The 288,358-nt window shown below is 43.2% G+C and overlaps 2 protein-coding genes across 3 annotated transcripts; both read left to right on the top strand.

The window, feature by feature from the left end:
- Nucleotides 1-24,809: 24,809 nt before the first annotated feature.
- On the top strand, nucleotides 24,810-91,591 carry RAB3IP (RAB3A interacting protein). 2 transcript variants are annotated; one of them, XM_006258671.4, is made up of 11 exons: nucleotides 24,810-24,891; nucleotides 35,860-36,135; nucleotides 36,358-36,619; nucleotides 55,651-55,746; nucleotides 58,311-58,388; nucleotides 58,781-58,984; nucleotides 69,077-69,205; nucleotides 79,495-79,607; nucleotides 86,392-86,491; nucleotides 86,582-86,651; nucleotides 91,213-91,591. In XM_006258671.4, the coding sequence occupies exons 2-11, from the start codon at nucleotides 35,885-35,887 to the stop codon at nucleotides 91,293-91,295; spliced, it is 1,386 nt and encodes a 461-aa protein (XP_006258733.1). In that variant the 5' UTR covers nucleotides 24,810-24,891; nucleotides 35,860-35,884; the 3' UTR covers nucleotides 91,296-91,591. The 2 variants fall into 2 exon arrangements, with proteins under 2 accessions (XP_006258733.1, XP_019349101.1); XM_019493556.2 differs by lacking the exon at nucleotides 55,651-55,746.
- Nucleotides 91,592-105,193: 13,602 nt separating this feature from the next.
- Nucleotides 105,194-174,162, top strand: MYRFL (myelin regulatory factor like). The gene is made up of 24 exons (XM_059726081.1): nucleotides 105,194-105,325; nucleotides 110,275-110,342; nucleotides 110,430-110,691; nucleotides 113,450-113,541; nucleotides 116,038-116,188; nucleotides 120,855-121,050; nucleotides 123,692-123,768; nucleotides 127,035-127,145; nucleotides 130,453-130,543; nucleotides 134,547-134,747; nucleotides 135,114-135,222; nucleotides 138,001-138,110; nucleotides 148,339-148,502; nucleotides 149,151-149,214; nucleotides 151,235-151,320; nucleotides 151,979-152,041; nucleotides 152,145-152,191; nucleotides 152,300-152,461; nucleotides 162,597-162,659; nucleotides 166,281-166,368; nucleotides 166,645-166,719; nucleotides 168,942-169,047; nucleotides 173,382-173,456; nucleotides 173,550-174,162. Exons 1-24 carry the CDS (start codon nucleotides 105,219-105,221, stop codon nucleotides 173,634-173,636), a joined length of 2,655 nt encoding a protein of 884 aa, XP_059582064.1. The 5' UTR covers nucleotides 105,194-105,218; the 3' UTR covers nucleotides 173,637-174,162.
- Nucleotides 174,163-288,358: the final 114,196 nt, after the last annotated feature.

Below are 288,358 nucleotides of genomic sequence, written 5' to 3' on the forward strand. Positions count from 1 at the left end.
ATTTTGCAATTTTTGTGGAAACCGCAATTTTGGGCGGGCTCCGTGAAAAAGCGCTGGCTCTGCTTTTTTGGCGGACTCCCTGAAAAAAAAAAACCTACTCAGAATAAAATACTGGCTCCCTCTGGGGACCCAGCAGTCCTTGTAGCTACTGTGGCCCGGTGGCGTAGCCCGCTGGGGGAGGAAGGGGAAGAGGAGCTGCTGCCCTCACCCTCGCTGCTGAGTTGCTGCAAGTGCTGTCTGTCATATGGCCCGTGCCCCTCTTCACCAATTGGTGACAAAGGGCAGGGCCGCACGATGGACATCTCTCACAGCCAATCAGTGGTGAAGGGCAGGGCCACTGGGGCCCCTCAGCCAATCAGAGGCATAGGTGGGGGGTGCACCATGCTCAGCCTAGAAAACGCTGCAAGCCTCGGCATCTTAGGATCAAAGGCCAAGAGTGCAAGCCTTATAAGGAGAGACTAAGGGACAAGGGACTCTTTATCCTGGAGAAGAGAAGGCTCATGGGGGACTTGGTGGCACCCACGTATAGGTATGTAAGGGGGTGCACCAGGATCTGGGAGAACAGTTGTTCACCAGGGCTCCCCTAGGGATAACAAGGTCTAATGACCACAAACTTCTGGAAGGCCGATTTAGACTGGACATAAGTAAAAACCTCTTTACAGTCTGAGTGTCCAGGGTCTGGAACAGACTCCCCCCAGAGGTGGTGCATGCATCTACTCTGGACTCTTTCAAAATGTGTTTGTTTGATTATCTTGCTGGGATCATACGACCTCAGCAGACTTCCTGCCTAAGGCAGGGGGGCTAGACTTGATGATTTCATGAGGTCCCTTCCAGCCCCTAATATTTATAAATCTATGAATCTTCCCACTGTATTGGCCAGCAGCTGGCTTGAGTTCAGTAGACCCTTAGCCATAAGTCAAAGCAGGGGAGATAAGGGCACTGCCAGTATCCTGTCATTGCAACAACAGGGAAACAATTGGTAGACCATTGTGAGACAGGTTAGTTTTACTCTGCTGCTGATGTGTTTTTGCAGTAATAATCCCACTTAGCAAAAAGGAACCTCAAGTTCAGACATTTGGTGTGTGTGCTTGGCTGCAGAGCAAGTGAAGCAAAGCTACCTTCTCTAGGGTAATGATTAAATTTCTCTAAGTCACACAAACATGAGACCAAAGTACCATGGATCCTCCATTGAACTCAAGTAGCTGGCTGTCTCCATCCAACTCATGTGGCCAAGTGGGGGAGCCACTGTAGAGAGGCACATATCTCAGGATTGAAGTGTGGACAGAAGGGAGCCACCTTTTACACATAGTGCACTACATGGTCACGGGAAAGGTGGTATTAAATAATTTGTAGAAGGCTTGATCAGAATCAGGGGCTTGTATGTAATCAACACATTTCAGGTGGGTATTAAAAGCTCACACTATTCAAACTAACTTCTTTGGAACAAGGACTCATTTTTACTGCATTGTCTGTACAGTGTCAAGCATAAGGTTTTAGCTATGATGATAACACCTTCTAAACAGAAGTGGAGGGTTTTGTAAGAGTCAGAGTTCTGATATAAACATATAAAGTATTTTTTTAACTGAACATTTCAAACCAGGGCTGTAAAAGCAGTTGCAGGTTGTAATGGTGCATCTGACTTTATATCTATTTTAGGACTGCTAAAACCATGAGTTAATACAACACTAAGAAATGTCTTCAGCTTTCATTGGCAGAATTAGTTGAGAAAAACAAATCCTGAATAAAGATGAGGGTTTCAGTTATTGACTGGTGTGGCTAGAGATGTGAGAAAACAACGTTGAGACGCAGACTAAGATGCAGAACATGGTTGCTTCTTCTGGGTGGAATTTGAAACATGTCTGTTGTGCTTTATTGTGTCATTAAATTTGCAAGGGAGAGACAGAGAAGATTAATCTGCTGCCAAGATTTTTCCTTTTGCTGTCTCTCCTCTGAAATGGAAATACCACATTTCACTGAAAGACACCAATGACCATTAAATTTATTAAGTTATTAAATTTAACTGACTTTGCTGCTGATACAACAAGCTGTATAGTAAACTCTCCAAAACCTAGAATAATGGAAAAAGACTGTAAACTGCAGTTCAGAAAGTCAACACTAATAAAAAAACACAGGGGCACTTTCTTCCTAGCATTTAAAGAAAGAAACATTCAATTACTAGTGAGAGAACAGAACAGCTACTCCATCTCTGACCACACAGGCCTTGTGGACAAAGGAAACCTACACAATACCTTTAGAAGATAGGCATGGGAAGAAAAATTCATAATTTTACTAGCCATTAAAACCATAGATTAAACACAGACAATTTTTTTTATGTCACATTACAACTTACCTCTTTTGTCTGGTAATCTCTTTGTATTCCACAGAGTATAATGACCCTTTCAAATGGTTTTATTCTTTTACATAATTAGGTTTATCTATTTCACCTATTTATAATCTAGCTGGTAGTATGTACACTTGTGTTTAAACTGGTAGACTCTATAGCCTTATTGTATACTTTTAGCAAAAATGATAAATTATGTTGTTATACATAATTTTTATTTATTCTATTTTATTGTTTTAGTGAACACTGTAAATAAACTACTACTATTTTGCCTGCCTTTTACTTGGTTTGTAGCTACTTCTAATACCTTCTCTTTGCTCCACAGGTGTACTCCTCTCTTTCACTTCTTTAAATGATTGTTTTTATTTGCATAAGTCATTGCTTTAGCTGGTATTTAACTTTGGCTGCTTCTGCATCTTTTCTAGACCTGAAGAAGGGCACTCTGCCCAAATGTTTGCCTAGTATCTCTTCTAATTATACAGCTGGCTCAATAACAGGTTTTACCAAATATATCTTGCTTCTCATTTATTCCTTGGACTATCAAGGCTACAACCTTACTTTGGTTATGATCAAAAGATCATATAGACTATTTCAAAACTGTAATCTTATTTCTATGGAACATTAATTCAAATGAATGTGACATGGAGACAAAACAGGTAGGAAAAACTTTGCCTAAGATTCATAGATGCTAGGGTCGGAAGGGACCTCAATAGATCATAGAGTCCAACCCCCTGCATAGGCAGGAAAGAGTGCTGGGTCTAGATAACCCCAGCTAGATGCGTATCTAACCTCCTCTTGAAGACCCCCCAGGGTAGGGGAGAGCACCACCTCTCTTGGGAGCCCATTCCAGACCTTGGCCACTCTAACTGTGAAGAAGTTCTTCCTAATGTCTAGTCTAAATCTGCTCTCTGCTAGCTTGTGGCCATTATTTCTTGTGACCCCCAGGGGCGCCTTGGTGAAAAAAACCTCACCAATTCCCTTCTGTGGCCCCGTGATGAACTTATAGGCAGCCACAAGGTCGCCTCTCAACCTTCTCTTGCGGAGGCTGAAGAGGTCCAGGTGCCCTAGTCTCTCCCCATAGGGCTTGGCCTGCAAGCCCTTGACCATACGAGTGGCCCTTCTCTGGACCCTCTCCAGGTTATCCACATCCCTCTTGAAGTGCGGCGCCCAAAATTGCACACAGTATTCCAACTGCGGTCTGACCAGCGCCCAATAGAGGGGAAGTATCACCTCCTTGGATCTGTTCGTCATGCATCTGCTGATGCATGATAAAGTGCCATTAGCTTTTCTGATGGCTTCGTCACACTGCCAACTCATGTTCATCTTGGAGTCCACTAGGACTCCAAGATCCCTTTTCACTTCCATGCCACCAAGCAGGTCATTTCCTAGGCAGTAGGTATGCTGGACATTTTACTGCATACTAGGTGCAGTATTTTGCATTTCTCCTTGTTGAATTGCATTCTGTTGTTTTCTGCCCATTTGTCCAGCCTGTCCAGGTCTGCTTGTAGTTGTTCCTTGCCGTCCAGTGTGTCTACTTCTCCCCACATTTTTGTGTCATCCGCAAACTTGGACAGAGTACACTTCACTCCCTCGTCCAAGTCGCTGATGAAGACATTGAAGAGTATCGGTCCTAGGACCGAGACCTGCGGGACTCCACTGCCCACACCCTTCCAGGTTGATACCGACCCATCCACTACAACTTTCTGGGTGTGACCCTCTAGCCAATTTGCCACCCACCGGACTGTGTAGTCATCCAAGTCACAGCCTCTTAACTTGTTCACCAGTATGGTGTGGGATACCGTATCGAAGGCCTTCCTGAAGTCTAAGTATATGACATCCACCCCTACTCCTGCGTCCAGGCGTTTTGTAACCTGGTCATAAAAAGATACTAGATTAGTCAGGCATGATCTACATGCTATGAACCCGTGCTGGTTTCCCCTCAGCATAATTTGTCCTGCTGGGCTCTCGCAAATATGAGCCTTGATAATTTTTTCAAAGACTTTGCCAAGGATGGAGGTGAGACTGACTGGCCTATAGTTGCCCGGGTCCTCCTTCCTCCCCTTCTTGAAAATGGGGACCACACTGGCCCTTTTCCAGTCCTCCGGGACCCGGCCCGTGTGCCATGAGTGTTCAAATATTCCCACCAGTGGCTGTGCAATGACATCAGCCAGTGCCTTCAGTACCCTCGGGTGGAGCTCATCCGGGCCTGCTGACTTAAAGGCATCCAGTTCCTCCAAGTGACTCTGCACCATCTCAGGGTCTACGCATGGTAGTCTGGCGCCTTGCTGCTGCCTCTCTACAATCCCAGTGAGAGACTTGTCTTGCCCCTCACTTAGGAACACTGAGGCAAAGAACTCATTGAGGAGTTCAGCCTTGTCCCCCCTGTCCGTCACCAAAAGATATTTATAACTTCAGCATTGCACATAATTACTTTTTTATTTTATCAAGAGTAAATTGCCAAATAAAGACCAAAAATAATTTTTATAAATATTATATTCCTGAAAGACACAGCAACAGGGTGGAGTTTGTGAAATATGCAGTATTATTGTTTCACATTTGCCATTTTAACTGTCTCACTTTGGCCAGGCACATACATTACACTTTTACTGGTATAAATGACTAGAAACAAGGCTATACTCATAACAGAGCAGAAGTTTGGTGCACACAGACTAGTTTACAAATGGCAAAACCCAGTCTAATATTTGCCCCCCACCACCAAAGGGCAAATGTGTTTTGTTCTCTACCAATCTGAACTACTCTGCTTACAGAAAACCATGTAACTTAGGGTGCAGGCAGAAGTGCAGCTCCCTGCTGTAACTGAGAACTCTTTTCAGGAAGCATTCTGATTTACAAGGATCCCCTGAACAAAACAAAAGTTTGCTCTTGGATCCAGGAGGAGTATAGCTGCTGACTGTAGCTGGCAGCCAGTTTTCCCTAGCAATGGCCCCTTCTCCTTCCTGGCCTGTCCCTGTTTTCAGAATGGGAGGGGGGGAAAGAGCAGAGGGAGTTCATTCTAGGGGTTCTCCAGCCAGTGCTTGAGGGTGGGGTGGGTGAACTGAAGATCCTCCACTTCGGAGGGGCTCCAATACACTCATCTCACTCTCCAATGGGGCCTGAAAAAACCCCAGCCCGAGCTCCTTCTGCTCCCTTTCCCCACCTCACATTCTGAAAACAGCAGCAGGCTGGCAGGCAGTGCAGACACAAGCTACAGAAGATGCTGTGTTTTGAAATGTCTTCATTTGAACCCTCATGCAATAAGGGTTCAGATTTTCACCCAACTGGCCATTTTTGAAGTGGTTTCCAGCTGTGCACTTGTGTTTGGTCATGGCTATACACCACTTTCTGTGGCCAGATGGGACAAAAATTGTCACTTCTGTCTGCACCCTTAGACTGATTCCACCTCGGGCCTTTTGAATGTCTGTACCTGTCTCCTCTAAAATCTCTTGATTAAAATTCTTATTCATTCTAAGTGTAATAATATCCAGCATGCTGAGTGTAAGTGCTTGCTTTTTTGTGACTACAAAAGTATAAGAAGTCTCTCAGATGTTATTTACTGTGGCAGTTTCTGGGAATTCTCACACTATTGTGTTACCATACATACAGCTCCACTGATGACAGTATCACCATAGGGGCTGAGTATGCTTGGGAAGAGGTTAGGGTGAATAACTGCCCCTAACTGGGCGGGACAGTCCCAAAATGGGAACACCAAGTCTCAGTCCTGGGCTGCATGACTCTGGGACAGCATTTGTCCTGGATTCCCAGTATTGTGCAGGGATCTGGGTTTTCCTTTCACTGGGGAAAAACACAGGAAACGGTGGGTTTCCCCTTGCAGGCTGACAGAGTTCCAGCCTACCAGGGTCTGTGGAGAGCAGAACGCAAGGGGTGCCACAGGCATGAGTGCAGGGGCAATGCGTAGGGGGTACACATGCACCCCCTGAGTGTGGCGGTGCACCCCCTACAAAAAGGTACCACTGACACTGTTGGCAGCACCTGTGGGTAGTCGCTACTTACCACCCTGCCACCGACACTGCCGGTGGTGTCTACAGCCGGTTTGCGATCCCCACTGACCTCCGCTGACACTCCCAGCGGTGGCTGCGGGTGGTCACTGACCCTTAGTCGGCACTTGCCGCCCCCCCCCTCGGTGCTGACAGTGTCAGCGGCATCTGCGGGAGCTCCCCCGCATGCTCCTGCCACTCCCGCTGCCATGTTCCCACCACCACCATGTCCTCCCAGCCACTGGGTGCACACACCATTAATGCATGAGTGCATGTGCACACATGTATGTGGCCAGGAATAACCCCCCAGATGGCAGTGGAAAGCAGCTTCTCCAGCTGCCTTTTGGTATGTCTATGGGGGATGCAGATTGAGGCCCTTTATGATAAGGGAGGAACTGGGGCAGGGGATGGTTCTGGGGGCACTGCCCAGCCAGGGCAGTGCATGGGGCCTGGGGCTAGGGTGGGGAGTGGGACAGAGCCACAGGCAGCTCATCCAGGGGGTGAGAGGAGGGCCAGCTTCCTGCTGCTATGTGAACACCCAGGGAGGGTGGCATGGAAGGGCATGTGCCCCCCAGATTTGTGTGGGGGAGGTAGATGTGGTCTGCCTGTTGTGGGCTTGGAGCTCCCTTCCCTGCTGCTATCCCTCCAGGAGCCCTGCACCAGCTGTGCCACCATGGCAAAGTGCCCCCTGCCTACCCAGCAGCATCAGAGGCAGCAGCGTAGAGTTGTGCCCCCTGCTGCTGCCGGGTGGGCAGGGGGTGCCTTGCCATGGCCATGTAGCTGGTGCAGGGATTTCAGGGGGGAGGGCAGCCCACATCTGTCCCCACCCTTCCATAGGCTCTGCTCCACTGTGCTCCAGCTGTGCCACTGTGGGGGAGTGGGGCATCATCTTAGGCCCCCCCCTTGGTAAAAATAAAAGTTGGTGCCTGTGAGGATCACTATGGGTGACAGAACTGGGAGTGTTTTTCTATGATGTTCTCTAACCAGCTCTAAACAAACACAGACCACAGACAAAAATGCCCAAATCCCTTGTATATAAGTATTGTCACTAATGTTGTTAAGCAGAATGCCAGGCAGAGCAGTGCTTCTTTCTACTGTTGCTTTTAGTAAGGGATGATTAGTAAAGCAACACAGTCTGATGAATACAGTCCTGGACTAAGACCCTGGAGGGCCAAGATCCCTTCCCAGCTCTGCCATATGCAAGTTGTATGATCTTAAATAAGCAATTTCTCCCTTCTGCTTCTCCTCCTACCTTTTGTCTGCTTCCCTATTCTGACTAACGTCTTTGGAACAAGACTAATTCTTACTGCATTGTCTGTACAGTGTCAAGCATGAGCTTTTAACTGTGATGACAATACATAGCAACGCCCAAAAATGCCAGTGTAAACAGAGGTGGAGGGTTTTCTAAGAATCAGAGTTCTGATATAAACATATAAAGTGGGTTTTTTTTAACTGAAAAGGAAATTAAATTACTAAAATTTTGGGGTGAGGTTTTCTTAGAGTGGTATCTTTTAATGGACTAACTCAAGAGATGGGATAGAGTTAACCAAGTTTTTGAATGCAAGATAGTCTTCATCAGATCTTGCATTTAAAAGCTTATCTAACTATTAGGGGTGTGCGAAATGGGCCGTATTCAATTCAGAGTTGGCCCGAATCAGTGATTTGATTTGTTGATTTGGATCACTGACCCCATTTCGATTCGGCTGAATCTGAATCTGAAGATTCGATGCCAATTCGGAGAATCAGCCATTGGGCCATAGGCACAACTTTAAATGTTTTTTCTACATACCTTGAGGTACCAGGTGCAGCTTGTGAATGCTGCAGTGCTGGGGCAGATGGAGTGTCCCACAGGAGCATGGAGGCCCCCCCGCATGCTTGGCAGTGAACCTGGAAGTGGACCAGAAGTACTTCCAGTCCACTTCCAGGTCCACCGCCGAGCACGCGGTGCAGGGGGCACCCATGCCCCCCTGGCTCGGCAATTGGCTGCGGGTTTTCTGAGTCTGACGCCAAGCGCCCTGGGGAGCCCCCCGCACTCCTGTGGCACGCTCCATCCACCCCACCGTCGTAGCATTCATGAGCCACCTGGTACCTTGAGGTATGTAGAATAAACATTTAAAGCTGTCTGTATCCAAATGACCGAATCTTTCTGAATCAATTCAGAGAGATTAAAGAGTCTCCTGATTTGATTTGGATTCAGAGATACAGCCCCTAAATTGGGCTGGATCTCCACCAAATCGAATCAGAGACTGAAGCTTTGCACAGCCCTACTAACTATCCCAATTATGCAGTTGGTCCAATAAAAGATATCACCCTAAGAAAGCCTTTCTTCTAGTTTAATTCCTAGACCATCATAGCTATAACATCACTCTAACACTACCATAAAATGTTGGGAAAGTTGCAGTAGCAGAGAATATCAGCTACTGTTGATTTTTCTCTGAAGAAAACATTTGGGATTTTTCCCCATGGTCACTTGCCAAAAGAATTATGGCTTTTATAAAATTATTAAACAAATGAACAGAAGGATAAAACTGCTGTATATTTAAGCTGTCCCTGGACTCTTTAAAATGAATGTGTGCAGCGATGTAAGACCATCTAAAAGTCTCTTAAGTGAGAGGAAGTTGAAAATAATTCTAGTAAGCGAGATGTACTTAGAAATAATTGATGTGGGTTGTAGAATATACATTGAAGCAAGATCCTTTTCCTCTAAAACTCATATGATAAATGCTAACATGCTGACCCCAGGAGATCTGGGGTCAAAACCCCCCCTGTGGTGCAAAGTAGCACCGTGGGGAACGCCTGCATGTGTGGTGACAGATGGGTCTGTGGTACCATATACTGCACCTCCACACTTATCTGGATGCGGTCATAAAAGTGAACTGTCATTCAGGCAGAAGGAGTTGTCAAAGGAATAACTGGCCCAGGTTGTTACCCTTCATAACTCCCAGGTTACCTGCCCCAAAGCACTGCACTGCATTGCAATTATAGCATTGGCCAGGGGCAGATCGGAGGGGGGGGGGTGCAGTGGTGCAGTTGCACCTTGCCTTTGATTCTTGCTAAACCCAAAGTTTAAAACCAACTACCTGGAAGAGACAGCAGCTTTTCTATTTGGGCAGCACTAAGACAGTCAGTTGATTTAATGGCTCATCTACCTGATTCCTTCTAAACTGTTCATTCCACAGGTGTTAGTAACCCTTTCTCATTTTTAATAGTCTTGATGTTCCACTAATCCAGCTGTCCTTTCACTTACAATTCTGCTTTGTTAGTTGCTCCTGGTAATGTAGCTCACATTTCACAGCCCTGCAGCCTGTTTCTTAACACCAGCTAAAAACATTAATTCATGTTAGGAAATAATTTTCAGTGATGTATTGGATGAACTGTCAAGGTGCTCAAGAAGGCCAGATCTTGTTTTATGAATTTGAAAGAGCTGTGCATTTGATTCTAATGACTACAGGGCTAATGAAGCAACAGTTTTTGATTATTTTTGTCTAGTTTGGTGTGCCTTTTATACATATGTTATAGCAAATTAATGCAAATTCCTATAAATTTATATTTGTTTTTACTTCAATCTTAAACTAAATAATATAGCCCTAGGCCCCTAGCATATTAGTAAAGCATATAGTTTCTTTTTAACGTGAGAAAAAATGTTATTTGTGATGATGCAGCACAGCACCTATTCCCCCTCCCTCCCTTTCAAAATCCTGTATCTGACCATGCGATTGACCTTTTCTTCTCCCCATGCATCACAGAGCTTCTGCTGGTCACCTATAGGGACTAGAAGGATTTCCCCCCTCATAGCTACTTGAATTCTTACCTCCTCCTTCTAGTAAAACATTGGCCCCTCTTGGTACTGAGAAATCTCTGGAATATCTGGCTGGGGGTACATCTTTTGCTCAGGTTCAATCCGGTTGCCCAATGTGAGATCAGGAATATTTTTTTCCATGCCAGATTAGGAAGGATCTTGGGTTTTGGGGTCTTTTTTCCACTCCTCCCTTCCTCTATACTGTGGGACAGTCCTATCATCTGAGCATGTATAAACCTAAGATCTTCTCTACAATTGCAGTGACGAGGGTATCGGTTGTGCTCTTCTCTTCCATGCTTTGTAACTGCAGTGTGCTGTAGGGTATTATTTGTTTGGTTTTTTGATAAGGTACCTTCTGGCTCTAGTGTGTGAGAGGGCTTAGGGTGCATGGTTTTTAGGACTCTTTGGATAAATTGTTGCTGGAGAATGCAGAAACTGGACTCAGTGGCTCAGAAGGCCTCTTCCAGTTATATTTCCTAATTTATAGATGCCTCGCTGCCTAAAATAATCCACTAGGCATAAATAAGTGAGTTATATGCCTAGTCTGTCTATACCATGCATAGGAAAAGTTAGGTGCCTAAAATGAGATCAGTGAACCTAGCACATTGAGCAGGGATCTGTCTCACTTTGCCATGAGGAAATGCCAAAGGCCATGAACGGAGCATGCCCCTGGTGGCTGGGGGTGCACAGCGGCAGCAGAAGCATGGTGGCAGGAGCACGGAAGTCCTGCAGACGCTGCCGTCGCTGTAAGTGGCAGGGGTGGAGGGTGGAGGGGTGGCGAGTGCTGTCCACGGATTGGCGACCACCCGCAGGTGCTGCCGGCAGCGGCAGTGGCAGCCAGCAGCTATTGCGGATCACCAGCACACACCACTGGCAATGTCAGCGATGGGGTGGCGAGTGGCAACCGCCGCTGTTGGCAGTGCCTTTTTGTACTGGGTGCATTGCCACACTCAGGCGATGCACATGCACCTGCGTGCACCCGCTATGCGTCGCCCCTGCTAAAGGCCAAGGAGTTCTTTAAGTCCTGTCCCTCGAAGAGAGTGAGAAAATTAACCAAGGACTCCAGGGAAGTATTCTGGGGTGAGGTCCCCAAGTCAGCCCTTTCTTATGAAACTCGGGAGGAAGAGGAACTGGTACTCAGGCCTCCCTTTAATCCAGAAACCGATGGGGGCAGAACACTTCCTTAAAATTTGGGAGAATGGAGTAATTTCCCCTCTCCTAACCCTCCTGACAGGTTTAGGCATCAGGTGATTAGGATCTGACAAACCTAAATTCTGGATTTGCACTGGACTTAGTGTCAACTAGACACTTCTGGTGAGTTTAGCCCCAAATTCCTCCAGTCACTCTCTCTCTCTTGCTGTCATGCTCTCTCTCTTTGAAGTTACTCTTAGGGATTATTATTGTTGTTGGACTATTATAACTTCCATATAGGAAAAGAGATGTGGAACTGTTTAATTTGTTCAGTGGTCTCATATCTGGGATGATATTCTGGCCCCATTAAAGTTAATGTCAACATTTCAATTTACTTCAGTAGGGCTGGGATTTCACTCCCTCCCTTGAGGATATCGAAAATGCTACTGACAATGCTTGCTTGTGCACTGACATAAAGAGCATATGCCTACTCAGCCACCACCACCACAATGATAAGCCAGAATCCTGGTTTCCTCTGTTTAAGAATTGCCAGTTCTCTGATAAAAATAGCAATTTATCTGATCAAAACCCCCAAAATCTGTGTTTTTCCATTATTAAAATTAAATGCCACTGTATATATAGGTATCAGTTGATCACAATGTTTTATTGATATATTTACAATTTTAAAGCAGTTTGGAAGCCGACCAGTGCCTCAACCACTATAATCAAATACATTTTAAATATCTATACATTCTGGTGTTTGATTTGGGGGTTTTTTATCATGGAAAATCAGAACTCACCCTGCCCCCTTCACTCTCCAGGACACAGGTCCAGCTGTGGCTGTCCTGTCCCTGTCCCCACCTGCTTTGTGGCACTGAGAAGCCCTGATATGCTGGTGCCCTGACCATGCCATTGCCTCTCATTCCCCACCCACAGCCCCCTGGCCCTGCTGGTGCCCCTCACTCTCCACCTGCCCAGCTGAAAGGGGCCTCCAGTTGCCAGGTCTAGGGGGCCAAGAACCTGGATCTGCAGCCATCTGCCTCCTGCTGCAGCACCCAAGCCCTGTCTACCTGTCTATCACCTGTAGGAAGCAGCCACTGCTACAGCGGAGCAGAGCATGGAGCCCGGCTCTCCCTTCTTGACAGGTGGCACAGCTAGAGCGGAGCCCTTGAGAGTCAGAGAGATGCGGGCTGGGTGCTGTGGGCTCAGGTTGGGGGGTGGCTCCCTACTACTGTGTGCACTCATGGGGGAAGAGGGGGGCACATGCCTCCCAGATTTGTGTGCAGGGTAGGTGTGGGATGAGGGCTTGGGGCTCCCTGCCCTGTTGCTCTCCCCCCCGGGGCCTCCACAGCCCAGTGGGTGGGACATGGTGTGGCAGGGCAGAGCAGGGCCAGGCACCACCACCATGAGCCCTGCACTGTCATGGCAAGGTGCCCTCCACTCCACCACCCCTGCTGCTGTCATGCTGGCAGGGGCACCTTGCCATGGCAGTACGAGGCTCCCAGAGGTGGTGGACTCAAGCTTCCCTGCCCTGCCCCGCTCTGTCCTGCCACTCCAGGTCCCACCTGCTGGGCCACGGACGCCCTGGGGGGGAGGGAAGCAGGGTGGGGACCCCGAGACCACCGCAGCCAGCCTGCCCCCACCCTGTGCACAAATCTGGGGGGAACATTCCCCCCATTCCTCCTCTGGGAGTGCGCGCAGCACCCGTGGCTCTATCCCACTCCCCACTCTGGCCCTTCGACCCTACATTCCAGGCCCCACGTACCACCTGGGCTGAGCAGGAGCCCCAGCCACAGCCTTGTCCAACTCCCTCCCTCCCTCACTATGGGTGCCTCAATTCCCACACCCCACGTGCCAGACTTCCATGCAGGGAGCTGTTTTCCAGGTTGCCTGGTGGTCATGTACATGTTTGTACATGTATGCACATGGCACCCCCTGCTTGACTGCCCTTCTCCCACTCCCCACAGCTCTTTGCAGGCTGGACCTCAAAGTACTCAAGATCACAATCCCTGTTTTACAGATTGGAATACTGAAGTACAAGGAGATGATTTGCCCGAGGTCACCCAGTAGGCTGGAACTGACAATAGAGTTCTGAGTCTTATCTTGATAGTTTTTCGTCTAGACCATATTACATCCCAATGATAATGAAAGATACTAGGAACAGAAAAACATAAGCTTCTGGTGATAGTTTCTCTGACCCCATTGCTCAAACCAGGAATGAAATGTGTAATAATAGCACCTACTAGCTAGCTTAGCTAACTAAGGTCTCCTGTACATGTTACAGGTATTGCACAAGTAACTAGTTATTTGTGCAATTATCTAAAGACCAGCTACACGTACAAAGTAGCTATGACATAATACAAAGCTCCAACCAGCTATAACGTTAGACTTCAAAAATGTATATTAACTTTATAGTTGGTTGCTATTGAGCTTTAATTTGCACACGTAGCAGGATCTTAAGACTTTAAATCTAGTGTAGAGAGAAGGAGACACACAACCTATGCTTGAGCTGAAGCAGAAGGGAGAGCCTAGGTTTTAAGTTAACCATTTCAGTTTGTGCTTAAATATATCAAACCTTGTCTATATTAGACCTGGACTATGTTAGGTAGCAAATGCATGTCAATGACACCTTTTGCCCCATCTCCATGAAGCCTAAAGGACCAATAGAGATTTCTTATATTGTTTTCTATTTTCTATGAAATAGGCTGTCATAAAAGAAGCTGTTTTGAATCAAGAGCTTGATTCTGCTCTAGAGACTAGCTCATTTGAAGTCAATTGAGTCTTACTTTGCAAGACAGCTAGGATTTCAGAAGATTATTGCTCATGTGACGCATAAGAGGTTTTGCAATTCACTTTCTTGCATAAAATTCAGTTAATTGCACACTCATTTGCATAATGTTCCTTGTTTGCATACAGGAGCCTGCAAAATTCTAAATCCGCTACTGCTCAATGATGAAATTCGGTTAACGGAATTGTGTAGTGTAATATCAGCTCTCAATGCAGTTGAGTATATAAATGTAGCCAGAGCTTTAGAATGTATAATTATGTTTCCTTTATATTCTTTTTGTAATTCAGTACAGTGAGTTAGATTTGAGATAATGGAATATCTTTTCTTATCAGAAAACTTGGCCTAAGTTGTTTATGTTGTTAAGAACATCAAGACTGTATGTTTGCATTGCAGTTAGCTTTACTGAATTTTAGTGTGGGCAGCAGGCATTTTTGTTTCTCAGAATTTTCTCAGTTAAGATTTTGTGAGGGAAGGCTAGAAGAGTCCTAAACTGACATCCTTTATAGCGAGGGTTCTATGTTTTTAGGGTGTACTATTGCATATTTGAAAATAACAAATATTAACTGCTTCTTATGGAAACTTTCAACAATTCACAATGGAAATAACAATAAAATCAAATGTATAATATTGGGGTTATACAGGTAAAACAGCCCCATTATTAACTGTTTTACTTCTACTCCATTTTCTTTTGCTTGTCTTTGTTGGACAAGATACAGTGTTAACACAGAGATTGTGGTAGTTCACATGCTGTTCATAGATTCATAGATTGTTAGGGGCTGGAAGGGACCTTGTAGATCATTGGGTCAAGTCCCACTGCAGTAGTCAGGAAAAGACAGCTGGGGTCAAGTGACCCCAGCGAAGTGACTGTCCAGTCACCTTTTAAAGATTTCCAGAGTAGGTGACTGCACCACCACTGGCGGGAGTTTATTCCACACTCTGGACACCCTGACTGTGAAGGAGTTTTTCCTGGAATTGAGCCTGAAGCGGTCTTCCAGGATTTTGCATCTGTTGGTCCTGGTCTTCCCCGGGGGTGCCTTGGTGAACAGCTGTTCACTGAATTCTTGATGTACTCCCCTGATGTAGCAGTAAGGTGCTACCAAGTTCCCTCTCAGCCTTCTCTTCTGTAGGCTGAAGAGGCCCATGTCCCTCAGCCTCTCCTCGTATGGCTTGTTGTGCAAGTCCCTGATCATATGGGTGACTCTTCTCTGGACCCTCTCAAGTTTTTCCAAATCCTTGTTGAAGTGTGGCGCCCAAAACTGGACCCAGTACTCCAGCTGCAGTCTCACCAATGCTGAGTACAGCGAGAATATCACTTCCTTAGTTTTACATGAGATGCAACGGTTAATGCATGCCAGCGTGTTGTTTGCCCTGCTGGCCACAGCATCGCACTGCTGGCTCATGTTTGTGTGATGGTGATCACTACCCCTAGGTCCCTTTCAGCCATGGTGCAAGTCAAATTGTCGCCACCAAGCCTGTAGGTATGTTGGGGATTTTTTGCCCCCAGATGGAGCACCTTACACTTCTGAGTGTTGAACTTCATCTGGTTCTGGTCTGCCCAACTCTCGAGCCTGTCCAGGTCCACCTGTATCTGCAGCCTATCTTCTGGTGTGGGCACACTGCCCCATAACTTGGTGTCGTCTGCAACCTTGACCAGTGAGCTCTTCATCCCCACATCCAAATCATTGATAAAGATGTTGAAAAGCAGCAGTCCAAGCATGGACCCCTGAGGGACACCACTGGTCACTTCTCACCAGGATGACACAGATCCGTTCATAAGAACTCTGTGGGTCCTACCCTGTAGCCAGTTTTCCACCCAGTGATTAGACCAGTTGTTCACAGTGACTGTGCTGTCATGCATCATTATGTTTTTGTGAGATACAGCTTTTGCTGCATTTTGATTTATTTGATCGAAGGCATTCAGTAAAGATACAGATGCTTCAGTTTGCTAACCATGTATGTATGAAAGAAGGAAAGTGAACCCTTCTATTTCTTCAGAGAATAAATATGAAGGCTTATCTGTCTACTTCACAGATTTTCTCCTTTCTAACCTGTGAACAGAGCCAGTAACTTTCTACTAATTCAATCCAGGACAAACCTCCCTTAGAATTGTGGTTCATATTAATACAAAACTCTCAGTAAAACACACCGAATAGTAATGATCCATATAAAATGCTGGTGGGATGTGTGCTTCATGATGTTGTTATAGGCTGGGCCCAACCTTGATGAAAATGCTAAGAGTAACAGCTATACAAAAAACTAGAACTCTTGGTTCCAAAATGATACCTTTTATTAGACCAACTGGAAAATGGCAAGAAAATTGTCCTTTTCTGCAAGCTTTTGGGATCAAAGTCCCTTCGTCAGGCTCTGGGAGGAGTATAGATGGTACAAGATGATAAAAAGTCCCCATAGGTAGGAAATAAACTTCATTTTTGCACAGAGAGAGCTGAAGATGGAAGTCTGTCCCTCTGCATCCATGAGAGTGTCTTTGTGAGCTGTGTTGAGTAGCTCTTTGATGTGTTGATCAGGTAGAATTCCTTCCCTGGAGGTGTCAGATGGGAGGCAGGAAGGTAAAAAAACTTCCTTGTAGTTTTGCAATGAAGTTTAAAATCCAAAAACAGCTGAAATTGTAACAGCTGCCCTTTGTTGAGGTTTGAAATGCCTCAAACCAGAATCCAGGCCTATGTTAGAACTAAGGTATATGCAAGTCTTCTCAGAAACTGGAATTATGCAAATGAAAGACTTTTCTCTGTGGTATTTTAGACAGAAGGGTATGTGTAAGGCAAAGAAGCAAGCAAGACAAGACCGACCCAGACTCAGAGAAGAAATGGAAAGCCTGACAGCCACAGAACCACCCCTGAAAACAAAAGTCTAAACAGAGTAATTGAGCTTTGCAGTCAGTTGCTGACTGAAAGAGGCTTGGACCCATGGGTAGAAAAGTGTCTCCTGTCCTTTGATGTTTGATTCTTCCTGTGTCTGGGGAAACAGGACTTTGTACATCCTTCGTAAATAAACAGGATTCCAACAGGTATCTGAATCTATTATCAATTTCTCCTCCTAACTGGAAGAACAAAAAACACTGTATTTTGGGCTAGTCAACTGATCATTAATTTTAATTGTTGCCCCCCCCCACTGATTTGCCGCTGCACTGAGTAGCTCTTTCAAATCTTTAACTTTTTTTTTTCTGCAGGCAATGCAATCCAGTTGCTCTCACCACTGCCTCAACTAGCCTTCTTCATTTGAACTTTTTGCAACTACTCTCTTTCAAAAATTCCTAAGTAGCATTACACTTTTGACCTGGCTTCCTAACAAGGGAGAATCTGATTATTTTAAGCTCAAAAATCTCAGTGCCCCCTTGAAAACTGAAATGTAGTCTTTGATCCTGCGAAGTAGCACTCTCATTTTGTTACAGTGATGAAGCTGTTTTGGTGTTCACAACACTAAGTGATTTTTACAGTTGTGAGGCCAGAAAAGTACCTGATGGACTCAGATTACAGGAATGCTGATGTGCTGTTCAGCAGCTTTGTGCTGAATCTGCAAACCTTTGCCATCAGTGCCGGAAATACAGGTCAGCTCAGGTGACCAAAACAAGAGAAGAGAAATCTGAAATTTGAACTTGAGCATATGCTTAAGGTAAGTAGAACAATTTTGGTACAGCCTCCAGGGCAGTAAATAGTGTATGGAATAAAAGAACGTTGAATCAAAACATAAAAATATCTAGTAACTACAGATTTTTTAAAATTAGTGTTGCCACTTTAGGGAAAAGAAATGTGGCAGCCTGGCCTGCAATCTGCTTTTAATTCAGTCTTTACAACATGGGAGAGGATGAAGGCAACCTAATTCTACTAGAATATCACTGGATATTTTTATTACATCTTTGGTTTGGAGAATTAAATGCACTTTACAGTTACTGGTAAATTAGGCTTTATAACACTTCTCTAAAGTGAAAGGAGTGGTATTGTCACCTGCAGTTGAGCAAGAGAAAAATTCAGTCACAGAGGTGGTATTCCATTTTGTGGTACAGTTGCGGGTAAAACCTAGCATCTCTTGTATCCTGATCCTGTCCTTTAACAAATATCATCTTTCTTCCGCATTATTTAATTATTTTGGTGGAAAGCTAATATTGGAACCACGATAGGCAAAGGAATTCCTAATTCTTCTCTATAGATTTGTAAGGACCATAAGTCAGAGTACATGTTGGGTGAAAGTATAGCTTCTGTTTTCTAATTTTTGAATTCAGGTTTGGCTATCCTGCTATTTTTCAGCTGGGGGATTAATGTGAGACTGTCATTGATACTCCGGATACAACCCTGGGTCACATCTAGTCAAGATAAATTTGTGCAGTCTTTAAATGATAAATACAGAACACTTAATCATCTTGTCAATGTAATTTCTGCTGCATGGAAGAAAATGACACTTACAAACTTCTTCAGAAGTAGTAATGGCACTATACATGTGATATGCTTTGCCAAACTACATCACATCAAAGTTTCATCTCCTGTTTCCAAGAGTGATGGATACTAGATGCTTCTGAGAAAAGTGCAATTACTGATATAGTGTATAATTATGAAATAACCTGCTCAGAGGGGAAGTTTTCTTTTAATCCATGTTAGTTAGTGATTCTGCTGTGCCCTGAAAAAATGAAAATTTATATTCTTTATTCATTTTTATCCTTACTAAAGAAACTGAGTTCTAATCCTTTCTTTTTTAATCTTACTAAGTATTTGGTTTCCATGATATCTTGTTAATGACTCCTATAGGCTAATTATATGTTGTTTAAAAAAATCTTTCAATTTTAACTTTTTGCTGTTTGTGTTTTATTATTTAGTTATAAATGAATGGCATTCCATTTTTGGACTCTGACAGATATTGACTTTTCTGAGACCATTTTAAATTTTCATTGTTATGTTGATTCCACATTGTATTAAGCAGGCTCATTATTTAGTAGAACAGAACTCTGGGAATTAAATCTTGGCTTTTTTTTCCAGTTCTGCAGCAGATGTACTGTGATTTAAGATAGTCATTGAAGTCATGGGTAAAGTGGGTAGATGTCCAAAAATATATCCCCTACCAGTGTGTTTTAATATTATCAGCTGAATTGATGGAAGCAAGGGTGTAACTGTAGTTTAATAAGGCACCCATTAGTGGATGGTCATTTTTACCTGATTAGATTTGTTTTCTAGCTAAAACTACGGCAAAAAACTTCTGGTTGAACTAGCTGAATACTTCCAAATTTTCCTGGCATAGGTATAGCTTTAAATTCTATGTCTCCGTTTTCTTATCTGTATAATAGGACATTTAGGTTTTTCATCAGATGGTGTGATACACCACTGTCTAGAAAGTTGCTTGTAATCCTTTAATGAAAGGTGCTTAGCTAGTGTGACCATATTTCAGGGGCTGGTCCTGGCCAGCTGTTGGGAATTATAATGGGCATCCTGAAAACACAGGTGTGCAGGACACAAGGCGGAGTTGGAGCGGCATGGAGCACCTTGCAGGCAAAGAGAGGGCAGTGTCCCAGATTTCCCAGATGATGTCCCAGATTTCTGGGATTTCCATATGGTCAGCCTACACTTAGCAAATCTGTCTGTCCCTTTAAAGTTATACATGGTTTACAATATGGTATAGTAGGTTCTATTGGTATTCTAAATGTTTGAAGGTGTATCTCAGTTGCAAAGTAACTTTTCAAATCCCGATCTACAAAATATCTAGAGGAGAGGATATTAATGAAATGTGAATTGTAGAATTAGGTGAACTCCTGCACCAGCCTGAAGCCCCTAAAAGTTAGTAGTGCAGTAATAGGGTCTAAAGCTGTTTGAATTATTCAGCATACCTTTTATTGAAAAGCCCTGCTTCATGCATGTTTTCCATTAAGAGGTTTGCACTTTTGTTATCTTGCATCTACGATTCTGCTATCTCCTTGCAATGTGAGTTGATGTATATAGCCTATACAATATTTAAAACCAATAAGATATGACAAAAAGTATTGCAGGTGGCTAGACTGCTGGTTTAATGATCTATATATTTTGTTTCTCTGACTAAATGTCTATATGGTGTCCTTCATATTAGAACACCTCCTTATATAGAAAACTGAAACTATCTTAAACTCCTTCCTTCATAGCCTGTAAGAAGAACTGGATTAAGTTAATGCTAGTATTTGGAGGATTTTGTATGAGAAACCCTTCTCCAAGGAAAATCTAGTCAAAGAAATGAGCACTTTTCTCTGGTCATTCTTATTTTTCACATAAAATACTTTCAACGTCTGGGTCCAACCTCTGTGAAATGTGTGTAGCCCTTTCCCATGTTTCCTCCCTTTTGTGATCAATAGATTTGATGGCTCAGGTGAAATGTAGCAGTCACAAAAAGAGCCTTATGTTGTCAGAGACAATCTCTCCAACAGAGGACAGTGAATATTAGGACGGAGATTTAGAACTAGATTTTGTACTCAGTAAGGAACTAGTTGAGAGAGAGGCACATTGGGAAATCTGCTCATGGTGATGCCAGGCAGACAGGCTGCTGCCTTTTGTAGCCAGGCATCCTATTCCTCGACTAGAGAGAAGTAATCAAGCCTGGCAGTCATCAATGCTTGTTTATTGTTGCAAAGTCTGATTGTAATAGGATGGGATGGGATTTTCCAGTCAGTTGTAGATAGGATGAGGCATTATTTTGTACCAGAGCTAATTAAGCATCTGAGGAACCTAAAAGGATGACAAAGAATGACTTAAGAAGCTTACTTGAAAGGTTGCATGGTTATAGCAAGTATTAGTGGCCTTTGAGATAATGCAGCTTCTGGGTGGCAGGAAGAGGGAAACACACACCCAGACAAACAACAAACTTCCACTCGTTTCTAAAGACCAGAACTTGGGGGTTATATCGTTTTACTGAACAGAGCTTTCAGGGTACATTACTGCTGCATAGACTACAAAAATGAGGGCATAAACTAGTCTATCTAGGCTGTTGGCTGCACATCATTTTAATGACAGCTGTGATTTTGTGCATTTATATTAACAATAAAACATTGCTTTTTAAAAAAGGAATCAAACCAGAGAGAAATCACAGGGGAATATAAAACTTTGTTTTAAAACATAAAATCAATTAATTTCTTTTTAGTAATAGATTCATGAAGAAAAACATTTTTAATAGCTTCAGTTTTCAGTTTTAACTATATTAATTATGTTCTCTGCAGATTATTGGTCTTACTTTTTTGAGATTCAAAGTAGGTACAAATTTCAAAATATGAGAGATTATTTTGACAAAGTAATTCTGTTAAAGATTAATTTTAGCTTACTCAAATGTCTCTGGAACTATATTGCCTTTTATTCTGTTTCTCGGGCTGCCTGCTAACTAATCTGGCAAAGACTGAAGATTGTCATGCCAATTATAGACATTTTACAGGATTAAGGACTGTAGGATTTCTTATAGTCCACAGACAAGAATGTATAATGAGGAAGGGTTGTGATGCCATTTTCTTAACATTTTGATTCCATTTGAAATGTCTGGTTTGCAACAATGTTTTTTAGGATTTTTTTCCACAATGTGCCCTCAATTTTGGCAAAACTAGGTTCAAACAGGATTGATTGGATTCTGTTTCAATTAATTATAGTATCAGTGAATGAAATTGTATTATAAGGGTTTGCAGAACCAAGGCTATGTACTTGCCTTGAATTCAAGAATCTCTGTTCTCTGAGTCTTTTTGCAAATGCTAGAATGCCTTTGAATTGTATTGCCTACCAGATTGATATAGGATATTGATACCTATGTCTGTTTTGCATTCTTTTTGTCATGTCACTTGGTCTCCAAGGATTTTCCTTCTTTCTTAACAGAGTTCTTTATCTTGTGGCTTAGGTCTCAAAAAGACCATTATTTTTCTGTGGCTATATCTTGCAGGACTGGACAAACGGGATTTTTACACAAGTTCTATGGAAAACTGTCAAGATAAGTAACATTTTAATAGGTAACTGAAATGTGACCTGGATCTCCCAACTTCATGAATTAAATGATAGTGTCTGCATTAGAAGGTATTTGAGAAAATTCCCTACCATTGCTGCGATGCTTTCAGCTCAATAACTAATAACAACGGTGACAGACAGCAAAGGTGCAGCCAAACTACTACTGCTATTTCAGTCATTGCATTCTGCAGGCCTGCTCTCGCCAGGCTGATGGTCGACTGGAGTCCTGTCAGCATTAACCCTCCTACCATTTCTGGCTTGTAGCAAAGGCATAAAAAATACAAGACAAGGAGTAGAACAGCGCTTCACAGGATGAAGCATACATGTGAGGACAGAAAAATGTCATATAGCTTTAGTAATGATGCAATACAAAAAAACCTTACATGAAGAGCATGTTAAGGTTGCAATATCAACTATTCAAAGTAGGGTTGAATTATGCCTGAATTAAGGTTAGAACAATTTTAATTGTGTAATTTGATTTTAATTCTAATATAGGAGTGTCAAACATGGCCCATGGGTTGGATCCTGTCCATGGGGGGCCACTTTATCCCATCTACCAGGCTACTGATCCCATTGCCACTTGCCCTATCCATGGGCGACTGATGCCTCCTGAATCAGCAGGGGGGGGGGGGGGGGGAGGGGGGGCACCTGATTGCTGAGCAGAGGGGGTCCGGCCCATCACCGAGCCCAGAAATGCCAGCAGTGAAACTGGAATTGCCACCAGGGGACCAACCCTCTGTTCCCCCCTGTCGGTACGCCACTGCGGGGGGGGCACCAAGCACCTGTTGACGCTGCCACTGGCAGTGTCAGCAGTGGGGATGGCCCTTTAATTGGGGGGCACATGCCCCGCCCCCGTTCTCTCCCTACGTGTCGCCTATGGCCCTAATATTGTTGTCCATGCCGCTCTCACTGTTGTTCCTGCTAGTCTCCCCACTGATCAAGCTGTCCCCATCCTGTGCTCAATGCCAGATCCAGCCCACAAAGGAGCTGTGCAGTCCAGATACAGCCCAGGGCAGGAGTTTGACACCCCTGCCCAAGTGCAGAGGTTATGATCCAGTCTTCAGTTCTATGAGCACAGACTGTTTTGTGCCGGTCACTGCCTCACTCAGCACCCGGGTTGAACAATGCTCCCTGAAGGAGCAGCTATTCAATGTTTCATTTTCTCCTTATTGTTCACTACATGGCTTGAAGCCTTATTTTCTACACACCCATCATTCCCTGTCCTGAATACCATTATTAGCTTCCTCATGGCACCTTCTGCAAGGTGCTCATCCCAACTATTAATAAAAAATGTGTCCTCCTTGGGAATTAAGGGGATATTTTATTCTCATTGTATGTCTCAGGAATGGAGGCCCAGAGACATTTGCAGCAAATGTGGACACCAAGGTGGGGGGCTCCATTTAAGGACTTGGCATGTCTATTCATTGCAATCTCTGGAGAGACTCCAAGATTCAGGTCTACGACGCCATCATCATCCCCAGTCTCCTCTACAGATGTGAAAGGTGGGTGATTTACTGTTGTCATCTTAAGAGCTTTGGGAGGTATCATCAACGAAAATCTCCAGAAAATCTTTCACATCAAATGGGAAAATTGCTGCACAAATGCCAGCTTCCTTGCTAAAGCCAATGTTGCCTGTGCTGAGTCCATGATCCTTGAGCACAAACTGTGCTGGACTGGGTGTTGTGTACAGATGGCCGACTCTCAACTCCCAAAACAAGTGCTCTACTCCCATCTTGGTAATGGCCTGAGGTCTCGCAGTGGCCAGGGGACATGTTATAAGGACACATTGAAGGCATACCTCAAGAAAATGGATGCTGACATCAAGAGTTGGGATAAGCTGTCTCCTGACCAGCTCCAGTGGCGCTGCAACTGCAAGCAAGCAGCAGCCCATTTTGAGGCAAAGTGTCTTGCTCTCAAAGCAGAGAAGAGAGAGCAGAGGAAGGAAAAGGAGAGAAGACCTGCAACTTCTGCAGACGGATCTATGGCTCAAGGATTGGCCTCAAAAATCATCTCAAGACCCCATCAATGAACTGGGGTAGATCATCCTTGAATCGAGGGATTGCCCCTGACAGTTTGGGGACTTGATAGAAAAAGCAGTGTTTTCTAGCATTTCATCCCTTCAGAGCACTGCTCTCCTGCGACTGGCGCTTGGGGAAGTCAAGCTCCGGTGCCTCATTATCCAGTACTCTCCCTTTGCCTGTGCCATGTTGGAGTGGTGTATTTTGCTAATAGGTTAGACAGGGGTGGGTGGTCCCTTTTATTCCTACTCCCCCAAAGTTTATAGCCAACTGGCAGCAGCCAGGAGCGGATCCAGAGGGGGTGCAGCAGAGGTGCGGCTGCACCCTGGTTTTGAACCGCATTGCCTTGCCCCGCAGGAGCCTCTGAGGACTTTTTCCAAGTCCCCAAAGCAGGTGAGCACTACCCAGTGCTCGGATGCACCTCTCCCCTGCCGGCTGCTGCTGCTGCTTTCTCCCCTGCCGGCTGGGGGGAGGGTGGGAAGCTCCTATCCCAGGACCTTCAGAGAGGCTCCTGCCCCTATTGCCAACCTTGGGGGAAGGGGGTGAGGGGAGCTGGGCTGGGACACAGAAGCTTCCCCGGCCCAGCGCGTCTGCCCAGCTGCAGGCGGAGCCGCTCCGCCCCCGGTGCTTTTCTCCACCTGAAGAGAAAGGCGCGAACGGACACGCCAGCACTCGAACTCGCGTCTCAATCGCGCCGCGCGGCCCTGCGCCCCCACGCCCCGCCCCGCCTCCCGTGTGAGGGGGCGGGGCCACGGCAGCACCTGCAGGCCCTGAGGGAGGCGGCCGCTTCGCAGTAGCGCATGCGCCATCGTAGGCTGGCGCCCCGCCCCCACGCAGCCGCTCGGGCAGGCGGAGGTGGCGGCTGGCGCTCGGCAGGTGAGGGGCGGCGGCCGCTGGGGCCGCGCGCGCGGGGGGGCTACCCTCCCCGCTCTGCTTCTCGCGGCCGCCTCAGGCGCCGGCGGGCCAAGGGGGAGGGGGAGCGGGAGCGGGGCAGAGCCGGCCCCGAGGGACCCGCTGGGCTGTCGGGGCCGCCTGTGGCTCCGCGGCTTGGGAGCAACCTGGGGGCTGCGGTTGAAGCCCGGGGCGGGGGAGATGGGCTTGGTGGTGGGGATGCGGCCCAGATGAGGCGCTTGGGGGGGGAGACTGTGTTTTTTTTTTTTAATTGCTGAGGTGAGAGGGAAATACGCCCGTGATGAGCTGCTGTTGCAGGGAAACCTCTGTGATACCTCAGACAACGAAGCCTGGGTGAAAAGGGGGCCCTAAAAAGTGGGATGGGAAAGAGGAGAGTGTGTCTGAGGCGAGGTGCAAGGCAGTGTCACCCTCACAGTGATGCCTTGTGTTGGGCCAGCGGTATCGGCCTGCCTGGCTCGGACCCCAGCGGCACAGGTTGATTCAATAAAAGGTGTCATCCTAAGTGATCCCAGCCTCCTATCATTTTAGGACCGTCACAGCTGCCACGTGGCTCTTGCGCTGCCCTAGGTGCAGCACTGGACCTAGACTCCTCGTGGCCCCAGGTGAACTTGTATTTGCCAGAGATAATGATAATAATCATAATTATTTTCACCATTTTCGGGCCCCCTTTCTGTCTGGGCCTGGTTCGCCCATGCCTGTGTCCGGCCCTGCCTAGGTGAGAAGCAGGCTCCTAACACTGTTTGCTCAGTTTGATGTTGAAGCTTGCCCTTGAAATCTTGGCCTCCAATGGCATTGTTCTTGAGTTATTTTTTTAAAAGTAGTGCTTACCCACTTAGTATTTGCCACCTGTGGTGCGATAAAGATTGCAGGCTTGTTTTTTATTTCATTTAAGATCTGCAGGCCATATCACACCTTGTCACTGTAGAGCAATGTTTTAGAGGGAGTAGGTTGGTCTAAGGGCATGGGCAGACAAGGTTCTTTGGGTAAATGCGATATCTTTTATTAGACCAACTCAAATAATTGGAAGAAAGATTTTTTCCAACTGAGTTGGTCTAATAAAAGATATCGCATTTACCCAAAGAACCTTGTCTTCTGAGCAGTGGTTTAAATACTCGCACTGTTAAGTAGTGAGGTTTTAATTGACTGCATTATGAAATTAGGGTTGTTTTGGAACCAAAGCATCACCCCACAGATCATTTTTTCTCCTCCTAAAGAAAGTTCTGGGCATAGCTTTTGTACAGCTGACCCAGCACTGCCTGACACCTTCCTATATATTTTGTTTATTGTACTGGATTCGTAAGCTTTATGACAAACTTTTTTTGGCAGACGGCACGCAAAGCAGCAAAATCTTGAGCGGTTATTTGTAGCCGCAGCTAATATATCATTGCAATATTTTCACCAGTTCCGGACTGTTGCCTTACTTTATTTGTTGTTGGCACCCTTGGTCACTTACCTTTACTTTGTATTACTTTATTAGTTTACTCTATTTACTTGAAACTGTCACTTTACACACAGTCAGGTATGGTGACTGTTTTTATGGACTGTTCAGTAACTAACATCATTAGCTGTTTCCTTTTAGGAGCAGGAGTAAGGGTATTTTATTTTGAAGTATGTACTGGCAGATGTCATATGTTTAAGCATATCCATATTCCTTGACAAAGAGAGAGGTTGGGAATATGGAGCAAAAACTGAAGCCTGATTGGTTATGATTTTTTGTAGAGGTTTTTTTGCTTTTTTTGCATTGTATTACGGTTAAGTATGTTTTCATGCATTCTGAGCATGGCTGTATCAGGCTTACCTTTTGGGTCTCATTTAGCAGGATTATACTTCTGTTGCACTAGGTTACTATTACCTTTTGAGTAAAGAAGGATAAATAATTTACCAGTGTCATTATGCTTGTAATAAATAACAAATGTGAATATACACTGCAGCTGACAGTGTAGTACCCAGAACACTTGCATCCTTTTCATTATATTTAAATGGGTAAGCTTTTTCCAGCTGAACAATTAAAACAATCTTTTTCATTGAAGGATTTATTTTTGCATCTTAGAGGAAGATTAATAGTTGTTAGTCTCAACTCCTGTATTCACTTTATTTAAAATTCAGATTGAATGATTTTAAAATTCTAGTGAATAGCTTTTATAGTCTTCTTAGTACATTTTGTTACATCTGTCAAAGAAGCAACTTCCTTCTAACCTTTTTTTTAATGCCTAGTTTTTGTAATAATAGATTCAGAAGTATGGTATTTAAGACTATCTCCATCTCAGTTTAAGTAAAATCTCTTTTGAATAATGCAGGTTCATGCTGATGTCATTCATATAATTACTGTTTTCCAAAAAAAATAAAGAAGGGAGTACTTCATTATGAATGTCTCCAAGCAATTCTGTAGAGCTTTAAAAACCTGTAAAGCATAGTTTTGTTGTTCTAACTAAAAACTTCAACTTTGTTAGCTGCTCAATAGCTATTGAATTCCACTCAATTCAGTAGCAGTGGAACTAGACCTAAAATCCAAAAAGTAGTGTGGACAGACTATTTTGGAGGAACTAACTAAGTTGCATTAACTTAAATGAATTAGCATTTATTGTAAAAATGAAGACTGTATATAGGAAAACACTTAAAATCTAGGACATTGATATGTTAACTGAAAGTGAAAAAAATCCAATTTTAACGACACCAGTGGATTATATTGTGCAGTACTGGCTTTCATTTTAGCAAAAAGGTATTGTAACCCTCAGCTTTTAAGCAGGGTATTAATGTTTTTTATAGACTTCACAAAGCTTTATGGGCATTATAAGCATTTAGGTGTTTATCCTTGAATATTGGTTGTTTCTGGTGACTTTAGTAGGTACAACTCCTGTACGTTGCAGTGTGGTTTTTTTCATGCTGACGATGTCTGTTTAAACAAAACAAAATAAAAGAATTCAACAGAAAGAACTGGGCTTAACTATACTTCTTCTGAATTGTATGGTAGACATTCAGCATGGTGCTTTAAAACAACATGAAATAGTGAAACAGACAGAACTAAATTAATTACCATATTTACTTGCATACCACACACTCAGTCTCCCCCCAATTAACCCCCTCAAATTTTAGATGGCTAAGTGAAGAAGCTGATTTTTGCAGAATACAGGCCTGGGGACCCTGGAATGGCTGCTGTGGGCTGACTCCCTTTTGGCTGTAAGGAGGAATCGTGGAGTCTGTGCCTCAGCCAAAAGCTAGAAGTTAACCTTGTCACAGCTGCTGCCAGATTAAACTGGTAAAGCCCCCTGTGTGGCCACTTAGCTTTGTTACACCAAACAGGTTTAATGCGATATTGCATAAGACTGCACAGTTCTCTTGTGTTGACAAGACCTATGATGACTTGGTCCGTAATATGCAAGATAAATTTTGTCATCAGCAATGAAATTAAGAGATTTGGATTGTAGTGTGGGTGCACTTAATTGGGTGACCTCTACAATACGGAAAAAGAGAAGGTAATCATTCCCCATTCAGTGCTTTGTGCTGGAGCATGACAAGCGCATTTAATTCCAGATTATGCAATGCGGAATTGTGTTTCAAGCCTTATTTGTTTAGCTTACTAAAAAGAATGTCTGTCTAATGGAAAGGCTAATTTCAGGCATTTTGAAGACTCTGCTTAGTGCAGAATTAAAAAAAAACCAAACCACAACAACAGCTCTGTAGCAGAAATATGCATTGAATTCTGACAAATTTGCTCTCTGAAATTTATTTGAGAGAAACTACAGAGATTAAAGCACTATTCACAGCCATCAAACAAGTGGATTTGTTTTGTAAAATACTAACTAGGTTTGACTTTCCCTCACCAAAAGCATTTACAAATAGTATTTTTTTCTTTCCAAGATTCTGTCAGTTAAATGGTAACAATCCATGTGTGTGTGTGTGTGGCTGCTTTTTGGGTGCTGCTCAAAGCTACAGCTGATGCTGACATTTGTGAAACATGAAATAAAGAGTGAGAGTTCTAGTGACATGATTTATAGACAAGGTTTTATTGTTTGTCAAGCAGTTCTTTAAGTGGTTGTGAGGAGCTGTAATGGTAATTTTGAAGGGTGGGGAATGTCTCTGGAGTTGCTTATAGAAATGTTGAAACAAAAATGTCATTATATTGAAAGAAGATATGGGATGGTAGACTGTTGCTTTGTATGAAGCCATCAATTTTATGGATGTTTGCTTTGATTCTCACTAGCAGTTAAGAGGCTTTTAATCTCCATATTAATATAAAATAAATTAAGTAGGCTAGCTGTTTGAGTTGTCTTGCCGTTGACATTTTTCACATTTTTGATTTGGTGTTTGAAAGTACAGTAAAAGCTCTGTTATCTGGCATCCCCCCAGGAGTGGGGGATGCCAGTTAATCAAATATGCCGGTTAATCAAATGTGCACCATCTGGTGCACTCCCAGTGTCAGTGTGCCAGGGGACAGGGAGAGGGGCCCTGTGCAGGCTGCTTTGCCCTGTGCAGGCTGCTTTGGCTTGGGCCGTGGGCCAAAAAGTGACAAAGAAAAACTTGGCTTGTGGCGGCGAAACCGGAAATCCCCCAGAAGCAATACTTCCGGTTTTGCTTTTGCCACATCCCTCGGATGCCGTTTAGTAGAGTTTTCTGGCTAATAAAGTGCCAATATTTAGCATCTTATTCAACTAGCCTTCTTTTCTTACTGATATTTAACATTAGATGTAGTGCAAAGAAAATCCCTTAGAAAATTCTGCAAATTAGAAATCTCTATCTGCCTGTGGGAGGAGCAGTGGAGAAAAAGAGGATAAGTAGGCAGAAAGTGCAAAGTTCTTTACCATATTTATGTTGTTTGCTTATTAAATGAAAGAACGGAGAGTAAAGTTTGGTGCATAACTCCCTTGTGTGCTTTTGGCTATAGAAGCTAGTGTTGCATAACCAAACTAGGCTTATGAGCATCCAGGCTTGAGTGGGCCTTTGATGTTTATATATGTAAACAGTGTGTCCTATACCAGATTGCATAACTTGGCCATTTATTATTGAAAATGGTTAATATGAAGTAACCAACACCATTGCAGACTTTCACAATATATTAATGACTATAAAGAGCCTAGATGGTATGTATTTTCATAGCAGCATACTACTTCCACACATGTCAAAATACCAACTTTTTTGTTAAGAGAATTACTATGAAGGACTGCTGTGTGAATAGGATAAATCTTTATTCACCGTCGTAATGACTCTGAAAAATTCTTTCTCTGGTTACCACAAGTTCAGCGTCTCCTTACAGTTGAGCTGTTGAGTAGTTAATTAAAACCAACAAAAATATTTCATAGACTGAAATTCAGAGTTTTTTTACATTTCTCCCTTCTTGAAGTGCACTGTTAAGTGTGTACATAAACCACTTTTTAAATGCAGTAATTTCTCGGGTGGTAGGTGAGCTCAGTCCAAATATTTGAAGTTTGTAGTGTTTAAGTCTCTGTTCAGGTGCCACTCTAACAACTCTCTTTGAGATTGTTAGTGTAACTTGTACATGAGACATTTAGCACAGCAATCTAGGTATTTACTATTTGAGATAAGAGGATCTGGTTAAACTCCACTTAAAGGAACTGAACCAGTCATTAAAGTATCACTGAAACAATAGATTATGTGTACAAAGCAGCTCTGTTATACAGGTGGCATACCTCTGGGTGCACACTTCCTTACATAACATGCTTGACTTGGGCTTTATTGTCAGCTGTGCTTTCTAACTAATGGTGTTTCCCATTAATTAGTTACTCTAGTAAAACAAAGCAGGGGGTTGATATAGAGGCTTTTGTCTTGCAGTCTAGGTATAAGACTTTGCTCAATAGTTGACGGGAGTTGAATGGAATTAATATCTCTCTTTACTATTAATTTGTATTCCAGAAAGCCCAGAGGTTTTAGTATAGCTTTATAGTTTTAGGCACTATGCAAACTTCAGGTTCAGTTTTGTAATACACTGGAATACTGCTGTGCCTGGCTAGAGCCTGCTAACTTCAGCAGGACTTTGTGGTGCAGCCAGTTGAGATCAGAGCCATTCTAAGGCAAATCCCCGTGCCTCAGAAGTGTGCCATGAACTTGTCTACTCTATTTAGAAAAATAAATGTAGGTATTTGGTAAGCAGAGTGATAGTTTACAAATAATGAAGTTTCATAGATTTCATAGACATTAGGGCTGGAAGGGACCTCACAAGATCATTGGGTTCAGCCCCCTGCCCAAGTATTGATAGCATTTTCTTTTAAAATGGCGTGGTTCTTATAGGTTTTGCTTAATTTTAATGTATTTTAAATATTATGCAGGATATATGTGAATTGAGAGAGAGAGAACAGCAGGGAAGGAAGTCAGAAATTTTCCTGGTAGGAGAAGGGTGATGGCAACAATATTAACTTTTTTTTCTTTGTTCTGTTTAGTTTTAAATTCTGTGTAGTGGTTGTGGAATGATGCATCTGTGTCGGAGCCTGGGCGTAATACTCATTTGTGTAACTGGCATACGCTTTGAACACTGACATAAATAACACCATGATTTAGAATAGATTTTGGGGTAGCTGCAGACAGTATGCACCTATTATCTGCTCCCTGACCACCGTATATGGTGTTGTAAAATCCTGCTTATGTGAATGGCTATTCTGAGGTAAGCTGTGGACACGCAACATATTTACAGGTATAACTTAACACCTATATCTTTAAACCCTAATGTACCTGTTAGTGGTTCTCTGCTAGGTGTAAGTAACAGTAGAGTAGGGCTTTACATTGTATGCCTGTTCCTTTTATTCACTGGTCTAAATATGTTGTACCCCAGCCCTCAGTAGGTGTAGGCATTGTAATAAGAATAGAAAACAAGACACAGACTTCAAGCAGGTTCCACTCTGTGAGAGCCTGCAGTGGTTTATGCAGCTTATAACACAGCCAGACCTATGTAGGTTTTCATAAAGAGAGTAAATACAGATCCTTGAACACAACATTAACTCTCTGCCAAAATTCAAGTCCCTTCTCCAAACCATAGTGGTATAAGAACCTTTTAAAAATGGAAACTCTTTTAAACATTATGAAATAAATTTTTCATCAGCACTTTGGACATGGTCAAACAATATTTGCTCAAGTAGTCCATAAACTTTGATCTAAAGCAGACATTAAAGCTGGAAAACTTTAGCCAGAAGGCTAAAGTTTAATTTGTCAAAGGTGTAAGCAACTAAATACAATAGAGGGTTAAATTATATTAGGCAAGTTTAATACAACTGTCAGTGCTAAGAATTAAATACATGATTTCCAGTTTTCCTACTGGACAATGGAGAAAGGCTTTTAAGATAATTGTTCCATTAAAGGGAAGGTTTTCAGACCGATGAAGCTTGGGAGCTAGGGAGAAATGGGGAGCGTATGCAGAAGACAAAATGGCAGGTTACTTATGCCTGTTTTGCTTCCTGTGCCAAATTTTCCATTTCAGGGGTGGTCTCCAGCTATTACTGGGTGTGTAAAAGGTTAAAGAGTCTTCATGACTGAAAGATTGTCTCCTGTTTCTTTTGTTGGCTGTGAAGATTGGGGCCCATAGGAGAAGGATGGAGGTAGAGTGCTTGCTACACTGCTGCGAGGGCAGTAGCATTTGTGTATTGAGAATGACTTTTGCTTGGGGGCCAAGGGGAGTTGATGTATTGGGTAAAAGGAAGGGGATTATACTGATTTATTGAAGTGAGAGACTAGGGATGATGGGCATTTTTCACCCAGGATAATAAGTTCTTAGGAGTAGATGTTGGTGACAGTATTTCAAGTTCTGTAGGTTTGAGTTTACTAAATGTTAAACACTGGGGCTAAGTACAGACAGTCAAAAAGCCCGAGACTGAATTGATTCAGTCTTTGCAGGTTAGTCTAAGATGCATTGATTAAACCAATAAGCAAGTGAATAGGCATATACTTCTGATTCTGGAAATGCACCCGTGTGCCTGAAGTGGCCCAGGCCAGAAGGCAGGGGTGGTGCTAGAGCATGCCTTCTTGCTCAGTTGGAGCAGAAAGTTTGGGCCAATGCTAGCCTGCCCACCCATCTTGCGAGGTGGGATTTGCAGGGAAGGTGCAAAGCATCTTGGGATGCTGGGGGAGTATGAGCTAACTTGAAGTTGGAAGGGATCTGGGACAGAAGTTCAATAAACTGATTTAACCTATCAATTCAATTCGGTTCAATTCAATTCAAATCAATTCGGTCTGATTTCTACAACAATCCAGGCTCATCTTAAACCAGTTTCAGCCATTTTGAAAGCAGTTTAAATGCACTGAACTTCTGTTGCGTTATAGATTGGAGCCAGTTCCCGATCACTTATTCTGGTTAATGTATATTTTCTGTTCCTAGCCACGGTCTTGTGTTTGCAGTAGAGAAAAACTGAACACATCATTGAAATTTATCCTTGAAAAAAATGGCTTGTTCTTTTGATCGTCCTTTCCCTTTTATTAGTTGACTTTTACCAGGCTATATCCTTGAACAAATCACATTATTAGACTCTTCATAATAAGAAAACTATGGGGAAAATTGCTTAAATGGGAACTTAAAAATAAATGATAATTTCTGCACTATGCGAGGGAAGTAGGTACAAGCTACATAGATTGAACCAATAAGCAAGTGAACAGACATACTTTTGATCCAGGATTTATTCTGTTTACAAAGAAAACACTGCAAGTGGAATGGATATTACTGTTATAGGTAGTTCTAAATAGAATGTATATTCCCACAAAACATAGGAATACAAAAAATCTTTTTAGCCATACAAGGTCTTTGTTGTGTTTTACGTAAAAAGTTTTAGGGGAACTTTGTGCAAGGAACAAAGGCATATAAATAGCACACCAAAGCTGTTCTGTTTGGGTGCCTGTTCATTTGTTTGTTTTTGAAGACTTACCTGGTGACATGTATAAATATTAGTTTCTAAAGAAATAAGATGATTGATTTCTATGTAGACAATATAAATACCTCCTTGGAGGAAGAAAACAGTATTTTGTTTTGGATTAATTGTTTTTAAAGTTTCCTGTGGATATGACATTTTTCCCTTTTTAAATTATTTTCATTAAATAGATAAAAATGATGTAATAACTGAAGGATTGTTGCAAATGCTAATTGCTTGTCTCTACTCCCTGTGCTTTAATAAATGTTTTGGACGTTTAACTTGTTAAAAACAGCTCACAAACTGAGATATTTATATGGAAACTAATATTTATATATGCCATCAGGTAAATCTTCAAAAACAAACAAATGAACTGGTACCCAAACAGAACAGCTTCATGTGCTGTTTATATAGAAAGTATGCCTTTGTTTCTTGTCCAAAGATCCCCTATAGCACTGATAGCACCTCTAATAAACATCAAAATAACACAGTGTTGGTGCATAGCACTAGGAGAAAGTCATAGTATCAAAATAACTGACCTCATGGTCAGTATATAGGTCCCTGCCCCCGTCCCACTCCTTCCCTCACTGTGGGGGCCTCAGTCTGCCCCCACCCCATGCCCCTTTCCTCCCCCATGCATCTTCTCTTTCACAGAGTTACCTGCAGGGAGCAGCTCTCTGCACTGCCCAGCTGTGCTCCTGTAAATTGGTTATCAGATCGGTATCAGCTGATACGCGGGGTGAATAATCAGCTATTAGTACCAGCCAAGAACATCTTTATCAGTGCACCCCTAATATTTATATTATCCTTATTTATAAAATATGGGAAAACTTGTTTGCATTACCATCTTTTCAGGATGTTCACATGTAGGTATAATCCCCTTACTGCCTCTCTCCAACTTTTCGAGGTCTCCATATTACTTGAGATTTAGAACTCTGACTTGCAAAGTTCTTCAGTGCTCTAGGAAACTGCTGAGGCAGTTGTCTTCCTCTGAAACTTTGGGATGTTCATTGGCTAGGGGCTTTTGGCTGGGTGTCAGCACTTAGAAAACTCAGAGCTTCCTGACTGGAAGGTCTTGCTCTTCTGCTTAGGATCATACCATTTACCAAATATGGGTCAAGAAGGAATTTTTCCTGAAGGACAGATTGGCACACAGTGGTAATGGCGGTGGTATAGAGTGAGGATCACTTTTCCCGAGATTTTCTGAGCATGTATTAACAAGTTATACCTGCCTGCTGTAATAGCGGTTTATTGGTGGTGTCCTTGTCACCCCTGCTTTTACGTGTAGCATATGACATGGTCATTTAAGAATTGAATCTTGTAGTTGTGAGGGTTTAAAGTGGTTGTTTGGGGGATTCTGTGGGCAAGTGATGGCCAGCAAGTATGGGAGAGGCATTTGGCCTAGGAGATCCATTCTAGTTCAGTTTTTTTCTATGTTTTGGTAAATACACTAATAAAATATGGTAAGTATGTTACAGATGTAAGGGCTTCCTTTGCTGTTCCTTGCTTGTATGAGTAATCTCATTAACTATTTTTTGCTGTTTGAGTCAGCGGTTGTAGGACCAAGTCTATCATTTAACAAACCATGGAACCTTTTTATGATAACTTATTTGCAAGTAGAGTGTAGATGTGTTTCTCTGATACTTCTGTTTTATTGCAATTAAAATTAGAAACCTGATTAGGGAGAAGGGAGATTTTTGTCTAAAGCTTATGGTTTTTTTCTTGGAATTTGTTTCCTACCTATGGCGCACAGTTATATGTGCAGCACATTCATGTGTGTACAAGACGCCTGTAATCTAGTGCATACTGACTTTATGACGGAAGACAAAGCATTCTCACCTAGTTCATAGTTCACTCAGTTGCAGTCACCTTGGTTAACAGGCACTTAAAGCTTACTTATAAATTGCCTGCTGGGGCAGCTTTACTGTTCTGTGTGTGAATAGGATATATTTTGGTATTTGAAATTTTAAGTTGTATATGTATTATGAAATATTTAAAATATATTTTTCTGGGCTTTTGTCTTTTAAAAATGCCGGAGATAAATATGCATTCCTTCATCCTAATTGGTTGTTTGTTTTTTTGTTTAATTCAGGGTTGCATATGATGAGGCTTTTATTATGGCCAGTGACCCCTTGGAAGGCTTCCATGAAGTGAACCTAGCTTCGCCCACTACACCAGATCTTCTTGGAGTATGTGAGTCAGGGACTCAAGAACAAACTACCTCTCCCAGCGTTATCTATCGGCCCCACCCATCTGCTGTGTGCTCCCCACCTATTCAACCCAATGCATTAAATGTTTCTGATCTTCCCACACAACCTGTTTATTCATCTCCCAGGCATTTAAATTGCGGAGAAACATCAGGTATCAGGTAGGTTGCTCAACTACAGTTGATAATGACCAACATCATTTTATTTAGGTAAACTAGCAAAATTTGTTAGTTTTAAATGGTTTATATAGCATTTTGAATAAAACATTATGAGCATCTTTAACTTTCTGTGTTTGATTATGTTTACTGTGGTACATCTAACAGCAAAACTGACAACTTTAAGAGACTCTTTGTTTAATTAAAGAAATGTCACTCTCTTTACAGCATCAATGTTACCGACACAGTACCTTGTTCTACCTCTGGACCCCAGAGTGGGTCATTCAATCACAATAATTCCAGAAAGGAGAGCAATAATGCAGAGAGAGAGTTTTTGCAGGGTGCTACAGTAACAGATGTTCCTGAAGGGACTGAAGATATTTTTGGTCTGAGTACAGACAGTCTGTCTCACTTACGGAGCCCATCTGTACTGGAAGTAAGAGAGAAGGGCTATGAAAGACTGAAAGAAGAACTTGCGAAAGCTCAAAGGGTAAGAGTTGTCTTCCTTCTGTTCCGTAATGGTCTAGAACTATAGGTGGGACAGAAGATGCTGCCTAACCCCCCCATGTTTTTCAGGATTGTTACAACATAACTGCTGTTGTCCTGAATAACTACAATGATGCTTCAGAAACCTCCTTTGATAGAATTTGCTGGTACTGATTTTTCTTATGAAAAGATTTTGCTGTTCTCTGTTTAAATGTTTTTCCCTAAAAGGAGGGGGAGAGAGGGGCAGGCATTCTTTCTTTCTGACTCTTAAGAAAAAAAATTCCTTCAATGGCATTTATCTTGTAGATAGATATTTTATAGGTATGGATTATGTACCTTTTGAGTCTTCTCTCTTCCATGTTACAAAAATTCAATGTCATGGACTGTAGAACTATTTTAATACACCGGTAACTGCATATTATAATTATGTATCATAGGAATGCCTATGTACAAAAGACAATAAAAATGTCATTGGCATTCTTTAGAGTACTGCTGTATCACATTCCAAATTGAACTTGATGTCTTGTTAAAACATGACTGAGAACCCGGAAAACTCTGTTCCACTTCTGTTTTTACCACAAACTTATGTGACCCTGGGCAAAATGCTTATCTTCAGCTTCAGTTCTTTATCTGTAAAGTGTCAGTAATATATTAGTTTTGCAAGTGTGCTGAGGCATAATTCATTAATATTTGTAAAACACTTTGCCTTCCTTGGATGGAAGGTGCTATATAAATGCAGAGTATTATTTATTTATTCTTTCCCTCTCTCATTGTTTCCTTCTAGATGTTACCGTGTTTTTCTGCAGTTTCTTTTCTCTCTGTACATGTGAGACCACATTTATTTGCATCATCCTGCCACATTTGGATCAATCTTCCTGTGTATACTTGTTACCCCTTTGCATTAGATGTTGTCATTAGTTTTGTGTTGCACTTATCCATTCATTAATCATTTGTTAATGCAAACCTTAAATATGGTTTCCTATACTGTTTCTTCTATTGACGTTTGGTCACTGAATAATGGCTGTTTCTGCATAGTCCAACTTTAGGTCTTTTGCTTGGGTGATTTATTTAGTTGGGAGTCAGCAGAAAAAAATAATTAACCTTCAGTTAATTTGGAGGGCAAGTTACTTACTTTAGTTAGGAAGCTCTTATTTTGTTGTACCTGTTTAAGGTTAAACTTTACAGAAGAACCAGAACACTTAAGAATGGCAATGCAACCCACTTCAACTCAGCGCATGTCTTTTCGCCCTGCCCCTCCCAGCACACACTTCCTTATCGCTCTTTACACACTTTCTTATTGTACCCATATTAGGGCACAGAAAATTAATTAACTCCACTATAGGATAGTGCTGTCTGGGACAAGTACTATCCTATAGCAGAGTAATTTATGCCGCCACAACACATGTGTAGATGGGGACCGGGGCTGGCTGGGGCACGAGGGTGCTACAGTGTGGGAGCTGCCTGCCAGTATCCCTGCACTATAACATCCTTATGCCTCTGCCACCCGCCACTGTCACTTGAAGCCTGGGGCTGACCTCCAGGCCCCCTGCCAACCTGGGGCTACTCCACCCTGATTCTGTATGTTGCAGTCTCAGGTGCATGTGTAAACACTGTGCCCGGGAGAAATAAACTCCAGTGCAAACACACATACATAGACGTGGGGGGGTGCACATGTGTGGTTCTCCCCATGTGACATTTAACTGTTAGCACTCTTACACCTGCAGCAGGTGTAAAAGGTGTAATTAGCAGTAGCTCTTGCCTTAATATTTCCTCTTTCATGTCACCAAACAATTCTGAAATATTAAAAAAGAAAAAAAAATGAAGACTGCAGGAATAAATTGTTCCTGTCATGACAAGCTCTGCTTGCCAATTCTCTGCATGATTTTTCCCTTTCTTGATTTTTCTTTGTACATGTGTGCTGCCTGTATACTATCAGTTCCCTCTTCCTTGCACCTGCCCCCAAAAAACATGGCCATTTATAAGAGGATTGTAACCTGTTGTGAGGTTTCTGGGTACTATGCACACTTTGAAATTCTGCTTCAGTTATAGACATGTTTAAAAATGTCTGTGTACTTTAGATATGCATTTATATAATTTATGGAGTGGCTTCAGTGGAAGTATATAGCTGTTTCTGCATTTCTGAAAATACCTTTAAAAATCACTCCTCAAAACCTCTGTGGACTATTTTGAGACTATGGCAAGCCTAAAGAAAAGTTTGGAAAACTTTCCAAAAGGAAATAAAGTACAATTTAGGATTCTGGCATCTTACATGCCTTTTCTAATTTGCTCTGGATTCTTTGCCCAAACTTTATGCTGTTATGGCATCTGGCATGCAATATTTGCTGTATATTATTTAAATTTTCTGAAATTGTTGTGTATGTGCGTGTCTGTATGTGGGGGAAGAATTCAGAAGTTTGAAACTAATCTGATGGTAATGAGCAGTAGGCCTGTGTGAATAGGGAAGTATTCGATTCAGGTTTGGCTGATTCAGAGGACGTTGATTTGATTTGGATCACTGTCCTGAATTGATTCAGCCAAATCGGTTTCGGAATATTCGGTGCCGATTTGGAGATTTGGCTATAGACTATAATGGGGAATTGCTGAAATACCTATAATTTTGTCATTTTGGGGCTGATTTGGATAAAAGTTGCAGGGTGGTAGCCCCTTCTGAGGGCATGAAGCCTGCCAAGTTTCAAGGGGATAGGTGCAGGGTTTTCTGGGAAACTGCACTTCAGGCTGCTGACAAGCAAAACATGTGACATGGGTGCCTGTGTATGTTAAGGCATGCCCTCACTGGCGCTGGGGCATGGTAGTGTGCCCCAATGAGGTCTCCTCCTCCCCTACAGCCTCAGTCTGGTCCACCACTTTAAATAACAATAGGTAAGCACTGCAGCACAGTAGCACTAGCATCACAGGCACCCAAACTGTCACAGAACCTTTCTTTCTTTTTCTGCAGGAGCTTCTTCTCCAGCAGCTGCCAGAGAACTCTCTGTGCTGGTCCCAACCATAGGGCTTAGATGTGCCCAGGGCCCTGCTGCCTCCTGGTCAGCTGACTGGGGACAGGTGCTAGGGCTGTTGGTCTAAGGACATGGCACTGGCAGGCAAGGTTTTTGGGTCAATCTGGTATCTTTTCGTAGACCAACTGAATAGTTGGAGAAATGTATCGTAGCAAGCTTTCGGGTTGAAAAGCTATTAGTCAGGCTGAGGAAGCACCTGCAGTTGGTGTGTGCCCTTCCTGGATGGAAGGGAATAGTAAAGAAGCCAGAGGCTGGCACGCAATGCAGGCAATAAAGCCAGTTAGTGAAAAGGGAAATGGAGGAATGAAGGGGTGAGAGAGACAGGCGGGGGGAGGGGGGATGTAGCAGGTAAAAGTGGAGAGGTACCTGGGGAGTCAGATGTTTAGCAGGTTGTAGTGTGTCATAAATCAACTGTCTATATTGAGTCCATAAGTTTCTGTATCTAGGAGGTTAATGAAGTGAACTTCATAGGCCCGTGTGTGAAAAGTAGTTTGTAAATTCTAAGCACCAAACCTTGCTAACCTCATCATCAGAAGCGAAGTTCCTACAGCCCAAAACACAAAACCTGCCAACATATCTCCAGTACCCCCACAAACTGTGCACTAGAAGCTATCAAAGACAAGAATACCCAACTACCTGTTGGGGCATATTTTTCACAAAAAAAACACTGTGTCTCCAGTCTCTCAAGCCTGATTCTCAAAGGGAATTTACAAACCACTTTTCACAGACAGGCCTATGAACTTTACTTAATCAACCTCCTAGATACAGAAACTCATGGACTCAATATAGACAGTCGATTTATGACATTCTACAACGTGCTGGACATCTGCCTCCCCAGGTACCTCTCCACTTTTACCTGCTACATCCCCCTTACCCTACCCCCCCCAGCCTGTTTCTCTCACCCCCTGACGCCTCCACTTCCATTTTCACTGACTGGCTTTCTTGCTTGCATTGCATGCCATCCTCTGGCTTCTTTACTATTTCTTCCGTCCAGGAAGAGCACATACAACAACTGCAGGTGCTTCCTCAGCCTGACGAAGGGTTTTTCAACCCAAAAGCTGGCATCCCAGGCAGCTAAGCTGAGCTCACTTGGAGCCTCACAACTGCACTGCATCCAGCAAACCTCAGGTCTGTCAAAGACGTTATGGGTCTGGGCTTTTCCCAGCTAGGACTGTGTGTGTGCGCGTATGGCGGCTGGAGGTTATGGCGTCTCCTACCGACCTTTCACCAGGGGAATCCTCGGTCTTGGCATTTCCTGGGGCTGTCGCACCACTGGCAGTCCCACCAGGCCTTCCGAAACTGCCAGAGTGCAGTTTTAGTGGTCATGCCCAGGACCTGGGGTCTCCTCCTTCCCCATAGCCCCAGCCCATACCTCCAAGTTTGTCCTGGCACGGGAGCTCAGCAGGGACATGTTCTTCCCCTGCTGGCTGGTGATACAGTAAGTGCCGTCTCCAGCTCAGAGAGCGGGGTATTAACTAGTTTAAAAAAAAAAAATGGAAGTAGGTGTGGGTAGAATGAGGAGGGTGGCACTCACTGCATCTGCAGGTGGAGCTTAGGAAACCCCAGCAGTGGGAGGTTTGCCTTGAGGAACACCAGTTGCTCCACCTAACCAGGATCCAAGGAGGTGCGGTGGGGTGTCACAACGTCCCCTGCAATCCTGAACACCCTCTTGCTCGGAAAACTGGTCGGTGGACAGGTCAAGTGTTCCTGGGCAACTGTGGCTAGATCCTGTCATCTGGCTGCAGGTTGCCCAATGGGCCAAGGGGTCGCAGTCCAGCGGCTCCATGTCCTCCATGAGATAGGTAGCCACCAAAGTCTCAGCGCTACCTGCCCGAGGCTGGGGTCTGGTGTGTCTGGACCCCAACATTGAAGCCATGCCCTTGGCCCACATTGGCAGCGGATGGCGTGGAGGAGACTGTCTGGTGCTGGTGTTGCGAATGCTGGCACAGGAAAGTGGATTCCCCTCTTCCACATCACCTCACCTCTGCCCTTCTGCCTCCCTGATTGTTCACCAGCACCTCTGTCCAGTGATTGAGGTTTTTGGTGCTGCCAGTGCACATGCTCCCCTTGACCCTTGGGTTGCACATGCCCGCCAGCATGTGGACTATACTGGACCGCAAGGGATCCAGCCATCCCCCGATGCCCTCCTTCCGGTGCCTCACCAGTGCCTGCATGTCTGGTGATAGTGGCTTACCCCAGCCAGGAACATTGATCCCCTAGAACATCTCTATTTGGTTCTCAAATTCCCTCACTATGGGGATCACCTGGCTAAGGAGGGTATTGCTAGTGCTGAGGGTCTCAGTGACCTTGAGGAGGGGCTTGAGGACCACCAAGATGTGGGAGATGGTATCCCACACCGCTTTGTTAAGGGGGCTACTGACCCCAATCTCCCCAAGCAAGGCCAATCTAATGGATGGCCTTCTGTTGCTCCACCAGCCTTTCCAGTATTAGGTATGTGGATTTCCACCGAGTCTTCGCATCCTGCATGATTTTGTGCTGCGGGATGCTCAGCTCTGCCTGTTTCTCCCATGACATCTTGCCCATCTTGATGCTGTGGTGGAAGTAGCCCGCCACCTTCCTGCACTTTGAAATCAGCTGGGTGGTAGTGACAGCACCGTCACTGGCAGCCCTGTCCTGCTCCAAGGCGTCCCTGACTTTGAGATGCAGTCTGTGCGCCACACAGCGGATGCCAACTTTGTGACACTGCATGGACCGCCTTGACCGTATTGGCCCCGCTGTTGGTGACCATGAACCTGCTGGTGAGCTTGCCTTGCCCAACAAGTCACCCCTGCACCATGCAGTTCGTGGCCACCATGGTCTCCCTTGCTGTGTGGGGCTCATCCATCACCTCCACTTGAAGGAGAGCCCACTAGCGCCTTGACTGATCACATCAGTGCCCTGTTGGGGAGATTTAGGCGTGATCTCCACCCCAGCTGCTCCGGATGTCTCGGGTGAAGTGCAAAGTTACCTGTGGCCTTGCCTTCCGCAGCTCCTCCCTCAAGTACTCTCTGCATGCCTCATACCAGGAGGGCACCACCATCCTGTTAAAGGTGGTGCATGCGGGCACTTGGTAGGATGGGGTCACGAGCGCCATGAGCCACCTGAACCCTGGCCACTCAACCAAGGAGAAGGGCTGGCCATCCAAAGCAAGCATCTTCCCAATGCTTTGGTCAGTGCTTCTCAAAGTGGTGGTCCGTGGATCGGTGCCGGTCTGTGAGCCACCGGTCACCAGTCTGCAGCGAGTTGCCAGGAAAGAAAGAAATATATTTTCAGAAGCATAACATTGATATGTCATAGTGCCACAGTTAGTACGTTCCAACACTCCAGGTGATGTCACATCATGTGAGGTGAGGAAAGAGCAAGAAACATCCAGTCGCGCATTTGTGTAGCGCTGTTACATGCAGTTGCTGCCACCAGCTGAACCGGGCACCAGTCCCTGGCCCACTGGAAAAAAAATTGCCGGTCCGCCACATCAGATAGTTTGAGAAGCACTGCTCTAGGTGACCTCTCTTGTCTTCTGAACACGTCTCCCTTGTCTGCAGCTTTTCCCCCACCACTCCAGGGTGACCTGCCTCTGCTTCGTGGGGACGGGGGCTTTGGAGTGAGCGGAGGACCTTCCTTTGGGCATGCTCCCACAGGTGCCAGGCTGAGGAGGAAGAAGGTCAAGGGGGTGCTGTCTCCTGGGATGCAGCACCATTGCCATGATGGTAAAGTGTTTCACCTTCTTGCCCCGGCTGATCTGCCTTTCGTAGTGCTGGCAGATGGCATATTTGGGATCATATGCCACCTCAAAATGATCCCACACTACACTACTCCCCCGCTTCTAGGTTGAGGGTGGAGATCCTGCCTTATGCCCCTCCTCAGCAGGCAGAGGCACAACAACAGGGGAAGCTGAGCCATCTGCCCCCACAGCCTCCTCTGATGTGCCTTCCTGAGAAGGAGACCTGGCTCTAGGGGAACTTTGAGGGGTGTGGAGCACAAACTCAGATTTCCCCTTGGTCCCCACAGTTTCTTTTGTTAGGGCACTCAGGTCGCCTGGTTCCAGATCCAGCTCCTCCTCTGGCAGTGGGAGGCCCACGCTGGGAGATGAATTTGGGGTGGAGGAGACTGTCTTATTCTGCTGCTGGTGGCTATTTCTGGTGTTAGGGGAGGTGGTGCAGGGACAGGTACTGCTCCCACTGGCAGCAGAAGATTCATGGCTGCCAGGAAAGAGGATGCATCTGTTTGGGGGGTGGGGGGAACTTGCAGCTCTAGCTCTCCCCTTACCCCCTCTACTCCCTCTCCCTTTCCTGCCAGAAGACCTGGCACCTGCCTTTCTAGCATGCTTCATATTCATCTTTCCCATGCTGGAAAATGTCTGTGCGTACAGCTGTAATATCTCGTCATTTTCTCTGATGTATGACTGTGTCTGACTTCTTCTGTGTTGTGTTTAGTATGTATGTGTATGTAACTATAACTGTATATAATCTCTTCTTCTGTGATGAATGACTGGCCTGACAGGAGGTTTGCTCACGGAGGCTGCCACTGCACCCTGCACTACCATCCCACGGCCACCTACACGGCTCTGTGGGCAAGTGGCGCAGGGCACAGCAGTGGCAGTGCAGTGGCAACCACCGTGTGTGGGCCACATACATGCTGTCCGTTTGGGAGGTGAAACGGGGCTTGCATGCAGTGGCATGCCCTGCAACCAGCTGCACGGCTCTGCGGCGGTGCGGGGTGGTGGCGGCTGCATGCAGAGTTGGGGGCTTTGCAGGCAAGCACTGCCACCGCGGAGCCATGCCCTTCACCCCTGGATCCTAGAGGTAACTGCGGCTTGGGGGCTGTGGGGTAGGGCTGGGGAAGACGGGGGGGGGGGGGGGGGGGAGGCTGAGGGAGTGGGGGGTGCTGCCGGCCCTGGGTGCCACACCGCAGCTGGGAGCAAGGGCAGGGGTGCCCCTCTGCGGGGTACTTTGTGGGCAAGCGATGTGGGGCGCACTGTGGTGGTGCGCGCCATGTGTGGGCTGCACACGTGCTGCCTGGCCCCCTGCCCAGGAGAGGAAAGTTGGCATGTGGCCCAAGCACAGCTCTGTGGCTGGCTCTGCAGCCATGGCGAGGGATTGGGGGAGGAGGGGTGGCTTGCGCTCGTGTGTGGCACTGCCGCTTACCTGGAGGCCTGTGATGGCAGTGACAGCTGCTGCGTACAAAACCTCTGGCGGCTTGGTGCGGGGTGGTGGTGGGGATGGCTGCTGTCCATCCGGCTACCACTAGGCTGCCTGGTGGCTAGCCGCACAGGTCCGCGGTGGCAGCGGGAGGTTTTGTACATAGTGGCTGTCATGGGCTTCCAGGTAAGTGGCAGCGCCACGTGTGAGCCCAAGCCCCCTGCTGCACCCCTGTCCCTTGCCGTGGCTGCAGAGCCGGCCACGGAGCTGCGCTCTAGCTGCATGACAGCCTGCCCCTGCCCCTCTCCCTCCCTGGGAAGGCGGCTGGACAGCATGTGTGCAGCCTGCACATGGCGGGCACCACCATGCTGCACCCCACGTGGTTTGCCTGCAAAGCCCCCTGTAGAGGGGCACCCCTGCCCTCAGCCCCTGGCCCTGCTCCCACCTGCAGTGTGCCACCTGGGGTCGGCAGGACCTGCCACTCCCTCAGCCCCCAACCATCTTCCCCAGCCCTGCCCCAAGCCCCACTTACCTCTGTGCTCCGGGGTGAAAGGTGAGCGTGAGCCTGAGCCGGGCCTTGGCTGCCTCAGAGGCTCAGGCCCTGCCCTCCCCCCTCTCCCTCCCCTTCTGGCCAGGGCTGGGAGTTTCCCACCCTTTTTGCAAATCGGCTCTTGCATGCTGGAGCTGTGCCAGCCTGCAAGAGCTCTTTGCAAAAGTGGAGAATCCGCAGATTTCTCAGCTAAAAAGAGAAATCCTCGTTTTCTCTGATTTAAAAACGGGATCCGTGGTTTTCTCCATTTTTCTGTGGGGAAACAGAAAACCTGGATCCCTGCTGATTACACTACTGTACAAACCTCTCAGAAAAATGATGGAACAGCGCATGAATGTATGTAAATTAGTGTTTATGGATGCACAAAATTAAGCGTGCCAAATAATCAGATGATAGTTGAAAACTGTTTGCCCTCACTATTCAACTGTCTTGCAGGATTGTTCTGAATTTGTTCATTTTTCAAGATGCATAGTGTTATTGTGTTGTAGTAACATTTTACAGTTGAATGAATTGAATTTACATTTTACATAGATACTTATTCAGTGCTGCTAGCTTTTACTTTTGTTTGAAGGCATTTTTTTTAATTGAAAGACAACTTTTTTTTTTTAAAGGATCCATCCTTCTATGACAGATGAGCATTCACTAGCAAGTTCAATAAGAAATATGTAAACCCAAATATATAAGCCCAACTCCACTCTTCCCCAAAATCTGGTTTAAAAAACAGCAACCTTGATTATTAGCAAATCCTGGCTGAAGTAAACCAAAGGGAACATGTTCCAAAAGTTAGGTATTCCCAACCTGTAACCAGAAGAGCAACTGCTCGGAAGCCTTTACTAATTGTAATTGGCTCAATATTGAATGAGGAAATGAGCAAAATCAAGTAACCAGGTACCAAATCTTTTATGGTTTCATTCGTGCTAAGCTTACCTTTAATATCACTTGAAAATTTATTGGCAGCCAACATAGACATAAACACTGATGATCTCGATGTGAAGTTACTTTAACAGACTACCTCTTTCTGTGCTGGTGAGAGGTTTTTTTTCTGAGGAATTTCAAGACATAGCTTTGTGTATGCACAGTGAGATGGAGTAAATTACTGTTGAGACATTTAGTTGAATCTTTTGTCAACTTGGAACTGCATGTCCCAGGGATCAGTGTAGCATGGTCTCACTCTTATAATTCAGTACTTCTTGCATGTGTTATCTCTTAATTTGTGTCTGACTGTTTGGATTGGGTCAACTGTGATTAGTGTATAAAGAAAGCATTTGATGAAGTAAGCTGCTGCTTATGAGAATTTATTCTATGCCTCTCTGATTTAGTTAGTTTAGAAGATATCTTGCTTTCTAAAGTAAGTAGGTCAGCAACATTTATAATATCCAGATGAAAAGCAATTATGTCTTGATGTGTACAGCATTCCTCAGCTTGTTGAATAGTTCCCTGCAAGACTCAGGCTCTTCTGTTTTAAGTACCTGACCTCTCACGCATTGTTTGGAAGCTCATTTGGAATACCTGAGGAGCGGCAATACAGGGAAAGACAGACTTCACATTAAAGCAGAGCAGTGGAAAGCAAGTCTTTTGTACTTCAAGGTGTATCACTATTGGATATCATAGGTATAGCATTAAATGAAGAGATGTAAGAAGTGCCATCTAGACCGATTGCAAAGAAAACCAGCTTGTCTCTTGCTTTTGTTTAAAAAAATCTGGACTCACTACTGAAATCCTTCTGCCTAGAAGTTAGAAGTTTCCTTACTACAGCACTGTTCACAAGTGCCACATGAAAAAGACAGCAGGGCAGAGTATACGTATTACTTGAAGTTCCAATTTATTTATCCTTTTTGATGTTCGGGTCATCCGGCTGCTGCTTTAGAACCTCCAGTGCTTTTGAAGAGATCCTGCCCCAGAAGTAAAAGGTAAATGCTTTAGTTCAGGAGTCAACGCTGTTTTTGGGCAGCAGGTTAGATGGACTTAGCTTGGGTCAGGAGTGGTTGGGTGCAAGGACCTAGCCACCTCTGCAGCTTCTCCCTGGTGCTTGGCTGCAATGTGATGCAGGGAGACCCCTCCTTGTCTGTAGTACAGGGAGAGTTCCCCCTCTGCTCACCTTCCCAGCTGCAGTGCAGTGTAGGCAGAGGCCTGCCCCACATCACCAAATGTCACCAAAGCAGTGGCTTCATCATGGCTTGATCCCTGCTATAGCCAAGTACTCAGTCCTTGAACCTGAAAATGATTTTCTTCTGTTTTTGAACTGTCCCTTGTGCTGGACACTGGCCCTCATTCTGTGGTTTCTGAGCAAATTAAAACTCCCCTGGCAGTTGCTCTGAGTATTTATATAGTGAGAGTTGAGATTAAAGTAGCTCTGAAAGAACTCAGTATAATTAAACTTGGAGAAGTCTCTGAGCAGTTCCAGTACTGGTATACAGATGCATTCACTATGCGTAAATTATCAAACTGCAATAACAGTTTACTTCAGAGGTATCCAACTCATCCAGGCCTACAGACTAGCCTCACACTGGATGCTGTAGGTAGGGCTGGGTTGGTGCGGGCAGTGTGGGCTAGATGTGTGCATCAGCTCCAGCCCTGGATGCAGTGCATCCAAGCTCTGTTCAGTGCATATACCCCAACTCTGGTCTTGCGTACTACATGCAGCGTGAGGGGCTGGTACTGGTGCTTGCAGCATGGCGCCAGGCTGAGACCCACAGGCAGATCTGTGTGCCATATCTCTGACACCTCTGATTGACTTGTATCAGCCAAGAATGAATAAGAAGCACTCCAGGATAGCCTTGTCATACCCAAATACAGGATTGGCCATTTAAGACACCCTCAGGTAACACACAGCCATTTAAATCAGGCAGATGGCACTAATCCTTTGCCATATTCCAGAGATTTCCTTATTAGAGGCATAGCTTAAGTCAGGAGCAGGCAATTATATCAAGCAGAGGGCTGTTTACCGAGTTCTGGCAAGCTGTCAAGGGCTGCATGGGTAGCCCCACCCCCTGGTCGCCATCTTGGAGCCAGAAGTCCCTCCCTCTAGCCCCTGACATTTGCTACCAAAAGTCCCTCCCCTTGCCCCTGGGGGTACTGTTTTCAGTAAGGGTTTTTGCCATCTCAGAACCAGAAAAATACCAAATTCTAAAAATCAAACACCTACAACATTCATTAATTTGATTAAAAAAAATATATTTTGTCCTATTTTACATGTGCTTGTATAGTGTACATAGAGGTTATTGCATGATAGTTTAAAATGAAGTCTTGGGCTTGTATATTGTGTGTGAGTGGGTATGCATGTGTGGGGGGGTGGGGTGAGGGAGCATGTGGGTGTGTGGATATGTGATGTGGGTGGGTATGGGGTTTGTGGGGGGCTGTGCAGGGGGGGATGGTGGCTAGGGTCTGAGAGGAGGTGTGGGTGTGGGGATCTGTGTGTATGGTGGGGTGTGCTTGTGGGACTTGCCCAATGAACACTCTTTCTCTCCCCTCACTGCACACACACCCACACTATGTGCCTGCCTCACTGCACCCCTCCCCCCCTTGTGCCACCCAAAGCACGCATGGACATGCTCTGTCTCTCTCCCTCCCCCATTTCATGCACACACACAAACCCACCCTCTTGCTCCTGGCCCTGGCATATTGGCACAGTCCTGCAGTCTGGTGATACAGCCCATGCCACATGGTGCTGGAGCAGGTGCACAGGGAAGCAGTGAAAGCCTGGGGGGGGACGGGACAGGGCGGGGATGGCTTTATTGCTGGCTCCTGCTGGCTCCCCCTGGGTCCTACTGCCCCTGGCTCCTGTCAACTTTGACAGGCAGCCAGGAGCAGATAAATATTAATTTCCTAATTTTTTTAGGGGCCCCGCAGGCCAGATAAAATGGCTTGGTGGGCTGGATGTGGCCTGCGGGCTGTATTTTGCCCGCTCATGGCTTAAGCCAATATTTTCCAAACCGAGGGGAGTGTCTAGTCAGGGTGTGTGAGAATAATGATGGCAGTCATTGGTACCCACCCTAATTCAGTTACCACTACCACAAACTCTCACTAGCCATTGGTAGTGGCAGGAGTTGGCGGCAAAGTACATGTCAGCAGTGTTTGAAATGGGGGGAGGGTGTGAGGGAACCAGTGACTGAAGTAGGAGGAGCACAAGAGAATCAACAGTGAGGAAAGTGGCAGCTGACATACAGGAGGGTGTGAGAAGGCCTAGCTTTCCTGTGGTAAAGTGGAGACCCACAAGGTTTGGGAAATGCTGGCTTAAGCCAAATAAAGTGTGCTTGCTAATTTATGTTTAGTTGTTCATGCCTCATTAAAACTTGCTACTCTGAACCCCTTAGTCTAATGACAGGCTGTAAGTTGACACATCTAGTCAGTTTAATAGCACCATGCAGACAGCAGATGAGATGTGCTGAAAGGATTAACCATATACTGTGTTGCGGCAATTTTCTGTTTGGCAGATGAGCTGACTATATGTGACTTGGACTGTACCACCAAAGAGCATGCTTCTGAGGTTCCCCACTCTTTGTAGAGTACCTGAAAGGTTATTAGATTGGAATAGTTTCAGATGAAAGTGAGACACTTTATGAGAATGTCCTGCCAGCATCTTACTTCTTCAGTCATGAGGGATGCCAGATCAAATGTCTGCTGACCACAGTTGTCAGTATATCACCATGATAGGCAGTAACTCTGAAGCAGTTCTAAAGTTGCACACAAACCAGACACGAGCATGTAACTGGTCTTTAGGTTGCTTTTACCAGCACTTGAAATTCTGTTAAATCTTGGAATAAGAAGCATTTTTGTCCTTCTGTTAGTGGACCTCCAAGTTGATCAGCCCACTGAGCTAGTATGGAGAAAGCAATTGGTTTCTTTAGCCAGTGATGCACAAAAAATATGTTTAGCATTGTATCTGGCTGAGTTGGACTGACTGGCCTGAATGACCTAGCAGGTTTGACAGGAGGAAGCCTTTGGCATGAGTCTAGAGCAAGGTTTTAACTTGTGTCTATGAAACTTGTAATGGGTGACCCCTGTTGCTCTAGGCTTCTTTGAAATGCAATTTTAGCTAAAGGTAGTGTTGAAGTGATGTAACCGTGATGGTCCAGGAATTATGTTAGAGACCAGGATTATTTTTGAGTGATATCTTTTAGTGGACCAAATTCATGGTTAAGATAAGTTAGACAAGGTTTTGAATGCAAGACATTCTTTGTCAGGTCTTTATCAGACCTGACAATAAATGAATAAAACATATCACTCCCAAAAAATCCTTGCCTCTCATTGTAGTTAAACTGATTTCTAAAACTATCTCATTTGTCAGGATGGCTCCTGACAAATGAGGCCAAGCTGTTTTTATGTGCTCTAGTCAGTGTATATACACCTTTTTTGTAGCTAAAAATCCTTGAAATACTGCAGAATGCTAAAGAACCTTGCAGATGACCAACATTTTACCTTTTTAAGTGATCTGTCAGTTGCTTTTTCTCATTCTCCACTTCCAGGTTTTACTTGCTTACATTACTGAACTAGATTTCAGTGTTTGATCTGTAGGCCTGAGTATATGGACTTCTTTGAAGCCTTCACTTGCAGCCCTCTTCTTCCTTCTGATTCTTTCTTCATGTCCAAATTCTTAACTCTGTTCAAGAGGATCAAGTGAGGTAATGAACAGTAGTGATATTGCTTTTATCTGCACAAGGAGAGTATGTTTTGATTTCTTGCCGTCCCCCACCCCATTCAGGTTAAAAAAATGGGTGGGATATGGGTTTAAAATAGCTGATTTTCTCCACCCAGCTTAATATTTTTAAGCCATCAGATATGAAGTGTCACAGCACGAAAATGAACAGTTTGCTGCAGTCTGTGCCCAGATGTCTTTTTTTTCCCTCAGTACTCACAGCTGTGAGCATAGCTGAGAAATATTTAGTAACAGCTTCAGATGTAGGCAGTGGTAACTCTAACCCAAGGGTGTGGTACCTTAAGCAGGTGTCTCCTTTACTTTGCTAAAGGCACTGAAACCCAAACTATTGAACATCAACAACTATTAGATCAGGGGCAGGCAAGATACAGCCCACAGGCCAGGTCCGGTCTGCCAGGCCGTTCTGTCTAGCCTGCGGGGCCCCTAAAAAATTTAGAAAATATTTATCTGCTTCTGGCTGCCTGTCAAAGATGACAGGAGCCAGGGGCAGTAAGACCCAGGGGGAGCCAGCAGGACCAAGCAGCCCATCCCTCACCTCACCCCAGCTATTTCCTTGCCTTCCTGACCCTGCACTGTTCTAGCACCACCTGGCTACATTGCCAGACCGGGGAGCACGGGCTGCGCCAGTACCCCAAGGTGTCTGTGTGTGTCTGTGCTCATAGGGTGAATCCCACACACATACCCCCACCATACACATGCACCCACAGCCCCCCTTATACTGCCATACATGCAGACCCACACACCCCAGCAACCCTTCCCCCTACACAGACCCCCCACACATCCACAGACCTATTCCCCCCCAATGCCTCCCACCTCCCCACGATATACAAGAGTAAGACTTCATTTTAAGCTGTTATAGTATCACCTCTACATACACTACACAAACGCGTGTAAACCAGAACAAAAATGTTCTTTTAAATCAATTAATGAATGTTGTAATTGTTCACTTTTTAGAAGATAATGTGCTATTTTTCTGCTTCTGAGATGGCAAAACCCCTGAGTACTTCTGGGGGCAAGTGGAGGGACTTCTGGTGGCAAAGGTCAGGGGTTAGGGGGTGGGACTTCTAGTCACAAGATGGCAACCAGGGGGCAGGGCACCTATCAAGGCGTGGGGCTACCCATGCAGCCCTTGACAGCTTGCCAAAACTTGGTAAGTGGCCCTTTGCCTGAAATAATTGCCCGTCCCTGTATTTGATCAAAGACTTCCCCTTCTAAACTACCATATTTTGCTTGAGACATTCAGTTATTCACAGAATAACTATGAATCCAATTTTAACCTTGCTGACATTCAGTGTTATCTTCCCTTTGTTTTGGGGTTGGTTTTTTTTTCTGTTTTAATTCCTTTCTCTTACTTGATTATTTCCCTGTTTCAATGATTTTTCCTGTCCTCTTCTGTCTCTGCTTTTCTTCTCTGTCCTAGGTTTGCATCCATCTCCCTCCTTGTAATCCATTCTATGTTTCTTGAACTTTCTCTTTGGGAGAGGTAGCTTCTTATGTGTGGGACAGTAGACAGTAAGATGGAAGGAGTGCACTTTGAAATATCTTACGCATTCAGGGTACAGCCATTAAAAACCAGAGCCATATTTCAAAAGAGTTAAAAGGCATCAGATGGAAAGCAAAACATCCAGTACCAAGCCAAATTCAAAATAAAAATTTAAACTCCGAACTAAAGAAAAAAGTAATGGTTTCCTAGAGCTGTGTTCTTAGGTTTGTTGGATGTCTTCAGTAGTTAACAGTGGGATCCCTCATCAAACAAAACATTGTTGCAAGTTTCATTTTAGTATTGGGGACCAAAAGTTAATCTCAACATGATCCCACTGGGCAGGGTGTAGTTTCTCATAGGACTGCTCCAGGTTAGGAACACTTGAATTGCACCAGCTGAATTATGTGGATAGGAACCAACCTATTCTGATTATCTTTTGGCAGATATGTACCAACCTATTCTAATTATCTTTTGGCAGATATGTGGGCCATTGTCTTTGTCTTGTAGTGAGTTTCCTCCTCTTCCTGGAGGAGTGTGCAGTTGCATTCTGTACCAGTTGAATGGTTTTTGTGATCTTCAAGGCAAAACTTAATATGTTGGAGTTCACCAGAAGGATACCAAAGGTTATCGTAACCTAGAAACAGTTACGGATCCAAAAGCTTCATTTTAAATAGCTAGATAAAAGCTTATTTCTGTGTATTCAGTGGTGCTGTTTTTTCATGGTTTTCCTGCCTGATTATAAGCAGTTGTCTGTATTTAGTAGTTGATGGATTTAAACTAGTGCTTCTTAATTGGGGTACCTTGAGATCATTTCAGGGGTACTGTGAGATGGTTCACAATGTTAGGTGTACAGACATGATTCACAACATCAACCTAGTGATTTCAAATAAGAATCTGTAGGATTTACAAAAACAACAAACAAGCAAAAACCAAAAACAAAAAAGGCTTTCTGACCTGTTATCTTTATCTTATTATCTTTTCAATTCTTGGCAATAAAAAAGTTGTATTTTTTCATAATAAAAAAAATGAGTGAAAAATAAGAGCTGAGTGTGCCTTGAGTCTAAAAGGGTTGAGAAACACTGATATAAGCTGCAGCATGATGTACTTATAGATTCATAGATGTTAGGGTCGGAAGGGACCTCAATAGATCATCGAGTCCGACCCCCTGCATAAGCAGGAAAGAGTGCTGGGTCTAGATGACCCCAGCTAGATACTCATCTAACCTCCTCTTGAAGACCCCCAGGGTAGGGGAGAGCACCACCTCCCTTGGGAGCCCGTTCCAGACTACTTCATAATGCCGTGCTAGTTGCTACTATTGGGAGGCTTTTGTTGTTGCATCTGATGATTTCAGGAAATAAGGCTACTACAGAAAACTTTGTTATATAGCGTACAGACTTGTGTATCCTCTTCCTCCTGCTGCTTGTGGTTAGGGAATATGATTATCAGACCTGTTTCAGGTTTTGTGTGTACTTGCTTTCTGCTGCCTTTTCCCTTCTTCTTTTTTGCATGTAGGACTAGGGAGATCTCTGAGCCTAGCATTGCCATGAACATAAGGAGAAAAGAGTTCTGAGCCTAGTACATTGATAAAAGAGGTTAAAACCAAGGTGGTGGGGAGGTGAGAGCTCTTGAGGGGCTTCAACCTTTGGAGGTAGATACATTGGTGAAGGGTTTAGGCAGACAAAGTTCTTTGGGTAGATGTGGTATCTTTTATTAGACCAACTAAATAGTTGGAAAAATTGTTCTTTGCAAGCTTTCAGGCACAAAAGCCCTTCTTCAGGCATAGGGAAAGTTTGTTGGTGTTTGTGTGTTGTCCTGGGTGCTTCTTGGTTGAAGGGTTGCTTCTTAGCTGGTGAGGCTTGAATTGGAAGGAGTTAATAGAATGTGGGTGGTTTTGAGCCAGGACAATGTGTTAGCTTGACAGGGCTGAGTGCCAGGAGCATCAAATTAGTTGGTTAATTAATTCATTAGTAGTTCAGTTTGTGTTTGGTAGGTAAGAGCTAGTCTGAAGAAGAACTAGGATGAGAAGAACATTAAAGGGTCTCACTGGGGTGTATTGTTTTCTTCTAACCTGTCATTGCTTAATGTAAATGAGATTTTTGCCTCCCTAACCACATTTCTGTGGTATTGCAGACCTGTGGTTCTCAACCTGTGGTTCATAGGTAATGTTCCTTGCAAGGCCCTCTAATGTTATTCAAAGCTACAAGAAATCTTGCTTTCCGTAGACACATTTCTTCAGGTTGAAAGAGAGATGAAGCACATCTCCTGTAGAACATTACTTAGCCATGGGCCAGTGAATGTTGGTACCACAACTATAGAACGTTTTAACTTAGGGGAGTGAAACTCACCCTGGTCCCCAAGCCATTCTGGAGGGGTGGGGAAATCCTCCAGATCCACAGGGCCAGGAGCAGCTGTCTTAGGGCCAGTGTTGGGTGGCAGTGTGGGGATAGGGGCCTGCTGCTGATGGCTGTGTCCATCAGGGAGGGTCGAAGGACCCTGAATTGTGTGGCAGGTCATGCCCCTCAAGTTCAGGAGCCTGCTAGATTCCTGGTGGGCTATATGAAATGGTTCCTTAGGTCCTATATTTGATACCCCTGTTTTCACTGATTTGATTCACTACATATCATTGCTTACAGAGGGAGCAGAAATATCATTTTGAAATTAGGGCTTTGCTGTTTAGGAAGTAAAACTTCCTACTTAATATATTAACACTACGAAACCTGGGAGTGGTCTTCATGGAAATGTTTTTATTTAAGATGTAGAGGGAAAACATTTCTTTAAATGTGTCTACTTAAAGGTGCGTATTAAGGAACGAACACATCAAGTAGTAATGGAATAGTTCTTAAAATTGCAGTATTTAACATCATTTTATTTTCTCCTTTTGGCTTTCATGTTGTGTTTCAATTAATTTAGACTTCTATATTTCAAGAAAGAAGCTCTTTGTATTTCAGAGAATTTTGGAAAGAGATTTTTAGTTTGATTGCACTTTAGCTTAGTGTGTCAAGTTTTCATATAGCAGAAAGAACTAGCTGTACATGTACAACACTAATATTGCTTTTAGTGTTAAGATTAATGTTTTGAAAGGTTTTATATAGCAAAGGTTATCTGTTTTTCTGATTTCCCTCTGGTACTAGCTTTCAAAGGCCACAAATTATTACATTAAGTCAGAATAAATAACTTTCAATTTTCCATAGGAGCTGAAGTTAAAAGATGAAGAATGTGAAAGGCTTTCTAAAGTGCGAGATCAACTTGGACAGGAATTGGAAGAACTTACAGCTAGTCTGTTTGAGGTTTGTTTGAGTCTTCGCTGTGATATAATTAAAGGAGACTGGGCCAGCTTTGTTATGTAGAATCAGTATGTTATATTCTGAATTTTTTGCATAAAGTTTGTAAAGGGATTCATTTTTGTTCTTAAGAATGGGGTCTGTTGAGGTGGAGACTTAAGTACAAGCAACTTTATATGAGAGACCTTGTTATGCTTGTCAACCTGTCTAGAGCCAAAATGAGGAAGAAAAATAGACCAGAAAGCTTAAAATGTATAGTCTTGCTTGTCTGCATAACCATCTTCTATTTGAGTCAGTTTATTTGTCTGACAACACGGTTTTATAGAAAGGTAGTAAATTTGAGACTGCCATAATGAGGAATATGGGAAATATGACTGCTCCTTATCAATGGTTCAAGTACAGCATAACGTTTCATGCTGGCAGCTTTTAGGTTTTGGGCCAACTGGCACAGAATTTTATAAGAAGTCTAATAAACACATGACTGCTATCTACATCCATGCAAGTCACCCATCAACATGGAAGTTGGTTGTACAAGTTATGTTGGTATCACTGCCTTTTTCTTAACTATAAAGATCATGACTTCAATCTCCCCCTCAGAAAACCCTAGGTAGGTATAAGTATAGCTTTATGATGAAGCCGAATCTAGGGCTAATTGTCACTGCTCTCATGCATGGCAAACCTAGAAACTGAATTTGACAGACACAATCTTCAAAATGTTATTATATAGAAATGTTTTTTGAACTTACCACAATAAATATTGGTTTCTAGTATCCACATTAAATTACAAGCAGATTAATCAAGAAAACCCCATAACTGTGTGTGCTTTTTTTGAATATTTTATTTTAAGCTTTTGGGAGTGGAGTGCCCTCAGAGCCTGAAGGTTTAAAGACAACAAAAATAGAGTTCTCTGTGAATGGCAGCACAGGTTATCTGTGCATCTCACTAGAATGGGCAGTACTGCTTTTAAAAATTATGTTCTGAAGCATCTGACTGTAGGAGGAAGAATGGAAGACTAGAAAGGTACATAGTAAGATAAAAGAGTAATGGTTGCAGGGGAGCAGAGGAAAGAAAAATGAGAAAACAGACAACAACTTTACATAAAAAATGAACATACTTCAGTGTTCAGCTAATGCTATTTCAAAGCACTGTGGAAACGTATGCTGTGTTATGCATGCGATACTATTAAAAACTATCCTTTAACAAATGTAGCTTTCAGAAACTCCAGAAATTATGAATATGCCACTTAAGCTTTACATTTGTGATTTGATTTCATTATCTCTCTGACAATTGACAGCCTTGAGCTGTAATTGACAGCTTTGGGCTGCCCTAATTCTGCATTGAGATCTAAAAGTTTTGAACCCTTTTACCTATGCACAATATCATTGATTTTTGGTGGGACTGCAAATGGGCCTGGGGGGTTGTGCTAGCATATCCCAGTGGAGAATCAAGGACTTTGTACAGAACGTGTTACACCCCAAACACTGAAAGTATAATAAAGTGATGACACCCTTTTGCATTTTGAGATATGCATTACAACTTTAAAACTGCATGATCAGTGTTAACTGTATCTGTACACATTGTATAAATGTGCATGTTCTCATTCCTGCATGTACCTGTTGTGATTTAAGGTTATTTTATAACTCCATATTATAGAGCTATCTTGTAAGCCTGTGGGAGCCAAAGCTCTTCAATGCAGTAATCTCTTCATTTTTCTTTTATTTATATAGCGTCCAAATATGTGCTAGGCACTTTACAGATATAAGATGGATCCCTGTCCCAAAGAATATGTATAGTTTAAGGTCTGATGCTTTCATTAACTGCAGTTGGTACCAGGCAGACCCAAGAGTTTGCCCATGTTCAGTAAATTGCTCAGTCAGGATGTAAATATACAGATTAAAATTGGAAGGTACTGAGCAAAAGGATTTTTTTCTATTTGCTTCTCTCTTACTATTATGCTAAATTTTGCTTACTTTCTTGGATTATTCCTAGTATCTCTTTAGTTTGAGTTTTTTCAAATTATGTGTTAATCCCTAACGTTATCTTTTTGTAAAAAATTGTTTGCCTACTTTTTTTTTTTTAAGCTTCTAAGGATTTAGATTTAATTCAACTAGCCGTTTTCATGAACAAATCAATAGCTTCCCAGGGCTAGTTCTGAAAATGCACCCATGTTGCTCCTCTGGCTGTTGGTTGAGTGTTTTTTCTCAGAGGAACAATGTCCTTCAATTGGCAACTACCACAGCTTGATTGGAGTTTGGAATTCTTGCCATGTATGGTGCTGGCTGGGGCTAGATCTTTGCAATTGGGACTGAAAATAATAGTTTGCTAGGCCACTAATCTAGTCGTTTTTTTAATTTCCCCCTCCCACTGTCAATGTTAATAGGTTTCTAGGTCTTTTGATTATTTAACTGCTTTTATATTAACTCCAGCAGAGATCACACATCTTACTATTCGTACACAATCTTCATAAGGACATGGATATTGCGTCATTTACTTTGAAGATTTTTTTTTACTGGAATGTGTACTTAAATTGCATATGAAAATTTTATACCATGTAAACATTTATTTTATAGGAAGCGCACAAAATGGTGAGAGAGGCTAATGTCAAGCAAGCCACTGCAGAAAAACAATTAAAAGAAGCACAGGGAAAGGTGAGGGTATTTTTCAGATTTAATTTTTGTGTGTTTTATATAGCGTTTTAAAACCAAGCTGTTCCTAGATTAAAAACCTAGAAATAGTTGTTGTTTTGTGTACAGTTTTGCTAATACTTACTGAGTTATCCTTCAGTATCCTGATGGTATTGTCTCTTTATATCTTCTCATTATGGAATTAGATTTTTCTGTCATAATGTTAAATAGCTATTGATGGACAGAGCAGAACAGCATTGTTATTGATGAAGGTGAACACATCCCTGCTGTTTATACAAATCGAGATAAATTATCCATCTCTGAAAATTAACTATCTGGCAAAATTGTCAGTTAATATATCCATGCCATAAATTGTCTTGCTTACAAGTGACTTAATGTTTTTTTTCATTTTCAAGATTGATGTTCTTCAAGCTGAAGTAGCAGCTTTGAAAACACTAGTACTGTCCACTTCACCAACGTCACCAACTAAAGAGCTTCAGTCTAGTGGAAAAGCTCCCTTTAAAAAAGGACATGCAAGAAACAAAAGCACTAGCAGTGCAATTGGTGGCAGTCATCAGGATCTGACTATGGTTCAACCCATTGTAAAAGATTGCAAAGAGGTAACACTTCAAGGATTGTTTTCTCTGCCTGTTGGTATACAAAGTACTGCTTACAGGGTTAACAATGATTTTATTTTCATTTACTATAAATTTGTGTATTAAGTTGTCATATAATACTAATGACTTTCAGATATTTAACATAATTTATGTTTCATCATAATGAAGTAACTCATGACTTTTTTAATTTTACTGTTTCTTTTAATACTACCCCTGGAGGAAAAAGTTCTGAACTTTAGAATATTATAAGGACTTTAGCACTTTGCAAGAACTTGCTGAGTATTTGTATAGCTTTTGGAAAAAAATAGTTCGTAGTAAAGTTAGGCATAGAACTGGGACTAGTCAGACTAAAGTAGAGGGACAGACTAAAATGTGGGGAGATGGAACTATGGCTAGATTTCACAGTTAACTAAAAAATTAAATGTAGCTTCAGGTGCTACATCTGTAGCTTAGTTTGCCTGTAGTTTGCAAATATTTATGGACAATTTTGAAAATTGTTTTCTTTTCTTTCTTGCTGGGCAGAAAGATACCCAGACAAAAGGAAGTAGTCTGGAAGCTAATTAGAATATGTTGTAAATGCTTCATAATTAAAACAAACAAAAAAAACCAGACAACTTAACCAAAAATCCTGAGATATCACTCTGCTCTTTTATTAGTATCTTTATATACTACTTATAAAAGTAAGTCTAAATTGACTTTCTCTTTAAAACATTCAATTAAAGTTCACTGTTGACCTGAGAGAATGAGCTGGGGGTGGGGGATAAGGAAATACCTGGAACCAAAAGTAACAAGGGTCTAAAAAATAGAGCAGAAAGCTAAATAAAGAGGAGAGAATGAAATCTAGTTATCAGCTCGTCAGACCAACTTCTTCTACTGAGCTAAGAACAAAGACAGTAATAACTAAACAAAATGTCTAGACAGCAAGAATTTATTTGTTTTAACGCACACCAGTTTTAAGTCTCTTTTTTTTTTTTAGCTGCTATTTCTTTACAATATTGCTGAACCATTCATTTTAAAAACAGACTAGAATTTTTGTTTTTTTACCAAAGCCACAGGAAATGTTTCTTTAGGGAATAGGGTTACACCTATTGAATTTCATTTGCACAGTTGGTGACTTAGCAACCAGAGGAAACTAATTTAATTAAGATAGTTAATTTTAATTATACCTGGATGAAGGGCAACTGGGTCTGTTGGGGAAAAATGGTCTGCTTAATTGCTAGGATAGTACATAGGAAGTCAATTTATATAAACAAATCTATTTGAGTTGAAACAATCAGGTTAATATTAGTGTAATGTTTTCCCTCTTCATTAGCCTCATTTTATATACAATATTTTTTAAAAATCAGAAGTTTTAGTTTACAAATAATATTTGCTTTTTAGCAGACTTGCTGTAAAATCTAACTGATTTCATAGTATGAGGTGCATTTGCTCATCAAAGGCCACTTCCCTCTAGAATACCTAGAGCACATTTTAAAATAAATCTCTCCTGCATTCTTGGCTTCAAACTCTTTCATTTCCTCTAGTTCCTTATACTCTAATATCCCTCTTTTCTCATGTACCCTCATCTTGAAGCAGTCTAGAACATCTGCATCTCCTACTGTTAATTCCAACCTTTTGTTGTTCTTCACCCTCCCTCTCCACACACCTTCAGTTTGTAGTCAGATCTTTTTTTCTCATTTCCTTCTCGCTGGCCGTGGCTACATGAGGCATTTTACTGCACAATAAACTAATTTACTGCACAGTAAAGTGTCACTGTCTACAAGTGCAGGCAGTTACTGTGCAGTAAATTAATCTACTGCAGGGGTTTTCAACTTTCTTAGGTTAGTGTACTTCTGGCAGCTGGTTGAGATGGCAGGAGTCCCCCTTCAGCCAGTCGAGCACAGGGCAGGGGGCGTGCTGGCAGGTGTGGTTGGGTGGCAGAAGTGGTGGTGGCGCCCGCTACTGAGTACCTCCTGAGGCCATCCCACGTACCCCCAGGGTTATGCGTACCCCCGGTCTATTGCATGGTTAGTTTACTACCTGTAAATGCATAGGTACTATGCAGTACTGAATGTGTAGACACTGATCAGGAGCAATTTGCTTCTCCAGCTGCAGTCCTGGGATCGCTTTTTGCCTGTCCCAGTCTGGCCTTTAAACCTCTGGCCTGACCCTGGGGCCTCTTCCCCCTAATACTTACCATTGGGCATTGTGTCTCGCAGCGGTGGACCTGTGGCAGCCACAGCAGGCCCACAGAACTCAGCAGTGGCCCCTGGGACCAGCCCCACCACTTGGTTGCCTCCCACGCACCATGTCCCTGTGCTGTATCAGAGTCTCTGGTGGAGACCCTGATGTCTGTCAAAGGACCCATGATGACATTCTCACTGATGCCACACTGTGACAGGGCCCCAACTGGTCACAGGGAGAGACTGCTGACCAGATTGCATTGTAGGGCAATGCTGAGGTGCAGAGCCAGTTTGCCTGGGGTGGGTGCTCCAATGCCCACATATATGAGGCTCTGGAGGGCCACATATGGGAGCATAGGCATCAGTGGTTAGCACAGCAGTGCTGCATAAAGGCCCTAATGGCAGAGTGGGTCCATGTCATGGACCCCAGCTGCTGGTCTGGGGCTGCCTGCAGGACTTGGCTGTTTTATGTGGCAGCTGGACCAAATCCTGGCTCCCTGGGATCCTGGATGCAGCAGTGTGGTTTACTTCAGCATGGGCAGCCTCCTGGAGCCCCCATGAGGGCCCAGCAGTGATGATCTGTCTACAGGGAAGAGCCCTTGGGGCACCAGGCATAGGTTCCGGTGCACTCCCTGCTCCTGGCCTTGTCTAGGAGTGCCCGGAGCTCGGGCCAGTGACTGCCAAACCAACTGTGGGTGTGCAGCCCCACTGAGGACAGGCTGGGGATGGCACCAACCATGACCAGCTCCAGCTCCTCCCTGGAAGGGGCCACTGCCCGGTTAGCCAGGTGCTGTGCCTCTGCATCCCAGGACACCTCCAGCAGCTGCATCTCATCGCCACCTGCAGGGACACACTCAGGCCACCAGGGATGCCTGCCACACCCATCTGGTAAGCCCCATATAAAGACGAGGACTAGGGGGGAAGGTGGAGCTGCGGGCACTTGCCACCCACTCTCCTGCTCGGCCCTGGGCTGCATACCTGGAGCTAGGGGGCCTGCATGGGGGAAGAGAGGCCCTCCTCTGTCCCTTCCCCACTTCCCGTCCTGCCTGGCTGAGCTCCCTCTGCTCCCCTGGAGTTTCCCTCCACAACACACAGGGAGGTGGGAGGCAGTGCAGAACTTCACTGAGCAGCCAGGGGCCTGTCACAATCGGAGAAACTTGTTGATGGCAGCGGTGATTTCCTTCTTGGCTGCAGGGGTCAGGCACTCGTAGCTGAGGCACAGATACTTCTCCAGGTGGTGGCTCATGTGGCGCAGAAGCATAGGCTTGCTTGGGATGCTGTTGAAGCTCAGAGCCCTGCGCCAGGTTCTCAGATGTACCTGGGGCACCGTGACAATCATCATCAGCAAGGCATAGTGTGTCGTGCTCCCCTTGGTGTGCTCAAGAAGCTCATCGCAGTGCACCTGGGGAACTCTTAGCAGGGACGCATGTGGGGTGCAGACTACATGCAGGGGGACCTTCCCTTGGGCCGCCTCTTCAGAGGGGCCCACTGTGGGGAGGGCAGGGGCATCACCAGTTCAGTTTCCCAGCCAGATGGAGCCCCTCACTCCCCAACCCTGGCTGGCATGGGCCTGGTGCCATGGGAGCAAACTGCCTGGCCTGCAGGAGGAGAAGTGGGGGAGTTGGCTCAGAGCAGCCGTGGGTAGGGGATCAGGAAGGCAGGTTGCCTGTAGCAAACACCCAAGCAGGCTGCCTGCCCCCATGGAGGGAGTGGGGACGGAGGGCTTGGCTAGTAACCACCTGGGTCAGGGGCTGCCCCTCCAACTTACCATAGTCCCTGAGTACCAGTGTGGGCACGGCTCTCGATCTGAGACTGGGCAGTGCACATCCCCTTGGTATACTGCATGTTATCTCTGAAATGTTGCAAACTCTCACAAAGAGCCTCTCTCTCCTGGCTTTGCAGGTCCAGCAGCTGCATACAGGGGAGAGGCACCAACTGTCATTGGGGATGCATTCTCAGGGACACTGCCACCCTTTGCTGGTGCCCTCCACAAGCACTGCTTCTGTCAGCAGCAAACACTAGACCACACCCTTCTGTTGAACCAGCTGGTCACCATTGTGGAGGAGCAGCTGGCGGACTAGCGGGTCTGGTGTGCCCAGGACATCATACGTGAGCAGGAGAGGGGCCACGGGGATCGTGCGTTCCGCGACAGGCTGCTAGCCCTTGAAGAATGGCACATTTTCCTCCTCAAAGATGCTGGAGGTGCAGGAGCAGCAGGGAGCCATGGAGGATGACTGCTAGGTGCTGGACACCATCCTGGCCCTGGCTGTCATCTTTGTGCCACCTGCTACCCAGCCCCTGGCTCTGGCCCTGCTTGCCCCCTCTGCCTGGGCCACCCCCTGCCACTTGCCCAGGCACCATGTGGCCCCTGAGGGGGAGCTGCCCACAGTAGGGCCAGCGCTGCACGTGGGTCCTGCTGGCTTTGGCCTGGTGATGGAGGAGTAGGAGCCAACAGTGCAAGCAGAACAGCCCCTGGGTGAGCCCCTTGTCCTCTGGCCTTGCAGTTCATCCACACCTGTGGTGGTGTGCCCAGAGGCTGGGGTGCTGGGCACCTGTCTCTAGGATCTGCCCCATAGGTGCCACCCCACTGTTCCCCACCCCGGAAGGGCACACAGCACAATGTACATAGTTTGCATGGAGAAGAGGGTGTTTTATTGGTGGTGGGTGGCAGGGTTGGTGGTGGGGTCTGTGTTTGGGGTGGGAGGGTGAGAAGGAATCTGGGGAGGCAGAATAGGAGGCGTCTTTTTGGGGAGGGAAATAAAGACTGTTACTGGAAACTGCAGTGAGCGTGGTGTTGAGGGTGACCCATGGACCTGGGGTTTGTGGTTGGCTGGCTACCTGACCAGGTGCCCTACAGCAGGGGGTGCAGGAGGAGGTCATCTGCCAGCGCCTCTTGCACACGATGCCGTGGCCCCTGATCCCAGGTGTGCAGCTCACTCAGGGCCTCTGGGGGAGGGGTCTGTCACTGTCATTGTAGTCACAGCTACCCTCCTGCTGCCAGAAGTCCTCTGCCTGTTGTGCCTCCTATACCCTTGCCTCGTGGAAGAGTTCCCCCTGACCTCGCAGATGTTATGTAGGATACAGGTAAAAATGACCATGGGGATGTTGGCCTCTGTGGCCTTGGGGTGGGCGGTGAGGGTGTGCCAGCATCCCTTCAGGTGGCCAAAGGCGCACTCCATGAGCACGTGGTTCCGGCTCAGGCACCTGTTGAAATGTGCATGGCATGGGTCAAGCTGGCTGGTGTAGGGCTGTGTGAACTGGGGCAGGAGCAGGTAGGCAGGGTCCCTGATGCAGAGTTGTGGGACAGTCGCATTGCCCAGCTGTAGGTTCAGAACACCTGACAGAAAACGCCTGCTCTCCACCAGGACTGGCAAGGCAGAGTTCCAGAACACCCAGGCATGGTCACTGTCAGTCCAGCTGGTGCTGGCATTAGTGAAGGCACCCTAGTGGTCCATCACAGCCTGAAGCATGACCAAGTGGAAGCCCCATTGGCTGTAGTATCAGCTGTCTCTCAGGGCAGGCAGGTGACAGGGAAGTGCATCCTGTCCAGGGCCTTGACACACTGGAAAAATCCCAGGGCTCGATCCTACCACCACCATCAGCACGTTGTTGACTTGGAGCCCAGTGTGGCTCAGCATATCCTGGAAGCCGCAACAGACCTCCAGGATGACTTCCCAGCGCTAGTCTTTCCCACCCTGAACGTGGCTAACATACTGCAGGCTTGCAGGCATGGCAAGCTTGAGGAGGATGATCACCACCTGCATCTCTGTGGGGAGGGATGGCCACATGGTGGTGGGCTACTGCTTAAGGTGTGGGCACAGCTGGTCAGGTAGTTCCTGGAATCTGGCCCAGGTCATCTGGAAGGAATCCACCCACTGCTTATCCCATGTGTGCTGGATGATGTGGAGTCACCAGTCTTCACTGGCAGGGCAGGCCTACAAGCTGCGAGGCTGGAACCCCAGGAGCTTGTGGACGGCACCAGTAGAGATGTTAGTGTGGGTGTCATCAGTATCCCTGCTGGGGTATGGGCAGCAGCCCGGGGGCTGATAGGAGGCAATCTGGGAGCAGCAGGCCACAAGCATGGCGATGAGCTGGGCCACACGGCTGCATGGCACAGGGTGCCATTAGGGTTGAAGCTGTGCTGGGTCAGGTGGTGGTCACTGTGGCAGCAAAGCATGATGGCAAACAAAAGTCTGTGGCCTGGGCATACAGCAGCCATTGCACACTGGGCACATGCTCTGCAGACAGTGTCATAGGGGACTCTGCTAGGAGGTTGCAGACAGCTGTGGGTCAGAAAAGCATGTGGCTGGGGAACACCACATGAGACTGTCTTTTAAAGAGCACCCCGGCACCTAGGCAGCTTTGGCCAGAGCCTCCAGCTCCCCCTGGTCGCTGCAGGGGGGCAGGAGGAGGCCTGGATTAGCCTACTCCCATAAGCAACAAATCTGCTTCCAAGAGGCTGCTTATGTAGATTTCTTCCTATGGCTGGTTTATTGTGCAGTATTTTACTGTGTAATAAGCCTAATGCATATTAATATCATGTGTAGGTGTGCCCACAGTCCCCTACAGCCTGGTTACTTTCCCAGTAGTGTAACTAGGGGTAGGTGACTGGAATACCAGCCCCAGACACCAACTTTGAGGGGAGTGGTGGCCATTGCTGCTGTCCTGGTCCCTGCCACCTGGGGCACAGCACCTGCTTGTTATGCCTCTGCCCTTTCCTCATATTTCTTTGACCTGCCCCACTCAGCTTTTATTCAGCTGACCTGCCTGTCCAGTCTCTGGATAACACATGTAGGGGGATGTGTATATTCACCATACCTTGGGTTTTTATTTTGAGTAGTATGGTAGAACCCCATGGTGCTTGGTACTGTATAAACATGATTCTGGGCCTGGCTCCAACAGTTTAGTTTAATAAGAGACAATAAGTAAGGGTAACAAAACAGAAGGAGGGGAAGGAAATAAAGGCTATGATAGCTATGTGATTAGGTCACATAGATAATTTGATCAGCTAGTGCACATCTTTATGGCTTCAAATGTAAATATTGTATTTTCTCACTTGCAACATGTACCTTTTTTACCCCCCAAAAGAGACTGGAGTATGCATTATATATAAGAAATACAGTAAAAGCAGTTATCTCCAGGGAGCAGAGCAATGAACAGGCCAGCTCCCTAGCTGCTGATACTGTTACTGCCTACAAGGAAAGATTTTTTTTTTTCCTTCATTCTTCCTTTCAAAAATAATATATTCTAGGGTGTGTTGTCTGAGAGAGAATATGGTATATATGTATATTTTTAAAATCAGTAGATGGGTATCATCATTCCCCTTGGCTCTTTCAGGTAAATGTTTAAGTTTACTAGTTTCCTGGGGGCATCTCTGCAGAGGTGGATCTCGAAGGGATTGTAAGAAAAGGCTAGTAGCCTAAAGAATCATTTGACAGGAGCAGGCATTAGTATGCCAGTGTTTCTGTGGAAGAGCTGGCAGGCTTATAGAACAAAAGGGCAAATGGGTTATTAAGTGTTGATGTCCCTGTTGTTTTGTTGTCTTCTTTGAGTTCTGCTGCTTAAGTATAGAATTCTCTTCCAATTCTACTTCAGCAAGACATTGTCTTTTTTTACACACAAAGCTCTTTTAAACATAAACTCTAGCCACTGTAACAAACACTACTCCAACCTTATAAAAACTTCTCTGTTGTACTCTAGGAGACACTGAGCAGAGAATTGTCTCTTGTTACATAAGTGTCCAATTATTTAGGATACTGCTTCCCTTGGTCTTACTTTTTGATAGTTTCATGATTCACGCTTGAAGACTAATATTCTGGTGAAACCAAAGCTAAGTTCTTAAACGTGTAAATCTCTTAGATGCTGTTTTCATCGTGACTTTAATGGTGACTCTGTTAAGGCCTTCTGTAACCCACACTAGATTGCCATCTTCTGTTATGGCCTCCCTCAGTGTATTACCCCATGGTGCTGCCAACTATGAGAGAACCCTCTGCAGCAGGGAGTCCGAAAAATAAGAGACTTTGCTAATTGCCAAATATGCTAGGTCTCCTCTTCCTGATACCTTTGTACCAAAAAAATCCACTAACGTGATCTCATGTGCTGGTTTCATATCCCAGCAGCATTCTTTTGATAGCTGTAAAGTTTACAACATAATATATACTTATGAGTCTTAGCATGGTAGGAGACTGGTGAGTTTGGACTTCAAGGAATCTCACATGAAGAACAGCAGCAAACACTAAATGATTTGTAAGCTGAAGTCTGCTTTTGTCTTTGCTAGTGTATTTAGTGTATTGAATAGGACTGTCAATTAACTGGCATTAATTTGCATGGTTAACACAAGAGCTAAGTAATGTGTTAATTATTTTAACACATTAATTGCACACATGGTTTTGAAGTGCATGCCTGGGCTCCTCTCTATTGCAGTCATCACCAGCTCTGGACCACAGCTGTAGCATGCATGTGGCCAGGAATGCAGCCCTGCAGGGTGTAGAGCAGCACCCAGCAGGTAAGTCCGTTGAGGGGTAGGGGAAGAGGTGTGGGGGGGGCAGATTGAGGCCCCCAGGCTGAGGGAGGGAGTGGGGCAGGAATCACGAGACCCAGGGGCCAGGGTCGGACATGGGATAGGACCTCAGGAGGCTCATCTAGGAGGAGCAGCAGGGGGGAGGCGCGACAGCTCCTCTCTGCTGTGCACACCCCTGGAGAAGGCATGGGGGGGCATATGCTCCCTGGTCTTGTGTGCGAGGCAGGCTGCAGGCTGGGGCTTTTTACTCTGTTACTTTTGCCCTGGGATCTGTGCGACATCATGTTTTGCCTCCTTCCACCAGGCGGGCAGGGGACGTGCAGCTGGCATGAGTCTCCCAGGGCAAAGGCAGCGGAGCACAGAGTCCCAGCCCATAGCGGGCAGCCTGGCTCTGCCCTGCGCACAAATCCATGGCTTTGTCCCACTTCCTGCCCTGGCCCTGGGGTCCCACTCACCCTAGCCCCTGCCCCACTCCCTCCCTCACTGTGGGGGCTTCGATCTACACCCCCTTCCCTCCCCTCTCCCTCTCCCCCCACCCCCAACACACGCAAATTTACCTGATGGGCGCTGTTTTACATTCTTGTAGGGTTACCATATTTCCAGTTACAAAAAAGAGGACACCGGGGGTGGGGGGACAGCGATATATTCCCGTGCCCTTCCCCTGCCCCTACCCCTCACTCCCAAACCACAGCGCCCTGCTGCTGCCCCTCACTCCTGACCCACAATACCCCGCATCCTGCCAGGGCATGTGGGGGGGGGGCGTTGTCCCCCTGCTTCGGGTTCCAAACCCCACCCCCACCCCCCAACCATACAAAGTACCTGCATAATTTTGAGTTTTTAGCTGTATAATTAAAACTGCAATTAAATGCAACCAATTTTTTTAATTGCACAGCTAATTGCAATTTTTTTTAAATCATTTGACAGCCCTAGTATTGAATACCTATTTACTTACTATGCTTTTAAATGTAATATTAAGAAGTCATTTAAGCTTGGTTTATGTATTGCCTGACACAGCTTTTCAATAATTCAGATAACCATCAGTGGGCAGACTAAATGGATGTATAAGAAGTGCAAGGTATTAGAGCATTATTGACTTTTTCAGTTAAACAGTTGCTGTTATGTTGCCAAAATTAGGACCTTAGGAAATGAGGGGGAAGAGAAATTGGGAAACTGCTAAAGTCTCAATGCCTTAGTAAATCTTTTTAGATGGGGAGGCAACTTACATCTCTTGCTCTTGTATTCCAAGGAGAGTGAAGATAGAAAAAGAAAGCATGGTCAGCTTGTTGGTATGAGAGAAGAAAAATGCATGTCAGTGGCGTTAATTTTCATTTTGAAGTGCAGGTGCTGTGTTGTTACTGAAATTAATAACTCACTTTATTTTTTTAAAGTATTTTTCTTGGTTTGTTTTATTAGGCAGACTTATCTCTGTATAACGAATTCAGATCCTGGAAGGATGAACCAACTATGGACAGGGCATCTCCTTTTTTAGACAAAATCTATCGGGAAGATATCTTTCCATGTCTAACCTTCTCAAAAAGTGAGGTAATGTATTTATTCAACAAAAGTGTTGCCATTGGCATTATGCATTTTTACGGAAGAGATTTATTGTGAAACTGTTTCCACAACTTTTTCTCAGTACTTGGCTCACTAAAATGAAACTTGCACATAACGTTACAATAAAAAACTTATCTGTTTATTTAATTGTGGGTTGTGGAAATCACTATTGCAGATGAAGTGGCGAGATGTTTATAGACTCCTCTCTCCTCTAGCTTTTCCTTTGAAGCTAATGTCAGTTAATTGCTATACCAGCCATGACCCTTTTAAAGTGAGAGAGAGGTTTTGGTTTCCCCTCAATTAGTTCTATTCTTCAAATTTTAGTGCTGTCAGGAAGCTGGCACTGAGGGAAGTAACAAGTGTTCTCTTTACCTTACAAAGTGTCTTTTAGGAAGGACATGGTTATTCTAGTATCTCTTGCCTACCCTTTTGTATTTGTGACTATAGAGGCCCCAACAGCTATGCCTCAGGAGGCTCTTTTTCTTCTCTGTATCTCAAAACAGACAGGTCTGGATCTACCAGACTGTGAGAATAAAGACACAGTTATTTTCAGCTGTGCCACTCAGGCTGCAGACAGGAAGAGACATGGTTGTGGCATGCCATGCTCTAGTTGCTGTCAGCAGGATGATTTTTTACACACTTTTTTCTGAGTAACCCTGGGCATGTTTTAAACTATAGTGGACAAAGAACAGAATTGACCCTGGCCTCAGCCCCTTTGTGCTTCTCCCTCTGTCAGTTGTATATATCATTTACTAAGTACATTTGAAGATTCAGCCTCAGTTCTTAGATATTCTTAAAATAAGGGGGGAGGGCAGACCAATTTCTTTACGCTCATGGCTTCATTTTTTTGATAAACATTATGACATTTCTCCTGGTCCAGTGATGTATTTTCCTCCTTTGTTTTAGTTTTCTGCTTTTCTGTAATCTGTGTATCCTGTTTCAAATGGTCATTAGAGCACAGAGTGTTTTAGTTATTTGTATATTGGTTTATAGAACAACATATTCAACAGCTTTTCAGCACAATATTTTATATGCTACAGTAGTTCCTATTTGTTTCTCTGATTTACTTAACCTAGGTCATCCTGTTTTTTCCCTGGCCATCTCATTTTCTTATAACTTCCACTTCACTGCTGATATTTACTACTGCAGGTGAATGTATTACTGGAAAAGAGCAGAATGGAGCTTCTAGCTTTTCTCTATGCATAAATTATGCAGTTTCTAGGACCTATGCATGGAGTGACCAACTTTTTATTTTCCTTTAAATATAAACATACACATTGAGTTAGTATAAACTAAAGAGTAACTAAGCTTCATTTGTGTTATGTATGTGCTTGAATATTCTACCAAAATATTCTCAAATATAAAATTACTCTGAACAGAAGACGGCCCTCCCAATAAACAGATTACATATAACAAATTTGTAAATTTTGCATACAGTTTTTCAGGTATAGCATCTAATCACTAGAGGTTTGCCTTGAATTTGTCCCCTTCCCACTAGTGCAGCAGGGAAAATAAATCTGGGGGGTCAGGTAGCTCCCCCCCCCCCCACTGTCAGACCATGCTGTCCCTGAGCATGTGGAAGCAAGGGGCAAATTGGAGAATGCTAACTTTGAAATGAACATACTTGTAATCACCTGCACTTAGGCAAATTACAGTAAGTACACATGGACTTAGTTCAGTGGTTTTCAACCCATGGACCCCTGAGTTTCCACAGAGCATGTCTAGGGGGTCTGCAAAAGGTGGCTGTAAAGATGACAGCACTGCCTAGAAGGGAAGTGCTGCTGGTGGTCCTGCTGTTGCTCCATTTTCCCCCCACCCCACACACACAGCCAAAGGCACCCCCCAGCACCAACAGCAGGCAGAGTGCAGCTGGGGCAGCCCCACCTCATCTTGCCAGCACTGCTTCATGTAGAACCCAGCAGTGCTGCAGCCCCTCTACTCTTCCAGTGATATCAATTTACAAATGGAATGGGTATGGGTGGGGATGTGTGGGTATGTGTGTGACAGAGAGAGAGAAAATGTTCACCATACACGATAGATTCCCAAAGGGGAGTGCAGCCACATTCAAAATTTTGTAGGCATCTGCAAATGAAAAAAGGTTGAAAACCACTAATTTTTATGTGGAATTGGTGCATTTTGCCTTTTTTGAAACTGCTGCAAGTTTTAGCAGAGGTACTTCATATGCATATTAGTCCATAGCCAAAAGGATCATGAAAGAGGAGTATACCTCCTCTGCTCGCACTTGTAGGGAGGCAGTTAGACGGGCCAAAGCTACCATGGAGCTGAGGATAGCATCCCAAGTAAAGGATAACAAAAAATTGTTCTTTAGATATATAGGGAGTAAAAGGAAGGCCAGGGTGGAATAGGACCCCTACTAAATGGGCATAAGCAATTGGTGATGGACAGGGGGGACAAGGCTGAACTCCTCAATGAGTTCTTTGCCTCAGTGTTCCTAAGCGAGGGGCAGGACAAAGGGTCTCACTGGGATTGTAGAGAGGCAGCAGCAAGGCACCAGACTGCCATGCATAGACTCTGAGGTGGTGCAGAGTCACTTGGAGGAGCTGGATGCCTTTAAGTCGGCAGGCCCAGAAGAGCTCCGTCCGAGGGTACTGAAGGCACTGGCTGACGTCATTGCCCAGCCACTGGCGGTAATGTTTGAACGCTCGTGGCGCATGGGCCAAGTCCCGGAGAACTGAAAAAGGGCCAATGTGGTCCCCATTTTCAAGAATGGGAGGAAGGAGGACCTGGGCAACTATAGGCTAGTCAGTCTCACCTCCATCCTTGGCAAAGTCTTTGAAAAAATTATCAAGGCTCACGTTTACGAGAGCCCGGCAGGACAAATTATGCTGAGGGGAAACCAGCACGGGTTCGTAGCAAGTAGATCATGCCTGACTAATCTAGTCTCTTTTTATGACCAGGTTACAAAACACCTGGACGCAGGAGTAGGGGTTGATGTCGTATACTTAGACTTCAGGAAGGCCTTCAGTACGGTATCCTGCACCATACTGGTGAACAAGTTAAGAGGCTGTGACTTGGATGACTACACAGTCCGGTGGGTGGCGAATTGGCTAGAGGGTCGTACCCAGAGAGTCGTAGTGGATGGGTCGGTATTGACCTGGAAGGGTGTGGGCAGTGGGGTCCCGCAGGGCTCGGTCCTTGGACCGATACTCTTCAATATCTTCATCAGCAACTTGGACGAGGGAGTGAAGTGTACTCTGTCCAAGTTTGCGGGTGACACAAAACTGTGGGGAGAAGTGGACACGCTGGAGGGCAGGGAACAACTACAAGCAGACCTGGACAGGTTGGACATATGGGCGGAAAACAACAGAATGCAATTCAACAAGGGGAAGTGCAAAGTGTTGCACCTAGGGAGGAAAAATGTCCAGCATACCTACTGCCTGGGGAATGACCTGCTTGGTGGAACGGAAGTGGAAAGGGATTTCATAGACATTATTTATAGATGTCATAGACATTAGGGCTAGAAGGGACCTTGGAAAATGATCGAGTCCAGCCCCCCGCCCAAAGGGCAGGAAGTCAGCTGGGGTCATAGGATCCCAGCAAGATAAGCATCCAGTTTCATCTTGAAGGTGTTCAATGAAGGCACTTGAACAACCTCCGGTGGCAAGCTGTTCCAGACCTTGGGGGCTCGGACAGTAAAGAAATTCTTCCTTATGTCCAGCCTGAAACGATGTTGTAGTAGTTTGTGACCATTCGACCTCGTCATCCCTTGGGGTGCTCTGGTGAACAAACGTTCCCCCAGATACTGGTGGTCACCCCTGATAAACTTGTAGGTGGCCATCAGATCACCCCTGAGCCTGCGCTTTTCCAGGCTCAAGAGCCCCAGGGCTCTCAGCCTGTCATCGTAGGGTCTGCTTCCCTGACCTCTGATCATGCGCGTGGCTCTTCTCTGGACTCTCTCAAGCTTCTCCACATCCTTTTTGAATTGTGGAGCCCAAAACTGGACGCAGTACTCCAGCTGCGGCCTCACTAAGGCCGAGTACAGGGAGAGAATGACGTCCCGCGATTTGCTTGAGAAGCATCTATGGATGCAAGCCAGCGTTTTGGTCGCTTTACTAGTTCTAGTGGACTCCAAGATGAACATGAGTTGGCAGTGTGATGAAGCCATCAGAAAAGCTAATGGCACTTTATCGTGCATCAGCAGATGCATGATGAACAGATCCAAGGAGGTGATACTTCCCCTCTATCGGGCGCTGGTCAGACCGCAGTTGGAATACTACGTGCAGTTTTGGGCGCCACACTTCAAGAGGGATGTGGATAACCTGGAGAGGGTCCAGAGAAGGGCCACTTGTATGGTTAAGGGCTTGCAGGCCAAGCTCTATGAGGAGAGACTGGGGCACCTGGACCACTTCAGCCTCTGCAAGAGAAGGTTGAGAGGCGACCTTGTGGCTGCCTATAAGTTCTTCACAGGGGCACAGAAGGGAATTGGTGAGGTTTTATTCATCAAGGTGCCCCCGGGGGTCACAAGAAATAATGGCCACAAGCTAGCAGAGAACAGATTTAGACTAGACATTAGGAAGAACTTCTTCACAGTTCGAGTGGCCAAGGTCTGGAATGGGCTCCCAAGGGAGGTGGTGTTGTCCCCTACCCTGGGGGTCTTCAAGAGGAGGTTAGATAAGCATCTAGCTGGGGTCATCTGAACCCAGTACTCTTTCCTGCCTATGCAGGGGTTTGGACTCTATGATCTATTGAGGTCCCTTCCGACCCTAGCATCTATGAATCTATGATTTACCACTTATAGTTCATTCACTGGGCCCCAGCGGAATCAACAGTGCTTCAAGACTTGGTGCTCCTACAGCTCAGCACTGTCCATTATGTATATGTATTCTAGAAATGACCCTCCTTGCCTGCCCCCCCCCCTCGGATCTCCCTGTTTAATTAGCCTCCTCACTCATAACTGGAACCAGGTATTCTTGTCATGAATCCTGGGATCCTCTAAAAATGATATGCAGATGTATCGCAGGGCAAAATGGCCCCACTCCACCTCATGGAGATTGGAGACATGCTAATCCTATATGGCAGGCTGAGAGAGGGGGTGACAGAGGGATTTGGGGTGAACTGTTTGAGGTCCTGTTTGGTGATGTTTGCCAGACATTTAAGGTTGGTGAAGAAATGGGGAAGAAAGGCATGGCATAGCTCAGTTGTGGGAATGAAAAGGAAGTTGAAATGTATTCGGTACAGTGGCTCACCATGACTTGAAAGAGAGTTGGTGCTGAGGGGAATGGTGTACAGTGAGGGGGATGATGTACAATGTATCTTATTCAGATGTGTTGCATTAAGCTGTCCTTGTGGTAGGTCCCATCATCACTAAAAGCTTGATCAATGCCTGAAAGGCAGAGGAAGGGATTGACAGAACATTGGGGTGTAACGAGTGGAGGAAAAGGAGACCCAATACTCAAAATAGTGGTAGTGGTGGTAAGTAGTGATAAGGTGGAAGAAGAGTTGAAGAATGGAAATGAAGGTCTGGAGATGGGTAGAGAATTGGCAAAAGTGGGGAAGTGAGTATGGAAGAAGGTGATGGCAGGAGCAACAGTTGAGGCAACAATGGCAGCAGCAATGGCAAAGAAGGCGATGAAAGTGACAGTGCCAGACAGAAGATGAGAGCAGAGGAGAGTGGGTGATTGAGTGGGAGCAGCGGGAGAAAGTATGTCAGGCAAGAGATGGAGGACAGTAGGATCACAATGGAATGCCAGCTCACTGGGAGTGGCATAGCGGGAAGATGCAGAAAACACAATGAAAGATGGCAGGGAGGATTGGAGACTGCAGATAAAGGCAGTATTAGTGACAGAATGGAGACGGGATCGGCATTAAACAGATACGACTTTTTGGAAAAGGTGCTGTTTGAGATGCTGGAGGTGCAGCCAGAGCACCTAACCAGCTTAATTGCTTTTCGAAACAGAAGTCTTGGCAAATCCCTTACTGGAATGGAGATGAGTATGGAAAATTTTTGGAAGAAATATGCAGAGGAATGTAAGAAGGAGGATTTAAGAGGGATACAATTTATGGCAGGAGAAAAGACAAGGGAACGAGTGATTATAGTACAAATGTATATGGATTTATTAGTGGAAGAAGACATAGAAAGGTGGCTGGAATTGCATGTTCAAAGAGTGTAATGAGCGTGGAAAAAGTGAGGTGTTTTGTAACCTGATCATAAAAAGAGACTAGATTAGTCAGGCATGATCTACCTGCTACGAACCCGTGCTGGTTTCCCCTCAGCATAATTTGTCCTGCCGGGCTCTCGTAAATGTGAGCCTTGATAATTTTTTCAAAGACTTTTGCTAGAACTGACTCCAGTGGAAGGAAACAGTCAAGAACAGACTTTGTGTTTGTATCAAAAGAAATAGAGTTAAGGAAGAAAGAAGCTGTAAATGTGGCATTTTGTGATCACCTGATGCTGAAGGCAGAACTGAGTCTTGGTAAGAGCCCTGCAAGAGAAAGGAGAGCGTTAGTTAAATGTGCAACTGTTGCAAGATGAGATGTGTCAAGTGTACGCAAGGCGATATGAGGGGTGGAGATCACTGAAGAAAATTTTAAGAGTATCAGGAAATGGTGGATGATGGTGAAGAAGGTGGGGAAAATTCTTCAGGGAGGATGGCCAAATAACTGTGGGGAAAAGAACAAAAGAGATGAGAGAGGTGCAAAGAAAGATGCAGGAGCTGCTAAAGGAAGTTGCAGAAGGACGATAAAAGAAAAACTAGAAGAAACGAGGCAAGAGATAGCTGGTGTAAAAGTAAGATGAGAGAGAGAATGTTTTTAGCATAAGCACCATAGGTGGGAGAAAACAAAGAATGTTCTCAATACTTTCCCGCTAGAATTAAGTCAGTGAAGAGAGAGCTAAAAGCAGTGAGGGAAGATGGTGGTACCCAGGTGGAAAAGCAGGGGAGGTGTTGGAGGCAATGAGAAGATTTAATGAAGAGCTATGTCAATAGAAGGAAATAGACAAGAAGAAGATGAAGGATTTGCTGGAAGAGATTGAAGGGAAAGCAGAGGAGGTGGAGGAGTGTTTCAAAATCTTTAAAAGAGGGAAATAACCAGGAATAGATGGACTACCTAAGGAATTTTACAAAAAGTTTTGGGCATGGCTATGGAGGGATATAATAGAAGTTTTCAAGGAAATAGCAGAAGCACGAGAGGGAGGAAAGGGTTTTTACACGAGGTATTGTGATCTTACTCTTCAAGAAAGGGGAGAAGGAACTCCTGAAAAACTGGAGACTGATTACACTCCTTAATATGGACTATAAGTTAATGGCCAAGAGGATGAGGACAAACCTCTAGAAAATAATACATGAAGACCAAGTATACATAGTACCAGGTAGATGGATCTCTGAAGGGATCAGAATGATCAGAGATCACTGTCCCATATCCAAGAAAGGAAAACAAACACAGTTATAGCAAACCTAGATTTAGAAAAAATATATGACAGAGTAGATCATGATTATGTGGGTAGGGTAGGAAAAACAGGGTTCTTGGAAAATTTTATACGTTGAATAAGGTTATTGTATAGAGAAGCAAAGTGTCAAGTTCAAATTAATGGGCATCTAAGTGGTGCCTTTAAAATCCATATAGAGGTGAGACAAGGGCACCCCTTATCACCACTACAGTATGTGTGCGGCATGGAACCATTAGCACAAAGAATAAGAAAAGACAAGGTTGTAAGTGGTGTAAAGATAGTGGGAGGGCGAGAGATGAGATTTGTATTATACACGATGATATAAATGTAGAGAGATCCTTTTGATGGAAAGGGTAGTAAAGCATACATTAGAATATGGAGAAGCAATGTGGGGCTAAACTAAATAGATCAAAAAGCACATAATGGGAGTGGAGAACTGGAGAGACTTGTTGAAGTTGAGCCTTCAAATAAGAGAGAGACTCAGAGTGCTAGGGATCCAGATGGATGCTAAGGGGAAAGGTAATACGGCATAGGAAAAGGTGACAGCAAAGATACGGCAAATACTTTAGTTATGGTCCGGAAGGATACTGCCCTTTGCCGGAAAAGTGGTGGCAGTTAAAGCTGTGCTGCTGCCAATTAGTCTATATACAGGAATTGTATTCCCACCAAAGTGGCAGCAGATAGTGAAAGTACAGAGGGAAATGTGTGTTCTTCTGGAATGCCAAAAGAGAGAGGTTGGCTAGATCTGAACTGTACACAGTAAGAGGGATGGGGGCTGCTGGACTTGGGATTGTTTGTCTATGCAAATTATGTAAGTGCGGTATGCAAGGTGATAACAGAGTGGAAAGTAGCGTGTATCATACAGTTACACATAGCTGCAATTTTGAGGAAATGGGAAATATATCAGACCTCTTTAAAAGAGTCCATGGGAGTGGCAACCACCTATTCATTGCATCAGATGGAAGGTTTTATATAGAGGTATAAAATAGGGAAGGTAGTGCTGGAGGTCCTGAGGGATCATAAGAAATTGATGAAAGTGGTAAGGGAGAGAGACAGGATGGTGCTGGTAGGAAACTTCACAGAAGGACAATTGAAGAATATGTGGGGAGTGGTGGTGGGTAAACAACTAAAACAGACCCATGCTGACCTAGTGTGGATGCTTGTGAGAAATATCTTGACACTGAGAGAGGTGCAACACAGATGTGGCTTGATGAGCACATCAGCATGCCCAAGGGAGAGGTGCAGGGAAGAAGAAATGATGGGACGTGTCATGGGATTGTACACATGGGGGTGTGGGAAAGGGTCCACTGCTTTCTGGTTGTCACCAAAATAAACCTGTTCTTAGTGCAGAAGCTGGTACTGTGCAGACTTATACCAAAGGAACTGGAGGAAGCATTAGTAAGGACTTAAAAAGTTAAGAACTTTATTAGCATGTTTTAAAACTAGTTTATGGAAAGTAAGACACCTCAGGGTTTTAAGGAGATCATTTTCACTGAAAGAGTGCGTCAAGCTGGGACTGCATGAAATACTACATCGATCAGGACAAGGAATAGATTGGAGAAGAAGCAGCAAAGAAATAGAGGAAAAGGACTGGACACACTTGTTTCACTGAACCAACAGAAGAAGGGGCAGAGAGTTTCAGGTGGTTAGTGAGGTAATTGTTTTTCATGGGGTTCTGTATGAAGAAAATGAGTTCTGTTAGCATTTGTTTTTTTGTGGGAGATTGATGTATGTTGTTTAAGGGTTTAATACCTCTATCTCGAGATGTAGTGATGTAGATATCTATAGAGATGTAGATAGTATGTTTTTGATATGTAATTTTTGTGGTATGAAGTCTTGGTAAAACAAGGATGCTCAATATGTGTAGGTTTGTAAATGTAGGGTGATAAGTGTGGTTTTTAATAACTTTTAGTTAAAACAAAAATTCCCATCCATAAGTTTGCCTGACATGGGCCATGTTTTATAGTCATGCTCAGTGCTGGCTACATTTAATCAGCGTCATAGTTGGCTTCCATTACTGAGCGCATTCTGCTTTTGGCAGCAGTTTAATGATGACTGTTTATTTAGTGAAAAAATAGACAATGCTGATTGGAGAAAAAAACTTTGTCTTGTATTTGAGTAAATATGGTAATTCGAATAGTTGCTGCATTATATACCTGATTTTATATGATACTTAGTATGTACCCTTTTTGTTTTTGGAGAAAGGCAAACAAAGGTATTCTGTTTTGAGCTACCTCTGTAAAATCAGTACTCTTAAATATATTTTCAGTCACAGCTTGTACAGAGTATTTCTGCTAATAACGGATGCTTAGAAAGAGAACACACCAGACCAGTGAGGGCCAGTGTTTTTGACAGATGTGCCCCAAATCAGCCCAGCCAAGCCTTTTCCCTTACCTGATCTGCTGCTCAGCTTTGTGCTCACTGCCTAATCTGATGCTGTGGTTTCTGCTTTGTGCCCGATCTGCCACTATGCTGCCTGTTCCTCTCCAGTCTACCACAGGCCACACACACAGGCTGCCTATGCCACTTGTGGCACCTGTGGCACAAGTTGGCTGCCCCTGCACGGCTAGACTGTGTTGTTTGTTCTTTTAAGTGCATTTTTTTCCGCAACTTGGAGGGCAGGGTTGTTTGGGCAGGAGTGTGAGAACCAGATCTTTTGGTTTTACTGTCTTCGGCATATAGGGTAAATTCCTTAACCCTCCTACAGTTTTCTAGTTACCGATCTGAGAATTTGAATGTTGCGTAATGTTTATAACTTAGTTCTGTTTAAGTAGCATTTATGTAGCTATAAACCCCTTCTTGCCTGAAGCCAGCAAATAATGCCAAACCACTTCTAACTGAGTTTCGTTGTTTTTTTCCCCCTTTGCAGCTAGCTTCAGCTGTTCTGGAGGCTGTGGAAAATAACACCCTGAGCATTGAACCAGTTGGCTTGCAACCTGTTCGATTTGTGAAGGCTTCTGCAGTTGAATGTGGGGGACCAAAGTAGGTTGAGCTAAGATATGTTTGTCTTCTTTTTAGAAAGTGGATGATTCTTGGTTAGATTTATCAGCTTATAACACTGTCATGACGTGGATAAAATGCATGTCTTAGGCCATTTATACACATACATTTGTCTGCTTTGACAGAGGAGATCCAGCACATGGAAGCAGACTCAGTTAATTGTGTCTGCTCTGCACATGAGCTGATGCACCTGGTGCTGCATTGCATGTATTTGTATAAATGGTGAAACGCGCATCACCCCTGAGAAAATGGTGGTGGTGTGCTTTTGAACTAAAACACCTTCAATGTGTGTTAGCTCAAAAGCACGCCACCATCATTTTCTCAGTGCTGATGCGCATTTCACCATTTATACAAATATACATATACACAGATCAAGGGGGCAAGAGGGTGCAAAGGCCCCCATGGCTCACCAAAAGCATCTGGAAATGTCTCCAAGCTAAAAAGGAGGCATACACCCATTAGAAGGGAGGGGCCATCACCAGAGAGGACTATACCTCTGTTGCTCGGGACTGTAGGGGGGCGGTCAGGAAGGCCAAGGCAGAGATGGAACTGGGACTAGCTACCCGGATCAAGGACAACAAGAAGTCCTTTTTTAAATATGTAGGGGGTAAAAAGAAGATGCTGGGTAATGTGGGGCCTCTGTAGGACACGCTAGGAAATCTGGTCATCGCACCAATCAGCAAAGCTAACCTATTTAACAATTTCTTTGCCTCCGTTTTTCTGAGTAGGGACCTGGTCATCCCCCCCACTGGGACCCCGTAGGCCCCGTGGGAGGCACACCCAGGCCTAGGGTCAGTGAGGACCTAGTCAGGGAATTTCTGGAGGGACTGGATGTATTTAAATCAACAGGTCCTGAAGATCTTCACCCCAGAGTGCTGAGGGAACTAGCAGAGGTTATTGTGGAACCTCTGGCATGGCTCTCTGAGCACTCATGGTGCTCTGGCAATGTGCCGGAGGACTGGAAAAGGGCCAGTGTGGTTCCCATTTTCAAAAAAGGGAGGAAGGAGGACCCAGGAAACTATAGGCCTGTTAATCTTACCTCGGTCCTAGGGAAGCTTTTTGAGAAAATTATCCTGGTGTATGTCCACGAGGGGCCAGCAGGGGAGACTGTTTAGGGGCAACCAACATGGGTTCATTAGAGGCAGGTCCTGTCAGACCAACCTGATGGCCTTCTATGACCAGGTCACCAAATCCCTGGATGCAGGTGTTGTGGTGGATATAGTCTTTCTGGACTTTAGGAAGGCCTTTGACACTGTCTCTCACCCCATTCTCATTAAAAAACTAGGAGACTGTGGTGTTGATGCCTACACAGTCAGATGGGTCACTGACTAGCTGGAGGGCTGCACCCAGAGAGTGGTGGATGGGTCATTTTCGACCTGGAGGGATGTGGACAGTGGGGTTTCGCAGTGACTTGGACAGAGGGGTAAAATGCACCCTGTTCAAATTTGCAGATGACACTAAGATGTGGGGAGAAGTGGGCACGCTAGAAGGAAGGAATAGGTTGCAATCGGATCTGGACAGGCTACAGGGGTGGGCGGAAGAGAACAGGATGGGTTTCAACACTGACAAGTGCAGGATACTGCACCTGGGGAGGAAGAACCAGCAGCAGACCTACATGCTGGGGAACTCCTTTTTTGTCAGTGCAGAGACAGAGAAGGATCTTGGAGTCGTCATTGAGGCCAATATGAACATGGGCTGGCAGTGTGGGGATGTGATCAGGAAGGCCAACCATACCTTGTCATGCATCCATAGATGCATCTCAAGCAGGTCCAAGGAGGTGATCCTTCCCCTCTGTGCGACACTGGTTAGGCTGCAGTTGGAGTACTACGTCCAGTTATGGGCGCCACACTTCAGGAGGGATGTGAACAGCATGGAGAGGGTCCAGAGGAGGGCCACTGCATGATCAGGGGTCAGCAGGGCAGGCCCTACGAGGAGAGGCTGATGGACCTAAACCTGTTCAGCCTCCACAAGAGAAAGCTGAGGGGGGGATCTAGTGGCCGTTTACAAACTAGTCAGGGGGGACCAGCAGGCATTGGGAGAGTCCCCGTTCCCCTGAGCACTCCCAGGAGTAACAAGAAATAACGGTCACAAGCCGGCAGAGGGTAGATTCAGGCTAGATATCAGGAGGTGCTACTTCACTGTCAGGGCAGCTAGGATCTGGAACCAACTTCCAAGAGAAGTGGTGCTGGCTCCTACCCTGGGGGTTTTTAAAAGGAGGCTGGATGAACACCTGGTCAGGGTCATTTGACCCAAGTACTCTTTCCTGCCCATGGCAGGGGGTCAGACTTGAAGATCTTCTCAGGTCCCTTCTGACCCTACCAAGTATGAAATTATGGAACTACGTGCCTCAGTGCTGGATGCTTTTAAAAGCGCCCGACGCTGTGGCACAAACGTGTACAAATGCCCTTAAACTTTTAAATGTTAGGCATATTAGGATTCTATCACTTGAGCTTTGGTAAGGAGAAGCTAAATGAGTGCCAAATATCATACTTACAAAATGGACTAACACTTCTGAGAGAGCCCACAAGAGAAATGAGGTAATCTTTTGGAGTGAAAAGATGGATCCATTTATGATGTGATTATAAATAATATCATCATTAAAATAACATAGTCATTTTAATGCAAAGCTTCATTTTTTTTAAATTTTATATACTAAGGCAAACAAACTACTTAAAATAATCCTTATAAAGTCTCTGTCCTCCAAGGTATTTGATCAAACCCAGGTAAGTGTATTATGTGGGATGAATTGATTGTAGGACTGTGAGGCTGTGGACACCTTGTATGGGAAGACTTTCCAGAAAGCTTCGTTGAAAGAAGTATGTATGGAGAAGGACAGGGTATGTGCATAATACTTAGAGGTCTGAAGCATCGAACGCAGTCTGAAAACAGACATAAAATTATGGGAGACCAAAAAAAAAAAAAAAAAGCAGGTCAATGAGCAGGGAAGAAACGTATACAGAGCAAATGCTTGATAGACTGGCAGTGATTTTAGGGATGAGTTGACATGAGGATGAATTTAAAGCTGACGCAAGAAGAGATAGAGCAGAATGGTATGCAATTTGAATGGCAGAAGAGGAAGATTATTTTAGCAGCTGCATTCTGGATAGAATTGCCAGGATTAGGAGTAAACAAAGAAATATAGGGGAATCTGGAGAGCTGAGTTTGCAGTAATTGGAGTGACAAATGCTTAAGTCACTGGAGGCTGTTAGCAGTAGAAGTCCAGAGGCAATACCGAGCTGATCTATAGAAAGCTGACTTGCAGAAAGTCAAGTTTCAACACTTTCCCATAGAAAGTTTGTCAAAATGAATATGTTCTCTCATAGTATTTTGATTGTTGATAGAGCTGCATTAGCTGAATGAAACTTTTACAACCATCTCGACTTAACTTTGTATTTTTAAATACAAATGTTCTGCCTTTCCCAAATTTGATGTAGGACTTCTGCATTTTGTTTCATTGAGGTGTAATTTTTTTAGAAGTAAGGGAAACAAATATATTCTGTTTGATTCTTAATCTTTTCCTTGAAGAAAGCTGTTTAAACTGATGGGCAAAGTTTTACAAACTAATTGTTTAGAACGCTGCAAAATCCCCAAGATCATTCAGGTTTTTGTATGTTCTTTAACTTAAACAGATTTGTACTTGAGGGAAGTACCCTGTCCACCAAAGCTAGACTCGCAAGGAAGTTAGTATATCATAGGGTTCCACCAGCCAGGTTAAATGGCACTGGAATATCAGCAATGTTGCATGGCCAAGTAGTGTGGGACACATGATGCTATAGTTCTCTTAGTTGCTTGTGGGGATAATTACTTGAATCCTATGGGGAAGCCAAGCTGGCTCCTGCAGATGGCATCCTACAGCTTCTACTCAACAGCATTTGTATGCCAAGAATTTCCATGCATCTGTTCTAAGTCCCTGCCCTCCTTCCCTGTTATGGCAAATGCACCTACACTGTTTTACCCTCTTGCCTCCCATACTGTAGGTATACAACAAAATGTGTACTGCTATTAAGATTTTTATTTTAATTGTAATTATATTTTGTTTCTATATCATTTACACAATGTTTTTACCTTATGAAAAGAAGGTTTTGGAATTTTTCTTCTATGGTAAATTTCAGAATTTCAACTTTTTGTTTTGATTCGGAATGCAGACAAGTAGGAAATTCCATTTTCTGCTCAGCGCTGTCTTTTAGTTTTAACAGTCAAGCCATATAGCACCACAAAACAATGCAAGTTTAAACACTTAATTCCATCTAATCCACAGGTGATACCTGAGGTAAAAGGTCTGATCCATAAATTAATATAGGGAAGGGGAATATGGATTTTTTTTTTTCTTTTTAAGTGGTACTTTATATTCAGTTGGCATGTATATGGCTCTTCTGGAGAATTAATACCCCTATCTATTGTATTCAGCCAGACAGGTACCAAAATATTGTGACCGCTGTTTTCAGTGTATTATCTTTGCCTTAGATGTGAAACGGTAACGTTAATTTTAAAGAACATCAGGAAGCATTTTATATGACATGGATGAATGTCCTGTTTAGGTCCTATATTTCACTGAATGTATTATATATTGTAGTCTTGACTCTGATGTTTTAATAGCTTTTAAATCAGTTAATGAACTGCTTTTCATTTGCCCTGCAACTTGATTCATTAGCCCTTGGTGGTAGTGGTGTAACATCCTCTGTTTCCATCCAGGGGATACATGTCATCATGGTTTACTTTTGGTTCTGAAGCATTTGTGGCTATTTAACTTACTTTTAGTGATAAAAACGTAGTTGTTTATAACCAGAAGAAATAGAAGAAAATGTACTTCTGTTGAAGTTGTATCTTTCTCTCCTCAAAAACTTTGTCAAAACTGAGGTCACCTTGGTTATTTCATATTTGAAAAGTGTGTGGTTTTTGCTTCCGTAACTTTGAGGAACGTAGAATTTAAGAGAAAAGAACAAAAACTTCTGAGGTCCACTCGGCATGTTGTCAGAACCTAATTTTGTCAGACAGATCCCTAATTACTGTAAGGTGGATACTTTAGAAGATCCTCCAACATTGTTTTAGTTGCTATTTGGTTTTATTTTAGAAGTAGTTTTCCCGCAAGAGGAAGCAGAGTTCTCATAAGTTTTAGACACTGCTTCTCTTGTTAAGGAATGTAGTGGACAACAGTTTTAGATTCTTTTAGACTAGCTACCAGGGGCTAGTATGGTCCTTCTCCAAAAATGAGTCGGTTATGTCTGCAGTCCTCTCATATTCTCTCAAAAAAGAGATGGGGAAATTGGACTAAGGCTGTCAGGCTATCATTTCAATTCCTCTGTCAAAGATTCTTTATAATACTGTGAATGCAAAGTACAATATAAAATGAAACATAAAAGCAATTTTGAACTTTTGTAAAATGCATCCTGCACAAGTTTCAGACAAATGAGTAGTATAACAATGTAAACTGAAGGCAGGATAGAGATGCGCTTTATGGACTAACTAAATCAGTGACTCATAAGCTCTTGTAACCTCAGGCTCACTTAATGAGATGCTGTGAAAAGACATGCACAAAACAGCCTATCAAAGAGTATATAAAAGAATATAAGAGAAAAGGATGGGGATGGGGGCAGTGCTAGGAGAGGCAAACAAGTTATAAACCTGTAGGGACAAAGTGGTTGCCAGAACTAATCCAGGTTATGGGATAAGAATCCATAGTCCCTGTTCAGACTCTGCTTAATTCCATCTGGATGACTTCTCCCCATTTCACATTTAAGTCTGCTTTAAAGTTCTGTTGCTTATGAACAGTTGCTCTTAGGTCAGCAATGAAATGTCCAGGAAGGTTAAAGTGTTCTGCCACATGTTCTTGTGTGGTTTTGCAATGGTGGCAGATCAGTGTCCTCTCATTCTTTCATGTAGGGATTGCTCCATCTGTCCAGTATAGACAGCAGAGGGGCATTATAAGCAGGCAGTGGCGTATATAATGTAGAGCTGCAGGTGAAAGACCTTTGTATGTTGGTCTGCATTGAGGAGGCGACACATCTTGCATTTGATTCTGTTGCGAGGCCTGGTGCCTTGAGAATAGGAATTAGGTAGTCTGTTGCTTGAGAGAAACCATTTGAATTTATGGGGATGCCTGTAGGCCAGGACAGACTTGACCCTTATGGGTACCTTGAGATGTTTATTTTCCTGGAGGGGTAGGAGGCCGTTAGTGATGTGTCCAGGGTGTTTAAGCTGGGGGCTGTAGGTGGCAGCCAGAGGGATTCTGTTGTTCTTCATCAATGCAAGCCTGACTTCAAATGAACACAACTAACTATTGGGACCTGAATATGTTATAACTAAATACAACATAAAATGCAGCAGCAGTACGCTCAAACTACTTCTTAAATATTGATTGCTAGAAGTTATAGCATGTTTGGCAGAGCAGGAACTCCACTGGACACATCCCTAGCTTCCTCTGTTTCAAGGCTATAGTCAACCAACTTGAAACCTTTTGAATACAGGGGCATGTGATCAAGATTTTATTGACTGCATATGCTAGAGCTGCTACTAGATAGGCCTGAAAAGAAGATTTAAAAATCAATAAAATATAATGGGGCACAATGTGAAAACAGAATACTCTATATAAAGTTACAGTAGTTGACAACATAGAATAGTAATGGCGAACAACAAAGCAGTTCAGGGGGAGTTAGCCATAGCAGAGCAATTTGAGTTGCTTTAAAGAAAAATAAAATCTATGTCTTAACTTGCAAGCAACTGAGCTTCAGAAATGACATTTAAAATAAACAAATTTTGTATTTTACAGGAAATGTGCTCTCAGTGGACAAAGTAAGTCATGCAAACATAGAATCAAGTTAGGTGATTCAAGCAGCTATTACTACATTTCTCCTTTTTGCCGATATAGAGTAAGTAACTTTAACTTCATTTTGAGTTTATGTTGTATTCCATACAGATATGGAGAGTAACCAAGTTGTGTGCTTTTTACATTGTCTTAGATCACTTCTGTGTGCAACTTCTTTACCTACATTCGGTACATCCAGCAAGGACTTGTAAAGCAGCAGGACGGTGAGTGGAAATCCAAAGTATGGTACACTTGTAGATAGCCAATTAATTCTTTTTTTTTTTGTGTTTTAAAAAAATAAAAAGGTATCCTGAGTATACATAGAAGGAGTGATTAAACCATTACAGGGAGACCATTTCCTGGCACTTCTATATTAGTCATTAGTAGAGTTGAGTGAACTTTTCTAGGAAATAGATTATTTACCAAAAATGCAATTTCAGTTGATCTGAAACTATATATCCATTCCACTGATACTTGCTGAATAGTTTCAGCTTAAAATAATTTGTTTTTTCTCACGCTACACAATGGGAGTGGAAGAGGAGGTGACAGTGGTGGTGATATAGTGGGTTCCTCTCCTTTCTAGAGCTCAGATGTTAAGGCCATAATGGCCCATAATGTAGAAGCTTAGGTTCACTTCCCTGCTGGACCTGAGAGAGTTTGGATGCACGCCTCACCTATCATGGAAGTTCTGTACACTCAGTTGCTCCACTTAAAATACTGTAATAATCATTGCAGAAGTGATTAGTATCCAAGTGAGTTTACTAACTACCAGATGAGTATATTAACCGCCAGGCTGTGAAGTTATTTTGCTCTCCTTGGATCTGTGAAATGTAAGCTTGTTTTTGTTTTATTTTTTTTTGTAATCTGGATTTTTCTTCAAATGGAGTCATTGAGCACAGACTGCTACAGAAATACCCTAGAGTATGGTAGTTAAGGCAGTCTCCCTATTCATGTATGGGTTCAAATGGAATAGTCATTGGGCTACTGTGTGGGAAAAGGTCACAGGAGTTGCTGCCTCCTTGTTTGTTTGTTTTTTGAATGATGCCTAGTGTAGGCCTGTTGTTTCACTGCTTTGTCTATATCCAAGATGTCTGAAATGTAATCAGACTGAGTCAGAATATATTGGGGGCAGTGAAGTGTATATCTTTTATACTCAAAATGAAATGTTTTCAGGTTTTTTTGTTTCGGCGAGAAAACTGAAACATTTTCATTTGGTTGAGTCTGAACTTAACTTCCCTTTCCTTCCTTTTAGTTTAGCCAAATTGAAAAATTATGCATGAAGTCCTAGTTGGTCGATTAGACTCTCATATGCATTTCTGACATGGACAATGGATACTCTGTGTTTAGGGCATAATAGGAGAAAGGATTGCAGCTTTTAGGCAGATGAAAAATATGTGCCCTTGGCCAGCGCTGTCAAGATATCGGAGCAGCTTGGTCAAATGTGACTGATAAACATTGTAGGGATTCTCTAATAAAAGGAACCGATATTATTACTGCTACTTCCTCAGGCGGGAAGGGGGCTTCCTGACAGTTTTGTTCTTATCTATATTGAGCATTGGCAGTTAGTTCTTCATTTCAGCTTGTATCTGGGCCAGTAATTAGAAAGCTGCTTAACTGTGCTGTTCCATTCTAGTAGAGTAGGTGCGCAGAAAAGTTGTGAAGGCATGGCAGCCAACAATTTAGCTTGCTTTGTGTAAGCTTTTAGAGGATTTTTGCAAGATTGTTTTCATGCAACAGAAAATATTCCATTTAGCTGTTGCTTAAGTTACTTCAACAGTCAGTCTTAAGAATTTGCCTGCACTATGTAGTATGTTTGAGCCCCAGGGACAGTCATGATGCCCTTTGCTGTCCTTGTGACTCCTGATCTGATCTGGCTCCCTGGATCCTCTTCCTTTTCCCTCACCTGCCATGCCTTGATGTAATGAGTTAATTGATGAAAAGAGTTTGCCCTTGGGTCCCAGATAAAGCTCTTGTCTGTCTTTTGGCCAGCAGGTCCCTCTTGGACTCTGCTGGTGCCAGTCCTGCCCCTCACATGCTAAGTAGGCCCTCTTGGTCCTCCCACACTCCCAGGGCACTTATCATGTTAAGGGTTATTCGTGACTTCCAGCCACCTGCCATAGCCATGCTCATGCCTTCCAGATGTTATTGGTCAGTCACCCTCATTGGGTCTCGTTAGGCCTCTCCACCCATGTTGGGGCTTCAGCCTTCCCAGCCTCTGCCCATCTAGCTGAGCATTTTAGTCTAGGCCCACTGCACCAGACCTGGTTTCTGGGCTCCAGCACCCTGTTTTGCCACCTTGGGCACTAGGCCCCCTGGCTGGCTTTCATCTCTGGCTCCCTGTTGCAACTGTTAATTTTTGCTAACTTGTTGGGCAAATGCCATTTTTTAAAAGATTAATGTGATATCATTGTCATGATTTGGGGCTGTCTGCATCTTTGTTTCCTATCTTAGGCGTTTGAGTCCAGTCCTTCCAAGTTACAGGTCTCTTGGTTGATCCTTTCTTGGCTGAGAATCCTGCAGTTTTCCCTGGATCCTGCAGCATGTTACCCTGTGTACAAGCTGACTTCTCAGCTGACCCCAAATGGGTTCAGGCATGCTGATGTTCTGTTTTTGAGTTGTGACCACTGTGAGAATACATTACGCTAGGGGTATCAAATGGGGCCAAAACCAAGGATCTTTTGGCCGGTTGATAGGACAGATTGGAAGCACTCACTGAAGCCAGTGCATAAGACCAGTCCAAGTGTACCCAACACAGAGGGGTCGTACAGGGCATGGGTGCCCTGTCAGACCTGCCCTGTGTGCTAGTTCTGGGGCAGGTCCAGATGGGGCTCCAAACCATCCATGCAGGGCTGGTGTGGCAGGGTGCCATGTGCAGTGTGTACCCTGTGCCAACCCCCCACGCTGTATGCAGAGTGGGGTTGGCGTGTACTGCACACTGCATGTGAAGCTGGCCAGCCTGTGTACTGCATGTAGCACAGGGAGCTGGCATGGGGGGAATGCTGCATGCAGCACTCTGCCAAACAGGCCCTGTGTGCTGGCTGTGGCATGACTCCATCAGGCATGGCTCACATGCCAGCCCGGCTCCACATGTGGAGCACAGGGTTAGTCCGAGACCCGTGGGTTGAATCCCCTGCAGGCATTATGTTTGACACTCCTATAATAAACAGTACTTTACTTTTAAAAACAACTGCTTTATGTTATTGAATTATTTATGCTAAATTTATGAAGACTACATACTGTACAGGTTCAGTTATACTTAATTCATATATTGGTTTTGTGGTAGTTACTAAAAAGTTAAGAAAATTACAGGGAGTACATTTGGAAAATGTGTGGCTTTTAATTTTGAAGCAGTTCTTTTGTACATTTAATTTCAAGTGTAGATTAGATGTGTTGCATTGTGCAAATATTTTCTCAGATAATTTATATCATGCACGAGATGCACACAGGCATTTATGAGAGTCCTTCACATGTTCTGCTACGTACGTTTCCAGTCTCTGCTAATCTTTTCAAATTTTAGATATGGATCTCATTTCTGCAAATATGAAATAGTTCCCCCCAGATTTTCTGAAAGGTGGTGTTGAAAATGCACTTTATTAATTTCTTAAATTAAAAACAAAATCTACTCATGCGTTCACTTAAAAATGCGTTCACTTATTCACTTGAATTACCCTTGCATTCATTATAATTTAAGGAAACTTTGTTGCCTTTAGTATTTGATCGTGTAATGATGAAAATAATATGTGTGTAGTGCCTTTGAGTATTTGGTGTGGATCACAAAGAAACCTATTTTGTTAGATGCATGCAATAAAAAAAAAAAGTTAAGTTGCTAAAACTTTTTCAAAACAAAAAATCGTGAGTCACTGATATTAATATATTATTGTATCATGCCAGAACTCATTGTGGAATGGGTGAGCAGGTTGGGGTATAATCACAAAAAATTGCAGTGTCCTTTTGAATTCCCAGGTTTCGAGGACAAACACTTTCATTTACCCATAATTTTTCCTTTTCTCTCTTCCATTTTACTACTTCAAAAGCTTGTGTAAGTGGGGAGTAATGGGTGGGGAAGCAGGGCTAAAAAGCAGCACTTTATTTTGTTCTCATACTTTCAAAAAATCTGAATCTAAGAATCTGAAAGTTTTGGATTTCTAAAAGTTCACTGTTCATATGAAAAAAATATTACCTGAGAAAAACTTGAACTAGCTCGCATATCTAGTAGAGTGACTTTAAGAAACACATGCATGAGAGCCACTTCCAGGCTTATGGCCTGAAGAGCTGCAGTGATATTAGCCAGGCTAGTTTTAAAAACTGTTCTAAGTATTGGGTGGTAGGATTTCCTTAGATGAAAATCTTTGCTGGGAATGGGCCCACTAGCCAACAAGGTTGGGGAGGGGTTAATAGTCTTAAGCCCTTTAAAACTGAGATTCAAGGTTTCTCTAATGCACAGTGCTTTAGTACTGTACTAGATGTCGGGGACTGATGGACCAGACATTGCCAGCAAATACATTATTTTAATATTGAGTTTCTTGCATCTGTAAGCTCTGAAGACCACTTAAAAGTTTAAGAATGCCTCATTTCCAGATTGACAGCATATTTTGAACCTTTAACCTGCAGTTAAAGTTACCAGAGTTCACTTCAGACTGTGATGACATCTGTCTGTCAAATGAGATACTTAAAACATGTATACAAACATTGTGTTCTTCTGTGCAGAATAGAGAAGGATTTTGAATGTGGGAAAATTTAAGTAGATTTGTTTCAGTAATGTTTCTTTGCTTTTCTGTGTTACAGTGGATCAGATGTTTTGGGAAGTTATGCAGCTGAGAAAAGAGATGTCACTGGCAAAACTTGGATATTACAAGGAAGAGGTCTAACTCCCTACCATCTGGTGCATGCATGAACTTCAGTGAATACACATAACTCTAAATTGGCTCTCTCTTTTTTTTGTCATTTGATATTTATTTCCAAGAAGTGGGTCCAAGATCTTTCTCCTTTTGCAAATTGCACTAAGAAGTTACTGTGATTTTGTTTTAAACTGACCTATGCTGTGTATGCTTACATAACATTTTAGTTGAACAAAATGTGGCAAGCACTTGCGGGTGTATTAGTGATTTGTAATTTACAGTTGAAAACAAAACCTCTGATTAAATAAATGTTAGATTGAAAATAAGTATATTTCTTTTTCTTCTATAGAGTTTATAATACAGCATTGCCACAGAAAAAACAGACAAATACAATCACCCCAAACACTCTTTATTGTACTTATTAGAAAAGAATTGCTGATACATATAAAAAGAATAAGTAGATGTCAACTTTTACTAAAAAGTGGGAACAAATATCTATTTCAGTTGCAGTCAATTGTAGTATCTAAAATAGAGGGTTTTAAGGCGCTCATCATTGGATTTTAGGCACCCCTCCATAGCTTTTGTGAATTGAGTATTACAGTTTATAGATTATAGTGCTTGCTTCTTTGCAAAGAGGCCAGGCTAGCGGGAATGGGGTGTGGTCCAGGCAGGGACAAGCCTGAGCCTGTGCTTATCTGCTTAGTTTATCTGCTTATCTCCTAACATCTCATGGCACCCTTCAGAAAATCTGGTGGCACCCCAGGGTGCCCCCAGCACCGTGGTTTGAGAATTGCTGATCTAGAAAATCAACACACGTGAAAATAACCAGAATGACTTGGGGTTCTCCTAACTTTAAAAAAAAATTGACCTCTCTGACAGCAAATCTGTACTGTACAGAAGTCTGCAAGAGAGATTTATGTGCTTTGCCTTTAATTTTTGGCATCTCTTGCTGTTCTCTATGAAGGGAGAGTGATACGATTCACTACTTGAACATATTAGATATCAAACCTTTGTCTAACTTTGTCACAAGCACCTTCTGGTCATTCCATCTTTTTGCCTTCTTCCTTTATTCTTTATACTTACCTTTGTTCTCTCTTTCAATCTTCTTCCTTTATCTCTACTTTTTGGAGGATCCAAATAATGTCTTGTGCATCTCTTTCCACCAACTGTCCCTGCACATGTGAATCATTTAAGCACTTATTGGATGGTACCTTAAGATATGGTTATTGCTGGCAGTCCCTCCATCTGTAAAACTGATGAAAAGAATCGTGTCTCCTTAAGAAAAATGACTCTAGGCTGAAGTACCACTTGGCTTGCTCCTGCCATTCTCCCCAAGGTTTCTCTGGTCTGGTGGCAGACAGTTGATTGGGATAAATGGAATGTTGTCATTGATGAGTGGCAGATTTATCGCACGCTAAGCACTTCGGGGAAAACATGGCTTGTTTTTGATTATGACAGCAATTTGCCATTTGCAAATATTGTAAGATTATTGCTAAATAAACCAATGAACAATTAAAGATGAGCTTACATTTTATATTTTAAAAATCAAGCGTTTGGCAATTAGGATATTTTTATTATGAATGATTCTAAAGAAGACTGGTTAAGTGGGTTAAGCACTAAATGTATACTTGAGAGAGAGTACTCACTTCTGCAGAGATGTAAATGGAAAAAGATGCAAGATTTAACATAAAATAAATTATTTAAACATAAACATAAGTGTGTCATACATATGGTTCAGGGAAGGCGGCAAGAGTTTTTGGTGTAATCATTCCAACAAAGTTTCATTCTTTTTTAGTTTGATATCCATTGCCAGCAATGTATGCACTGAAACTTCTCTTGAGGAGAATTTTATGTGTCCTTCCTACTGGTCCATTCCTTTCCACTATGGAAGTCCATGTGAATTCTAACTTCATGTCAAGATGTTATTAATATTCTGTTGCCTGCCATATAGCTTACAAGTCTGTTTTACTCTGGTGCTCTTTTCATCAAGTGTTACTGTGATTTTCTGAGGTTACCTTTCTGTGCTATAGGCAGAAGTGCTTCTTAAGCACCTGAAATTATCGCTATTTCTTATTTGAAGCAGTGAAAAGAATACTTGTTTGTTAAAAAGCAAACTATTTTTATTGTGTAATTCAATACTTAGTGACTTAGTGACAAACTAATAATGATTTAATAACTTATTTTTAGAAAAGCTCACTTCAGTATAAAAGCAAAACGGTTAAGGCCAAAAGGCCTTGTTTTATATCTTAAAGTTTATCATAAATGTTTTCTTTTGCAACAAGGGACTGTGAAGATATATTTAGTAATTTCTAATTTCTGTGAAAAAGTGACTCTGGCCATTAGGTCAGTTTGAATAGTGATGCATTGAAATGAACCTGATGTCCTTTTTTCTTCTATTAACTGTGTGTAGAAAAGGAGTAAGATAGATTTATATTGTAGTTAAGATGTAACATTCACTATTAAAATTTTATTGTCTAGTCTTTATGATTAAGAGACGGTCTGTCATGAAACTAATGTATCAGACTAGGGACATATAACTAGTGGCATATAACTACAATTATACAGTAGTTATCTTTGTGGTTTCTAACTGGCCTCCTCCTAGGTTTCTTGAATTTGTACTCAAACCTTTGTCCCACATCAAATGCCTCTGAGGTGCCCACTATCTTAGTCTGGGGAATGGCCAGACTACTTGGAAGATGCATAGTGGTTTTCTATGTAGGCCACCTTTTCCCATCTGTTTGGTCTTGAAGTGCAGTTGGTTTGGGAGATCTTGGATCAGTCTCAAGCTCTGTCACAAGTTTTCTGTTTGACCAACCTTGGGCAAATTGCATAATCAGTGCCTTAACTTCAGGACTGTAAAATGAGGATGTTACTTCCTTAATTCACAGGTATGCTATAAGGTTATATGCATGTTTGTGAAGCACTCGGTTATTATGCTTCTGTATCAATTGTTAATGTAATATACTTAAATCTGGTAGTTTTGTTGCTGTTGCTGCTTTATCGTCCATATCTCTGTTCATACGTAGTATTACTTGTGTACACAAATATGCTAGTTTGAAAGGACAGATAAAAGATGAGTTATTTTTATTCCTTCAAGTGTGCGCATGTGTAACTATGGCCATTACTGGGGGCAAAGGTCCTTAAAACAAGGAAGAAAATAGACATGTAGCGTATGTAGTTTTCCTCACACAAAGTGAGATAAATATACCTTCTACAGTTTTCTTCCTGAGATCTTGTCAGATTCTCTTCTACGTGAAGTAGAAGCTTTAAAAATTTTTTTCTACAAATAGTTTTGAAATAATTAAATTATTTTGAATCAAGGCAAATGATCAGCTAAGGATCTAATTCTCATGGCAAAATAATTACATGATTGAACCTATTTGCAAAATTACACGATTGAACCTATTCATAATTATCTGGAAAAGAAAGGACAGTACTACTGTTTCATGGAATATCCTTAAACCTGCCAAGAAAAATATAACTTCACTTGCTGGTCATGGATGTGCTGGATGAAAACGAGGCTCTGCAACAATTCTTTGAAGGTAAGAGTTTACCTTCTCAAGTAGTTCAACAGCTTCTGAAAGAAAAACTATTTCAGAAGGAATTATGAGTGTCATATTCCAGGTATGGGATCAGGGTTTTGTAATTTGAAATTTCAGTTTGAGGAAAAAAAAGCCAAGGAAATCAGAAATGAAATGCTGTCCAACATGTAGAAATACTAAATTAGATACTAGATAGAGTAAATTAGGATAAATGGCATGCATGCTGGAATGCTTCCTTTTTGGTCTCTCTATACCACAGAGAGGAGGAGTAAAGGCAACCATGATGCCACAGTTCCGTGTGATGGTAGCAAATAGCAGGGGGGCGGGTGTCAAGAAACCTTCAAAATGCAAACAGACCGCTGAGAGTCTTCAGGGACTTGCATCACTTATGGGGCTAGAGAGACACTTCATTTAGTGGGAGAGAAACCTTGCCTGACAAGATTCTTCTGAAATTGAGTGTCATTTGTTTCTTGGTACCTTCTTTAGCTGGTTACCCTGGACTTTTCTGCGGGCATAATCTTATCTTAACTACTTTTCTAACTGGAGAAAAAAAAATAGTCTTTCATTCAGAGCTGCTTGCCAGGTGTCACAATGATTTTATCAACCAGATCCTACTAGTCTTTTTTTCCTCCCTTCTTCGTCACCAATATGCATCTATTTGCTTCTGTAATGGGGGAAAAAACCTAATTCTTTGGCTTCCTGACACTGATTGCAACCTGGAAGTTTCAAAATCAGATCAAAGGCAAAGAAAATGCAACTTTTTTTTTCTTTGCTCATACTATTTGTGTTGCTAATGTTCCTAGTTGTGTTGATCCTTTTTAAATTTGAATTGGTGTATTTGTTGTGTCATTAAATATAAGCGTCCTTGACATAAGGCAACCTGAAAGTGATGAGAGAGGCTGAACCTCAGCTTTATAACCTAAAGGTATTATCTATGTCTGGAAACTTCTGTAATCCTAAGGATGCTTCTGTAGCATCAAAGGACCAGTTGGGAGGATCACAGTGAAGCACAACACATCCCAAACAAAATGGATGGCATGCCATCACCTTCATGACGCACCAATAAGCTTGCCCAAGAAAGCTTATTGACTTATCCAGAGTATTTTCAAGGCATGTATGGGATGGGTACCCCCTGTTTTGCTGTGAGCATTCCCTACTATGATCTGGAATAGGTAAAGCTATGCTTTAAGTGTTCCTTTTTTGTATAAGCTAAAAAAAGTCATATTATTAATGTAGGAAAAACAAAGGGATCTGAAAAGCTAAAGAATTTTCTTGGTTTTGCTTTCAGGAAGGTAACATTTCAATTAAACAAACTAGTAAGTTTTTAACAGTGAACTGTGGTACTGGATAACTATTAAATATTTGATATCTAAATAGGTCTCATATAAACTGTACCTAACAACCCTGAGTAACTTTCATAATGAGGGTTTAGGAGAACTTTGAAGCATGTCCCAGTGACTCTGGTGGCAATGACACTTTGACTCTGGAAGAGTTCCAGCAACTCTGTTGCTCACATCTCCTTAACTATAATAGTCGCTAGTTGTGAAATGTAATCCATGTAGCTGACTGGATGTACAGTATCTGCTCAGACAAAAGAATGAAAACTCTATTAAAAGTAATGTCAAATAATGAGAACATCCTGGAAGATAACATTGTATAAAGCAGTGGTTCTCAAACTTTTTAGATTCAAGGCAACCTGATAGACAAGGTATTCCTCAGAAAATGTCAGCTCTTAAGTTTAACTTGTTTTTTTAACTGTAGGAAAAGAACAGAGCAATTCTGTTGCAGAAAACTTAGAAAGAGCAAAGCAGGGCAGAAGACTTTTAACACTATGGATTCCTATTTGCAAACCCTAGCTGTGTCCACATGTGCATGGATGTTTGGTTCCCTGGGGACAACTAATGGCAGCGCATCTTGTGCCACCACTACTTGTTCCTTGGGAATGCTTGTGCCATGCACCTTCTGGCAAGTTACCCCGAATGGGGTAGGGGAGGCTGGGGCCAGCACTATGATGGCCACAGCAGCCTGTCCTGGGGGCCTTCTGATTGCAGAGCCCGGCCATCAGCAGAGTGTGGCTCTGGCCAGCCAGGCTCCAGTTTCGAGCGGCATGCGCTACCCCTGCATATGCCACTCTGCTCTTTTTTTCCTTTTTCCAGGCTTTTTTTGATCCCTGGATATCCAGGGCTCAAAAAAACCAAGCAAACAACTGAGTGCTGCTCCCTTGCAGAGAACAACTGAATGTGCAGTATGTGGCGCTGCAGATGTTTCTGCAGCGCCACATACTGCGTGGCTGCGCTTGTCTGGATATGGGCCCTGAGTTTATCATGTAAATCATGTTTGCACACCTGACAGTGCTAAAATTGTGCAGCACTCGATAGCCCCTCTTAAAAGGATCTCTTAGAAGCACCCTAAGTTCCGTGGCACCCTGCTTGAGGAATCACTGGTATAAAGAAAGTTCTTTTAATGCACAAAAGAATGAATACAGCATACCTTTGTAATACAGGTATAATGTAAAGAAATGGTGGTCACTTATGGTGAGTCAGTGTCATAAAAGGTTGCTAAACCACACCTATGACAGAAATTAGTATCTAGAGTCCTGTAACTAATGCTGAATCCAAAAGTAAACTTCTAACAGGAGTTGGTATATTTAAAGAACAGCACAGGGTTTTGTATGATCTTGCGGAAGTTATCTTCAGCAAATGTGAAGTCAACTATGAGCTGATCATAAGCATTCAGACTTGTGGCTTTAAAATAAGGTGAAAATCTTGAGACACCAAACACCTGTTAAATTTGAAGTTGGCAGTCTTTCACTGCTTTTTATGCCACCAGCCTTCAATGTTGATTTGAGCTCTGAAGGTACAGTAACACTGGAATGCTGGCTTTCAAGACTACTAAGCATCATGTATTCAAAAGAAGATGCAAATACTGCCTCTAACTAAACTCTGGTTAGCCTATGGTTTGATGTTGATTTTGGGATGGACTGGCAACTGAACATACTTGTGAATGTGTGGTTATTTGCAATTCATGAGCACAGAGAAAACATCCTATGATGTTTAGACTGCCTTCTGTTTCTTACAGTATTTGTATTTACATTCTTTACTACAGAAGCTAGAGTCCTCAGTCTTGCAAGGTGATGGCTGAAAAACAAGAATTCTGTTTAATCTTTTTTTTTAAGTCCTAAACTCTTAAAAGCCTCAAATAAGTGGCCAGCCTGATAGGGAATAAGGCTTATTACCAAGGCTTAAAAACTGTGATTTTAAAGAAGTGCTTTTCTGGGTTCATCTCATCTATAATGGACTGACTATTCAGGAAGAACTATAGTTCAAGGTCAAAGAGCAAAGATTTGGAGATTAACCTAGTTTTTTGGTTTTCTTTTTAACTCTATTATCTGGCTCAGCTTCAAAAGGTTGCTAAATAAAGCTAGAAAATATATATGAAAAGCAAACTGGGTTTTTGGTTGTAGCCATGTTGGTCTAAGGACCTAGGCAGGCAAGGTTTTTTTTGAGTAGATGTGATATCTTTTATTAGAGCAACTGAGAAGTTGGAAAAAAAGTTCTTAGCAAGCTTTCAGGTGCAATTACCCTTCTTCAGGCATTGGGACTCCCTATGCCTGAAGAAGGGTGATTGTGCATGAAAGCTTGCCAAGAACTTTTTTCCACCTACTCAGCTGATCTAATTAAAAAAAAAAAATCACATCTACTCAAAAAACCTTGCCTGCCTATGAGAGAAGCAAGGATTTTTTTGGGTGGTGATCTTTTATTGGAACAACTGCATGGTTGGGATAGACCAGCTTTCCAACACAAGTCATTCTTCAGGTCACAAGCTTCCATTTAGAGGCTTGTCTAACTATCACAACTGTGTAGCTGACTAAATAAACCCGCGCCTCTCTCATAATTCTTGGACTGTCATGGTTACAACATAACTTTGATGTACCTGATAGTATTAATCAGGACCTAACCTAATATGCTTATTTTTATCCCTTCTGTAAAGTATTCCATGTCCTAAACAAGCTCTAACTAGTATATGGACACTAAATGAACTCTAAGCAACCTTCAGCTGACTTTTCACTGACCTGTCTTTTTTTTTTTTATACCTTAAACTTCTTGCCTCCGGCAGTCTTACCTACTCATTTCCTTTGTCTCCTGTGGTCAACTGAATGCAAGCAAATGCTATAGTATATCACCATTAAACAGCTTAGTGCCTACTATAGTTGACATAACATAAATATGACATTCATTATTCTGGCTTACTGGCTGGCAAACGGTTATTCTCTGTGTAGGTTAGGAATGGGATCTGTATTTCTAAATATCTGTGCCTCTTGTCTCTCTTCTAATAATCTCACCTGAGGGGACAGTTTCTCCATCACTAGGATGTCCCTAATCTTAGCAGACCATGTTTTCAGTGAGTAGGGGTGGGGAGTGTATGAGAGTAGTGATTGCTTCTATGTTTGAGCAATATGTTATTTAGCAGCTAAAAAACAGGAAGGATATTAGCTTTTCATTCTGTTAAAAGGAAGCTTCCAGGTGGTCAGAAGCACAGCCTGGCATTGTGGAGAGTGGCCAGATCCAGCTGGTAAGTCTGTTTTGAGAGAAGAAGTGTGTGTGGGGGGCGGGGTAGGGAGCAGATCAAGACCCTAATGGTGAAGAAGGAAGTGAGGCTGGGGTAGGGGCAGCGATGATGCACAGCCGGGGCAGAGGCCGGGATGCAGCTGTGAGTGGCTTGTCTGGGGGGTGGTTCCCACTGCTGCATGCACCCCAAGAGGGCTTAGGAGGCATGTGCCCCTGGATCTGCACATAGGGGGAGGGCTGGCTGCTGCTGTGGGTTGGGATCGGGGTAGTGCAAGGCTCTTCCTGGTGTGGGGCTGGGCTGGGGCTGCACTTGTGGCAGGCTATGGCAGCGCTGGGAGTGGGCTTACAGGGGGGGAGCTGCAGCCACCCCAAAATTCACTGTATCCCCCCAAAATCCCTCCTCCTAGCACCACTGCCACCTGCCTGAGTGCAGGCCTGGCCCAGCTCCCCACCAGGAAGAGCCCGGTGCCACCCTGGCCCCAGCCCACATGCAGATCTTGGGCCACAACCCCTACGTTGTCTTGGGTGCATGCAGCGGCAGAAGTCACGCCCTGCACCCCTAAGATAAGCTGCTCACGGCTCTGTCCCAGCCAGATATTGCTCTCCAAGCTGCCCGGCTGCAAATCGGAATTGGATCTGTATCGGCCAATATGGCTTGCTAAAAATCAGCCGTTGGTAGTGACCCAAAAAATCCCTATCGGTGCTCCCCTAGTCTTTACAATGTTTTGGCCTGAATTATATCTGGGAAACATTTCCTCACACCGTTCTCATTCTATAGCAATTCATAACTTTGAAGTAAGATTTCACACACCAGCTTATAGGCAGAAGGTAGCATCTGACAAAGTAGGTTGCTACCTACAAAAGCTCATGTCTCTGAACCTGTTAGTCTTCAAAGTGCCACCCTTTCCTGCCTTCTGCTTGTCTTTAGACTAACCTCTCTACACCAGTTTATAATGCCTTTCAGTTGAACTGTGTGATAATATGCCATTATGTTGGGTGGGCCTGTGTAATACTGATGTACTCACTCTTGGCCTCTTATTTTTTTTTTTCAATTGAAGTTCAAGAGAACCGCTTGCTAAGCCTTTAAAGTTTTCTGTGGTATACATAGAGGTAAACACTAGAATAAAAAGTGAAGTTTTGGGAGTATGTTCATTTTAATGGTAGCTATTCTGCCCATCCAGGAAACCTACATTCTTATCTGTTCTTTGAAATACTGTTATTTTAGACTGGTGGTGCTCAACCTTCTGGCCCTGTGGTCCAGATGAGTGGTGTGGGGCCAGTCCATGGTGCAGTCTGGTATGCTGGCCTAGCCACACATGCTATCCAAACACCACATGCGGGCCAACCCTGTACACCAGATCTCACCATACAATGGTGCCCTCCAGCATGCAGGGCTATGTCATCTGATCTCAATGGGCCTGGAAACGGGAACTGCGCTCTATGCTGCTGCATCTCCCCCACCATCAAATTTTCATACTTGCAGGGTGATGCAAGGACCAGATGATACGGTCTTGTAGGCTGGAGGTTGAGCACTTTTGGTTTAGACCAGACTTGTAAAGAATCAGAAATCCTCATGCTTTTCTGTAAGGTTAATACCTACGTATTTCATTGCATTTTTAATCCACTTAAATTTATGAAGTTTTTCACATTCCTGCTTAAGTTTCTGCAAATGCCAGCATTTAACATTTCTAACTTATTACAATTTTATATCTATAGAGTGAGATGCATCTATCTGGAATACTATTGTTTTTAAGGAGCAAAGAGGATGCTTTACATAAAGCAGCACATCATCTACATAGAGAGCTATCTTATCTTCCACTGGTCCTTCCTTTATCTGAGAATCCTGCATTATTGTAGTAGCTGGTTCCATGGCTAGAGTGAACAGCGGTGGTGATGGTGGGCACCCTTGCCTAGTTCTACTTGTCAATTTAAATGTTTACCCAGTCCAAGTTCTTTCATTTGGATCCCTAAATGATCCTTATTGTTTTACCTATTACGTCTTTCCCAAAATGTGGCCATTCATCCTACCACTCAAATAAATAAAGAAGGTTGTTTAACCCTTCCCTGTCTGAGTATCGAATTCCTTTCTGGAAGGTTTCTGACTCCCACATCAAGGCATGACACCATGTAATAATTTATGGTGTTCCCTCTTCATTTTTTTTCTTTTAATCTTTTTCTTTAATCTTTTTTCTTTTAATCATTGTATAATTCAATCTTGCTCAAGTTCTCTTTAATACCCCTGGTTTTGTGATTTTTCCCAGTCTTTTTTTTTTTTTTTCTCTTGTAGTTTTGGCATTTTCCTCTTCTGTGGTTTAACAGTTTGCCATTCGCTAGTACGGTGCTACTTGTCACTGTCTCATTACGTAAGCTAAGTTTCCAGGGTGCTTTTCATTAAGCTCACTTTCTCAACGATTGTAAGGCCTTCCTTTTTCTTCTTTATAATATACTGCTGTGCTTGATGTGGGAAGAAGTTTAAAAAGAAAAATCCATATTATATTTGTTGTTCTGAGAGGTGCTGTAATCTCACGTAGTTCTGTCACTTTCCTTAACGCAGCCTGACAGGTCTTGAACCACTTGTACTTTAGGTTATGGACATGAGTTTGACTGCAGTGCTAAGAATTTCAGGGCAATTTTCCATGCCATGGAAATGTGGTGAGAAATTGGGCGTACAGGCCTTCCAGCTCCCTGGTGGGGGAGTTGCAAACTGGCTTCAGAGCCACGCTGTCTACCCAGGGGGTGATAGTGAGCTGCTCCTTGCATCTCTCCCACCCCCAGGACAACCCAATCACTGACAGCCTTTCCTCTCTCTTGCTGGGGAAGTGGGGAAAGCTGTAAATGATCAGCTGAGAGTTGATGAAATGCAGCAGCTGCCAGAGACTGCTCTCCTCCTGTGCCACCCCCCACACCCACACACCTGCAGGGGTGGTAGGGACCAAGATAACTAATTGTTCTCCTTATCCCTGCCATCCCAATAGTATTACTGTTACAGCCCCAGCTCTTGCAGTGGTGGTGATGATTGCAGTTTGAGCTAACACTTTGTGGTAGAATGGCTATGGTTTTTCTGCCAAAAATTGCTTGAATGCCTGTATGCTCACTTTTTTGTGCCAGGAAATGGTTGTGTTTCCTGAAACTAAGGCAATGCCTATCCACAACCTTATATCCTCCCAGAGTTTCTGGGTTTGTTTGAGCTGGCAGGGGAGAAGAGAACATGGAGAACTCTGTGTGCTCTATAAGGACTGTCGCCTTTCTTTGTAAGGAAGGAGTGAAGAACCTGTTTTATATATTTTCCCTTCTCCACAGCTTTTAAAGGAGCCCTCTTTTTTCATGTTATTTTTGTCTCCTGATTCTTTCTCCTGAGTTTTCTCTACAAGCCATTTTTTTTTCTTTTTTTAAATCACGATTTAATTTTGACGATTTACCGCTGAATGCTAGTTTTCCTCTACCTTTATCTCCCCAAATTAATTTTATTTCTGCTTTAACCTCATCAAATATGGCCTTCATAGGTGATCTTAAAGATATGATCTCTGACAGTAACTCAGCAAGGAAGCTGTTTGGTCAGAGGGACAGTTTTTTTTTTGTCTTTCTCCTTCTCCATCTGATTCGTTTCCCCTACAGCAGACATCTTTGATACTGCAGCCCCTGTGAGCTGTTGAGTGAGGATCTTCCAGGGAGTTTCTCCTGGGGAAGTAGCTTTTCAAATTGATCCCTTTTTGGGGTACACATCTATGGACAAGGGAAGCACTTTTTGGAAGTTAAGCAGTTCAGAGATCAGTGCTGTTGGTGGATTGCACCATCTTCCCCTTCAGAGCTTGAGCTTCAGGGAGCCACTTGCTCTGGCGATGTTATTCTCTCTCATGCCTAAGAAACCTTCCTGATGAAAGTTTCAATAGAAGCTTGTGCCAAAAAGGTTTTAGTTTTTGATGAATTGTAATCTTCAAATTAAAAAATCAGCAATGATCCTGACTTGTGTTCCTTTTAAATGTGCAAATTCCATCTGTGCATGGTGTGCGGTTTCAAAACATTGTTTTGCTCTTTCTGTTCATTATATTTAAATTTCTGGGGATTCCTATTGAGTTTTGCATTCTAAATTTCACCGAGATGAATGAGGAGCTGGAGACGGCACCTCCTCAAGCTGTTACCTGTTGTGCAGAGGTCAGGTTTTAATAGTATATCTGGAGGCAAGGCCCTGGCTGTCAAGAAGAGGCCTGCAATTTGAATTTTAAAGTTAAACTTAGATAAAATGGAGAGAACTTTGTTTCAGTAATGGGTGAGTGATTCCCTAATCTCACGTTTCCTAAAGTCTTTTTAGGTCTTACACTTCAGACCTAAGCACTGACATGCACATAGAAGGGAACTGCTGACAGGCTCAGATCTAGATGTTGCTTACAGTTAACTGATGTCTAAAGTTACGAGTGGTGAATCCTCCTGGAATGAGGAGCCTGGGCAGTAGAGAGCCAAAGGTAAGCTATTGATGGACCCCTTTATGGCATGTCTATTCCATTGTCTGTAGTAAGCATTGCTGCCATGAAGAGCAGCTGGCCCCAGCTGGGTTTTATGTGCATCGTATAGTGAGGAGAGGGGATGTAACCATCTGCTTTGTGGTGTGTGCCCAGAGCTTCTGTAATGGCTACAAGATGATTTTTCAGCATGTGGCACACAGGGAGTGGGTGGTGGAGGTGTTTTTACAGAGGCATACCCAGGATTATCTGATGCAGCATAGACATGCATAGAAACCCAACAGTGTTGTCTATACCACCTTACTTATTTAGAGCAGGGGTGTCAAACTCATCCATCCCTGCAAGCTGGATAAATGGTGTGGGCCAGTCCATGAACAGATCAGTCCTGTAGACCAGCCCTGCCTGCCAGATCTAGGCTGAGGGGCTGGCACGGGTGCTGCATACAGTGGGTATCCTAACCCAGTCCTGCATGGGTGCCCTGTGTGGTGTGTGGGTCCACTCTAAGACTCAGGGCAGCATTGCAGGCTGGGTTATGGTTCCCCAGGCCAGATCTGGCCTGTGCCCCATATCTTTGATGCCCCTGATTTAGAGTGTACTTATTACAAAATTAGATTACAAAATATTTGTGTGTGTTTGTCTTTCAGGGGAGTTCCACCTGACTCTTTTTCAAAGTTCTCATTAATCCTATAGACTTTATAATCATAAAATCCTTTTATAGCCTTCAGTTACTAAGCAACAAAGGACAAAGTACTGAACCTTTCTACTGATGACTAAATCCGATGTGTCAGTGTTCTGGTCTTAGCAGATTAATAGGAAGCCAAAGCTCAGCATCAAATTCCAAATAGTTTATTCCTGTTCTAAAAAGTCAAATAAACATAAAGGAGAATAGCTATAAAAATCCAATGTTTCAAAACCAAATTTATAAATGTAGACGCTGGATCTTCATATTGGAACATTTGCTTTCTAAGCCAGTTGTCTTATATTGGTATTAACCCCAACCTGCTGATCATTATGAAATGAAAGACGTGTTTTCTAGAATTCAAAATATAGATCTGGACTTGACATTTCACTGGATGGAGCATGTGCTGGTGTTGCAACATTAGATCTCAAACTGTTGTGAAGAAATTTCCAATGTCTGGAACTGCTCTGCCACTGTCTACGATGTCTTTACTGCTTTCTACATTCCCAATGTCTTCTCTTACAGAGCAACTGGATTTTCAAATGAAAATGGGTCCCTTCTGTTGTGTGAAAGGGGCTTTGCTAAAGGCAGGGCTGCTGTGACTTGTCCTTTGTACATGTTAGAAAGCAGACAGCATGGTTCTACTTGCACTGGAATCTGGACTATTGATTTCTCTTAGATGTCACTGATGGAATTCAAGCTCTTCCATGTTTTTAATTGTAGGACAAGATGTGCATGGAGCCTTGGAGAATCCTATGGTGGATACAAGCATGTTGGAAGAGTTCATTGGTAGTGACTTTGAATGTGGAGCCCTGTAAGTTTGAAGTGATGAACACCGAGGCCTCTAACACAGTGGTTCTCAATCTTATTAGAGACCCAGTGCAACCCTCAGAAAATGTCAGAAAAAATGACCACGGGAAAATAATAGGGCTGTGGCATCCTGATTGAGCACCACCACATTTGCACATTTAAGTACTGCTATTATAAATATATGATTGAAATCTGAATGTAACAATGCCGCCTGATGTCCAAATCTGTTCTATTTAAAATGATCCTTTCTGAAAACTATAAAGGAATCTAAAAAGAGTTTGAGAAGGTAACAAGCACAATTTTCTTACCAGGTACCATTATTCAAGGGAGTGAACAATATTTTATCTTAAGTTATTTGAAAATATCAAATCTCTAAAATTGGAATCTGTCAGACATGGTATGAAATGTTGGAGTAATCAATGGTTCCTTCATCTTAGTCTTATGCAGAACTAAGAGCTTTTGTGTGTGTGTATGTATAAAAAAAAAATCTAGTGAATTACAAGAGAGCATGCAGTGGAGAACAGTCAAGGACAACCTACCAGAGATCACAAATCCATCAAAGACCTTAAAACCCAGAAAATCCATCCTAACAAATGCCAGATGACTGACATTTAAATGCAACTTCATTATTATAAAAAGGCTGAGAACTGCCAAGAACCAGGATAAAGAAGGGTGTTTAAAAAAATTAAAAACTGACAATATTTTGCATCTTAAGTACAATCACATGCTGCATACATTTACAGTGGACTAAGTCCAGCTATCATTGACCCATTCTTATTCATGATCTGTGACTTGACTCCTTATTTTCTTATTGGCATAGCTAAAAATAAGAATAAAAAACTCTAGCTGAATGCTCAGGGACTGATTTTTTTTTTTTTTTTTTTTTTTTTTTTTTTTTTATCATAATTAAGCATGGAGAAACTAACCAGGTTACATTGATTTATTCAAGTCCTTTTACAAAAAATTTAAAAAGATTCCACTGCTCATATATTACTTACATGACTATATTTCTTGCTTTGCAATTGGAATAGCTATACAGTTCCTTTAGTTCTGTGGATAACTACCATTAAATAGTGTGACAACTTTATTTATGTGCAGCAAAATTTACTCACAAAGCATAGTGTATTTTAGAGGTTTAATGGTGTTTTAACTGTACTTGATGATACAGTTCAATAACTATGCATATCAGAAATAAAATTATAAAGCATTTCTTTGTACTGCTAAATGTGTGTATAAGAAGAAAAATAATTTTTTATGTGAAAATTCATCAGGAGTTGTCAAAGGATAAAAACAGAAAGCCTTGATAAATATGCAGCAAAAGAAAATTATACAGAATAAATTTAGAAAAAACTTTTTTTTAGCTTAATATAATCATATAAAGAAGTATGACATTAAGAAAAGTCATACTGTACAGTGAATACACGATAACTGGATTAAGTTTTTTGGAATTCCATTTTTAAACATCCTTAGCAACACTACGTAAAATGATGGGCACAGGCACAAATGAGAATCTTGCCGATTCTTTCCCAATACATGTTTTTAATTGTGGATGGTATAAAATTGCACATAAATGACAAAAATGCGGCTAGAAACCTGCTCTTTAGATGCAGAAAGATTAATAACAATCCACCCCTAAAGATTTACAGTTCAAATTTCTCAAAGTGCATTGGAAAACTAGTATTTTTAGTAAACGGCTAATTTGTTTTCTAACTCTAGTTTCCTAGAAGTTGGGTAACAATGTTTAAAATATTAGACACGATATTTAAAAGCTCTAGAAATACTCTAAAGAAAACTGTAAACATAATTTTAATACTAAATGCTAAAGTAGCATTCAACAAGTCAAACTTAGCCCAAAATGTATAGTTTGTAAAAACATAAAAGTTTACAAAAATAACAAAATTCTGAAATATATGTGAATACCTAAGTAAAGTGGTCAGCAAACAAAAGTAAAACTGATTACTCTGGTGTGCTGGCTAAACTAAAAAAAATTACAAGATTGAAAGAATAACTTTTAGATCACCAAATTCTGTGTCAGTATTCAAGATGTTTGTAGCACAGGTAGGGACATCTATGTCTTTTTTTTAATGTTACTGTATTCCTTCAAACAACTGTTTTCTATTTAACTTAATTGGAGAACAGCAAGTGTTATATAAGTAATATAGTACCAGAAAAGTCCCCTCACCATTAGTTTTCTTTAACTGTTAATAGCTTTATACTGCCTAAGCATCAGTTTCTTAGACAGTGTTTCAAAGAAAGCTTTAATGCTGACTTTTATATAAAACTGTAAAGAGTTAAGAACACAACTCTGAATTTTAATTTGGGTTTAAATTATTTCTTCTGTTAGCTGAAGAGCTCTGTTAGTTCTAGATAAATGATCATTATGTTACATAGGAAATGTATTCCCTTAGGCTCCTTTGAGAATCCCAATCTGAGAATGTGTGTCATAGCCAGCATTTTGGTTAACTGAATCTGGACCTGAACTGGGATCTCCAGTCTCTATATTTTGAAATAAAGAGCCATCGTTACAGCTGTTGGAACTCCATAACCTTTGACTGGGGCAAAGCAAATCCTATACCAGAGACTATGGACATTTACCCTACAGTAAATTGTTCAAAAGGGGATGAATCTTTACTGCATGGCTTTGACTGTAGTAACTGCCCACATTACGCAGTCTTTCCCTATAACAGATGAAACTAAAGCATGGTAACATGCTAAAATTGAACTACATTACTACACTTTAGCTTCCTTTTATTGCACCTAAATGTATGCACATTGGCAGTTATCGAGGATCCATTTCCCTTGCAGTAAATTGTTTTCCACACAGTGGCCTGGGGATTATATAAGGTATTTTCCCTCCATGGGCAATTTGGTTTTGCAAATGAGGACTTGCGCATTTGCTCGTTGTTGTGAGTAGTCCACCAAGGGAGCTGCTTAGTGTGCTCTCTGGTATAGAATTGGCTATTTCAGTAAAAGAGACAGACAGTTGTATTCCAATACATGCGCACACTCTGCCAGCCTACCTTGCCCACCCACTTGCCCAATAAAATCTTCAATGAAATAAAAATATATATGACTGAAAGCAAACTGTCCACAAGCATCTCTCAGTGGATACTTTTAAAATTACAAGCCTGTATGGAGAACTCGGCAGAAGTCACATTTTCTGACTGTTTTCTGCAAATGTTAAAACTTTCATCTCCTGTGCTTGGGTATTGGATCAGTTTAGAATTAAGTTATAGGTCCCATGAAACTTCTTGGGTCTTAGCCAGTGTTCTTCCATCGAGGCTGTAATATCCATGGCTCTTTGAGTTATTGCTGAGCTCATAGCTGCTTCTCTGTTTTCCTACACAGTTGCTGTATTAAAATACCTAATTCCTCACTTAAGTAAAGCACTGTAACTGGGATACCAGGAATTTACTGGGATTGGGACAACAAGGAATTGGAAGATAAATTAGTAGACATTGGGTACCACTGGCATTTGTACTGTGCAAATGCAATTGTCGGAGAGGTCAAGTTTATTTGTTGAGGTACTGATACAGCTACATGTCAATTAACAGACCATTTGCTGTGAGATCAGTCTCTTGTATATACAGCTCTGTGCCATGGCGGTAAAAGCAAACCTTACGTGAACTTGGCAATAGCTAAGCAGGTCATTTTAATGGATGCTGGTGTCACAGGTTCCATTTAATGGTGTGTGATATTAGCAATTTTTTTTCTGTATAATTACATGCCTAACAAAACACCCTTTGTAATATAAGTTATTATTTTATTTATTCAGATTTCTAAAATGATCCAAACTTCCTCTGGGCAGCTTTCCCATATATTAAAAAAGTGATGCTGGAGTTCAATATACAGTATATTTTAAGACAAGTACATGAAGACAAATTATTTTCATAAGAAGTTCACCTACTTTTGACTCTGCTTCAGCCATGCTGTGTGTAAAGACCAAGAATCTTGATCATTCCTGATCATAAAGATTTTTGGTTTGCAAAAAAATATTCTCTCAACTAATTAGTTCTTCCAAATTGAACTGAACAATTATATAAGGGTATAGGATAAAAAGCTAGCAAAATAGATTGCCCTGGGACCTTGATAAATGGCCAGATCTGGCCTTGAAAACTGGCTCTAAGTTCCCTGGCATTTCTGGTGAGTTTGCTGCAGTCCCAATCTAAATTAAATTTAGAATCAAGCATATTAGTTTAGTTTTTGTCCTCTTCCACTACACTCTATAGTATACTGTTTCCTCTGTGTCCCTTGCTTGCTTCTCTTAATTTCCACACTGCCAAAGTTTTAGAGGCCTATGGAGTAAATCAGTTAAACTTCCCAGCTGCTGTAGAATATCGGCCAAAAAAACCTGGTTAGAGTATGGTAAAGACTGCTGAAGGAGATATTGTTAATCTTTCATCCATACTCTTGAGCAATGGCAGCCAACCTTTTTGGCAGGCATGCCACAAATTAGCTCTGCATATTCCCCAAATGCTACTCCAATCCCCTTCTCCTAACTGCTCTACCTTTTGCTCCCAGTCCTGTGTTCCCTGCCTGATCTGCTGCTCTGCTTTCTGCTTCGTGCCTTATCTGCCAGTGTACCGCCCATCCCCTCCCTGATGTGCTGTGCACCACACACAGAGGCTACCCATGTCACTTGTGCCACCTGTGCCACAGGTTGACCTGCTTTTATAAGAAGCCCAAGAATCAATGCCAACCCAGTCTTTGTGTTATGTCATTTGTGTAGTTCGAGGCAGTGTAAAGCAGAGGTGCTACAGGTCAGTTTTGCCCCCTGGGTGGAAGTGGCAACTGCTATTTTCTGGGCCTCCACATCCCCCTAGCATGTCAGCACTTGTAACTGGTTCCCCACTTGCCCCCTGCCGCTTAGAGTGATTATAAGCTATAATTTCTTGTTTGTTTGTTTGTTTTTTTAATCATGGAAATTAAAAATGTCTCTCTTGTTTCTACTAGGCAGAGTCGGTTACCAGACTCTCCGCCAGACTCGGGATCAGAACCATGTTCTCCCCCACAACTGAAGGGTGGGTTGTTCAACTTCTACTTTTACCTTGTTTGAGAGGATGCGTTTTACTCCCTTGATGTTTACACTTCATTTGTGTTCCTTGCAGCTTTACATTACGATGCTGCGTGGTCCACTGGACTGCGGCCTTCACTCCCGTTCCCTTCTGTAGGGGCGCCCTGTAAGTTTCCTTGCAGATTCTCTGAGAATTTCTCCGATGCCAATTCCACTGGACATCCCTGCGATGTTCTTCAAGACTGCTCTCTGAAGACAGACAATCCTGTGGCTCCCTGGAGTAACTCAACATCATCCAACTGTTTGAATTTAAATTATTCTTACCTTCAGCCAAGACCTCCTCATGCTTCTACTGGGTAAATTATAATACTATTACGTGGGGACCAGGCTGAAATGGGGGGGGGGGGGGGGAATAGGAGCTGGCAGCTACCCTGAAGGGCAGCGACTTCTACATGAGAGAGCAGTCTGCAAAAAAAAAATACCTGTGAGTGCATGGTTCTCCACAAGGTGGCATGATTTAGACATTTATGGGTCACCTTTCGGTCTATTGTTTTTAAAGCATGTTTTAAAGATTATATATCAGATTAAAACCAAAAGCAATTTGCTTCAATAAAAAAGCTCCAAGGTTAGAGAGATACTGTAAGCTGCTACAGAGATGAAATATTTGTGGAATTTTACACTACATATTTCAAGGGCTTTATTTTAAACAGTTTTTGTAAACATTTTAGCACAAGGCAAAAACACTCAATTCATCTTACTCAGAAATAAAGCAGGATATAGTGTTTAACCATAAAAATGCACTAGTTGTTTAATAATAAAAACAAATACCAATGAAAATAAATATCCTGAGCTTAGTGCCAGTCACAATATCTTGGATTTGGGAGAATAGCACCTCCCAGGTTATAAAGTGATAGCCTATTCTGGCCTATATCCATCACCCCTGATTACATCAGGCTTTTGGGTGCCCATACTGGGGGAAAACCTCTGGCTCTGTCTTCTCCCTCATATGGACGTGGATTCCCTGAGGCACAATTTAAGTGGATACTCAGCTGGGCAAAGCCAGTCAAGATTCTTGTTTTTTTACTAACTTGTTTCTTAACAGAATATACCACTTTGTTATATCGGAAACTTGTCATTGGATGTACCTACTTAATTGAAATTTCCGTTGCGTAACTGCATCATGGATGGGGAATTTCTGGTCAAAACCAGAGGGAAAGGGAGAGGTATCCACTCCATAGTGATAGCATATCTGGTCTGGTATAGAAGCCACAAAGCCAATCTCAAGTTTCTGGTCCATATTAAGACAAATAGGTACTCCCACAGTCCAAATTACCTATTTGAATTAATATGCAACCATAAGTTGATGCGTTGGGCTTAAGAGCAAAGTTGCAAAATGCTGGAAAAATAAAACTGAGAAGGCAGGATAGATTTGCATTTTATAGACTAACTAAATAGGAGATGTATGCTTACTTGTAAGCAGAGGACTTGCTTCATTAGATGCTATGAAGGGACTGGTGGAAGCAGAGCTGCTAAATAGAAAGCAGTGATTAGAATACAAACGGTAGGGAAGGGGCGAGGGGAAAAAGCGGGCACTGCTGCAAGAGACAGGGTGGGTAGGAGAGAGAAATACAAGTCGGGTAACTCATTGGGGGATGTAGGGCTTATAAAAGCTAATCCAGGTATGGGATAAGAATCCATAGACTTGGTTTAGACTAGTGGTGCTCAATCTTCCTTGGCAGGCTAGATGGGCAGTGCCCAGTTGTCCATGAGCCAGGTGTGGCCCTGATCTGGTACCCAGAATCGGCACAGTGGAGCTCCACCTGGCCATGTAGAAGGAATAGGAGGGCAGCCAAGGCCCAATCCAGCCCCATTGGGGTGGGGGGGGGATGGGGCACAGCCCTGATCCAGTCCAGGGGGAGGGGGAGAAGGGAAAGGGACATAGCTTGGCTTGGCTCTGGCTGTGTTGGTGAATGGGGCATGGAAATTTGGCAGCAGGGGCGGGTGGCCACTGCTTTCCTGTTGCCAAATTTCCCAAGCTTTGGGAAGTCCTGTGACCGAGATGTGGGCCACAGAGCCATTGCATTTGGTATGTGGGGCGGAGGTTGAACATGCCTAGTTTAGACCATACTTAACACAATCCAGTCTGTGGATGTTTTCTTGTTCTGTAATGTCCTGTTCAAGTTTGTTTTTAGAGTTTTGTTGTCTAAGAACAGCTACTCTGAGGTAAGTGATGGAATCAGGGAGGTTAAATGTTCTGCTGCAGGCTTGTCTGTCTTTTTGGCATCGATGGTTGAACACTGATATGACATTCTTATACATAGGGATCACCATGTGTGCCCAATGTAGACAGCAAAGGGACACTGTAAGGAGGTGTTATTGGTGGAAGTGCAGGTAAATGAACCTCGGATGTTATAATCCATGCACTTGGGCCAGTGTTGATGTGATCTGTGTCGGTAAGGAGTCACAGCAGACATTTGAGTTTGGAGCAAGGTCTGGTGCCTTGGTGAGAATAGGAGTTAGGTAATTTGTTGCTGGAGAGATGGTATTTGAGGTTGTGGGGCTGCCTGTAAGCTAGGACAGGTTTGTCCCTCATGGCTACCTTGAGATGATGATCATTTTCCAGGAGGGCTTGGAGGTCATTAATGACAGTGTTCAATCTGGGGGCTGTAGATGACAACCAAAGAGAGTCTGTTGTCCTTGTTCCAGTATTGATATTGTAGCAATTCAGAATTGTGGGGAGGGGGAGGAGGGAGAGAGAGAGGACTGAGGTGGTCTGATTGTCACTCCGTTGATTTGACTGGCTATAGTCCTAGGTTGTATCATAGGTATAGGAATCCCTGTTCTAGCACTTATGGTGGTCAGTGGGATTAGAGCAGATAGAGTAATAATGCAGAGCTCAGCTACAGATGATGGTTCTAGTGGTGTGTTTAGGATGAGAGCTGTTGGTATGGAGGCAGGTATACCAGTCAGTTGGTTTCCAATATAACACAGTGGTGATATGGCCATATTCTTGGTGAAAATTTGGTTAGAAATATCAGGATATAATTATTCTGTGATATTCAAGTTTAAGTTCAAGTGAATTGTGCACTATGTATTTCTTTCTTTCTTCTCAAGTATTTCTCTGGCATCAACCAAAAAAAGAAAGTTCTCTCAGCTGTTGGAAGATGCCACTGATTCTCCAATATGGCCAGACAACTCCAGACATGGTGAGCAAATACATCAACAACATGAAACAGTAGATCTTTTTACATTTACAAGTAGGATATTTTGAGACTCAAGCTTTCAGTGGCTCAGAAAAGATGACGACTATTAATCGGCTACTGCGGATCAGTATCCACACTAGAAGCTAAAGCAGTTCTCTGTACAGTGTTTTCAGAACTGGGGAACTATCTATATTTAGAGGCTGGGGATGAAGCTTTAAATGCTCACACTACAAAACATGTGCACTACAACAAGTGTGCTTTAGCTTTTGGAATACATTCAGTTTCATACTCTGCTGACATATTTGGCACAAAGTTGAGTAAAGCCAAGAAACCATTTAGGGTCGGTTTAACTGAAAACTAAGGCTAAATATGACATGTAGGTCAATTAATTTCAGCTCCATTTGCTATGTGATATAATAACTCCTTTTATTTCCAGAGAATTTGCCAACATGTACGTTTGATTCAGAAAAAAACAAACAAACCTCGCTTCATCTTCCTTCCCTCCTTCCCCCCCGATTTAATCTAGTTTGGTATTTTGGCAAAATAAGAATGCTGAGTTTATAGTAATTTCATATATACAAAAAGATTTATCAGTCTTATAAAGGAATGGATCATCTTCCATGGCCTGTGGGTTTTATGGGAATGACTAGTTTGTAAAGAAAAAAAAAAAATGAATTTAAGGCTCTCGTTTGGGCAGAATAAGTTATGGAAGTATTTGATCAATGTTTAATAGATTCTTTACCCAACTAGTGTATGGGTTGATAAAATATCCACAAACATGGGTTTCCTATTTGTTGCTTAATTGTGACTGGTCAAATAAGGCACATGGTGTTGCTTGTTGCTCCCTGATATAATGGGTAAGCAAGCAGTTCTGATGTAAATACTTGTACACATATTTAAAATTCTGTTTTTAATAGCAGTGATGGAACTTTGAAAATTGCTATCTTGAGAAATCTGTATTACGTAAAAACTCAATAGCAAAGGTGTTAGAGGAGAGAGAACGTATAAGGGGAAAACATGGCAGAAGGGAAGGAATTTAAAAATCCATCTGCATTTGCAGAATATTGTTGCCCTGCTCACACAGCTGTCTGTCAGAAGCACAGTTGCTGCAAACAGCAGCTCTGGAATAATTCCAGTAGTAATGTACTCTGTCACACTATGCTGCATCAAGCTACGTACAGATTAGATTCTTAGCTTATTATCTCACTGGAGTATCCACTATATTCCCGATGGCACTCCATTTAGCTGTCTCTCATATGAAGTTCTCTGCAGAGTTGATAAAATGTGTTTGTATCTCCAAGCATCACAGTTAATTCTGTATACCTCAAAATGGTAGTTTGGATATTTATCTTTATAAAACATCATACGCAAGCTAGTTTGAATATTTGAATGTGGGAAGGGGGAGCCTCATGATGTCTATTAGTCTGAATTGGCAGACTTTTTATATGCAATTCATAAAAAGGGGAGGGGAGCTCTAATCCAAACACCTGTTCATTCTTTGTTAGATATTGCTAAAAAAACAAGCTAAAAAAGTGCTTACTTGACAAATTTAATTTTTTTTCAAAGTAAATATTGGTGGTAAGGTAAAACAAGCAGTACTACTCAAGTAATAGTAGTGATATATCAAGTAATGAGAGGCCTGGAAAGAGAGGCTTATGAAAAAAGACTGGGTTATTTAATTTGAATGGGCATTTACACACACGTTTTTGTCCCATAATGCACCAGAGATCCAGCTGCATGCAAGCTGAGACGAACTGTGCTGTGCCACGTGCAGTTGTATAAGTCGTGAAATGCATGTCAGCACACAGAAAATGGCGGCGGCGTGCTTTTGAACTAAAGCACCTCTCGTGTTTTAGTTCAAAAGCGTGCCACTGCCATTTTCTCAGTGCTGATGTGCATTTTGCTGCTTATACACCTGCAAGTGTTGCAGCACTGGGCACTTTTCAGAACGCCTGGCATTGCAGTGCTCGCATGTGTAAAAATGCCCAGGAAGTCCAAGGAAGGATTTGATTACAGTCTTTGATACCACAGAGGATGGAGATGAGTTTTTCTCTGTGGCCATAAGGGGCAGGACTAGGAGCAATGGCCTCAGCCTTCAGCAGGAGAAATTTAGGCTGGTGATTAGGAGGAACATTTTTATTATAATGGTGGTCAAGCATTGGAACAGGCTACCTAGAGAAGTTATAGAATCTCCATCTTCAGAAGTTTTCAAGAGCAGGCTAGATAGACACTTGGTTGGGAAGGTTTGGTTAGGGATGATCCTACCTTGAGCAGGGGACTGGACTAGATGACTATGTGAGGTTCCTCCCAGTCCTACTTTCCTGTGATCCTAACATTTCTGAAAGCATAAAAGCTAAAAACCACTTGTAAGATGTCAAAATAATTGTGTATAGTATAAAGGAAAACGAGGGATATTTTTCTTTTGCATGTTGATCTTTCTACAGAACGTTGGCTAGTCATGTGAGCAGCTGATGAGCTGTCACTTTTATCTCTTTACAGTGACTGTTAAGGATTGTGCCATTGACATGCAAGAATATGACAGTGATGAACAGAATATAGCCGCTGTGGACAAATGCTATCAGGCTCTAACATGGCAGCCATATCAAACTTCTCACTGGAGCAGCTTATTTAACTGTAATTATGAAAAACTGTAAGCATTAGTGCTCGCTCTTGAATTTGTTTTTTATTGTGATCCAGACATAATTTGTAGATTCAGCATTTGTTATTCTTCCTCAAAGTGAAACTGGAGGTGGAGAAAGATAACAATCAGGACTGAGCCTGAATCTGCCTAGAGATCAGATAACCAAATTTTAAGCAGTGGTTGCACACTTATGCCAAGCATTTGGGTATATTTTTTAATGTAGCAAATGGACACTGGATCTGATGCATTCAGGGCCAGAAGCATTTCTTGGCTAACTCAAATCCATTTGATTATTTTGCTTCTTTTATCAAGACAACTTGGCACAAACAGCTCCTGCACATACGGTACACAAGTCCTGATCTAAGGACTTAAATAAAACTCTCTTATATTAAAAAGTTAATATGCATTTTGTTACTGCAGAATAGGCTGTCATTATCTACACTACCAAAAATCTGCCAGCTCACCAGTTTAAAGTTTTCTTTACACAACATAATTGTAAATATTTGTTTGACACAAAAAATAAAATCCCTTGGAAAGATCACAGCTTGTTCACTCTTTTCCCCTGCCCTCCCTCCCTCCACCTGTTTTTTCCCTCTGTTGTACTGTTTGGGCAGCAAGCTCTTTTAATAGAAACTCCATCTTGTTGGCTTGTTCATCTCTTAGTGCTAAAGTAAGTCATTAGTCACTGTGACCAAAGACTTCTAAAATATTTCCCTTCAGACCTACTCCTCCCAAAATGTGTGGGAAAGCCAAAGACCACTTTGAAAAGCCATGTTGGTAAACTAGTATCCACACTAGCTACTGAAGTCTCATACCAAGGCACACTGTCAGAGCAGCTGTACAAATTTTCTTATGCTGTTCCTTATTCAACCCTGTTGTGAAGGGCCAGTGTATATGGACAAATGAACAAACTGTAATAAATTAAAAGTGGGTAGGGACTTGCTGAGAACCAGCTGACCTGCAGTAACTGGCAGTTCCTGATCTTACATTGCAGAAAGCTAAAGTGAAACTGTGTAACTCCTGCATCAGATTTCATCTCCCCTACCTGAGTCACAGGAAGACAGGTAAAAGGAGGCTTTTCTGTTCCAATCCCATGCAGCTTGGGTGACTGAACAAACTTCAGTAAAACACAGCTAAATTACCCTGGGTTAGCTTTCACTCACTTTGGGGCAGTAGTATAATGAAGCAGGGGGCAACCAAGGCAGCAGCCCCAGGTAGTCCCTTTTAGGGGGAGCGTGCACAAAAATACCAATGGCAGCAGGTGTGGGGCTGCCCTGCTGCACCTCTACTGTGGGGTAAAAGTGAGCATAGAAAGTTACAATCTATTAGCTGCTCTGTGCGATTCCCTGCTCCCCCCAGCTGTAATTTGTTTGTGCACCCTGAAGCAGTGAGGACCAACCTTTTCAGCAGGCATGCCACAAATTATCCCCACATTCTTCCCATGTGCCACTCCAGTCCCTTTCCCTTACCCAATCTGCTGCTCTACTTTCTACTCCCTGTCTGACCTGCTGCTCTGCTTTCTGCTCCCTGTCCAATCCTCCATCCCTGACACTGCCTGCTCCATCTCCAGTCTGCTGTGTTCCACACACAGTCTGTGCATGCCACTTGTGGCACCCATGCCAGAGGTTGACCAACTGTGTCCTAGGGGGTGAGAAGGTGGTTTAGTATCTGTAACACTTCAAGCTTTGCTGTCTTTGCTGTTGGAACTAATGAACAACCTATTGGAGAGAAGTTTGTGATCTGGATCCCTGTATATGTAGAAGTGGTTTCTCATTACCAGGCATAATGCTCCTTCTGAGCTACATTTGAATTGTCTTTGAGATGACTTGAGATGACAATCTGATCAACTATTCAGTTTCCCACAAGTGCGAAACTTGTAACAGATGCTCTAAATGAATATCCTGACAAACTGTATTAATAAACAGAGGCACTTTGATAATATAAATAAATATGATGGTGACCATTAACAAACCTAAATAGATTCATTATGACCATTATTTTGGGAAAAGGGCTGTTGTATTACTTAGGGGAAAATCATCTTGTCCCAAGATATGCTGTAGTTATGTTCCCAATGTACAGATTTTCTTGGTTTAATGTTGTTAAATCCTGTTGGTTTCTGAAGAACCTGTCTCTGATAAATGTAGGTAGAATGTTATTAAACCCAACCAAATTAACTTGCCCTTTTCTTCGGGTTCTGTAGTTTTGTTTCTGAGAGAGAGAGACTTTTTTTTTTTTTTTTACTTTTTCCCAACTTTTGATACCTTCACCTTCATAAGCCAAAGCAGGGGGGGGGACTCTATTCTGAAATGAATTGTCTCAAGTGCCAGTTTGGTTAGAAAAGCATAGAGGAGTTTGAACTAATATTCTATATTTGCATAGTTCCTCTTGCTTGGAAATTCTGTGGCCCAGTGCTACCTAGAAGCTTCTCAGGCTTTGTTTAACTCCTAAGCCTTAGTTCAGGATTTTCAGGAGCACCTTGTGATTTTTTTTTGTGAGTTTCTGGAATGCCCTGTCTGAGACTCTTCAAAAAAAGTCTGATTTTTTTCAGAGGTGTGTTCAGCATTTTCAGAAAAGATATGTCCATTTCAAACATAAAGGGACTGATCTTTAATGTTTTATAATCATCAGTCATGTTAGTAACCTCACTGAATTCAGTTGAACCACTTGTATCCATGGATCTTCCAATGATGTAAGCTTTTATGATCTGATCCTGCAAGCCAAGCTCTCTGACTGTGGATCTTATGTTATGACCTTCAAGTGTGGGCAGTTTTCAAGACTAGGCTGTTAGTCTATCATTTTACTCTGTGGATCAATTTCTATCTCCACTATCTGAGTGGAGAGGGAAGAAGGGCAAAGGGAGATTTTTTTTTTTTTTTGTTTTCCTCTCCCATACAGCTTGGGTCACTACACAAGCCAAGTATAAACCGTCTACCAAATGCTATGAAAGAAATGCTGTTGGCTTGATTAACAATGCCAGTGTTGCTAATCAAGCCAAGAGGAGGCATGCTTATGTTGAGTTGCTTGAAGAAGAGCATGGTCCCAGACCCCTCACCTCTAGTAATCCAGGATGGTTGCAGTGGAGGACCACTGCCTATAGTAGTTACTCGGGCAAGTGTTATGCCTTTTTACATGAGTGTGCCACCAATTTACTGCCTTCCCTACCATACAATGGCTCAGACTCAGAGAAAATAAAACTTGAGATCATAGTATTTTAAATTGTCTAGCAGCAGTAGCTAGTCAATAAAGGTGGCTAACCTCAGCTCCTACTGAAGCCTCTTTCAGGATCAGTCCTAGATATTGGACATAATTGGGTGAAGGTGATAATAGTCCAGTTAGGCAAGTACTATTCAGATTAAATTTCAATCTAAATACTCTAGATAGGAAGCAGAGATTTGCCATTTCATTTCTTAACCCCACATCTTTGTTAAAGCAACTTTTTTGAACTAGCCTTTAGGATGTTAACTACCAAGTTGACTTTGCAACTAAATCTGTACTGTTACACAATCACGCAGTCATCAGTCATGTGTAAATAAAAGATGTTTCTAAATGTATATATGGAGGCTTGAGAAATTTAAGTGATGTAGTTCTAAAGAGCTGATAGGCATTAAAAATAAAAATTCATGGCAATATGATTTAATAATTTATGAAGGCTTTTTACTCCCAGTTTCAGAAAACCAATGATTCAAATTTGTGTGAAAGGGACACTCATCATTTGCAGAAAAATCAACTCCTTAAGTCTCTTATAAAATCTATTCATTTAAGTTCTTCTAACTTATAATGAGGAAATGAATGGATTGGTTCTAAAAAGCCGTTTTTAGTGGCCAGGCTAATGAAGAACTCCATAGTAGCATCAGACCAGGGATCAGAATTATCAAACTTAACGAGGGAAGTTATTCTCCACACAAGAAAGACTTTCCATGTAGTCCTATTATTTCAAGATTATCAATGACTTAAATCAGCAGTCCAGAACCATTGTCTGGATGGCTAATTCATCAGTTCTCTCAGAAAGATCTTTTGACACCTTTGCCCCATGTGCTCTGAATCAGGAAAAATAAGGATATAAAACTCATCTCTTCCTACTGCTGACAAATTGGCCCTCCTGACGAGCAGAATAGAATCCTATTATATTCTGTATGACAAATGCCATAAAACAATACATTATAGTGATTTTTACAGTGTTTGTCAGTAATGGTTCATTTGGTCTGAATAAAACCTTACTACACTTCAAAAGCTCCGGTAGAAGCTTGGATGTTGGAATTCAGGGTTTTAAAAAAAGATGTCTGGTTTATTTGCGTGACAATACTGCAGGCACTATTTAGGCTTAATTATTTATAGTAATACTGTATTATACTGAACTCTGGGAAATCAGCTTGTGTGTGCTGGAGAAAGCATGGAGATCTTTTATACATCATTTATAAACAAAACTGTGTAGGCTTCCCCATTCTTAACCTTCATGTATCCAAAGTGTGAAAGTAAAAATACTATTAATATTTAAAGCATTCTTATTTTACTTCAAAGAGGATAAAAAACCAAAACATGTGTAGGACTGTTGACTGTGATTATATATTCCCCTTTTCATTTAATCAGTAAAAATCAAATTTGATATAAAACCACATAAATGGATGTGAAATGTCTTTGTGTTTATAGCTGCTATTTTTTATTCCTGTTTTCATAGTCCTGATATAGGATACTGCATTGTGACAGACAAAGGATTTAATTTTTCAACAACAGATGATGCTTTTGTTTGCCAGAAGAAGAACCATTTTCAAATCACAATCCATGTTAGAGTTGCTGGGAATCCAAAATATGTCAAAACTCAAGTGGGATTGAAACCAATAGAAAAGTATTACCTGAAAGCTTTTGGAGTTAAGGCAAGTGTCTCTGTTTCTAATGTGATTACCAGTGTACTAGGGTGAATAATGAAAAGGTATTAGTTTGCAATTGAATAACAATTCATTTAATTATTTATGAGCACCCCCTTTTTTTAGTTGTTTGAGGATTAATAGAACGAGTGACTGACCTCTTTGTTCTGCTGCTCATTGTGCTGATATATGAAGAAATATTTACATGGGTACTGTGGTGGTCTTGATTTCCCTCCTCTTTGTCAAAGTTTGTCTTCCGATCAGAGAACACGTAACACAGGTGGCCAGTCAGATGCCACAAAGACCAACTAGAGCATGTAATTCACAAAAAAATGGTAAAATAAAAATTTATTCTTGAACAGTCCACAAACAAAGAAAGGGCTAAATTTGTAGAGCTATTTGCCTTGCACTACTTGTTGCGCTTACTGGCTGCTTACAAGATGTGAAAAATAAAACAAACAGTGCTGTACTTTCAGCTTGGTGCATCCCTGCACCAAGAGCAGCGCATGCCTAAAAGAGGAACCGTGTCAGTTTGAACCAGCTTTCCAGTCTCTGTATAACTCACATGCTTCAGCAGTGCTTTTTGGTGCTTTTATCTAATAACTGATTCAATCAGCTATTGAATAAAAGCGCCAAAAAGCCCTGCTAAAATGCACGAGCTATACAGACACTGAGTGAGCCGGGTCAAACTGACGTGATTCCTTTTCCTGTAAAGTGATGGGTTTCTGTTTGTTTTTTTGTTTGGTTTGTTTTTCCCCCATATCTATCAGCACCCATTGTTTATACTCAGGGACCTACCTAGCTCATGGAGGCTGCCTCCAGATTTCATGGTCCTGGCACAGCATTGAGCATCATTTTTGTGGTGGAGCACAGCAGACTTCCCCCATGCCTCTGGCTGAGGGGCTCCAGAAGTCCCATCCCTCCCTGGAGATTGACAGGTGGCTATCTATTAGTCTCTGAAGAGGGCAGGACTTCCACGGCCCCTCAGCCAATCAGAGGTGTATGTGTTGGGGGTGGGGCACCATGGGCTACTGAAAAAAAATCTCCTCCCCTTCTTTGCTTCCCCCCTCATGCTTCCCGATACCAGGGCTTCACACCTCTGCTTGCAACCCCCCCCTTTTTTTTTTAATTCTCCCCCCCCCCCCCCAATTTTCCTGCTTTTTCACAATCTTCACGCTTTTTCAGGGGGACCAGGCTTTTTCACAAGGGACCTACCAAATTTGCAGTTTCCACAAAAATCGCAAAATTGTGAATTTGGAAGTCCCCTACACATAGGCCATGGTTTGCTAGTTGAACTGCCCTGATATAATTAATTACTCTGTTTTTCTACCTGTTTCTTAGGCCAGTAATGCAGAGGTTACTGTTGGAACTCACTTTTCTGAATAGGATTCAGAAAGAGGTTTAAATATTAGTATAAAAAGAATCTGTGGGAACATCCTGGTTAGGATGAAGATATATGTATTAGGGGTATGCAAAATAGGCAGTATTCAATTCAGATTCGGATTCAGCCTGAATCGGGGACAGTGATTCGATTTGTTGATTTGATTCGGCTGAATCCGAGTCTGAAGATTCGATGCTGATTTGGAGAATTGGCAATTTGGCCATAGACACAGCTTTAAATGTTTTTTCTACATGCCTTGAGGTATCAGGCATGGCTCGTGAATGCTGCAGTGGTGGGGTAGATGGAGCATTCCACAGGAGTGCAGGGGGACCCCCCCCAACATGCTCGGCGGCGAACCTGGAAGTGGAGCAGAAGTACTTTTGGGTCCGCCGCAGAGCCCCCCTCCCTCCCCGCCCATTCAGCGAACAGTTGTGGGGGGGACCCCGGGTGCCCCTCCAGACCCAGGAGGCACCAGTTGCTGAGCCAGGGGGGAATTGGGGGGTCCAGCATGTTCCACAGTAGACTCAGAAATGTACTGGAAGTGCTTCTGAGGGTCTGCTGCTGAGCATGTTGCCCCCCCCCCCCATGCTCCTGTGGGATGCTCCATTTGCTCCAGCATCTCAGCATTTACAAGCCATACCTGGTACCTTGAGGTGTGTAGAAAAAACATATAAAGCTATGTCTACATCCGAATCGCCGAATCTTTCTGAATCTCTCCAAATCAATTTGGAGGTTCCGATTTGACTTGGAGACATTAAAGGGTCTCCTGATTTGATTTGGATTTGGAGATTTGGCCACCCAATCGGATTGAATCTCTGCTAAATCAAATCAGAGACTGAAGCTTCGCACAGCCCTAATATGTGTGCATGTGCTTCAGGATAGCAACTGACTGCAAACAGTTTGGCAAAAGTAAGAGGCCTTTCCTCTTTTGCATATTATTACATAATCTTCCATTATGAAGATTTTACAGCTTCCTTTGAAACATCCATTACTTATTGGCCACACTGCGATCTAGGTTTTTGGTTAATGCCGAATAAAGGTCTGATCTGGTAGCACCTGTGTGTTTACATAGGTGTCACCTACATATGTAATTTATGTATGTAATGTATGTAATTCCTACACATGTAATTTTTTGGTGGCTGAGGGAGACTTTACAGTTCTTAAACAAAATTGTATATGGATTTTCAGTCTATTCACACTGCAACATTAACTTTTCCTATCATTATTTCAGTTTTGCACTTACAATGCTTGTTTACCTCTTGAATATAGGTGGAAGCCCCAAATCAAACAATTGCCATAGAGCAGTCTCAGTCGGACCGAAGCAAAAAATCTTTTCATCCCGTTAAGTAAGGAAAATCATTTATTTTTCCCACTCCCTCACCACCTCTGTTCTGTGGTATCAGTCATGTTCCGAATAGATCTGGTCAGAAAAAAGTTCCCCCCGCCCCCATCTTGAGAGAACCTTTGAGCATGTGGACATATAGCACTTTACTAAAGATTAAATTGACTTTACTTTGAAGTAAAAATGAAGTGGGTCTATGGTGTACAGCTGTGTACCAGTGTAAATCCCCCCATTTTATGCTAAAGGTGCTTCTCAAAAAGTAGGGATTAACTGGACAGTGGTGTAGCTTACATGAGTATACCAGTTGTGTGTTCACTCCCCCAGTCAATAGCTGCTCAGTACGAACTGGCTTCCTCATCACCCAGTGATCAGGCACTGCAATCATGCTTACCACAAGCAGCCTACTTGAGAGAGCTGGTAACGGGTCTGCTACTTACTATGGAGTATGTTGTCTTTGGAGTAAAATAAAGGGAAAACTTCTCTGCAATATTTGTCACATGGAAAGAAACCAAAGCCTCTTGAAATGTTTTGTGGTGGGAAGCCTCACTCCACTGTAGCCTGTAATTTGGTGGGCATGGTTTTTTCTTGAGAGATGGGAGACCTCTGTACAATTTACCACATCCCAGGTTAATGCCATAACCACTAGGGTATTTGATCTTCTGGGGTCTCTCTGTTTCTCCACTTGGACCTGTTCCACTTGATATAAATACTGTATATAAATATTCCTTGAAGTATGGGGTCTCATATCCTTTCTAATCCAATGAATATTTAGTTATACATGGTAGAATAGCTTCAATAAGAAACACACAGTGAGGGAGAGAAACTGACTCTCTAGCTTGCTGGCTTGGGCACTCAACAAACTTTTTGTTAAAAGAGAGGTATTAGCTGTGATTGTCTGAAGTCAGGCAGAAGGCAGGGTACAGATGCACCTTGTAGACTGAGTGAATCAGGGATGCATAAACTTTTGTGAGCAGCAGCTCACTTCATCAGATGCTGTGTCCAGCATTCTTCTCTGCTGAAGCTACATGTCCTTTACCTGTCCTATTTTCACTACTTCATTTAACCCTACAATAAGTCAAATGTACAGAAATCTATTGCCCTCTTATACTTTAATCTATTTCATTCTCCTTTCCCTGCTGATTGTTGAACTATTTGTGTCAACAACAGGTGTCTCCTTTCTAAACCCCCAGTTTTATTTCTTTATTTCACAATACATTATTGTATGTTCAGATACGTTCTCCTGAACTGTTACTGCTTTCTCTTCCCAAATAGCTGAAATCTGTTGTTTTGGCTTTAGTAGTGACTTCCTTCCAATTTAAGCAGTTGTCCTGGTTATAGATTTGCTTTCCCTCTGTCCCTAGCAACCTCTTGGAAATCCATAAAAAATCAGAGAGCCTAAAGTCTCATAACCTCAACACTTGAGATACAGTAGAAGCTGCAGTACATGGAGTAACCCTAGATAGCATGGCTCCATTACAGCACGTCACTAAGAAACCAAAGCAGATTTGGAGAAACTAGAACTATTTGGAGAGAGAGGCACTGATGCCCCAAATAATCTCATTGATTTACCAGATCTGTGTACCCTGGTTTTCTCCTGTGTGTTTTTGATGGCTTTTCATAATGAAAAGTGAGGAGATCTAGCCCCAGAGTATTAATTAAATAGGCTAGGAACAGATGTTACACACAAACCAGTTCAAGTGATTGGAAACTGGTTTAAACCTGTGACAGAACAGAAGTTCAGTGCACATAAACCAGTTTCAAAATGGCCACAACCAGTTTAAGATAGATCTGGATGAATCCATATCAAACTTAACTGATTTAGTTAACATCAGTTCACTTCATTATCAGTTCAAGCTTCACAGCTTAGAGAAGCTTGCAGAAACTGTATTGATTTAGCCTCTGGCTTTTTGACTATCTGTACATAATCATAATGAGTAATGCAGTAGAAAAAGCACTTGTGTTTTATTTCAGAGTCATGGAATTTGGGTTCTCTTGAGTTTTATTTAAAATGTTCTTCCGAAGACAAACAGCTCTCCAAACTTTCTATATATACTTTTGAGAAATTGAACCCCCACCTTCCCAACAAAACCCCAAAAGAAAACCCTGTCTCTCTTCCTTTTAGAGGCAAAATATAATGTGTATCAAAAGAAATATTTTGGGAAGGGCCGAGTTCATAGTGATGACCTATTGTTCAGTGTTTGCTGTGTTTACATCATATGTATGTTGGTATCATGAACTCTGTTGGACATTTCCTCTTTGTGGTCAGTGTAAATATTTTACTTGTAGTCAGACAAGAGGGACTGACTTTGTCTCATGGCTCAATATTTTTCTATTCTTATGGTTTTCTGGTGGTCAAAGGAAAATTAAATTGATGTGACTTATGCATAAATTCTACCTACATCTCTATGTTGGGGGAGGCGGGGGCGGAATCTAATCAAAAACATTTGGCCAAGATAGAAGAACCAAAACTCCATAATATAGATAACATATATAATAAAAATGCCTCATTTGAAAAATATCTTATGAAACGTAACTATGACTTAACTGCAATTAACCCTCTTCGTCGAAACCTGCATGAATGAATTCTGATTTGGAGGGGGAGCCAGATTAGGTCTAAACCATCTCTATCATGGTTATTTTTTGTCAGGGATAGATTTTCAGTTTTGGTAAACTGATTCATTGGTTACAATGGTGTAACACTGATTTACATCAGGAGGGAATTGGGTAGCAGAAGTGATTAATATCTCTGATCAAATCATTAGTACTGGTAATAGGGGCCTTTTCTGTATTTTATAACATCTTGTATACAAAGGACTTGTAGATAAGTATCCATAACAGAGAAATTAACCTTTACTTGATGTGCAAATTTACCATTAATAATATACAATTCAGATCTAAATTAGCAATGGATACCCATACACATCATTGGACCTATGATGTATGGCTCTGTCCGTGGAGATGGCAGACATGCTTCTGATAGAAGGATTCTCAATGTTGTCCTGTATCATGTGCATGCTTGACTATATTCACCCTGATTTATCTTCTGAAAATGAATGTTGTGACTGATTAAATGTGATACTGAAGTGCTTTGTAAAAGAAGTGCATTACATTTATTAGCCACTTATCCTGAGATGTCTGTATCACCCTTTCATTTTTCTGAGATGTTGGGTTTTTTTAATGTGAGCTATTTAATCATCTTGAAGAAATCTGAATGCAAACAAAGGATCCAAGTGGTTGCTATGACCTATGTTGTTTCCTTTTCTGTTTCAGAATTGATCTGCCAGGAGACCAGGTAACCAAAGTAACACTGGGAAGACTACATTTCAGTGAAACAACAGCAAATAACATGAGAAAAAAGGGGAAACCTAATCCTGACCAAAGGTATTGAAGCACTCTTCTGTGTGTGGTGATGCTGTGTGTGGAGGGAGGACTGCATGATTTATTGATGTGGGTGAAAACTTAGTCACGTGGGTGACTTCAATTACCCGGACATCTCATGGGAGGATTGCTCAGCAAAATCTGAGCGGTTGCAAAGCTTCCTTTCGTGCGTGGATGACCTCTACCTGACTCAAGAAGTCTATGGGCCAACGAGAGGCAAAGCGCTGCTCGACCTGGTACTGGCTACTGGGGATGACCTAGTCGGCGACCTAGTGATCGATGGGAAGCTGGGTGACAGTGACCACAAGCTGATCACCTTCACCATCCGCCGAAAAGCTGGCAAGTCAGTCAGCAACACGGAAGTCCTTGACTTCAGGAAAGCCGACTTTGACAAGCTCAGGAGGCTTGTCAGTGAGGCCCTAAGGGACCATGACCACGGGGAGAGGGGAATTCAAGAAGAGTGGTTGCTCCTCAAGGGAGCGATCCTCAAAGCACAAACTAAGTCTATTCCATCTTGGAGGAAAGGCAGCAAGAGGGCACAGCAGCCCCCCTGGCTCTCCAGGGACCTAGCAGACCTCCTGAGGCTAAAAAGAAAGGCCTACAAAGGATGGAGGATGGGAGTCACCTCCAAGGAGGATTATTCTGCACTGGTCTGGTCCTGTAGGGAGCATACCAGGAAAGCCAAGGCTGCAACTCAACTCCAACTAGCTTTGAGCATCAAGGACAATAAAAAGTCCTTTTTCAGATATGTGGGGAGCCAGAGGAAAAGCAGGGGCAACATTGGACCCCTGCTGAACCAGATGGGGCAACTGACAATTGATGCCCAGGAAAAAGCCAACCTATTAAATAGGTACTTTGCGTTGGTCTTTCATCAGTCCCATGGGACACCCATGCCCGCTACGGGACAGGGAAGTCCAGGTGAGGGTGATCCCCTGCCCTCCATTAATGCTGACTTCGTGAAGGAACATCTTGAGAAGCTGGATACCTTCAAGTCAGCTGGCCCTGACAATCTTCACCCCAGGGTACTCAAGGAGCTGGCGAGCATCATAGCCCAGCCTCTAGCACGGATCTTGAAAACTCTTGGTGCTCTGGTGTAGTGCCTGAAGACTGGAAGAAGGCCAATGTGGTGCCTATCTTCAAGAAAGGGAGGAAAGTGGATCCGGCTAACTATAGGCCCATCAGCCTGACTTCTATCCCGGGGAAGATCTTAGAAAAGTTTATTAAAGAGGCCATCCTTAATGGACTGGCCGACGCCAACATCTTAAGGGATAGCCAGCACAGGTTTGTTGCGGGTAGGTCTTCCTTGACCAATCTCATTTCCTTCTATGACCAGGTGACCTATCACCTGGACAATGGAGAAGAGATTGATGTCATATATCTTGACTTCAAAAAAGCCTTCAATCTGGTTTCCCATGATCACCTCTTGGAGAAACTGGCCAATTGTCGCCTTGGGTCCTCCACGATCCGCTGGCTGGAAAATTGGCTCCGGGGTTGGACCCAGAGGGTAGTAATTGATGGAAGCCACTCATCATGGTGTCTGGTGACCAGTAGGGTCCCCCAAGGCTCTGTCCTTGGACCCATACTGTTCAACATCTTCATTAATGATGTGGACACTGGAGTCAGAAGCGGACTGGCCAAGTTTGCCGATGACACCAAACTTTGGGGCCAAGCATCCACACCAGAAGACAGGTGGGTGATCCAGGCTGACCTGGACAGGCTCAGCAAATGGGCGGACGAGAATCTGATGGTGTTCAACGTCGATAAATGCAAGGTTCTCCGCCTTGGGAAGAAAAACCCGCAGCATCCTTATAGGCTCAGCAGTGCTATGGTGGCTAGCACTATGCAAGGAAGAGACTTGGGCGTCATCATTGACCACAAGATGAACATGAGCCTGCAGTGCGATGCTGCAGCTAGTAAAGCGACCAAAACGCTGGCTTGCATCCATAGATGCTTCTCAAGCAAATCCCGGGACGTCATTCTCCCCTTGTACTCGGCCTTGGTGAGGCCGCAGCTGGAGTACTGCATCCAGTTTTGGGCTCCACAATTCAAAAGGGATGTGGAGAAACTTGAGAGAGTCCAGAGAAGAGCCACGCGCATGATAAGTCAGGGAAGCAGACCCTAGGATGACAGGCTGAGAGCCCCGGGGCTCTTGAGCCTGGAAAAGCGCAGGCTCAGGGGTGATCTGATGGCCACCTACAAGTTTATCAGGGGTGACCACCAGTATCTGGGGGAACGTTTGTTCACCAGAGTGCCCCAAGGGATGACGACTAGGTCGAATTGTCATAAGCTACTTCAAGACCGTTTCAGGCTGGACATAAGGAAGAATTTCTTTACTGTCTGAGCCCCCAAGGTCTGGAACAGCCTGCCACTGGAGGTGGTTCAAGCGCCTACATTGAACACCTTCAAGAGTAAACTGGATGCTTATCTTGCTGGGATCCTATGACCGCAGCTGACTTCCTGCCCTTTGGGCGGGGGGCTGGACTCAATCTTCCAAGGTTCCTTCTAGCCCTAATGTCTATGAAGTCTATGTGCTTTGCAGGGAGGGGAACCGGAGGTGTCGCCTTAATTAGAGCAGCTCTTGGAGCTGCTCTAATTACAGTGCTACAGCATCTTGTGTATCAGTGTCACTGTGCTTAAAAATGCCAGTGGGGGTGCTTGAACTAAAGCTCATTTGATGAGCTTTAGCTCAAGTGCCCCACCACCATTTTTAAGTGCAGGGACACTGATGCACAAGGTGCAAGAGGCTACTGGAGTGCAGTAATCACCATGCTCCAGCAGACTCGATTAATCAAGTCTGCACCAAGTACTGTAATTGCAGTGTATCAGATCAGCCTCTATACTTGTTTATAGGCACTGTTAGCTCCTGGGGTCACAGAATTATGAGAATACTGGTGTTTATAATAGAAACAAGTAGGTTTGGGTTCTTGGAAAAGAATGCTGGAAAATGTGACTTGAGTGTTATGTCTTAAGGCCTCAGAAACCAGAAGAGAAATAAAGACATACACCTAACTGCTTTGCTGGTTTCATGATCTTTGGGGCTATGACTCCTGATTCTTGTATACTTGGGGTTAACAATTTTGAAGTCTTTCTGTTGATTTCAATGGGCCTTATTAAATGAAGTTTTAATAGAGAGGGAGTGAAGCAGAGTAAGATGCCTCCCTCTTTTTTCCATAATATAATGTAAGTAATACTTAAAATACAAGAACTATTACAGATTTAATGTTGCAGAATTCCTCCAGAAAAGTACTTCCTTCTTGTAAAAAGTTTATTTTATTTTATCTTTTAACCATTTAAATACATTTCAAATTAGATACTTCATGCTGGTGGTTGGACTATATGCTGTCTCTCAGGACCAGTCCTGTTTGCTGTCTGCACAAGTCTCTGAAAGGATAATTGTGAGGGTAGGTACAAGTTTGCATTAACTTTGTGTGAAAACATTCATAATTACTGGAAATAATTCACATTCAACTTTGGTAGAAGTGAGATGATTATAATACAGTTAAAATAGGCAGTAACATTTTTTTAGGATGATATTATCTATAAAATAGTTATGAAATACCTGGCTCTCCTAGTTACCTGCATTTCTGTGCAGTTTAGTTTGGTGTGTAGTCATTTGTCAAAGTCCCAGATCTTTGACTAGGTTCTTTTTTTGGTGGTGGCTGTAATATGCATTTCAATAAATTAATATAAAACATTACTGAGGCAAAATCTCTCTCTCAACTTTTATTTTTCAGTCCTTTCCTCCAGTGAATAACTGCAGCCAGGCTTTTTCTTTTTTTTTTTTTTTTTTTTTTCAAGCAACAGTGCCATGGAACTGATCTGACCCTTGGCAGGTTTGCTGCTGTCCAGAGAACTCTGATTAGAAGCAACAAAATTGACTGCAGTACTATAATTTGGGGGTGTGTGGTGGCAAAGTGGGTGATGTATCTTGTTGCAGCCTCTGAGATTCAAATTCTACTCTGGACTTGGGCTGAAGGCTTTCCCCAGTTTACCCAGCTGGAAATGGGTCGCTGGTCACCAAAGCTGCAGAGTTAATGATGAACATATGTGATACTGGCTACACAAGTATGTAAAAAGTGCCACACTGGGTCAGTTAGCCTAGTAGTATCCTATCTCTGACAGTGGCAGAAGTGGATGCTCTGCATGGAGAGCACTGAACTGGATATATCTAATCCTTTATTCATTACCCATCCTGGCATCTGTCAGGTTTAGAGATGCCAGAGGAGTCATCTCCAACCATTCTGTTCAATAGCCATTAATAGATCTGTCACCTATGAATTTATCCAGTCTCTTTTTTGAACCTGGCTACATTATCTGTCTCCACCACTTTCTGTGGCAGTGAAGTCCACAAGTTAACTGCATGTTGCTTAGAAAAAAAGTACTTTCTCTTGGCAGACTGCTTGACTTGACTGCTTTGTGTATACTGGCATGAAGATTGGTGCGTTTTACCCAGGTTAGACTGATGGGTTGCTAAGCTTGGGAGTATCCTTGACCCTGGCTGTCATTTCACTTTGCTAATATTTGCTGGAGCAGAGGCATTGGAGTTGTATATTTGCAGATTCACTGGGATGTGGTAGAAGAGTAGTTCAGGCACCTTGCTACAGCTCTAAAGGTGTCACTTTGAGTTGTGCTGTGGACTTATGCTGAACATGTTGCTACATGCATCACAACCACATGTGATGTTTGGCTATAGAAACTGGCATGCCTTATGGGCTGTTGTGAGCTGGGGCTTTGTCACCATTTTTGATTTGTAGATTCAGGAAGACGCGTTCATTTTTACATTTAGTTCATTCTTGGACTAAGATTTTATGTCTAGTTTTGGAAAACTGTCATGGGCTGGGTCAGCAGCCCCTCTCCCCTGGTGCAACATCTCACCAAAACCTCCGTATGTGGGATGGGACTGTGAGCAGGCAGGGAGCTGTATGGGCAGCTAGGACTGCCCTATGGCTCTTCCCCAACACCCCACTGGGCTCAGGGGCCTGGGACAACCTGGAGGCAGCAATGGCAATGGTGGGGAGAAGCCACAGTGCAGGCTCTGGTCCTGCTTTTTCCCACCACAGCCACTCATTGTGGCTAGGGGTTCATCATGACCCCCCATGCAGGGCTGGGGCCAGGGCTGTGTGCTCAGCCTCGGGCTCAGGCCCTGCCTGTGCTGGTCTCCAGGCTTGAAGACCAGCACAGGCAGGGCCTGACAGTGAGGAGATGACAGTCATCAGGACTGCCAGGAAATGCTGTCCAGCCATGGTGCCTCCCCAGTCCTGCTGCAAGCCTGAGGGCAGTGGATATGCCATGGGCTGGAGTGCCTGGGCTTGGCAGGACCGAGGGGCCCACCATGGGCTGGACAGAGTCCCTCCATGGGCCGGATCCAGCCTGCAGGCTGTAGTTTGCCAACCCCTTCTCTAACTAGTGGCAATATAGCTGAAAGGTCATTAGCTATATTCAACAGGTCTGACATATTTGGAATAGAAGGCAGGATCATATATAAAGTCACTGCTTATTATAATGTGGTAGATCATCCTGAATGTGTTATATGGGAAAAGCATATGCTTTGGTCTGCAATACAGTAGAGTGAAAGATGAAGGAACTACATACTGAGTAGTGGTTAAGAGGCATATCAGATCATGCTCTAATTGTGGCAAACAGTAAGATGTGCACAATTCTGTGTGTCACAGATGGCATAGCCTTGCAAAAACACAGGCTTTATGAATATGCTGATTTTTTTGGCATGTTGATATTTTACTTGTACGTTAATGCCTGAATTCAATGTTAATATTTCAGTTTTAATAAAGAATTAGTTATACAAAACAAACAAACAAACATAACCCTAGGATTTATCCTATTTTTCTTGTATGCCTGAGAGCCAGATTACCTTATCTGATCTCGTGCAAGTAAATTGAAACAAGAGATAGTATCTTGTAGAATGAGTTGTTTATTTTAGGATCCCACAGTGAAAATGACAGTTGGTTTAACATGCCAGTTATAATTATTTGCTTTTACAGATGGTGACCTCTCCAGGAACTACTATTTTTAAACCTTTCAGGTCTCTCAAGCTAAGCAAATGTGTTCTGGATATTGTTGAGATTTGCCTGTTTCAGCTGATAAATGAAAGCAGAATTCATCTGGTAGTTTTGATTTGTTGCACTTCTTATTACAAAATAAATTTATTCCTGTCCACTTCAGAGAGCAATGTTTTTATTAGTCCAAAAATCACTTAAAAAAATCTTTGTTCAGCTTTTCTTCCTGCAGCATCTTAATAAGTTATAGGATGTTCAAAGCTGGTAAAGATATTTGATTCATGAAACTGCTTATTTATGCTGTATTGTTTGTTTCTTTGTTTGTGGGTGTTTTCAGAACAAACAAAGTGCTAAGTGCCTTTCAGACATAAAAGAAAGCTGAGTTCCTTTCCAAAAGAGCTTATATTCTAAAAGGCACGAACAAGAACAGAGAGAAATGGAAAAGGAAGTAGATACAATTATAATATATATTATTGAGGTGTAAATTTGGAGCTCTACTCGGAAATGACGTTTCCACTTTTCTAGGCACAATATGCAGGTAGACCAGAAAGATGGTACCTGTCCCAAAAAGCCTTACTATCAACAGTAACTAGAGGTGGGTGGGCAGGGCACCCGCCCTGGATGCCTACTGAGAGGGGCTACAAGAACAGCAACAGCTGCTGCTGCTACTGCCGCAGCTGATGTCGCTCTCACTGCCCATGGTGCAAAACTTCCTAGTTACACCTCTGCTTATGAAAATTATAATAAAGGTAATTGGCCACTGTAGATAATATAATAGGAAGTCTAATAGGGAGGAGGTCAATATAAACATTGTCCAGATTGTGCTTTCTAGGAATAATGTACTTGCTTTATTGTTTGAAGGGTTTGTCATGGGAATGTAGGATATATGAATTCAAGCCCAGACCCATCTCTGATTTGTTCACCATGAGCTTTGGAAATAAATACCAGGGAGGAATGAAAAAGCATAAAAAAGAAATAAATTGTATGTTCAGAGGGTTCCAAGGAATAATTTTTGAACTAGGTAGATTAAAATTTGCTGTGTGTTCTCGCTTCTAAATTTTAACCTGTTAGCAGGCCAGGAGAGAGCTTATTGGCATTTTGGAGAGGATTATGAGCTCTCCTACCAAACCTATATGCTGAGCATCTGACTTACCACGATAATAAAATGCAATACAAGAACAAAGTTTCTTGGGCACTGCAAACTGTTTTGTGGGATTCATTTTGTTAGAGGTTATTAAATTCTGTTTTTCATTTTGATGCGTCAGAAAAGCTCAGTAGCATAATTTCAATGTGAAAGATTTGTATGGCATTTCATTTTCATTTGGTAAATTGGATAAAGCAATAGTACATCCATGCTACTATATCTTTGACTGTAAATATTTTTTTTCAGGCATCTAACCCAGGGCAGTTTGAGAATGACAGTGATGTATTGTGGCAGCGAGGACATGTTCCAGAAACCATAGTCTGTCATGGTCGAGTAGGAATTAACACAGATGCCCCAGATGAAGCACTGGTTGTCTGTGGGAATGTGAAAGTTATGGGGACAGTCATGCATCCATCTGACAGTCGAGCGAAACAGAATATCCAGGAGGTGAGTGCTGTGGAGTATGTAGGGAGTTTAAATTTGCATCATAGTACATGTGTGGATTATTATTCTGACACATGAAGCAGTTTTTTTATTCTGGGCATTGTTGAAATATTGGCCTAAGGAAAATAAATTCACTGCTGTGCTTTGCAGAACCATTGAGTTTGATCTGGGCAGAATTTTTTAACTTGGGCATGAATGTGCATCTTTGAACCAAAGATGTCAGTGAGAACACAGTGAGAGTGGGTTAATGAAGGATGGGAAACTATTTGATAGTAGACATGTCAGGTACCTTGTTTTGCTAAGTAAACTTTTGACATGCCTTTAATGCTTACTGTTTCAACATGTGAAGCCTGGTATTTGTGCAATTAGGTTGATACAAATGAGCAGCTGAGAAGAATAGCAAAAATGAGGCTGGTCGAGTACGACTACAAGCCTGAATTTGCATCTGCTATGGGAATAAACAATACTCGTGAAACAGGTATTCAGTCAAACCTCTTTTTGTTCTAGCTTCCCAATTCCTTTATATTTGTATGTGGCACCATAGTGATTAATAATACCCTGTCATTTCCTTCTTATTCTTTAGGGCACAAGGCCTTTTTATTGTGTTTCTGTGTTAAAAACAGAGTAGAAAAATTTTATATTTATCCGATTGCACATCTCAGTTTTTGCAGGTGTGACCTGCTGAAACTTTTCCATTTTTGGTGTCAGCTCTAAGGTGATATCTATTTTTTAAAGGTTTTAACTAAATTATTTTCTGTATTTCACCCTTTTAAAAAATACCTCCTCTCGGGGCTGCTGCAGCTGCTGTGGTGGCAAGAAGGGCACCAGCTTTAGGGGGGGGGTACCAGAATTGTCCTCACCTCTGCAGAGTATGTAACCCAACAGCAAGAATAGCCCCATGTAGTTGTTCTTGCAGCAGAAGCAGCAGCCAGTGTACAGATACCCTGCTGCTTTAAGAGCAAGAACATGTGGTGGCAACAGCAGTAGTACAGATGAGGACTGCTTCAGAGTTCCTGGCATGGGTAAGACTCCTGTGCCCCCCTCCCCCTCTCAAAGCCTGTTTCCTTCATGCCCCTGCGTGTGGGCTGCTGCTGCCTCAGCATGAGCTCCCTGACCACTATGGCAGCAGAAATACAGGTCTCCAGGAGGCTCCCATTCTGGTGTCCCCTCTAAATCAGCACCTGGGGTGAGTGTCCCACTTGTCCACACCTAGGGTGCTGACAGACATGCAATTCCCTACTGTAACTCATGGAGCTTTCTGTGAAGTGCCAAGAGTTAGTGACCTCACCTGACCCAACAGACATTTGCTGCTGGGTTGAGGGAAGTGGGGGATTGTGCGCTACTTTGGAGCTGATCCAGGAGAAGATGTGTGTCCGCAGCCTCTCTCCCCTAGCCCCACCCTCCTCCCAGCTCTGGTGCTGTCTGCAGAAGGGGAAGAAGCAGGGGAGGGAGCTCTAGGCTGGGGCTTGCTGGCAAAGGGCTCCAATCCACCTGTCCCCTCTCTAGCCTGGACTGGGATTTGCCCAGCCTATAGCTTTTTCTCCCCGCTTCCACCCTGCAGACAGTATCTAGGTATAGAGCTGGGCCCTGATCAGATGGAAGTTAATGAAGGCGCTGTGCTTTGGAGTGGCTTCATCTGAACCCCCATTAAATGAGGGTTAATTTGTCATGTGATCAGTTATTTTTAAAGTGTTCTGCAGCCATGCTTTTCTGTCAGAGCACAGCTGTAGAGTACTTTCAAGGGGCCACTCACGTGGCAAATGTCATTTCTGCCAGTGCCCCTAGTTGCACTACTACCCTAAATGTTTAGATGCTGTAAGCGACAATTCCCCCTCCAAATCTGGAAGGCAAGAGTGAAACAAGGTGAAGGAGAAGGTCTCACAGAGATGAGGATTCTTTTCTTTACCTTTTGTCAAAGCACAAAACCAATAAGATAGGCAGTGAACTACAAGGGCATAAAATTTGTATAATCATTTAGAGGCAATGAGTGATATGTGATTCACAAGTGACTAGTAATATGTCAAGCTTGGGGATGTGTAGAAAGATTAGAAATCTATATGGACAGCAGGAAATCACTTTGAACACCATTTTTAAAAAAAGCACGAAAAGCTGGCTCATTTCAGGGAATAACCAACCATTGACTGAAACAGGTCAGGAGGAAACTTCCATTATGAATTGTTTATTCTGTAATATTCTGTAACTGTCTGTTTTCTCTTGCCCATCCTGGTTATGGCAGTTGGTGAAAACAGGATGCTGGATGATAGTGACATCTGGTCTGACCCAGTATAGCAAATCCTATGTTCCTAATTTAGCTGTCTATTAAATTGTTCACAAAGGGAGAATTTGATGGCACTTCCAGATAAGTGTTCTTACAGTGATTTGCTCACTGTGGTATAGATTAAAATGAAAATAAGTGCAACTAGAGCTGGACAAAAAATTTTTGTTGGAAAGTTTTGGTTTTATTTTTCTTTTGCATCAGAAAATGCTATTTTGTTGAAAGAGAAATGTTTCCTGTGTTCATTTAAGGTCTGTCAACTCCCTGCCACTGCTGTAATTGCAGTACAATGTAGACATCACACAAACTAGCCTACACATGAACTAGCTCAGGTACTGGTTGCAGTCTAGCCATGGCAACATGGGGCTCAACAGAACTATTAATGTTTTCCCAGTTTTTCAGATAAATAATCTTATTTTTGCTGCCTGCGCTAAGTGCAATGTTGAGCTCCATGCTGCTGAGCTTAGGCTGCTAGTGGTACGTGAGCTAACTAGGCCAAAGCTAGCTCAGGCATGTTGATACTGTATGCTACAGTGACTGAAAAATAGACACGCCCTGAGATTAAAATTTTGTATAGGAATGAACAGGAAAAAAATATCAGTGTAAGATATGTCTGATACAGTCTTGACATGCTGTTTAGAGTTTTGTTTCTATTTGGGTAATGTAAGATTAAAATCAATTACATTCCAAAAAAAATTTTTCACTTTATCAAAATGAAATGTTCCAATCAACCAGAAGTTTAAAAAATAATTTCATTTTATATTTTTGTAATTGCATTTCATCATAACTGTTTCTGTTTCATTTTGGAATAGAGAGAAAAACAAAATTATAGGATTTTCCACAAAATGGAAAATGTAGTTCGAAGCTCAAACTGTAATTTCTAGGATGACCCCATTACAGAAAACACAAATCTGGATCTGTGAATAAGTGGTATTGCTTTTTTTTTTTTTTTTTTACACTAAACTTTATTTTTATGAATAGGAATAATAGCCCAGGAAGTGAAAGAACTTTTGCCTCAAGCGGTAAGAGAAGTTGGAGATATTACGTGTGAAAATGGTGAAAAACTAGAGAATTTCCTCATGGTTGATAAGGTACGTTGTTACCAGGTATATTGTTTTTTATTGCCACTCCATTTTTATGATGCATAAGTGCACATGGCATTTTACGTAAAAGTTTACAACTCTTAACATATTTTTGAAAAATGTCACTATACATAAATATTTTTTTAACCCAAAATTGCACATAGGGGTTTTGAAATTCATAACTCATTTGCTCTTTTCTTTTGAAGGAAGAAAGGTCCCTTCCTGAATCATATTCTGCCTTGAGTAGCTAACGTGATAATCCTAGCTATTTAGTAAATTAACTTCACACTATTTTTTCCCCCAAAGATGCCTAGGAGGTAACCAACAAAAATTCCTTTCCCTTTACCTATACCATCAGAACATTGTTGAAACATTTTAAAGTCTTTTTGAGGAAAATAAACGCTGAAACTACAACTAGGTAGTCATCCCATGGAAATATATCTTTTATATCCTTTTCAATAGCTGTTTGTATTAGGCTTAGTCTTACACACTGTAATTTTGCTCACAAAACTGCAAATAAATGTGTCTGCAGCTCAGAGTATACCTATGGAGGCAGAACTCCTTCTTTTGTGCTATCAGGGCAACTTCCCCAGACTAGGAATTGACCACTTTGAAGAACAGGTGTTGTGGGGCAAAGGGGGGAAGGTGTTTCTCTGCTGCTTGCCTCCCCTTCTTGAACAATGAGTCAACTCTGTACTTATTTGCCAGACCTGGGTCCCCAGTCTGAGGAGCAGGCAGTGGTTTTGCCTGTCTGCTCCCTCTCCAGGTGACATTTAAAGGCCATGGGGCCAGGAGCTGAGGCAGAGAAAACTTCCTTGGCCCCAGTTCCTGGGCCACAGCCTTTAAATGCTACCCATGCCACCCAGCTGTTCATGGCCATGGTCCCTTCAGCGGCAGGTGACTCCCATAGGTGCACATCACTCCTGGTGGTACAGCTGCTGTCCTGGAATCATGCAAGCTGCCGGAAGCTGTGGGGATGTGAATGCACTTTGAGGACTGCTGCCTGGCTGTGCTGTAGTGGTCTCCAGTATTGAATTCTAGTATCTGATTCAAAAAGCATTTGGTTCTATTCAATTAAGGCCCCAGTTTTTGTGGACATTGAGGGCATGTCTGCATCACTTCTGAGGCATGCCTGGTAGTGCCACCATAAAGCACTGACCAGCACTCTTGCTCCTGCACCAGATCCCAGAAATGAGGCAACTAGGCTTTCTTAGAATGAAAGTGTGCGTGTGACAATTAACGTAGCTGAGACTGAAACTAAAATCAGTGCTGGACACTTGGATTGTACTGGCTTGTTTACAGGAACTGTCATGTACAGAGTAGAGCAGACAGGGCTTGCTTCATGACAGTAGATATATCACTAAGTCCTGACCTGCAGCTGATGCAAAGCCTCACTTTGGTCAGTTGGATTCTACATGGGCACAGGGATCTACCCATATGAAACTCATTTTAAGATAGGAGGTGGGGATTGAGATGTGTGAATGTGCTGAAAATGCTTTCATTTGTGAATCTAAAGTTATTTTCTGTTGTGTCTGCTAATGCCAAGTCATTTATTTCTGAAGGCCCTGGGACAAACACAGTGGGGGGCCTAGACTATTATTGCCAGTCAGGCATACCTTAGTCAGTGAAGAGAGAGAAGTTTCAGCACTGGGACTTAATAACTGGGGCTCCAGCTATTAAGGTGTAAAACTATCCAAGACATTTCAAAGAGCAAAACTGTTTATTTGTGCATGCAAATTGCAATGCTTTAAAGGTTAATGAGGGAGGAAAAAATGAATTCCCTGTTCAGGTATATACTATATTGACTAATGGGTAAAGATATCCCTATTAAAATCATGATAGTAGTATTTTAGCAAAGCTTAAAATACATAGATGCTTAAAATGAAGTGTTGCCAAATATAATATGGATAGAGGTTTCTTAAGACTGGCTGCTGTAGCTGTAGTAGTATAACTGCAGAAAGTTTTTCTTTTGAATCTCAGTAGTTAAATTAATTTAACACTACAGAGAGAAATTGCATATTTGTACACTTAACCTCACAAATAACAGATTTCTTATTCTACTCCTTGTATAACTACTTTACATAAGCTACAAAAAGATAATTCTGAGGGTTCTATATCAAATATCTATCTTAGACCCTTATCATTTAAAAATCATGCCATATGAAATGTCTGTGGTACACAGAGTCATCCACAAGCTCTGACAATGAAGATTATGCCTTTGTTTGCACTACAGTTTTTCCTTATTTATTGTCTTTTTCAAGTGCAGCAATAAGAGAAAAGTTGTATCTTGATAGGTCACTGAACAGTCGCTCTTAAAATTCAGCTGATCATCTTATCTTTTCCTTCTGCCAGTAGGCCAGTATCATAAAAGCAGATAATACTCTTGGTCTCATTTTGTGGCAAGTGTTTATGGGATCATAAATAAAGAATATGGTTTTGATTTTCATAAGGCTAGAATTTCAGCAAAACTTGATTGGAAAACTCGACCAAAGTAATATGAAATTGGAAATGGGATGAGAGAGGTTATGCAGTTATGCCAGTTACAATGACTGGTGGGTTTTTGCTTTATTCCATATTGATTGTAATTATATTTTCAACTGCTTTTTCTGTATTCTATTGAAAGCCATCAAATGAAAGATCTTTCACTAATATGGAATAGTCCATATCCTCCTGTACATAATCATATTTTATTAAGAAATAAGAAAATGATGAAATTAAGAAAACATTTTACATGATAAACTTGCAAACAGGCTGTTTGGTATGCTGTGCTTGTGAATTTCAGGCCAGGGAAAATCTTCCACATGGTGAACAAGCTGGCAAATTCAGGCCACTCAATCAATAAATCATTCATGATTTAATAACAGATTAGAGTATTTTCCACTATTCCATTCCATTTGCCATTTAATTGGCAGAATAAGATTCCATCTGAACAAGTTTGGCGGCTGCTGCTGGGCAAGGGAGGGGATGAATATTACCTCTCCCCAGTGATGGAGTTCCATCTTGCTCAATGGTGAAAATGAACCCATGCCTTTCATGCCTACTGTTTAAACTGGGGAAAGGGTGGAAGTTATACCTACCATTGAAAGGAATTAGTAATGGAGTTGCTCAAGCTGTTGAAAATGATAACTATTTATGAGCAAGTGATTTCTAGGTACTTGTTCAAAAGTACCATATTTTGAACTCAGTGACTTCAAAAGCATTTATTGCTGAACAGACATTTTCTGATGTAAGAAAGGCGCTTACAAAGTGGCTACAACTTCATAAAGATCTCTTATTCAAGGGAGTTTCACTTGGATCCATCTCTGACTTCCTAGCCCCTTAGCAATCTGGTTTAGGGAAGACTGAAAATTATTTGGTGAAACAACTCTGGGAAACTGTATTTTTGACTAAGTGAAATCATGGCTGCTTTCTGTTGAAAGTATCTTGGGGAACATGACCAGTTTTTTGTGGAAAATCTAAATGTTTTATTGGAAAAAAACAAATGGTCTGAAACAAAATTGCTTCTTTTTCGAGTGGAAAAAAGGTGCTTCATGTCCTCCATTCTTTGGTAGTGGGTTACCTTTATTCCTCAACTAAGTAGCAAGTCCATCCTGAAATTTTGATAGGGTATTTTATATTACAGTATAAAATGAAGATGTGATTTTATCCTCATTGGGTCAACCTCCTTCAACTGTTGCTGACTCCCTAATGCCTTCCCCTCTGCATCTCTACATTTCTCTCCCTCTCTCTCTCCCCTCTGGTATTGCTCTGTAATTGTCCCTCTGATGGGTCTCCCATATTCTCTAACTCTCCCTGCAAATTTCTTCTGAGTTTGAAAGTATTTTGTTTCAGTTTTTCCCCTCTGTGTGTTCCTTTTCCCTAGTTCCCCCTTCCCTCCGCTAGACCCCTCTGGCCTTCATACTTTCTTGGTTGTTTTCCTCCTCACTCACTTTACCTCCATGACATCTCCAATAAATTTTGTTCTTCCTTTCATCTGACACCCATAACGCTGTTCTTGGGCTTACTTTTCCTATTCTGCCCTCTTCTAATTTCTGTTGCATTACCCTCTCCCATTCCAAAATTCCTTCTGATTTCTTACATCCCCTCTTACATCCCCATGGTTTATTTACTGCACTCTGGACCTAGGATTTCCCACTTAGGTACATACACTTCCTCTAGACTGCCTGTCCTCTCCCTCTTTTCCCAGGCTACAACTATGGCTTAAGGAATGATTCAGACCTTTTCAATGTTTGTTCAAGTAAAAATAGTAAGGATACCTCACCAGTAGCCATTGGAGTATGCACTGTAGAATCAAGTGCTCCAGGACTTGAAAACACACAGCAGTGATTATCAGGCAGTAGCTTGACACATTGATTAGATCTTATCCTGGTTTTGGGAGGCCAATGACTTTTGACACACGCCAGATCTTTGGCAGCTTTCCTTTGCATATTACCCTTGTGAAAAATTGAACCAACCAAGAATGAGCACATGGGCCAAGATGCTTCAGGAACTCAGGGGAGATGTTGTCATAGCCTGGGGCAGTGTCAGACTTGATGCTGTTCAAAACCTTATTAAGTTCAAGAACTGTGAAGGGCTCTGGATAGGTTCTGGTCCAGTGTGTCTGGTCAAAGTCTGTATGAGCGAGTACTTGCACTAGGAACATTCACTGAAAACAGTTTTAAAAGGAAGCTCAAGACAGGCACTTTTTCCTTGACCACACAGTAGTATACAATGCTGTTTGGCACTCTGGTCTGCTTGTAAAAATAGCAAGGGTCCTACCAGCATGAGTGACTGACATTGTCAAACTGCTCCTTTGCAAGAGATGGTTCAGGGTGAACGTGGGTGAGAAGATGAGCACTTGGAGAAGATAGACCAACGGACTACCTTAGGGATTTGTCCTTGCTCTGACCTTGTACAACCTCTATATCAGTGACCTGCCACAAACCCAGTCATAGAAATTCATTGATGCTGATGATATCTGCTGTAGATTCCAAGCTCAGATTTTCTTTATGCTAGAACACACTTTGAACAGTGGTGTCACATACCTAACCAACTATTGCAAGACTTGGCACCTCCAGCCAAACATCAGTAAGATAATTTCCAGAATTTTCCACCTACCCTATGCCAATGCTGCCCAGGAGCTGAACACCTACCTGAATGGTCCAAGGCTGAGGCAGGAAGCACAACCCATCTACTTGGGCATGATGCTAGGCTGGACATTGAGCTACAGTGAATGCTTGAAAAAAACAGCCATGAAAGTTAAGCTGCTCAGCAGTCTCCTTAACAAGCTGGCTTGGGTCATCATGGGGTGCAAGAGCCTCAACCCTAAGGATGTCAGTTCTTGCCATCTTGTACTCGATGGCAGAGTACTGCACACCAGTCTGGAACTGGTCATCACACACCAAATTCGTTTATGTGCAGCTACATTCAATGATATGCATCATTTTGGGAACTCTTTGATTGATCCCTTGGCCATGGCTCCCAGTCCTGAGCAACATTGTTCCCCCTTATATCCAATAGGAAGTTGCAACAAGCAAGCTACTGGAGAAGATCTATGCCAATCCAAGCCTGTACGACTATCTCTTAAATCCACTTGCTGCATGTCTATCATCACAACACCCACTGTAGTCCAAACTGCTGCACCCAGACTGCACAGCGGAGACCCTCTGGTATGAGGTATGGAGGTCAACATTACCACCGAACAAGTTCCTTACCATAGATTCTACAGTCTTCCCACCTGGCTTTAACCTGCCATGCTGTCAGTGGGCCTTGCTGAATAGGTTCCAGACAGGGCAAAGTCTATCTGCAGCCAACCTCCACCAGTGGGGTCTTCACGACAATCCAGACTATAGCTGTGGTAAAACACACACCATGTCGCATATTGTCGATGACTGCCTGCTGACTAAATTCAGTGGTAGTCTACAGGAACTGTACATGGCCACTGAGGACACTATTACATGGCTCAGCAATTATACACACACTGACTAACTGACCAGTAACCATGACCTGTACCTCTTTTGGCAGACGTTTGGGCCTCTTGTAGACATGTATTTTGTACTGTTTTCAGTAAATTCTTTGGAAGACAGAAGTCTACCATTCTGAAGATGTGTTGAATTTAGAGTTTTGGGGTTTTTCAGGGGAATCTGGTCTACATACAGAAAGCAGCCCTCCCCAAAACAGCCAATAATTAGAGCACTTGTCTGTAATATGGGTGACTGAACTTCAAGTTGCTGATCTGGTCTAAACCATGCAGAGCAGAGACAGGAAACTTGGCTCAGGTGAGTGCCATGGTGGTCAACTGTTGGCTAGTTTGGCATGGATTTCTTTCAATTGCTTCTGTTGGAACTGTTCATTTGATACAAATAATTAAATATTAATTAGGGCAGGGACTTTGATGTCCTACACACAACCCAGACCACTGGGTATTAGCTAATTTGGGATGAGGGTTTCTGTTTCCCTAATCAGATTAGCCACTCACCTGGGATGTGAAAGACTCTAGTGAAAGTCATCTCCTATTGATATTTAATTATTTATACATTAATTGTTGAGAGAGGAATTTCATAGGATAGGAAAAGTAGTTAGTCCAGTTTGTATTCAGTACCTTCCTTCTCTTCAGTGAGTCACTAATCCTAATCTGCCCTTTCTTCCACAGAAAACACTTTTTCATTTTGCTAGGTGAGTCATTTTCTTGGTTGCTTCAAGCTACCTAGGAAAGATTCATGCATGATTTGAGGAGAATAGAAAGGACAATAGCTTCATATCATTGATATGTGGACAAGTGACCGTATAATTGATTTCACAGTTCTAAGCACATGAGGCTATTTTGAAGTCACTTGTCAGTAAACATACTGTAGGTCTCCTAGAAGTGGTCCATTTCACAATTTACCACCTGTTGCCTCGCTCTGGTTTTCTTTATGCTAAACAATGTACAGTTCTGTAGAATGCAGTCATCACTTTTTTAAATGCACTTGATATTTATAATTAGGGCTGGGTGTTTGAGTGGTCAAACAAAATTTGGTCAGTTGACCAGTCAAATACCAGTAAAAAAATTTTTAAAATTGCCATTATGTCCAAATAATACACAGTACAATTTTTCCATTAAGAAATGTGTGAAAATTTTTTTTAAAAATCATAGTTGTGTCATGAAAACTACAAAAAATGTATTTTTTCCTCTAAAATAGCTATAATCTTTGACTGGTTAAAAAATATGCAGTCAATTGACCAGTCTGTTGAAAATATTTGACTGGTCAATTGACCAGTTCCTGACCCTATTTATAATGAAGTGAAGCTTTAAAAAGTGAAGCTATGCACTTGTTTCTGCATAACTTGAATATACCTCCAGCAGTCCAGCAACATTTACCACAATAATTGCTTCATTCCAATTATGCCTAGCATGGGAAAGCAGTTCTAAGATGGTTAAAAAAACAGCAAAAACCCCATGCTTTCATCATGCTATTGGCATGGGCCTATGGCAATTTCAGTTTAGAAATGGATATGTGTAGGTGGGTGATACCTGGGAGAATGTTGGCAACCTGCCCAATTGTAGGTTTGGTAGCATAAAGGGTGAGAGGGAGTCAAGGGGAAAGTTGATTACTGGTACTGGGTGAAATTTGTACTGAAAAAATAAAAGGGAGTTTCTGTTATGGGCTGAATAACAAGTCAGCCAGAATGCAGAAAGATCATGGAAGATGATGATTGTAGAGTCTATATGGAGCCATTGGGGCCATCATAATTAAATACTTTCCTAGTCCCATCCATGATGAAATGTGAACAATCCATTTGTCCAATGATTGTGCTCACTTGTTCTCCCTGTCTCTGAGGTCATGTCTGTATTATTTTCATGGTGCTTCCAAGACCACCACCACCACAAAGTATAACCTTGCCTGCTCACTCTTGCTCTGCACATGCCAGAGTATGGATGTGATGCAGTGAAGCTGCTCTGAGGATGTCTCCTGCCACTGTCCTTGAGAACTCTGCCTAAGCGTGCTTGAGAGTGGCAGTAGAAGACACCCTGAGGAAGACTGCACAGGTTTTGGCCACGTAGAGCAGAAGCTGGTTGTTGGTGCACACTGCCTGGCAGTGCTTGGAGGAACACTGTGAAAGTGATGTAGACCTGCTCCCTGGCTAAGTACAGATGGTCAAAAAACCCAAGGCTGAATCGATTTAGTCTTTGCAGGTTACTCTAAACTGCAGAGATTAAACTGACTAATAAGCACTGGAAATGCGGAGGGGGTGCACATGCACCCCCTGAGTGTGGCAGTGCACCCTCAACAAAAAGGCGCCATTGACATTGTCGGTATTGCCTGCGAGCAGTTGCCACTCGCCATCCCCCTCCCGCTTGCCCCTGGTCAGCGCTCACCACCCCTCCCCCCCCACAGCACTGGTGGCATCTGTGGGAGCTCCCCAGTTACTGCCACCACGCTTCTGCTGCCGCCACCATGCTCCCGCTGCTGCCATGCCCCTCCAGCCACCAGGAGCATGCATTGTTTATGCTAACAAGTGAACAGACATTTATTTTTTGCAGTTACATGCCTGCAGTGACTCAGGCCAGGAGTCAGGGGGTGCTAGAGCATGGCTCTCTGGCACGTAGCCAGCATGGACTATACTTGCTTCCTCTTCTTGCATGAATCCCAGAGGTCTCTGGGATTTGCAGTCCAGAATCACAGCAGGAAGACTCTAAAGGGTTGCTCATTACTTCCTCTTCCTGCTTCCAGGTGCATCTGGGATTTGTAGTCCATAGTCACAGCCAGCAGTAAATTTAGGGTAGGGGCAGCTCTGTACTTGGGGGAAAGGAGGTTTAACCCCTCCCTGGCCCCAGCCCCCAGCCAGGGTTTGCCTTGGGAGGGTAGGGGGGAATAGTCTCTACCTCCCCCCATTCTGCCCCTAACCCTTCTCTGCTGGAGCAGACAGCACAGCCTAGCCCAGGGCTGCAAAGCATGCTGGGATGCTGGGGACTGATTTAACTTGAACCAGGAAGGGGTCTGGGGCAGAAGTTTCATAAACTGGTTTGATCCAAATCAGTTAAATCTGATACTATATTCAACCAGGTTTATTTTAAACAAGTTTCAGCCATTTTGAAACTGGTTTATATGCACTGAGCTTCTGCCCCGTTACAAATTTAAACCAGTTTCTGATGACATATGTAACTTCTGTCCTTAGCCTTGGAGACCAGGGGAATTCATGTTCAGTACATAGCAACAACACATAATGGAGCAGCTTGCCCACCCTCCTCTTATGCAACAGAATATGGTTTTTGCTAGCAGTTTCTGGAGCAGGGTGCAGCTAAAATAGCATAAATCCAAGTGTGGATGTCTACCCTTGCGCTTTTTAATTTTTCTAATTCAGCCCACTGTTATTCAAAACAAATCTTTGACTATGACCTGCAACAGGGGTATCAAACTCATGGATGCCCACAGACCAAAGCAGCAGTGGTCCACAGGCTAGATGAATGGTGCAGGGTGGACTCCACAGACTGGATTAGGCCCACAGCCAACCCACCATGCCAAGTTCAACACATGCAATGCTCATTCCAGATGGTCTGGGACCTGTCAGGAAGAGGTCCAGCATCCCAAGCACGTGGCTGCCACTACAGGAATAAGCCATGGTGCCAGGCTTCTTCCTACAGTGCTGCTGGGGCTCCAGCACCACTGCAATCAAATGCCCAGGTGAGATCTATAGCACTGGAGCCCCAGCAGCACTGTGGCTTCTTCCCACTGCTGCACCAAGTGCCTGGTAGAGCATCTCAGTGCTGGAGCCCCAGCAGCACCATGGGAAAAATTCTGGCATCACAGGCACTTTGCTGCTTCCATGGGAATACACTGCAGTGTTGCTGAGGCTCCAGCACTGTGAGTCTTGCCCAGGCACTTGGCTGTTGCCATGGGAAGGTCCCCCATCACAGCCACAGTCAGAGTAAAAATCTGCAGGCCAGATCCAGCTCTGAGGGCTGGATCCAGCCTGCCCATCTTTGACACCCCTAGCCTACACAGTCCTTCAGTTCATTCACTTGCTTATTCAAGAGCTCATTTCCAATTTACTGCAAATTGAACATAAGCACTTTTACAACTCAAGTTAGCAATCTAGCAAGACGATTTTATAGTCCCCAAGAGGCCTTGCATTTTTATGTTGTATTAACTTGTTTGCATCTTAAATACTTCAGTCCTCTTTGGATGGGTGGGCTCTAAACATATCTGTAAGGGGATGTCAAATCTCATTGATTAATGCACTCTGTGTACCTCTCTTGTTTTTGTTTGATCTTCAGGATCAGATCTTTATGGAGAACATTGGTGCAGTTAAGCAGCTTTGTAAACTAACTAACAACCTTGAAATCAGGATAGAAGAATTGGAACTGTGGAATAGAAAACTGGCCAAGCTGAAACGGATAAGCAGTTTAAAGTCAACAGTCAGTGAAAAGAGCACAGTCAGGTATCCTCATATCAGCTCCAGGGTATTTTCTCATGGTTCTGTTAAGGGATTTGATAATGCATCCTTGGTCTGGTACAAGTTAAAGCTATTTTAGTCTGACAGTGGACTCCAGTTCAATTCTAGGTGTGCTTTCTTCCAGTTTTTATAATTCAGGTCATGTGCAGTACGTGCAAGCTTTCTCATTTCTTAAGTCACTTAAAAGTAATATCTCCATATTTGAAATGGTAGCTCAGTAGTGATTGCTTCTGGGAGTTCTGTATTCTAAGAACATGATACAAGAATAGCTCTTGTTATAGCCTCATAACTTGGAAATTGCTGTTTAGAGAACTTCACAAAAGCCTCGTTTATGAAGCAAAAATTCATTACTATTTCTATGAGAAAATGATGTGCATTTCATATTTCTAAATCTCTCTTTTTTTTTTAAGGTTTTCTTTTAAATTAAATTTAGCATTTAATAATATTCACCTGAGCAAGTTAACTAGAGGCTTTTGTTCTTGAAAATGAATCTAACAGCCCTTTTAATTTTTTTTCTTTTTAAATGTTATCATCACAAAAGCAAGTGACATTAAAATCCATCTTGAAAAAATCCCTTTTCCATTTATTACTTGCTGAAGTATTTGAATGGTAATGAGTTTTTGTACATTACAGCAAATTCAGTCGACCTGCTAGTCTTCTACCCTCAAGAAAATCAGTTTCTATAAAACCCAGCAAGGTGAGTAAAATTAAATGTGTGGAGAGAGAGAGAGAAAGGGGGAGAGAGGGAGAAAGAGTGAAAGAGGGGTTTTTTTGGTAAGGTTTAAGCACAAACACTTTTAATATTTAGAGGAAATAATTTCAATATGCTAAAGGGCTTTTTATAGGCATATATTATACCCTGTTAAAATCTATTTTTAGTTGCATTGAAAATTATATTAATATCTCTAAAATAGAAGTAGAGGCAATCAGAATTCCTTAACTAAGATTATTTAGTGTTGCATAATCAGCTGCTGCAGCAAAGGAAAAGAACAATCAAAGAGAGCGTATGTATGATTCTAATACAAGCATTACTGATTTTGGGGGAAAAATGTTTATTCCTTGGAAATCAGAAATAGTTCCAAGCTTTGTGATGGGAGAGGTTGTGGAGTTTGAAAAGCATGTGAGAGGTACAGCCATAGGGCTTAGTTTGTAATAGTTGTGTTCTCTGCATTCTGATACAGTCTCATTGCAAGAGACTGACAAAGTCAGAAGATATGCGTTGAGTTACTTCAGTACAATATCTCCTGCCCTTCAGGCTGCTCACCCTTTCAGAAGCAGATCCAGAACTTTGAAAAGCAGGGTGCAGGAGCAGCAACTGGTATTGAGGGGGTGGCTGAACACCCCCTCCCTGACTCATTCCCTACCCCTCCAACTGGGGTAGGCTGACTGCATCATGAGAGGAGCAACTGGGGACTTTTTAAGTCCCCAAAGCAGGTATGACTTCTCACCTCCTCTTCCCCTACTCCTTCATCTGCTGCTGCCACTGGTCTGGGGGTGAGGGGTGTTCCAGAGCCATTCAGCCAGGTGGCACAGGACCTGGGCTTAGCCAGGGACAGTGGCAGTTATGTTGGTGGTGGACAGGGAGGTTTTTCCTCCCCAGGCCTGCTCCTGTGCTGGTAGGGAGCACCCAGGGGGAACCGTGCAGTGAGGGAGAACCCACCTGCCACTGCTGCTGCCCCAGGCTGACCCCCGCTCCTGTGTAGCCCATGTGGAGTAGGAAAAGAGCTTCTCTTGCCCCTGGGACAGTAGAAGCAGCAGGTGAGGGCTGGGAGGGAGCAGGGGGGGGGGAGGGTAAATGACGTGCCTTCTAAGCATGAAAGGGAAGAGTTGGAAGGGGGTTCTTACCTTCTTCAGGGATAAAGTCCCCAGTTGCTACTCCTGCTGTGTGGTCAGAAAGGGGGATACAGCCACACCACTATGCCGGGGCTGGATTAATGCATAGGCAAACTAGGCACATGCCTAGGGACCTGAGCTGCAGGGAGCCCTGGTCCTTCTCTCCGTAGCAGTGGCAAAAATGGCCCTGTCTGCCTCCCTTCTCCTCCACTCCACTGGCTTTGCCACTGCAGTGGCTGCTTCCTAGCAGCAGCTCCAAGCCCTGCTCCCCACAGGTAGGAGTGCTGAGGTGGGGAGGGGGGACTCAACTGGCCCAGGGCCCACAAGTTTTTTTGCCTAGGGCCCACTAAAAGGTTAATCCAGCCTTGCACTGCACCCCTCTGAATCTGTCCCTGCACACTTTGTACTTCTGTCTTCTGTTATCACTGGTGCCAGTGTGCAGCTCTGGCTGACGGGACAAAACATATACTATTTATCCAATAAAGATCATGTTTTGAAACACTTCTTTTTCCTTGCTTGAAATGCTGATGTTCATTTGTTTACCTTGATCAGAATGCATACTAGAGGTCCCTCATATCTAGATGTTGGCATTCCCAATTAATTTCTTTATTTGACTTAAATTTACTTCCACACTGGGGAGATGAGTAAAAAAGTAGCTTTTTCCATGAACAATACCAGTTCCATGTTTTTTTTTTTGCCTGCTTTCTTTTCCTATTCTTCCATTTTCCTGAGCTCACATATTGTATAGTATTTCTGCTACCCTGCTGTCAAGAGAAGTATATCAGCATTTTTAGACAAAATTAGCTTTATTAGCAATTTATTAGCCATCTAGTAGGCAGCTACATGTTACAGACTATTTTATGTCTACTAAAAACTTTTTCTAGGTTTGCATTTCTGGCAAGAGAGATTCATGCTCCAACAGGATTTTCCAGATGACTGTAATAGCTTTGGTGGTTATTATGGCACTATGGTAGGAAAAATATCTCAACAAATTGATTGTTTATTCTTTCTACTCATGTTTTAAAAAATTAGATTCTCAAAGTTAGCTTTGGTTTGGAAGAAACACTTTAAATTAGAATTTGGAACTGCTTGAAGGAATTGCTGCAAAAATGAATGTAGCTTTTTCTTTTCATTCTTATTATTCAGAGCATAGAATATTTCCAAATTAATAACATGAATACCTGTATGCTATAAATGCAGCATTGTCAGAATACTTCTATAATCATGAAGCATTCATGCAAAACAGGGACAACAGCCATCCCTGTTCAGAACAACACATTTTATAATACTTTTACTTACTGCAATATTTCGTGTTATTGCTGCAGTAATTTTAAAGGGGAAAATTAAGCATGTTTCCTACGGAATTTACAATAGTCCTGTCTCTGCTACATCGGAGAAACTCTTTTTTTTTTTTTTTAAATACATTACTTCAACCATTCCTCAGAAAGGAAAAGATCAAAATTGTGGGTTCTTGTGTTAATGGGTCCTAGATCACACCATTAATCTTAATGAGAATCTTTGCATTGACTTTAGTGGTTCCTGAATCAGGTCACCCTTGAAGTTAAGATTATGTTTGTAATAGAGTTCATGAGATGAGAGGTATCAATCTATGCAATTTTTTTTTACAGTGTTTTGACAATATCCACCATTTATGCACTTAGCATACAAGACCAAGGCAAAACCAAGGGAAGGCCAAGCCCCATTTTCAGGCAAGTAGTAATATTATTATTGCTTATATTTCAGTAGAGAATGCCTGTATTCATTTTTTTTAATGAAATATTTTTTCTCTTACAGCAATGTTACAACTTCTGTTATCCTGCCTCCCTCCACCACTATGGCAGGTACTATATTTATGCTTCCAATAAATGGTTGATATGCCTGCAATTGCAGTGCTGCAAAAAAGTCAAGAAACAAACAGCATCACCAATTAGTTTGTTGTTCTTTTGCAGCACTTCATGGGAGCACAATTTCTCCAAGCATACCACCTGTTGGTGTGATCCCTGAAGTGAATTTCTGTGATATCTTGCCTTGTGACAATATATATTGCTGTCCAATTCATCAAACAAAAAGAAAAGTTCTAAGTTACCAGAAAATGAAGGCTAAGGAGGAGAGTAAGTAGAACCAAAAACTTGTTACTGAGACTCTGCTTTCATTTTTTTATTAAGAATAAAGATTTGAAGACAATTTTTTTAAAGATATTTAGGTGTCTAAAGAGGCATATAAGTACCAACTGATGTCTTCAAAAGAGCTGAGGTGCCTAGCACCAACTGCAAATTGGTATGGTTTTGAAAATCCCATTAGGTATTGACTTGCATCTTTAAGTACTCATATATCTTAAAGACTCTGGCCACTGTGTTTTCACATCATAATAAGAAAGATCCATACTTCTCACTAACTAGTCATGATTTAATGATATAAGGTGAAGATGAGAGCAGCTAATATCTTAACCCTCAGTTACAATGAGCAATGAATTGACTGTGTGAGGACTTCCAATTCTTCCTGGGAAATTTAAGTTAGATATTAGGAAAAACTTTTTCACTAGCAGGGTAGTAAAAGCACTGGAGCAGGTTGCCCTGAGAGGTTGTGGAATCTCCATCTTGGAGGTTTTTAAGATCCAGCTTGACAAAGCCTTGTGTGGGATGATCTAGTTGGAGATGGTCCTGCTTGAGCAGGGGTTGGACTAAATGACCTCCTGAGGTCTCTTCTAACCCTAATTTTCTATGATTCTATGACTGGTTTTGGTGGAGGGTGAGGTAACAAATAATAAATTACAAATATTACTATAACAAATATTAAAACAAGACACTCATCATGGTGTCCTGTGACCAGTGGGGTCCCCCAAGGCTCTGTCCTTGGACCCATACTGTTCAACATCTTCATTAATGATGTGGACACTGGAGTCAGAAGTGGACTGGCCAAGTTCGCCGATGACACCAAACTTTGGGGCAAAGTATCCACACCAGAAGACAGGTGGGTGATCCAGGCTGACCTGGACAGGCTCAGCAAGTGGGCGGACGAGAATCTGATGGTGTTCAACGCCAATAAATGCAAGGTTCTCCACCTTGGGCAGAAAAACCCGCAGCATCCTTATAGGCTCGACAGTGCTATGTTGGCTAGCACTATGGAAGAAAGAGACTTGGGGGTCATCATTGACCACAAGATGAACGTGAGCCTGCAGTGCGATGCTGTGGCTAGTAAAGCGACCAAAACGCTGGCTTGCATCCATAGATGCTTCTCAAGCAAATCCCGGGATGTCATTCTCCCCTTGTACTCGGCCTTAGTGAGGCCGCAGCTGGAGTACTGCATCCAGTTTTGGGCTCCACAATTCAAAAAGGATGTGGAGAAACTTGAGAGAGTCCAGAGAAGAGCCACGCGCATGATCAGAGGTCAGGGAAGCAGACCCTACGATGACAGGCTGAGAGCCCTGGGGCTCTTGAGCCTGGAAAAGCGCAGGCTCAGGGGTGATCTGATGGCCACCTATAAGTTTATCAGGGGTGACCACCAGTATCTGGGGGAACGTTTGTTCACCAGAGCGCCCCAAGGGATGACTAGGTCGAATGGTCATAAACTACTACAAGACCTTTTCAGGCTGGACATAAGAATTTCTTTACTGTTCGAGCCCCCAAGGTCTGGAACAGCCTGCCACCGGAGGTGGTTCAAGCGTCTACACTGAACACCTTCAAGATCAAACTGGATGCTTATCTTGCTGGGATCCTATGACCCCAGCTGACTTCCTGCCCTTTGGGCAGGGGGCTGGACTTGATGATCTTCCGAGGTCCCTTCCAGCCCTAATGTCTATGAAAATCTATGAAAGTACTGGATCCTGTTACAACATGGTATTTTCTGTGGGTGTAGAAAATAATTTTACTGCCACAAAAATGGAAGTTCTATATAAAATAAGGGCTACATTTTCCAAGTACTCAAATCAAGAGATACAATTCACAAGTAGTTCACTAAGAAGAAAATTACTTTTAGTGGGGGACTGGGAGGAATTCTTTCAGATTCTTTTTGCTAGATTGTGTGCGAGTGTGAATGTGTGTGAGAGAGAGAAATTAAGTCATATATTATTACATTACCTTATTTTTTATGTATACAATATGTATGTGTTCATAATATATACATTTTTGTATGTGTATAAATCTGTTTGTATGCCCTTATGTTATGCATGAAATTAGTCACATAGATGTCTTCTGTGATTATTTATATACAGTATACATTATGTATATGTTATGTGTAAGATGCATTTAAATTGGTAACAGTTTGATGGGCCAAAGTGGCATTTGGTAGCTGACGGCACTGTAATGTCAAAAGAGGAAGGACTTGCCTTTCTCTCTACTCCCCCACTTTAAAATCATTAGCAGTTAGAATTTAGTGTTCACATGATGTTAATTCCAACATTCATCTTGGCCTAAGAATTGGGCACTGAACAATCGGTGCATCGGTAGATGAACACCAGAGTTTGGTTTGCTTTGACAGACACAGCATCGCATTGGTGACTTATATTCATCTTGTGGTCAGTCAGGACCCCCCAAGTCTCTTTCAGTCAGGGTGCTAGCAAGCATAGCACTGCCAAGCTTGTAAGCATAATGAGGGATCTTCCTACTGAGGTGCAGAACCTTATGCTTCTCTACATTGAAGTCCATCAGGTTTGGGTCAGTCCACCTTGACAGTATGTCCAAGTTAGCCTGTATCCCCAGCCTGTCCTGTGGTGTGACCGCCCTCCCTCATAATTTGGTGTCATCCCCAAACTTTGCTAATTCGCATCTCTCTCCCGACTCCAGATCATTAATGGAGATGTTAAAGAGTACCGGCCCAAGTACCGAGCCCTAAGGAACTCCACTGGTCACACTGCACCACATTGATTTGCTCCTGTCAATTAGTATTCTTTGGGTCCAACCCCGTAGCCATTTACCTAGGCATTGGATCATAAGATGACCAAGGCCACAGTTCCCCAGCTTAGCCATGAGGACATCATGGGGAACTAGGTTAAAAGCTTTCTTGAGATCCACATATTGACATCCATGTCATCTCCCTTGTCCAGGGCTCATGTCACCTGGTCATAGAAGAAAACAAGTTTGGTCAGGCAAGACCTGCAAGTCACAAAGCCATATTGGCTGGCCTTCAGAAGCTTGCCTGGTGTTGATGGATCCCTTGACAATTTTCTCCAGGATTTTTCCAGGGATGGACATCAGACTGATTGGTCTATAATTCCCGGGTCATCCCTCCTCCCTTTCTTGAAGATAGGGACTACGTTGGCTTTTTTCTAGTCTTCTGGGATCTTGCCCAAATGCCACGAATTTTCAAATATCTTTGCCAAGGGGGGTGCAATGATGTCTGCCAGCTCCTTCAATACTCTCGGGTGCATTCTGTCTGGGCCTGTGGATTTGTGAATCCACAGGGGGTCAGACTCGATCTATTGAGGTCCCTTCTGACCCTAGAATCTATGAATCTATGAATCAGGCTACCAGGGCATGAGTGCTTGCAAGGGCTATAGTAATGTAGTCTGAGTCATTTAACCCTGTGGATCAGGTCTCACTATATTATACATGACAGACTGCAGAGTAGTGTAGTGTAGCAGTTAGCAGCATCATGGAGCTTACTGTTGGGTGCTAGTAAAGGTGCTTCCTGAGAAGTTGCTTCTGGTATCTGAACTAGGTGAATAGCTCAGTTCTTCAACGTAGACGTATCCTTTTTCAAAGCTGTGCTAGCATTGCTTCCCACCTTAGCCCTAAAAGAAAAGATCTTTGCAGTGCTACATCTGGGAATTTAGCCCTGGAAAAAGAGTATTGAGTCCTCAAGGAAGGAGATGCTGGATTTGAAGTGATGTAAAAGGAGCAGCCAGTACTGAAGTCCAGGACCCAGATCTGCAAAGGCCTTGGGATGAGGGTAGACCTTCCCATCTTAGGAGATGGCCATTATAAATTAAGGCACAAACAGGCATTCAGGTTCACAGTGGTCAGCATTAATGTAGGGGCACTTCCTCCTTTGAAACCAGTTTTTCATGTTGGTCCAAGTTGTTTTTAAATCATTGCCATGAGAAAATAGCAAGTAGTTCTTATTATAGGCACTGACTTTTATTTTTGCTGGTGAGGGGGAGGGGGCTAAGATGATTACACATGGAAGGTTTTATGTATTTCAGGTAACGGCCAACTTCCTGAGGGAGGCCTGGGCCCTTGAGCCTCCACATATTTGGCACCCTTGTGCTTTCTGCAGGAGTAAACTTTGTGACGGTTATGACGCACTACATTCAAGAGGTCAGCCCTTTGGGCACTTTTACACATGCTCCAGGTGTGTGTGGGGGGGGGGGGGGTGCTTTAATTAGAGTGGCTCTGAGAGCCTGTCTAATTGAAGTGCCACCACACTTCCTGTATCAGCACCCCTGTATTTAAAATAGCAGTGGGGGTTGACAAAATAAAGCTCATCAAATGAACTTTAGTTCAAGCACCCCCGCCGCTATTTCTAAAGGTGAGGATGCTAATACAAGAGACACAAGAGGCAGCAGGAGTGTGAGAGCCACGCTCCAGCAAACTTGATTAATTGAGTCTGCTCTGATGCGCTGGAATTCCAGCATGTCAGAGCAGCCTCCACACTCGTGTATAGGTGCCCTTTGTGACTTGTGTTGCTCTGAAACTTGAATGACTCTTAAGATTTTCCCAATTAAAAAAAAACATTGGGCTAACTGGTAAATAAAAGAACTTGAGGAGAAAATGTAAATCTTTCCTCCCCATCTGGATATCTTTTACCATGTATAGACAAAATGAGGGGGGTGTGTGCACTACACTTTAAAGCACTACACTTTGCACTTTTGCACTGCTTTAATGATGTAATGGCCTCGGCGGTGTATTGCGTATTAATTCCAGGCGCTGTAGGAAATTCTGCAGCATAATGTGCCTTAAATGACTTGGGGCACAGCAAACTAAAGCTCCTTCGAGCTGTGGAATGAAGCACCAGGCTTCGTGCAGCTCTGTAGGAAGCCTTGCAGGCAGCCTGGCAGCAGCCCGGGAAAGCATGCTCTGCCCAAGAAAAGTGGTGAGCCTGATCTTTGTTTTCTCCCTGGAGCCTGCCTGCTTGCCTGAGCTGTGTGGGTGCATAGTGCTTCCCTCCATGGCTGTGGTGCCCCCCCCGACTACCTGAGCTGGGTGCCTGCAGGTGGTTGCTGCCGGGGGGAGGGGGGGGAGGGCTGCCATTGCTGCAAAGGGAAGCACCAGACCCCTTCCTCCCCCCCTCCCCCCCCCTGCAGCCCAGGGACCACTCTACCTGCTGGCAGCTCACCTTCCCCTCCCCACCAGAGTGGCAGGTAAGTCAGTGGATATGTGCACGACACGGGGGCGTTAATCAGCCCTAAATTGAAGCTGTGTTCAAAAATCAACTGTTTTAATTTAGGGCCTCCATTTTGTCTACGCATGCCCTTTTATATTAAGGGAAAATAGCAGGAAAATAATACAATCACAAAGCTGTTTCTTTCTCTCAAGGCGCATCTACATGAGATGAAAAATGCTCGGTAAACTAATTCTACTGCACATTAGTGCATAACATCAAAAGCTGTGCTATTGCGCTAATGCACAGTAGAATTAGTCTACTGCACTTTAGCGTCACTTAAAAGGCCTGTGCCAGCACTACTGCACAGTAGCACTGGTTACTGTGCATTTAGTTAGTACTTGTTATTATAGTACTAAATTTAATGCGCAGTAACCACAGTGCATTAATGCATGTGTAGACATGGCCTCTGAATCTCAAGCTCCAAATAGCATTAAGCCTGTATACAAGAATGAAAATTCATTCAGCCTACAATCTACTGAAAGATTTTAAATCTCCAGCAAGTTTAGGGTAGCTGGATCTCCCAAATGGAGGGTAACAGCAGCAATACTTAAATCCACAAAAACCTCATCAAACCACTTTAATGTGGTTGTATCTAAGGCCAATGAAAAAGAATATATTGAACAGAACAAAATGCAGGAAATGGAACATGAGGAAATAATTAGGACAAACCCTGTATACTTGGAGAGTCTTTGTGCCAATTTAAGAAAATAGTCAGTGAAGAGTACTTGCATTTGCAATTACAGTGGAGCTCACTGCAGTATCTGGAGCTCGTTTTCAACACAGCCATTTTCTTACTTCCACATTCTACCCTGCAAGCATTGGTACACACGTTCACTGAATAGATCTTTTCAGTATGGATACAGATCCATGAGCATTTCAAAGAGAGCAGAAACAAAAGCTTGTGTAAACAAGACCCATGGAAATTAATTTAAAAACTCAAAAAAACAAACAAGTAAACAAATCCAGCAAATCATCCCAAATAAGGACGTCTTGCATTTATTTTGCTTTAGTTGGGCATCTTCTTCTTTCCTCCCTTGTTCTGTTTGCCCAAATAAGGCCATACAGCTAGATCCTCAAAATATGTAGCTGCTGAACTAATTCATTTAAGGAGAACTAAATTCCTGAATGTATTTGAGAATTTGAGCCTTGCTCTCTCTCACTTCCATCCCAGTATTCCTTACTTATTCCCTAATGGTTCCTAATTGCAAGGGACAGTCCTTTTCCTTTCTATTTTTAACAAAATACCATTATCTCCTTTTATTCTTCCTCCAAATTTTTTTTCCCTTATATAGGACAATGAGGGCTAATGATGCATTTCAACATTACTTTACATGTGAGCATCTATGGTTTCATAGAAATATGTTATTATATTTTAGAATTATGTTAGTGTGCTTCCAAAACACTCAAAATTCATCCCTGGGAAGCATGGGTAATTGAAGGCAGAGATGGAGGAGAAAGGACACCAGATTTGTTGGGTCCTGTACCTGAACAATGTCACAACCCAAAGTTGTGATTTGTTGTTTGTGTGTGCTTCGGCAATGCTAAATTATGTTCCCGCTAAAATTACAGTTTCCTTGCATGGTAGAGTTCTCTGCTGCGGGAGAGAACTCTGGTGCAACGGGGGATTTCCCGCCAATTTGCAGCTTCTTTGCATGGTGCATTTCTTTTGCATCTCAGAGATGCACGGTGCAAAGGAGTTCCTGCCATTTGTATTTAGATTCGCGCCACATTATTGGCCAGTTCTAAATGTAGGCATACGTGGCGGCTAGCTATTGGCTTGCTAGCCGTACAAAAGGCTTGGGTAGCTTCCGCCCAAGCCGGAGAGAGAGGAAAACTGGAGAGATACAGAACTCGCCAGGAGGAGGAGACTTCGCGCTGTGTGAAGATATCCAAGTGATGTGGACCCTTGCAGACCCAACGCGCCTTTCTTAAGCAGGCAGCAGAGGTCTAAACAGCCTCTAGCTTCTCCCCGTTGCCGAGCGCAATCCTAGACGTATCCCTATCCTACATGCCCAATTTTCGAACCCACGGAGTCTTAACAGCTCCGGGGGACCTGGGAACCAAACAAAACCCACGGAGATTCAGCCACTCCGTGAGGAAAGAATTGCCGAACCCACAGAGCCTAAACCACTCCGGGGCCAAAAAACCGAGTTTGTCAGAGTCCTCCAACGAGGATTTAAGCGGAGCTGCACCTGGAAAACTGTCCAGCCTGCACCGCGACCATCTTGGGTGTAAGTAAATAATCTTTTCAATCAACCACTATGCCTCCGTAACTAATTCTAGCTTGCGCGTACCTTACCGCCCCGCGGTTTTCTCCAGCCCTGCGTGCCCGGGCTGCTGGCCACAGTCCGCGTGCGCAAAGACGGGCCCGGCTCGCCCCCCGGCCCGCGCAAACAAGAGTAAAATGAATTCTTTAACACTCTTTTGGTCCCACTCTTATCCAGTGGGGAACATCAGTGGGTGAACTGGGACAGGGGGCACAATGTATCTTTTAAAAACTCATTGAAGCTGTTATATGTGACCAAAAAGAATCACTTTACATAAATAAGAATATAAGAAGTACCATATTGGTTCAGACCAATGGTCCATCTAGTCTAGTATTGTCTCCAACGATGGCAGATGTGGATGCTAGAGGGAGGGCATTGAACTGGATAGATCTAGTGTGATCTATCCCTTATTCATTATGCTGTCTGGTATCCACCATTATTAGTTTAGAGATGCCAGAGAAAACACCTCCAAATGTTCTGTCCAGCTAACAATAGATCCATCACCCATTAATTTGTTTAGTCCCTTATTTAACCGGTCTGTGCTATCTGTATCTAAACGTATCATTACAATCATTATTCTTGTTTATAAGAAGTTATTATATAACATTGCAGGTATTTCCCATAGTTCTTGATTTTCTGGCTTGGTGTTCTGCCTCTCCAAACAAAAGTAGTATTAGAAGGGGGTTATTTTTTCTGCATTTGATTTTGGTTCTACCATCAAAGGGAATAATATAGCATTCATTTAGCAGAAAAACTAGAAGAACCTGACATTCAGATTGGCCACTGTCCCAATCAAAATAGTGAAATCAAAGTAAAATTCTGTATTCAGCCTAATTCTCTGCATTGTTCACAGCTTTTTCCTTAAAAGTCTGATGCTTCCATCATCTTCCATCTAAAGAATCTCTGAGGTGTAATTGCTCAGTCTTCCAGTGAACATAATGAATATTCCAGCAAAGCACTCCAAAGTAGAAGTAGCAGAACTAAGAAAGAGAGTCTGATTTTCTTTAAGTGAGCAACCGTGTGAGAGGAGCGAGGCTCTCTCCCAGAAGTATTCTTCCTTCATGAATGCACAGGCTCCCAAGGAAGTATATAGTGCACGGCCTCAAGTTTTATATCTAGATTTTCCACTGCAAGTAACAGAGAAGAGACAAGACTAGTCAAAAGGGAGAGGGAAATTCTAGAGAATTTACTCCTTCAGAGGAAAACCGATTGACCAAAAGGGATATGAGGTAATTGTGATAGGAGGAATAACTGGCTGTATTTGTACTATTCACAACGAAATAAAAACTACTTGAAATTCAACACTTTTTTGCCCATTTTTTTCTTTTCTCTCATTTTTTGTACTTTTTTTTGTGTTCTCCTGCACTCCAGATTTGTTGCTAGAGCTTCATGGGAACAAGGTTTTTTAATTTTTCTTTTTAATTTTTTTTCCATTTTGAAATTAAACAAAACAAAAATATGATATGAAAAACAAAACCCAGAAGCCAACAGCAACAACATATATCAGCTGTACGTTTGTGAACAGATTCCTGTGTGTGCCATAAACCAGAAAATGGCAGTATTTGGTATCTTTTTTTTCTTTCCCCTCAGAGGCTGACAAATAGTTTGCCTCTCCTTAGGTTGGACTATGTATTCTTATGATACATAGGCTACCTGCATCCATACATGAGATATAAGAAAATAAATACTACAAAAACCATGCACAGATCTAGATTGAGTGGAAACCTTGAAGTTACAGAAATAAGATCAGTAAACGTGGTGATCACATTACTGTAGTCCTCTATCCATTTCTCTGTGTAGAAGACTCATCCGTCTGTCTCTGACATGCTAAATGTTAGGTCAGTCCCCTAGTGTTCTTAGTCCTCATTTTCAAAGGCCTTTGTTATTCCCCTGGTCTACTTTTATGTGGCAGATACTGACTCAGTCACTGCCATACAAGCCAGCAGGGCATCCTGGCTAAGCATGTTTTTATAATCAGATTTGTGCAGGTGCACAGTCTTGGGAAGTGAATTAATCTCTGCCTCTTTCTCTGGTACAACAGCCACTTATATTTTATGCATATTGTGGAAATCTTTTCTGTGTGGCTGCTTTAGCAGTTTTTCATTTATAGTTTTAATATTTCTTTAAAAGCTCACTTGGTAGTGTTGTGTTCAAGTGCATCTGTTTGTAGATGATTTGTCTGAATGAAGTAGCTTTGCACTTTAAAGGAGTCTCTTCATGCCTTTATTAGCTTGTCATTGGAAAAGGTGGGTTTCAAATTCCTTTGGCCCCCTAGGTTGGATCCAAACCATGGGGCTCCTCATGATGGGGGAGGAGGGAGACAAGTGGTGGCATTAAACATTGCATTTCTGAGCTACATGGTTCAACACATCTATTGCTTGCTCCTCCATGCCAACGGGGGCTCCATGTCCTAGAATTTGGCAATGGACCTGCCCTTGTTTGCTGTACCTCTGAATTCCTGGCCTCTCCAGGAGCCCTACAGGCCAGGTGATATACCTCCAAGTACTGGGTCCAGTCTAGGGGCTGTATCTTTGATGCCCACTGGATAGAATATCTTACTACCATTCTTTCGTATATGCTTTGCTGTTATAATTGCTCATATTTAACTGTAGCAGAAGAGACTATAAAGGAGATCAATACATATTTTTCCTTCCCACAGGAAACAAAAATAAAATGCCACTGGAGAGAAGCTGGGACAAAACTCCTGACCTTGGAAATGACTGTAAGCTTGCCATTTAAAGGACAATTATTTAAACCTCTAATCTAAAAACTTTAAAAGTCTTAGATTTTTTTTAATGTCTTCTGATTTAGTGTGGAGAATTATTTTTATATTTAGCTTATTATGAGAAATCAGAACTTGGGAATATATTAAGTTTTCTAATTTTCTGGCAGAACTAAACTACAGTGGCGTATTTACAGAGCTGCCTTCAAACCCCCTCTAGAGATTTCTTTATCTTTTCCCTGAAGTGGGCAGGTTGTTTAAAGGTAACATTATGCAGTGAGCTCATCTCAGATGAACTCACCTTGCATCTGTTTCCTCATTCTACTTTTTGAGACAAAGGGCTTGAATTCAGATGTCATTAACCAAGTGGGTCAGATACAATTGACTTCCTTGTCTCTCCCAGCACAAGCAATACTTCTCAGCCAAAGTTAGATTCTGAACACTCAGGCACTGATCCAGCAAAGCATATAAAGGGTATAGGAACTGTTTCTATACTTTAAGTGAAGCTTGTGCTAAAGTGTAGGTTTGCTGTTGACATTTTAATGTCATGTAGCCTGGCCTAGGAGAATCCTGCATATCAATTGGAAGGACAGAAGAATGAATGATAGTGTTCTGGCTCAAGCAAACACCGCTAGCACTGAAGCCATATTTATTAGGGCTGTATGAAGCTTTGGTCCCTGATTTGATTTGGCCTGATTCAGTGACCGAATCTCCAAATCGAATCAGGAGACCCTGTAATCTCTCTGAATTGAATCGGAACCCTCCAAATGGATTCGGAAAGATTTGGCGATTCGGACATAGACACAGCTTTAAATGTTTTATTTACATACCTCAAGGTACCAGGCAGCTCATGAATGCAGCAATGCTGGGGTGGATGGAGCATCCCACAGAAGTGTCGGGGCTCCCCAGCGTGCTTGGCAGCAGACCTGGAAGTGGGCCAGAAGCACTGGAAAGCACGCAGGGCTTCCCCCCCCATCCCCCCCAGCTCAGCAACTGGTGCCTCCTGAGTCTGGTGGGGCACCTAGGGTCCCCCTGTGGCCCATTGCTGAGCCGGGAGCTGCTGGGAGGGCCCCCAGTGTGCTCCCCAGTGGACCGGAAGTACTTCTGCACTCCTGTGAGATGCTCCATCTGCTCCAGCATCTCAGCATTCACGAGGAGCGCCTGGTACCTTGACGTGTGTAGAAAAAAACATTTAAAGTTGTGTCTACGTCTGAATCACTGATTCTCTGAATCAGCATCAAATCTTCAGATTCGGATTTGGCCGAATCAAATTGGGGACAGTGATCTGAATCAATGAATTGAATCACTGTCCCAATTCAGGCTGAATCTGAATCAAATGCACCCATAATATTTATATAGCACCAGCTCTGTTGGATAGGGCATGTCATAATGATGCCTGGCAACCAGCTCCCAGAACAAGTCCTATACTCCCAACTCACTAATGGTCACTGCTCCAGAAGTGGGCAAAAGAAGAGATTTAAGGATACCTTGAAGGCCAATCTGAAGTAATGGAATATTAACATCAATACCTGAGAGACTTGAGCATTGAATCTTTCTCAGTGGCACAGTGAAGTACTACAAGGTATCGACTATTTTGAGCAAACATTTTGCTATGGAAGCAGATAGACAAGAGAGACGAAGGGAAAGAGCTGTGGCCTGACATCACCAGGATCTATTCCCTCCTCCTGAAACTATTTGCCATGTTTGCAGTTGAACATTCATATCTTGGATCGGCCTCCTGAATCATCTACAGACTCACCAATGGCTTCTCTATTTACTGGATGACTGTCATCCTTTGCATTGAGGGACTGATGCTGCTGCCACTGAACCTGGCCTAATCAACATGATGTCTAAAATATCTACTATTACTGGTGGTCCACTTCCCAAGGTTGCCACAGATAAACTTGTGTTAGTGCGCAGCTATGTAGACATATCCTAAAGGACTTGTTTAAGGTGACCCAGGAATTCTTTGGCAGTACATGGAATTGAAACCAGGTTTCCAGAGCCCTAGTTCCTTTGGCACCAGATCATCCTTTTCTGTCTACCTCTTGGCTTTTTTACATCCACCCTCATAGTAGGCCTGTGCAAGTTGGCAGTGATCCGATCTGGCTTTGGATCCAGGTGCTTCAGATGGCTGTGATCTGATCTGGAGCTCCGGACCGGGTTTCCGCCTCGATCTGGCCAAAGTAGCTCCAAGGCTTTGGAGCTGCCTTGGAGATCTGGCCATAAAGTATAATGGGAAATCAATGAAATATCTATAACATTGTCCGTGGCATGAGTTTTGCTTGTCCTCAGTTTGAGGGGCAGTTCCCCCCAAACCCCTGCACCGATCTTGAAACTTGGCAGAATTTGTGGCCTCAGTAAGAGTTACTATCCCTGCAGTTTTGACCCCCCTGTGGTGTAACATATAGATGTGACATGAGTTTTGCTTTCAAGAATTTGGGGTGCTTTTCCCCCCAAACCCCTGTACCGATCTTCTTGAATCTTGGCAGGCTTCATCCTCTCTGCAGAGTCTACCACCCCTGAAAATGTCATCCAAATCAGACAAAACATAACAAAGTTACATATATTTTATTGTTTCCCCATTATACCCTATGGCCGGATCTCCAAGGTGGATCCGAGGTGACTCTGAAACGCTTTGGGAAGCCTAACGAGGCCAGCGCTTTGACCCAGACGTGCTGCTTTAGACCCCCAAAGCATCTGAACCTTCTCCAGATCCGAAGCTCTGTCTGAAGCCTCGCACAGCCCTACCTCATAGCCACTATATTAACTATATGCTGAGGTTTTCTCTGAGAGTATTTCTTTACTATTGCCTCGACAACTTTATTCCTTGTCTGTTGCTCAGTAAAATAAAGATATATTTTAGAGATGTGCCAAAGAGATAAAATTCCAGTGTGGGATGTGACTTGTTCCAGTTCATCATATTCTAAATAAAAGCTAATCACAGAGCTCATACTTGCATTTCTATTTCCTCCCATATTTGGAAGTGGGGAAGAGGTGGCACATCTTCGTGTCGGACTGATCATTCTTGTTGCCACTTTCCGTTAGTAAGTGCATATTACACAATGTTGTATCAAAATAAATGTTGCATGTTACATCATACTGCATGATATTTGTAAATGTTGACTGAAATACTTTGAAAAACTCTTTGAAAAGAGTTTCATGAAATGAATATAATATTTTTAGTGACAAATAGCTTTTAACTGCAGAGATTCGTAAATGCTTCTGTTCTATTTTGACTCATTTTTAGTCAGACTCATTTCTGAGACAGCTGTTTTCAAATGAAATTATATCTGTGTATTAACACCTTTAGCATAAAATAAATATTTAAAATATGCTATTTTAACCTGAGGCACATTGACCTGCTTCAGATTATCTAGGGTGCTCTATTAAACCCATGAAAAACTTTAACATGATGAGGACTGTATCTCTCTGTAATTGCAGAATGAAGGTAAATCTCATCAATAGAAGGCTTATACTGCTGGTGAATTTAGAACACCAGGAATTGCTATATAGGCAATAAGGGTTGGGAACTAGTGCATTAAGTATGATTTATTTATGGTCCTGCCCAAGGCTCTTGAAATAATAATAATAATAATAAAATGTTCCTACTGTTCTTAGGGATTGATACAACAATCAGTTCTATGCAGATTTTGGAAACGCAGCAAAAAATTGACAGTCGTTATTGTAGTAAAAGACTACAGTGCAGGTGGGTGAATTGTGCATTATACTATATTAGTGTAATGGGATATGAATTGAATAGCAGTAACGTGCCAATGGTGCTTGTCTGTCCTTTCAAATATTTTGATAAATTTCCATTATGTTTTTCAAAGCTTATTTTGAATGTTTTAAGGGAGACTTCTTGCATTGTCATCCATTACATGTTTCACTTATAAAACCCATATGTCATTTCCATATTTATGCATTCAAACCTTCCTGAAATCCTTTGTGCACTAATGTTGTCATTTTTATTGTCAACGTTTAGGTCTGGAAATTACAGCTATGTTATTCCTATTAACAAATACACACCCACTAATGTAAAAATCTCACTGGAAATAAAGTAAGTATAATCAATGTACATGTGTCCAAAGAGAAAACGTGGTTTATGCTTTATAACGATATTATTTCTGCCTAATTTTTATTCATTCATTACTGTTCAAGGGCCAGAGCAAAGTCTCTGTACCACTCCAGTTGTGGACATATATAGAGTGGTTTGCACACTGATGTAAGTTACAAGGGTGTCCATTGTGGACAGATGACTTCCTCTTCTTGTGTTGTCTGCAGTAGTTATTATAGCATCTTAGCTTTAGGTACTTGGCAAGCTGGTAATAGTCTGTTTACACTAAACCAGATGCCTGCCCTGGAAATAAACTGACTAGAGCTATGGGCACATGACCTGCACACTGGTGTTAAATTTACACTGTGAATAGTTACTTTCAGCTTCCCAAGAGGTAACTTTATCCAGCATGGAATAATGTATGCCTTTAGTGGCACTTAATTATTCATAAAGCTACTGTAGATACTCACAAAAAGGGTAAATTTCACCCACTCAGGTAGATGTTGACATCTAATTGTATTGTCTTCCAATACTATACTGGCTGATGGTTCAGCCCTGATTAGGGTTGATTTTATCTTGAGCAAGGTTGGACTAAATGACTTAATGAGGTCCTTTCCATCCCTACTTTACTATGATTGAGGTAATTAAACATGCATAATTGTAGTTGTGCTCCTATAGTTGATTGGGGCCTTTGCTTATTGTGTTTTTTCTAATGTAGAAAAATATATGTAGAAAGCAATTACTTTCCCAGCCTAACTTACTTTGTAAAGTTTTTTTGAGAAGGCTTTTGCATCTGTACAGAGCCCATACTGATCTATGCAAATGGCTCATAGGTTTTCTGATAACGCACACAATAATAATAACAACTAGTAGCAAACTTCTTATTCCAAAAAAGCTTCTTATCCTGGATGTACATTTAGTACCATTCTGCTCTCCCAAAACTAACAAATCCTTCTTTCACTTCCTCTTCTCCAGAAGAGGCCAAGGCCATTAATCCAATTGCCTAATGGCGAATGCTCAAGGATTTCTCATCTTGGAATTCCAAGGCAGGACTTTTGAAGTAACTGTCATATTCTTTAGAGCGAGTCTGGTGTCCTTTTATATAGTATTGCATTCTTGCTTTAGGATGTGAATGAATGCATCAGAACTCCTGCTGATGCATCAGAACAGCTGCATTATTTGAAGCAGCTGTAATAAACCTTTAGTTGAAGTGTTACTTTTTATCAAGGTCAGAGCCCTTGTGTGTGGGGATGAACACATCTCATTCATAGAATAGGGTGTAGAATTTATTGTGAATGCAAAAATCTTTCCAGTTGTTTACATTATATTTATTTATAAGCGTCTCTTGTTTAAAAAAAAAAAGAAAAAAAAGAAAAGAAAATCACTCTACCAAACCAAATATACTTGTATTATTGCATTACCATGTCCAAATGCTGTAAAGAATATAGTGCAAATATATAGAAAGCTTTTTATTTCCACTAAGTAAAATCGAGTTAAGTCAACACATACACAACTGTTACCCTTTTAGGACACAGTACATCATGACTGTTATTTCGTTTTAGAGTCACTGTGTTGCGTAATGCTGTATTAAGTATGTTTTTGTAGCTTTGCCAGGCAAGCATCATGTTTCCTCTCAAAATAACAATGAAAAAGAATTAAAGACTAATAAAAAAGAAATAACTGTTTATGTATCATGCCTAGGATGTTTTTATTACCTTTCTAACTTGGTGTATATTTCTGTACAGTTGAAGTTGTGATGTTTTTTGAAGGTTCCTGTTCTAAGGCTTATTTAGGGTTTGCCTTCCCTAAAGATTTTTTTCTGTTTTTGTTTTTTTTTTTCCAGAAATAAATTACTAAAAGTCATCTGGAGTTAAGAAATGATAAACTAAATAATGTCATTACCATTACTGTCCTATTGGCTGTATATCATAGCCTTAGATATGATATGATGGGGAAAGATTGTACCCAGGACTTTATATTTAATTCTGTGGTCAAATAGGCTGAACCAAAACTGTAGGTACAAACTCCTCACACTTCTAAGAAAAAGGTGTTAATTTTTGTTGAATAATCCTATCTCCTTTATTTCGGCCACCCTAAAGAATGCACGTCACACTTTCCTATTGCATCTTCCTATACTATTTTATTGGTTATAGAGGGAGATGGGATTTTAATATTTAACAGCAATAGAGTAGATGCATTAATTATTATTCCTCTGTTTCTTGAAGCACCACGGAGCCATTAATTGTCTTCCAATGCAAAGTCACTATTGGAAATATTTGTGCCCTTCATTCACGACCCCAAAACAAAGGGGAGGCTGTCGTAGAAACACAGGTATTACTTTCTACCATTTCATTGCTTCTGCTGGGGTTATATTTCTATGCTATCACTTAACTGGCTTCTTTTGTTCTGTCTTGTTTGAGAAGTAAGTTGCAAAGTTAAAACTGGGGCAAGTCCAGAAACATGTGTTCAGTGCCGCCTCAAGCCTGACCATGGGAAGTGTTCAGCACAGAAACAGTTTACAACATATCTTCCGCTCCCCTTCAAATCTGTGTCCCTTTTGCAGCCTCCTACAGATATCCTAGCATATATATTTAAGACATCACTGATGCTGAAGTTGCAGGGGACTTTTGGTGTCGTAGAAATGCTTTATGGATGCTTTTAGGAAGTTCCAATATATTTAATAGACAGGGAAATAGAATTTTGAAAGACTTGTCATGACTTGTTTGTTTGCTGGATGTTGCACCCCAGTGCAGAGGGTGGAAATACTCCAGATGTAGTTATTTGAGCTGTGGGTGGTTCTCCTGCAGGATGGTATCCTTGGGTGATCAAGGAGAGAAGTGTGTGAGGAGCAGAGGTCAGCAGAACCCACACTCGGGAACTCCAGGTCAAGCACGTGGTGAAGATAATAGCATATGTCAACTGACAAAGTTCTCTTACCTTAGAATAAACTTGACAGAAAATAAAGTGAAAAACTAACCCAAGGGTCAGCAAACCATGGGGGCCATGCCAGAGCATGGCACGTGAAGCCATTTTGCTTGGCATGTGACAGCTGGCCTGGACTCTGGGCAGGCCCCTACTGCTGGCCACAGAGCCGAGGCTGCTCTAAACAAGAAGCTGGGAGGCTGCAAGTAGCTGCAACAGGGTCCGCCCTGCCCTGGCTTGGCTCACTGCTGGTGGCAGGCGCACGGGCACTTCGGGTTGGACAGTGGTGAGGGGGCTGTGGCCGTGCTGCTGCAAAAAGGTTCAAACCCCTCGTGGCTCCCCCTACCATCTGCCCCGGCAAGCCAACATCTTACAAGTCAAGGTTGAGGCTGTTTTTGGCACTCTTCCCAAAAACGTTGCTGACCCCTCAACTAACCCGAGATTAACACACTCTGTTTCCAAGGGAAACACTTTGGATTAAGTTATGATTTATTTTGGGGTGGTTAGTTTGCATTTTCACTGGTGTAACTAACCTGTCACTGTGAGTGTTTTAGTACAGGTAGCAAAAATTCTACTTATGATGCTCTATACCAGTGGTTCTCAACCTTTTTTCCTACTGGGACCCATTTGCAAAGATCCATAGCCTGTCCTGATCCACATCCCCTGACCCTCCTGGTGCCTGACTCCCAGTCCCCTGGCCCCTCTAGCCATGTTGGTGTCCCTCACTCCCAACCCACAGCCCTCTGCCTCCCTCAGCCCTGCTGGAGGGGCCTCCAGGTGCCCCCACCCCATTCAGGTCAGAGTGTGGTGGCTGTGGCGGCTTCAGCTCGTGAGGGCGGCAGTGGAGTGAGTCCAGCCCTGGCACAGGGTGGAGGGGGGAGGAGGAGAGATCACCCCCCCCTCACCCCAGCTCTGGGCTGGGGCTGCCACACTGCACCAGGCAATCCTGGTCATGGCCCCTCCCATTCCCCGAGCAGTGTCTCCTGGCTGGCCCGCCCCTTTGAGCATGGGCACTGGCCTCTGTGCTGCCAGCCCAGCCATGCAGCTCTCCCCCATGCCTGTCCCCCATTGGAAGGGGCAGGCACCTTCCCATTGCCCCTGTGCCCTGCTGCAGCTCACAACCCTTTGAAATATTGTTGTAGCGCACTTTTGGGTCGTGACTCATGGGTTGAGAAAACTGCTCTATACCTCCTCCTATATGCAGCCTTTTTCAGATCTTAATTTCTTCTCTAACCTCTCTAGATCATACTCACAGAATTTATCATGCAGTTTCTATTTTATGTTTTATGTTGTGTGTGTCCTAGCAATCTTCAGACCCATCACTCGCCCACTGATGAAGGTCCCTTGGTTATAGATATCAGCAGAATCATAGGAAAATAGGGCTGGAAGGCACAGGCATAATGTGAGAAGAATGCGTCTGAGGCAGTCCTCTCTCATCCTTCCCCATTAGGCAGCATGCAGGAGCTGCAGCAAGCAGCACTGCAGGTAGCGTGTGTCATACAGTGCTAGGGGTTCTGGTAATTGCAGTTCTCTAGAGCAGCAGTGTATTCACTACTGCTGAGGGGGTTGGGGTGGGACTTTCACCCTCTTTTTTGCCATCAAAGCCCATGTTGGGAGGGCAAAACAATTGCTAATTTCGATGGCAAAAACTGGGGTCAGTTCCCTACCCCCATCCCCCCCCAGCAGCAACAAACTCCACTGCCATGCTATACAACTACAATTCCCAGAATGCTTTGTGCCTCATGACACACTGCTTAAGGTGCTGCAATTTGCATCTGGGAACTGCAAATCAAGTAAGGAATGGGAGAGTGAAATGTACTCTTCCTCCCTCCTGGCACCCCTCCCTTTACATGGTGTCTAGGGCCTGGGCTGTGCTTGTCCACTCCACATTATACTACTGCTAGAAGGGTCCTTGAAGTCATTTTGTCCAATCCCATGCTGTTCCAGCAGGATTGTTTGTGGAGAACGATTTAACAAAATAGGACACGGGTGCTTACCACCAAATCACTCTCCTAAACCCTCTCTACACTACTGTTTCTACTGTTGTCCCCATTAGTAGTGAATTATGGTTTTAGAGCAAAACCTTGGCTCCACTGAAAGCAGTGGTAACATTTTGGTTTATTGCAGTGGGGCCAGGATTTCAGAGACCCTGACTGTGCACAGGTAGGAATTATTCTCAGGTAGCTCTCTGGATTGTCTTAATGGGAATTAAAGGTTAGCTCAGCAGTAGCTTTTCCCACCATCCAAGTCTGTCAGATATTTGATCCTGCAAAGTTCTGGGAATCTTTGAAAACATGATTTTAATTCCCATTACCTTCAGTGAACGTCACAGAACTGGGTCTTTACTTTTCACTGCATCTTCTTGGAAGTGGTTATCTCAGTTTAAAAAAAGGGGTCATACTAAGTATGATAGAGAAGTTTCAGACAAATGATATAGTAAACCTATATGAAAGTATAACTCTCAAGCACATATTGGCTTATTAGCTAGTTGATGTCTGGCCTGTGCAGCACATATACTCCACTTGCCCTATACTCTTAATTGTTTTCAAATTGCTGACTTACTGCTTTGCTGATCAATTGGAGCCCTATTTTCTCCTTCCTTCATCATCTTCTCAAGATAACTTTCAACTGTGCCTGACAAAGCTTGCCAGTGCATAGAGTCCAGCTCCCAAATCCCTGGAATAGCATCAGATTTGAAGAGTATGCACATCTGCTCACATAAGGGTGATGTTGAAATTTACTCCTAACAACACTGGTCAAACTGGCTTCACATGTCAACATTAAAACACTAAAGCTAACTAGTTTGACAGGCAGGTATAAAACTGCTTCCAGCAACCACAATGGTGAGTCATTCATGGGTAGCATGAGTCAAAATAAAAATGTTTTCCATTCAAGGAGCGTTTCTTCCAGGCTGATTATTGTGAGGGTGGCAAGACTTATTCTCCAGTGGTAGGCAGGCCATCAGTCTCCTGGACCCTGGACTGTTCCTACATAAAACCTATAATATGTATAATGCTTACTGCATCAGGGCAGAAAAGGCCATGTGGGTAGCTCTGTCTTCATTAGCAGACATTTATAACATCCTTTAGACTAAATGAAAGGCATCAAGGGAGTATCAAGTTGGATCATTAAAACATTCTCCTGTCTGGAATTAAGGGAAATTTGTCAAATTGTCAGTATCTCCTTGAAGATAAAAGTTTCCAAGCCAAAATGTATTACTTATGCTAGCATATGGTGGGGTATTACATCATTGCTAAAACTGTGTGTATACATCTCCCTGTAACAATTCTGTCTTATTTCCTTGGAATATATAGGAAACTGCATGCATCCAAAGTGCTACGTGTGCTACTGCTTGTTAATCAGCAGAATCTCACTGTTTACTACGGTCTTACTTTAAACTTTACAGAGTACTTTGGAACAAGTCTAACATCTGAAAGGAATTACTCCAATGACTATGCTTGGAGCTCAGTTATTCAGTGCTAGCTGACAAATGCTGGGAGCCAGATGTCTGTCAATTCCTGTTTTTAGTTGATCAGAATAAGCCCCATTCACAAGGCTGAAAGTCAGCACTTTCCTTTTGTCTTTAAAGTATGCTGAATTCTCTTGCTGTAGCTATCAAGTCTTGTTATCACATTTACTCATACTGCTTTTGGCAGTGAAATGCTTTCACAGCCTCTCCTTCTCTCCAATTGCATGTAAAATGAGGTTATCAAATTTATCTCTTCCTATAATTCATCATCTAGGGATGTCAGCATATTTGGATTCTGCCTGTAGCTTCGTGGTATGACAGCGCCTACCATTTCCGTGTAGCTGCACCGGTAAGCCTTTTTCAAATGAAAGAGACCAAAAGAAAAATAATGTTTTAGCTGAGATTAGTTTCTACATTAATCTCTTTCATTTTTCTCCTACAGGATCTTGCAGACTGCACAACAGATCCTAATTATGCTGGGATGTTTTTTACTGATTACTACTTCTATTTCTATCGACAGTGTAACTAAAGTATTGCCTATCATTCTGTTTGTTGGAAAAAAGCTAATATACTTGGTACTGAAAACAGCTGAAGTATTGTCTTTTGGAGTTTTTTTTTTTGCAGACTTTTTCAAAGTTTTGCAGAGTGTTTCTTTTGTTTCTGTTTAGCTATCCACTTTTAGGGGGAAAAAAAGTACTTGAATGTAATCCAGGCTCAGGATTTCCAATCATTGTTTAAAAGAATACAATTTCTGACAATGAATGAAGCATTTGATGTGTGAATGTTAAGTAATTCCATTGATCTTGGTAAAGCCATGAGATAAAGTATATGGAGGGAAAAAAATAAAGCAGAGCTCTGCTGATCCCTGATATGCTTCAGCTTTTAAAACTATCAGATAATAAACTATCAGTTACAGTTGAGAGACCTGCTTTTGTCCTACAGGCACCTGCCTCCCATTAATGTGTTCCTTCTTCCTTATTGTATATAAACTTTCCCAAAAGAAAAAGCTTTGTTAGGGGGAAAGTTTTACAAATGCAATATCCCATGAATGTAAGCACAAGTTTATAAAAAAAAAATACCTTCTTAAATACTCTTTTCTCCTAACTCCATACCGCATGTAATTATTTCCTTGGGTCTTATGAAAAAAACCCAAGCACCAACATCACTCTCAGCAACAATGATGTTCCTGTTAGAACGAATTGTGTACCTGTGGTGTGGGTTTTTTTCACCATGCAAAAAAATGACCCATTTTTTCTGGTGTTTCTGATATTTTCTGGTGCTTAAGGTTTGTGTTAGGATGACAGAAGAATGGGAAAATAGAAGAATAATAATGGGATGTTTTTGCACAGTTTTGAAAGATGGATATGTGTAGTTTTTAGTATCTACATAGAAATGGTATTTTGTGTTTAGAAAATATCATTTACAGTGAATGTTGTTTGGGTGACAATTTCAAACTGCACATTGGTTGCTGATAGAGGAAATGTATTTAATGCACAAATACATTATGAATAGTGAATGCTGTCAGTAAGTGTGAGTGTGTATACACAATTTTTTTCATAGATGTGTGTGTGTGTGTGTGTGTGTGTGTGTGTGTGTGTGTGTGTGTGTGTGTGTGTGTATCTGGAGCATGAGGAAAAAAATATAATGACTATATTCTAAAGATTTAGGAATTATTTGTGAAAGTTGTACACAAGAAATTTTAACCATGAATTAACCAAGGCTTTGTTTGTTTTTCATTTTGGGAAATTTCCCAGTTCTCTATGTTAGTATATAATAGGGTTGATACTTATTTGCATGGTTAATCATGAGGAGCCAAAGATATGGAAAAATCAAATGTCTTGATTGACTGACCATAAACTTATGTAGGGTCTTAATTATATACTTATTGCATATGGGGAATAGGGAGAGGTTAGTTGGGTGCCTCAGCTGTATGCTTCTTACCTTACTATATTTGGATGTCTTTCTACTATAGTATTACTAGTTCTACCTTTATTATATTTGGATGTCTTTTAAGGGTGAGTTTGTAAGGCTTGGTTGGAAAATGATTGCACCATCCTTGTAGTGAATTATCCATATTCTTGCCCTTAACACAGGGGTTCTCAACCTTTTTCGTACCAGGACCCATTTGCAAAGATTGATGGGTTGTCCTGACCCACACACCCCCTGGCTCTGCTGGTGCCTGACCAACAGTGCCCCGTCCCCCTGCCCTGCTGCAGCCTCGGTGCCTGGCCACCTTCCCCCAGTGCTGGTAGGCATCTGTCCCCCCCCCCCCCGCCCCAGCCCTCCAACCTCTGCTCCCCATACACTTAGATTCATCTAGCTACTGGAGCCGTTCCCATGCCAGCCTGCAAGGGGAAACCCATGCTTTCATGTGTTTTTCTGGCACTTGCTCATGACCCATTGAAATATTCTTGTGATCCATGGGTTGAGAAATAGGGCTGTGTGAAATTTTGGCGGCTGTTTTGTTTCAGAGGTGTTCGGGCCATTTCAGCTCCTGAAACACTGAATCTGAATCAAAATGGAAGGCTCCTAAATGTTTCGGAGAATTTTGGAGTTTTGGAGCTGGGCTTGCGGGGAAACAAAAACTAAGAAGAGGATGGGGAAAGAGTGGTGGAAGGACTGCTCTGATATTGACATCTAGCTCCCGGTTTGATTCCCCAGCTCTCTGATTGCTTCCCCCAGCTCTCTGATCATTTCCCCAGCTCTTTCTGGCGTGTGCAGGCCCTCGATCTGCATGTGGGGTTTCAGCAGGCTGCCACTCGGTGTGGGCCAGGAAAGCTGCAGTGCTGCCACTGGCCCCAGCCTGCAGTGGCAGCCTGCTGAAACCTGGCGCACAGATCTGGAGGCCCATGCCCCCCAGGAAGAGCTGGGGGAATAATCAGTGAGCTAGGGAATCAAACCTTGGGCTGGGGAATTGAACCAGGAGCTGGGCAATCCCTGTTGTGCGACCTGGCTCCGCAGGGAGCAAAGATCTGAGCCAGGGTCTCCTCGCAGCCGCTGCCCACCCTGCGCAGCCCCATGTTGCTAGGGCAGCACAGGGCGGGCAGCAGTGGCAAGGAGATGCTGGCGCAGATCACGGCTCCCTGTGGAGACAAGTCATGTGGCAGGGACCAGCAGGCTTGCTCAGCGCTCTGCACTGCTTCCCTGCCCTGTGAGCTGGCATGACAGGGATCAGAGGTCCACGCAGGGGTCTTCTCTTCTGCATGGAGGGCAGAGGCCCTCCCCCTTCCCTGGACGAGCCACCCAGGGTCCTGTCCTGCTCCCCGCTGCGACCCTGCAGCCCTGCCTGGCTTTGTAGGTCTGTGCGAAGCTTCCCTTTCAGCCTGTTCAAAACAAATTCAGCCAAAATGAAACAGGACAGTGATCCAAAACACCAAAACGAATCATTGTCCTCCGAAATGGCTGAATCTGAGCCTGAATCGAAACAGCTGTTTCATACGTCCCTATTGAGAAACACTGCTTTAATATATTAAATACATGTAATTACAAAAAACAGAGGTTTTTTCATAATTTACAATGTACATAATATAGAATATATGTCCTATAAGTCTATGGAGATGTAACTGATTCAACCAAAATGAGAGAGAGAGTGTTAAGAAGAAAACCTCCATTCCTTAAGTTCCAAGTCTTTTAACAGTGTTTTAATTCTTGCTGTATGTGTTTACTAACATTTTAAAGCTGGTTGTTACAATGGGATCAAGCCAATGGCAACTTAATAGAACACTGCTAATCACAATGGAATCTTCAATGTTGTATTTGCAAGCAATAATTTATTAATTGCATATTTTTTCTTGGACACAGAAGAGAGGAAACCCCCTTATCAACACATAGTTTGAAAGTAGTTTTGCACTCCCCATCAGACTCTGTCTCCTAACTTGACAGGGGACTAGGGACAAAACATATCTGTACAGTATTCAAAGGGCTTTGTTACACAGTAATTTTAGGCAGCTCCTGGAGCTCTTAATCCCTGGATTTGCTCACACGTTAAAACCTGGAACTAGTTTTAAGCACCCTTTAGGTAGCCTAAAGTTACTGATGCTCCAGGGCAAATTTGTCTGGGATATGTGTTACCAAGCTCATGTTAGGGCCTTGTTGCACAGTACACTTGGCACATGCTAATTTTAATTAGTGTTAGAATTAGTACATACTTTGATCAGTTGCACATTAAGGGTTAATATCTCCTGTAATTTGCACTGCTCTGACCTGTCCTTGGAGGCCTGGAGAGCAGGGGCATGGCTACGAGCCAAGCTGACTCTGTCCCTTCCCAGCTTGCATGCTCTCAGGGACACGGTAGGTGGCCCAGATCGAGGGCAGCCAGGGGCTGGCAGGATCCCATTGGGCCTGCAGTCCCTGCTTGCCCTGACTGGGTCCCTGATGTCCCCCACCACCTAAGCCCACTGGATCCGAGAGGTTAGATGTGAGCGGCAGTACTTTAAGGTTGAATTTTATGGAATTTATTACTTGATATAGTTGCTTCAATCTTTTAATGCTACTCTGCTGTTACACTGTAAGTACTTGGCATACATAATCTGAAAACTCATATTTTAGGAAGAAAGGACAGTTTCCATTGTGGACTTGCTCCACTGATGGGCATGGCCCCAGCTATCTGCACACTGAAACCATTCTAGCGTCCAGCATGGAGCGGGGAGGGGGAGTTTACTTCTCAGGGAAAGGAATCCAAACCAAGGACCAAAGGATGAAAAAATATGGCAAAAACGGTGCAATTAGTTCTGTTTTGTTATGCATTTTTCTACCAGATCTCAAATAGTAATTTATTGAGTAAAGACGCTTCCAATCTACAGTGTAAAAATATTTCAAGAAAATCTCTAAAGCATATCTATACCTAGCAAACCATTCACTTTGTCCTTCCTCCTCTTATTAGTCAAACGACCTGAAAATCCATGTTTCACTTGAAGCAAACTAAGTCCTGCTTTTAAAGTAAACACGGTCTGAATTAATGCATCTCAAATTTTCCAGAACCCCGGTGCCGTGTCGGACCAGTTAGTTAAGCCATGTTTAATCGGTGGGTCTGATACATAGGGAACTAACTGAAGACTTTACAATTCTGTTTCTCCACAGACTACCTGTGTGACTGCAGGCAAGTCCTTTAGTTTCTCTGGCTCTCAGTTTCCCAACTGTAACACGTGGATAATAGCACTTCTCTAGCTCACTGAAGTTGTGGTAAAGGTAAATACATTTAAGATGGTGAAATCCTTGGGTTTTGTGCCAATGGATGCCACAAAGGTACTTAAAATAGATATGCCATTTTAAATTAAAATCAAGATTTTCAATCTCAATAAGTTGTAAGGGAAAGTGAGAATGAGTCTTTCAGCTGCAAGTTCATATGGAAATCAGACCTCTTCTATGTATGAATTCAAATATCTAACTTCATAGCCTCAGATTTGAATGCTTTGATTTTAGCATATTAATGCAAGGCTCTAATTGATCTGGGGCCCTGCAGTCTTTTAAGTAAATATTTATGTGATTATGTAAATATGTTGACTATACACAGGAAACATTTTAAAGCACAGCAGTGATACGCTTACTGGATGACCATGTGCACATAGTTAAATATTTCAGGTTGTTAAAGGGATGGACTCCTCTTCCATACCCCAGCCTGTTTCCTGTATGCACTACAAATCATTATTGTTTATGTGCTTGTTAATTAGTTTCTTCAAACTGAGATTGTTGTGTGTGAATGGACAAATCTATTCAAGCTATATTTTTATAAAGAACCCAATTTACTCCCAGATAGCAGCAGTAATGGAATACATTTCAGATGCATAAAATCAATTGACCAAAACAACAGTGCAGTTTAAGAGAACACAGTGTGAAGCATCCATGTGGTATGCAATTCAATCTCTGTGTTTAAATATTGAACTAAATTTCTGCTGCCACTCAAACCAATCAACAGGGCATTCCAAAACCCAAGGGAATATAAGAAAGCTTGCATTACCAGAATGCAGCCTCTAAGCAGCCTGTTGGATTACATACAAGACATACCTCGAGTCTTAGTCCCTTTCTCATGAGATTATACTTCTACATAGGCAGACCCAAATCATTGTGTTATAAAATATAACACTATGGCCAGGTCCAGGCATTACTCTTTTACTGGCATATGTGATCAGAAACTGGTTTATGCCTATAACAGAACAGAAGTTTGGCACACAAAACTGGTTTGTACCTGTAACAGCACAGAAGTTCAGCATTCATAGACTGGTTTAAAAATGGTGGAATCCAGTCTAAGATTTGCATCTCCCTTTCCCCACAATTCCCCAACCAAAGGGCAAATATATGTTCTGTTTGCTACTGATCAAAACTATACCACTTACAGAAAACTGCGTAGCTTAAATTAATTCTGCCTCAGGCTATTTGAATGTCTGTACATGGCTTAAGTGACCCAAAAGATGGAACCTGTCCTAGAAACCAGAAAGTGTCAATATGTCACTAACTTATGACCAGATTGGCAATGAGTTTAAAAAATGTCAGCAAGGTTATTCAGTTTGTACATATGCCTAATGTGGACTCAGTACAAATCCAGATGTTTACAATTCACTCCTATAACTTAGTCAAGCTCATGTTTTTACAAAGGCAGTCTGACTCCCACTGTGCCTGCTTCCCCCATACTATGTTTTCCTGACATTAGACTTTTAAAATCAGAGGTGTACAACATGAGCTTTTGTGAGCCCAAGCTCACTTCATCAGATTCTCATTTCGTTACGCAGCATCTGATGAAGTAAGCTCGGGCTCAAAAAAGCTCATGCTATACACCTCTGATTAGGTGCTTCTCTACCCTGATTTCAGTCTAACCTGGCTAACTACCTCTCTCTGCTCGTTAGACATTTTGCCAAATTTTCACATAAATCATTTTTCAGCCAAATTCATCTCTCTGATATAATAGTAGCCCTGACCCAATTTTAACCTTGGTTGCTATAGGACTAAATCGTGCTGGGTAGTTAATGCAGGCAAGCCTGTGTGCTAGGGGACCAGAAGCCTTTTGTTATTGTTTGGCCTTAATTCAACAGCTGGCCACAGACAAGATCTGCTGGAGAGGAGCAGCAGTGAACTAGCATCCTTCCTTGGCTCTCTGAGAAGATGAGTTTCTGAGAAGAGGCCTTCATTTGGCTCCTGCTAATCTACACTGAGGTCTGAAATGCACCTCTCTTGTTTTTGGGTCACTTTCAGTATTACATGGGTCAGGCCACACCTGCCTCCTTCCCCTCCTCTTGGAGACTTATGTACTATATTTCTGCTCTCCTAACTGGTCCTTTCCCAGTCTTCCTGAATCCTACATTATTCCTTCCAAAGAAGGGAATTGTTCCAGTACGTTTAAATAGTGAAACCTGATAGTTCGTCTCTTTTGTCACTGGAATAAGGAAGCTGCCTTTTATGACTTAAACTTCATTTGATGAGGGGGCACATACTTTCAAGTTGAGATTAAATATGTTACACCAGTGTGTGTGTACGAGCATAGGATTTGCAAATTCAAGTTTATTGTTAATTTAATTTATAGGAGCATTCTGTGGAGTAAGTGGCAATGTAGTTTTCATTCAGTCTTAATATCACACTTTCCCCTTCATAAACATAATCTAAACTCTCAACCAGTTGGCTAGGTTGATTAAAATCCTCTTTCTGCTTTTTATTAATCTTCATGGTTCTGTCCTAGAATTATGAAATGATCATGGTCTTTCAGAAAAGAAATCTGTTGGAGCAAAATGCAATACTTAAGACTTCTGCCTAAAGCGTATTGCTGATTCCTAAAATCAATTGCTTCCTGAGTACTCAGTTGTATCCACAAAACATATTGTATGTTTGGAATGAGGCCCTTTTCAGATTGGGTTACACTGAAATGCTAGAGAAAATAATCAAAGAACACATTTGTGCAGGCCCAGCAGGGGAAATGATGCTGAGTGGAAACCAGCACGGGTTTGTCACAGGTAGATCCTGCCTGACAAACCTTGTAGCCTTCTATGATCAGGTCACATGCTGCCTGGACGCGGGAGCCAAGGTTGATGTCATCTTCCTGGACTTAGGAAGGCCTTTGACACAGTTTTGCACCCTATCCTAATTGGGAAGCTTGGGACACCTACATGGTCAGGTGGGTGGCCAACTGGCTCAGGGACCTCACCCAGAGAGTGGTAGTGGATGGGTCGTTGTTGGCCTGGAGGAAGGTGGGTAGTGGGGTCCTGCAGGGTTCGGTCCTTGGACCGATATTATTTAATATCTTCATCAGCGATTTGGACGAGGGCGTGGAGAGCACCCTCTCCAAGTTCGCTGATGATACCAAGTTATGGGGCAAAGTTAGTACACCGGAGGGCAGGGAGCAGATTCAGGCTGACCTGGACAGGTTGGATCAATGGGCAGAGAGAAATAGGATGCAATTTAATAAAGATAAATGTAAGGTACTCCACCTGGGAAGGAGGAACCCCCACCACACCTATAAGTTGGGAAGTATCCTTTGTCCTTCTCAGCAGCTCGGAGACAGAGAGGGATCTTGAAGTCACAATTGACTCCAAGATGAACATGAGCCGGCAGTGTAACGAGGCCATCAACAAGGCCAATCGCACCTTGTCGTGCATTAGCAGGTGCATGACTAATAGATCAAAGGAGGTGATGCTCCCTCTCTATGTGGCACTGGTCAGGCCACAGTTGGAGTACTGTGTCCAGTTCTGGGCGCCGCACTTCAAGAGGGATGCGGGGAATCTCGAAAGAGTCCAGCGGAGGGCCACTCTAATGATTAGTGGCCTTCGTGATGGACCCTACCGGGGGAGGTTGAGAGAGCTGAATCTCTTCAGCCTTCACAAGAGACGGCTGAGGGGAGATCTTGTGGCCACCTATAAATTGATTAGGGGAGGTCAACGGGGAATAGGGGAAGCGCTGTTTACTAAGGCTCCCCAGGGAGTGACTAGGAATAACAGGTGTAAACTAGTTGAGAGTGGATTTAGGTTAGATATTAGGAAGACATTTTTCACAGTAAGGGTGGCCAGGATCTGGAATGGGCTTCCAAGAGAGGTGGTGCTATCACCTAGCTTGGAGGTCTTCCACAGGAGGCTAGATAGTCACCTGGCTGGGGTCATCTGACCTCGGTCCTCTTTCCTGCCAGGGGCAGGGGGTTGGACACGATGATCCATTGTGGTCCCTTCCGACTCTACAATCTATGAATCTATGATTTATGTGCTTTCCTGATATTGGTTGGGATTGTCTCCATTTTCTTTGGCGGAATCATAGATTAAGGAGCTAGGCAAGAATCTCATTTTCTACGCTACAGGCCAAATCCTGCCATTCTTAGGGATTATATGCAGGCCCTTCATTTTGCCTCCCATCAGCTTAAACCCATCATAGATTCATAGATGTTAGGGTCGGAAGGGACCTCAATAGATCATTGAGTCCGACCCCCTGCATAAGCAGGAAAGAGTGCTCGGTCTAGATGACCCCAGCTAGATGCCTATCTAACCTCCTCTTGAAGACCCCCAGGGTAGGGGAGAGCACCACCTCCCTTGGGAGCCCGTTCCAGACCTTGGCCACTCGAACTGTGAAGAAGTTCTTCCTAATGTCCAGTCTAAATCTGCTCTCTGCTAGCTTGTGGCCATTGTTTCTTGTAACCCCCGGGGGCGCCTTGGTGAATAAATACTCACCAATTCCCTTCTGTGCCCCCGTGATGAACTTATAGGCAGCCACAAGGTCACCTCTCAACCTTCTCTTGCGGAGGCTGAAAAGGTCCAGTTTCTCTAGTCTCTCCTCGTAGGGCTTGGTCTGCAGGCCCTTCACCATACGAGCTGCCCTTCGCTGTACCCTCTCCAGGTTATCCGCATCCTTCTTGAAGTGTGGCGCCCAGAATTGCACGCAGTACTCCAACTGCGGTCTGACCAGCGCCCAATAGAGGGGAAGTATCACCTCCTTGGACCTATTTGTCATGCATCTGCTGATGCACGATAAAGTGCCATTGGCTTTTCTGATGGCTTCGTCACACTGCCGGCTCATGTTCATCTTGGAGTCCACTAGGACTCCAAGATCCCTTTCCACCTCTGTGCCACCCAGCAGGTCATTCCCTAGGCTGTAGGTGTGCTAGACATTTTTCCTCCCTAGGTGCAGCACTTTGCATTTCTCCTTGTTGAACTGCATCCTGTTGTTTTCTGCCCACTTGTCCAACCTATCCAGGTCTGCCTGCAGCTGTTCCCTGCCCTCCGGCGTGTCCACTTCTCCCCATAGCGTTGTGTCATCTGCAAACTTGGACAGAGTACATTTGACTCCCTCGTCCAAGTCGCTGATGAAGACATTAAAGAGTATCGGTGCAAGGACCGAGCCCTGCGGGACCCCACTGCCCACACCCTTCCAGGTCGAGACCGACCCATCCACCACGACTCTTTGGGTGCGACCCTCTAGCCAATTCGCCACCCACCGGACTGTGTAGTCATCCACATCACAACCTCTTAACTTGTTCACCAGTATGGGGTGGGATACCGTATCGAAGTCCTTCCTGAAGTCTAAGTATACGACATCCACCCCTCCTCCTGTGTCCAGGCGTTTCGTAACCTGGTCATAGAAAGAGACTAGATTGGTCAGGCACGATCTGCCCGCCACAAACCCGTGCTGGTTTCCCCTCAGCATAATTTGCCCTGCCGGGCTCTCACAAATGTGAGCCTTGATAATTTTTTCAAAGACTTTACCAAGGATGGAGGTGAGACTGACTGGCCTATAGTTGCCCGGGTCCTCCTTCCTCCCCTTTTTGAAAATGAGAACCACGTTAGCCCTTTTCCAGTCCTCTGGCACTTAGCCCGTGTGCCACGAGCGTTCGAATATTCCCGCCAGTGGCTCTGCAATGATGTTGGCCAGTGCCTTCAGCACCCTCGGATGGAGCTCATCCGGGCCTGCCGACTTAAAGGCATCCAGTTCTTCCAAGTGACACTGCACCACCTCAGGATCTACGTATGGAAGTCTGGCGCCTTGCTGCTGCCTCTCTACAACCCCAGTGAGAGACTTGTCGTGCCCCTCACTTAGGAATACCGAGGCAAAGAACATCTGCAGTGTCAGCATGGAAAGGCCTTAGTATTGGGAGAGGGGAGGATACAGAACCAGGTGCCCAAAGTCCCCAAGGAAATGATGTTTGGGAGCAGCAGTTAATCTTCTAGTATATTAGCAGAAAAAACATTCTAAACAGAACTGTGCTTTAACCCCATGAGTTGTTCAAGGGCTAAGGAATGAATCCCCTCTACCAAACTCTGCAAAAGCTCCTGGCCCAAAGCTGGTTTTACAGGCAGGGTGAAATCTATCTTAAATGAATGATGTTCCAGGGCATCCTTCTATGTGTTGTCTTTTTGGAAAGTCTATCTGATCATGATGAATGGATTTTGTAACTAATTTGATGAGATGGCAGGCAATCATTTGAGCATGTGTTTTTCAATTATATCTTGTTAACAAAATGAAGTGGTACCTAAATGTAATCTATCTTTTCCTGGTTTATCATCAAGGGTGAAAAAGACCTCAACCTTTCTCTTCATGCTTATTTTAGTCTTGTGGATCTCTCTTTTTGGTGGGGGTAGGGGGAAGTGTTATTAAGGGGTTTATTGATATAAATGTTTTGTAAGTATGTGGCACCCACAATTTTGCTCACCTAATGATATTCCTGTGGTTTTCAATGGAAGTATTACCATGGGCATAGACAGATGACAGACTTACACTGGTGTAACTGGCATTACACTGATATAAAAAAAAAAGTAGTGGAACGGTGACACAAGTCCCCATAATGGGGTAAGTGCACCTAAACCAGTGGAGGATTACCTCTGAAAGAATCAAAGTGTGATTTACAGCAGTTTGGATTTCATCTCTCTCTATCCATTCCAGGTGGGCTGTTCATTTGTTAAAAGCAAATAAGCTATTGCTTGGTCCTCAGACAGCTGGTGAAGCTACCCAAGGCTGGCAGATCCTTGTAGAATTTATAATGTAAAGTACACTGGGGCCTGGGTTCAGCTGTTCATACCCTTAGCTTGTGTAACTATATGACAAGTTTTATCCTCATTGTCCTCTTTCTTCTCCTGTTTGTTGTTTGTCACACTTAAATGATCATCAAACTAATTTAAGAACATTCAGGAACCAAGGTGTGTGTGCGTGCGTGCGTGCGTGTGTGAGAGAGAGAGAGAGAGAGAGAGATTACTGCGGTCCTTAAGTTGCTGCCACAGTATAAGTACTAATATTGGAATTTGGTCAATGGGAAGCAGATCTGACTCTTACATAGTTTCTTTTTCCTCACCATTACATTGAGCTGAAGTATCCATTTCCTCTATTGCATTGACTAAATCAAATTGCTTTTCTAATTCTGGATCCTTGAAGACTTTTTGAGAGGCCAAAAGTAGCTCTGAGTTTTGTTGGGTGGAGTTGGATAGAGAATCCTAGATCTTACTAATTTTTTTTTTAAGTTTTCTCCCTTTGCAAGAAAATGCTTAGTTTGAGGTATCTTTGACCAAGTTTATTACCTTGCGCTGTTCAGCCTCTCCCAGGGTGAGTAATGGTAGGACTGATATGAGCTCTTGGTATACACAGCTTAGACTACTTGAAGTGCCTTCTGGTATTGGAAACAAGGGATGCAGCCTGGCTTCCCACAGTATATTGGAAAACATGTTTTTCGGTAAAGCCAGCTCTCTCATCACTGGAACTGGAATGGCTTGTTCAATTCAAGGCTTGGCAATTTGGGAATAAAATTTTCTGTAATGGATCTATACTTTTCTGCTTCTTTCGGACCCAGTGGACAGATTGCAGTATATTCTGTTCTCTGGCTCTCACTCATGTTTTAGAACCGGGATGCTCAACCCTCCACCTGCAGGCCAGATCTGGCCCACAGAACCATGACAACCAGCCCACAGGGCTCCCCACGGGTCAGGAAATATAGTGGTGGGGGAGCAGTGGCAATCAATACTGCCAACTTCCCAAGCTCCGTGCAGTTGTGTTGGGGCCAGGCCGTGCCCCCTCTCTTCCATGTTGCTGGTCGGGGCCAGGCTGTGACTGACTGCACCCCCCTGTGCAGCCAGGTCAGGGCCAGGCTGCCCCACCACATCCTCCTTAGAGCTAGATCCAGCCTGCAGGTGGACTGAGCGCTGCCCTTCCTGCCTACGGGGCCCAAAAGGTTGAGCACCACTGTTCTACAATGATCTGGCATCACTATACTTTCATCATCTATATTATAGTCTAAACTCTCCCCACCCCCTTTCCTTTTTCCCAATTCTAAGTTTTCTTGGGGTTATTTTGTTTTGTTTTGGTGTTTTTCCATTTTCTGAGGTATCCATAATAATTTTGAAAGATCTAATTTCTTTAGGCACAAAAGCCTGCATGAACTGAGTTGCTGTGGCAACCACTTCATTGCTGTTAGGGTGCTGGTGAGTGTCAATTGTTTAGATCCTGCAGGAGCACAAAACCACTTTCACTCTTAAAAGTTTCTAGATGCAAAATTCATGGTTTTTTGTTGTTGCTCAGGTTGTCAGTAGCATGGACCCCTTGGACTGTACATTTACAGGTTCACATAGTACTTTGTTCCTGTGCTCCTCTCCCTGTTCCTATTTGGCTTCTCTCTAATCCATCCAGAATAAATTCAAGGAAATAAATCCAAGTCCATCCAAGGAAAATCATCTTCTGCCTTATGGCTCTATCAGTAAGACTTCAACATGTGCTCGTACTGGTTTGAATTTTTCATCCAGATCCTCATTTCCCACCAAACCGCACTCAAGACTCTTATCTGTCCTTGTCACCCAAATGACAGAGCTTTGATCCTGCCCATATTTCTGGTCTTTTCTCATGGCTGCCTTTAGTTCACTTTTGTGTTTCTACCTTTGCTTTCATGTTGTGCCAGCTTCCTTCTCCAAATCTTCTTCCAAACACACTCCTTCCCTGAGGCCCACATGCACTAACTCACATCAATGTTGTCATCAAGTGCTATGCCAATAAACACGGTACTTCCTGTGGGTCCCCACATATAAATGGGCACTTGATTTTTAATTTGCTTTGGGCTTTATTCATAGTCCTTTCTGTATGGAGAGGGCCTCTGTTCTTATGTAAAATCCTGCTGACTTCAACTGAGGCTCCATAGAACAGGGTTCTTTCCTCGGGTGTAGACAGACTTAACTTTCAACTGCTTTAAAACAGGGAGGAAGAATTGTTGGGCATCAGCCTTCACAATATAAGGCCCTTGGCACACAGTACATTTATGGTGTGATTTACGACTTGCTGGATTCCCAGGAACATAGCTTTGAACTTGCCAAGTAGAGGAGACCCATTGATTCCCACTATCTGGTACTTGCAGGGTCCTGTTCTGGGCAGCTCCATGCCAGGCTTTACCATGTGCAGCTTTCCACTTGCTGGTGAAGGTAGAGCCCAGAATCATGATCCTGAGCTCCACATGCACTGGCAAGTTGAATAGATACAACTGGGATCTGGTACCTGATCCCCAAAATCATTCATTATGCCAGTGTAGCAGCCTTTAAAAAATGGACCCACCTGAACAGAAGGGGAAGGGCTGCCTGGCAGAGAGACAGAGTTTGTTCCAGAGGGGACACTGTAGGCTCTGAGGACAAGTGAAGCTGCTTTGGGAGCAGCCCTGCTGGAAGTGGGAGGGGTGATGTAACCCCAGCACAGTTTTGAAAGAGCCGTTAGCAAAAGCCCGGGAAGGGCCCTGAGCTGGGATTGGCTGAGTGGCTTGGATAAAAGGGGGAGCAGTTTTTCCTGCAGGGGGGACGAGAGAGAGAGGGGCTGAGGGACAGGCTGGAGACCGGATTCAGAGTCTCAGCACAGTGGTCCCTTGGAGAGTCCCTGAGAGAGCCTTGCAGAAGCAGCAGCAGAGAAGTTGCAACGGGAGTGACACAGTATCCAGTGTGATACAGTATCCAATTCTTCTCTCTGGCCCAGGAGGCTGCCCTGGCAGGATCAGGCAGGGACTGTTTGTGTGGAGACTACAGGCCAGGAGAAACCTGACTGCAGCTGGTGTGGCTGGGTGAGCACAGCAGAGCCGGGGGGTGAGGGCTGCCGGAGTCTGCCCTAGTTTCCCTGATGGGTGAGGGGCCTCAGGGGCAGGCAAAGCCCAGGGAGGGGCTGCATTTGCCAGGGCTGCGTGGGACAGGAGGGTTGCTAGAGCCTGCAGCCCAGACACTGCTCACAGCAGAGCCGGGGAAGGGGGCCAAAGGCAGGGAGAGGCTGTCTTGCAGGGTCTGCAGAAGAGGAGTCGCCCCTTGCTGCCTGGAGACTGCAGGAGCACGGAGGCGGACACCAGCACCAGGGAGCGTCCACAGACCATGTGCAGGGACACAGACAGTCCCGCTCCCTGAGATACCCCGCCAGGGGCAGTGCACACGGGATCCTCAGTACACCGTGTGCAAGTGAGAGACTGTGTAAATAAGTTCTTGAGGGTTTATTAGTCGGTATATCCATGGGCTTATTTAATGATTATTTGTTATGTTGTAAATAATTAAATCTTGTAAATAGTTTGAGAATTGTCCGCGAGGGTGCTTGATTGTAAGGGGAGGCTCTCTGCTTGGGGGCACTGCAGCAGCTTCCCAGGGGGGCTGGGTAAGGCTACTGGCTACCGGGTACCCCAGGATCCCATTAATCAGGTGAGGGCGCAGGTAGTGTTGCACCCAGAGTTACACCATGAATGTGTGGCATGGCAGGATGAGTGATTTGTTGGGATGGGGATCAGATCTTATGTCTCTGTTAAATTAAATTAACATCTGCCAGGGGCCTAATTCCCATAGCTGCATGCTCAGTAGCCATAGAAGTGAGTTACATTGGGATAATTTTAACTGTGGATTGCTATATGAGCATGCATATGTAACATTAATGTTGTAACAGCCTATACCAGCATAATTTGATACTGCTATAATTGTTACATCTGTCTATACCTGCAGATGTGGTTGCAAGATATGGGCCTGTGGCTATATGTACTTTGGGCCAGTGTCTGCTGTTACACAGCATCAAGTACCTTCCCAGCCTCATCAAACTAAGTGTAGGTGCAGCAAGGCAGGCGAAGGAAAAAGATACCGAACTAACTCTGAATTTGGGAGCACTTTGGGTGCCTGTACATGTGCAGGGAGGCTGCTCCAATGCGATGTAATTACAGCATCTCGGAACAGCCTCAGTTAATCAAGTCTGCTGGAGCATGCTAATTAGCACATCTCCAGCAGCCTCTGCATCTTGTGTATCAGTATCCCCATGCTTCAAAATGACAGCAGTGCAACAAGCTTTAGTTAAAGCATCCCTGCCACCATTATGAAGCGCGGGGATGGTGATGCACAAGACTCTGCAGGCGCTTTAATTAGAGCAGGTCTTGGAGCTGCCCTAATTAGAGCATCCCCACTCCTGGAGCATGAGTCAGAACTCCCTTTAATATCATTTTAATATATTTGTCCTTTGAATCTATGAAAAATGAGTTGAGAGCACTCACCAACGTTACAGTGACCCTGAAGATGTCCTCTGAAGTGCTTGAGTACAGTGGTTCTCCTGCTTCTAAGAATCGCACCTTTTTTGTCTAACCTATTTGAATAGTTTTGATAACAGTGTTCTATAGTTCAAAACAGAGACTTTGCTTCTAGCTGTGCAAAGAATGACTGTTTTTCCTGGCCTAGTGAAATGCATATATGGGATTGTTTCATTTCACAGATTTAGCAAACAAGCATTTCCGAGTCAACTGTATCAAAGTAGATGGCTGAGATAAGGCCCACATGCTGTACACAGCACACTGTTTGCTTTCTCTTCTGTCTGCCCTCTGAAAGAAGAAACATTATAAAGGCTGAAGCTGAAAGCATCATTAAATGTTAATCTGCTGGGGCTTCCATAGTGCTACTGAGGTCAGTTTCTTGTTTCTGAATATAGTGACAGATGGAGTATCCTCTGCAAAATAATGCAGCTTTGCCAAAAGCTATCAGCACATGAGCTGTTTGTCATCTTGCACATGCTCTAACCATGTGCCCTATTAACAATGAATGTGAGCTGTGTGTTTATAGAGGGAAAGACTCAAAATGCAGATTGGGGGGTTTGAATTTTTGTGGAGGGTTGGATACAAAGAAACACTCAGGTATGGAGGTGATGTGTAGACAATAAATTAGGGAAGATGATCTTTAAATTAGTCAGTTATGAGGTTTCTGCCTCTGTGTGAGTCTCAACCTGCAGGCATTCAAATGTATTTTTGAAAATTGTTTTTGCCTTGAAATGGTGCAGAAACATGGGGATCTTTAAGCTGTTTTTAAGGACAGTTTGTCACAAGTTCTAGGGCACTGTGATTTTTATCATATTTGATTTCAGGAATCCAACCTTGGAGACTTGCTATTAGTCCAAACAAAGCCACTAATTGACAGCCTTGGGCCCTTTACCTGTAACTGAGGACAGCAACATTGCTGTTTGGACAGTACAGCAGTGAAAGCAAATGATCTTGTATGGGTCTCTAGGAATAGCTCTCTTACAGCAAGTGAGTCTGGATTGCTATGGCTCCTGTAGTATTTGCAATGTACTGGTCAATTTAATTGCACATGTATAAACAAACCACTCTATTCCCTTACTAAACCACAGCCTGTTAACTAACTTGGGAGTGATTACTGCCTGACCACATCTGGCTGCTGTTCGCTAAATTTGTCTGTTGTGTCTGACAAACCAGAGATTTGTGAACACTGTGTTCTAAGACCTGTCCATTAGCATTCAAAATTATTGAAAAATGAGTGCTGTTTAAACATAGCATACCTTGTTGGACCAAAAATTGTTCTGCTATTTCACACAGCTGTATTGGAGAGCCAGAAATCCCTCTTTGCTATCTTCATTGTACATTGCAGTGCTGTTCCTGATATCACAGTGCAAAATTCTCTGATGCTTTTGGGTGGATAAGTGTTTTTTTTCAGTTCCTGTTATATGTTTTTTCTGCAATGTTACTGCTGTCACCATTCTCTCAATCCAGTTGCAAGAAGGCCATAGTTTAGATTAAGAGCAAGGGGTTCTTTGTGCAGTATCTTAATCCCATGCTTTAGTGCTTCTGCCCACCTGCTGGGATCAAACAGAATATTTTCCATCTGTAATGCATAACAAGTCTTTCTAGTGGGTTGTTGTTTTGTTTTTTTGGTTTTTTTTCACCACTTTCTGAAGCTAGAGATAAGATTGGGGCTCAACTGTGCTGGTATTCTTAGCCGTACTGAGAAACCTCCCAGATGTCTGATGGGTGCATTTCTCACATGCTCAAGATGAATGGAATCACCAGATTTGGGATTCAGGTAGGCATTATCCCAGATGTGGGATCAGGTAAGTAAAATTGAAAAGGGCTTGGAGTTATTTTTGCCTTCCTCCTAGCATATGGCATGGTGCACGGTCTAGGATAATTTGTTCACATTTCATCCTCTACCATTGCATAAGCCCAAGGCATTTGTGGTAAATTTGACACCTACTCTCTTTCTGTGGGATATCATACGGTTTTTTTATGCTTTGTACTAAAGATCCTAATTTGTCATGGTTTCAGTGATCTTTGGGGCTATGCTGTATGGAAGGGGTTACAGTGTATGCTATTGTGGACACTTTTGAACTCAATGTCTGTGAAATGCTTGCCAGCAATTACAGTGAACTGGACTCTATGATAGGTGATCCTGCAAAGCTGAGCACTCTGTGCATTCATAAATAATAACAGTTTTTAGTTTTGTAGTTCTTGCAGGACAGTGACATTTTGCTGAACTAATGCTGGGTATAAGCCTACTGTCCCTGACTTTTACTCACAGAGTCTGAATCTGTGTGTATAAATTACAGAGCTAATATTGTGTTTGATGGTCTTTTTTGGTGAAATCATTCTCTGAGCTGCTTTGTCTCATGAAGATATGCTTGAAATTACTTGCATAGCTTTATAACCCAAGTCAGCAACTTTATCCTGCAGAATTAACCTTTTTTAGTCTAACCTGCAAAGCTTGAACTGATTTGGAGGCGGATAGAGGAATATTCACTTTTCATTCCAGAAATGCAGGCACATGCCTGCAGTGGCTTAGGCTAGAAGCTGGGGGCCCTAGAGCAGCCCTCTCTTCCCTTCCAGAGTGCTGATCTGGGGGAGGGGGGGGTCATGGCCAGGCCCTGAAAGGACAGTTTGATTAGGGAGGTATTCCCTCCTCCTCCTACCCCTCCTGCCCCCGACCCCCGAGCAGCCCAGTAGGGAGTAGATAACACGGAGTTTATCAGCCCATTAAGAAAACAAAAGCTGCTCTCATTAGTTCAAGCTTTTTTTAACTTTTTCCAAGGAAGGAATGGATGGACATTACTACCTGTTGATTTAGCTTCAAAAGCCCTAAGCCAACACTGCTGTCTGCTTTTGTCCTGTCTCCCACAGCACAGACTGTAGCCAGCATGTGGTATGCTAACTAATGCTGAGAGGTGCCTGAGGGGGGAATCCCTGTTTCAGCTGGGAGTGTTGAGGGGGAGGAGCCAGGCAGATGCCCTGTACATGCTGTCTCTGCCAGAGCTGCAGCCAGGGAGCAGAAGGGAGGGGCCAGTCCAGCTCTCTGGAGCAGAGAGCCCCACCTAGCCCAGATGCATGACAGAATGCTGGGGGACTCTGATTTAAGTTAAACCAGGAAGGGGTCTGGGACAAACATTGCATAAACTGGCTTGACCTGAATCTGTTAAGTCTGATACTACATTCAACCAGGTTTATCTCAAACCAGTTTCAGCCATTTTCAAACTGGTTTATGTGCACTGGACATTTCTTCTGTTAAAGGTTTAAACCAGTTTCTGATCACTGAAACCAGTTATTATGTAATGTCTGTCCCTAGCCTGGGAAAGTATTCGGAGACAGAGGGCTAGATCGTAGGCCTGTACGAAGAAGCTAGTAATCACTTCAGATTCAGATTTGACTGATTTGGGGAACCGTGATTCAATTTGATGATTTGAATCAGTGTCCTGAATCGATTTAGCCAAATCTGATTCAGAGATTTGGCCACCGCTGAATCTCTGAATCAAACAGGCCTGATCCCCTACCCGCTCTCCCAGCCCTGTCAATGGCTGCCCCGCCCAGCCCCAGCATCCCAACTCTCTTTTTTTTTTTTTTCCCCTCCCCAGCCTTCCCCTACTTACTGGCACAGAGTCCAGGTCCAGCTCCCTGAGGCAGCAAGTGGGGACTGCCCAAATCTCTGAATCTCTCTGAACCTTTTCCGAATCGATTTGGAGACCTTCAAATCAATTTAGACCTTTTTATTGGTCTCCCAATTTTAATTCTGATTGGGAGATTCAGCTGCCAAATTGGGCCAAAATATATCATGGACACAACCACCCTCTATCTCTTTAGGAAAGTGGTTATCTCACCTCTAGGTAAGTGTAGGGTAATCTCACTTTATACATGTCTTTTATCCTCATTTTCCAAGCAGATTGGTTTGGTATGAAAAATGCAGTTCATGACAGGTTATGTGGTACAGGGGGTGCTCTTTCTGGCCACCACTCCCTAGCATCCATTCTGATTATGCCACCCATAACAATATCCAAAGCTCTTCATGTTTCTTAAGTGCTCAGCTAAAAATAAGGCTTCTCAACATGCACTGGCAGTAAGTGATGCATAATGAAGCCAACTTGGCTAGGACAGCTGAGCTATGCATATCTCAGTGAATGGTATAACATCATTGTCAGCTGCTTATCTATTCTTAGCAGGCCAATAGACTGGTCATTGGTATAGTCACCAGGGAAGGAGGAATGAAATCTACCTGAGGGTACATAAGGGGGAAAAAAATGTTGGTACTATACATATTGCCTAAAAGATTATTGGTATCCTGCAAGTAAACGCATTCAGTGACCAAAACTTTGTATTAACTATCAGTAAAATGTCATGAGACTCAGGTGCTTGATTTCTTGTCATGCTGTCTAAGTGCAAGAAGAAAAAGTCCACTGTATCGGTGCCTTTTTCCCTTGCCTGCGCAAAATATAGAGTGGACATGTCGAGGAATCTCCATCTTGGATTTAAGGTGGCAGCATTCTGGTATCTTTTGTTTCCTTTTTATGTAAACATTCAGATTAACGTCAGCTTCTTTCTTTCTCTCCACCTTGGAGTTGGTAGGTTCTCCAGAGGCTGCAAAAGCTCTGTCTCCAAAATTCCCTCCTCTGGGAAGGTTTAACATTTAAATATGTCCACAAACATGTTTCTCTACTTGCCTTGGGAACATTAACAGAACATCGTAAGGACTCCCAGAACAGCTTGCTCATGGCCGGCTCCATGAAGAAATGTCAGTGTGTTTTTAAAACTTCAGTCAATAGCCTCACCTCAGGAAAATTCATCCCATCTCTGGCAGATCTACTCATGCTTTTGGCAAGAAATGTAAATAAGGGGCCAGCATGGAGTGGTGACTCTGAGTTTCTGTTTCTAATGTTTATCATGTGGTGCTAGATGCTTTCCAGTCCTGATATGGAGCTGGCTTTCACATCTGTGCTTGATACAGTTGTAATGTATTTTCTTCTGTATTGCATTTTTAAATATCTAAGGAATATGACTATCATCAGAGGCAGCTGTCACTTGGTGAGGCAAGAGTTGGTACATGATGTTACAAAGGAAATATACACTGTGCTCCTTCTTGGAAATGTTATTTTTTGTTCACTCCTGTTTTTTGTTGTTCCATTTAGTCTAAATTAAGCAATTTAGACAACAAACATAGTTGCTGTATATGCTATCTTGATTAGATGGCACTTCATATGACAGCCTTATGGTTCACAAACCTCTTTTTGTCATTGTTTCTATACCCTACTATCCTGTAATATAGTTGTGTGTGTCTATTTTATTCATCAGCAGAGTTATCCGAACCAAATTGCTCTCACCAGCATACCAGTTGGTGGCCAGTGTTAGATGTACAGGGAAGTAGAATCGGATCATTAGTCCATCTAAGCTGGCTTCATAATATACTTGATGGGTGTGAAGCCATCCTCCCTGCATGTGTAACAGCTTTTTGTGCTATGTTGTACAATAGAAATACGGGAACACCCTACTTGACCGCAGACTGTCACCTCTGAAACGTGCAATAAAATTGTCCATATTAACTTAGACAACTAGAGACATTTGAAGTGATTCTGAAATTTACTTTTAAAAGTCCAGCCACTATAATATGATCAGAGGTAATGAAGTCTACAGGATGAGTTTTTAAAATATTATTTGCTATACATTTATACAAATGAAATACCTTAAATTAAATTAAATACCAAATTAAAAACTTTCCTTGTGCCACTTTAATTCTTTTAAACTCAACTGGAGTTTCTCACAATCATTTATAATTGTTCTGTTAGCTGAAAAGAATGGAGTGTCACCAATAAACTTCATCAACTCGGTTCTCCCTTCTTCCTCGAAATACACAGTACATAAATATTCTCCCTAGACTGACCATGGTTAATAGTTCTGCAATCTTGGCAGTAGCTATTCTCCATGTGGCTTCATTTCCCATCACTTAATCTGCTTTTGTCTAGTACAAGAATTTGTGCTTAACCTCCAGTCACTGATTTTCCTTAATAGCCTTCTAACGAGAGCCTTAATTAAAAAAAACAAACAAAACAAAAACACATTTGAAAACCAATTGGACTGTGTAGGACATGTGAAGTTAAACAGATGTAGACTTCTGGATGGGACTGTGAAAAGAAAAAGGGATGAAGAACAAGCCAAGATTGGCGTGTGTTGTCTTAGTTGCATTTTTAAAGTATATTGTATTAGATAATAGTATTTCTGCTTGCCTCAGTGCTGCTGTTATTAGGTGGCTGATGTTTTCAGAGGTTTAATAGTAGCAATGGATCTTGGAGAAGTGTTTGAATGTGCAGACAGTGTTGCAGAATTATTCTCAGAATGAATTATATTTTTTCACTTACTTGCAACTAATGTATTTTTCGCTATAGTTTGGATTATAATAAAGGCAGCCGGGCTTTAAAAACAATCCATCTAGAATCGGGTATCTAGATATTTTGGAAGAAAATAAGGATTTTAGTTCCACAGATGCAAGCTAGATGGTGCTAAAGCATGCTAATATGATGATGTTCAACTAACAACAATTTGAAATTACAATATTGATTGGCACAGGGATCTGAAATACAAAAGACTCCTTACAGTGCAGGATTGTTTTTTTTTTGTTTGTTTGTTTTTTTTACATGATGTGCATATAATTTTTGTTCTGACTCAAAGTGTAGGCTTTGGTCTCTAAATCCTCTCAAAAGACCCTGTTTCTTTATTCAGATCTGATTCTTGTCTTCAGTAGATTTGCAGGGAGGATTCTGCTCTAACTTGATTCTTAGTGAATTAAGATGTTCCTTTCTGTATAACAGAACACATTCTTCTTAAATTGATTATTTGGAATATAAGTGCCCCTAGCATTGCATTGAAAAACAGGGCTGTTAACTATGTGTTAGAAACAGCTGGGACTAGGGTCAGTAATCACTGCAGAAGTCTACAGGACAAGAAGGCAGGAAAAGTGCAAGGATAATGAGGAATTCTCAATTGAGGAACTGGTTAGAGGAATGAAAAAACTCTACTTGCCAAATTTAGACCCCATTCAGAAATTAGATGCATTCTTTTGGATTGGGCCAAAATAAAAGTTCTGGGCAGTTTCATAGTTTGGTTTTAACTTCTTGTTTTCCTGCATGCACAATTTATTTTCTAACACTTGCTGTGCATGTCCCTGTCTTCCATGTACACGTAGTTAGCAAACGTGGTTTTGCTTATAAAGTTTCCCTTGAAACTGGGGAACAGTATATTGTGAAACTGAGTATTTAACAAATCCCCACACTATTTTAATGTGGCAGAGTTTCACAGAACTAAAAATGCTATCAAATTTGTCACATTCCTGAGAACTGAACCTGCAAAAACTTGTGTGCAACTTTGTCTCTAAACAGTCCTATTAAAGGCTATGGTCCACTTGCATGAAGAAAATCATGCATATGATTATACATTCAGATACAAGGCCCTTGTCTGAATTAACTCAACTTCATCAACCCATAACGCATACACCAATGACTCTTTGGTCTCTCCATAGCAAATTGTGGTTGGATGGATAGACATTGGACTGTGAGTCAGAAGCCCTACTTCTGTTCCTGGCTCTTGAGTACATATAAGAACTTTGGCAGGCCTCCTAAACTGTGATGTGTTTCCTATCTGTATAAAATGGGGCTGAAGATGCTTTAGCTACTTTTGTTAACTGCAGCAGGTGTACAGATGGAAAGCTCTATTTGCTGAGAAGTAAGTATTAAATATACAAAAATATTAATAGAGTGCAAAAAGTTCTCCTGCTGCAAGGTATTTAAATATGCCTGCAGGTTAATGATTTAACTGACACACCACTCTTTCTTGTACAGCAAGTCTGTTTTAAGTAGAGCTCCTACTGTATTAAGAAGTACCACTCTGTTACTAATGCATACATACTCTCCATCAGCAAATCTCTCCAAGGCCTGGACTGGAAGGGAGTGATAGTGATTTATACTAACTTTCGATCATCCCTTTGGTTGTAAGCTAGGGCTGTTCAAAGCTTCAGTCCCTGATTTGATTCGGTGAAGATCCAGCCCAATTCGGTGGCTGAATCTCCAAATCTGAATCAAATCAGAGGACCCTTTAATCTCTCTGAACTGAATTGGAACCCTCCAAATCGATTAGGAGAGATTCGGAAAAATTCGGGGATTCGGACACAGGTGCAGCTTTAAATGTTTTTTCTACATACCTCTAGGTAGCAAGCAGCTCATGAAGTTGCGATGCTGGGGTGCATGGAGTGTCCCACAGAAGCACAGGGGGGCTCCCTAGCGTGCTCGGCAGCAGACTCAGAAGTGGACCAGAAGCACTTCCAGTCCACTTACGGGTCTGCCAGGGAGAGTGCAGGGGAGCCCCCTGTGCCCCACCAAGCTTGGTGACTGGTGACTCCTGGGTCGGGGGCACCCAGGGACCACCTGTAGCCAATTGCTGAGCTGGGGGATGCAGGGGGGGCCCCCAGCACACTCCCTGGCAGACCCGGAAGTACTTCCAGTCCACTTCCGGGTTTGCCACCAAGCTGGCGGGGCCCCCGTGCTCCTGTGGAACACTTCATCTGCCCCAGCATTACAGCATTTATAAGCCTGCAAGCACAAGCCTGGTACCTCGAGGTATGTAGAAAAAACATCTGTGTCTATGTCCGAATGGCTGATTCTCCGAATCAGCACCGAATCTTCAGATTCGGATTCAGCCAAATCGAATCAGGGACAGCAGTCTGAATCAACTAACCTAATTTCTGTCCCAGATTCGGGTTGAATCTGAATTGAATAGGGCCCATTTCACACACCCCTACTGTTAACCCACTGAGGGTATAGGAACTGCTTCCTCTTGTTCACTGTACCTGGCAAACGGAGCTTGGAAACTTGTTACAGTTAACAGAGAAGGAGTTACTGCAGTAAGCACATGCTGTTCTTCAAGGTACACCATTTCAAATAGCTTTACACTTCAACACTGCCATGGGATACATAGGCACTGAAAGTACATTTGGGTGTGAATTTTATAAGGAGTATAATCCTAATGCAGTGTGGTAAGGGTGTTCTGCAAAAATCTCAGATGCGAGAAAATAGCAAAATCCTTAAAACAGCCCTACATTCAGTGTCTTGAACAATAGACCACTTTAACCCATGGAAAACATCTTGTAATATTTTTTTCAGCTGCCCTGATAATCCAGTATATGCTTATAGAGTAAGTTCTGTTCTCTTGGAGGTGTGGGTCGTAGTAAGTTGCTCAGCACCAAGCCACTATGCATTTTCTTTCCAAATGGCAGCAGAACCAACCATAGGTGTAACGTAGAGCAGGAAGACAATTCTGAAATGAAATTAGCTGTGCATATACATGGGGCCTAATCCTTCATTAAAAAGTGAAGTCACTGAAAGTTTTGCCACTGCTTGAATGGGAATATGATCAGTCCTATGCAGCACCACCTTATTTAGGTACCTTTCAGGGGATGCTTATTGCTTTCTTCATTATTGTCCCATCTGAGCCTTTAAAATACGCTGGAGCTGGGAGAAGACCTTTCGCTTCACATTCCTATAGACACTTCTGGGAATTGCCTGAAAGAAGAACCCCTCTCTGAGCCTTCAGCTGGATTTTTTTTCCCCTGTTGATGAAGTTTCTCGGCAGTCAGTTTCTACTTTTAATTTGGTCCTCACAAAGCGAAAGGACTAGTGACTCATTTTTTAAAAAAAAGCAAACTTTCAGGCTTCACAATTCTTTCATCACCCAATAACAAGACCATCAATGCAAGTTGGTGTTACCACTAAAGAAAATGTTAAGAGCATTAGTAGTTCAACAAAAATCAAATTTTGGTCCTAGACACTAGATTTCAACTGGAATCAAATAAATTAATGTTCTGTCTCTTTGTCTCATTCTAGATGTGGTGTTGTGCATTTGGGGGTTTAGTCATTTTGCAGCAATAGTGGAACTGTAGTGGACACAGAATCATAGAAAGCTAGGGTTGGAAGGGACCTCAGGAGGTCATCTAGTCCAACCCCCTGCTCAAAGGAGGACCATCCCCAGCTAGATCATCCCAGCCAAAGCTTTGTCTAGCCGGGTTTTGAAAACCTCCAAGGATGGAGATTCCACCACCTATCTAGGTAGCCTGTTCTAGTGTTTACTACTCTCCTAGTGAGAGAATTCTTCCTAATACCTAACCTAAACTTCTCTTGCTGCAGCTTGAGACCTGTTGCTCCTTGTTCTATCTGCCACCACAAAGAACAGTCTGGCTCAGGGGTCAGCAACGTTTTTGGGCACAGTGCCAAAAACACCTGCGACCTCAATTTGTGAGATACTGGCGTGCAAGGGACAGATGGTGGGGCAGCCACAGGGGGCCTGATCCTTGTTGTGGCAGTGCAGCCTTGGATCCTTTCCTGCCATCTGCCCCGAGGTGCATGTGCCAAGCAAAATGCCTTCAAGTGCCAAACACTGGCACCTGTGCTGGGGGTTGCCTACCCTGGTCTAGCTCCATCCTCTTTTCAACTCTCTTCAGGTAGTTGAAGGCTGCTATTAAGTCCCCTCTCTGTCTCTTCTTTAGACTAACTAAGCCCAGTTCCCCCAGTCTTTCCTCATAAATCATGTCCTCCAGCCCCTTTTATTATTACTGTTGTCCTCCACTGAACACTCTCCAATTTTGTCTGCATCCTTTCTGGGGGGTGGAAAACTGAGCACAATACTCCAGACGTGGCCTCACCAGTGTTGAATAGGGGGAATAATCACTTCCCTTGACCTACTGGTACTACACCTACTAATGCAGCCCAGTATGTCATTAGCCTTCTTGGCAACAAGGGCACACTGCTGGCTCATGTTCAGCTTATTGTTCGTGGTAACCCTCAGGTGCTTTTCCGCAGAGCTGCTGCCCAGCCAATCAGCCCCGAGCCTGTACCAGTGCATGGGATTGTTCTGTCCTAAGTGCAGGACTTTGCACTTGTCCTTGTTGAACCTCATGAGATTTCTTTTGGCCCAATCCTCCAATTTGTCTAGGCCGCTCTGAATTGCAGCCTGACCCTCCAGCCCATATATCGATCCCCTCCCTCCCCCCCGACCCCGATCCCCACCCCCACCTCACTCTCATCTGCAAACTTGCTGAGGGTGCACTCTATGCCATCTTCCAGGTCATTGATGAAGACATTAAACAAAAACAGCCCCAGGACTGACCCCTGGAGTACTCTGCTTGATGCTGCCTGCCAACTAGACATCAAGTCATTGATTACTATTCTCTGAGTCCAGTACTCCAGCCAATCATCTATCCACCTTATAGTGCTTTCATCCAGCCCATGCTTCCTTAGCTTGCCTGCGAGAAAGCTGTGGGAGACCATATCAAAAGCCTTGCTAAAATCAAGGTACACCATATCCACCAGTTTCCCCACATCCACAGAGCTAGTCATCTCATAGAAGGCAATCAAGTTGGTCAGGCATGACTTACCCCTGGTTTAATCCATGCTGACTGTTCCTAAGCACCTTTTTCTCCTGCAAGTGCTTAGAAATGGATTCCATGAGGATCTGCTCCATGATTTTACCAGGAACTGAGGTGAGACTGATTGGTCTGTAATTCCCTGGATCCTCCTTTTCCCCTTTCTTAAATATGGGCACTGTTTGCCCTTTTCCAATCATCCAGGACCTCTCCTGATCACCATGAGTTTTCAGAGATGATGGCCAATGGCTCTGCAATCACATCAGCCAATTCCCTCAGCACCCTGGAGTACATCCCATCCAGCCCCATGGACTTGTACACATGCAGCTTTTCTAAGTAGTCCGTAACCTGTTCTTTTGCCACTGAGGGCTACTCACCTCCTCCCCAAACTGTACTGCCCAGTGCAGTAGTCTGTTAAGAAGGAAGCAAAAAAGGCATTGAGCACTTCAGCCTTTTCTGCAGCCGCTGTCACAAGGTTGCCTCCCCCATTCAGTAAGGGACCCATACTTTCCCTGATTCTTCTCTTGCTACCAACATACTTGTAGAAACCCTTCTTGTTACCCTTCACATCCCTTGCTAGCTGCAACTGCAGTTGTGCTTTGACCTTCTAACTTCATCCCTGCATGGCTGAGCAACGCTCTTATATTCTTCCCTAGTTATTTGTCCAACTTTTCACTTATAAGCTTCCTTTTTGTGATTTAGTTTACTAAATAGTTCCCTGCTAAGCCAAGCTAGTCTTCTGCCATACTTGCTAGCTTTCCTGTGTGTTGGGATGGTTTGTTCCTGCACTCTCAATAAGGCTTCTTTAAAGTACAGCCAACTCTTCTGGACTCCTCTCCCCCTCAGATTGACTCATTCAGGGAACTCATGGGCAGGATCCCCCAGGATGCCAAAGTCTGCTTTTTCAAAGTCCAGGGTCCTTGCTCCATCATCCACTACTAAATTCTTCACCAATTCTTCCCTTTTTGTGAACAGCAGGTCAAGAAGAGCACAGCCCCTAGATGGCCTCTCCAGCACTTGCACCAGGAAGTTGTCCCCAATACTCTCCAAAACCTGCCTGGATTACCTGTGCACTGCCTTCCCAGCCAATGTCAGGGTGATTGAAGTTCTCTATGAGAATCAGGGCTTGTGATCAGGAAACTTCTGTTAGCTGTTTGAAGAAAGCCTCATCCACCACTTCCTCCTGGTATGGTGGCCTATAGCACACACCTACCACAACATCACCTTGTTGCTCTCCCCTTAAACCTTAATCCAGAGACTCTTGACAGGCCTATGTCCAGCTTTATGCTGGTGCACTGAGTAATCATACAGCTCTTTTACATAAAGTGCAATTCCTCCTCCTCTTCTCCCCTGCCTGGGATCTAATATAGTCAATAAGCCAATTTACCAAGAAGCTTACAATTCATTACACGGAACAAAAATGTGATATGAGCTATTCATTTGGGTATTATATGAGCTTATTTATGCAATTTACTTCACCATTGGCAGAATAATGTTATATTTAATCCCAGATCTGACCTATCAGTTTTTAATATGAGAAAGTGTGAGATTTTTTTTTTTTGTGTGTGTGCATCAGACCAGGCCCCAAATTGGGCTGATAATGGAAATTTTCTGTCCCTGCATCACAGGGACTTCCTGGAATTATTCAGCCTCCCCACCCACAATGAACACATGGCAGGGGCAGGCGGGAGGGGGGAAAGAGTACGTTTGAGAATGAAGTGCTATACATGCTGTTCCTGTACTATCAGCTTCAACCAGTAAGTGAGAGAAAAGTTTGGGTATTAAACCCTGATCTTCCTCCCATAGGTGGCAATATGCTGTTCTGAGACCAGGTTAGATGGTATTAATGATAATTTCTTATCTGGTTCCAAGTGTCATTTTTCACTTGAGTATGCTCTTTGTATTATACAATAATATAAATATTTCTAACCCCCCCCCAAACGCCCCCCCCCCGAACATATATGAACTGAGAAACAAAAATTGGTTTGCAAAAAAGTGTTTGCTTGCCTAGAATTTAACCTCCTGTGTTTGATTTGCCAGGTATTAGGTATGTAGTTCCATGAAACCAAAAACATTTTATAATTGTATACCCTGCCAGTCAGTCAACTGCACACCAGAAGAAACTCTGGGCACAAAATTAGTCTCAGGTTGTATTTGACCTCATCCAATACTCATGAAAGATCAGTGAATGAGAGCTAAAACTGTCCATATAGAGAAAATCTGGCAAACCTTCCTCACTACCATTGACCTCTCCTGCTCCATTCAAATGAAAACATGTAAGGCAAAATCATGCCTGGCCAATCTGATTGCTTTCTTTGATATGGCTGGCTCTGTGGATGCAGGAGGAACAGTGGATGCAGTATACATTGACTTTAGCAAGGCTTTTGATAGTCTCCCACAACGTTCTTGCGAACAAGCTAAGGAAGTACAGGTTGTATGAATGGACTGTAAGGTGGATAGAAAACTTCCTAGATTGCTAGGATCAAAGAGTAGTAATCAATGGCTGCATATCTAATTGGCAGCTAGTATCAAGTGGAGTGCCCCAGGGGTCAATCCTGGGGCTGTTTTTTTCAATATCTGCATCAACAGCCTGGAAGATGGGATGGGCTTCACCCTCAGTAAGTTTGTACATGACACCAAGCTGGGAAAGTAGTAGATACACTGAAGGATAGGGCTAGGATTCAGAGAGACCTTGACAAACTGGAGAATTGGACTACAAGAAATCTCATGAGGTTCAATAAGGAGAAGTGCACTTAGGACAGAGCAATCCCAAACATCAGTACAGGTTGGGGACCAACTGGCTAAGCAGCAGCTTTTCAGCCCCTGGGGGTTACAGTGGACAATAATCTGAATATGAGCCAACAGTCTGTCCTTGTTGTGAAAAAGGCTAACAGCATACTGGGCTGCATTAGTTGGAGTGTTGCCAGCAGGCCCAGACAAGTTTTTTTCCCCTCTATTCAGCCATGGTGAGGCTACATCTTGGAGTACTGTGTTCACTCCAGTACAGAAAGGATGCCCTTCCCCCCACCCCTACCCTGTCCCTCCACTACGGAAAGGTTATGGACAAATTGGAGAGAATCCAGCAGAGGTCAATGAAAATGGTGAGAGGGCTGGGGCACATGACTTTTGAAGAGAGGCTGAGGGAACTGGACTTATTTAATTTGCAGAAGAGTAGACTGAGAGGGAATTTAAGGTGGTTCAGCCTTTAGGGTGTTTCTGAAGAGGATGGAGCTAGACTGTTCTCAGTGGTGGCAGATGACAAAACAAGGAGCAATGGTCTCACGTTGCAGCAAAAGAAGTTTAGGTTAGATAGTGGGGAAAACTTTTTCATTAGAAGGGTAGTAAAGCACTGGAATGGATTACCCAGAGAAGTATAGGAATCTCCATCCTTGGACATTTTTAAAACCCAGCTACACAAAGCCCTGGCTGGGATGATCTGGTTGGGGATGGTCCTACTTTGAGCAGGTGGTTGGATTAGATGACCTCCTGAGGTCCCCTCTAACCCTAATTTTCTATGATCCTAACGTGAATGCTGGTCCAGTCTGGATGAGAACCTATGACTATAGGGTAGGAGCTGTCTGAGAGTTTCCACTTGGAATTTAAGTCCTACCAATTCAAATCATAAAGTGAAGCTGCAGGGTTCACTTTGTCAATCAAACTCTTTGCCATGTTTGAGTGGAAGGGAGGGTTTGCCAGCTATCCTATTGTTTTGTGTTATCACAATTGAGTTTTCATAGGAATTTCAAGGTATTTTCAGCCAATACTAGTTGTGCCTTGAACTGGATTACATATGTGCTGGCAAAAATTAAACTTGGTATTTTAGTCCTGCCATGAACAATATGGGTTTGTCTATTGAGCAATCTTAGTTTTTTCCTACCTAGTAACTCAAGGATTATCATGTTCCCACCAAGAATTATATGTTTGACCCTTTCAAGATGCATCTTCTCTGCGTTCCAGCCTGCACTATGAAATCTTTGTAGGGTCCCCTACTCCCCTTTACTTTACTTTTGCTTAGCTAGTTTTTTAAGCCCTTAACTCTGCAAACTGAAGCATGGATTCACCATCTATGAAAATCCACCCTGTAAATCTTGCCAGGAATAATTTTGTTTTGTTCACTTGGGATTCAAAATGAGGCTTTCCCCTCTCATGAATTACATGCTTGTCCTGCCAGAAATTGCGTACGATAAGTGTGCCTGGCTGAGATCCAACCTAAGATAGACCAAAAGGAGGCCATGTGACCTACATTAAAGGGCTTGGGGGCAAAAAATCCCAGAGGATTCTGGGTTCTAATCTTTCCAAAGAGATTTGTTTGCTGGGTGACCTTGAATAAATGGCTCCCCCCTTGTGCCTCCAGTTAAGTGCTGGAAAACTCTGTTGATGTGGGGGAGCAGGCCAGGAGTTCCTAAAGAAAAAGTACCATCTGTATGGGTATTATCTGTTTAACCAACAAAACTATCTCATCAGGGGTTAAATCCTTTGTTTATGTTGCTCAATGTCATGTATTCAGGATTTGAGAAAATCAGCTCTCCTTGCATGTCTGTCCTTCCTACATTTGTGTTCCACATTATTTGTATTTGCTTCCTGTTAGGATTACTGGTAACAAAAATGTATTAGCTTTCTATTTTGTGTTGTTCTTTTTTAACTGCCTGAAATTCAGCCTTTTGGTAAGAATGAGTAGTACTTTGTATTTATATGATGTCTTTGTTGCCAGGTGTGTCACACTGCTTCAAGAAAATGAATTGATTAAGATTCACAGACATTTTTTGTGGATTAGTGCAGACAGCTTTATGCAGATGGATTAATTGAGATTAGATTTGCTCAGATAATGGTTCAGTAGTACAGCTAGCAGAGAAAAGCAGTAGCTATTTCTTTTGCTTGTTTCAACCATTACAATATATTGCCTTATATTCATAGTATGAACTAATCATGAATTTTCTTTAACTCAGAAGTTAGCCCCAAAGCTCATTATATCTGGACTTGTTCCCCTTCATAGTCCTTTGGCATTGTTTGCGGTATATGGATTTTCTTATCTGAAATGTATAAACTTCCACTATTTACTATAAACAGCCAGAAACCATATATTTTTTTTCTTCCAGGAATTAATCATTTTAGTTCTTCTTCTAAAGTGAATATAAATATAACTGGGCTAAAATGTATAGAGTTGGTTTGCTACAACTGGAAAATACAGCGAGATTATTAACAATATCATAGATTTGTCCTTGCATGCCTCAAGGACTTGTCCTGCTGGGAAAATAATATGCTAATTCTCTGTGGAGCTATGTTTTCCTTTTTATAATCTATCATCTGCTAATAAAAACTTAAACTTTTAATGGTGTTAAGCCAGAAGGTAAAACAAAATAAATTGCCAGTATGACTCTTGATTCACCTATTGTTCTTCTTAGGTGACTGTAAAAAATTCTCTGGCAGGAATTTCTGGTTACCAAAGTTTTGTGCAGTCTCCTCCACTCTGATAGAGGTTTGCTGAAGCATGTAGTTTGAATGGAAGCACACTGTGTCCATTTTTGGTTCAGAATCGAGTATGTAGAAACAGACTGAAACTTTATTTTCTGGTATCACTCAAAACTGTATTCAGTATAAAGTAAATAACTGTCCTAAATTTTCCAGGACAGTTCTGAATTCCTAGTGCCCCTAATTTAAAAAAAAAAGTCCCAGAAATGGACCTTTCATCCCAACTTTGGAAAATTGATATCAAATCTGCCAGACTATTGCAACTGTCCAAACATTCTCCTGGCACCAGGCAGTATCCTACAACATCTGCTGAGAGGGGAGTTAATTAGCCCACCTGTATTACCACAGTCTGTACTACTTCTAGTGTCCATGGTGTACCACCCTTGGCAGAAGCAGTGTGGCTTTGTTCATGCAACATATTGTCTTGAATAATGAAACTGCCACGCAGTGGAGCTGATTAGACACTATGGTGGCTACAGTAGCTGGAGCCCTAAGTGTTGCTGACTACTTCCAATACTTTGGTCTGTGGGTTGTGTTTTGGACCTTGTGACCTTCAAGTTGGTTGCCTTAATTCAGTATGAATCAGTAATTTTCTTTTGAATCAAACTCTCTCTGAAATATGCCAGTGTATTTGTTCAGGGGTGTATTTCATGACTCAGTCACGAAATTATTGGAGAAAGATTCACCGGAAGGGTGTTACAAAGACAAACCTCTGTAAACTCCCTCCAAATGATCAGGAGCCTGTTTGCCCATGCTTCCCTGTCAGTGGTAACTGGCATTATGGTTAGCTTTGATGTGGTATTTATATTTGCATTGCTGCCCAGCTGAGCTATCAGAGTAGCTCTAGATAATCCTTGTCCACAATGTTCAGAATTGTATTGGAAGTAACTAATTTTATCCTGTAAAGACAAATTAACTACTGACTAGTCCATATGAGGGGACTAGTCTACTGAAAACCAATGTTTTCATTCTCCCAGTGATGCCATCTAGATGCTTCTCTAGATTTTATTATTATTTTTGGTCTTCTCTCCTATATTTGGGACTGAACTGCTGCTTATTGAAACCAATGACAAAGCTCTTATCAGTAATGCAAAATGAGGATACTTAAGCCATTTTTCATGCCCACTTTTACACCTGAAACAGCCTCCTTTTTTCTTGTGTACCAGTCTCGCACCCAGTTAATCATTTCTGAAAATCCACTCAACTAGGAAGCCTATAACACTACCCGTACAGCACTGTAATGTCAAGAACTTTATATTGTGTGTGTATGTGTGTATAATAGTAAATAAAATGCTTTAATTGTCAAAATCTTTCCACTCATTCTTTTCTGACCTTGGTGTCATGAATGACTGGTGCCTCCTGAATCTGGGGGGACCACCTGCAGGAGCCGCTGATGGTGGTGGCCCTGTCGGGGGGGCACCAGCCCTACCAACAGCATCAGTGTCAGCCGTCAGGGGGGGCACCGACCCCATCATGGGGGGCACATGCACCCCCTACCAGTTGCCTATGTTTGGTGTATATGTTTTAGTCCTGCAACAGGCAGTTTGTGTGGAAAGCATGAACTGAAGAACTGGGGCTTGTTCTTTGAGCACAAACTCTTTGAGTATGTCTGGACTGTGCTAGGATGCACCTCAGTGATGCACAGCATGCCTATTCCATGCATGTTAAATCTGAAAAGGATTCAATATGGATGCCGTGGAGGAGTGCTGGGGTGAGTCAGTATGCTTGATGCCTTGTGCATGTTTTTTGGCACATGCCCAGCACCACCCTAAAATGGAGTAAATGCACATGTGGAGCAAATGAGCTGTGTCTGACAAAAGAACTACTTCACATGGTTCAGAGATAGTGTAGACATGTCCCTTGTACTTGGGACCATAATTCTGATCCTGCAAACACTTGCACAGATACTTAGATTTAAAAATGCATATGTATATATTTGCAGAACTGGGGCCAATGTCGCGCTTGCAAAGCACTGAGCACATTGTTGATACTTCAGTAATGATAGTCCTATCAGGGGCCTGTGCGCACAAAATGTTAACACTAATGTAATCAGCCTTTACACCACTCTATAACAGGAGGAGAAACACTACATACATGGGTGTAATTGCCACAAATTCAGAATAGAATCGCCTTGAGAACAATTGTAAAAGACTACACCAGTGGATGTTACACTAGTACTCTGGAGTACCTCAAGGCAAACAGGTACATGGAGAAGTGCTGTAAGAGCCAACTATTGCATGGGTTACCTTGAGAGAGTGCTGTGTCCGTCTGCTCTTGATTCCTAATATAATTTACTCTGGTGAACAAAATCAATGTAAGGTGCACCAGTGTAATGTCATGGGTCCAGGCTCTCAAAAATGCAGTCAGATTTTGTTAAAGTTACTTTTTTGAAATATTTTTTTAGTATATACGTTATGAATCTTATAAGTATCTCTATCTGAAGTTAATTTTAAATACTCAAATATTAAATACAAATATAGCAAGTTAAAAAACATGGAGCAAAGCTTCCTCACTTGTCTACAGTGTTATTTCTAACACAGGAAATTTATAATGGTGTTGTACCACAAGGTAAAAGGTAAAACATAATATATTGCTAATGTGACTCTATTCACCCATTGTTCTTGTTTGATGACTGTATGGAGTTTGCAGACATGAATTTCTGGCTACCAAAGCCGAAGTAAAGTAAAAATAAAGCCAAATGAGGGAGTGTATTCTGATTTCTTCATAGTCAAAGAACATCAAGGCATGAAGATGTGTTGGATGAAATGCCAGGGAGTCTGTTCCACTAGTACAGGTATTGCTTACATTCCTGATATCACTGTTTAGATATTCACTTAGATAAATATCAGATAGAAAATAATATTAGTAGTTACTCAAAATGTTCAAGACAAACCTAGGTCTCTGCAACTACAAGCAGTCATTGCATGTGTTTATCTGAACAAAATGCATCTGAATGATTGTCCTGGGATTGCATCATTGGATCAATGGCAGAAAAGTAGCAGTGCATTCAGCCACTCATACCCCAGTTGAAAAGGCAATGTATGTACATGCTAGTCTGAGCCCAAGGGGTGACAGTCCCAACAAGAATCAAGGGGGGCAAGAGTGCTCAAAAGCCCTCCTGACTCACCAGAGGCATTCAGGAATGCCTGAAAGCCAAAAAGGAGGCGTACATCCAGTGGAAGGGAGGGGCTATCACCAAAGAGGAGTATACCTCCATTGCTCGGGTCTATAGGGGGGCTGTTAGGAAAGCTAAGGCAGATACAGAACTAGGGCTAGCATCAAGGATCAAGGACAACAAAAAGTCCTTTTTTAAATACATAGGGAGTATGAAGAAGGCACCGGGTAATGCAGGATATGTTTTGCAATCTACTCGTTGCACCAGAGGAAAAAGCAGACCTTTTTAACAATTTCTTTGCCTCCATCTTTTTGTGCAGGGACTGGAACTCCCCCGCAAGATTCAGGATGGACTCAGGAGAGACTCCACTAGGCCTAGGGTCAGGGAGGACTGAGTTAGGGAACTTTTGGAGGGGTTGGACATATTCAAATCAGCAGGTCCAGATGCTCTCCACCCTAGGGTGCTGAGGGAATTGGCAGAGGTTATTGAGGGGCCCCTGGCACGAATTTATGAGCACTCGCGTGCTCTGGCCAAGTGCCAGATGACTGGAGGAAGGCCAATGTGGTCCCCATTTTCAAAAAAGGGCTGATGGAGGACCCAGGCAGCTATAGGCTCATTAGTCTTACTTCAATCCTAGGGAAGCTCTTTGAGAAAATTATCCAGGAGCACATCCGGGAAAGACTAGCAGCGGGGATGAGACTCAGGGTCAACCAGCATGGGTTCATTAGGGGCAGGTCCTGTCAGACCAACCTGATTGCCTTCTATGATCAGGTCACAAAATCATTGGATGCAGGTGTCGCAGTGGATGTAGTCTTTCTGGACTTCAGGAAGGCCTTTGACACTGTCTCCCACCCCATTCTCATTAAAAAGCTAGGCGACTATGGCGTTGATGCCTACACAGTCAGATGGGCCACAAATTGGCTGAGGGGCTGCACCCAGAGAGTGGTGGCTGCACCCAGAGGGAGTGGGGTCCTCTAGGGCTCGGTCCTCGGGCCCGCACTGTTCAATCTCTTTTATAGCGACTTGGATGAGGGGGTGAAAAGCACCTTGTTCAAATTTGCTGACAACACCAAGATTTGGGGCGAGGTGGCTATGCTAGAAGGGAGGGACAGGATACAGCTGGACCTAGACAGGTTACAGGGGTGTGCGAATGAGAATAGGATGGGATTCAATACTGACAAGTGCAGGGTACTGCACTTAGGCAGTAAGAACCAGCAGCATACCTATAGGCTGAGGAACTCCCTTCTCGAAAGCACAGTGGCAGAAAGAGATCTTGGAGTTATTATTGATTCTAAAATGAACATGGGCTGCCAATGTGAGGACATGGTTAGTAAGGCTAACTGCACCTTGTTGTGCATCTACAGATGCATCACAAGCAGGGCCAAGGAGGTGATCCTCCCCCTCTATCCTGCAACACTATGCAACACTGGTCAGGCCGCAGTTGAAGTACTGCGTCCAGTTCTGGGCACCACACTTTCGGAGGGATGTTGCCAGCATTGAGAGGGTCCAGAGGAGGGCCACTCACATGATCTGGGGACAGCAAGTCAGACCCTACGAGGAGAGGCTACGGGACCTGAACCTGTTCAGCCTTCACAAGAGAAGGCTGAGAGGGGACCTGGTGGCCATCTATAAACTTATCAGGGGGGACCAGCGGGGAATGGGAGAGACCCTGTTCCCCCGAGCACCTCCTGGAGTAACAAGGAATAACAGCCATAAACTGTTTGAGAGTAGGTTCAGGCTGGACATTAGAAGGCACTACTTCACAGTCAGGGCGGCTAGGATCTGGAACCAGCTTCCAAGGGAAGTGGTTCTGGCTCCTACCTTGGGGGTCTTTAAGAGGAGGCTTGACAGTTACCTAGCTAGGGTCATATGAGCCCAGTATTATCTCCTGCCCAGGGCAGGGAGTCGGACTTGAAGATCTACTTAGGTCCCTTCTGACCCTACATCTATGAATCTATAATCCTGCAACTTCTTTGTTTCAGGAGAAACACAAGCACAACTGGTCCTGGGTGAAATATGATGTCTGTTTCTAGTCTGCTTGATTAAAACTGCAATAGCAGGGATTGAGATGTGGATGTTCTTAGGATTCATTAATTCATTGTCTGTCCTCTTATTTGGTTGAAGCATAATACAATCTGCTTTATTTTTGCTGGCCCAACCTTTGTATTTCACACAACAGCAGCATATATGAAGGTATGGAGTTCATGGTTGCCTACATATTTTGAGTGGAATTCACTAGGAAAAAACACTTGTGAAATGTACTATCACCTGGACAAGGGAGAGGAGATTGATGTCATATATCTTAAATTCAAAAAAGCCTTTTATCTGGTATCCCACGATCACCTCTTGGCAAAACTGGACAACTGCGGCCTCGGGTCCACCACAATCCTCTGGCTGGGGAATTGGCTCCGTGGTCAGACCCAGAGGGTGTTGGTTGATGGAAGTCAATCATCATGGTGCCCTGTGACCAGTGGGGTCCCCCAAGGCTCTGTCCTTGGACCTGTATTGTTCAACATCTTCATTAATGATATGGACATTGGAGTCAGAAGTGGATTGGCCAAGTTCGCCGACGATACCAAACTCAGGGGTAAAGCATCCACACCTGAGGACAGGAGGGCAATCCAGGCTGATCTTGACAGGCTCAGGAAATGGGCAGATGAGACCCTGATGGTGTTTAACACCAAAAAATGCAAGGTTCTCCACCTTGAGAGGAAAAACCTGCAGCATCCTTAGAGGCTCGGCAGTGCTATGCTGACTAGCACTATGGATGCAAAGCACTTGGGGGTCATGATTGACCACAAGATGAACATGAGCCTTCAATGTGATGCTGCAGCTAGTAAAGTGAGCAAAATGATGGCTTGCATCCATAGATGCTTCTCAAGTAAATCCTGGGATGTCATTCTCCCATTGTACTTGGCCTTGGTAAGGCCGTAGCTGGAGTATTGCGTCCAGTTTTGGGCTCCACAAAGAATGTGGAGAAGTTTGACAGAGTCCAGAGGAGAGCCACGCACATGATCAGAGGTCAGGAAAACAGACCTTATGACGACAGGCTGAGAGCTATGGGGCTCTGGAAAAGCGCAGGCTCAGGGGCGATCTGGTGGCCACCTATAAGTTTATCAGGGGTGTTCACAATGATCTGGGGGAACGATTGTTCACCAGAGCACCCCAAGGGATGACAAAGTCAAATGGTTATAAACTCCAGCAAGACCGTTTCAGCCGGACATAAGGAAGAATTTCTTTACTATCCAAGCCCCCAAGATCTGGAATAGCCTGCCATCGGAGGTTGTTCAAGCACCTGCATTGAACGCCTTCAAGAGAAATTTGGATGCTTATCTTGCTGGGATCCTATGAACCCAGCTGACTTCCTGCCCCTTGGGCAGGGGGCTGGACTCAATGATCTTCCAAGGTCCCTTCCAGCCCTAATGTCTATGAAGTCACTATGCCCATGGCTGTTTGCCCAGGTCTCCGGGAAGTATACAGCTTGTATTTTGCCTCAGCCATCAGCATGGTAACACTGGTGTCAGTCTGCCATTCCTTTGCCGCCTTATGCTGTGAACATGAATGCTACTTGAAACACAGGCTGTCACTTTCACAGCCCGTACAGTCTGAGTGGGGTTTCTCAGGTGACAAGTGCACCTGCAAAGTGTGCTGCAAAGAGAGGTTATTCATCAGTAAGTGTAGTTGCTGCTCCTTTGGGAGTTGGTCTAACACATAGGCAGGCAATTGCTTTGTGGGGAGGGCTGCTTACCAAGTTTTGGCAAGCTGTCGAGGGCCACATGGGTAGCCTCACCCCCTTGACAGGTGCCCTACTCCCTGGTCACCATCTTGGGACCAGAAGTCCCACCCCCTACCTAACCTCTCACCTTCGCCACCAGAAGTTCCTCTCCTTGCTCCCAGAAGTACTCCTTTCAGTAAGGGGTTTTGCCATTTTGGAACCAGAAAAATACCAAATTATATTCTAAAAATCAAATATCTACAGCATTCATTAATGTGATTTCAAAAAATATTTTTCCTGATTCACATCTGTTGGTGTAGTGTACATAGAGGTGATTGCATAATAGCTTAAAATGAATAACTTATATACTGTGGGAGGGGGTGGGGGGAATAGGGGTGGGTAAAGGTTTGTGGGGGGCTGTCGGCGTGTGGGTATGTGGGGTGTGAGTGTGTCTGTAGGGGGTGGATAGGTGTGGATCATATGGGTGTGGGGTAAGAGAGCATGTGGGTTTGTGTGTGGATATGTGGGTTGTGGGTGGGTATGGGGTTTGTGGGGGGTAGGTGGCTGGGATGTGTGAAGGGGTAGGGGTCTGCGTGTGTGGCAGTGAGAAGGTGGGGTGTGGGTGCATGTGTATGGTGGGGTGTGCATGTGGGACTTGCCCTATGAACACACACACTCTCTCTCTCTCTCCCTCCTTCATTGCGTGCTTGCACATGCATATGCACGCACATGCACGCATGCAAATACACTCTCTCCATCCCTCATTGCTGTCTCTCCCCACTTAATTGCACTGACACACACACCCACCCCCTCCCACTCCTGGCCCTAGGGTACCAGCACAGTCCGGTGATGCAGCCGGGGACCTCGTGGTGCCAGAGCAGCCGGCAGGGAAGCAGTTATAGCTGCGATAGGCAGAGGCTTCTGGTTTGGGCTGGGTGGGTTGTGGGGGACAGGGCTGAACTGGCCTTGCTCCTGGGTCCTGCCAGCTTCCCCAGGGTCCTACTGCTGCTGGCTCCTATCATCTTTGTCAGGCATCTGGTAGCAGATAAATATTAATTTTCTAAATTTTTTTGGGTCCCCGTGGGCCATATAGAATGGCCTGGCAGGACAGATCTGGCCTGCAGGCTGTATTTTGCCCACCCCTGGTCTAACAGGAGAGGAAGCATCCGTTCCCAAGAGTTGGAACTAATATTGTTCCATCAGGGCCTGATATCTGGATCACTGAGGCAGAAGAGTATGAAAAATTGGGATAAGAATCCATTTCCCTGACAACACAATGACACAGTTTGTCAGATAAATAGAGGCATAGAACTTAAAGTGAAAGGACCGTTTCAATTGCCAGTCTGACCTCCTACAGTAATGCATGCCATAGAATGTCACCTGGTTAGTTCTGTAAGTATTAGACTGTCATTGATTGTCCATGAAAGACGGTATGAGGCATTATAATTAAGGTCTTTCTGCTTTCCACCATTTGTTTGCCTCTTTCTAAGGGAGCATCTTTATAAGTGACAATCCAGGGGGATGAACAAGGATTAGGAGATGACTAAATTTCTGCTAGAACCCAAAAGGAAATATAATGGGTCTAATTAATCTTGGCATAATTCCAGTAAACTCAGAATAAGTATTGTTACTTCTATTATTATCATCATCATCATCATCAATAATAATAATATAGCACTTATATGATACTAAATCTGTGGAATGTTAAGCAGTGTTAAAATTAGAGTGTGCTTTGAGCAGTCACACATTAAAGGTTAATACCATTTCTTGCTTGTGCAGCTCTGGCTTGCTAATAGAGGGCTTATGAGCAGGGGCATGGCTAAGAGTCAGGACACCTGTTTTATCCCTACTGGGGAGAAGTGGGGGTGGGGTGGGAGTGGTGCATTCTGGCAGACTGCAAATTGCTCATTTTATCTGTGGAGCAAACTGAAGTTACCCTAATGTCACCTATGTAGCATGGCCCAGAGTTAAAGTTATGCTGCTTCAGGAGAAGGTTGAGATATTCAGAGGACATATAGCACATGTTAACAAGTGTTAATGTGCTCTGATCTTAAGTGCCCTTAGGATGGTTTAAGTGTAATGTGTAACTTTCACTGTAATTTAGTAAAATGTTCTACTTCCTGTCCTTTGCAGTAATGTAAAATAAATAAGTCACCACAATCATAATCTTGAAAGGGCAGGCCACCAAATATTTACATAAAATAGAATGCCAGGAAATAAGGGGTTTAAATAATTTTAAAATCTGGGAAATATTTTTTGGTCATTTTCAAAATTTTATTTCTAAGGGTAACATTTTTGGAAGCTTCTCAGTCCCATCTTCAAAAGTGGTGCAGGAACATAAATCTCAGGGACTTCCAAGGAGACCGAGGCTCCCAAATACTTGTCCATCACCTTGTCACCTCGATGTCATGCCCATGAGGGCTGCCATTAAGCATTCTCTCCTGTTTTGTGTGCACCAGTTCGTGGAAAGGAAGCAATGTAGCTGCCTGTAGAGTGGCCCTAAATGGATTTCCATAAACCTGCCCTTGACAGAGTTTAAAAGAAGTTCTGGGTGTGAGCTCAGGGCTGCTCTAAGCAGCTGCACTGCATCATTTTGGGGCATTGCCATCTGCAAAGAAAGCAGGCAGACATGCTTTTAGGAGGCACAGGGAAGATGGTATAAACAGTGCCCTTAATCACTCTTGAAAATGAGGTTTAGGTTTCTAAGTAATTCAGGTATTTTTGAAAATGTTACACCAAATGTATGGTCTAGATTTGTATTTCATTCTCAATAAACAGTAGGTTGTGATCTGAAGGCAATTTTTTCTGTTTTTGTCATTGCTTTTGTATGTTGCACTCAAATGAAGTTTTTGGAAACAATATTGACTTTTAACTCGCATCTTTCAAACATGGAAGCGCCTGTATAACTTTGGATCTTTGAGTATTTCATAGGGCTGGTTGTTAGGGGTAAATATAAGCACGTGTAAATGTTTAGTAGACTGGAGTCTTAGTGAATTTAGAAGAGGCAGCACATAAAATGCACAATAGAGCTCTGGTAATGGAGAAGAAAACCACGTTTCTTCCCGTGTGTATATTAGTATTCAAGAATTGAAATGGTTTCTTACAGTTGCCTCCTGTCTGAATTATAGCTATGCATTCAATTATCAGATATGGGAGAATTAGGCACAATAGTAATAATAGTACTTTACACTTCATCCAAGGAGCTAAAAGCATAATAGAAATGTTAAGATTTACAATAAACCTAAGAGGAAGGTAAATGCTATAATACCCATTTTACTGACTTTCTTGGAATCACTTAAGGTTTGCTTATATTAATAGTGAATTTGCAGGTTCCCCTGTGCACCACCACAGCTGGGGGGGGGGGGGGGGGGGGGGGTGTGTCAGCAGAACGCAGGCAGCTCCTTGCTTCCTTGCCTGTGCTCCCCTCACCCCGACCCCAGTGCCTTCTGCAGTGCTGGGTGCTGGGGCTGCTCCAGAGAGCCCAGAGCAGCAACTTTAAATTTTTTTAAAACATTTTCCTTGGTACACCTCCTGGCATGCCAAGGAAAATGTCTCTACGTGCCACTAATTGGCATGCATGCAGGGGTTTGCCTATCCCTGCTTTACCATTTATCTTGATATGATGGACAACAATATATGAAGTCTCTTCCTGTCCCACATTGTACAGACAGCCTTAAGCATAAGTCAAGAATATGCTTGTGATCGTGAAGCATTATTTTAAATATTTATAGAAACCAAGCAAAAGGAACATTCACTGAAGAGACTCTAATGGAGATCCAGTCCTCTATACTATCACTGAGAGTCTACTGAAGCAGACTGTAATTTAGATTTCCTCATTCTTTTTTCCTTTAATTCCTTGAAGAAAGATGTAGTATAGGTTTTTCTATGCCCTAGTTATTAGGGCCCATCTAGTCCCTGATTATTTTGCTAGCTACAGGCTAAGTATATATCTTTACTTCATTTTCGGAGAGCAGCTACATCACTTGCCTGTCCTCCATTTACATCTCCAGTTTTATTTTTACTGTATGAATTGATTTATTAAACAACAATAGACCAGATTGTGACAGAAATAGTAAATGTAGCCATATGATCAATGCACATGGTCTTTTGTGATTCTGTGCCTGAAGAATCTGTGATTCAGTATCTTCCCCCTTTTTTTTAACTTTAAAAAAGAAAAAAAAAATGGACACCCCATGCGTGAGATTCTTCAATCTCCTACACTGCACGGACCATCTCAAACTGGCACAGGGCTGCTTTAGCAGACAAATTAAATGCTGGGTCAGACTGTTGCCTAGGGTTTTATATTGGAATCATTCTTAAAATGCTGATTCCTACATTATTTACATCTAACTTTGGATGTGCACCCCTCTATTTTGCATAGCAGAGGCATTCTTAATTCACTTGTGTGAAAGTAGATGCAGGCATCTTATTAAACATTCAGTTATAAATGTTATGAATTGTTATTAATCTTGTATTCTGTGACATCGTTTTTATTCATAAGGTGAAATCCAGCTGATTAATTATCTGTTTTTACTTTTTAGTACACATTGTGCAGAGAATGAGATGGCTCATTAGGTACCTCTGCAATACAGAGCAGTGGAGAAGAGGAATGAAAAACATCAGTCTGCTCCATAGAAATTCAGTCCAGATGAAATCCAGGGCAGATCAACAGTAACTTTTAAATACGATCAATACTAGACCATGGTTATGACATGGAAGTGTCAGCCTTCTTCCCTCAGAGTAATGCTGACTCTCCTTCTGAAGAGAGAGTTCAAGGTTAGAATCTGCTTCTAAAAAGCCCCATCGGTGAATATGTCATAGCCTTTTAACCATTGCATTGTTTAATGAGACTGTTACAAGCTCAAATTAAATGTGCTTAGTACCTTTAGTTTTGACTGTAATTGGACAACAGTATTATTATTATTGGTAACCATCAGACTCGGGAGACCACGGAGATTGTGCCCTTTGTAGGTTACCAGGTACCACCACAGCTTCTTGAGTGGCTGAGGAGTCTGATGCGCAACAAGCAAATCTTCCAGCAAGTTGCACATACAAACTCGGTTGAGCTTGCACTAGCATACCAAGTACTGTTTTGTTTTGCCTGCCTCTGACACCTCTTCTTCAGCTCATCATTGACCCTCTACATCTCAGAGCACCGTAGGCCCTTCTTCACAGTGGCTTTCCATTCACAGTGGTCCAAAGCAATTGATTCCCAGCACTGGCCATCTATGTGCAGCTCATGAAGGTCGTTCTTACATATATCAACAAAATGGAGTTTGGCTGTCCAAGTTGAAGTTTGCTATTGTTCAGCTCACTGTAGAGTATGCCCTTGGGGATTCAGCCATTGCTCATATGGTTCACATGTCCTAACCAACGGAGGCATCTATGTCTCAGGAGCACAAACATACTGGTATCTTGGCCTGTTCCAGAACAGTGGAGTTGGACATTTTGTCATGCCATGTTTCACTGCTATACAGTAGAGAGTTAAGTACATAAGTGCTGTAGATGGACATCTTTATTGACCGAGTGAATGCTCTATTTTCCCAAATTCTCTTTTGATGTTTAGCTATGGTGTTGCTTGCCTTTCCAATGCAAGAATTAATTTCACCTTCCAAGTCAAGGTTATTCTAACTTCGGGAGGGCAGTCAACTTGTTGACCCATGACTACGGTCTTATTTAGGCTAATAGTGAGACCAAAATCATAACAAGGACGAAAAAGGTGATCCATGAGACTTTGCAGTCCTGCTTCTGAATGACTAACAATTGCTGCATCATCTGCAAAGCATTTCATGGACAAGAACTTTCATTTTTGTTTTCACTTTGAGATAAGCAAGATTTAAAAGTTTCCCATCAAATCTGGTCCAAAGGTATACTCCTTCTGAACAGCCACTGAATGCATATTTGAGTAGGACAGCGAAGAAAATCCCCAAAAGCATCAAAGCTAGGGCACAGCTCTGTTTGACACCACTTTTGATTTCAAATTCTTTCAAATATTATACATCAAACTGCACTGTTCCATGCATACCAATGGGGAAGGACTTGATGATGCTCAGGAGCTTAGGAGAGCAGCAAATCTTCAGGATTCAGAACAAACTATCTCTGCTGGCAAGATCAAAAGCTTTGGTGAGATCGACAAATGCTATGTACAGAGTTTTCCTTTGTTCACAACACTTTTCTTGTAGCTTTCCTAAGGAGAATATCATATCCATTGTGGATCTACTGAATCTGAAATCACATTGAGACTTAGGGTAGACTGTGTCTGCAAGGGTCTGCATTCTAAGCAGGACAACTTTGGTGAACAGTTTCCCAATGATGCAAAGTTAAAGATATACCACAATAGTTATTGCAATTTCTCATATCACCTTTGCTTTTGTACAGAGTTGACTGTGCTTGAATCCTTCATGTATTGAGGAACTTTACCTTCTCTCCAACACGTACATATTAGTTTGTGCAGATGGAAGAGCAGGATGGATTTCCTGAACTTAATAACTTCAGCTGGCATGCAATCTGCACCTGGGGCTTTACCACAAGCAAACTGATCAATGGCTTTTGTGCTTAGTACCTTCAGTTTTGATTTAATTAGACCACAGTATAAGGCCAACTCAACTATCAATTGATTAGTGCAGACAGTTCTGAGGAAAAAGAATTATGAAATAACTGAGTTTAAAAACATCTCAAGCTAAAAGCTACATAATAGAGTGATTTTTAATTAACCTAAACTGTTGCATTCCATCTAAACAGATGTTTATTGCAATCTTAATTAACAGTTGATTACTTAAGAGACGTAGTGCAAAATCTACTCTGAGATGCAGTCTGAAGAGTTCTCACTTGAAATGTGGACTCTGATTATATCCTCTGCATTTGTGCCATGACAGGGTTTCATTTGTTATCAATAACAGTTTTCTAAAGAAAGCAGGCGTCTCTTTCACAGAGATACTTAAACTGTAAGTGGGAATAAGACGGTATGTATGTATTTCTACAAGCTGTGAAATAAGATCTTCCTTGCTCTCCAGGTAATGTCAGTGGTGAAGTACTAGGGACACTCTTAATTGAAACTTCAGCATAGCTGGTAGGGGTGGGGAGTGATGAAAAAGGTGCTAATGGCTCTTAAAGAAAATACTATGAAGGTCAAATTTGAGAAACCAACTCTTCATAGCAAGTCTGGATATCAAGTGATTAGAATTCAATCTCCCATTTTTGAGGAGGGTCCCTGAGAAGGTGAAGGGGTCTGCTTAAGCTTGCTTTCTTCATAATACGCTGCATACCTGTACTGAATCTGAAAGTTTACCAATAATTATGTTTTGGTGTATTTATAAGTTCTTCAAGTAGGTAATGCTAATATGATTGTTCTCTCTCACTCGCTCTCTTTCACAAGCACATGCACATGAGGAAAGCTTCATTGTTCTTCAGTTCTGCTGAAACTCTTGCAGAGCAATCATTAAGACATAATATTTAGGGCTGTGGGAAATTTTGCTGGGTGTTTCGTTTTGATGCTATTTTGACGTCAAAACAGCAAAATCAAAATGAAACGAAAGACTTCAAAACAGCCTTGAAATGAAATGAGGGTATTCAAATCATTTTGAAAGTTTTGAACCATTTCGAGTTTCAAAGCTGGGCTTGGTGGCAGGGAAACAGAAACTAAAGAGAGGGAGAGGGAAGAGAGGGGAAGGACTGCTCTGATATTCACATGTGTAGCTGGTCAGTGACTGTGATTCTTCCCTGAGGGGTCTTCCAAGCCCAGTGCTTTGGGGGAGGGACAGAAAAACAGCTGTGCCTTAACACACACACACAGTCACACATGTCACAAGTTTTGCTGCTCCAAGTAACAAGTTTTGAAACTGCTTGAAGTGCAGTTTCCCAGAAACCCCTGCACCTATCTCCTTGAAACCTGGCAGGCTTCATGGCCTCAGAAGGGGCTACCATCCCTGCAGTTTTCACCCTGCTGTGCCTTAACACACACAGTCATGCATGTCATGAGTTTTGCTCTGAACAGTTTGAGGTGCAGTTTCCCAGAAACCCCTGCATTTATCTCCTTGAAACTCAGCAGGCTTTGTTGCCTCAGAAAGGGCTACCATTCCTGCTGTTTTCATCTAAATCTGCCAAAAAATGACAAAGTTATAGTCAGTTTCATGATTCTCCATTATAGCCTATGAGCAAAACAGTTTCAACTAAATAAAATGGAAGAGTGCTTTGAAACTAAATGAAACTCAAAATAAAACACTGTCTCATCGAAACAGTGAAACAGAAGTTGAAATGAACTGGTGCTATTTTGCACAGCCCTAATAATATTCACTTACTCTTTCTCTTCTTGCTAAAGGAGTACAGCCACTGATCCTCCCCAGAGTCATAACTGGGGGAGGAGTCATAAGTTGTGCCCTGTGTAAAATCCTGTCCAAGACTGGAAGTGAGGTGAAGGAAGGGTGCTGAGCACCAGGAGAAATAGTGGGTGGGGAAGAGCAGGGGAGTCTTACCTGCTCTGGGGACTCAAAGTAACCAGCTGGTACTTTCACAGCATGGACTGTCTGCTCCAGTTGTTGCTGTTGCAACAGTAGTGTGGTGTCCCTGCACCCGACTGCTGTTGTTGCTATGGTACAGACTTCCTTGGGGGCTGTCATGTTAGTGCTTCTGTTAAGTTGGTGCCTGGGGCTGGTACCCTACTTGCCTACCCTAGATGATAGTACTACTTTTCCCCAAGGGGTCTGAAGAAATGGAATGGAATTTTCCTTCTTTTCCCTAATGAATTCATTTGGGCTAAGGAGAGAAGATTTGCTCCCTGTGAACTATCAGGTGAATAGCTGCTCCTAAGCACTGATGCTTTTTAGAAGGGTGATTGTTTTATACTACATGTATGAAACCTAATACAGTTTTTTCTTAGTTTCTGAAAAGATATTTCACGAAAATTAATACTTAGATTAGAAGAAATGAAAATAACACCTTACACACATTCGTTTGTATATGAAGTTCCCCATCACTTATAAATGTGATATGTCTTCCATATTATAGCCAAGGCTGTTTTGTAAAGTAGTGATTAACTTAAGTGGCCTTCAACTATTCATGTTTAGAAGAAACAGTTGCTGAGAATCAGCAAGAAGTTTGACAAGTTGTTTACTGTTGAGTAGTCCCTGCCAGACAATGATGACTTTACACTTTAAAGAAGGGGCCACAAGAATACTATCTAGAAACTGGGAGAATAATTTCCACAGAGGGGAAATAACGAGAGGGATACTGGATCAGCAAACCTCTGCTTGCAATGATACATATATTCTTCTGGTCTTAATGGGTATTTATACACATGCTCTGGGAGTGGGGGTGGGGGACGGGGATGCCGATACACTAGATCGGGGAGGCTGCTGGAGCACAGTAATTGCCACGCTCCAGCAGACTTAATTAAGTCTGCTTCAATGTGCTGGAGCATGTTGGTCATGTACAGGTGGCCAATAAGATTAGAACAGGGGTTATCAACCAGGGGTACTTGAGAAGGCCCTAGGGGTTACGTGTGGGTGGGGATGGAGCGCCACTATGCACTATCGCGTGCAGGCACTGCCTGCCCATCCAGACATGGGGGGCAGGACAAGCTTGCATGCAGCAGCTGCTGTAATTCGGGATCTGGCTACATGCCACCCATCCCCAACCTGCTCAGCGTCCGGGGGTATACTGCTCTGTGTCCGGCCGCTGGGGGGGTACAATGATTCTAAAAAGTTGAAAACCTGTGGGTTAAAAAAATTTTGTAGTCTGGTAAACATGCACCTTGGGGAGGGTAGAGGTGGGGGCAGGGAGCAGGAAGTTATTGGCATAGTGTGAACCACCTTAGTATGTGAATAGCCAGAGTGGCAACCATACTGAAGCCTGCCCAGAGAGCATGGCTTTGTTTTCAATCTTCCCAAATATAGGGGCTGGTGGGATGGTGGGGTAGGCTGATATGGTTCCTTGGTCAGGGCTGGCTGAGAAAAGCAATTTGACAGGAGAGCTGCAGGGAGATCTGAAGGGTCACAGGCAAGATCTACATTTTATAGAATCATAGAACCATAGAAAGAAGGACTGGAAGGGACCTATAAGATCATCAAGTCTGGTTCCCTGCCGTGGGCAGGAGGTAATTGGGCTCAAACAAGCTCAATGAGGTTTTTGTCCAGCCTCCTCTTAAAGACTGCCAGAGATTTTAACCTGGTAAAGCTGGCTACAGACTGCATCCTTGGATTTAAGGTGCAGATTACTGTCTTTATACTTCGTTTGTTTATTCTTATATCTCTGTCTGTATGTCAACATATCTCTTATGCTGGTTCTTGCAATTTATAATAAATCTTTTTTGTTATCCTTTTTCAAAACATTTGATATCAATGATGGATAGGCATGGGTTCCATGGAAAGGAAGATCTGTCATTTAGAGGTCTGATATTTCACATACATTTCTATAGTGTAATATAGGACATACTACATAACTAGATAAGCAATATACACATCTTTTATCAGAATAGTAACTGATGACGTGAGGACCCACTAAGAAATGAACATTGAAGACCTAAGTGTCCCTATTGTGTCATGAAGACACAACGGGAATTATTTTTAATAAATAACATAACCTTTGACTTACTGTTTCTTCCATTTATTCAGATAGCATTTTCAGATGTTGATTTAAGTGTTTTAGGATAGGTATTTTGTCTTATTTGAAAAAAAACCCCAAAATAAAAAAATATGCTTCAGTATCTCCTTGCCTCATTTTAGCAGAAAGGAAAAGAATCAATCGACTTGAACTCTCTCAAGTCCATTCTCAAGACCTTTCTATTCTCTTTTTGTCCACACAATGCCTAACATGGTAGGGCTATAACACATCTTTTAACCTTCTTAGTTTTTAACCATAATAACTTCTTGAATGATTTTTTTCCTCCTCTTGTTCACATTTAATGTTCTTCCCTTTACCTTCAAACCATTTTCTTTTTGCTCTTTATAGTTGTGTCTCTACTTTCCTTTCTTTGTCTTTTTCCTTCTCTTTGTAGTCATTCTTCAGATAAGTTTGTTTATATTATACAAAAATAACAGTTTGATTTGGTTTTCTTTTGGTAGGTAAACTATTTTTCTCAAGAGAAAAAAATGAAATGTGCCAAGTATGTTTTACTGGAAATTATACATATCTATAAGGGAAAAGAAGAGTTATAGCCATAGGCTGGCTTCTAACTGGAGCAATGAAGGAAAAGACAGCTCATTGGACTTGGTAACTAGATGTGGTATGGTGCAAGTGGCATCTTATTGTTCAGTTTTACAACAGAAAGGCCAACGTCAATGAGCAGGAGGCAAATCTCTCACATTTGTGAAAGTACCCTTTCCAGACAGAAGATAAAACACACTGATGGAGCAGCTTTGTAGGACTTTCACCGCATCTCCAGTTCTTTAATTGGCCTCTGAATAAAGGAGTCTCATTTCTAGCAATGTCAATTCAGCAGTTTGCATAAGCACTAAATTCTTTTAATTAAAAAAAAGACAGGTGCTTCTTTGAATTAATTAAGCCTTAAGTCGCATGAAAGATGCATTTACAAACTGTGAGCTTCATAATTTATACTCACCCGTTAGTTATTCATCTTCAGTATTTTTAATGCGAGTTATTCTGAGGGATTTGCCCCTTCTATCAGGAAGCTGGCTTTGACCTGCTTTCTAAATTTTGGATGTGCACAAGCACCATAAAACACAATTTGCTTAATTGTCCTCAAGCTGTCTGTAACTAAACTAGAAAGCTAATTATTCTCAAATGTTGCCTTGTAAGGGGCAATCAAGAGAAAACGATGCAAGTTGGAAGTCCGGTAAAGGATGTGCAGACATCACTTAAAAGAGAATTGCAAGGCTCAGTGTCAGGGTATATATTTGCTGCAAGGGAAGGGTGCTGTTTCCATTGGTAGAGCTCCCCTAATGTAAATTCCTTCTGGAGACAAGGCACAAGTAGTTTTACCTAAGGTTGATGATTGAGGTCAACCCAGTACCCTACACACTTGGGATTTACTTCAGCAAGCAACACTGAGACAAAAACTACTTTTTTCTTGCTTCGGCTAGGCATGAGAGAGTTCTGTCAAATTGGCTATCTTAATATGAAAAAACCTTTTTTGCAGTGAAGACCGCTAAATGCATGGTATTAATCACCTCCAGACACTGTCCTATCTCTCAGAGGTTGCCATGTCACAGACTTTCAAAGGGGCAAGTGTCCTCAAACTTGAAGAAAGTTATTCTGTATCATGCAATCCCAGAACAGGGAGGCAGTTCTCTTGCTGCTCAGTAATAAGTGACTGTGATATTACCAACACTTTCTGGAGACATTTCAAATTGAACAAGACAGGCTGGTGGCGGAAGAGAACATTTTTATTTTTACCTGGACCTTTTCCCTGATGATTTAGAGAAACAGAAAGCAAATGATAGGAATAAGTGGTCAGTGTGGCAGGGCTTAGGAATGGAACATTTCAGCACTCCATAGCCAGACTGATGCCATTCACTAGTTTTAGTAATTTTCTAGAGCAGGAGATGAACCATTAGCTGTCACAGTTTTGCAATCTCTATCAAATTGTTTAGGGTAAATAAAACTAGAGAAGTCTATGCTGAATTTCAAATATGCTGCTTAACCTATACAATCCCACAAGTGAGAGACAGTTTCATAGAACAAACTTAATACGCTGTGGAATTCTTTTTAGGGTAATTGTTTTAGTAATAGCAATCACATGATTATTCACGTTAAGTCACTGATAATACTGAGAGCATAGCAGATGTGTGGGGCACATTTAACTTCTGAACTAGAGTAAGTGATGCCCTTTAAATGAAGGACAAATGAGAGATCTGTCTAATAGAGCTCAGTGAGCAGACAGTGAGTGAAATTCATTCTTGCAAGAGGGCACGGGCTGGCTGGGCCTTTTAGACACGTAAGACCCATGCCTATCTGTGATTAAACAATTTACCCCAAATAATGCTGTCAGGCCAGAGTGATCGCTTGAAGATCACCTGGTCCTCGTAAAAAAACAGGAAGACACTCAGCTGAGCTGCAGGGGGAAGAATCTAAATTAAATAAGACTCTGTGGCAGATGGCCTGTAAAGCATAATCCTGTAGGGAGCAGTCTATGAAGCAGAGGAGAAGAGGGAGAGCGCCTTTCCTGGACTGCCAGGCAGATGGTCCATGGATTGTAATCCTGGAGGGAGGAGGCAGGCCCTTGCAGTGGGGCAGGGAGGGAAAGGTGCATATTATTATGGACAATGCATTGAAAACTTCTTCTTGGTGTGGAGAAGCAGTAAAAAATAATTGGCAATCAAGATACTGGGATATATAACGAACAGAACAAAAACGTAATATATACAGTATTTACTGCTATTAGATGAATGAATGGTGCACTGTAAGCTGGAAAGCTGTGTCCTGCTCAAGGCAAACTTGCTAAAAGCCTATGAGAGGAATAAAGGGAGTTCAGTGCCTGACAATGAAAACTGTTGGTGGAGAAGACCTCCATCTCAGGGACAAGAGACAAGATATGGATTGTTTCATTTAGAGAGGAGGTGAACAAAGGGACACAGTTACAAATAGTACAGAGAACTGTGATCTTACAATTTTCTTCTCTTCTAAGACAAGGACACGAGGTGATTCTTTGAAAATGAAAGGCAAAAATACCAATAAATGGTAAAAGGCAATATTTTTACTCTGAATATAGTTTGCATATGAAAATCAATAGCAAAAGATGATGGAACCAAAAGCTTTTTAGAATCAGTCAGAAGAATATTTGATTTATTTGAAATAATAATAATTTACTTATAAGAAGATATTTGTGTATTGGCTATATACACAAACACACAAATACAAATACAGTGGGGGGTGTACGCATGCGCGCGTACACACACACACACAGTATTTGTATTTATGTTTTGTATATAGCCAACACACAAGGCTTAAGCAATTCAAAGAAGCACCTGTCTTTTTTAATTAAAAGAATAAATACGAATACAGTGGGGGGGTGTACGCACGCGCGCACACACACACACACACACACACACACACACACACACACACACACACACACATACCATTGTATTTGTATTTATGTGTTTGTGTATATAGCCAATACACAAATATATACATAAACACACACACATAATGATACACATACACACACATACACACACACACCACTGTATTTGTATTTGTGTGTGTGTGTATAAAGCCAATACACAAATATCTTCTAAATAAGTAAATTATTATTTCAAATAAATCAAATATTCTTCTAAATGATTCTAATAAGCTTTTGGCCCCACTATACATACATAGGTATACTATATATTTATGTATACTTTACATACATTGTTATTTATTAATCAAATATACCTAATTTATCTGCTCATTTTTGGGAAGCCTTTGGAGCTGGGCACTGTCAGAGGTCAAATCCTGAGCTAGAGGTAAGTCTCATTTGACCTGCTATAGGAGTTCCTTTATTAGGATCAGTACTGAAGGGGAATGTCTGAGGATGGACAAGGAGGACTAGCACACTATTTTTTGGTAGATAATTAGTTACTCCTCTATCAGTAACCCAGGAAAGTGATTATCTCTCAACCTCTCTTGTTTCCCAGCTGTAAAGCGGAAAAGTAAAACAGACTTAGCTGCCACACTTTCTAGGGATATTATGAGGCTAAATTAATTAATATTTGAAAGAACCTGCTATTTATGTTTATATAGAAACATCATTAAAATGTTGGCATTTTTACTGAAGTGTAAAATTGTAATGAAAACCCAAAAGTGTTGAGTATCCTAGAACATCCTCACTTCAGAACTCTGCAATGGATAAAAATGTATTGTGATTTTGCTAATAATCACATTTAAATGCAGAGTTTTCTACAAATATTAATTCTAATAAAGAATATGGTCATTGACCACTCATCTTAATATTTAAATGGTGGCCTTCAAATTTTGTTTTGCACTTTTTCAACTGGTTCAAGGTACGAGTTACTGCAGAATGTGTTGTTCCCTAGTTTATAAGGCATTACAATTAATAGTAACCTCTGTAAAGTATTTGAAGCAGAATGCACCACTTATTCACATATAGATGTAATTTACCTTTTTCATCTTTTGCACTTTAGGTGCTGTACAAGCAGGAATCACAGTCTTGCTCCAAACCTAATCTGCCCCTCCACCAAATTGAAACTAGTAGGTAGTAAGGTTACCCCTAACAAAAAGTTATTTTTCACACTGTGTAATTAAGGTGTGGAACTCATTGCCACCAGATGCTGTGGAAGCTGACAGTTAACCAGATTGGACAAACTTTTGGAGGAAAGGGGCAGCAATATCTATGGAGCAATGGAGTTAGTGATATAGCCTCTGAATCAGAACTTCCTTGACTTTAAATGCTGGAGCCTGCAGTTGAAACAGGAACAGTGGAACAAACCCTGGTTCTACCTAGTTCACTCTCCCTTTCATCCATTCTTTGCCCCTGTGTGACACAGGATACAGGGCAAGATGGGCCTATGGTCTGACCCAGGAAATGTCAATTCTTATGTTCACCCCCACTGTATTTGAATTATATAGCAAGCACCTCTGTGAAACTTGAAAGGTAGATACACACCCTGGCCATGTCTACATGCCTCTGTGATGAGCCCAGGAACACCACTGAGAACATGCCTAGTTCTTGTGCTGTTGCTCATTGTGCACCAAAGCCTGAAAATCAGTCAGTGTAGTATCTCAGCTGTGCTCCTGGGCTTGTCATGTAGGCAGTGCAGAGACATCCCAGTTTCTACTTATGTCATCTTACTGTAAAGGAAAATGGTGCAGAATGGTTTGCTGGACACACTTTACAGAAGGCAAAGCCAGATGCCAGAACCTTTATTCAGTTTAAATGGCTCTTCATCCTGAATCAGGTAACTAAGCACAAATTAACAGGGGAAAAAAGAATCCTCACCCATTATATTAGAAGGGTCTGGGTGCATTTCAGTAGAGAACTCTTGATAAGTCCAGTTCTTCATATTGATAGATACAAGTGTATCTGATCTGGTGTGAGCCTTCTGCACTGTTACAAAATGCCCAATTTGACACTACTTACAGCATAAATTGTACAACACTCCAGCAGTAATTTTCAAGTTGCTGCTCAGGCACCCTTGTAAGAAGCAGTTCAGTGGTGGGGCACTGGTCAGGTTAATACATCTTTATTCTGTGGATTTATCATACGATTTTTCTTGATGCCAAAACATAATGCTAACCTGGGGTTGGTATTGTGGCAATTACAATGGAATAAATAGGCCTGGGGAGTCAAAAGTATTAATGTGACCCTTTTGCTGTATCACAGTAGGCAGTTATAATGAAGCTCAGGGTTTTGAATGAAGGCATCTTGGCCTGCGAAGTCACCATTCTTTTTTTTTTAACCTTTATCAAAGAGACAGAATAAGAGAGAAAATAGAAAGTATGACTGTGAAGTATTAAGTCAAGCATTTCTTTGAATAACAGCCCTTATTTGCTTTACTTTATGCAGTGTTTATGAGACCCCCACCCCACATTCAGCACTCTATTAGACAGTGTTGAAGATGGTAATTGTTCTCCTTTGTGGGGAAAGAGGAAAAAAAATAGTTGAGACGGCTTGGAGATTCCGTTGTCTTTCCTTGAAGACAAATGCATCCCCAAAAAGAAAGAAACAAAAATAGTAGAGCTAGATGAGCAGCTTCTATTTCTGCTGCTGACTCTAATTTACAGCCCCACTGCTGGAGAATGTATGGCACAGCAGGTGATCTTAACAGCCCTTCCTAAAACCAGCCAACTTCTACCAGAGCCACACTGCTTAGGACACTTCTTGTAGCTTCTTTTCTGATCTCTACAAAGTGTCAGGACCCAGGGCAGCCGGCCAGCAGCTCTCCCTGACTCCCACCTGGGCAGATAAGGGTCCGGGGCCTTAGAAGGCCATCAGGCGGGTACTTGTGATGCTTGGAGTGGAATTAATTAGGCGGACGCTTATCGGTTGCAAAGCAAGATTGTTTACTCACGTCAAGGTGGTGTAAGATGGAGGTCAGAGATACTTAGTTAGTTACAGCTTAGAGATCGTCGTTCAGTTGTTCTGCAGATATATATATACGGGCCGGCGGTCGGCTTATTGGGCATGCGGGGCAAGGGTACGCCAGGGAGGTCGCGGCGGGAAGACTCTGACAACTGATCAAATTGTCAGATTTACTCCAAGGTGTGGGCAGAGTTGTCTTCGACTTTGTGAAAAATGTAAGCGGGTTTTGTTTGTATGATAGCCAATTGTTTTTCGCCACGTCATAAATCTAATTAGAATCGCCAATTATCTAGTGGTCTTTGCTAGGGTGTTATTTTCACAGGGTTACTCCTTGTTTTCTTTGACCAATTATAATGATTTATATAAAGCAAAGAAGGCAAAAGTTTTTATCTCTGTTAGTGGCGCAGCAATAAATTTCTTTTTGACATGCGCAGAAAAAAGCGGTTACTATCATTATTGTTAACCCTTAGTTAACCTAGTGCAGAAAAAACTGTTTTAAATGGTTATTACTTGTTTGTGACATGGGCACTACTTAATTTGGTTGTGACACAAAGTTGCAAAAGTCTTGATCAAGTAAGCCAGATTCTTTTTAAACAGAAGGCAGAGAGAAAGATAGATAGTGAGAAAGAAAAGAAGACATGGAGGCAATCTAAAAAGTGTTACATTTCAGGAATTAGGTAGAAAGCGGGGCAGGATAGCACCTTAGGGCACCTACACATGTGCCCAACACTGACTCATGCTAATGCATTGGAGTAGAAGCAGACTCAATTAATTGGCTAATTAGCATGCTCCAGCAGCCTCAGCATCCCCATGCTTCAAAATGCCAGTGGGGGCACTTTAACTAAAGCTCATTAAATGAACTTTAAAGTACCCCACCATCATTTTGAAGCATGTGGATGCTGAATACACGAAATGTTGCAAGCGCTGGGAGCTATAATTAAAGCGGCTCCCAAGAACCACTCTAATTAAAGTGCCCCCCCCTGCAACATGTTTAAAGATGCCCTTATAGACTAACTTGTTCATTGAAATATGAGCTTAATGTATAAAGTGACACGCTACCCTGCTTTCTTCAGATAAACTTCAGACTAACATGGCTAACTGCCTCTCTTTATTCCAGGAATTGCTCAGGACTTAGCCAGTGGAGGTGGAAATGTCATCTGGGACCCCCTCTTTGGCTCAGCCTGATCCGAGCAACCCTCAGAATAAGGACAGAAAGGCATGGTGGTGAGACAGTGCATACTAGTGTGCAGGAAATGATGGTGTTGGCAACCATGATGGTAAATCTCACTTTTTCATACCCCTATTCTCTTAATATCATTGCCACATTATGGAGTGATGGGCAAAATAACCCATCCTTGCATGATTTCCTGGAATTTTGGACTTGATCAGTTATTGCTTCCAACAGTTGTATTATATACAAACAGAGAAAGAAACAACCAATTGGAGTGTAAGGCCTTGCAAACTATGCCCAAAATGCTGAATACATGATGTTCTCTTTAATGCTAAGCTAAAATTAAGCTAACTGATCTTTAGCATCGTAAGGCAAAGTGTAATTTGTAGAGTGGCCACGCAACATGCAGAACTAGACTGCTGTAAATTATTCCATTCTGTGGTAAAGTAGCCTCTTGAAAAATCAGGGCTACCTAGACACCAGTGTGTGGCTTGCATGTCTGCAATTTTATTTAGTTTCATCCTGGGGTAAGTTTGCTGGATGGAAATAAACTATTACCAGCTCCCCTAGTGACAAAGCCCTGGAATAGCACCCATTGAGGGCACCTACCTCAGGAGGGTGGTTTGTCTGCTCCAAGCACTTGTATAATTGACATCGGTGTATGAACTGAGGTAAGTGCGGTGTAAATGTATTGTGTATTCACAAGTATAGCAGTAGGTTTCAGAGCAGGAGTCGCATCCTAGGACCATAGGAAAGCAGGAATGGAAGGAATCTCACAAGGTCATTTAGTCTAGCCTCCTACTCAAGGCAGGATCATCCCTGACTAAACCATCCCAGCCATGTATCTGTATAACCTGCTTTTGAAAGTTTCCAAGCATGGGGAATCCACAACTTCTCTAGGTAGGCTGTTCTAATGCTTGACCATGGTGAAAAAGTTCCTCCTAATCTCCAAGTTAAGTTTCCTCTGCTGCAGCTTGAGGCCATTGCTTCTAGTTCTGTCCCCTTCACACACAGAAAAAAGCCCATCTCCATCCTCTCTTTCAAATCCTTTCAGGTATTTGAAAACTTATCAAATCCCCACTCAGTCTTCTCTTCTCCAGATTAAATAACCCTAGTGCTTTCAGCCTTTCCTCACAAGTCATGCTTTCTAGGCCTCTAATTATTTTATTTTTTTGCTCTGTGCTGGACTCTTTCCAATCTTTCCACATCTTTCTTGAACTGTGAGGCCCGGAACGAGGCATAGTACTTCAGGTTAGACCCTCTCAGGGATGACTAGAGTAGAAGGACCACTTCCTTGATTTGCAAGTGACATTCATGTTAGCAGCTGCTGTTGGCCATTCATTTCTCATCCTGTAGTTGTGCATACAACTAAATAGTATCAGGTGCAGCACTTTGCATTTGTCTTTGATGAATTTCATCTGATTGCTTGCAGGCCATTTTCCAGTGTATCCAGGTCATTCTGGATCCTAGCCAGAACATCTGTAACTAGGGCTGTGCGAAACAGCACTGTCTCATTTCGACTTCCATTTTGAAGGAGACAGGGTTTCGTTTTGCTGTTTCAAAGCACTGTTCCGTTTTGTTTCGTTGAAACTGTTTCGCTGTTTCAACGCGTTTTGACATTTCACCTATAGGTTATAATGGGGAACCATAAAAATGCCTATAGCTTTGTCATTTTTTTTCCTGATTCAGATGAAAACAGCAGGGATGGTAGCTTCTGCTGAGGCCACAAAGCCTGTCAAGTTTCAAGGAGATAGGTGTGGGGGTTTCTGGGAACTGCACCTCAAATGCTTCAGAGCAAAACTCGTGTCACGGGTAAGTGTGAAAGCACAGAGAAAGTTCAGCTCAAACAATGCTTTTTATGCTGTTTTGCCATCCCTCCTGCAGAGTGCTGGGATTGGAAGGGACCTCAGGGAAGGATCGTAGTCACCAGCCACCTACAGATGTGAATATCAGAGCAGTCCTTCCCCCTTCTTCCTCCTCCTCTCCTTAGTTTCTGTTTAGCTGCAAGCAAACTCGGCTTTGAAACTTGAAACATTTTGAAAGTTTCGAAATGTTTTGAGTGCCCTTGTTTCATTCTGAAGCTGTTTTGAAGCCTTTCATTTCGATTTTGCTGTTTCGAGCTCAAAACATGTCAAAACAGCTTTGAAACAAAACACCTGTTGAAATTTCATACAGCCCTATTTGTAACTCCACTTAACTTGGTGTTATTAGCAGATTTGCTAAGTGTGCACTCGATCCAATCATCAAAATTATTAATGAAGGTATTAAACAATATAAGACCCAGAACAGGTCCCTGGGGAACCCCACTTGATACTTCCACATTCAGTAGCTTGCTTGGGTATTTCTCCAATGTTTCCTTATTATCCAACTTAAAAGCTATTTTTGACCTGAAAGTAAGTAGTTTGTACTTTGCATAGAAGGAAAAGCAAATCTTTTGCATATGATACTATTTGTATACATTTTTGGAGAAGGCCAAAATACAACTGTAATGTAATTCCATGTCAAAGTGCAGTTACATACACTATTGATCTCAGTGTTTGCCCCCCTCCCCCTCTGTTTGTTTTTTTGGTTTTTTTTTTAAATATAACACTATAAACACAGCATCTATCATGGAATGATAAAGCTATGAAGTACTACAAACACCTCAGTTTTACCATTCACATACTTAAAAAAAAAATGTAGGTTGTATCCCTAGGATATATTGAAATTATCCTTGTCAAAGCTTTCTAAATTAGGTCTTAATTTTACTATCAGCCACCTTTAACTAGGTAAGAGGTTGGTTATGACCAAATGGTTTTGAAATATTCCATCTGTTGTACATTGCAAGGAGATTATTCAAAATATTCCTGCTTTAATACTTGCACTGTAGCTCAATTATTACTTTATAAAAAAGAGAGGGAGCTTATGCATGTGTGAACAAGTTAGCCTCAAGGGCTGCTTGCAGATGTTAAAAAAAATGATGCTTTACTTTAAACTTAGTGTACTCCCACACCAAGCCCAGGGCATACCCAGAAGAGGCATTGTGTTGATTGGACCCAGCTCACCCAGCATCTGTATAGATCAGGTGCTTTAGTGGGCTTTTTTGGGTGCTTTTATCAAATAGCTGATTGAATCTGCTGTTAGATAAAAGCACCGAAATGCCCTGCTAAAGCACCTGATCTATACAGATGCTGCAGAGCCGGGTCGAAGTAATGCGCTGCCACTTCCGGTAAAGCACATGTTGCGGAGATTTTGGGGGGAGGTGGGGGTTGTTTAACATCTGCAAGCAACCTATTAAAAAGAAAAAATCATAATATTGAACAGAGAATGACACGTTATTTAATGTCTTAAATTGCTTTGTTTTATATGTTAACATGATAACTGTTACAATAGTTTCTGGGGAAGAGGGGGGCGGGTCTTACAAAATGTATCCATCTCCTGCACAAAGTAAACTGATTAACAAAATTACCTTGAACAAAAATTGTGCTTAGCAATGAATGGAAGCTACTTAACCACAAGACTAAAGGCCACTTGCTTTCACTGAGCATAGCAGCATCCTTGCGCAAAACAAAGATGCTTTCTGTAACATCAAAGGATAAGAAACAAATTATTTAAGAATGTATTTAATTTTTGTGGAAGAGCGTACTTTACGTAAGCTGAAAGATTTATTTTTTTGCTCTTACACTCCTATCCTCCATGTTTCAGAACTATTCTGGGGTCTTGCTCTCTCAGTTTTCATTAAAAGCTTTGAATAGGGTCTGGATCTATCTTGATGTAGAACTAAAACATTTTGAAATGCCAAACTGTTTGGTTTTCCACCCAATCTTAGTCAGAACTACATGGATTCTGAAGGAATTAATAGCGGTGAGAATATTTATTTATTTAATAGATTTATATCCGGCCTTAGTCAAAAAGCTCAGAGTGGTTAAGTGCTCTGGTACGTTAAGACATACAAAAAACTAGAACTCTTGGTTCCAAGATGATACCGTTTATTAGACCAACTGGAAAATGGCAAGAAAGTTGTCCTTTTCTGCAAGCTTTCGGGATCAAAGTCCCTTCGTCGGGCTGTGGGAAAAGTGTAGATGGTGTACAAGATGGTAAAAAGTCCCATAGGTAGGAAATAAAGTTTACACTTTTCCCACAGCCTGACAAAGGGACTTTGATCCCGAAAGCTTGCAGAAAAGGACAACTTTCTTGCCATTTTCCAGTTGGTCTAATAAAAGGTATCATCTTGGAACCAAGAGTTCTAGTTTTTTGTATGTCTTTTTGTCTCAGACCAACATGGCTACCAAGTACACCCCGATACGTTAAGTGTTTCTTGTATTTCATTACCTTTAAAAGAATAGTTGTAATTATGTTTGGGACAAAATATGCATAATTACATGAGGACTGGGGATCCTTTGTTGAAAAACATAAATTGACCTTATTTGCACACTTAAATCTCCATGACATCATTACTCACTGATGAAGTATGGGGATGAATTATTTGTTTACAGAGGAATTCTGCAGCTTGTTTATGCACAGAGGAGGAGTACTAGTTCCTAAATCGAATGTGTTGGTCTGCTCCAGCCTATTAAAGGAAAAAGATTTTAAGCAAAAATTGAAATTCTAAGGGACTCCTTTTGCACTGCTCTGATTATTCAGCTAGTTTTTTTGCTGATGGATTAATCGCCTCTATCACTTTGGACTGAGAGGACTTTCTGTTTAGCCTAGTATAACAGACAGAAATAAAATATTGATTTTTACCCAGACTCCAATAAATTGTTTCAGGTGCCAGTGCCAAAAAGGAAGTAAAAGGAAAAAATCCCTTTATAAGAATAGACTAGCTTCAATTTGGGCTGGCTGAAAAACGAGAATTGTTTGATGAAAAATTTAACAGATTCATTTTCATTTTGTGTTGGATTGAAAGCAAGACTCTTCAATTTTTTTTTGTTTTGTTTTTTGAGAAAGAGGGACTTTCTTGCTTTTCCTGAATAGTGAATTGCCCAATGGGTAGGCCACTTATCTGTGATATAAGGGACCCAAGCTCAGGTCCTTGCTTTGATTAATTTGGGACAAGAACTTGGACATTTGTCCCCGAGATGAATGCTCTTGTCACCCAGCTCTCATCTGCTTCCCTCCAAAAATTCCACTCAGAAACTGAGAAACCTCCGCAGAACAAATTTCATGAAAGCAGAGAGGGTTGTTTTTAATGTTTTTCTTTCAATTAAATGAAATTGTGATGGGGAAAAATAGATTAATTGAAACCGTTATTTGATTGGCTCTATGTCCAAATGGTCAGGTAGTCACAGTTAAATGCCCAACTGAGTTAAATCGGAATAAAATGGGAAAGATTTAATCTTTTCCCCTGTTTTGATTGTATAATATTGCCCTTTCTAAGTGCTTCCTCAGGCTGCCATCCCTTAGTAAATTATATCTCCTTATAGTCACTCTGCAGTGATCTCACTTGCATCTTTCCTATGCAAAACTCACAGCCTTAGATGAGAAGGATCTGTGACCAAAGGGAGCACAGTGGAGGCTCTGTCCTGAAATGGCAATCCCCAGTGGGACACAGCAGTTGAAGATCATACAAAGCCTTCCAATAAGGAACTGTTAGGTTCTTACAAACTAATTACCGGTATGATACAATACACGCAATTAATTATACATGTATATATAATGCACACAAGTAATTATAATGCAATACAATAAGGTTGGAGATGCACAGAGTATGTTGCTATTTCTGACTTTTGTGTCTTCATTTCCTTGTGTCTTTATACTATTTTAATTCAGTCAGCAGGCAAAATACTGTTGTTAATTATTTGTGTTGTAATAGCTCTTAAAAGTTCCCAATGCTTAGATCATGGTCTTGTTGGTCTAGTTACTCTATGCACTTAACTTCTAAGAAACAGCATGAAGTTGACTGTAGCAGATCTCACTAGGTTTTAAAGTGATGATAATCTCTAGAGAAACGTCATGTGGATCAAAAGAAAAATGTTTTTCTAATCCATAGCCTTCTGAAATTCTAATTAAATATTGAGTTTATACAGGGTTTAACAAAGGCAGCATCTCATGCTCTTTTGTAACAGCATGCAATTCTCTCTAACTCCAAACTGTGCTTATATCACCAAGGATGATGATACATAAAAAAAAAGAAAAAAAGAACACATTAATTTCAAGGTACATTAGGAACATAGGAGTAAAATAATCAATGTCCGACAAATATAGAAAGGCAAAATTAGCAGATATTTATTTTGCCAGTGTCTAAGGTGATTTTTGAAGAACAGATAAAAATATATTAAAATCCCATACAGAAAGGAAATGTTCCTACAGGATTGAGATCATGGTCAAAAACGGTGTCTCTGGATTTCATCAGTTATTCATTTCAGATTTGATCATTTCTAGCATGGATGATAATAGCGTTGCTAAATATGGCATGATTCTATCACTTTTTACGCATATGAAAAGTCTCATTCAAGTCAATGAAGGAAATATGCTCATATGAGACCTGTAGTCATTTTCTTCGTCTAATTTGCACTGAAGTCATTTTTTATTAGACAGTTTACCAGTCTCCCCAGGGGAGAGATCTAGACCTGTGATTTAAACATGGAGCTAGCAATCAGCACCCGAGTCTGAATATTGGCTCTGATACCCTTTCCTTTCTCTGTCTCAGTATCTATATAAGTATAAAGAGGATGGGTACCTTGGAAAGGTTGATTTGAACATAAGTGCTGGGTGGTGGTGTTAATATGATTTTCTCTAGCGACTGTAACTTAATTTAAAACACACTAGTAATATTTATTTGCAGATATAGGAACATATTTGGTCTGGGGGTTGTCAGAGTTCTTGGTTTAGACCTGATAATCAAGACATCTACCAATTCTTTTGCCCTAAAGTTTATTTGTTTGGTCTGGCCACATCGAGTAAAAAGAAAAACATTGATAAACCCCTACTGTACTTCCCTCTGTTCAGACAGACATTAAAATGCGCTTTTCAGGCCAGATAGCTGCCTCTGATACAAGGAGGGGGTGACCTCTTTGGCAGGTATGCCATGAATTAACATCCTAAATGCTACTCTGAGTTTCTTCTTCTGACCAATCTGCGGCTCTTTTTTTCTGCTTCCTGCCTTTTTTGCTGCTGTGTTGCCTGTTCCCTCTCTGGTCTGCCATTGCCATACAGAGGGTGCCATTTATGGTACCATTTATGGCATGTGTGCCCCAGGTTAGCCACTCTTGCTCTAATAAATATCTGCTTCTTAATGCTCCTGGTTACAAATAATCAGGAACAAGATGGCCAATTTGTTCAGAACTGGAGACCAAAAGTTAGGTTCCTAAATCCATCCAAAGGTTAGGCTCCTAAGTCAGAGTGAATTGATCTTGCAGAGGTTCCATGCATCCATACACTCTAGGAAAATTTTGGCTAGTAGATAATATAAGCCACATCAGAAAAGATCATGGGTGTTTTTACATGTGGTCTGTGGATGGGAGGGGGCACTTTAATTAGAGCAGCTCTGAGTATTGTGTATCAGCATCCTCATACTTCAAAATGGTGGTGGGAGGCACTTTAACTAAAGCTTGTTCACCGAGCTGTGGTTAAAGTGCCCCCGCCACAATTCTGAAGTGTGAGGATGCTGATACACGTGACACGTGTAGGTGCCTGGAGAAAGCTAATTAGCACAATCCAGCAGACTTGTTTAATCAAGTCTGCTCTGATGTGCTGTAATTACAGAACTTCAGAGCAGCCTCCCCACATGTCTATAGACACCCGAAAAGTTCTCCTGAGCCTAGCAGCTCACAGGGCTAGCTGTATTGGTGATATGTCTGGCATCACATACAACTGCCTTGAACCCCCCAGCCTGAATGTCCTGGTGTAGTTGAGTTAACTGCGGGTGTGAATCCAGAATGGGGCTTTAGTTCATTCCTCTAGAGCTATAGCAAGGTGTCTTAGCTGCTCTGCCACCATCCTCTTATGCAAGTCTCAAACGTTACGCAGAACCTTTATTTTTTTGTTCAAGCCATAAACAAAAATAATTTTCTCCATTTAACGGTAAGAAGCCAAGGACCTTCTTGTAACAAGAGTCTTACAAATCATCCCCCAAATAGGAAGGCCATGAGCCAAATGCCACCTCACTGATTTTCTGCTTCAAAAACAATCCCCTTGAGTGAGCACGTGTTCGTAAGCTAGTGAGTTTTCAGATCAAATGTAGCAACTCTAACTTACTAGAGTGGAAGCCAAATATAATTCTTACCAGTTCCCAGTATCACCATCTTGGGAACTTCACCTCAAATCCTCTCACAGAGATCTTTTCCCCCTTCGGGTTGCCGTGGTGATTTCTGGTGCCCTTGGTTAGAACACGGTGCTACTGTGAAAAGAGACGCACTCTTCTGCTGCGTCACAAGTGAAGATGAGTTTGGTAAGCTAGATCTGGCCTCGAGGGTATATGTGCATCACTGCTACGTTCTCAAATGGTGGTGAAGAAGAAGGAAAAGTTGCTCAGCTATTAAGCAAATGAGGACTGTAATTATATCTAGGTAAGTTATTAAAATTGCTACTAGAGCTGAGTAGAAATTATTCACAAAATGTTTTCTGTTGGAAAATACCAATTACTTGGGAAGGCCCAGGATGGAAATGAGAGCGAGAGACCCCTGTCTGACAGGGCATTTACCTGGGGGCATGGTAGAGCAGATGGCCCCTTTTGAGGACTTGAACCTGACTTGTCTACACTCTGAGCACTGGGCTGTTTGCTATTCTGAGCTCATGCTTTCTCTCCATTTGAGAAACAAGTTGAAAGGTCTCACGGGGGGTCAAACGAAACCAAATGTCAATGTTTTTCACAAAACACAATCCTTGTTTGCCTGTCAGCCCTATTGAATGTTTTAAAGGCCAAACCCCTTACATCTTAGACCCTCACTTCTCCTCATTAGCCGTTATTTGCCATAGCACAGATATTCCCCCTTCAACAGGGAAAGCTATGTGGTCTGTTTTCCAGCTACACCTAAACAATTTTCATTAAAAAGGCTGAGATAACTAACTTACATGTGTTGCGTTGCTGTTATAGTAGTATTCTACTGCCAATGGCTTGACAGTTTTGATTAAACTGGAGATCACTGGCAATCCCAGCACCCCTGATTGACTTATGTCAATGTTGCAGATGCAAGCTTGACCAAGCATGTTTGAGGGTAGGGCATGTACATCAGAAGGGCAGCAGGTGTCATGTTCTAACTGTTATGCGTGGACAAGTTAGGAATGAAACAAATGTAGCGAAACCACTTGGCATCTTGGGGCAGAGCAGTGATGACATCTTACTACAACCTGAGGCACAAATTCTAGCCCCATTCAGGGCTCAGGCCACCATTTGGCTTTTCAATGCTTATTTCATTCTCAGCTTGTCCACATGTAACAATTGCAATGTAATAGCTGCTGCTCTTACAAACCATCCCCTTTTGCAGTGACTCCAAATGTGTGTGTCCACACTCTGAGCTTGGCTCGTTCTAACAGACTTGATCTTAATGGGTAAGAAAAATATCGCCTATTGCGTGCCGGCCCATTTAACATCAAAAAAGAAAGCCTCTCTCTAACAAGAGCTTCTACAGAACTGGGGAACTGGTCATTCTTTATTCTTTAATCTTTCCAGACTTCAGCTCCCGAGGAAAATACACCAGAAAATAAATACTACCAACCTTTTATCTCTTAAATGAGATTATTATTTTCATTTATAACTAATTTGCATGTTGTACTGGTGCCCAGATCCACCATCAAAGCTCAGGAACCTGTTGTGTTAAACTCATAGTCATAGAAAATTAAGGTTGGAAGAGACTGCAGAAGGTCATCTAGTCCAGCCCCCTGCTCAAATCAGGACCATCATCAACTAGATCATTTCAGCCAGGGATATGTCAAGCTGGGCCTTAAAAACCTCCAAGGATGGAGTTTCCACTGCCTTTCTAGTTAATCTGTTCCAGTGCTTCACCACCTTCCTAGTTTTTCCTAATATTCAACCTAAACTTCCCTTGCTGCAACTTGAGACCATTGCTCCTTGTTCTGGCATCTGCCACCACTGAGAGCAGTTTAGCTCCATCCTCTTTCAAACCCCTCTTCAGGTAGTTGAAGGCTGCTATTAAATCCCACTTCCGACTTCTCTCCTGCAGGCTAAATAAACCCAGTTTCCTCAGCCTCTCCTCAGAAGCCATGTGCCAGCACCCTAACCATTTTTGTTGCCCTCTGCTGGACTCTCTCCAACTTGCTCACATCCTTTCTATAGTGGGAGGCCCAAATCTGAACACAATACTCCAGATATGGCCTCACAGTGCTGAATGGAGGGGAATAATTACTTCCCTCAGCCTGCTGGCAACACTCCTACTAATGCAGCCCAGTATCCTGTTAGCTTTCTTTGCAACAAGGGCACCGTGCTGGCTCATGTCCAGCTTATTGTCTACTGTAGCCCCTGGGTCCTTTTCTGCACAGCTGCTGCCCACCCAGTCAGCCCCCGGTCTGTATGGTGCATGGGATTGTTCCATCCTAAGTGCAGGACTTTATACTTGTCCCTGTTGATCCTCATGAGATTTCTTTTGGCCCAATTCTCTGATTTGTCTAGGTCACTCTGAATCCTAGCTCTATCCTCCAGCATATCTACTTTACCCCCTCAACTTAGTGTCATCCATGAACTTTCTTAGAGTGCAATCCATTCCATCTTCCAGATGGTTAATGAAGATATTGAAAAAAACCAGCCCCAGGACTGACTCCTGGAGCATTCTGCTTGATGCTGTCTGCCAAACAGACATAGGGCCATTGATTACTACCTGTTGAGCCTAATGATCTGGCCAGCTTTCTATCCACCTTACAGTCTATTCATCCAACCCCTACTTCCTCAGCTTGCTTGCAAGAATGGTGTGGGAGACGCTATCAAAAGCCTTGCTAAGGTCAAGGTATTTCATGTCCACTGCTTTCCCTGCATCCACGGAGTCAGTTATCTCATCATAGAAGGCAATCAGGTTGTTCAGACATGACTTGCTCTTGGTGAATCAGTGCTGACTGTTCCTGATCACCATCTTCTCCAAGTGCTTATAAATGAATTGTTTGAGGACCTGCTCCATGATTTTTCCAGGGACAGAGGTGAGGCTCACAGGTCTGTAAATCTGTGGACCTTCCTTTTCCCTTTCTTAAAGATGGGCACTATATTTGCCCTTTTCCAGTTGTCCAGGACCTCCCCCGATCTCCACGAGTTTTCAAAGATAATGGCCAGCAGCTGTGATGCAATCACATCAGCCAACACCCTCAGCACCCTTAGATGCACTGCATCCAGCCCAATGGACTTGTGCATGCCCAGCTTTTCTAAATAGTCCCTAACTCTTTCTTTCATCACTGGGGGCTGCTCTTCTTCTCCCAAAAATGTGCTCCCCGGTTCAGTAGTCTGGGAGCTGACCTTGCCTATGAAGACCAAGGTAAAAAAGGCATTATGTACTTCAGCCTTTTCCTCATCATCTGTCACTAGGTTGCCTCCCTCCACCCCCCCCCCCTTCAGTAAGGGACCCACACTTTTCCTGAGCTTCCTCTTGTTGCTGGCATACTTGTAGAAACCCTTCTTGTTACCCTTCACATCCCTTGTGAGCTGCAACTCTAATTGCACTTTGGTCTTCCTGATTTCATCCCTGCATGTCCAAGCAACATTCTTATACTTCTTCCTAGTCATCTGTCCAAGCTTCCACTTCTTGTAATATTCTTTTGTGTATTTAAGCTCACCAAAGAGTTCTCTGCTGAGCCAAGCTGGTCACCTGCTATATTTGCTATTCTTCCTGCACATTGAGATGACTTGTTCCTACGCTCTCAGTAAGGTTTCTTTTAAATATAACCAGCTCTCCTGGATTCCTTTCTCCCTCATATTGGCCTTCCAAAGGATCCTGCCCATCAGTTCCACTGGGAAGTTAAAGTCTGCTTCTCTGAAGTCCAGGATCCATACTCTGCTGCTCTCCTTTCTCCTTTCCATATGGGCACCCAATATATAGGCTGTCCTTGCCACACAAAAAGAAATCTAGTGACTCGGTGGAGTATCATCATGAATGGATTTGGCCCATCAAATATAAAGTGCCTGTTCCTATTGAAGTCAAATGGAGTTTGGCATTTTCTTTAGATCAGGCTCTAAATTCATGATGCTTTCAGATGAAACACTGCTAAAATGCTCCTAAACTCTATTTGGTGATGTCTATTGGGTGACATCACTGGATGTGTGTGGGGAAACAACTCGAGTAGGCAGCCATGGGGAGAGGGGGTGGAATATAAGCTTCTGAATTATCTTACTTTTCTCATTATTAGCCTTCATTTGCTATGGCATGTGGCAGTCCCCTTCAGCAGGGGAACTGCTACAGTCTGTTTATCAGCTGTGTCTAAATATTTTTTATTACACAGTCTAAGATGACTAACTTACATATTATTGTTGATCAAAATCAAGTAGAGAGCAGAGAGTTGACATTTCCACTAAAATGTTGATGGAAAAGGTGTAACAGATTGTATATTTTGTAATAATCAATTTTTCATCAAATGATCTGTAACCCAGGGGTAAGATGTGCAGTCACAAAATTTTGGTATTTGCAAAACAAAACAAAAATCTGTTTTGATGTTTTTTATGAGAATTGTAACTTCAGATTTCTAACATGAGTCCTGGAAAACCTTTTCTTGTAGTGGCTTGATGACCCCCCCAATAATTAGTTTCTGATCCCACATTAGTAGCAGTCACAAATCTATGCACACGAATCAGTGGAGTTACACCAGCGTGAAACGTGTGAGATCAGAATCTGTTCTATAATGTGTTTTTCTTTACTTTCACAATAATCTTTTATATTTTCTTTCTCCTAAAAGCAAATTAAATTTCAGCATGTAAAAACAGACCATTGTTTCTGAGTGGAAGATGTGTGATTCTTTCTCTTTCTCTGGTCTTCAAATTTGAATAAAGAATTATACTAACCCATGCTGAATGCTGCAGCTAAACAGAGCTACGAAGCACTATAACATAATTAGCTGTACTAACAGAAATAAAATAAACAAACCATTTCCCTCTGCTCCTTAAAAATATCTAACTGTTTTGTCTCACTGAGATGCTGTAATGAACATAGAACTATCTGAAGCCTTTTAATAATAGGAAAAGGATGTTGCCTCAGCAACTGGTCTAAAATAACAATAGCAATGAATTAGGATCCTTGTTTTATCTGGTAATGGATTCCTCACTTTTCCCATATCAGTGATGAACTTTAATGAACCGCTTATCTTTTTATGATCATGATAGGAACACTGTATCGTTTTCCTCCCAGAGGAAAGGTTTTGTGGAATAGAGATTATTTGGAATTTGGACATTCGGGTATTTATACCTACTGTGTTTCATAGACTATAACTTTCAAAAATAAATAGCAAAACATATCTGACAAATTTTAGGTACCATAACATTGCTAAACAGCTCTTCACTTTTATGCACTCATGTGAGCTCCTCCAATCTGTAATACCATATTTACCTCAATCCAACGTGAGTCTCCATTTAAGATGATGCCCCCCTCCCCTCCCCTCCCCTCCCCTCCCCACCCCATTAATGAGATTCTATACATGGAACATTTATAAATTTGTTATAATCTTCCAGGGTTAGAATCCAAGTGCTGGAGAGTCATTTTAAATTCATCCTACCATTACAGCAGGGCAAGCAAAGGCAGGGGTGCAGGTGGTAAGGGAATGAAGTTGCCTGAATCTCACCCCTTACCTGCCTGCACCTTGTCACCTGTTGCCTGTTCCTCCTACCACTTGCTCCACCTTGGTACTTGCCTCTCCTATGCTTGAAACCCATTTCCCCCACCGCTTGCCCTGCCTCCCATCTGTCCCTCCTGCCAGGTCTCCTGCCTCCCCTGCTGCTTGCCCCCTGGCCATCTCTGCCCCCTGAAGTAATCAATGAACTGGGAGAAACAATGAGCCAGGAGTCACCCAAAAAAGGAGGATTCTGCTATCACCCCCTGTAGCTTACATTACAGTTGCCATGCACAAATAGCCTCTAAATCAGGGGTCAGCAGCATTTCTGGGTAGAGTGCCAAAAACACCCATAATCTTGACTTGTAAGATGTTGTCATAGCAGGGGAGCCATGAAAGGTCTAAACTTTGTGGCAGTGCAGCACCAGCCCCTTCCCCAAGGCACAAGTGCCAATAAAATGCTTTCACATGCCATGCTCTGACATGCGTGCCAGGGGTTGCTTACCCCTGCTCTAAATCATACTGCTTTATGTACACCATAGTGAGAAAAAACAAAATCCCATTTGCCTTCCTGGTCAGTGTTTGAAGGGCCCACTTGTAAAGGTATCTGGCTCTACTGTGTCAGAGATGACACAGAAATGACAGCAGTTCTTGATTTTTCTATTGCACATTTTTTCTTATTATCTTCAGTTTTGAAAAGAATCCACACTTTTCTCCTGAGACAATCCAGTGCTGCAGTTAACCTAGTTTAAGGGCCACCTTGAAATATTGCATCTATATTGTTGCTGTTAGTATTTCTTTTAGAGATCATATTCCAGCGCTACATCAAACTATTTTTTTTTCTGATACAGCTCACTAAATAATTTGGTGTCTGTTGTATATTCATGAGGTAACAGATCACCTTCTCAGCTATTAATTTTGTGCATATATTTTTGTAATAGCTGGACAGCAGTGATACGAAGTCACAAGAGTGCTCATATTCATATCTAATTTGTATTGTTTGTGAGGGATGTGGTATAGTTCAAACAGAATTTATAGGCTTCAAAAATACAAAAACAGCTGAGTTTTTTTAATTTCTTTTCCTTCATTTCTTGCTAGCATTTCTGTCATATGGTGGCAGATACTGTGGAAAACTTTTAAGTAGATGTGGCAATCTACCAACCTTGGGAAATAACTTTATCTCTTTACAAGTATGTTCCCTTCTTGCTAAATAGGGCTGGTAAGAGTTGCTACCACAAGCTTAATTCATGACAGGGAGATCTTCATATGGGAAGTTCTAGAAGCAATTATTTTTGTCCCCTGAGTTCTGCTTCACTGAATAGTAAAACAAAAACCTTTGTTAATTGTGTAAATGCTTTACTAAAGAAACAAACAAATAAAAAGAAGCCTAAATGTTAGTCTGAAAATGCAGAGTTGAAGATTACTGTCAGTTCCCACTGCTGCAGAAAATAAAAAGAAGGGCTTGGAATGGTTCCAAATCAACCCTGGAAGCTCTCACCAACTATTTCATTAATTTAAGCCATTGCTTAGATGTGGACTTTGAAGGTCTCTTGAGTAAAATGCAGGCACATGGGGCCAAATACATCAGGTGTAAGTTATGAAGGCTAGATATGGGGATCTTGGAGCAGGAGGTTTCCCCACTCTTTTGATAGATTTAGCCAATTGTAGTGGTTGGGTGATTCAATCTCAAACTTCTGCTGCTGCAGGAGAACACTTCTTGGTGTTCAGGATGGTAATCAAGACCTGGACATATATCTTCCACTTGCAGTATTTTACTTTAAAGGCCCTATTCTGCTGTCATGTTAGTTAATGACAATTTAGCAATTAACTTTGCTAATTTTAATTGAACCAGATTAGGTACTGAGAGATTGCTGTCAGATTGCCTCTCATCTCTCAGTGAACTATCCTGAATATTAAACTTGGATCCTGTCCTTGCCTTTTATACCAGCCCAGACAAATCCTCACTCTTAATCTTTAATGTTTTCAAGCTATGTCTTCTTTTTATATTTAACTGAGTGCTCAAAAGTGGCATAGGATACATTACATAATTTTATTGTTTTTACCTGATTATTCTTAAACTCATGTCCTACTCGCAATTTTCATGTAAGCTAATTTATATGTTAATAAGAGCTTGCAAATACCTTTGCAGCAGTGCAGAATTGATCTGCAAATTATTAGGTCTGTCTGTTTATTGCTTTCTTTTGCCAATTATTATTTCCAAATGAAATTGGTCAATCTGTCCCTTCCTTCCTCCATCCTTTGACAGATATAATTATAACATGGCTTGCTAATAAGACCTAGTTGAGAGCCAGCAATGGTGGAGCCGTCATTTGTAGACACAGGGAAGACAATGTTTCTTGCAGCTTCTTTAGCAGAATTTGAGGCCCATTTAAAGAGCAAGAAAATTACTGGCTGTCTTCATTACAGAAGTATAAATGGCTGACTCTCGGATTGAACTGTTCATCACTACTTTCATTCTTTACATATTGTAACCTTATGTTGCCTTGATGCAGACTCAGGTAACCTCCAATGTATCCAAACTGGAAATGAAAAAGAGTGAACTTGTGAAATAGCAATTTGATCTGGATTATCTTGTTAGGGCTTCATAAGAAATTTTCTAATAGAAAGTAGTTCCATTGGGGATCTATTAACAAACACAGAGCTACTGCTTTCAGATGAAAAACAACTTTTACCTTGATGGAAATCTCTCTTTGCTAAGATGTTTTTTAAAAGTCCTTGAATCTTCTTTTACAATAATATATTTTTTAAAAAGCTGGGAGCCAACTACTACCTTATTTTGAAGATATGCATGAAGCATGTTGGCATGTTTTAGTGGCAAAGCCGATTTAGATTTAACTGGGAACTGTGATCCAGAGTTTTTAAAGTCTAAGGTCTGCCATGGTTTCTTATTTTGGATTTGTGTGAGTGAAAGTGCAAAGCATGAGACAAAAGTGCACTAACGTCCTTTTTTAACTACTCAGTGGCCGTGTCTACATGAGATACTACTGTGCAGTCATTACTGCATGTTTATTTAGTACTTTTTTATGCAACTACTAACTAAGCGCGCAGTAATGCCGGCTGATGTATTCTTTGTGGCGCTAGTGCTCAGTAGCATCATGTCACGGTTTTTGCCATGCAACACTACTGAGTGGTCAGCATGTAATGTAGATGCAGCCAGTGAGAAGGTAAACCATGTATAAACTTGCTGGTTCTCTATGAAGAGAGGGAAAACATCCTCTGTTCCATGTCTTCTGAAAATCTGAGTTCTTCCAGGCTTCCTCCTTCTTTGGGGATTTTACAGCTACCCATGACCAGCCACCAGTGCATGCTCCCAAGACAGAGAAGGTAAACTTTAAGGCTTGACTTGCATGAGTGCAGTCTGACCTGGGTTTCAAGCAAGGATAAGCTGCAATGATTTTTTTTTTAAGTCAAGCTTTTGTCTGTTTCTGTTAGGAGTTTGTAGCTGTGCTACTGATGGAGCAAATCCTTACTAGCATGGATGTGGCCTTAGTTCTAACAGACATATCAAAAGGATTACAAAATTGATGGAAGATGAGGACAATACCATGGAATCTCCTATTTAAATTAGCATTTGACTTAGAAATGGCAATTCCCTCTTAAATTTAGCTTTTTTTGCCCACCTTCACTCTAGTTTCAACCAAGATCTGGGGGGCGGGGGGGGGGAGGGGAGGAACACTAAGGGCCAGCATGGGATTTTACTTAAAATATCATAAATCTGGAGTAACCTGCAGTGACCACCATGGAGTTATTCCAGATGTACATAGCATCTGATGAAGTAGGCTGTTGCCTACAAAAGCTTGTGCCTCTTGGAACCAGCTTATCTAAGGTGTCACACTGTCCTGCTTCTGGCTGACTTCAGACTAACGCAACTAATTACGTCACTCCAGATATATCCTCTTGTATATAGCAGGGGGGGGCTCAACCCTCTGGTCTGCAGAGCCATATTGTCCAGTATGTAGAGCTCCCCATGGGTCCAGAAATATTGTGACTCTGTGCAGCAGATTGTGCCTGTATATGTGGCTGGGTCAGTATATGGCCACATCTAGGTGCACAGGGCTGGACTGGGCCAGGATGTGGTTACATTCAGGCATGTGGGGCCCAGTCCTGTGCAATGACCCCAGGAGGGATCTGACTTGCACATCAGCCCCAAGACACTCAGGTCCACAAGGTTGGGTACCAGTGATATATAGGATCAGAATCTGGCATCAAGACTTTGCTTGCTTGATGGATGAGACACAGATATGCAAGAACAACTTCCACCAGGAACCAAATTCAAACAAAAAGTGTTCCATATGCTAATCGGGATTTCTGAAATGAAAACCAGAAGTTGCAACAGAAATATACTGCAGAGATTGCCAATACAAGCTTGTATCTGTATCTTTAATGCTGGAGTATGTTCTTTTTTAAAACTGGTTGCAAACCTTTTCTCCTAAGCATTAAATCCAAGGCAAATCCCTAGGGTGGATTATAATAAACACACTGCTATTTATAAACAAACTGTTAGAATAAATCATGTAATCACCTCAGGTAAAATTAAATGTTAATGCTAGTTTCAAGGCAAATGATGAAATTTTTCATTGAGGGATCGTTGGTAGTGCTTTAGATATTGTCTATTTTCCTTTGCTTATAAACACTTTGGAAGCAGAAGTGCAATGTTTCTATTAGCAGCTCTAATAAGGGCTTGAAAGTAGTAAGCTGAACTGCTCCCTCTCCAGGAACACTATCTCAAATGCTTATTTATAACAGTGCACAGGGAAGAATTACAAGAGCTGGTTAGAAGAAAAACCCCCTCTCTACAAAAAAAAAAAAAAAAAAATCTTGAGAATGTCCTGTTGTCAATCCCCCTTCCTCCTTCATGCAATAATAAATCATACCTTCCCCATATCGGGGGAGTGCCCACAACAGAATTGCTCCATTGTTTTTCTGTAGTCAAAAATGAGTGAAAAATAAAAGTTGGCATTTTCCACACCATGTCTAGAGCTACCAAGGGGTGCTTTGAGTCCAGCAAAGGCTGAGAAACATTGTTCTATACAAAATGGACAGCAAGGACTGAGGCAACCCCATCTCAGAATAATCTGGTCATAGGAGAGATGAGTGTAAATCCTACCAGAGGGGAGAGTCGAAGTTGAATTTCCCATGTCCTGACCTCTCTAATCACAGGGCTCTCAGGTAAATGTGGGGCAGCACCACCAATATCTCTTCTCATCATGTTCTGTTTGGGACCTGATCTGTAAAATGTACTCTGCAAATGCCTATGGAATTGGGTCATATCAGATGAGCAGAGGAGCACCTAATTTGTGCGTATTGATGAGGCTTAGGGGTGAACTAAGCACCAAGTTGCACAGCTCTATCTAAACTTAGTTGTTTTGGGATATGCTTGCTTGTAGGAATTCAGGTCTATTCATGGTCAGGTTGCAGCTAGGATGTCAAGGATCAAAATTTAGGGCTTAGGTGCCTGATGTGGCAGCTAGAGAACACTGTGGTATGTCTGTACCACAGCAGCAGCTTCTACCCATATGTATCAAAGAGGAGATATACTGGTGAAGATGTTCCAAAGCGGTAGCATAACTGAGGGGGGTCAAGGCAATGGGGCCAGCAAGCCTGAGCACCACTTTTGTGGGGGACCACAAAGGCCATTTATAGACGTTTCATTTTTCCAGGTTTCATCTGGATTACAGCCATCACTATGTATATATGGATGTCTGTTGTCTGATTTAAAATTGGCTCCAGTCCAAATGAACTTCACTGAATGAGAATTAAAGTTCATGCAGACTAGGACAGTCTGAACTAGGAAATTTAAACTGTATTACTTAACATTTATATACAGCAGGTATCTCGGGCTTGCTGTTGCTCATGCTCATAACCAACTTAAACTAGGCTAGACAGGGGTCAGGGAACCAGTGTTCGAAGAGAGCCCAGGGTTGGTAAACCACAAACAAGACACCAGATCGCACCAGGTAATTATTAAGGGGTTGGTAAGCCATAAACAAGGCACCAGACCACACCGGGTAAGTAATAAAGGGAACACACACTATCAAGGCACAGGGGCACCAAGAGCCCCCTTTGGGGGACTAAAATGTCTTTATACAAACGCCAGGAGTATGGGGAACAAGCAAGAGGAGCTCACACTCTTGCTTGCTAGCACCCAGTATGACCTAGTCAGACTAACCAAAACATGGTGGGATTCTACACATGACTGGGTGGTAGTCATTGAGGGGTATCGGTTGTATAGGCGCGACAGAGTGGGGAAAAAAAGTGGGGGGGTAGCACTCTATGTTAAGGAGCAGTATACGTCTTCCACCATTAAGGCGGGGGTGGAGAAGGGAAACACCGAGGCACTGTGGGTCAGGATCCAGGAGGGGCCAGGGGAAAAGGACTTGGTTGTGGGGGTCTACTACAGGCCTCCTCATCAGGATCAAGAGCTAGACGATGTATTATTTGGGCAGCTAGCAGATGCCACACAGGCGAGGGAGGGGGGGTGGTCATGGGAGATCTAAACTACCCAGATATCTGCTGGGAGGAGCAGACAGCCAAAACAAGCTGCTCATGGAGGTTCTTACTCTGTGTGCAGGACCTCCACCTAACCCAGGTGGTGTCTAGTCCCACCAGGGGCAGCGCCTTGCTTGACCTGGTCTTAGCAACAGGGGATGATCTCATGGGGAACATGCGAGTTCATGGTAGCCTGGGAGATAGTGACCATCACTTGGTTGAGTTCACTATCCAGCAAAGGGTGGGTAAAGTAACTAGTGGGGCTATGGTGTTGGACTTCAGAAGGGCCAACTTTAGCAAGCTTAGAAGGCTAGTTAGTGAGGGGATACAACTCAAGAACATAGAGCATATGGGGGTCCAGGAGGATTGGAGGTATCTCAAGGGAGTGATTCTTGGGGCTCAAAAGGAGTCTGTCCCATTACGTAGGAAGGGAGGTAAGGGGGCAAAAAAGCCCCCTTGGCTGAACAGGGAACTCCAGGAGAGTCTGGGGGCAAAGAAAGAGATGTATAGGCAATGGAAGCAGGGAGCAGCCACCAAGGAGGAATATATCTCCCTGGCGTGCTATTGCAGGGAATCAGTTAGACAGGCCAAGGAGGGGCTTGAGCTCAGGCTGGCTTCAACAATCAAGGACAATAAAAAGTCCTTCTTCAGGTATATAGCAGGCAAAAGGAAAGCTCAGAGCAACATAGGGCCCCTGCAGGACAAATCAGGACAGTGGGTGGTTGACGCGGGGAAAAAAGCAGAGCTCTTCAATGGGTTCTTCGCTTCAGTATTTCTATGTACTGACCAAGCCAATTCTCCCACCTCGATCATTGATGGATGTCCACACGGCACCAGTCCACCTACGGTTAGTTCTGAAATAGTTAAGGAGCTCCTGGAGGAGCTGGATGGGTACAAGTCAGCAGGCCCGGATGACCTCTATCCATGGCTGCTGAAAGAATTGGCCAGTGTCATAGCTGAGCCGCTGGCACAGCTGTTTGAGCACTTGTGGTGCTCCGGCCAGGTCCCTGAGGACTGGAGAAGGGCCAATGTGGTGCCCATTTTCGAGAAAGGGCTTTAGACCAGTCAGTCTTACCTCTATTCCTGGGAAAATGCTAGAGAAAATAATCAAAGAACACATTTGCGCAGGCCTAGCAGGGGAAATGATGCTGAGGGGAAACCAGCACGGGTTTGTCACAGGTAGATCCTGCCTGACAAACCTTGTAGCCTTCTATGACCAGGTCATGCACTGCCTGGATGCAGGAGCCAAGGCTGATGTCACCTTCCTGGACTTTAGGAAGGCCTTCGACACAGTTTTGCACCCTATCCTCATTGGGAAGCTAGCAGACTGTGGAGTGGATGCCTACACGGTCAGGTGGGTGGCCAACTGGCTTAGGGACCACACCTAGGGAGTGGTGGTGGATGGTTCCTTCTCGGCCTAGAGGGAGGTGGACAGTAGGGTCCCGCAGGGTTCGGTCCTCAGAGCGGTATTATTTAATATCTTCATCAGTGATTTGGACGAGGGCGTGGAGAACACCCTCTCCAAGTTCGCACATGATACCAAGTTATGGGGCAAAGTTAGTACACCGGAGGGTAGGGAGTAGATTCAGGCTGACCTGGACAGGTTGGATCAATGGGCAGAGAGAAATAGGATGCAATTTAATAAAGATAAATGTAAGGTACTCCACCTGGGAAGGAGGAACCCCCAGCACACCAGTGTCCTTCTCAGCAGCTTGGAGGCAGAGAGGGATCTTGGAGTCATAATTGACTCCAAGATGAACATGAGCCAGCAGAGTAACGAGGTCATCAACAAGGCCAATCGCACCTTGTCATGCATTAGCAGGTGCACGAATAATAGATCAAAGGAGGTGATGCTCCCCCTCTATGCGGCACTGGTCAGGCTGCAGTTGGAGTACTGTGTCCAGTTCTGGGCACCGCACTTCAAGAGGGATGCGGGGAATATTGAGAGGGTCCAGAAGAGGGCCACTCGCATGATTAGTGGCCTTCGTGATAGACCCTACCGGGGGAGGTTGAGAGAGCTGAATCTCTTCAGCCTGCACAAGAGATGGATGAGGGGAAATCTTGTGGCCACCTATAAACTGATTAGGGGAGGTCAACGGGAAATAGGGGAAGCGCTGTTTACTAAGGCGCCCCAGGGAGTGACTAGGAATAACAGGTGTAAACTAGTTGAGAGTGGATTTAGGTTAGATATTAGGAAGACATTTTTCACAGTAAGGGTGGCCAGGATCTGGAATGGGCTTCCAAGAGAGGTGGTGCTATCACCTAGCTTGGAGGTCTTCAAGAGGAGGCTAGATAGTCACCTGGCTGGGGTCATCTGACCTCGGTCCTCTTTCGGGGATCGGACATGATGATCCATTGTGGTCCCTTCCAACTATACAATCTATGAATCTAAGTGTAGCAAGTGAACGTAGTTTTGTGGGCCTGATTGTGAGTGGTGGGCAGTGTCCAGCATCTCCTGCCCTCTCTGCTGCAGAAATGCACGAAAATCTCTCTGACGGTCAATGATCATCTATGAACCCTTTATTTGAATTGAAATTTGATTCAAACTGTGTGATGTGAATCAGTTAACATGGTTTAGGAAGCAGTGAACACTACAAATGGCCAAAAATAGCTGCCACTGCAGCTGGTGACTGTTTGCACCACTACCATCAGCAGCAAAGCAGACACTGCTGTGCTGTGTGCTGCCACTGCCCAGGATGGAGAAGTGTCTTGTTATGCTTCTGCTTTTGAGTCATCCCCATCATCTGCTTTCAAGCGCACTGGAAGAGGAGGCGTGAAGAGCAGACACAGAAGCATACCCCAGAACCTCTTCAGCAGTCCTCCTCTCAGGTAGGAGAGTATGTGTGGGAGCAGATAGACAGAGCGTAGTTGGGTCTGGCCTGGCCAGGATATGTTGTTGTGTGGTGTAGCCATGCTCTTAGACACCTACATTCAGATCCAAGAAAGGATTTAGGTGGATAAATCACCTTCCTCATGATTTCCAAGGCTGCACAACTACTCAGTATTATGTTCTAAGGAGCTGCCTCTGTGCTGTCCCTAAAAATCAGTCTCAGAACTGTTTTACACACACACACACACACACACACACACACACACACACACACACACACACACACACGTACGTCCCCTCCCCCCCCCCCCCCCCCTCGATTCCCCGTGGCTAGCTTCTGGTTAATTCTAGTTCTGCAGCCTAATGCTTTAGGTAATGGCTTCAATTTTTTTCTAGCACCTCACACAAAAGATTTTAGTTGTTCCTTTTATTTTAGCTTGAAAAGAAGGATCGTGTGGTACCTTACCTACACACTGACTTTAAACATGTCTATCAAAGATTTGCTCGATGGCAAGTGATATATCTTCCAAAATAACACTCATTCCCTTTCCCAGTGTACCTTCTCATTAGCCTACTTATTTCTAAATCAGTAGATACATGCCTCCCTCTGCACAATCTGCTGATTTTAGCTAATATGAACAATTACTATAAATTCTAATTATTACTTTCAAATTTGCTTAGATAAAGCATTCTTAAACAGTTAGTCTTATTATGCAGTGTTAATTTTCTGCTGTACGCCACTAAAGAGATCATAGCATTTCATTGCTTGATGAATTAATCCCAATATGTGCTTTTCAGGGTAACTGAAGGGTCTGAATTTCCAGTCCTTTAACATTTTCAGGTGTAAGGTGCTGGCATCAGTACAGGTGAAGGCTGGACTTTGATTTGTCAGCATTTTAAATCCACTGTATGTAAGGGTGAGCAATAATGTGTAAGGCAGTAGAAAATGAGATCCTGTTGCATAAAAGATTCTGTGACATTCTATTCATGTTAAAGTTCTTCTATAAGTATTGAATATATTTGTGAAATCTGCATGGAAAATCATTTTAATAATCTGGAAAATAAGATAGCAATGTCTGTGTATTATCTATTAGAAAACAATTTGTTTTCTACAACTGCAATCAACCTCTGCAAGCTACTAAATACTGTATGTAAAATACAGGAGACTATAATCATTCTGTGTAAGCAAATAATTAGTGAAACTACAAACTACACAGTTGTTTGTGCCCTGTAAAAACAAGGGTGAATAAGCTGTCAGTTTGATAATCTTCAGTCTATCCTTTGCCTAGTTTGTTTGAAAACCTCCATGCATTAAGCCTACATGTAGTTGTTGGTACTCAGCTGTGGTTGAGCCTGGACTTTAAGTTTTTAATGTATGGATGAAGCTAGAAGAGCAGCAACATTATGGACATGGGAATGATTTTCTGAACCTCTAGACTGACCAACAATACTAGAGAATTATGTGACCAGCACTATCGCTTTGGTGCACACAGAAGTGATACTGAAACAGTGTTTCATGTTGGCAGAGCTTTACTAGGAAATTAAAACTAGGTATGTCAATGCAGGTTGGAAACCGACTCTTTATATGAAAATAAACATAGTCTAAGTATACTCCTGTTGTTTTGATATGATTGATCTGAAATGTTACTTGAAAAATTAATTCAGATGCACATGGATTAAGTACAGTAATTCACTCCCACAGGTTTTGTATCTTTAAAAGCAGGAGTCACAACAATATAAAGGAAACAGCTTCTGGTTATAAGATAAAAATAGAGTATTAGGACCCAAAGGTGTCTATTAAGTGATGCTAAGGTACCTTTCAAAGTAATATTTAATATGCATTTTTGGATGGGAACAAGACGAACAACTCGGGGAACAGAATGAAATGAGAAGAAGATGGTAGGAATAATAGGGGATAATGATGACAATAAAGAGGTTAGGCAAGAGAGGGGACTCAGTGGAACTTCTTTAGGTAATGACAGAGCACCAGGGGGGATTACTGAGCTCTGGAAACTGAGCAAACAAACCTAGTTTAAAAATGTGAAGCTAGGACACCCCAAAAGTATTCTGATCCTGTATTTGGATAACAGTAGTTTAAATAGACGATATTTTACAGTGCTTTCATAAATATGCCACAGTACCAATGTATGACTTGTAATCTGACATGTTGTAACCACTCTTTGCTGCAGTAGTCACTCAAACTATATCTCTATAACTTAAATTCATAGTAAAACATTTTACTATAACACAGCTTGTGTTAGTGCGGTTCTACAAGAACAATGCAAAAATGGAACAAATAGTTTCAGATGAAGACTTCCTTTTAGGTAGGGCATGTCTACAACATGCCTCAGTATCTGTTAGTTTCCTTATTCTCTAGTGAACATAATGATTTAAACATTTTTCTAATGTGAGTGTCAGTGAACTTAAACTAAAATCCACCTAGTCTGGCTCAGCATCCCTGGCTGGGTATTTGACATTAAAAACTAGTGATAAATTATGTATTCTCAAATCTTTCTCTGATTAAATTTCTAGGCATAGGTTTGAAAATTGCAACCACCTAGTTATGAACAAATGGCACACATTTTCAATATATTTTAGACTCAAAAAGAGGGAAAGATTAATGCCAGGATGTTGTAAATGTTGGCTGCCTTGTCACTTGTTCAAGAGTAAATAGCTGTGCACTTCCAGCCACTGTCACCATTTGGATAAGATACTTTAAAAGCTTTTCTAGCTTTTCTTGCTGGACTCCCTCTGTCCCCTCTCCCCCACCCCCTTCCCCCATTCTACCTGCGCTGTTTGCCTTCTTAAGCAAGCAATTTTTTTTTTTTTTGCTTCCATATCACATGGGTCAGCAATGATTACTTCAACTTTAGGATTTCCTGCAGTGGTGTAAATATTTTTACTAACCTGTTTCCCACCAAAGCAACCACCCTCCACTGCTTTCCACCCATGCCTTGAGAGCAATGTCCAGCAGACTACAAGAAGATTACATTTGCAAGCAATTACTAACCTGGCCTTCATGCCCCTGAAAGTATGGCTGGGCATCCTACTACTATGACACGCAAACTAACACCTCACTGCAAAATCCTGCAGAGTAATCTTCCACTACAGCCAGCAAATTGCAATAAACATTGTAGGAGTACTTAAAAGGTTAATTGCATCTGGGATCCAAGGCACATGGGAAGCCAGATGGAAAGTGACAAACCATTTCTAAGACCTTTAGGTACTGGGAAGAGGCTTTGAGGTTGGCATCCTAGATTTGAGAAAAAAAGACATTTCATCTTTGCTGTGGAAACTGAGAAAATAATAGTAACCTCTTCTGTTGCCTTATGCAGGATCTGCATCTGGCCAGACCAGACCTTTAAGGACATAGCCCTTGTCAACTTTTAGCCAGAACTCATGGGGGTTCCTCTGTTTGCAGATGCATACCCTAAATTGAGGTGCAGCACCCAGAGTCATACTTCTGTAGTATCAGGCCCCTAAAGCCTTGAGAATGGTAAGGACCCAACCATGTGGGAAAACAGCCCCAGGCAACATCTGTATACACCGATGACATGGATCACCTGTACCAGGGTGCATCCTGGCATAGATGATTCCACTCCAAAGGCAATGTCTGTTTATACCTATAGGGATAACTTCTGGAGATTGTGAACAAACAAGCAGTGCTGCTGGAAAGTCTGCTCACTGTAAGATCTTTTTCTCCCATTCTCTTCCTGTGATGCACAGCATCACAATCATAAACAGCTACAGCCTTGTTCACCCTAGTGAACTCCTAATGGCAAATAGCAGTTCATCAAACAGGCTCCTAATCACAGTTGTTTCCTTTCGAGCCACTGAAAGTTGCGGTCATGGAAGACTTTCCTCAACTCAACTGGGATAGAGTCATAGAAAGTTAGGGTTAGAAGGGACCTTAGGAGGTTATTTAGTCCAACTCCCTGCTCAAACCAGGACCATCTCCAACTAGATCATCCCACCCAAGGCTTTGTCTAGCTCAGTCTTAAAAACCACCAAGGATGGAGATTCTACCACCTCTGGGTGACCTGTTCTGGTGTTTTACTACCTTCCTAGTGAGAAAATTCTTCTTAATATCCAACCTAAACTTCCCTTGCTGCAACTTGAGACCACTGTTCCTTGTTCTATCATTTCCCACCAAAGAGAACAGTCCAGCTCCATCCTCTTTCAAGCCCCTCTTCAGGTAGTTGAAGGCTGCTATTAAATCCTCTCTGTCTTCTCTTTAGACTAAATAAGCCCAGTTTCCTTAGCCTCTCCTCATAACTTATGTCCCCCCAGCCCTCTCACCATTTTTGTTGCCCTCCACTGGACTCTATCCAATTTGTTCACTTCCTTTCTGTAGTGGGGGGCCCAAAACTGAACACAGTTCTCCAGATGTGGCCTCACCAATGCTGAATAGAGGGGAATAATCACTTGCCTGGACCTATTGACAACATACCTACCAACGCAGGCCATTATGCTGTTAGCTATCTTGGCAACACGGGCACACTGCTGGCTCATATTTAATTTATTGTCCACTGTAACCACCAGGTCCTTTTCTGCAGAGCTGTTGCCCAGCCAGTCAGTCCCCAGCCTGTACTGGTGCATGGGATTGTTCTGTCCTAAGTGCAGGACTTTGCACTTGTCCTTGTTGAATCTGATGAGATTTATTTTGGCCCAATCTGCCAATTTGTCTAGGTCACTCTGCATTCTAGCCCTACCCTCCAGCATATCTACTATTCCCCCCAGCTTGGTGTCATCTGCAAACTTGCTGCGGGTGCATGGTATGCCATCTTCCAGGTTGTTGATGAAGACATTGAACACAATTGGCTCTAGGACTGACTCCTGCGGCACTCCACTTGATACTGGCTGCCAACTAGACATTGAGCTATTGATGATTACCCTCTGAGCCCAGTGCTCCAGCCAGTTTTCTATCCACCTTATGGTCCATTCATCTGACCTGTACTTCCTCAGCTCACCTGTGAGGATGTTGTGGGAGACCATTCAAAAGCCTTTCTAAAATCAAGGTACACCACATCCACTGGTCTCCCCCCATCCACAGAGCCTGTCATCTCAACATAGAAGGCAATCCAGTTAGTCAGGCATGATTTGCCCTTGGTGAATCCATGCTGTTTCTAATCACCTTCTTTTCCAAGTGCTTAGAAATGGATTCCTGGAGGATCTGCTCCATGATTTTTCCAGGGACTAAGGTGAGGCTGACTAGTCTGTAATTACCTGGAAACTCCTTTTTCCCTTTCTTAAATATGGACACTATATTTGTCCTTTTGCAATCATCCGGAACCTCTCCCAATCGGCAGAAGTTTTCAAAGATGATGGCCAGCGGCTCTGCAATCATATCAGCCAACTCCCTCAGCACCCTCAGGTGCATCCCATCTGGCCTCATGGACTTGTATATATCCAGCTTTTCTAAATAGTCCCTAACCTGTTTTTTTGCCACTTTTTACTGTTTACCTCCTCCCCAAACTGTGCTGCCTGGTGCTGTTGTCTGAGAGCTGACCTTGCCTGTGAAGACCTGAGGTGAAAAAGGCGTTGAGTACTTTAGCCTTTTCTGCATCCTCTGTTACAAGTTTGGGTACCCCATTCAGTAAGGGACCCACACTTTCCCTGATCCTCCTCTTGTTGCTGACATACTTGTAGAAACCCTTCTTGTTACTCTTTACATCCCTTGCTAGCTGCAACTCCAATTGCACTTTGGCCATCCTGACTTCGTCCCTGCATGCCCAAGCAGTGCCCTTATCATAGAATCATAGAAGTAGGGTCGGAAGGGACCTTGTAGATCTTCACGTCTGACCCCCTGCCTGGGCAGGAGGAAAACTGGGCTCAAATGACCCCAGCCAGGTAGGCATCAAGCCACTTCTTAAAAACCCCCAGGGTAGAAGCCAGCACCACTTCCCTTGGAAGTTGGTTCCAGATCCTAGCCACCCTTACTGTGAAGTAGTTATTATGGATGTCTAATCTAAACCTACTCTCCAACAACTTGTGGCCGTTATTCCTTGTTATCCTGGGGGGTGCAGGGGGAAACAAGGTCCCCCCTAGTGAGTTTATAGACGGTCACAAGGTCCCCCCTCAGCCTTCTCTTGTGAAGGCTGAACAGATTCAGGTCCCGTAGTCTCTCATTGTAGGGTCTGCCCTGCTGTCCCCGGATCACGCGGGTGGCCCTCCTCTGGACCCTCTCAATGTTGTCCACATCCCTCTTGAAGTGGGGCGCCCAGAACTGGACACAGTACTCCAGCTGTGGCCTGATCAGTGTCACGTAGAGGGGGAGGATCATCTCCTTGGCCCTACTTGAGATGCATCTGTGTATGCACGATAAGGTCCGGTTAGTCCTGCCGACCATGACCTCGCATTATCGGCCCATGTTCATCTTGGAGTCAATGATGACTCCAAGATCCCTTTCTGCCTCCGTGCTCTCAGGAAGGGAGTTTCCCATCTTATAAGTGTGCTGCCGGTTACTACTGCCCAAGTGCAGCACCCTGCACTTGTCAGTATTAAAACGCATCCTGTTTTTGTTAGCCCATCCCTGCAACCTATCCAGGTCTTTCTGCAGTCTGTCCCTCCCTACTAACGTGCCCACCTCACCCCAAATTTTGGTATCATCAGCAAATTTAAACAGGTTGCTTTTCACCCTGTTGTCCAAATCGCTGATAAAAAAATTGAACAGTACGGGCCCAAGGACCGAGCCCTGGGGGATTCTGCTGCCCACTTCCCCCCAGGTTGAATATGACCCGTCCACCACCACCCTCTGAGTACGACCCTTCAGCCAATTAGCAATCCATCTGACTGTGTAGGCATCGATGCCACAGTCGCCTAGTTTTTTAATGAGGATGGGGTGGGAGACAGTGTCAAAGGCCTTGCTGAAGTCCAGAAAGACTACATCCACGGCGACACCTGCATCCAGTGCTTTTGTGACCTAATAGTAAAAGGCAATCAGGTTGGTCTGACATGACCTGCCCCTAATGAAACCATCTGGTTGCCCTTGAGCATCATCCCCGATGCCGGCTCATCACAGATGTGCTCCTTGATGATCTTCTCAAAGAGTTTCCCCAGGATTGAGGTAAGACTGACAGGCCTATAGTTGCCCAGGTTCTTCCTCCTCCCTTTTTCAAAGATGGGGACCACATTGGCTATCTTCCAATCATCTGGCACCTGGCCCGAACACCACGAGCACTCGTAAAGCTGTGCCAAGGTCCCTGCGATAACCCCTGCTAGCTTCCTCAACACCCTGGGGTGGAGAGCATCTGGACCTGCTGATTTGAACACGTCCAGCCCCTCCAGAAGCACTCTAACCTGGTCCTCCTCAACCTTAGGTCTTGAGGCGTTCCCCTTGAGTCCATCTTGAATCACGGTGGGGGAGTCCTGGTCCCTGCACAATAAAATGGAGGTGAAGAATTTGTTAAAGAGGTCTGCCTTCTCCTCTGGCTCCTCTTATATTCTTCCCTAGTTATTTGTCCAAGTTTCCACTTCTTGTAAGCTTCTTTTTTGGGATTTATTTTACTGCAGAGTTCCCTGCTAAGTCAAGCTGGTCTTCTGTCATACTTGCTAGTCTTTCTGCACATTGTGATGGTTTGTTCCTGCACTCTCAGTAAGGCTTCTTTGCTGTACAGCCAGCTCTGCTGGATTCCTCTCCTACTCAGTCTGGCTTCTTGGGGGATCCTGCCCATGAGTTCCCCAAGTGCATGAATGACTCGTGCCTCCTGAGGCTGGGGGAGGCACAGTGACTGCCTGCAGGTGACGGTGGGGGTGTGGTGGCCATGAGTGGGGACCACCCACAAGTGGCCATGATGATGTCAGCGGCAAGGGTGGGCCGAGCAGGGACCTAGTTGGCTGCTCCAGCACTTGCACCAGGCAGTTGTCCTCAACACTCTCTAAAAACTTCCTGTATTGCCCTCCTAGCAGGATGATTGAAGTCCTACATGAGAATCAGGGCTTGTGATTGGGAAACTTCCACTAGCTGTTTGAAGACAGCCTCATCCACCACTTCCTCCTGGTTGGTGATCTACAGCAGAGCCCCACCATGACATCACCCTTGTAGTTCTCCCCTCTGCCTCTAACCCTGAGACTTTCAACAAATCTGTCTCCAGTTTCATACTGAAGCTCTTAGCAATCATATTGCTCTCTTACATAAAGTGCAACTCCTCCTCCTCTTCTCCCCTGCCTGTCCTTCCTGAACAGTTTGTACCCATCCATGACAGTGCTGCAGTCATGCAAGATAACCCACCAAGTCACTGTTATTCCAATCACATCCTAATTCCATGATTGTGCGAGGACTTACAGTTCTTCCTGCTTATTTCCCAGGCTCTGTATATTTGTGTACAGGCACCTAAGGTATCTAGTTGATTGCCCTGACTTCTCAGGAAGTATGAGAGCACTCCCCTGCTGCCCCCTCCTGCTTGATCTTCCTCCAAATCTCCCAGTTCCTCACTTATCTCAGGGTTTTGGTCACCATCCCCTGGTGAACCTAGTTTAAAGTCCTCCTCACTAGGTTAGTGAGCCTGCCTGTAAAGATGCTCTTCTCTCTCTTAATTAGGTGTATCCCATCTCCCATCCCAGCAATCCTTCTTGGAAGAACATCCCACAGTCAAAGAAGCCAAAGCCCTGCTGGTAACACCACCTGTGCAGCCAAGTGTGGATCTGCAGGATGCACCTGCTCTTTTAATATCCTCAGGGTCTCCCCAGGAAGTATCATTGATGTCCAAATGGATGAGCAGCATGGCGTAGTAGTCAGAGGGCTGGATAATAGGGCTGTGTGAAGCTGTGGTAGCCCATTTGGTTTGAAGGAGATTTGGCCCAATTCGGGGACTGAATCTCCAAATACAAATCGAATTGGCAGATCAATTAAAAGCTCTGAATTCATAGTTTCATAGTTGGTAGGGTCAGAAGGGATCTGAGCAGATCATCAAGTCTGACCTCCTGCCATGGCAGGAAAAAGTACTGGGGTCAAATGACCCCGGCAACGTATTCACCCAGCCTCCTTTAAAGACCCCCAGGGTAGGAGCCAGCACCACTTCTCTTGGAAGTTGGTTCCAGATCCTAGCCACCCTGACAGTGCAGTAGTGCCTCCCAATGTCTAGCCTGAATCTACCCTCTGCCAACTTGTGACTGTTATTTCTTGTCACTCCTGGTAGTGCTTCGGGGAACAGGGACTCTCCCAGTGCCTGCTGGTCCCCCCTGACTAGTTTGTAAATGACCACTAAATCCCCCCTTAGCCTTCTCTTGTGGAGGCTGAACAGGTTCAGGTCCCTTAGCCTCTCCTCTTAGGGCCTGCCCTGCTGACCTCCGATCATGCGAGTGGCCCTCCTCTAGACCCTCTCTATGTTGTCCACATCCTTCCTGAAGTGTGGCGCCCAGAACTGGCCACAGTACTCCAACTGCGGCCTAACCCATGTAACATAGATGGGAAGGATCACCTCCTTGGACCTGCTTGAGATGCGGATGCATGACAAAGTACAGTTGGCCTTCCTGACCACGTCTCCACACTGTTGGCCCATGTTCATTTTGGTGTCAATAATGACTCCAAGATATTTTTCTATCTCTGCACTGATGAGAAGGGAGTTCCCCAGCCTGTAGGTATGCTGCTGGTTCTTCCTCCCCAGGTGCAGCACCTTGCACTTGTCAGTGTTGAAACCCATCCTGTTCTCATCCGCCCACCCCTGTAGCCTGTTCAGGTCTGATTGCAGCCTATTCCTCCCTTCTAGAGTGCCCACTTCTCCCCACATTTTAGTTTCATTTGCGAATTTGAACAGGGTGCTTTTTACCCCCTCATCCAAGTCACTGATGAAGATGTTGAACAGTGTGGGCCTGAGGACAGAGCCCTGGGGGACCCCATTGCCCACATCCCTCCAGGTCAAATAAGACCCATCCATCACCACTCTTTGGGTGTGGCCCTCCAGCCAGTTAGTGACCCACCTGGCTGTGTAGGCATTGACGCCACAATCACCTAACTTTTTAATGAGAATGGGGTGAGAGACAGTGTTGAAGGCCTTCCTAAAGTCCAGAAAGACTACATCCACTGCAACACCTATGTCCAAGGATTTTGTGACCTGGTCATAGAAGGCGACCAGGTTGGTCTGACAGGACCTGCCTCTAATAAACCCATGTTGGTTGCCCCTAAGCATAATCTCCCTGCTGGCCCCTCGTGGACCTGCGCCAGGATAATTCTCTCAAAAAGCTTCCCCAGGACCAAGGTAAGACTAACAGGCCTATAGTTTCCTGGGTCCTCCTTCCTCCCTTTTTTGAAAATGGGAACCCCACTGGTCTTTTTCCAGTCCTCTGGCACATCACAAGAGCACCATGAGTGCTCGTAAAGCCATGCCAAGGGTTCTGCAATGACCTCTGCTAATTCCCTCAGCATTCTGGGGTGGAGATCATCCGGACCTGCTGATTTAAATATGCCCAGTCCCTCCAGAAGTTCCCTGACTAGGTCCTCTATGACCCTAGGCCTAGGTGCACCTCCCTGGGGGCTTATGGGGGTCCCAGTGGAGGGGATGACCTGGTCTCTGCTCAGAAAAATGGAGGCAAAGAAATTGTTAAATAGGTTAGCTTTGCTGTCTGGTGTGACAACCAGATTTCCTAGCGTGTTGATTCAAAACATCTGAATTTATTTGGAAAAAGATTTGGAAAAGATTCAGCGATTCGGCCATAGACTAAACAGGCAACTGACACAGCTGCCTCCAGCTGGTAAGTCTGTAGGGGTTGGGAGAGGGGAGAGAGAAAGGGAATGGGGGAGGGAGGGATTGGGGTTGGGGCTCAGATAAGCTGCCCAGCCAGGGCAGGAGGCATGGGACTCGGGGAGGGAGGTTTGGGGGCATGGGATGTGGGCATGACTTGCTCCGGGCAGAAGGGGACAAGTGGCAGCAGGGCATAGCCCTTGCTTCCAGCAATGCCGCAACCACATCCCACACCTTCCCCCTCCCCACCCTGTGCCAGCTGGGCAAGATGCGGCAGTGCCCACCCCACAACACCAGCTGGCAAGTGACAGCAGCACCCGCACTTCTGTGGCAGCTTGCAAGTGGCAGCAGCTCAGAGTCCCCATTCCCAGTGCTATTGCAGATCTGGCGGTGCTGGGCGTGGATGCCATGCCCTGCTGCCGCTTGTCTGGGCCAGCACAGGGGACAGGGTGCAACGGAGGTGCGGCTTGCTCTGGGTGGAAAGGGGAAAGTGGCAGCAGGGCATAGCCCCTGTTCCCAGTGCTGCTCCACCCACATCAGTGCTGGGAGTGGGGGCTCTGCCCTGCTGCCACTTGCCAGCTGGTGCGGGGGGGAGGGGTGGGATGTGGGCAGAGCAGCGCTGAGAGTGGGGCCTATGCCCTGCTGCCACTTGCCCCCTTCTGCCCAGAGCAAAGCTGAGCCCACATCCCGCCCTCCACCCCCAGCTGGGCAAGTGGCAGCAGGGCAGAGCCCCCACTCCGAGCTCTGCCACACCTACATCCTGCATCCCCCCTTCCCAAGTAATGCGTCCCCCTGCCCTGGCTGGGCAGCTTGTTCCAGCCTCAATCCCTGCCTTCCCCATGCCCCTTCCCTCCCTGCTCCCCCAACCCAAACAGACTTACCAGCTGGAGGCAGCTGTGTCAGCTGCCTGTTTATTCTACAGCCGAATCTCCGAAGCGGTGTCAAATCTTTTTGATCTGATTCAGCCAAATCAAATTGGGACAGTGATTCGAATCTCCACATCAAATCACTGCTCTCTGAATCCAACAAATCTGAATCCAAAGTGAATACTTGCTGCTTCGCACAGGCCTACTGGATAAGTCTCGGTAGTCCCTCAATGACATCTCCAGGCTCTGGGCAAGCAGTAGACTTCCCAAGACAACAGGTCAGGTCAGCAGATAGCTCCCTCCATCCCCTGCAAAAGGGAGTGTCCAGCCACCACCACCCATCACCTCTTGGTGGTGGTCATCTTGATCCTTCCCACCTTGGTGAGACCTGCCCTGTCTTCCTCCCCCAATGGAACGTGCTCCTCCCTGTCCGCTGCTAGGGCTGCATATCTGTTCTCCAGACAAACCACTGCAGGAGGAAGTGAATATTTCTGCTTGCTGCCAGAAGTCACAAGACTCCATCTTCCATGCTTTTGGGTGTCTATGTCCTCTGTCTTCTCTAGTGCTGCCTCTGGCATTTCTTCTTCCACAATCCCAGAGGTCTCCTCCAGCACCAAATTGATGAACTCCTCATGGCAGAGGATGTTGCACCCATGTCACTCCAGCCTCCAAGGTTCCAGAATGGTGACCAAACAACTCTGTAGCAACACTCAAGGGTGTGTAGATAGATGGTTTCAAAGGCTCTGCACACTGCACAATTTCACTAATAATTTTGAGCTACACTTTTTACACCAGTTTCCTTTCATTGTTTTGTTTGCAATGTTTGTAAAATTTTTACACAGCTTCTCCTTACCCATATGTTTGCATTATGAAAACAGAATGGTTTTCTTCAGCTGTTGTTATCTTTATTTGAATGTCATAATTAGAGTTAATCCATGAAAATGTCTCAAAATAATCTTCTTTCATAATCATGTTTTAGATTCTTTGTAAAATTAGACAGAGCAGGTGTAGAACAGAACCCCTGCTGTGAAAGCACAGTCCCGACATTTAAAATATGTACTGAAGTAATCCATGACATATTCAAGAAATAATCCATGAAAAGGTATACAAAGCCTAATGTAAACCACATGTGCACTGGAATTAAAAAATCTGCCCCCATCTTCAAAGAGACACATCTCTGATCATGTGCCCCTCGTGATTGTAATTTTGGAGAAAGTGTTTCACTGGCTACTCAGAGTGCTCTGAAACTTCCTCTTCCCACCTCTTTGTTAGGGATGCTGTATAACGCACAGCATAGAGTTATTTTATAAAGTTATAATTTGAGACCAGAATGCTGAGCAACACCTTAGCCAATTAATGAGACGATACCATCTCACCCTTCTGTCTTCAAGAAGTGCACCCCATTGGTATCCTGCAGTTCTGCAGCTAAATAATTATTTTCTATAATCCAGCTGTGCAATCAAATGCTTTGTCATTTTGGAAAGCAGATGAAAAGCTGGTTTCACAAACTGAAGGGAGAATGTCAATGCACTCAATGTCCACATAGTGGCAATGAAATCAAATCTATGTTTTTTTTCATTAGAGTGGTCTGAGCTCCTAAAAGCATCAACAATCATTCTAGAGCACTCTGACTTGATGATGATGATGATGAGCTTTCCATGAGGATCAATCAAGCCATGTACCACAATCTAGAAATACCCTCCCCCCTGTCACAGGGCACCTCGGTGCCCCTGCTCCTAGGGTGGAGAAACTGCCAGGGAGCAAGTAAGTGCCCCCTGGCCTGACATAACAAGCCCAGCTGAGGCTTGCTCAGGTAATGAGCGCAGCTTTGGGTTGCCGGAGCAACCAAGCGGAGCCAGCTGCCTGTAGAGGGCAGGGCCTGGCCCTTATAAAGCTCAGGGCTGAGGCCAGGCTGGCAGTTCTCTGCCAGCAGCCTGGGAGGCAAGAGCTCCCTCAGCCGAGATATGGGGAGAAGCCCGACGGGCAAGTACAGCGCATGATAGCCCTGAGAGGATTGGGCACTATGGTTTAGCCAGAGGGCTTTATGTTTGTGTTATAGCCAGGAGGCTCTAGTTTGTTTGGCTCTGTTGTTACACCTGGAGGCTTGGGTGAGGCTGTAGGGGTTGGAGGAGGCCTGAATCACAGGGACCCCAGAGAGTGTGGGGTGCCCTAGCTCCAGGAGGGCGCATTATTGTTCATAGCGCCAGAGAAGGTGCAGCTCGCACGCCAGTGTATGAGCAGCTGGCGGCGAGGAGCGTGGCCAGTGGGTCGCGGGCGCAGCCCGTAGGTTGCAGACGGGGACCTAGACCCCGGATTGCGTGTGGGGGAACATAGACCCCGAAGGCGCAGCTCGCACGCCACTGCGCGAGCAGCTGGCGGCGAGGAGCATGGCCAGTGGGTCGTGGGCGCAACCCGTAGGTTGCGGACGGGGACCGAGACCCCGGATTGCGTGTTCGGGAACATAGCCCCCGGCCCCAGGAAAGAGGCGGTATTACTGAGTAGCCCAGTGTGGGCAAGGTGAGCCCCAGAGAAGGGGGGGAGCGCCATACTGAGCAGCCCTAGAGAGCGGGGCCATACTGAGTAGCCCCGTGTGGGCGCGGCGAGCCCCCAGAGAGGGGGAACGCCCTTGTACGTTACGGAGTAGCCCAGTGTGGGCGCGGCGAGCCCCAGAGAGGGGGAACGCCATTGTGTATTATTGAGTAGCCCAGTGTGGGCGCACGGGCATAGCGAGCCCCAGAGAGGGGGAATGCCATTGTGCTTTGTTGAATAGCCCAGTGTGGGCGCACGGGCATAGCGAGCCCGGCTGCAGGCTAGTGCGGCAATCCCCCTCAGACCAAGGCAGGGCGCTGTGGTTGCCCCTGAGAAGACAGGGAGTAGCAGCGCGGTGAGCCAGAGTCAGGGAGGGTATCCATGCGGTTGGCCCATAGGACCGGAGGCCCGCTAGAGAGTCCCGAAGCAGAACCACACCGGCAGGGGAGGGCCAGACGAGAGTCCCAGCAAGAGGCTGGGCATGAGAGAGGGAGCCCAGGGTGGGCCACAGTAGAGAGACAGACCGGACAACGTCCTTTACATCTGCGAGGCTTGGGGTGTGGTATCAGGGGAGGTAGGAGCCACGCATAGCCCATAAGGCTAGGGCGCTTGGGTAGCGCCCATTGTACGGGGAGACCCACGAGGGGTCCAGGAGCTGACAGGCCCGAGGAAACACAAGGCAGCCTCCCTATTACATATTCGATCAAGACGTGGCGGGCGAGAATGGAGGGTGCCCTCGGGCCGGAGTAGCGCGGTGAGAGGGCCTCAAGGAGATCACGGCCCTCCGCAAGGACCCCGCCGTGACACCCCCTTTCTATTTATGAACTCAGGTGCCGGGTAAATTGAAAAAAACATGAGTTCTCCAAGCCTGGAAAGCCGACAAAACCCTCATGAGCATTGGCAGACCTTTATACAGCACACAATGACAATGATAATGGTATCTTCTAAAGTTACTATTTTAAAGAGAGCAACAAAAACGATAAAACATTTGCTATTAGGAAATGTTGAAGGCAATAAGTTTGTCCAATTTAAAAAAAGAGAATACTAAGGGGAGCTGTCATCATCTTTCAGTGCAAAAAGGCTGTTATAAAGCAAACAGTGATCAATTGTTCTCCATAGCCTCTAGGGGGAAAATAAATAAAAATTAGTTTAGTTTGCAACTAGGGTGAATATTAGGAAAATCTTTCTAATGCTGGAACAGGCTACTTCAGGAGGTTGTAGAATCTTTTTCATTGGTGGTTTTTCAACAACAGGGTAGACAAATATTGGTTGGGGATGGTTAGTCCTTCCTTAGGGCATGTTGTACGGCTGCACGAGCTCTTGAAGGCTCTCTCAACCCTACGTTTCTATGATTTTATAAGAACACCATACACCCACATCACAATATCCTCCAACAGCTGATGTGTCCACAAGTACACACAAACTATCAGCTGGCAGCAATGAGTTGGTTGGCAAATTTCCAGGTGACGATGGCTTCATGTTTGTGAGTTTTTTGAGGAGTCTCATTTTGGTCTTCTGTTACTGCAGCTGAGGGGTAAAATTCTGTGCAGATATTCAGAAAGGCAGCTTTTTATCCTGAAATTCTGTAGCTATGGTGGGTCATCCCAACTCTGCACTAGAATCCTTGCCCACAAGTCAGGGCTCGTTTCACAAGCCTAGAAAGAGCACTGCACTGAAACAAGAAAAACTGGTGGTATCAGTATGATACAGACTTCAGGTAAATCATTTCCAGACTTTAGAATTGTTGCCTCTAAGCTCAGTGTTATCTATTTTGGCTTGGAAAACTAACCTGTTATTGAGGGCTTGGTATGGATGCACTAAACGGTGCCAGCTACAGAAAGAATGAACTATTACTAGAGAGCAGAGCATGATGGTGTTCTCATGCAATATGGTAATAGTGATATTATTTATTAAGGAATCCTAAGACAAACTATTACACATGTAAACAAACCTAAAGAGATCCTGCCAGCAATGGTATTATGCTTCTGTCTAAACCAGTCAGGCCAATGAAAACTTAGCCTATTGATATTAATGAGAATTTTGCTTTGTAAGTCAGTAGAACTAGACCTGCACACCATGACTTTTGGATACATTGGGCTCTGAGTTTTATTCATTCCACAGAACACCTTTATGTTGAAACTACCCAGCTTATTTCTGCCCTTGGTTATAGATTTAATTCTTTTAGCACTCGGTGAGAGTTACTACCATATTAGTGTGGACGAAAAAGGACTACTGCCCTCTAAATTGTTACTGACACATTGGCATACATATAAACCCAGGCAGATCATCTGTCATCATTAACAGGAGTTATAGGAGTTGGAGCAGTGATCAAGTAGTTTAAAGCAACATCTCCTGTGGATAATTCAAAGAGGTTTGGAAGTAGATAGAAAAATATCACTCAGAGTTGATGGATGACTTAGGAATTATTCTAAGTGCAACGGGAAACTTGTATGAGGTTTTTGATAGGTTTTCCCACTGGCTACAGCTGGATGGAAATAGAACACAAAGGAGCTCCTGTTTATTTGTCATGAATTTGGATGTTATTTAGCAGATTATACTCTGTATACCACAATAGCATGCTTAGTGGATTTCTCCAAAATGAATGTAAACTGTCAGTTACAGACTAATGAGGATCAGATGTTATCCAACAAAACTGGTAAGCGTACATGCAATTTTAAGCCTTTGATTACCGCACAATGGTTGTTATATATGCAGCTGAAAAGACCTGCATGCTCATAGCAAGAAAAAAAAAAAGCAAGTTTGTGGTGGTTATTATTTATTGGTTAATGGGATTTTTTATAGGATTTTTCCTTATGGGATTTTTGAGATGAGACATGTTTATTCCTTCAACAAACAGCTTTCCTTTTATTCCAATAGAAGTTGATGGCCACAATTTCTCTTTTCAAAATTAGAAACAGGCCAGCAGTTCAGAGTTTGGTGAATAGTTTCAAGAATCAACAACTTAAACCCCGGTTTTCTTGGGACATGCTAAATGCCCTCCCCTTCCTTACGTGACTTCAGTGAGAGCTGGGAATGCCAAACAGTTCGTAGGATTGTGTCCACTTGTTGAAAGGGTACAAGATTCTTAAATGCAACTATATGTTGTATGACACTGGTAAGAGATGTAAAATGTCATGCAGGATCTGCATTCTAGCATCTTGTGTAATAACTGAATGCTGTCAGTTAGAAGTAGCAATAAAACATGAATGAATGGCCCTAGAAAAACTGGGTGATATAGTGACTACTTATATTCCTAAAGAAGCTGCAGTTTAGCTCGTCATGATGCACACACAGGTTTCTGTATGCCCTACCTTAAGGGAGAGGGAAACAAACAGGCCACCTGCTACGAAGCTTTACAAGAATTCTTTCTTTAATGAAAACTTGTTACAAACATCAAAATACTAAGTGTGCAGGATACATGCGAACCAAATATTTATATGACTCTATATTTTTATTTGCATAGGGGTAAATAATCTTATCAGTACAGTGTTATAATGTAAGAGTTATGAGTTTTTCTGATACGAGTCTGACTATTTTTATTAAGAAAATGTTCAACCTTTTATTCCTGCAGCCAAAGGAAGGTTACTTTGATACTCCGAAACTGGTCTAAATCTATCTTAACCATTCCATTGATTCAATAAAAGATATTGCCCACAAAAACTCTTGCCTCTCTCATTTCCTGGATCATCGTGGCTATAACATCACTTCAGCACTACCAACCCTTCTATTTAGAATCCTTTTGCACTAAAATTGACCTTCCTTTTTAGGATCCTCTGCTTCTGTTAAGACTTGAATGTTTTGTATTGATTGTTAGTGCTATGTGTTTAGTGTAGGAACAGTATTATCTGATTACTAAAGACCCTCACAAATAATGAGAAGTGTAATTTTATGAGACTACCTTTGTGAATTAATTGTAAACTGTGGAATATATTTCTTTTAATTCTGTTAACAGTAGCAGAATTTCTGTTCGGCATAATCTTGTCTAATTTCTGTAACACAATAGGGATTTCCATTTGAAATTGTTTAGCCATTGAAATCTCATATCATAATGGCATCATCAGGGGGTCCTTTTATGCATATCCAAGATCCATTACACCCATGCCAGAATCTTGTTGCTATTGCAATCCCACCTCATAATGACATTGTAATGAGTTTTGTTTCCTAGAACTGAGTAGGTTTTCTTTTAATTCAATACTGTAATGGTATTTTTTATGACATAATTGGTGTTCCTGGACAGCTAAATTGTTTGTATTGTCAGTGTATCATATAGGATGTGTGAGGATGTGTGTGTGTGTGTGTGTGTGTGTGTGTGTGTTTGTTTATCTTTCTACATATGTTGCAGTAACATCTACAGTGCATACCTGTGTTGTTGTCTTTCACAGGCAAAGATCACCGCATCCAGCAGGGGGAAAGAAGAGAGAAAAGAAAAAAAATAAATAAAAGGGAGGGAGGAAAAAAAAAGGAGACAACAAGAGAAAGAAGGAGGGTGGGTGCTAGGTTGCATGGATACGTAGGTGGCTTATAAACCCAGTCTTTGCCTTGGACAGTCTGCTGCAGCAGGGGCAGGAGAGCAATGAGGACTGGGTACCAGAGGTTTTCGTTTTCCTGGCCACACATTTCTTCATTGCTTTGGGCATGTGTTGCTGTTTAAAGTCCAGTGCTCCATTCTAATTGATGACTTTCAGGATGGACAGTCATGAGCAACTTGCTCCCACAACCCTGGGTCAGTGCCAAAAGTTTTTAGGGACACCTTCAGGGTGTCCTTGTACTGCTTCTTTGGTGCACTGAGAAAGTGTACTCCATTTGACAATGTGCTATAGAAGATTTTCTTTGGTAGGCAAGTGTCAGGCATTCTTAAAAGTTGACTGGCCCATCTCAGCTGCGCCAGTTTCAGTAGAGAATGAATAGTGGGCAGCACTGATCTTCTGAGCACCTTGGTGTCCAGGATCTTGTCTTGCCACTTGATTTTTAGTACCTTTCGCAGGCAGCACAGGTGAAAGTAGTTTAGTTTCTTGGCATGATGTTGGTAAACAGTCCAGGTTTCGCAGGCATAAAGAAGGGTCGAGAGAATGACAGCTTTATTAGACCTTCAGTTTCATCAACATTCTGATGCCTCTCCGGTCCCAGACTGACTTACAGAGTCTGCCAATGGCCATGTTGGCTTTTGCTAGTCTCACGTTGACTTCATTGTCAATGTGGACAGCATGGGAAAGCATGCTGCCTAGATAGACAAACTTGTCGACCATCAACATTTGTTGGCCTTTAACTGAGATGTGTGTTCCCAGGATGCTGTGCCAGGTGCAGGCTGGAACATAAATTCAAGCTTCTTCATGCTGATAGTGAGTCCAAAGTTGTTGCAGGCTGATAAGAGTAGGTCCATGGACCGTTGCATGTCAGCCTGTGAGCCTGCACATAACGCACAGTGTCATCAGTGAAGAGGATGTCTCGAAGCATGGCTGTCTGGACTTTGGAGCTCACTTGGAGCCTCCACAGTTTGAAGATGTCTCCATTAAAATGGTACCTGAACCTCATACCAAGGTCATTGTCTGAGAAGGCATCCGATAGCATGGCAGAGAATACCATGCTGAAGAGGGTAGTTATAAGCACACAGCCCTGCTTGATGCAGAACATTAGACATTTGCAAGGATGCATGCCACCATGCCATCATAGAACTGTCAAACCATGTTGAAGAATTTTCTGAGGCATCCATACTTCTTCATTCTTTCCCAGAGGCCTCTGAGGTTCACTGCATAGAAGGCTTTGGCTAGATCAACAAATGTAAAGAGAAGGTCAGCGTTATGTTCCTGGCACTTTTCTTGAAGCTGCCAGGCCACAAATATCATATAGGCAGTTCCACATCCTTTTCTGAAACCACATTGACTCTCAGGCAGTAGGTCGTTTAGATGGTCAGTCGGCTGGTTAAGGAGGACTCTTGTGAGTATCTTGCCAGCAGTTGAGAGGATGGAAATGCTCCTGTGATTGTCACAGAGTTGGCAATTTCCCTTCCTCCTGTACAGGTGGACAATGGAGGAATCCTTGAATTCTTGAGGGACTACCTCCTGCACCCACATACTGCAGAAGATCTGTTAATTTCTCCATGAAGCCGTGACTGCCTGATTTGTGGGCCTCCACTGGAATCACACCAGCTCCAGGAGCTTTGCTTCTAGACATTTGCTGTATGGCCTTTTGGACTTCCATGATTCTAGGTGAAGCTTCAAGCAAGGTGTTGATGGCAATTTGAGGCAGCTTGCGTATGGCATCCATGTTAATGAAGGATGTCCGTTGAGGATGGCACTGAAGTGTTCAGCCCATTTCTGGAGGATCTGGGCCTTGCCAGTTAGCAGTGTGGTCCCATCAGCGGACAGCATGGGGGAGGATCCTAGGGTCTGCAGACTGAAGACAGCCTTTAGGGCGTTGAAGAACTTTTTTGCATCATTTTGGTCAGCATAGTGCTGGAGCTCATCTACTTTGTTCTTCAGCTATGTGTCCTGCATCCCTCGCAGCTTGTCTTGAATGGTCTTCCATATTGAGCTATAGGTGTGTTGCGCTGATGTGGACTTATAGAGGTAGATTCTGTGGAAATGTTGTTTCTCTTCCAGCAGCTGCTGTATCTTCTCATCATTTTCATCAGACCAGTCTTGGTGTCTGCAGACCCTTGGTCCCAGGGTCTTGAGGGCTGCAGAATGTATAGCTTCATGGAGCCACTGCCAGTTGGCTTCAATAGAGCTGGAGTGGAGCAGTGTAGTGTGAAGCTGATCTTTCAGATTGTTCACAAGAGACAGCCTAGTGCTGTCATTTATCAGCCCTGCAGTGCTGAGGCACTTCACTCCACTTTGTCCTTGCAGACATCATCTGGTTTGAATCATGATCTTTAGCGAGGAAATGATGAGTCTATCAGTCCAGCATTCAGCGCCACACATTGCTTTGGTTACATATAGACATCACGTCTGTCCCTCCTTCAGACAATGACATAGTTGATAAGATGCCAGTGCTTGGAGTGGGGGTGCATCAATAGATAAGAAGATGGATTTCATAGATTTCATAGACATTAGGGCTGGAAGGGACCTCAGAAGATCATCGAGTCCAGCCCCCCCGCCTGAAGGCAGGAAGTCAGCTGGGGTCATAGGATCCCAGCAAGATAAGCAACCAAATTTCCCTTGAAGGTGTTCAGTGTAGGTGCTTGAACCACCTCCAATGGCAGGCTATTCCAGACCTTGGGGGCTCCAGTAAAGAAATTCTTCCTTATGTCCAGCCTGAAATGGTCTTGCAGTAGTTTATAACCATTTGACCTTGTCATACCTTGGGGCACTCTGGTGAACAAATGTTCCCCCAGATACTGGTGGTCACCCCTGATAAACTTATAGGTGGACATCAGATCACCCCTGAGCCTGCACTTTTCCAGTCTAAAGAGCCCAATAGATCTGTCTGTCATCATAAGGTCTGTTTTCCTGACCTCTGATCATGCATGTGGCTCTTCTCTAGACTCTCTCAAGCTTCTCCACATCCTTTTTGAATTGTGGGGCCCAAAACTGGATGTAGTACTCCAACTGCAGCCTCACCAAGGCTGAGTACAAGGGGAGAATGACGTCCTGGGATTTGCTTGAGAAGCATCTATGGAGGCAAGCCAGCATTTTGCTCACTTTACTAGCCACAGCATCACATTGAAGGCTCATGTTCATCTTGTGGTCAATGCTGGAGGAAAAACGTCCAGCACACCTACTGCCTAGGAAATGACCTGCTCGGTAGCATGGAAGCAGAAAGGGATCTTGGAGTCCTAGACTAAGAAAAGCTAACTGCACTTTATCGTGCATCAGCAGATGTATGACAAACAGAACCAAGGAGGTGATACTTCCCCTCTATCGGGCACTGGTCAGACCGCAGTTGGAATACTGCATCCAGTTTTGGGTGCCACACCTCAAGAGGGATGTGGATAACCTGGAGAGGGTCCAGAGAAGGACCACTCATATGGTTAAGGGCTTGCAGGCCAAGCCCTACAAGGAAAGACTAGGGCACCTGGACCTCTTCAGCCTCCACAAGAGAAGGTTGAGAGGCGACCTTGCGGCTGCATATAAATTCATCATGGGGGCGCAGAAGGGAATTGGGGAAGCTCTACTCACCAAGGCGCCCCTGGGGGTCACAAGAAATAATGGCCACAAGCTAGCAGAGAGCAGATTTAGACTGGACATTAGGAAGAACTTCTTCACAGTTAGTGGCCAAGGTCTGGAATGGGCTCCCAAGAGAGGTGGTGCTCTCTCCTACCCTGGGGGTCTTCAAGAGGAGGTTAGATAGGCATCTAGCTGGGGTCATCTGAACCCATCACTCTTTCCTGCCTATGCAGGGGGTCAGACTGATGATCTATTGAGGTCCCTTCCAACCCTAACATCTATGAATCTATGACCCCCAAGTCTCTTTCTTCCATAGTGCTAGGAGTTTGTTTGTTTATCTCTCTATGTATGTTGCTCAGGGATACGTGCTAGGGGATGTACAGACAGGAAGACATGGTTTGTATCCCAATCTTAAAGGACAAGAAGCTGACAGGTGATGGCAGAAAGGGAGTAAGTGTAAATACAAAGGTCTCAGTCCTACAGATTGAGGCCAAAGTGCCAGCATCATTTATGGCCCCAGTTATGCAGGGCCACTGCATGCACTCCTGGGTAAGGCGTCAGGGCGAGAGAGTGGGGGCTGTGTGCCCCCTTGACCTGTGTGTGGGGCAAGGGCGGGCTGCTGCTGCAGGCTTTGCCCCAGGTGCCAAACTTCGCTGCTACGACACTGGATGCACTGATGTACTTGCATCCCCCTTTAATTCCTGGTTCATCCAAAGTTTAACACCAACTGCCTGGCAGTGGCGGCAGCATTTGTTTTCAGGCAGCACTGAAGGAGTCAACTGACTTCATGGCTCACTGTAATCTCCCCGATCTCTCCTAATCTCATCATTCCACAGGTGTTAACGACCCACTCTTCTTTTTAATGTTGATGTCTTGATGTTGCACCAATCAAGCCAGCCTTTGTTCTGCAATTCAGGTGTCCCTTAGCTTCTCCCGAAGCTCCTATTTCACAGCCCTGCAGACTGTTTTCAACTCATTCCAATGAAGTTATATTTGTTTTTGCATCAATCTAAACTGAATAATACAGCCCTAGGCCCTGTGCACATTAGTAGAGCTTCTAGTTTTATTTTTAATTGGAAAAAATTGTGTTGTTTTATATGTGATGATCAGGGATCTGGGTTTTCCATTTCTCATAGAAAAACAGAAAAAAACATGGATTTTCTTTTACCTGAGAAAAATGTGGATATTTTTGTTTTAACAGACAAACACATGGATTTTGCTCTTTTGCAAAGAGTTCTCTGCAGGCTGGCAGAGTTCCATCTTGCAGGGGGCTGAGGAGAGCAGGAGGAAGGTGGTCAGGCACGGGGCGCCATGTGTATGTACATGCATGAGGCCACCAGGCAACCTGGAGAGCAGCCCCTGTAAGTAAGACTGGAGGGGTGGGGGAGATTGAGGCCCTTATAGGGAAGGAAGGAGGGAATTGGGCAAGGCTGGGCCTGGGGTTGCTGCCCTGCTGAGTGGTGCATGAGGTTTGGGGCCCAGGGCCACAATGCACAGCTGGAGGGCCCCAGCAGGGAGGAGGATGGGGCTGCAGGTGGCTTGCCCAGGCAGAGGCGGTTGGGTGGGGCTGGCTCCTTGCTGCTACATGCACTCCCAGAGAGGAGCAGGGGGGCACATGCCCCCCAGATCTCTACACAGAGTGGGAGCAGGGGTGGGCTGTCTGCTGCAGGCTTGGGCTCCCTGCCCTGCTGCCCTCTCCCAGGGCCTCTGTGGCCCAGCAGGCAGGACCCAGCACAGCAGAACAGAGCAGGGCCATACAGAGAAGCTCATTGCCACCTCTGCAAGCCCCATGCTGCTCTGGCAAAGTGCCCCCTGCCCACCTGGCAGCAGCAGGGGTGGCAGAGCAGAGCTGTGCCCCTTGCTGTTGCAGGGTGGGCTGGGGGCATGTTGCCAGGGCAGCACAGAGCTCACAGTAGCAAGGAGCTTCCCCACCTGGCCCCACTCCACCCTTCTGTGCCAGGTCCCAGCTGCTGGGCTGCGGAGGCCCTGGAGAAGGGCAGCAGGACAGGGAGCCCAAGCCCACAATGGGCTGCCCACCTCAGCCCCATGCACAGGTCGGGGGGGCGGTGCATGGGTCTTCCCTGTCTCCCCGGGAGTGTGTGCAGTGATGGGGAGCTGGCTCCACCCCCCACCTGAGCCTGCAGCAGACAGCCTGCACCTGTCCTCCCACGGCCTCTACTCCAGGAGTGCCACCCATGGTGGGGGTGCCAGGTTCCCCACTCCACCACAGCAGTTGCTGCCTCCCATGGGCAGCAGCCAGGGCTTGGGTGCTGCTGCAGGGGGCAAAGGGCTGCAGACATAGGTCCCTGGCCCCATAGCCCTGGCAGCAGGAGGCTCCCTCCAGCAGAGCTGGGGGGGAAGGGGGCCGTGGATGGGGGTTGAGGGGCTGTGGATGGGGAGTGAGGGGCATCAGTAGGGCTGGAGAGGCTGCGGGGGGGGGTGGAGAATGAGGGGCCCAGCAGGGCCAGGGGGCTGTGGGTGGGGAGTGAGGGGCCCAGACTTAGTGACATAAGGGGGCAGGCTGAGTTCTGATTTTCCATGATAAAAAACCCAAAATCAAATACCAAAATGTATAGGTACTTAGAAATGGAAACTGTACAACGTGAAAAAGAAAGAAGCCAGACTCAACAACGACATATATTTCCTAAGCCTTTGCAAAAAACACAACATCATTCCCCGAGGGCTAAACATCTACAGTCTCCTGACTACTACACACAACTCCAAATATGCTTCACAGCTATGCAGAAGAACTTCAGAGAAAATTAGAAATCATCTACTTCACCTACTCTAGTCCAAAAGAGACCAACTCAGGAAGGAAATCGTCATACACTACAACAACTTAAAAGATAGAAATCCATGCATGTTCCCTGACAATATACAGTGGATACAAAGAGACTACGAAAAAATTTCTACAGCATTCATCCTACGTAAAAAGAAGAAATGGAACAAATTACTCCAAGAACAAGCTCCCCAGCCGTAAAACAACCATCAGAGGAACAACACCAACACCTTACAGCATTCCAACCTCAGACTTGATGAAACTGAAAGCAGCAACCAACCCACAAATATTATCACTCTCTCCACACATGCTTACCAAAACTGAAAAATCTGTCCTTTTAAAGGCTTAAATTTCTGTCCAGAAAAATACCGTAATAAAATACTTCAATGTGGAGAACTAGAAGAATTCTTCTGACGCCTGTGCCTCAAAGAATATTTCCATGAACAAACTGAACCCACTCCCAGCAACAACTCATCCTCTGACAACATTCAGGAAAGGATCAATGCCAAAAAGCCCAAAAAAACATCAGATTGAACACCTCACAGTGGACAAAACCCTAACCTTGACTGCTACATTGACTGCTTCAGGGAAAGAATGAACAATGAAATAATCAGCAACACACGCCGCCACCATACCAACCTCTCTCTACCAGAGAAAAAGGCCATAGAATCTCTACGATCTGACCACCAAATAGTAATAAAACCAGCAGATAAAGGAGGAGCCGTAGTCATCCTAAACCGTGAGGATTACATAAAGGAAGCCAAGAGACAGCTCTCTGACACCACCTACTACAAAGAAGTACAAGAAGATCCTACTCCCCTTTTCACCAAAAAACTCAACAATACCATCAAATCATTTCCATCAAGATTACAAGAAAAACTACAGACCTTGATCCCCCCGCTATCCAACCCGGGGACTTTTTACATGCTCCCTAAAATCCACAAACAAGGGAACCCTGGCAGACCTATCACATCCAACCATGGGACCCTAACTGAGGAAATATCAGGTTTCGTTGAATCCATCCTAAAACCGCTCGTCACCCACAGAGCAAGTTTTGTACAAGACATTACAGACTTGCTACGGAAACTTAAAAACATAGACCACCTTCCCAGCAATGCACTCCTACCCACCATGGACGTTACCAGCCTATATACCAACATCCCACACCAGGATGGCATCCCAGCCTGCCTTACATATCTACAGGAACAAGATTACAACCCAGAATACAGACCCAAAGATATTACTGAGTTTATACACTTCATCCTCACACACAACAATTTCACTTTTAATAATCAACACTTCCTCCAGATGATGGGAACAGCTATGGGCACTAAAATGGCCCCACAGTATGCCAACCTTTTTATGAGCCACCTGGAAGAAGACTTTCTCAAGAACTGCACCATCAAACCCTTACTATACCTAAGATACATCGATGACATCTTCATCATTTGGACTGAAAACCTGCAATCTCTGATTGAGTTCCAACAGAAATTCAACAATCACCATCCCTCCATCCGACTTTCTTTAGAATATTCCAGCACCAGCATCTCCTTTTTAGACACAATGATCAGTATCCAGAAGGGTAAAATACAGACCACAGTATACAAGAAACCCACAGACCAACATACATATCTGCACAGAGCCAGCAATCAACCTAAACACATCAAAAAAGCTGTGATATACAGCCAATCCCTCAGATACCACTGCATTTGTACTGAAGAGAACACCCGGGATTGCCACCTCACCAATCTTAAAAAGGCTTTCACCCAGCAAGGACACTCCTCCAGAGAGGTAGATCGCACGTTTGAAAGAGCCACCCGGATACCGCGTGAAGAACTGCTGCAGTACAGAAGAAAAACACCCACAAATCGTACACCGCTGGTTATGATGTATCACCCCTCCCCTGAACCTGTACGGAAAATCCTCAAAAAATTGCAACCCATACTAGACAGAGACCCTATTCTTAAAAAGATCTTCCCAGAGCCACCCATCCTAGCCTTCAAACAAGCGCTGAACCTCGCCAACCTCATCACCAGAAGCAAACTTCCTCAAGCCCAAAACACACCAAAAGGATCCAGACCATGCCAGGACAAGAAATGCAAAACCTGCCAACACATCTCTACCACCCCCACTATTGCTACACCCCACAACAGAGCCATCAGCATTCCTGGATCTTACAGCTGCACCTCTAGAAATGTAGTATACCTCATCCAATGCACCAAATGCCCTGATGGAAGATATGTAGGAGAAACCAAACAACAACTGCACACCAGAATGAATGCACACTGGAAATCTATCAAAGACAGAAACACCCAATTACCGGTGGGGGCACATTTCTCACAGGAGGGCTGCTGTCTCTCCAATATCTCAGTCCTGATCCTCAAGGGAAACTTACACAACACTTCCCAGAGATGAGCCTATGAGCTCCATTTCATCAGCCTGATGGATACTAGAGATCAGGGACTAAACATAGACCTTGGATTTTTGATACATTACAATCTGCCTGGCAACTGACTCCCCAGCCCAGCCCAGCCCAGCCCCTGGCTTCTTTACTTTTCATTCCATCCAGGAAGAGCACACACCAACTGCTGAAACTTCCTTAGCCTGACGAAGGGTTTTTGAACCCAAAAGCTTGCTTAATAACTATTCTCCAACCATTTGGGTTGGTCTAATAAAAGATATCAAATTCACCCAAAGAACCTTGTCTGCCTAGGTACTTAGAATGTATTTTACTATAGTGATTGAGGCACTGGTAGGCTTCCAAATTGCTTTAAACATGTAAATATATGAATAAAACATTGTGTTCAATTGATACATATATATATATATATATATGGTGGCATTTAATTTTAATTGGGGCTTGGGGGTTTTTATCAGACAACTTATGATTTTTATTTTATCAGAGAATTTTCATTTTTTTTTATCAGGGAAATCCAGGATCGCTGGTAATGATGCACCTCACCATCTGCACCCACCACCTTTTCAAAATTCTAGATCTGCACATAGAGTACTATGAGGTTATGGGGTGAGAAAGGGGGCAGTCAACTAAGGATATGAGATACCAAGGTTCAAGTCCTCCTTCTGCTTGGGGATCATTCATACTAACATCTCCTACCTCCCTAAACTAGCTTTCTGCTCCCAGAAGTCTTGTATTCCTGTCTTTGTAATGGAACAGCTTCAACAGGAAGGATGAAGAATAAGGAACGTTAGATGCCTGGTGCACTTAAAAGCCAAAGTCAAGCTACCTATGAAGTTTAAGCAGCTCGAGGATGGCTGAACAGAGGTTTGGGGTATTGCAATTTTTGGACTGGTTTTGACCCAAGTCCCATTTTAAGCACCTGAGTACTTTTGTGGATCTGTCCTTTTGTTTGTGCCAACTATACTATAAATAATAAAATGTAGGTTCAACTAATGTTTCATCACTATTTTCTGCTTAATAATCCTGAACTTAATAATTTGTAGAAAATAAGTTTCCATTGTTTAAAAGTACTCTACAATAAGAGATCTGTTTACAACCTGATTTCTGAAAGACTTGTAGATTATTTTAGCAAGATAGGCATGAACAATCTGTAATGTTATTGGACCTTTAAAGAGAATAGTTTAAACAAAGACTACCTTTTTTTCTCAAATGTTACTCATTAGTGTGCTGCTGTGTAGCTTGTGTAGATACTTACCAGAATTCCCTTTCAAGATGAAATCCACCTTGCTGAGTCATTTGCCAGCCAGGGGGGAAAAGCAGCCAGAACTTCCTGGAAAAGAAACCTTCAGCCTATGCCTGGCTACCCAAAGCCACCGGATACTTTAGAAGAAAGAGAGGAACTTCAAGAAGTTGGCACCAGCCAGAGGACTGTTCTTCTGCTAGGGTGAATAAATTGTGAGTTCTCAGGGGACTGCTCCCACTGCAATAATTAGTGTAAAAATGATATTCAGAAGTTGTTTAATTATTTTTAATCTAATCCCTTGACCAAATACAAGAAAAAAGTCTAGGTCCCCTTTCCTGTTCCTTCTACCTGTTTTCCTGTCCCTTTTTCCAGAGTCACTGTTGTTTCTTTATACCCCAGGTCCTCTGAAGATCTCTATTTGCCACCTAACTACTTCCCAGTCTCCTTGGCTCTTCATCCAATCTCAGTCTGTCAGGCCATCTCTGCTTTCTTGCCTGGCTCTGAGTCCCAGTCTCACACAACAACTCCCAGTATCAGTTTCCCTTCTTCCACGTCCTCCCTGTTGATGTCCTCTCCCACCCTTATTTTTTTATCTTGTCCTCTCTGCACAGAATTCAGGTAGTTTTAACCTCCACAAAATCTGGGTCCTGTGAAAGGGAGTCACTGACTGTACAGGAAAGAGAGGTTTCCCACTGTAAGTCAGGTACCCAGACTCAGATCCAGTAGACTCTAAGGCATCCCAGTGTCACAGTTGTAAGGAAAATCCTGTTTGGGCTCCTGCAGCAGCGAGCTATGGAAGAGACAGGCCAAATATGGCTGGGATCTTCAGAGAATTAACCTACATGCCTTACTGAGCATGTGAAAAACTCTAGTTGTTCAAATGTTGACCATATTTGGTCAGATTATCACAGCAAAAGACACAAGCACCACCATAACTCATATTTCTAGTCCCTGCTCCAAAGTGGGAGGATATTAATGTTTATCAAAGTAATGGTTCCCAAGAATTTCTAACATGGGCAAAACAATGCATTTCCCCAATATTGCCTTTGAAAATGTTCAAGCCATTTTGATTCAACCTGGGTCATGTACTTAGTTTGGAATATTTCAGCCGAAAGCGTTAACCCTCAGTGAGCTTATAAACAATAGAAAATATGTCTGTGTAATGGAAAGTGTTGGAAAAGCATACAGGTTTCCCTTGCTTTATGTGGGTTTTGTATGTGCAAATTCGTTCCTATGCAATGACCATTTTTATACCAAAAATTCGTTATATATGAGGGAAATTCACTCTTAATATGATTGGTGTGGTGGAAGCCAGCAGTTAGCTGCTTTGTGTGGTGCACCAAAATATAGTCTCCTGTGTGGATCTGTGCTCCTTGCTCGTTGTCTACGACGCGTGTTTCTATAGTTGCCATCCCCACTATGATAATGCCCTGTGTTTTTGTGTACTGGGTGCTGTTGGTGAGTACCAAAATTGTCTTCTAAAAGTGGTAGAAATGGGTCTGGGGGTCAGTACAGTCAAGATCTTGGAACGTATCCCTATTTGTTGCACTTTAAAGTGGGTTCCCTTTATGCAAATTCGAGTTATGCACCATTTTCCAGGAACGCATGTACAGCATAAGGTGAGGGAAACCTGTAATAGGTTGTGGTCCCAGCTGCTAGAGTGGGTTCATATCTCATTAAAGAATCTGGCTGAATAGGATATTTTTTTTGATGCCAAGCCTACCCACAAAATTAGAAGAAATAAAATTCTGGTCTGTATCCTTTTACAGACTCCAAGGGCACTTTTACATGCGGTTTTACATGAGGCTATGGCACCATCAAATGCACCATGTTCTACCTCCCCAGTTAGTAGTAGTGTAGCCATATGAACATAGTATAGTATGTAAGCTAATTAGCAGTTCAGTGTGTTTTGTGGTGTCATGTCAAATTTTGTATGTAGGCATGCTTCAAGTGTCTCAGCTCACTTTCTGAGGTAATAGCGCACAGTACTGCAGAGATGGCATAGTACAGAATCCACTATGTGCAGCAATGATTCATGCATAACCTTTAGACTTTGTTTTTGAGAGAGTGTATGTTGAAAATGGTACAGGGGTCAAAGCTTCCTTCTACCTGTGCAGGTAGTTAAGAAGAGCAGAAACTGTGGTTCACCTGCTTTACTTGTGGCAGGTTAGGATGTTAGGTCCATGTTGTGTCAGGGTTGATGGTAGTCTTCTGCAGAGTTTAGATTATGGTTTGTATGGAATGATTTAGATAGGGATGATCCTACCTCTGGGAGGGAGCTGGGCTAGATGTCCTCCTCAGGTCTCTTCCAGCCCTACTTATCTATGATTTTATGACACCCTTGTTTTAACATCTCTTCTGAAGGACATGCTTCTAAAGTCTCATCCACACACAGTTTTTGTATCAGTTTTTAGTATTTTGGTTAGAGGTATGATATTTTTGTTAAATAGAATAATTAAAGCAGTTGTGTGGATGCAGATATTCCAGCAAACATGTTCCACTATATTTCAGGGAATAGGTTATACTGGTGTAAACAAGAGCAGACACAGAGAGTTGTTGGGCACTCAGGTCCAGGGAATGCTATATAGAGAGATGCCATGCAGGACAGGCATGGTGCTCAAGGTCTTACTCTAGCCACCACCCACAGTGTCACTGGGTCTGGCCCTGGAGATGAGCACTATAACTTTTTATAACAATGTCTACACTCAGAAGTTATTCTGATTTAACTGTACTGGTTTCAAAGTGATATAGTTGAAGGCTTATGAAGTCTAAAATATTTATCTTCTGTCCAGTGTTACGTGGCAGTGTCAGGACTGAGCTTTGATCTATGTTCTGACATGATGCTTTTATCTATGACCTTGTTGGTAACAAAATATCAGTGTTAAAGGAACCATGCCACCACCTGCTATCTGAGTAGAACCAAACTAGAATTTGTAGAAGTGATAGGAACTATTGTTTCACCAGCATTCAGGGATATAGAAATAATTTTTATTAATATTAATGGAAGTTATGTGGGTAAATTTAATTCTACTTGTAAATATGTTGCTGAAAGAGTAGATTCAGCTGTGTAAATTGCATCTTTTTCCCATTGTGCATAGCATTAAACCATCCAGTATTTTAAAATATATTTCTGTTATGCTTTATCTAATGTGGCACACAGTCTGTATTAGGGTCAGCAAAAATACATTAATATATGGCAGTGTACAGACTGTATATAACATCCTTTTTCATTTATTTCATATTTGCCGTGTACCAAAGGTCAAGAACTTGGTGTAGCTAGTTTGCAGAACCCGTGCGTGGTAAAAGCATCTTTTTGGACATTGCTTCAAAAGCCCTCAATTATTTCTTCATCTTTTCTCTTAGTAAAATGTATTTTATTGTCTCTCTCTGTTGTGGTGGTTTCTGAGAGGTAGCTCTCCTTTTAAACACTGAACAAATCATAATCATTATGGACTGTTGTAAACTTCCAAAGAAGAATTTCATTGCATATGTTCAAAAGTTGTTATTCAAGCTACAGTATGCTATAAAAGCCACAAACACAATATTCTTCAAAAAAGATAAAGTCTAAGGACCTTATGTCACCAATGAAAGAGGAAATAAAGGACGGACCACTATTAAAGTGACAAAGTTTATGATGATTTACATATTATGGGGAGGCAGAGTTTCAATCTAGAATGTGTATATAGGGCCACATAGTAAAGAAAAAAAGCATAAACAATCTTTAGGAAGACCCTTTTTATTTAGATATGACATAGGGCTGTGTCCTGATCTCTTGCATACATCTGCCCTAACTTGAACTTCCTTCATGGAATTTTAAGACACTAGTCTCCTCTTTTGAAGTGTAAGGTGTATGCATTGAATAACATAGTGGGATGGTTTCAATCAGTTAGTGTCTTGCTGGTGATTGTATGGATGATCACAACGTAACCATTCTTTTCAAAGAAAGATACAAATATGTATTCACAAGAGAAACCTCAGTTCTCTTTCTTCACATGAAATTTAGCTGTCAGGATAAAAGGTACTCTGGACACTGGTATGGTGTCAAAAGAGGAGTTTGCCTTCAAAACTCTAGTGGCTTGCTGTGGCTTCACTGGAGTCAGTGGAGCTACAAAAAAATTAAATAATTTTGACCCTAAACAGTTATCCTTCTACTCTGGGATCAGTGTAGCTGGATGCCAGGTGGCTAGTTGCTGGCTTTATTTCTGGTATTGTCTATAAGGAGTGTGAGCTCTTTGGAAAACCTTGAAAAACCTCAAAAAACACTCTTTAGAAAACTTCAAAAACCTCTTTGTGTCTGTCAGTAAGATACACTCAGGCTCTTGCAGACATGAAAAAAACCCAAAACAAACACAGTGCTTTATTTTAAATTCGGTGCGTTCTCACGTTGAGCCCTACGCATGCACTGAAGAGACAGCATGTTACTTCAAACCAGCTCGCCCAATGTCTGTAAAGATCAGGTACTCTAGTGGGGCTTTTTGGCGCTTTCATCTAATGGCTAATTGAATCAGCTTTAGCTAAAAGAGCCAAAAAGCCCTGCTGAAGCATCCAATCTTTACAGATGTGGTATTACGGGTTGAAGTAACACTGCTGCTTCCAGAAAAGAGCTTTTTTTTTTTTTTTTTAAAGTCTTCAAGCAGAATCAGATTTTTTTTATCATATGCTTTACATTTTACAGTGGCCACAAATGGGAGTTCCTTTCTACCAGTGAACATTTCTGAGAAATTTTCACTAGTTGAAATCTTCTGGGAGAGGGAGTGTACGCATGTTCAGCTTACAGCCATTAGGACTGTGCAAAGCTTCAGTCCCTGATTCGATTCGGTGGAGATTTGCCCCAATTCAGATTCAGAGATTCGGCCACTGAATCGAATCAGAGGACCCTGTAATCTCTCCGAATTGAATTGGAACCCTCTGAATTGATTTGAAAAGATTCAGAGATTCGGGCACAAACGCATTTAAAAATGTTTTTTCTACATACCTCTAGGTAGCAGGCAGCTCATGCATGCTGCAATACTGGGGTACATGGAGTGTCCCATAGTAGCATGGGGGGCTCCCCAGCGTGCTCAGCAGCAGACCTGGAAGTGGACCAGAAGCTCTTTCAGTCCGCTTCTGGGTCCACCGGAGAGTGTGCAGGGGCTGCCCCCCACACCCCCCGAATTGGTGACTGGTGCTCCCTGGGTCTGGCAGGGACACCCGGGTCCCCCTGTGGGTGATCGCTGAACTGGGAGGGGTGCGGGGGGCCCCCAGCATGCTCCCCGGCAGACTCAGAAGTGGAGTGGAAGTACATCCAGTTCACTTCCTGATTT

The sequence above is a fragment of the Alligator mississippiensis genome, chromosome 4 (assembly GCF_030867095.1).
Source record: "Alligator mississippiensis isolate rAllMis1 chromosome 4, rAllMis1, whole genome shotgun sequence".
In the NCBI taxonomy this organism is placed as follows: domain Eukaryota; kingdom Metazoa; phylum Chordata; order Crocodylia; family Alligatoridae; genus Alligator; species Alligator mississippiensis.

Coding starts and splice junctions, on each gene's coding strand:
- MYRFL (XM_059726081.1), top strand. CDS start 105,219: ATGTTTTTAATTGTAGGACAAGATGTGCATGGAGCCTTGGAGAATCCT. Junction 127,146..130,452: donor AAACCTAATCCTGACCAAAG/GTATTGAAGCAC, acceptor ATTTCAAATTAG/ATACTTCATGCTGGTGGTTG. Junction 151,321..151,978: donor GTGGTTATTATGGCACTATG/GTAGGAAAAATA, acceptor TTTTTTTTACAG/TGTTTTGACAATATCCACCA.
- RAB3IP (XM_006258671.4), top strand. CDS start 35,885: ATGGCCAGTGACCCCTTGGAAGGCTTCCATGAAGTGAACCTAGCTTCG. Junction 55,747..58,310: donor TTACAGCTAGTCTGTTTGAG/GTTTGTTTGAGT, acceptor TTTATTTTATAG/GAAGCGCACAAAATGGTGAG. Junction 86,492..86,581: donor CTCCTTTTTGCCGATATAGA/GTAAGTAACTTT, acceptor ACATTGTCTTAG/ATCACTTCTGTGTGCAACTT.